Genomic DNA, 288358 nt, shown 5'->3' on the forward strand with positions numbered 1-288358 from the left:
TAGAGTAAACTTCTTCTTATTTGACTCTTGAACATTCTGGTTGTAATGTATTATTTTAGTAGTTGGATGTGTTGTTTTGGTAGCATTTTTTGTAGTTTATGAACAATGCCTTCACGCCAAACCTTATCGAAAGCTTGTGCTACATCTAAGAATATAGCTGAGCATACTTTTTTACTTTTGTAGGCTATTTCAATAACATCTGTTATTCTGCGGACCTGGTCAATTGTTGAGTGCTTGTTAATAAACCCAAACTGGTGTATTGGGATTAAGTTTTTTCTCTCTGTGATCGGTTTTATTATTTTCAACAGGAGTTTTTAAAAACCTTAGATATTACGGGCAGCAGTGATATAGGTCTAGAGGCTTTTATTTCGTTTGGTGACTTCCCAGTTTTTGGGATCATTATAATTTCCGCCACCTTCCAAATGTCTGGGACATGTTTTAACCTAAATGCTGTATTGATCAAATTGGTGAGTTTTATCATTTCCTTTCTTGGTAGCTTTTGCAGTAATTCTCCGGTTATTAAATTGTAATTTGGTGATTTCCTGGGGTTAATGTCAGTTTTAATCGGCGTGACTAATTCAAACATCGAATTTTCAGCTTCTATGTCCGGCAAATTATGTTCAATATTGGTTTCGTTTGGTTTGAAAATTTTTTCTAGATATTCAGCAAATGCTTCTGCTTTTTGGCGATTGTCACGTGTCCAATTCCCACATAGGTGTACTGTGTAGACATGAGCGCTTTAGATATTTCGTGACTTTCCAGAGTGAGTAATTAGTTTCTTTATCATCTGTTAAATTTCTCAGATAGTCATTTAGGGTTTTGTTAAGAACATGTGAGGCTTGGTTTCGAAAATTCAAAAGCGATGATTTCAGTGCGCAAGACAAAGAACGTTTTCGTAGACCGAAAAGGTTTGAAGATGTGAAAATACAAGGGTTATTGGATGAAGACCTAATACAAACGCAGAAACAATTCAGAAGCGTTAAAATGTGGCTCTAGAAACAATTAGCGACCGATTACGAGCGATGGAGAAAATCCAAAGATAGAAAGATGCGCGCCACATCACCACTGAAATGCTGCAAATCAAACGTATGATCGGGAGTCATTTCTGCGTCGAATACTGACGGGTGATTAAAATTGGATTTATTTTGAAACCCCTAAGCGCAAAAAACATGGTTATCACTTGGCGAAGGCAGATCGACTTCAGGGCCAAATCGTATTGGTCGCAAAACAATTCCTTATGTTTAGTAAGACCAGAATGGTGTAGTGTATTACGAACTGTTGAAATAGTTAATAGTGATCGCTGTCGACAACAACTGTTGATCGTTTTGAACCGTCAACACGTCAACGTCTCATGAAGCAAAACCTGTCAAGGAATCGTTGAAAGCCCTTGAATGGAATATATTATCGCACCCGCCGTATATCTTCGCATCAATGGGACGCGCGCTTGCGGAACAGCGTCAATTTTGTCAATTTCGAAGCAGTTAGGAAATGGTTCGATGAATGGTTTTGCTCAAAGGACAAACATTTTTTTGGGATGGCATCCATATGTCTTTTCCTGAAATTTTCTGAGGAAGACGTATAAAACCAAATGGCCAATACTTTGAATAAATAAATGTCTCCATTTTCTCGAGAATTATGAATTGACGCCGAAAAACCTACACCAACAAAATACAAATTTCAGAAAACGTTTTCATAAACTTATTATTTTCAAAATTACCAGTGTTTTGAAAGATGTCTCCATTATATTCGTTGTTCTAACTTTATTACATTACTACGCCTGAAACCAAAAAAAAAGTTACTCAACACACACCGAGTTAATTGAGTTGTTTAATTCCATCCACACACTCCTCTCGTTGTCTTCGTGTGGGTTTATGTAATATTTATGGGAGGATAATTGAAAAACAACAGTAATTAATTAAACATAAGTGTCTAGGTAGTATGGATAAGTGGAGGCCGAAGATATAAAGACAGTAATAATAGTAAGATTCTGTGAAAAGTGACTCACAAAGACTGGCTTAAAAATATAGATGAAGTGTTACGTATACGTAATTAGGTTCGCTTCAGCTTTAAGATCTGATTAAATATTTTACTTTGTAGTGTGTAGAAGAAGTTTATTCTCTTTGTATTATTATCTTCTTTCTTTGTTTTTTACGTAGAGTTCAAAGTCAAAAAACTAAAAAAAAACAAAGTCAAAGAACTGTACTGGTTAGTTGGAGACATAAAATCAAAGAGATTGGTTTATCAGTTAATTATAAAGAATATTTGGATTTATGGGGTGCAATTGTATTGATGAAATTAGCCAAAATTATATCACAATTGATATCACTGTAGTTCTCGTTAGTTTGTTCTGTTAATACCTGTGTACATATTCCTTGATAAAACTAGATTTAATCACTGAAAACAGTTATAATTATTACTTTCTTTTTACTCACATTTTTGACACATTGTAACCAAATGCTTATGCATATTCTGAAGAATTACACACATATCTGTGCACATATATATCTTTTACATTCTATAATGGCATTTCCTACAGTTATCATATATTAATTTTGTATCAGAAATATACTCATAATTGTAATATATACTCTATTCATATCAAATTTATAAAGTGAATAACTAAGCTTAATAAAGCGAATAACTTAGTCAATCTATCAACATTTGTTCACAATTCCATCATTTGTCAATGTTTCTGATCGACTTCATCCAAACCGAAGGTATTATTAGCAACGTTTACCTTTTTCCATCAACTTTTATTGTCATAAGACTATTTTTATCAACATCTTACCATGAGTGATCATTGGGTATATTGGTCCCATTCTGAAATGTCCATGTCTCATCTAAATACATAAATTGAAATAATAAGTTCCTTCATTTTATTATATGCTTTTAAAATTTGTATTCTTTTAAAAGCAATATCCAGAAGTTCCATTAGACCTTTTCCATACTTTTCAGACTAACAGTTTCCTCTGAAATAATTGTATTAAATTATGTTTGTATTGAAAAACTACTCACTGTTTTTACATCACCTGCTTCATATGAGGACGGTTTTTTTTCGGTCAATTCAAGATTATATATATTTTTAATTTTTTGAGATATTTCGGTGACCGTGTTCATACTAATATTCAGTGCAGCTGCAACCCGCTAAAATATTTTCAGTTAAAATCGCAGAATATTAATATTTAATCGTAAAAATGCTTACCTCCCTAAAGAATTTTACTGGCAAAAGGGGACCTCCATAGACTATAGAATTTAGGGGTGTTGGCTACCGAAAAAAATATCAATATTTCGATATTTTAAAAGATATCGATATATCAATTTCGATACTTTAAAAAAATATCGATATATCGGACAAAAATATATCGATTTTTTTGCAGTAAGTATAAGAAATATCGATATTTTACAAAAAAAATATATTTTCAATATTTAAATACCAATTTTAAAGGTTTATTAAAAATGATATTTAATTTATTCTGAAAAATTTAATTTATCGATATATCGGGCAAAAAAATATCGCCCAAAAATATCGATATTTTTTCTGCATCCCTATGGATTGCTGTATTTGGACTAGGTATTATGTTTGATTATGACAGAACTCCGCCATACACTTCTTTAAGGATTGCACGGAGTTGTTTGGGAACCTTTGATTTATCCACCGTATAGTCCAGACCTAGGAGCTGAATTTTAACCAGAGACCACAGAAGTTCATGGATTTGGCGAGGCATTGAGAACAACAATTTAACAGATTTGATTCAAATACATGTCTTTTCGTGAATTTTTCCTAAACCCAATCAATCAACAGATGGTCTACACCATTTATGGCTTTGGTTGTCATTCGAAACATTTCAATGAAACATAACCAGCAAACGCCTAAAACTAATCGACCGACTGAGAATAAAAAACGCACATTTCATTGAGTAGCACGTGTGTGACACATCCCGTTTTTCGCGTCGATGGTGCCGCGTATCATGCCGATGACTCGGCGTGAGGCACGATAGACGGTCCGCCAGACGACCAGGCAAACAAAGCGATTTTCGATCCCGCGCATATTGTTATAAACATTTTTTTACTGGGTTCCGTCGTCGTGCAATATTTGCGGGACCGTTTTAACACCTTGGCACTCGCCGAAGCGTCAGTGACTTTGATTGGTGCCGCGTGGTGCCTTGAATTTTTTTGCGAATCAGTCCTTTCACTTTTTGGCGTATCATAAATAGCTTGGCCGGCTCAGAATTAACTGTAGCAGACGGGGAAAATGCCTTTTGGTGTCTCAACAGTTTTGTCAGCTCACAATAAACTATAAGGGGTATAAAATGTATTACTGACTAGCTGATACCCACCCGCTTCGCTGATCACAGGATAAAAGTTTTTTGTGGAATATAGACGTAAAATATGAACAAAATCGTTGATTTTAAAACAACAATGAAGCTAATTTGAATGTATTGATTGCGTGTAATATAGCTAATACCTGTTTGGCTCGGCGTAGCGTCAATAAACTATTATTCCACGGTTCGAAACTTAGAATTTAAAGTATTTACTTCTTTTGTTCCGAGAGACTTCGTCTGAAAACATGCATTATTTTTACGAACCGTACATAGAAAATGTTCTGGGAGCAGATCCTGATGGATAAGAAGATAAGATTCAAAGGTTCAGGATACGACTATAATAGGAGCTTGACCGTCACTATAATACATTTCTAATGTTCATCCATCTATTTTAAATCACGACACCAAATACAAAGCAACCGATTTCATATATTTACTATTTTATAATTTCAATGGTCAAAAGATGACTTAACTATATTTTATAAGAGCTTCGTCATGATGACCTTAACAGGTCAATTCAAAAGTCCCCGGACTACCAAAGTTAGTTTTTTTTTAATCAACATAATCCCCTCCAAGGGTGATACACTGATTATAGCGACCTTCCAACTTTTCGATGCCATTTTTGTAATACGATTTGTCTTTTGCTTCAAAATAGGTCTCAGTTTCGGCGATCACTGCTTCATTCGACGAAAATTTCTTCCCAACGAGCATTCCTTTGAGATGTTGCCATCGTTTTCACTGACTTGTGACACGGTGCATTGTCTTGGTGAAGCAGCACTATCTTTTTCTTCAAATGCGGCCGTCTTTCGGCGATTTAGTCCTTCAAACGGTCCAATAACGCCATGTAATAGGTTGCTGTTGATGGTCCTTCTTTTTTCAAGGTAGTCAATGAAAATTATTCCATGCGCATCCCAGAATACAGACGCCATAACATTGCCAACCCACTGTTACGTTTTCCCACGCTTTGGATCGGGTTCATCGTATACAGCCCACTCGGATGACAGTCGATTGGACTTAGGAGTGAAATGATGGAGCCATATTTCATCTACACAAACACTGCTCCGAATCATCAACCCGTCGTTGTTTTTGGTCAAAAGTGAGCTCGCGCGGTACCCACTTTGCACAGAGCTTTCTCATACCCAAATATTCGTGAATGATATGATGTACACGTTCAGTTGATATCTTTAGATTGTCTGCTATTTCATTCAATTTCAATGTACGGTTATTCAAAATCATTTTATGGATTTTTTAATGTTTTGGGCGTCCACGGCGTTCACCGTCTTCGGTGCTCATTTCACCACGTCTAAACTTAGCATACCAATTCTTGATGGTTGATTTTCCTGGGGCAGTGCCCGGAAACTCGGCATCAAACCAAGTTTTTGCTTCAACTGTATTTTTTTCCTTTAAAAAGCAATATTTTATCAACACGTGATATTCTCTTTTTTCACAATAATAAGAGTTGGTTCAAAATGCTATACTTCACAAACTAATGATCGGACAGCTGTCAAATTTTTTTATACACGTATCTTTTGAGGGTTAAGACTAACTAAAACACATATAGATTTCATTATAGTAGCGCTATCTATGTGTCGGGCCGGGGACTTTTCAATTGAACTGTTACATAGTTGTGTTCGTTCAGTAACGAATGTCAAGATGTCGGTGATGGAGTGAATCAAGTAAATGCTGCGACTGCCCTGCCTGGAATTGGAAACATTTGGCTGTCACATCACTGTTTGTATATTAGAGAATAAAGATGAATCATAAAAATAAATACAATAAGATAAAACACAAGGAGTAAACAATGAGTAGTAGAAGATTGTTGAATGAAGTAAATAATGATTTATTAGATATAAAAATGTCATCACAACTCACAACTAAATGATAGTGATAAAGAGTAACAGGAATAGTACTAGTAGAGACAGTGCTCCAACCACAGACGTCAAAAACACAAGTTTGATTTTATCAGGATATGTAGGAAGATTTTCTTTACCAATTTTTATTAATTCCCCAACAAAATGCAGTTTTATAGTACATTTTTTTTTTATTACTCTTCGTGAGTCCACAATCTGCCCTATTAACAATAAGTATTTCTTCTGTCTATATTATATATACATGGCATGTAGAAAATCACTTCATTAAGCAATCTTCTGTATAAAATATTATCTTAATTAATTAGTCTTATTCTAATGCTTATTCTAAAGTCTACATATGTCCAGTAATTAGATCAAGTGGTGTTAAACGTTTTAGTCTATGCACTTCACTATCACGTCGCATATTTAGCTGATTAGCGAGTACATTGGGATGCCCTGACACTCTTTCGAAGTACTTCACACAAACACGTTGAATTACACTCGTTAAAGGTTCTAGAGGAATATCGCGTTGTATCACTTTATTTGAAATATAGTACGGAGCATCAGCAATGGCACGCAACACCTTATTTTGGAACCGTTGAATGATGTATTATAGTACATTTAAAAATCTAATCATTCATGAAAGGAAATGCTCTTTTTACTGAGTAATACACTCGGGTGGATTACTTCCTAATAGATAATTATAATACTAATAGATAACTTTGTACATAATTACTATCTTAAAGGTTGACAGAATTGAATTTCTTAGTAACCCATATATGATTCCAAATTTGATATCCAATTATTCTTTTTTCTTCTTCATATGGGCTTTCCAGAGTACCTTCATGTCCAAGACCATTCACAAATATTTTACTGTATCAATAATATAATGTTTTCATGTATTGATTTATTTTGTTATCGAAATTGGCGTTAACATATTTAGTCTCATTCTTGTGCCATTGCTTGTTCCAATTATTAATATTATTCACTAACACTGCGAATTTATTGATGCTTAATGATCTTTACCTACTGCCATTATGGTCGTCAATATTTCTAGATATTATATTATGTTCTAATTCATAAACATCACTGTTCGTATATTAGAAAATAAATATGAATCATAAAAATAAATACAGTAAGATAAAACACAGAGAGTAAACAAAGAGTGTAGTAGAATATTGTTGAATGAAGTAAATAATACTTTATTAGATATAAAGATAAGAATAAATAAGATGAAAGAAAAATATAGAAGGTTTTATAGATATAGAATATGACGAAGTAAAAACGGTGAATAATAAGACTTGGATAACACTATTTCATGAAGTACAATGAAAACCACCAAAGGATCATGGATGAGTGCTAAAGCATTGATTCATTTCGATATAAAAAAAGGGAATACCTCTACTTGAAGAATATTGAAAAATTCTTCGTCTGTTTTATATTTAGGCCTTCAACAAGGTGTGGCACACTGGACTGCATGTTAAATTGAAAAAGATTTTGCCCCATGCGCACTGTCATCTGCTGAAATCATACCTCACAGACAGACATTTTATTGTCAAACAGAGTGACGAATATACTGACCTACACCTAATATATTCGAGTGTTCCGCAGGGCAGTGTTCTTGGCCCATTGTTATATCTATTGCTTACTGCTGACCTTCCGACCTCAAGAAACAGGAGGATCCAATATCAGCCACAGGAAACCTCCAACTTAATCTTAACAAAGTCGAATTGTGGTTGGAAACGTGGCGTATCAAAGCAATTGAGACAAAATCTACCCATGTGACATTCACATTCATTCATCGAATTCAGTAGAACATGTCCCTCAGTAAAATTGAATAATCATGAACTTCCGCAATCAGACAACGTTAAATATCTGGGAATTTATTTTGATCAACGTTTGACATGGAAAAACCATATATTGACAAAACACAAACAGCTTGGGGTTAAACTAAACCAAATGTACTGGCGTGATAGGGAGTAAATCTAAATTATCATTAGATATGTTGTATGAACAAGGTTTTGCTGTATAAGTCAATACTTAGGCCCATTTGGACCTATGGTATTGAACTGTGGGGTACTACTACCAAATCTAACATAGATATCCTTCAGAGATTCCAGAATAAAGTTTTGCGAGTCATCATCGTTGTCCCGTATTACGTGTCCAATAAACTGATTCAGCGCGATATCCCCATAACGAGTGTGATTCGGAGTGTTAGTGCGAAGTACTCTGAAAGACTATTACGAATTATATACAAACTAATTAATAGACACATAGAGCGAGATTTAATAATCTCTAGAATAAGTTTGTTGAATAAGACTTTAAAATAAGTTGAAATATAGTATCTAGAATAAGATTTAGATTATAAGTTGTACAGCAGATCACTTAGTGGAGTGATCTTCTACATGTTAGGATGGCCATATTATATAACGGAAATCATATAATAATACTTATTTCCCACGGTCCATTGTTGACGTTCTAGGAGATTAATAAAAAAAATTGTATTTGTTTTTTAATTTCGCGATATATTTATGTCGTGATAAAATATCGTGAAAATGATCACGATGAATCAATGAATATCAAGATACTTCAAGATACCGATTTCAACAGCATAATAACGACATACAAGTAAAGACTTGCAAACGACTATATAGTTTTTCCATCGGTGTATATGCGCGTATTTTCTTCTTGAATGAACTTCGCTATCAATCGATATAGATATCAACGTCCTTATTTCGACACAGTAGACGTTTGAACACAATAAGCATAAGCTGGGCTTTGTTCCTTTTTATTTTATTTTTTTAACCGAGATAGTAGTGACGAAAATAAATGAACAATGTTCCAACAACAAACAACTGAAACGCGTGGTGGCTCGATATGTTGCATTCTTATCGTCATTAGCTCAGGTCATTGTACGTGCAGTCTGTACTTATATCCGACCTGGGAGTGGGGGTAAGCCAAACCAAAAAAAAAAATGTTTGTCGGCTATTGATTTGTTTTTAGTTATAATTTCATTGCAATGCGAGTATGATTTTTAGAGTTATCGAAATAAAATTCATATAGGTTATGTATGAAATTATTTTTTTTAAGTTTTTTTGAAAGATCATGTTATATCATTTACAGTTCGAACAGTTTGATGACGTGGTGGTGCCTGATGAATTTCCTGGGATTCTTCTCGCTTCACATTTGGCAATTTTGCTTATTTAAATGACGCGGTCATCAAGAATTCTGAAAACATAAAATCCACGAAGTATTCGATCAGTCTTTCAACCAAAAACCAAGATACAAAAAATACAATTTTCTGACCAACTTTCGGTGGTAATCAATGTTTAATGAACATAGCTGTCGATAAAACAGGGTTTTCAATACCTGTCAATTGAAGAAATCGACCTGTAGCCCATCTTGGGCAACCCGTGTTTGTAAAAAAATTCTCTGTGACTAAGTGCACCAATTTCAATATGTCTTCCCAATTTCCGTGGTGCACAATTTTAAAGTGGTTTTCTTAAGCTTCGTTGTTCCCAAATTCTAACGATCCAGTAATAGATGCACTTAAGTATCTCTTCGTTTTATTTTAGAATTGTCAAATTCCAGCGCCTAACGGTACTAACGGTACCGTTTTCCCTTGTTTTCAACTCCCTTGTTTTCCTAGTAATTTTTGTTCAATCCCTGTTGATTGACTAAATTCAAAAGGAAATAACCATGTTTTTACAAAACACATTTTTATTTCAGTATATAATATTTTATTTCAAGAAATCGTTGTGGCTATGTGGTAGATCAAACAAAAAACAAAAAATAATGTCAATTCGTCACAATTGGTGAAACAAAAAGTGAAATATGATTGGATTCGAATAAGACAATGTGTGTCTGATACAATATTATACAAGAGTTTTATTGTATTTGGTGTGGTATCGTTTTTCTCAATTTTCCACTATTTTTATTTATGTCAATTGTTCAGAAAAGTGAATCCACAAAATATTAACGATATATAGAGACCTAATACTAGAGAACTATAGGCATAATATGAAATATACATTATAAAATTGAATAAAAAAGAACCAATAGAAATTGGATATTAAGAAAAGAGCAATTTTGTATTATTTTTGTTTGTAGTGTTAGTGTTGAATCAAGATATTCTTCTAAAAAAATGCAACTGACACTCTATTAGTTTAAAAACAATCGTATAGACTCCAAATGAATAATATACCATAAAAATTACTAAAAATGAAACAAAAGTATTGGATGTTTAGGACTGTGAAAGTGTTGTATACACTTCTGAGAAAAGATGAACACTGAATATCAATCTTACTGCTACACGCTGCCTATTAACCATATCTGTTGGGAAACAAACAAATTCACAAAACTATAAACGCGTAAATATTCAGAAAAAGAAATGTAATGAACTTCTTTCTATACAAGAAATCCTTCGCAATATTTTATTGATGTTAGAGTACTAGGAAACGTACAAACGTACAAAAGAATAAAAATAATTAGATGTTTAGGACTGTGAAAAAGTTGTATACAATTCTGAGAAAAGATTTTTTTTATTATTTAATTATTACATTGTTACTAGTTGTTTCCGTTGAACCTACAATTTGTCTTTATGATAACTTAAATCTAGGTATATAACTAGGAGGACCCATCGGCCCTACCTCAGTCTCTGATGAAATAATGTTTATACATGTCACTGTTGTATTTTTTATTATATACACCTCACTACACAACACTACACAAGATCAGATGGTTTGATTCTTTTGAGTCTGTGTCCTGTTCTGGTGATATCCAAAAGCTGCAATACTTCAATATTCTCATGAGAATGGAGTCTTTCCTCATGCCCTCTTGCGATGCTCTTGATTTCTTGACTTACTGTGGATATCTGATGGTTTCGATGTAGGTAATCAGTCCTATAGTATTTGGGTGCGCCCGCAATACCTTTCTTTTGGGCTTTGTTTTGAAAAATGTGTATTTTATTTATGTTACTCTTTGCAGAACATTCGCATAATTGAACTACGCATGTCCATATAAGTTTCAGTATTTGCTTATTTATTAACAATTTATATGTACTGATAATTGCGATTTTCTTCCATTTAGCCAGTACATTTTCCTATATTTCAATCCCAGTTCTTTTCTTCTTTATATGTTCCTTCCAGCGAAGTTTTGCATCGAGATTCTTTCCGAGATATTTAGCATTGTTGCTATATGGAATGATAGTATTATTTAATGTTATTGGAGCTTGTGCGGTCTGTTTATAGGTGAACTGCACATGTGCAGATTTACTTTCAGTAATTGTTATTTTCCAAGCTTGTGTCCAATTATTTATACTGTCACTTGCCTGTTGTAATTTTCGTGAGGCTTCTTCACTATTGTCTCCGACAGCTATAACACAGTATCTTCAGCAAATGTAGCCATCGTAATATTTTCCACTTGTGGTATATCACAAGTGTAGAGTAGATAAAGCATTGGTCCCAGTACTCTTCCTTGTGGTACACCTGCTTCAGCTTCTTTTATTGTAGATTGAGAAAAAATGAACACTGAATATCAATATTGCTGCTACACACTGCCTATTAACCATATCTCTTGGGAGACAAACAAATTCACAAAAGTATAAACGCGTAAATATTCAGAAAAGGAAATGTAATGAACTTCTTTCTATACAAGAAATCCTTCGGTATATTTTATTGATGTTAGCGTACTAGGAAACGTACAAACACCCAAAATAATCCCACAGTTACAGATATGACTGATATCTAATTATAGTTTTTCAATTACGTCGTCATATCGAGTTGAATGAAAACGTGCCGGAGTATATAGTACAAAAAGATGGGATACAGTGAACTAATGAATCTGTTTCATCTTGAAGCCGCAATTGGTTAAAGAATAATTATTTATAATTTTAAATTAAATTTTTCGTCAATTCTTTCTTTCTTGTATTTCGATATGTTAAAAAATGAAATGGTAAAAGTATTAAGCGATGATACTCCTTCAAAAACAAAACCCTTAGAAATGGTTTGGTTTGGTTGCAGCCAATACAACCATTAGGGAACATCCGAAAACTGCAAAATCATCGATTAGTAGAAGCTCTAGACCTTTTTTTAAAAATATTTCAGGTCTAAAAAGAATTTTGCAAGCTGCTGAACCAATAAACTTATATCATTATTGTACCTTTTGAATTAATTAAAAACTATATAATTAGACCCAGCTTACATAAGGAAACATCATTTTCCATCAACACGCATCACCACATTATCATAAATTATTTTAACATCCACCTTATTCGTCAGATCTAGCTCCCGAAGAAATCGAAAGAAATATTTCACACTACAAGAACGTAACTAATTATTGTGTACTAATATGGCATTTTGCAGGAAAATAAAGTGGACAGAGGCCCATCGTATCGAGGATAAAACCCATAGAACAATCTGGCAACCCTAACACATATTAGTGACATTAAATTGGTTTAAAAAAAGATCAAAGTAAATACGCTTCAAATTGTTTACCTTCTAATAGCAGTTTTCAATAGATTTCAATTGATGGTGGTATTTTTATAACCGCGTAATAATTTGCCAATAGTGTAGGTTTTATATCGTCTAGACTACATTCATGTATAGCCGGATGCTCTACATGTTGCCGTACCACGATTAATTATTGTACAAGGACTTATCAAAAAATTATGTTTTTTGGCGACAATGAACAACAACTGTATTACGTACAGATTATGATGTTGACGTGTTGTTTTTCGATGGTTCTCATTTCCCAATGTGCTTTAATAACCAGGATAATATATTTTAACTTTTTTGTTCAGTTTATATACTAAATAAATTATTTCTAAGGAAGCAAAATTATTTTCTTAATAAACATTATGAATGCTTGTTTTTTAATTTGCCACAGTTTGTCAAGAATTTTCGATATTCAGACATAGATATCGTTATAATTTTATTGGTATTTAATATTATAGTTTTTTGTTGTTAATTTGTTAATACCATTCGTTGCTATGTTCACATAATTGTATTAGGTATTAGACATTTTTACTGTTATTTCCTCTTCTTTACATTCACAGGTGTTTCACTGGTTTCGAAGAATTTTAATGAAATATAAAGGAAACAATTCATAATCGGAAGGCGCAATATCTGGTAAGTACGACAATTGATGTAATACTTTTCATGCCAATGAAGTTATTAACGAATTTTGTTCATGTCATTGTGTAGAAACGTTATCATTTCGGACATTTTTTACATAACCTCTTATATTGTTACAGTTTACTTATAGCACTACATTCTTTACGTAACAGGTTAATTGAAACACAGCCCGACACATAGATGACGCTACTAGAATTAAATTCATATGTTTTTTAGTTAGCCCTAACCCTCAAAAGATGCGTGTAGAAATTTGACAGCTGTCGGATCATTAGTTTGTGAATTATAGCATTTTGAGTGAAGCTACTTTTGTTATTGTGAAAAAAATGGATAAAAAGGAATTTCGCGTGTTGATAAAATATTGCTTTCTTTTCAGTTTCCGGACACTGCCCTAAGAAAATCAACTATCAAGAATTGGTATGCTAAGTTTAGACGTGATGAAATGAGCACCGAAGACGGTGAACGCAGTGGACGCCCAAAAGAGGTTGTTACCGACGAAAACATTTTAAAAAATCCAAAAAATGATTTTGAATGACTGTAAATTGAAATTGAATGAAATAGCAGACACTCTAAAGATATAAACTGAACGTGTACATCATATCATTCAAGAATATTTGAGTATGAAAAAGCTCTGTGCAAAGTGAGTGCCGCGCGAGCTCACTTTTGACCAAAAACAACAATGAGTTGATGATTTGGAGCAGTGTTTGAAGATGATCAGGCGTAATAAGCCCGAGTTTTTGTGTCGATATGTGACAATGGATGAAACATTTCACTCCGAAGTCCAATCGACAATCATCCAAGTGCACTGCACACTATGAACACGCTCCAAAGCGTGGGAAAGCGCAATAGTTGGCTGGCAAGGTTATGGCGTGTGTATTTTGGGATGCGCATGGAATAATTCTCATTGACTACCTTGAAAGAGGAAGGACCATCAACAGCGACTATTACAAAGCGTTATTGGACCGTTTGAAGGACGAAATCGCCGAAAAACGGCCGCATTAATCCATCCAAATGTCAAAAATCCAAGAATTGGGCTTCGAATTGCTTCCTCATTACCGTATTCTCCAGATCTTCCCCCCAACGATTATTTCCTGTTCTCAGATCTCAAAAGAATGCTCGCTGAGAAGAAATGTTCGTCGAATGAAGAGGTGATCGCCGAAACTGAGACCTATTTTGAAGCAAAGGACAAATCATACTACAAAAATGGTATCGAAAAGTTGGAGGGTGGCTGTAATCAGCGTATCATACTTGAAGGGAATTATGTTGAATAAAAAAAACTAATTTTGCCAAAAAATGTGTTTTACTATGGTGAGCCGGTAACTTTTCAATTGACCTGTTATTTCATCTAGGAAAAAATTGATAATATCAGCCATTTTTAAAGAAACGTTTTTGAAAAAAACACATTACTTGTGGGAAAATATTTCACGCGCTGTTGAACATTACTCGTCAATATTATTTGTAACAATACCGACTGTTTTGATAATGCTTAATTATATCAAGTATGTATTCCATAAAAACAAATGAACAACGTTAAGAGAACAAACAAGCGCAGTGCGATATTCGGTTTTATGTTGCATTCTTATCGTGTTTGTTTCGGTCATTGTACGTTCGGTAATCTAACCTCCATGTGATTGTTTCGCAAAAAATAATATCGTATAATCATTGAAATATATATTTACCAGATAATGTTATTGACAAATGTTTCTGCACCTTTTAGTATGGAATAAATATTATCGACTTTATTATGCTAACCATTGAAAAAATATGGTTAATTTTTATTGATTATTATTGTTTAATCATCAGAGAGTACAGCAATTGATAAAAAGAGAATTAAAATTAACAAGAAAAGGAAACATGGGCAAAAAAAACAAAAATATTAAAAATTTAAATATATTGAAGTTATGGTATCAGGAGATAAGGAGACAAAACAAAGATTACATTATAGAGACACTCTTCTGAGGTAATGAAAAATATATTTTAAATATTAATACATTTTAAAAAGAGACTAAAAAAAGAATATGCAGTACTTTGATAAGCCCCATAATCATCTATGAATGAAGCCCCACCTATCAATGATGCCTTTTCTGATTGTTCAGAATCACTACATATATTATTATCATCGACAGATGATTCCTTAGTTGTGCTGCCTTGTAACAACTTGCTAGTAGCTCTTTTTATGTTTTTTTTTTAGATAACTTAATCTTGATATTTAATTTACTACTAAATTTAACTTAGTATTTAATTTAGACATTTGTTTTTGGTTTTTCTTCGATCTATTCTCTTTATGATCGATTTTATTTCTCCTTTTGGTCTCACTTCTCATCGAGAACTTCTTCTTGGATCTTCATGGAGGTGGTAGTCAAAATTTCTCAATGGGGTTTGTCTTTATTTCTCTGTAGGTTTTGATAATATTTGCTGCGAATGCCTTTTCAACAAACACTGATATTCTGAATTTCGTAATAATAGCGAAAATAATCTAAAAAACATTGCAAAATGAAACACTACCTAATAAACACAGGATACGTTAGTCCTCAGTCATCTTCGGTTATGGTGCATGCGCACTATCCTGCATAGAATAAACCATATTGTTTTCCTTTTCTAATAGCGGTACATTCTTTTCGAGTCGGTCGGTAAAGTCGATCAAGTCAAAACAACAAAATAATCTAGAATATTTAGATTTTGTGTTACATTAATTACTCTATAGTAATAATAATTAAATTGTTGTATTATTCTTGATGCTTTAACAAACATTGGATTTAAAATATAGAAGAACGAGGGTGAGTGCAAAATGTAAGGTTATATTTTTTAAAAGTTCATTTTAAAACATCATTTTCAACGACTTCGAATAGGTATCAACATATGCCAAAGTTTAATGATAACAAGAACAGAGAAGAAAATGATTCTTCTTGTGTTGGAAGTAGACAAGTCATTAATGAGGTTTGTAGATCAAGAATTGTAGCGATCATAGTTAATCATATTTGAAGATTTTTAGGAGAATTTCACTGCTTTCGTATATAGTGGTCGCTTTTTCATTTGGTTTTAACTATATTGGCTGGGTTTGATCTAAACGATTTTGGCCTTTTTTTATGGTAAAGTTTATTTATATTTGGTTTTTTTTTTGGAGACCTTGTTAATTGTTCCAATATATAATATAATTTAAATATGTTTTTTTATAAAAATAGAATGGCTGGACATATATTAATTATATTTATTATTTCGTTTTATTCAATACTTTTTTATATAAAATAAGAAGTATATATATATATATATATATATATATATATATATATATATATATATCGACATTAAATCTAATAATCACCACAAAAAATGTAAGTAAATATCGAGCACGTGGATGCGATTAAAAATTAAAAAATTCGTAGGAAAAAAATCGATGTACATGTGGAAAAAAGTTCTTGGCCAAGACAAAGAATCTTCTCGTCGAAGAAACATTTACAGAAACCAGTGAATTAGTAGACGATATGCTGAAACATCAACCCTATTCGTCAGATTTAATCCACTTTGATTTCTGACGGTTCTCCTAAGTGGAAGACGATTTTCATTCAACAAAGAGATGAGAGAGTTTTTTAAATGCCACTGTAAAGATGGACGGAAAATCAAATATAGTGAATTCTTAACGAACGACCAAACTCATTGAACAATCTAATATATTTTCAAGCGTATTGACCTGATTTAGATTACAGGGCATTATTAGCACGTAAACTACAAGCAGACAACTGCAATTAGATCGGATATCGGATGCAGGACGAGTAAAAGCGGCCGTGGCAAACATCCATTCCAGTAATCGAGCCAAAGACCAGGGCACCCGAATCGATCTTCCGTCTGTCGACCTGGCAACGTCGGTCGCTATCTCCAAGACAAGACGTCCGCGGTCTTTCACCCCATGCGCTTTTTTGCACACCAGTCTGGCTGCATGGCCCAGACCTGGTTACGCAACGGATCTCGGGCTTACCCGTGACAATCGCTACGAACTCCCGCTGCTACCGCTCGCTACCGTTGTTTACTTTCCGACGAGAAAATACTACGGAAAATCGTCGAAAGGGAAACGTTTAAGTTCCTTCGGGACCATACAAGATGCAGAAAAAGTAATTAGTGAAACATTTTATTGTCTTAGCGTCGAACAATATGTCCAGAGGGCATGTTACGTTATTTACATTATATTATGACATGCATCGTCCGTTCAGTAAATCAGCCAATGCACGTCATCAAAATTTATAACGTTATCGCATCATATTTAAGTTTTGGTTTATTTTAACTGTGACACATAACAAAATACTAATGTAAATATTTTTTTTTAATCTCCTAGAACGTCAGCAATCTGCCCGTGGACAATAAGTAACAGGTCAATTAAAAAGTCCCCGGCTTGACACATAGATGGCGCTACTAGAATTATATCCATATGTTTTTAGTTAGCCCTAACCCTCACAAGATGCGTATAAATTTGATAGCTCCCGAATCATTAGTTTGTGAATTATAGCATTTTGAGTGAAGCAACTATTGTTAATAAAATAATGGATAAAAAGAAATTTCGCGTGTTGATAAAATATTGCTTTTTGAAGAGATGCCGAGTTTCCGAACACTGCGCCAGGAAAATCAACCTTCAAGGATTGGTATGCTAAGTTTAGACGTGATGAAATAAGTACCGAAGACGGTGAACACTGTTACCCAAGGACGTCGAAGACGCCCAAAAGAGGTTGTTACCGACAAAAACATTTAAAAAATCCACAAAATGATTTTGAATGACCGTAAATTGAAACTGAATGAAATAGCAGACACTCTAAAGATATAAACTGAACGTGTACATTATATCATTCAAGAATATTTGAGTATGAAAAAGCTCTGTGCAAAGTGGGTGCCGCGCGAGCTCACTTTTGACCAAAAACAGCGACTATTACATAGTGTTATTGGACCATTTGAAAGACGAAATCGCCGAAAAACGGCCGCATTTGAAGAAAAATAAAGTTCTGCGTCACCAAAATAATGCACCATGTCAAGAATCCATGAATTGGGCTTCGAATTGCTTCAAATTTTGCCAAAAAATGTGTTTTACTATGGTAGGCCGGGGACTTTTCAATTGACCTGTTACAACCACCTTGTTCGTTACAATGCAATTTACATGTTGGGCTGTTTGTAATTTAAAACCGTAGCAAATTAGGGTAAAAACCAATAGCTTATTAGCCTTAATTTACTAAATTGCTATAAAAAATAATTTTTAAAAAATATTAGCTACTCCAAATATTGAGCGCATTGTTTTTGATATGGGTTGAATTATTTTGATATATCGATTTTTTTTTAAATTGTCATGTTTTAACGATATTTTTTGACCGATATATCAATATTTTTATTAGTCAGTATGTCCTCAGAAATATTAAGAATATTGCTTAAACATTATAGAAAATAGTGTAGTTATTTTGAATAATTAAAGGTTTCTTGATAATTGATGTTTAATTTTAAAGGTTGACTATTAACACATTAAAATGCACTATTTTAGTACTTAATTTTAAAGTACCAAAATATTTTTAGGCGGATATATCAATATTTTTATTTCTTCTTAAAAATATGCATATATCTTTGCGGAAATATCGATATTTTTCCCATTTGTTGCAACAAATTCGATATTTTTTCCCCATATATCGAATTTTTCTCGGCGGTCGACACCTCTAGACTAGGCCCCAGTGTTGCACCGGCTTTCGATTCGGTCCAATGCCGAATTTTAATATGTGGAACGAGGAGAATTCGTTTATTGGACGACGACCGACGCAATCGGACAGGGGCAGCAGCAAGACCTGCACACACACGTACGAGAACACCAGCTGAAAAGTGGTTCTGTTATTTACGGTGCACTTTTACGGGTATTCACCTTCTCGGCATTGTCGGTTGCTCCAATTATCTTTTTTCGGCGAATTTATAAGAAATTTCAGAAATAAACGATGACTCTATTGTGATACACGACACAATACAAGTTAGAAGACCACGTATCTGGTTGGCAGTTTTTGCGGGTACCGTGAATATTTATAGAAAAATCAGGGTATACAAATAAGTTGATATTCAACGAATTAGTTTGATTTTGTTAGGTTATATCTGTTATTATTATTGTCTATCAAACAGTCAATACAAAGCAATCTTTTGGTTTATTTTGACTCTGATTTTAGTTTTTTATTATATTTACATTGAACTCTTTTTCCATACCTACCTAATTACTAATTGTATTGCCGTTTTGGTTGGCGCAGTGGTAAAGGCGACAGGACGGTCCACCTACTGTTGCGATAGTCGCGGGTTCGAATCCTGCTGGGACATGGTCGTAAATTTATGTTTGTGATTGTCCTAGGCAAGAGTGCAAAATCTGACAAGGAAAGTGATCCCAGTCACGCCGGTAACCAGTATGGGTAAGACCGGATGTCTTACCGGGATGATTTCTAAGTCGGTCACTCGCCAGTCGCTAGACTTAATGCCGAGTACCGTGGATCGGAGTCCTAAACGTTAAACTGTAAGTCCAGTCCAGATAAACCCTTAGTTGGTAAAACGAGACCTTAAAACATAAAAAAATAAATAATTTTATATCTAAGTAATGTATTTTATTTTCATTAAAGTGCATATTTAACTTTTTACGTTTAGTTCTTGTTTGAACTAATTGAATTGAATTTCTCCTGAAGTTCTTCTGTTGCTGTCTGCGTACGTTTTTTTTTATACAGTTAAATTTAATCACTACATTCTCCAGTTAGGAGTTACTACATTCTACAGTTAGTACTAATTATTTCCTCATAAATTCTAACCTAATGCCCATGTATATTCTAAACAATTACACAAATATCTATGCACATAACAGGTCAATTAAAAAGTCCCCGGTCTACCATAGTAAAACACATTTTTTTGGCAATTATTTTTATATGGCAATTACAACCTGTTATATATCTCACACTCTACAATAAGATTTTTTACAGTTATCATATATTAATTATACACTTTAACATCTTATATTGTTTCTGCTCCTATCACTATGTAAACCCACTACAAAAAATGTTCATTCTGTCAATCTCAACTGTTAATTTCTAATCTATCCAACACTTGTTAACAATTCTATCTGTCAATTTCTTTTTTGCCTATGTTATCGAGTTTATCCAAAGCGAAGGTATTATTGTAGACAATGCCTCTTTCTACAGTGTATCTTTTTTAAGCTTATTTCTAAGTAAAGGTAAATCAAGTAAACCGTTTTAAAAATAGTATTTCTTTATAAACAATACCTTAAATTTCCATTTAATCTTTTTGCGAATTATACTATAAATTATATATTATAAAGAAATTTAGAATAAAATAAAACACTGTATTAATTCCACAAAGAATAAGCAAACTCAGACCCTCGTTCTCATTTGCTGGAAAAAAAAAGAAATGGTGTAATTAAGAACGCACCCAACCAATCAATTCTGAAGGGTAAAACCGACTTTATCCCGACGATAGCCGGGCATCGGTGACTTTTGACTTCGACTGACGAATGCCCGGTCCTCCGCCCGAATTGCATAAGAAGCGCCTCGGTCCCAGTCCGAGACCGCGACGGATGGCCACGCCGTCGACCTTTGCAGGTTCTTGGCCCCGTGGCCCCTTGCACCAGGTAGCAAGACCAGAGACGTTACGATGCTGGTTTTATTGGAGGCGACGCACCGACCAATCGCATTAGTTCTTCATCCTCTGACACTTTCCCATGATCGATCTGCGCCGTATCAAAATGCCATAGGTGTCGTCATCGAGGCATCGGGAAGATGATGACGAAATATCCATCAGTCTTTCTTCGATTTGATCTCGAGAAATGACCAGTAATCATCAAGATATCAGAACAACTTTTTTTATTTGTTGGGTGTGGGATGAAATAGCGTTTTATTGTTTACTATTCAACACATTCTTCCCCATAATACAGCTACTATGTGAGCGTCCAGTTCAGTGCATACTGTGTTCTATCTAACTGGAGCTAAAAATACTTATTTTTATTTGCAAAACGAATGGCAACTGTTCCTTTTTCTTATTCAGTCCTAAGCGATTGGAAGAAATGTTGAGAGCTGACTTGGTCAACAGTTTACATTTCAACAAAATGATAAATATTGGAGGCAACATACCGACCAATAGTATTAGTCCCTCATCTTCTGACATTTTCCGATGGTAGATCTGCGCTGTATCAATGTTGTAGGTGTCATCATCGAAGCATTGGGAGGATGATGACGAAATATCCATCAGTCTTTCTTCGATTTGATCTCGAGAAATGACCGGTAGTCATCAAGATATCAGAACAACTTTTTTTATTTGTTGGGTATGGGATGAAATAGCGTTTCATTGTTTACTATTCAACACATTCTTCCCCATAATACAGCTACTATGTGAGCGTCCAGTTCAGTGCATACTGTGTTCTATCTAACTGGAGCTAGCATTTTAAAAATAGTTATTTTTATTTGCAAAACGGATGGCAACTGTTTCTTTTTCTTATTCAGTCCTAAGCGATTGGAAGAATTGTTGAGAGCTAACTTGGTCAACAGTTTACATTTCAACAAAATGATAAATATTGGAGGCGACATACCGACCAATAGTATTAGTTCCTCATCTTCTGACATTTTCCGGTGATCGATCTGCGCCGTATCAATGTTGTAGGTGTCATCATCGAAGCATCGGGAGGATGATGACGAAATATCCATCAGTCTTTCTTCGATTTGATCTCGAGAAATGACGGGTAATCATCAAGATATCAGAACAACTTTTTTTATTTGTTGGGTATGGGATGAAATAGCGTTTCATTGTTTACTATTCAACACATTCTTCCCCATAATACAGATAATATGTGAGCGTCCAGTTCAGTGCATACTGTGTTCTATCTAACTGGAGCTAGCATTTTAAAAATAGTTATTTTTATTTGCAAAACGAATGGCAACTGTTCCTTTTTCTTATTCAGTCCTAAACGATTGGAAGAATTGTTGAGAGCTGACTTGGTCAACAGTTTACATTTCAACACAATGATAAATATTGGAGGCGACATACCGACCAATAGTATTAGTTCCTCATCTTCTGACACTTTCCCATGATCGATCTGCGCCGTATCAAAATGCCATAGGTGTCGTCATCGAGGCATCGGGAAGATGATGACGAAATATCCATCAGTCTTTCTTCGATTTGATCTCGAGAAATGACCGGTAGTCATCAAGATATCAGAACAACTTTTTTTATTTGTTGGGTATGGGATGAAATAGCGTTTCATTGTTTACTATTCAACACATTCTTCCCCATAATACAGCTACTATGTGAGCGTCCAGTTCAGCATACTGTGTTCTATCTAACTAGAGCTAGCATCCTAAAAATAGTTATTTTTATTTGCAAAACTGATGGCTACTGTTCCTTTTTCTTATTCAGTCCTAAACGATTGGAAGAATTGTTGAGAGCTGACTTGGTCAAGAGTTTACACTTCAACAAAATGATAAATATTGAAGCTTAATCACAGAGCTTTGACGTAAATAATATATATAATTATTATAATAATATAATAAATATAATTAATATAAATAAAATAATATAATTATATATATATATATATATATATATATATATATATATATATATATATATATATATATATTAATAACACTATATATAGAATGATGCAATCGCGCTGGACTATACTTATCGTATCTTTCACATCAGAAAACTGAGCGAGCTCTGAAATGGTACGTAACACCAGCTGCTAAAATATCCATATTATCTCGGTTATCTCGTGAATTTTAACGGAGATTTAACCCAAGACAAGAAAAACGGTCATTCCCGGCAATTTTTAACATAATTGCACGCTATAGTTACCGACAGCGTTGCCGTATCTAGACGGTTCGGCAAATACACTCACACACACGGCGCCAGAGAGAGAGGAGATGATTCCATTTTACGAAATTTGACTCACTACATTTTACGATTGATGATTAACATATTTTATTAGTTGTCTGGTTAATTTGTACGGTGTCTGGTTCAATGCTATGCGATGTATATGTTACAATCGGTTGAAAAATCTCCGGTCTATTTAACTTAAGATCATTATTTGTACTGATTATTATTTTAACAAAAACATAAGTTTTTTTTGTTGATTACATCTTACATTTATACTTAATTTACTTCTTCTTAATTTACAAATTAATATAACTACTGCTCTGTTGTACTTGCATTAATAGACAAGCAAACCGAGTGTGAGATTAATAATAACCAGTATATATTTTCCAAATTAAACTAAACTATACAACACTATACAAGTTCGAGTGGTTTGGCTCGCTTCATTCCTCTGATTTCCTGCGTGTTGTCCGGTAGCTGTATTGCTTTCACGTTGCTGTGATTTAGCAACCTTATTTCATGTTCGAAATGGCGAAATCTTGGATCACGTCGTATATCCATTTGATTTCGAGGTCATCGTGCAGCTCTTCGTTGGTTACGTAGCGATAAGCATTGGTAATTAATCGTAGAACTTTGTTTTGGTTGCGTTGGATTACTAGTTGGTTTGATGTTTTATTTCAGCCCCATATTTGCATCCCATAAACCCAAATTGGCTTTATGATTAACTGATAAGCCAATCTCCTTGATTTTAGGTCAAGTTGAGGGCAAAATGGAAGTGCTGTTTTTTATTTATTTAAAAAATGCTATGCATATTATACCTAATTAATCACTAGTATAAGTAATTTTTTCTTAAAAGTATTCTTTAAGTACACGCCTAAAATTGCAGATCCAAACTTATTTAGCGTTTGGTAGACGTACTGGTTGACTCCACATAAGTTTAAAATACTGCATACTTCACACGTAAGTGAACTTTACTAGTTGAAAGGTTATATTAGTTATTATATAACACCTTTATTAGATACGCTTAGTACAATCTTAATTTACAATTAATTTATTACTAGTTTTCCTATGTACTTGGATTAATTCACAAGCAAGACGTGCGAGAAAATACTATAGTTTACACTAAAGGTATACACTTTATATAAGTTCGTATGGTTTGGTTCGCTTCAATCTCCTGACATCCTGCGCGCTGTCCAGCAGTTGTATTGCTTCCACGTTAGTATGATTTAGTAATCTTCTTTCGTGTTTCAAGGCGAAATCCTGCACAACTTCGCAAATCCATTTGATTTCCAGGTCATCGTGCAGTTCTTCATTGGTTACATAGCGATAGGCATTGGTGGTAATTAATCGAAGAACCTTGTTTTGACAACGCTGTATGACTAACTGATTTGAATTTTTAGTGCAACCCCATATTTGCACCCCATAGGTCCAAATTGGCTTTATAATTGTATTATAGATCAACCTCTCCGACTAACCAGTATAGTTAGTTGTTTTATTTTGGTTCTTATGTGTTTTGCTTTTTGTCTAACATGATGCTGTTTATATATATAATGACAATTTATTATGAAGTGATAACTTCTAATAATTAAATAACTATCACATTTTTTGAGCTTCATACAAAGTTCTGCTCAATTCTTTTTAACATAGTCTTTCTACTTAAGCTTGGCATATGTACAGCTCCCATATATTGAAGTTATTTCAGAACAATGTATTTTAATAGACTGTCACAACTGCGTTTAATAGAAAACTGTTACAAAATCATCTATACAAAAGCTCATAGTTTAAAAATTCCGACTGAAGAAGAAAATTCAGAACGATTTTAAGTTGACCTCGAATTTATTATATGGTCTATTCAAGGTTTTTTTGGACATACGTCATCAAGATGTTTAATGTATTGTCTGCCTAAATTTGTAAATTCGTTTCAGAATCATACAATATTTTCCTTCTCATTTTATTCTAGTTAAAAAAAGACACAATGTTGTCTGATTAGTTCGAATACGTAAACGAATGAGCTTGTTAAAGCCGTCCGGTTGTCAGGCGTATCCAAAATTCTTGAAAGCAATAGTGATAAGAGGTTAGATCTAACCAATAAGCTAAATGGCTGTAAAATTAACACTAGCTTTTAGATGTACCATAATGTTAAAATAATGTTTTTATTGTATTTGATAACATTTTTGTTTAATTATTTTTTGAAATCGAGGGAAAACCTCAAATTTCAAAGGCTCGTACATTTTTTTAACATATTTTTTATCTAAAAGAATCAGATATTGGTGTATAATGTTATTGCTGACCTGATGTGACGAAAAATCGGAGGTAGTTCGGTGTAGGAGTTTCGAAGAGTCAATTTGCTTTTTAGACAATAACCATATCATATGAGACGTCACAGAAACGTTGTAGGCAACTTTTCCGTGGTGTAATATGGTTAGAACGTTAAGCTTACACGCGGAGGTTGATGATTCAATCCCCAGCAGGACAGCAGCTTTTTTGTTCTAGTTTGATTGGAACATTTGTCAAGTCACCTAGAATAGGTAGCGGACATCAGGTCCTGAAACGTTCCTTATTTTCAATCATCGTCATTAAAAGAGAGAAATAAAATATTTTGAACAAAAAATTTAACCGACTTCAAAAAATAAATAAGGAACTCACTAAAAAGTCAAAAATAATCAAGCTTTTTAATATAAAAAAAACAGTTTTAAAATAAAATATGTACATAATAATCGTTGTAATAACTAAATAAAAATAAAGAGAAACTTTATTTAACCTCTCTACTAAGGATGCAGAAAAAATATTGATATATCGAAATATCGATATTTTTCTCGGTGGCCAACACCCCTACTATCTACTATATATATTTTATATCCTAAAATATACACAAAATTTAGCTTAATATCTACCTAAACCTATTTATCTATTTCAATTAAAACATTTTTAAAAAGAAACAACAATATCAATCCTTTGTAACATTGACATTTTGCATGGGAAAACAAAATTGTTGTTTTTGTCTCATATTTGCTCACCATATAAACCTTCTCTAAACTTCCACGATTATTTTAAAACCAAAATTAGCCAATTCGGTCCAGCCGTTCTGGAGTTTTAGCGAGACTAACGATAATTATACCATATCTAACACAATAGTAATATAGGGCTGTTTTGGTTTCTTTATTTAATACATCTATTCTTTTTTTTTTTCAGAAAAATATGGTCCGCAGTCACCAGAGACGACAAGCAGCAAGAAGCCGAATTTTTTCGTCTCGGTTTTATCTCTCATATTTTGACTTTTTTTGCGAGAAGAAACCCGTAGAACCGAACTTGTGTGCTTTTTGAATCACGGGTTCAGTTTTAAGGGTATCTTCTTTCGAAAATTTTACAGGGACTGTCGCCCGGGAGGAATAAGTATCTGGATAGCGACAAAGACTCGTTTTTTTTTCAACGACGAATCGTTTTTTAAAGTTACACAAATTATACGCGTACACATCCAAGAAGGCCGAGTTTCTAAAAAAAAAATTTCAATCACAATTGTATAAGGTGAGTCATTTGTTTTCCATAAAGCGGCCATTAATGCACTCTCTTGAATAAGGCAACATTCAATTATAAGTATTTGAAACCCAATAAATGATACACCTTATATTAATATTCTTCGCTGGTATGAACTAATTAAAATGTTCAGTGTCAAGTTTTCAATGTCACTTTTGCGGTAGAACTAAATAATAATCCTCACTGGCGATGTATAAGTTGAAACCAAACATATTCAGCTAACTAAATTTAAAAAATACTAAGTAATTCTCAACCATTTTTTGACTATAAATAAACAAATGAACTAACCACGCTATCCGATTGACATATCAACCGTTCTACTGTCAAATATATTTGAATAACAATTTAACTACGCCACTGGTTTGCTTAATTAAATTAGTAAAATATTAAATAATACAATTACCACGACACTACATTTAACGAATGCTCTAAATTAAGCTACAATGAGAACTTTTGGAATATTTCATTATTTTAAATATTTTACAAACATCACTGTATGGATTAAAACACTAACGTACAGAATAAATAATTTGGGAACTCTATAAATAAACAAATAATCAACTAACTACGCTACTGGATTGACAATTCAACAACTCTACTGTCAGATATGTTTGAGTGTCAGTTGAGGTAGTAGGTTGTATAGTACGTATTACATCTACTATGGAGTTACTGTGCAGCCTGCTAACTTTCCTGATCTCATTCCTGCTCATCGACTTGAACCAACGCTGGAACTTAATCTAGGATTGTTTCACAAACTGTATAATATTAAGTTTAAAATATTGTGATTTGTCAATAAAAAAACAACTGCAATTCGACAGCTTAAAAATACCATTTAAAAACATTCACCCACAATTTTATAACTTTTTGGCAGTTTAATTTTATTTTACGTCACCATATTTTCGCACTTTCATATGCTCTATAGGTATATATCATTGATAAAACATTATTAATAACTTGTTGATTTCAATATAATATGGAATTAGTATTAAAATACCATTTGTAAACAAAAGAAAATGACAGTCTATATGTAAACTAACATTTTCAAACCTACGTCAAAATATTGCGCTATATTGTCATGAAAACAGAAACTGTCCCTTTGTTCCAAATTTATCGCTACAATTTAAAAATTGAAAAAATTTCAAAACTAATTATATTTATTGGAAATCAATTATCTTTTATATATATGTTTATTTTGAAATTGTGTTCTGTTTATATAAATTAAGTTATTATTCTAGTGTTACTTTAGATATGTAAAATAGCGTAGGTGTTTTTATTTCTTTTGTTCGCAGGTTTTCCAGGTGGTTATGGCCGTTTTAACCACCGACTCCCTGAGACCCTAGCTTGTGATGTCGTTTGTACACTCACAAGTTTGTATCTCAGGATTGGGTGTTTAAAAAACGACGATGCTTTTCACCAGCTTTAAAATTCAACCAACCATCGTGTCTACAAGCGTTATTATTGTAATAGATGATTGTTCAAATTCAAAATAAAGAATTAGGCTTTCGCCAAACTAAAGTTAATATTTATATATGTGTAATATTTAATTGTTATCATATATAATTCGAGACGTTTATGACAACATAACCTACTTTTTTTATGTCATATGTGTTGATTTGTTAATGTTTTGTTTGTTTAAATATATGTTTTCTGAGATGATATTTACCAAATAAATTAAATTATTACGAATTAAAAAATGTTTTATTTTTCCAGATTAAAATGGATGAGACATTGAGATTACTTTTAAAATATCCGTTAATAAAAGAAAATAAAAACAACGAAAACACAATATCTTATGAAGGAAAAATATTCGTGGTCGTAAGTATCTGAAGTATAATTTTAAAATAAATTATCTCACAATGGTTTCAGAATACAGATTACAATGTATCAATTGAAAGAAGTGCCTCCAATATACTGCATTTGAAATATCTTAAAACAGTTGACCCAATAATATTGAAAGAATTTAAAGATTTATTTGTTGATGATCCTTTTACTGATATTATAGAATTACTTGATAAAATTTCAAGTCATTTAGCATCGAAACAACCTGTAATTACTAATAAAAATCAGTGTGACATTTACTTGAAAGTTCTGAATGAATATTCAGAGTTTACTAAGTTTTTCTTGAATTTACACACATGCTCTCTAAAAGAGGATTTAAGTGAAATATTTGCTTCTGTGTTGGGTAAAGAAATTATTGAAAAGTTTTAATTATTTACATACTAATCTTTTTCAGATGAAAAATCAAGGGAACATAAAGTTATTATCTTTGTTGATTTTTCTGGTCAATCAAAAAATCTATTTGTGTTAAAAGAATTTGACTTACCAAAAGAAAGTCAAAGTAAGCTCTGTTTATATATTTCTTAAGAATGTTCATAATTTATATATTTTTAAGCAAAATTTAAAGCATCAGACAGTTTAACTGCCTTGTTTGATGAATTCTTAGCACAGCTGGAGATTCTTCAACCCTATTTTGATATTCTGGATGAGTTTGACCATTACTGTACAATTTTAGATCCAGAGAAACCAAATCGGAAAGATTCTTATAGAAGAATATGGCTTGGTAAAATAATCTATGGTAATAGTTTATAATAACCCCAAACTTTTCTTATTCAGGTGATAATGCCTCATGCATCATTACTGTTAGTCCTTATAGTATATTTCGGATGCCTGATATCCGTTTTTTGGGTCCAGATAGACTAGTGAACCCATTCATTCAAAGCTTAAACGACAACATTTCTGAATGGAACTGTGAAAATGGTATATACCAAGGAATTTTAAAACTATTAGGTGTGTCTTTATTTAAGAATAGAATAAATTTTCATTTTTGTTTATATTTTAGGAATAGATGATTTTCCAAAACGACCATATGATGTTAAACCTATAGATGTTCTCGTTGAACATGGAGAATGCATTATATGTTTCAGTCTTCGACTCAACGATAAATTGCCAGAAATTATATGCACCAATCAGAGTTGTGAGAAACCCTACCATAATCAGTGCCTTTATGATGTGAGTTTTAAAATAAATGAACAACTATTTTTCTGAGTGAAATTGTTCACAGTGGTTAATCGCCCTAAATGCCAAAAGAGTATTCAACAACATAACAGGAAACTGTCCGAACTGCGAGAAGACCATAAGCTGTCCAGTATTAGAATAAGAAATTGTTACTCAAAGTGTTAATTGTTATATTTATTACTTTAGTTGTTCAGAAATAAAAGTATGAAATTTTTAATCAATCAAAACAAATTGTAAATAGAAGGAACAATGTTTGGTGTATGCGGTTGTTTACATTTAATTTTTTTGAGCTTTTTAAACATGTAATCGAATATAACAAATTGCGCTTGTTCGGAACATTGTCTTTGATGGATATCCAGTCTTTTTTTCCTGCAATGAGATTAATCTGCTGAACCGTTAAATATGTGTGGATGTTTGAGTTTCGAGCTATTCTGAACTGATCTTGAGATAACCCAGATATTTAGTACCTTCTAAATACGATCACCAGCTTATTAGGCTTCTCATACCAGTCAAGTGCTTGTATAAAATATTAATCCGATGCCTAGTCCTATATGGTGACAATTTCAAGTTCCTTATACCAGCCCAGGTGAAACGCCTTCAAATATTCCATTCTTTCTAAATCTACCGGGAAATTGAAGTAGTAGTATTGAATTCCTACTAGTTCAGAATTGACTTTTCTCACCAATCACGGTATTCTGAGAATAAGCTCATTCGGAAGCTTGGTAAACTTGGCTAAGAGCTAAAAACGATTTCGAATGACAAAACTGTCGTTAATACCACAGCTCGCTCATTTTTCATCATATATTTGGCCATAGATTTTAAGAAAAGAACGATTTAGATTCTTTACAGATACGATAAAGAGAACAGACTGATATTGACCTATAATTTTAACCGTAGTTTCTCAAATAATATATAGAATAAGAGATTTATAATTTAATTAATTACTAGATATTTTTACAGAAAAAAAAGTAATACGACAGTATATAGCGATATTTTCTGATAAAATGACTTGATTATTCTGATATCGGTTACCCAGCACTGCGGCACGAAAAAATTGTGAAATATAACTAACTGCTTTTTAAGCTGATTGAATTATTTTTGATCCTTCAAATACTTACCTTTCAATAACGTTCAGTATACGAAATTATTTTTTATCCGTTAATTTTAGCAAAACCTCACAAAACGCTTTATATTCTATTCAATTTATTTCTATCCCCATTGTTCCGTAAGTAAGATTTAATTGGAATCACAATTCCGTCTATCCCATAACGATCATTAACATGATAATGGTTGCCATGGCAACGTAGTGACATAATTTTTCAACCTGAAACGTTTACAATTTACCGTTTTCGTTGGAATTTCGAATTTAAAATCATTTTTCTGTTCCATAAAAATTCCAAATCAATCCATCATTTTCGAATTTTGCTGGCAAAAATATTCGAACATACGCGCTTGAAAGCGCGCAAATTACAGCTCCAAAATTGTATTTAAAAACATAGGTATCCATGCAAAATGTTTTCATTAGGCTAATTTCCATTCAAGTTGTCATTGTCTACTCCTTAAACACATATATCAGAAAATAAAAAATAAGAAACCAATTATTAGAAGAGGTGACAACTTCATATATTTATGAATTACGGTATCTGGAAATGAAGATAGACAAGATACATTTATATAAAGAATAAGAATATATAAAAGTAAAAAAGAAAAAGCCATACTAGAACTAAGTGCCAGAAATTGAGTACATAATAAAAATAAACTAAGGAAAAGAAATAGAGGTAAATATAATATAAAAAATAGATATATTAAAAAAAACAGTGAACATATCTAAGGCATGTTAATTAAAAGTTTATATATTCTCCATTTTAGTTGGAACTTGAGAATAAAAAGTAAACAGAAACATTTTTCTGTTAAAATGCAATGTTGTGTAAAAATTACGTCAAATTTTGTACATTATTAATTATTAAGCTAAAAAAATAAAAACGACTGAATGAAGGAATTTACAATAAAACTAGTTCGTTATTTTTTGTTTTCTTTTATTAATTAATCATACTATATATATATATATATATATATATATATATATATATATATATATATATATATATATATATATATATATATAACAAAATATATGACTGAAGGTAATTATAATAAAGAAGTATATAAAATATATCGATGGAAGATCAACTCCCTTCCTCTGAACACAAGCACGTTAAAATACAGGTATGCATGTATGATGCTTGTGAGAGAGATCGTCGTCCAAAGTCAACAATACCATAAACATAAAGAACATACCGATGGCACTGAGAAAGTGCCATATGTCATGAAAATCGTAAAAATGTAACAGCTTACATTCCATATTAAAAACGCGAGATTGTGCAGGTGTTTTCTGAAAGAATGAAGGGATACTTTAGGATAATCTATTTTCAGGGTAAGATCCGGAGTTCCTTCTACTTACCGACCACGAGGTGGCTTTGTGCAAGAAAAAGTACATGGCTGACACGGCGCATAATAAGGAAATCACTAAAAATATCCAAGTCAAGAACTTAACTCGCTCTTTGTGAATATACTGAAAAATAATTACAATAATTACCGCATCGATTTTTGGTACAATGAAATACGTACCTTCATTATAATGTAGAAAAGGAAGTAGAACATCGTATTCGACATGAAGATCAGCAATAAGAAAACACCGAAATTCTTTGGGTGGTAATACAAGGCGTAGCCGGCCAAAATCCAATTGAAAACATTACCGAGAGTAATCATGATGAAACGAGCTAAAAATAAATAGCATTTTCAAGATCCTATATGTTCACCCTTGTACTTTTGGTCTATAAATTAATTTTAAGTTTTTAAAAGTTAATTTTTTTTTATTTGATGTTTCATTGTGAAAAATCCGTACAATGTATTTTACTCAAAGTCCCTTTTTCCCATCTTCCAGGTAATGCCGAAACTGAGGCCTATTTTGAAGCAAAGGTCAAATCATACTACAAAAATGGTATCGAACAGTTTGAGGGCCGCTATAATCAGTGTATTACCCTTAAAGGGAATTATGTTGAATAACCAATTTTACCGAAAAAATGTGTTTTGCTATGGTAGACCGTGGACTTTTCAATTGACTTGTTATAATAAGGACAATATCTTGAACCCAAATATTCGTGAATGATATGATATACACGTTCAGTTGATATCTTTAAAATGTCTGCTATTTCATTCAATTTCAATTTATGGTCATTCAAAATCATTTTGTGGATTTTTATATAATATTTTCGTCAGTTTTAGGCGTCCACTGCGTTGGCCGTCTTCGGTGCTCATTTTACCACCTCTAACCTTAGCATACCAATCCTTGATGGTTGATTTTCCTGCAACAGTGTCCGGAAACTCGGCATAGAGCCAAGTTTTTACTTCAACTATTTTTTCCCTTCAAAATGCAATATTTTATCAACACGCCAAATTCCTTTCTATCCATTTTTTTCACAATAACAAAAGTTGCTTCACTCAAAATGCTCTAATTCACAAACTAATGATCCAACAGCTGTCAAATTTATACAGTCACCTTTTGAGGATGAACTTAACCCTCGGTGTGGCTTTGTATAGCCGTACAACCAGTCACCTCTTTCCTTGAATAAATAAATGTTTTAAACTAAATTAATAGTTTTTGTTTTCTAAACCCTTTCCCATAATATAACTTGTACTAAGTTGTGACTAGAAATAAATTGTAGATGACAACAGGAAAAAGGAAAACTAGGTTAGATGAAGTAAATAATGATTAGTTGTAGATAAAATAAGAAAAAAGTCAACGATAGCAACGCAAGGAGAATATGTAACAAAAAAATAATAAAAATTGGACAAAAACTGCAAAAGATCCAGTCCAAAGGAGTTAGAAGGCCTAAATAAACAATTTATTCATTTAGTCAACCACGCTACTTTAAATAAATATTCTTAAATAAACTTTTCGAGCAAATATTTTATGGATATCTTAAGATTTGAAAAACATCAAGTAGCCTTAGATGACAGCGCTCAAAATTATGTCTATAAACATACCGCAACAATCTATTAGGACTAGGAATTAAAATAGTAGTGGTCTACACCGTCGAATTTCAATCACGAGCTGATTCGGCAGTTGACAGATTTAAGGAATGATGTACTACAAGATGCAACATTTTCAATGACAAATTGTTGGAAAAACGTAAAAATATATAAAAACTTACTTCTATAACATGGTTTAAGTACATTGAGTGGCCCAGACCAAAAATCAGATCTTACTATATGACCAAATCTCTGCAAGGACGCCACATCTACGGAAAACGAAAACGTTGATACTAATTCCGCTGAAACCCCACAGTCTCTTGTCACTTACCTAAGTTCCAACAACCCATATAATACATTTTTATGCTCAAGTAAAAAATCGTTATTATATGAAGGATGATGAAGAATATCCAGAAACCCTCGGTATTTTCCAGGATTCCGATTATACCTAGAAAGGTGGAATTTACTAACGATTATACTCATTAATTTCGACAAATTACATAATAAGATAGCTACGGCTAAAAATCCGAATGTAGTATAAGCACTGGCATTGATGTCCGGATGACGGTTCTGATATAGTTTCACCATACAGAGCACTGCCATGACGTACATGAAACTGGTATCTAAAAGAAAATAATTAAATCAACACTAAATTTAATCAAATTAATAGCAATTTTACCAAATTGGAAATTCAACTGGCTGGGACATACGTGGTAACTACCACTCAATATACCCTCCATGATTAAAGCCACGCCCATGGCATAAAACAAACCGTAATGTTGTGGAATGCCATATTGCTGTAACAGAAGCTGTTGAACTATCATCTCTCATAGCGCGAACGCAACTTACCCTATCAAAATCCTTATCCTGGTGCGACATTTCTCGATGTTTCGTGATAATTAGAAACAAAATACCGAACAGGATGTAACCGACGTTGGAAAATACGTGATTAAAATCGCTTATAAGCCCCAGGGGGTGGGCGCATAAGAAATTGTAATAACACAAGTCTTGTTCGCCAGTCTCATTGAGTACCTGGAATAATCAAGAATTTTTAAATAATTGTTGTTTATAAAGAAAAACTAATTCAATACAAATATCTTTAGAACTATTTTACGTTTCTCTTAATGAGTTTGACTATTATTCCCTTTTGACATGGATGATTCCTCTTATTTTGATTTGTTGTAGATGAAGGTAGTACATGCACTTTTCAGTGCTATCACATTATACCACTGAAAACTATTATTCATCTCAATAAAAAAAAACATTCTCAACAACTCAAATTGTCTTGGATATACCTAAAAATGTCTACATTTTCAAGTCCACAGTTTTGTAATATATTCATGAGAGTGCTTATGGCATTTTTGCAGTCCTTAAACAGTCATGGGGAGAGGAGTTTAGACCACTCTAGATTGCCCTTAGTATCACCGTCGATGAACTAGGACAAGCAGGAGAATGTATAAAGGGACCAATCTGCTTTTGAGAAGGCAAAGTATCTTGGATTAATGAAGCTGACAGTGAGGAAGGGACACTGGTGCAATTGTATAAGAATGGGAAAATGACCACTGCCATAGGTATATAGAAAGTAAGATCAATGTTAGAAAATAAATTATGAAAGTTTTGAATTAGCAACAATAGTTAAATACTAAATACAAATAATCTGGTTGAAATTCGCTTTCTGAGCATTGATGTATTAAGAATATTAAAATGTTAAGTTGGGTCTGAAATAAATTAATTACATTATAGTGCTGATCTAAAAATGGTTAACTTTTTACTTGGTCAGTACTCAGTTATCCTTGTTGGTAAGACTAAGGTAATCAATGAGAACCAATATGAGGACAGGATAGACAAGGATGACAATGAGGACCTGAACAACCAAAATCTGTTTATATGGTAAATTGGGGGGGCTGAATCCAAATCAGAATATTTATTTTGAGAGACATTGGAGCTCCAATATTATGGTAATGTTGTAATCTTGTCATCCAATAATTTGTGGTTACCAAAGGAAGTTGTGGACAACATTTAGAAACGATGCCCATGCTGCTCCTTCATCCGGCGTTGGGCTTTTTGTTAACTTTGTATCAGTCATTAGTTTTCGAATATCAGATCCAATAAATATCGACTATCGACCTCGACACTGACGATACGTCTTCTAGCAGGATTCCAATCTCCATCAAATACTTATTTTACAAGATGTTAATTCGGTCCGTCCAATTTTATGACACCCAACCAGGTGAAACGGCTTCAAGTTTTCCAAAACAAGCTCCTCAGGAGAATCTTAAACGATCCATGGCTTGTCAGAAATAATCAAATTCAATCAAAATCAAAAAAGAAATAAACACACAATAAACTGACACTCCAGAAATCAAGCATTTCATATCCCAATCCTTCCACCAACAACAATTCAGCTCAAGTTCTTCTGAAAACGCGCTTGCACTGCGTCACCGCTAACCTCCTTTTCCAGGCTAAAACGAGCTCATCCGTCGCTGCAATCGTAACTTTTGCCCCTATACGATAACATCCAGTGGTGTGCTCACTCAAGTTCGCGAATCTATAGTTAATTCACTATCTATTTTTTTCACCGGGTCCTCGTGCCCAATAACGGCTTCCCGGTTAGCGGGTACCATATCCCCAAATTTAATGCAGTAGCAGCAGCGACCCACAGGGGTTAGCTGTAAAGCTTACATGTTTTTAAATTATTTAATTATTGCATTGTTACTAGTAGTTTCCGACTAACCTAGAATTTGTTTTTATGATAACTTGAATCCGGGTATATATATATACATATACCCATCGACCCTATCTCAATCTCTGGTGAAATAATGTTTACACATGTTATACATGTCCACATAGATTTCACTATTTGATTATATAATAGCAAGTTATTATGTGCTGATAATTGTGATTTTCTTCCAATTAACCAATACATTGTCTTCTTCACTATTGTCTCCGACTGTTATAATCGCTGTATCATCAGAAAATGTAGCCATCATATTATTCTCCATTTGTGGTATATGACAAATGTAGAGTAGATAATGCATTGGCTCCAGTACATTTCCTTGTGGCACACCTGATTTAGCTTCTTTTATTGTAGAGTAAGCTTCTTGTTTAACTCTAAATATTCTGGTTGTAACATACGATTTTAGTAGTTCAGTGTGTTGTTTTGGTAACATTTTCTGTAGTTTATTTGTAATCGCAGTATCATCAGCAAATGTAGCCATCGTAATATTCTCCATTTGTGGTATATCACAAGTGTAGAGTAGATAAAGCATTGGCCCCAGTACACTTCCTTGTGGTACACCTGATTTAACTTCTTTTATTGTAGAGTAAGCTTCTTGTTTAACTCTAAATATTCCGGTTGTAATATACGATTTTATTAGTTCGGTATGTTGTTTTGGTAACATTTTCTGTAGTTTATGAACAAGGCCTTCATGCCAAACCTTATCGAAAGCTTGTGCTACATCTAAGAATATAGCCGAGCATTCGTAGTCTCGGTTTAGATGATACGTCAGAATATTTATACTGTGCTTTTTTTCATTTATACCGACGACATTCAACGAGTACGAGTAGCAATCATCCACATGACTTTTCTGTTATCTCCATATTAACACAGAAAATATAAAGTACAGTTTTATCCTGCACTTGTTACAAAATAAGTTCAGTACAAACAAAAACAAAACACTTTGAATCGCCTTTGCAATGTTGTCTCTACCATTGCACAGGTTCCCAAGCACAAAATCAAGCTCCAAATGATGTTTAATGCAACGTCGTCAGTGATAGCCGCTATAAGAGCGCAGCGCTGCCAATATGTACAAAATGGGGAACTAGAACCAATCTTGACACACGGACTGAAAACGTCAAACGAGTTCATCAAATAACGTTAGTGATCGTTCTCATCTGTTCTGGTCGAAAAGCTGACCCGAATTTATAAACTTGTGTAAAAAACAGTACATAAAGTAATAAATAAAGAGGCATAACATACCCGTTGATAAGTCACCACCAACTGAATAACCGGCAATGCATAAAATAGAGCCACGGTAAGCACATTATATAAATACAGATAGCTCTTCTTAACTAAAACCTAAATATTACCGTTAAAAAAATACCATCGCAAAACCGATCACCAATACAATACCTTCGGAGGCTTCCTAGCTAGATCTATGAGGAAAGGTTGACTCCTACACCGTCTCGTGGTCGAGTCGGTCTGTATCTCGATCACGTGATCGTAATCAGTTTCATCTATTGACTCGTTTTCTATGATCGAAGATATACCTAAAATAACATAATATTAGAACTCACAAGAGATTTTGCTAAAATTACTGGCAGGTTTTATTTTATGGCCAATCCCTCCAATCAGATTATATCCTACCCTACAGATGGCATTCTATATATCGTATTCCTTTTAGGTGTACTTAGGTCCTCGTGAGTATAGGATTTTTTTAACATCCTACAAAGAGATTTAAAAAATCTGCAGACTCGCAAAGTTGCTCGCTTTTTTGTGACGAATGGGAATTATCCGTCTGAAGTTTTTAAAGAGATCAAATCAGTTTATCGAGTTATGAATCGTATGAGCGTCTAAGCGACATAGCGTACTTAAAAATCATCATAATGGTGTGAGGATGACCATCACCACCCGACCTGGCTTCTGGTTATTAGTGAAATAAAATAAAGGAGTTGTAACAATCTGACGAAGGGGAAGTCGAAGAAGACCGAAGAGGGTAGATTCCTTGATCCACTAAATTTTTGAAACCTACAAATATACTTGATGAGCGTTAATGATTTTATATGAGCGTTAAAAAATGGCAATTCATCTTGTAAACAGGGATAACATCCGTTAATTAGTGGTGTAACGAATATAGAATAATAAATATAATATAATTCCGTTAAAATGTGTATATTATGATCAGACCATCGTTATTAAACTACTCTATATTATATACAAATGTTAATTATCAAATTGTAGTTGATTGTAGTTACCATTGGTATTTTTGAAATAAAGAAAATTATTAGGTGCTTACATGTGTTTCGATCAGCGACATCTATAGGTGTAAATGACAAGTATTAATGTAAAAAACTTAACCTAACTATTAAATTTGATAGTTGTGATACAGAAAAGAACATCTTTACATTTAATATTATTGAGTTATTCAACCTTGTTAAGAAATTTCAGGCAACTTAGTAGTAGAAATGTGGATATACTGCGAAATCCTTAGCGTATAAAATCACGGGTTTGTTCAAGAAAGCCATCCATATCGAGATTCAAGCGGCCGAGGTCTCCATCGCCATCAAGCCTTGGTAGGTTGGCCTTGATGGAATCATCAAGGTGTAATATATTACAGGCTGATAAAACCAAACGAATCTGTTATTGCAGGTGTCTACCGACGCCAATTGAATAAACTAATCGACATTTTGTTACAAAATAGCCCAAAAACAGAGAGTAAAAGGCACACAGTTTATCTTTTACATGTCGCACGTTGCGAAAGTTATGTCTGAGATAATATTACAATTTAGGACCATAGGAGGTTCCGCCACAACCAGAGTACTCGGTAGACATAGCACCTTCCGATTATTATTTGTTCAGATTTAGACACCATCGCTTCGCTGTTTATTCTTAATATAGTCCTATTATGTGAAAAAATGTACAGAACACATGCTAGCACCTAATAAATAGTAAATGCGATCAACTTGTCCCATACCAATAAAATAAAAGATCCTACACTATAAAAATTGTTAATCGTGATTAAATCTGAATACGAAATCCTGGGGTTAAAAATGAAAAATGCATGCATCATTTTATTAACCGTGTCAAAAAGTAATCCGCTCTGGTTGAGAATGGTTCAAAGACTTAGCAAAAAATGTGTGGAGAATGAGAGCCTTTATAACAACCAATTATATAACCCAGATATTCTGAAATCATCCAAACGCCCTTCAAACAATTACCATTCCCAACCTTGTCCTGTATACTTCTACATAAAAGTTGCAATAAAAAACTAGATGTAAATTATGGGACATCTAATCTCTAAACTTTTTATCTAATCTAACGTGGAATGTTATTACTTTCAGAACGTTGGCAAAAAGTTGTTCATTCAAATGACAATTACATCGCTGAATTAAAGTGTGTTTTTTTTACACGGATTACTTTTTCACGCATTTAATATTTATCTAATCCAATATGTAATATTAAAACTCATGATTATTCAAGGAGGCTTTATCTACCTGCGTTGAGGTTATTTGAAACATCTGGGGTCACTGTGGCTACTCCTATATTAAAACGCATTTCAATGTATTTATTCCTTAGAAACAATAATCATGTATTTAACCCCGGAATACTACAACATATCTAGCAACTTCGGCTCATTTCGTTTGAGGAGTTTCTTGTTTTAAGATATTAATCCTAATTAACGTCATTGACGTCACTGAGACATATGCTTTTTTTTCATCTTAATATATGCAAAAAGCAGAACACATTTTATCAGATTACGAGCATAAATTTCAAAAATACCTATTTTAGAAGAAACCTTTAAAATTGATACTGCAGAATAGTTAATCTTAAAATAAAAGGTAAATGAATCCTACATTTTTACTGTTTAAACAAATTCAGACCGTATTTTCCACCATACTACATAATATATATAAAAGTTTTTTTATCTCTGATGAAAAGCCGATAATGGTAATGTAAAAACATTGTAATACTCCAGGGTTGAAATGGGACTTACTGGTATTGACGGAAGCAGCAGGATTGTCCTGTTCAGCATATTGCATCTCCCGCGGGACATAATAACGTCTTGAGCAGAAGAAAAAAGCCAGTCCGAAAGTAATGTAAAAGGCTCCTAATTAAAAGATTTAAAAAAATCCTTGTTCCAATAAGAAAGTAACAATATTTTACCTATTGCCGAAAGAGTTAAAATAACTGCATAAATATAGTCATTATACGTGATACTAGGTTTTATGGTTAATAATATTTTTTTCTCCCTATTTTGTGAAAGAAAGAATTGCATGCTTTTGGTACATTCGTAATCATCTGGTTTTACGACGAAAACAATATAAAATCCATAAGGAAACTTATATTTCTGTTCAAAGAAAAAATAAACAATAAAGATATATTTCGCAAAAAAAAATTAAAAAAACTTACCGGAATCGTCATTCCAGCTTTTAAGGAAAAGGTTTCATAAAATCCTCTAAAGGTGATATCTTGATTAAGATCGAATACTGGACACTACCAAATTGTCAATGATATATTCATTGTTACAAATGGAAAATATTTTACTTACGCTAACATTCTGTATACTAACTATTGCACATGCCTCATTGCTGGACACTGCCTCCAAAATAACAGTATCAAAATTAGAATTTCCAGTGTTAGTTGATGCATTATCATTAGAGGAAAAGTTATAAAAGAAGTATCTAAGAAACATTGTATTTAAAACTTAAAATCTTATTAATTTTTACTACTTACTGTGGTTTATTGGGACTAATTGTAACATTGTAATCTATAGAATGTTCCAGGTGAAAAAATTCAGGAAAATCAACCAATACATTGAAATGAATATTCTGTTCTGAAGACGATGATATGCTGACAATTGGATTTTCATGTTTTACTTCCTCTGAAATAACGATACAGTCTTATTAATAAATCAGAAAAAGACCAAAAATATACTTGCCATTAAGTTTCTTATGCTTTAATATATCATAACACAAGGTTCTAGAAGTATTCATATAATGTTGTTCCCCATTTTCAGATTCAACAACAAGAGGCAATTTCCAAGATAATAGTTCTTTCGGCTGTCTTGAAACTACCATTAAAGGATCTTTATTTGTAGCATTCTTACTTGTTATTGATACCCTGGGAGGGCCTGGGATCTGCGTTGTTTCCAAAAAATTAAATAAAAATAGATATTACCTGAGCTTATATAATGTAAAATACACACTAACTTGCTTTACATTATTTGTTCCATACACCAAAATAAACTCAATACTATTGTTCACAACATTCTCATAATTTGTTAAAAAGTTTAGATTTATTATTACAGATTTATTTAAACCCGATGTTAAAGATCTACGGATTATACAAAAATAAACAAAAATCGTAAAGTAATAATGCATTATGGCTTATTTTATTTCATAATAAAAATGCAGTTAAACGCATTTAAACGAATTGCCCTCTACTCAAAAGTAAATATATAAATAAATAAAGTAAATTGAGTCACGACCTAACATTGGTAAATCACAACACTGACAAGAGATAGAAAAGTTGGGTTAAGGAGGAAGATAACACAAGTACTATGACAAGTACTTTATTACCGCAACTTCGAGAACTAATCATGAAATATAATATTGTAATTTTATAAATCCATGAATATTGATAAATAAACCAAAATCGTTTGTTTCTTTGTTATCATATATAAATACGTCATATTTATCATAGCAATGTTGTTAATATCTATTGCTTTTACCTACTTATTTATTTTTATCTAAGAATTAAATTTTAAAAATTTACTAAAGATAATTATTTTCATGTAATCTTTAAAAAATATTTTAAAACAACTTTATTATTTATATAACTATAATAACAATATTATAACAATAATCAATTTCTTGCAATGGTATGATTTTCTTTATACCAATCAACGCTTTCCTGGATGGCCTGTGAAAACGGCGTAAACTGAAAATCAGGTAGGTAGCGTCGTAATTTTGAATTGCTGGCTGTTTTTTTATATTGACCATCAGCTTTACTTGAATCAAAGATGATTTGACCTTTAAATCCAAAAGCCTTGGCTAATTCCTCTGCCAATTGTTTTATGGAAACCTCAGATTCTTCATCGACTGTTTAAATAATCGAAATGTTATTGTTCTGTTGTTGGTAATATTTAATATATTCTTACCCGATAAGATAATTGGATCAACCTCATTGTAATCTCTTAATACCCACACAATAAGTTTTGCCAAATCAAACGAATAAATAAATTGCCTTAAAGGTTTCCCAGTTCCCATTACAGTGAATGTTTCTCCATCTGTTAAATAAATTTGTATTTTCTCATTATGCTCTCATTTTAAAATACATACTTTGCTGCATTACATCAAATAACTTTTTAATGAGCCCTGGTATCACATGACTTGAATCTGGATTGTAATTATCATGAGGGCCAAAAACATTGCAAGGAATGACTGAAGTGAAAATGCAACCGTGCTGATCACAGTAGGCTTGATTCATAACATCAATCATTCGTTTAGCATAACTGTATCCAAAATTGGAGGAATGTGGAGGACCATTATGAACCTCAAATGTGAAAATAATTATTTTGCATTAATTTCTTTAATTCGTTTTTACCATTGTTTCATCGATGGGATAGGCAGTCTTATCAGGAAAAATACAGGTTGACAAACATGAAACAACTTTCTTTACACCTGTTTCAAAGCTCACTTGTAATACATTATCATTCATATGCAAGTTTTTTCTCTAAAGAAATCAGAATAATTACGAAAAAACACAATACGTATATGGACGAAGTCTTACTAAGAAATCTAGATTATGGGACATATTATGAAACAGTCCACCAACCATAGCGGCCAAATGAATTACATGTGTGGGTTTATGTTTCTCAAATATAGATTTTGTTGCCTCATAATCGCTGTAAGTTTCGACAAATCAGTATTTTATTATTTATTTTTTTTAATACTTACCAAAGATCCGCATCTTTGCTTGAGAGAAATATCCACTTTTCATCTTGTTGTTCCTCTGATTGCACAACGGTCTGAATAGCTTTACCAACCAATCCAGATCCCCCAGTTACTAATATCGTTTTATTCTCAGGCATTATATTTCTGAACTATATCAAATTTAAAGTTTTAGATGCTACACGTCAATAACAAATATACATTTGAGGTTAAGTGTTAACGTTTACACACATTTTCAAGGTTTTCTAGAGCAAGGAAAACTACCTGATAATTTAGTATATACATTTATTTAATTAAGATATAATATCACTTATCATTTATGTAATAAATATTAATTTTCATCATTGACTTATAATTAAGTTTTTTTCATAAATACCTACGATCCATCATTTACTTAATTTTGAAAACTGGTGGATAACTTTGTTTTAACAATAAAATACAATGTTTTTTTTTGTATAGTTATAATTCCAATAAATATAGTAATACAAAAATATGTCATGGCACATATGAAAAATCATTTAATAAAAGAATATTGGCACTTAAAATACATATAAGCCACCACTTACGGTATATTTAAGCTATAAAAGTATAAAAAAAATCACAATATAGGAATTTTTGATACAACTTTGATTCATAAGCAGCACCGTTCTTATAAACATAATATATTCTAGAATAATACTAATAAATGCGTGTAAATACCACTATAATATAAAAAGCAATATATTTCTATAAAAATACTGGCTATCGAATATATAGTCATTCTTATTTGGTCGTGTTGAAACAGTCATAGGAGCAAAATAGTTTCTCGTTTCTCAGCAAGAGTTTCTTTCCTATCAAGGGCTTGTTGCAAACAATGCAGCAGAAACAACTGTCCTTTGCGTGGAAATGGACTCCTTTTAACTGACATCCTGCTTCGTCTGGTTTAATGATATTCATGCAAGTATTGCACTTGGCAGCTTTGGAAGTTTCGTAGCAAGGCAAGCAGTACGGCTTCTCTTCCTCCAAGGTATAGTCCTGGCCAGCTAGGGGAGTATCGCATTGGAAACAGCAGAAATGTTTCAGATGGAAGGTGGAATTCTCGGCCAGGCAATATTCCTTGGTGAAGATCAATTCGTCGCAGGCACTGCATCTCGGAATGCCCTTAATTTTAGCATAGTCTCGCCCACAGTAGATGTTATTTGTTTCCTTATAATAAAAGTAAATATTATCGGCGAGGCTCTGATTACACCCGGCACATTTGAAACAACCAGCGTGAAACAGTATGTTAGCCCTGTCAGCTACCACGGCAAACTCGTTCTCCTTGAACGGTTTCTTGCAATAATGACATTCGGGCAAAACTATTTTTTCCAATATCTCCTTTATCACATTGGTATTGGAAGCGTCATCGTCGCTACTATCACTTTGATACCCTGGATTAATTTCAGTCGTAGCACCTCTGATTTCGGGACTGATGTCCTGAATAGCACCAATATTCACCATGTGCGGTTCCAAATAATCCTCGGGAATGTTGAGCTCGCCCGGTTTCAGCTGGGAGAGCGGCTTCATAGCCCGAACCCTGGGGTCCATGGATCGAGGCTTGATGGTAGATTGTCCGGTAATGGGATCCCTATAGTTGCCTGTACTTAAATTAAAACTGCCCGGAGCTGCCACGTAATTATTGGTTTCGGGATCGACATAACCCGATATGAAGACGTCGCCGGGCTTGGTGGTCTGGTGATCGGGGTTGGCGGGGACGTGTTGACCGGTCTTGGGGTCGAAGCTGCCGGCGGCCGGCACGTATCGGCCCGTTTTCGGATCGACATAGCCCGGTAGGAAGACCACGTCGGGGTTACTGGGATCGTACGGCGGAACCGCGCCTCCTGGAGTCGGTACGAATTTGCCCGTTCGGGGATCGATGTGTCCTGCGGCCGGTACGTAGTTACCCGACTTGGGATCGACGTAGGCCGGCATCAGGATGGGATTGCTGGGATTGTAGTTGATGTGGGGACCCCCGGAGTTCGGAATGTACTTGCCTGTTCTTGGATCGACATCTCCCGGTAGAGGGACGAATTTTCCGCTCTTGGGATCCTGGCAAACCGGGCGGGGATTTGTGTCGTGTTGAGATGTCGGCACCTCGGGCCCGGATACGTACTTGGCGGTGTCTGGATTGAAGTTGCCCGGCGCTGGAATATAGGTCCCCGTTCGGTGATCAATATATCCGGGAATAAAGACACCGTTTGGATTATTCGGGTCGTAGCTGGACGCACGATTGGGAATATATTGTCCCGAGAGGGGGTCGAAACTCCCTGCTTCCGGAAAGTAATTGCCGGTGAGCGGGTCTATATAGCTTGGGATTAAGATATTGTTCGGATTGTTGGCGTCGTACAGCGGAAGCAGACCACCCGGGCCCGGCACGTATTTCCCGGTATCGGAATCCACACCCCCGATGGCCGGGACGTAGGTACCCGTCTTGGAATCCATGTAGGCCGGCATCAGGATCGGGTCGTCCGGATGAGCGACGACCTGGGGAGTTCCAGGATTCGGCACGTATTCGCCCGATCTGGGATCGACGGCTCCGGGCAGCGGAACGTACTGGTCGGTATTGGGATCCCTGCGTATCGGTCTTGGTCGTTGATCGCCCAGATTCGGGTTGAAGTTACCCGGTGTCGGTATATAATTGCCGGTCTGAGGGTCCAGGTAGCCGGGAGCGAAAACTCCATTCGGATTGTTCGGGTCGTGATTCGGTAGGTGTTTTCCGGTGACTGGATCGAAGCTGCCCGCCGCTGGAAGATAGTTGCCCGTTTTAGGATCGACGTAGGCGGGAATATAAGGATTGTTCGCATCGTTAGGGTTATAGGGCGGAAGTTGCGACCCTACGCCAGGGATGAATCTTCCGGTATCCGAATCGATCTTACCCGCTGCTGGAATGTAGTTACCCGTTTTCGGATCTATGTAGACAGGCGTCAAAACAGTGTCCTTCGGTGAGAGTGACGGAGCGTCGGGAGCAGGAACATAACTACCCGTTCTTGGATCGACGGCGCCGGGTAACGGATGGTATTTTCCGGTGATGGGATCTCGGTATACTGGTCCAGGCTCCTTGCCCTGTAAGCCGGGCCCCGACCAGTATCTTCCCGCGTCCGGATTGAAATTCCCTGGCGCCGACACATACTCGCCCGTCCTCGGGTCCAGATATCCCGGAATAAACATGCCGTTGGGATTGTTCCGGTCGTAGTTGAGCGACTGACCGGCCTGGTTGGGAATGTGTCTGCCCGACAACGGATCGAAGCTGCCCGCTTCCGGGAAGTAATTGCCAGAGACAGGATCCACGTAACTGGGGACATAGATGTTGTTGGGATTGTTAGTGTCGTACAGAGGCAGCTGGAACCCGGGATTCGGCACGTATCTCCTGGTGTCCGGGTCGATTTTACCGGCGGCCGGGATATAATTCCCCGTTCTCGGATCCAAATAGGCCGGCATCAGGATGGGACTGTTCGGCAACACCTGCATTCCACCAGGTGGAGGGATATATTTCCCTGTCCTCGGGTCTAGAGTACCTGGTAAAGGAACATATTTACCACTCTTCGGATCCCGATACATCGGCTTGAAACCGTCGCCGTGGTTAGCGGGCTGCACTCCTCCAGGTCCCGTCACGTACTGCCCGACGTCCGGATTGAAATTCCCCGGCGCAGGCTTGTACTTGCCACTCTGCGGGTCAATGTAGCCGGAGATGAAGACCTCGTTCGGGTTGTGACGGGGATCACGATGCGGGATGTGTCTGCCCGAGAGCGGATCGAAACTGCCGGCCTCGGGATGGTACCTACCGGTGGTCGGGTCGACGTAACCCGGAACGAACACGTTTCCGGGGTCATCGCGATCGTAGGGCGGCAAGTGGTTTCCGGGGGTGGGGACGTACTTGCCCGTTTCGGAATCGATGTGGCCCGTGGCGGGCACGTACCTTCCGTTCTTCGAGTCGACATAGACCGGTACAAGGACGGGACCGGTCGGGATCTCGTCGTCCTTCTGGATATAAGTCCCGTCGATCGGGTGCACGGTTCCGGGGAGGGCGACGTAGTTTCCTGAGTTCGGATCGACGCAGACCGGCTTGGGCACGCTCTCGTAACTGTCCTGCTTCACGCCAGGTCCGTCTGCGTACTTCCCGTCGTCGGGGTTAAAATTGCCCGGAGCCGGTATGTATTTACCGGTCAAGGGATCCATATATCCGGGAATGAAGAAGCTGTCCTGGTCCCCGTCCTCGTACGCGGCGTTCGGCACGTGTCTGCCGGACAAGGGGTCGAAACTTCCCGCTTCCGGGATGTAACTTCCGGTAGTGGGATCGATGTAGCTCGGCACGAAGATGCTATCGGGGTTTTTGTTGTCGTACGCGGGCAGATAACTGTTCGGCACCGGCAGATACTTGCCGGTCTTGGGATCGACTCGTCCCGCCGCCGGGACGTACTTCCCGCTTTTGGGGTCCATGTAGACGGGCATCAGGATCTCCGGATTGAAATTCGGGCCGTACTTCAAGAAATCGTTCTCCTTCAATGGTACGTACTGTTCGGTAGCAGGATCGAAACTCCCCGGAGCCGGTTGGAAGTCCCCACTCACGGGATCCGTGTACACCGGCCTGGGAGTGTTGTCGTATCCGGCGGTATTGACGGAACCGCCGATTCCCGGTCCCGTCACGAACTTGCCGGCTTCCGGGTCCACCGTGCCCGGAGCCGGACGGTACTGCTGCGTCCTGGGGTCGACGTAGCCCGGCGTGAAGACGCTCCTCGGATCATGGGTGGGGAGATGTCTGGCGGAGATCGGGTCGAAACTGCCGGCGCCCGGTACCCAGACCTGCGTGTAAGGGTCTACATAGCCGGGCACCATCGCGCTCTCCGGGTTGTTGATGTCGTAAGGCGGTAGCCGGGTCCCCGGAGCCGGGACGTACCTTCCGGTCTCGGGATCGACGCGTCCCGTGGCGGGAACGTACTGGCCCGTCTTCGGGTCGATGTAGGCCGGGATCAGGACGCCTTTTGGGAGCTGAGACAAGCCGTATCTCCCCATTGTAGGATCCATACCGGAAACAGGAACATATCTCCCGGTCTTAGCATCAAGCGCAAGAGCTTTCGGTAAAACCACCGGTTTAACAGGCTCCGCAGTACCGGTCAACAATTTCGAAGTATCTTCGTTCAGTAACTGAGGCTCCTCATATCGAACGAGCACCGGATTATGCTTGTATGTAGATAAAACCGTTTCAACCGGCCTCGCAGGCTCGATATTCTTCGGTATATCCGCCCCGTGACCGCTCTCCGGTACTGGACTCTGCCCGGGATCATAAGTACTGTATATCAAATCCTTAATGTTCCTCGGTGCCATCATATCCCGATAAGGACTGAACAGGGGATTCTCGAAACCGCACTGTTCCGGTTTGGATGGACTGCGGTTGCTCAAAAACTGACTGGGGGTCTTCTTCGGATCGAAATTCGTGCCCTGCAGTAATTTCTCGTCTATCGCGTAACCCGTATTCGGTTTTTCGGGCGTTCTGTTCTCGAACTTGTTCGGCTTGAAGCCCTGCGCATACTGCGGCAACGACGACGGCTGCGGCGGCTTGTCATTTTCATACCAAGGATGCACCACGTCCTTGAACTTCGATTCGTGAGCCAGGGGCTTTTGAATGTCCTCCTGCTTCTTACCAGGAGATTTAGGATATAATTTAGACAGGTTTGATTTATTTTTCTGATTCTTCTGGAGTTTGGAGTCTTTTAAGTTCATATTCTCCAGGGTTTTCGCCAAGCTGGTTTGAAGCTTGATTACCTCAGTAAAAGGCACTCCCTTGGAACATTTGCTGGCGATAATGTGGGCTTCTTGTGGAGTAATGTTTTGAAGATTAGCTAAAATATTATTTATCATGATAACTATTTCTTTTAATATCATCACAAAGTGTATTACCTTTTATTACATCAGATAAACTAACAATATGACCAACTCCAACTGAACTTTGTTTGATATGATCAACATATTCTTCCATTTTTTTAGTCTCCTCTTCGTTTAATTCATGGCAAAGGGAAGGATCAATGTCATGTACCGGTATTTGCTTTTGTAGTAGTTGTTTACGTTCCTGCGCTGCTTGAGACCCTTTAAGTAATTTAAAATATGTATAAAATTTCTATGATTTACATAATTATACTGAATTATACCTTTAACCGGGAGGGCCTCTGGAGGAAGCGTTTTGAGGTAATTGTCTACAGTCTCTAGTTGCCCTTTTGGAGCCCATTCCAATTCTACTTCATTCTTACCATTTAAAACTAGGAACAATTTAAACATATCATAAGGTTATTAAGAATATTTAGAACCATCTCACCAATTTTCGTTTTAATCTTATTTGGTTTACTTCCTAAAAGTTGGAATTGAGTCCAACCATAGATATCATCATCGGGCACATCATGCTCTTCCTTCGGACACCTACATATTTTACATGCTTTTCGCCAAAAATGCAAATCCAGACCTAAAGAGCATATATAAATTTTACAATAATAAATAAATAAATAAATAAGAAAAAGGCGAATACTGGTCCCTTTTTGTCTAACATACCTGGACACTTATCTCCACATTTTATACAAGGAGCGCCCGCTCCAGCCTCATGACCCAACCTTGCCTTAAGACGTCGTTCCCTTTTTTCTTCCAATTCTTTGAGCCAGTTTGGTGTGTCTGGCACCACAATTTCACTGCTCATCTTGAATAAATGTATTCAATCTCTAAGTTTTTCACTGCATTTAAAAATTGAACCACCCACGAGCCTTTGTATTTAAATTCAGTTTATACTTCCCAACTTATCTAAGAAAAGTTTATAATCAACAAGTGGCTGTGACAAAGTATGACTCATAAATATTTTTAGTCGCAGTCATATATATGATTATCAAAGTAGTATATATAATATATATATGTGTATCATATATTAACGTTGACAGTAACGACAGTTCTGTCCTGTCATAAAGAAAATGTCAATGATATAAACAAAACAATTATATGTTTGGAAACTGTGAATTACAGTACTGAAAATTACACTGGATGAATTATATGACAAATTCTATTGTAGTTTGAACCTTTGTTGCTATTTGAAAATGCGATGGTTTGGGTCGGAATATCATGATATTTTTTGGGAATATTACCATTATAGAATACGGAAATGGTACGACTGAAATACCTCCTGTGACAATAGATGATTCAGTGTATATAATAGTCCCCCTACTTGTTATTATCGGTATTTTAGTGCTGTCTTTTTTAGTAAGTTACTATAATAATATTTATGTGTATTATTACAGTAAGAATATTTCATTTTGGTTGTGTACGCAGGTATACTTAATGCTTAGGAGGAGAAGAATGACTAGAATTCGAAGAGAAATAGCAAAATTGTACGAGTTCGATTCCAACGATCAAGAATGGGACTCTCTAAATAGTTATGAAATCCCATCCTATAATTCGCTAGATTATACAGCTACCTTAGAGTCTCAACGTAACACGACCAATTTGTAACATTTTGTATTCATACATTATATTAACAGGATTAATATTTATTTATTATGTTTGTCTATTCTTATCAACTTGTATTTACATATTATTGACTAATTTTAAATGTAGGATTACTGAGGATAATAGCATGTTATTGACCTTATGTATGATTAACCAGTATTGGTTTATGTAAATAAACTTATAATAATGTTCGATTTTGTGTTTATTATTGCCAATGAAAAAAGTTGTTCACGATATATTTTCAAATGCCTTCTGAATTTTCAGATTTTTTGATGCTATATATATTATTACGATTTTTAAAATCCTGTACGTCATCCAGCAGTCTAATGTCAGTAGAGCGCCACCTATCTAAAAAATGCAAAGCGCATGCATTAAATCTATTTTTGGGGTGGTGGCATTTTCATTAAGAAATGTAAGAATTTTTTAGCAAATTAAAGTGTTTTCCCAGAAATTATTGGAATCGAAGTGTGGTTAATGTATTTCTCAGTGCTTAGGTGTAAATTTACAATGTTGATATGAAGTGTGCATTCGTAAGAAGTCGTCGACATCATCGAGTGCGTTTCAATTTATTCTTTCAAAAAAAGTTTCTGTGATAATGATTTCCGTGATGTCGAGGTCTATTGCTGCAAATCAATAATATTCTGTGCTCGATTATGTTTAAAGGATGTTCGTTGAGTTTTTACAAGAAATATTCAACAATATCATCAATTAAAACTTTTGATTGACAAGACAGTGGCGTTTCGTTGGGATAAAAATATTTTCTAAACCGCTTAAAAATATTAAACATAGGTTAGAATTTACTGAATATACAGTCAAATGAGTGACAACATTTTGATTGATTAACCATGTCTTAATTTTCTCCCTTATTTATTATAAAGTAAAAGATATTTTAATGAAATTTTTATTAAACATGTTTGTATGTATGCATTTGCTAACATAGTTCATTGTTTTAGTTATGAAAGTACGAGATTATACCTTAAAAAATCAATTTCTCTGGATATCAAAATAAAATATAAAACGATAATGTATATCTTTCACCAGTAGAAAAAAAGAATTTTATATCACCTTGAATGTTATTTTTATTTATAACTCTTGCAGCTAGTGAAAGCTCAATGTTACATTAATATTCTGTGTAGAGTGTTGTTAATATATTTTTTTTATTAAAAGGCTAAAACATTTTTTTTTATAAATAGAATCTTCAAAGCAAGAGTAATGAGATTTAAAGGAAGATAAATTGTGATAAAGTAAACACCAGCGAAGACTTAAGTAACATAGAACAGAATAGTTGAAGACTGTATTGAAAAACTAACCAAAAGATATTAAACATAGATGAAATTTTACTGTATACAAGTTAAAGTGGTGCTCTATTTAGAATATAACAGATCAATATAATTGGTGAATTTTAATAAAATATTGCTTATTGGTAATTTAATTTTAGTGCATTATTTGATATATTTTCTAATAACATTTCTGTTTTAGTACGATAGATTATAGGGATATAGTGTAAATATATAATTGTATATAAGCAGAGTACGCAAACAGTTCATACTGGAACTAGAGGATAGTAAACGACGAAAATATTATGGCAGCAGAAAATACAAAGGTTCTTCTGGGCCGTTAATTGCCCAAAGGTGCAGTGCTTGTTTTCCTGAAAAGAAGGGAATCACGGGGCAAACCTGCCCCAAACTAACTCCAGGACAGTAAGTAATTATCTCTTTGTAAATATGTAGCAATGTAACGCGGCCCCACTCTGAAATGATTATGCTAAGTTGGCAGTAATAGCAGTTTGTATATATAACGTTTGTTATAACTTAGTACAATTATACAATACACTAATACAATTTGTTACATACAAAGAAATAAAATAGTCCTGCTGTTGCGTTAGTCATGGATTCGAATATTTGTGATTGTCTTTAGACAAGAATGCAAAATCAGACAAGGCCTTCTGGGATGATTATTTGGAAGGTGATTTTGCTGTTCTTTTGTATTTTTTCAATCAGTAGTATGGGCGACCCTTTCAATCCAATCCCATTTTAATATAAAGGAAACCCTTAATTGTAAAAACTCTACTCATCACAACTAGACATAAAAACATCGGTTTATAACCAGGGTCTGGACAATTTACAGTTACAGTAATAAAATTATTTGTGAGTATTTGCATCTTCTTTCGCCAGTTGCATTGCATGATCTTCCGAATTGAATTTCTGTTGTACTAGCTGTATGAAGTAATTTCCAAGTTTTGGTGGCTATGCGCCCTAAACTGCAAGCTTCTGTTCAGATCGCAATAAATTTTCTTAATTCGCAGTTTCATTCGTCTTCAGTTCGCCTTCGTTAGCCTTGTACCATGAGCCGCGATGTGTGATAGTGTCAGGAATCCATGGGTTAGGGGTGTTTATTGAGGCATGAATTTTTCCAATTTCTTAAAGTTCATGATTAGATTACTTTTTATATATTTTTAGTCTGCTATGCGTTTGTCCAAACTCCAGCAAACTATGTTATGGAATGTTCTGAGTAACTGCAGAATAATTGCCAATATAACATCAGTAGGAAATCCTTAAATCAGTTGCTCGATATAACATATGTAACAACTGTCGCCTCATTAGCGTAGACCTTCGAGTGGAGTCGTGCCGAATTACTACAGTCCGTTTAATAAAGCAGTGAGCTCACGTTATATAAATTGATGACGTTAAAAGGTTGCAATGTTGCCGCATTAACAACGCGTTAATTTTGGCATCATAACAAACTTCTAATCTAAATAACATAATGAAACAAAAATGTTATCAAATATGATTTATTTTACCATTTGAGTACATATAATGCATAAGGACTTAAATTTCTATAGTTATCCTGTATTAATTATATACCCACCTTTACAAGTTGTTTCCACTCTCATTATCCTGTCTAGATAATTGTCAGTATTAAATCATAATCTCACATTTAGAAAGTTTCATTCAATCACTGTCACTTTCGAAATCGCTATTCAAGTGAACAACTAAGCTTTTAATTTCCAATCTAGCAGTTGTTCACGATTCCATCATTTGTCAATTTCTTCCTTAGTGTGTCTAATTGAGTTCATCCAAACCGAAGGTGTTATTGTAGACAATTCTTCTTTCCACATATCCAGATAGTTTGTTATTGTATATCCCCCTCTAATTAGATTGAATTGACTATGCAGTGATAGGGAGGAAGACAATAATACTTTGTGGTCATATTGTTCAGCCATCTCACCTACCATGTATCTTTTTTCAGGCCTATTTCTAAAAAAGAAAATTACATAAAATGCAATTAAATATTTCGTTTATATTTACCAATTAACAATTTGAAATAGTTCATTCTTTAGCATGGTTTCTTCAAAATTAAGGAATAAAACTGTTCATGTTTCCAGTATAAAAGGACAGTGTCTGCAATGAATTATTAATAAATGTTATGACTAACAAAACCTAATCAATTGTTATTCCAGCGTTTACCTTTTTCCATCAACTTTTGTTGTCTCAACACTATTTTTAATATCATCTTGCCTTAAGCGACCCAATGTCCCATTCTAAAATATCCATGTTTCATGTAAATGCACAAAATAAAATAATTCTTTCATGATTTTATTACATGGTTTTAAATTTGTATTCTTTTAAAAGCAATATCTGGAAATTCCATTAGATCTGTTCGTGGGTTATTTTTACACAATTTAAACCACCATATGTTACCCAACAGTGTATGAAGGAATGTTCTAAATCTCTCAAATAGTTGCATATCTCTAAGCTTTCTATCGATACTTTCCAGACTAATGGTTTCCTCTGAAATAATCGTATTAAATTATGTTTATATTGAAAAAACTACTCACTGTTTTTATAAACTTGATATAACAGGTCAGTTGAAAAGTCCCCGACCTAACACATAGATGGCGCTACTAGAATTAAATCCATATGTTTTTAGTTAGTCCTAACCCTCAAAAGATGCGTGTATAAATTTGACAGTTGTCGGATCATTAGTTTGAAGCAAAAACTTGGCTTGATGCCAAGTTTCCAGACACTGTCCCAGGAAAATCAACCATCAATGATTGGTATGCTAATTTTAGACGTGATGAAATGACCACCGAAGACGGTGACGCAGTGGACGCCCAAAAGAGGTTTTTACCGACGAAAACAAAAAAAATCCACAAAATGATTTTGAATGACCATAAATTGAAATTGAATGAAATAGCAGACACTCTAAAAATATCAACCGAACCCACGAATATTTGGGTATGAGAAAGCTCCGTGCAAAGTGGGTGCCGCGCGAAGTCATTTTTGACCAAAAACAACGACGAGTTGATGATTCGGAGCAGTGTTTGAAGATTATCAAAGCGTGGGAAAACGCAACAGTCGGCTGGCAAGGTTATGGCGTCTGTATTTTGGGATACCTATGAAATAATTTTCATTGACTAGCTTGAAAAAGGAAGGATCAACAGCAATTATTACATAGCGTTATTGGACCGCTTGAAGGACGAAATCGCCGAAAAACGACCGCATTTGAAGAAAAAGAAAGTGCTTCTTCACCAAGGCAATGCACCGTGTCACAAGTCACAAGATGGCAAAAACCATGAATTGGGTTTCGAATTGCTTCCTCATCCACCGTATTCTCCAGATATGACCCCCAGCGACTATTTCCTGTTTTTAAAAGAATGCTCGCCTGGAAGAAATTTTCGTCGAACGAACAGATTGATCGCCGAAACTGAGGCCTATTTTGAAGCAAAGGACAAATCGTACTATAAAAATGGTATCGAAAAGTTGGAGGGTTGCTATAATCAGTGTATCAAATATATCACCCTTGAAGGGAATTATGTTGAATAAAAATACTAATTTTGCAAAAAAATGTGTTTTACTATGGTAAGCCAGGGACTTTTCAATTGACCTGTTGATTTCTAATAGAGCTAACGTCAAGTTGATCTTGATTGGCCACCCCCTTCATATTGAGGACGGTTTATTTTCGGTGAATGCAAGATTGTTTTTAATTTTTTGGTACTTTAGTGTCTATATTAATATTCAATACAGCTGCAAAACGCTAAAAATATGTTCAATAGATACCGCAGCAACTTAGTATTTGACAGTAAAAATGCTTATCTCTATCGCATTTTACCGGCTTTTTAAGACGGTCCCTCCATTATCTCGTTCCAGTTCCAGTCCGTTCGAAGTAACTGACTGAAACGGTCAATAGTAAAAAGTAGTAAAATCAGTCGGACCGGAATATCGACTGAAACAGTCCATAGTAAAAAGTAAACATCTTGATGACACGTGAGTTCACTGTTATTTTAAGTAGACTATATGTGTATATAGTGTAGTAGTACAGTAACGTATACGTGGTATAATTTAATATAGGACGACCTCAGCGACCATTCCGCGTACCAAATCTGCATCCGTAGACGCGGGCGCTGTAGGACCGGCGGGGCCCCGAGCGGGAGGCAGGGGGCCATCCGCCTGGACCCGATCGTTAGCGGGCAGCGGTGGCAAGAAGGGCGACTCCTCGCGACATAAACGCGCCGCCTCGGTAGCTGCGGTCGAATTGGGGGAGGAGGCCGCCTTGGTGGCCTCTCCCCCTCCCGATAAGCATGACCAGAAGGTGAGTGTCGCTAGGATAATTTTCCGGTCGACAAATTCACGGTACACATTCCCTCTAGGGACGAACCGGCCAGAACAAGCAACAGCGGCACGGCTCGCAAATATCAACGTCAACGCCATTCGGCAAGATCGACAACATCGAGTTCATAGATCAAACCACCTCACCCCAGGATGTGTCGTCGACTCTGAGCAAGGGGTATCACACCTTAGACTCCGATGGGGACATCTTCGATCTGCAGAGCGGCGACGCCGACCAAGACGATATCTTTAAGACGCCAGCCGGCAAGATTTTGCAAAAGAGCAAAATTAAGAGTAAGACATCTAGCAGTAAGAAAAAACCGAAAAAGACCAAAAGTAAGTCAAGTCGTTTTTACCCGTTTGAAATATCTTAAACATACACGATCGTCCCTTAGCACCGGGAGTGGAAACGGAAACCTCCGGGAATAGAAAATCGCCATCCAGACAACAGATCACTATCAGAACAGTAAAGAAGGACACGGACACTACCAAGATAGTTACCACCACCACCAGCTTGAATCGGTACACTTTCATGAAGTGCCTGGATGATGAAATCAGTCCCGAGAACAATCTTAAGAACAGGACGCTTAGTTGCAGCAATATTCCCTATGACGTCATCGACAACCTGGCTCCCTTCAGGAAGAGATTTTGTAATGTCCAACTTTTCGGGGATAGTACCGTTTGTTCACAAGGTAGGAATGAATTATTAATATCTTTACACATCCTTACAGCTTTCATCTGTTGATTTTTAATAAAATTCTATTAAGAATTATACGTCGTTTTTACTCCATAACAAAACTTTTACTGGTGCAAAGCGGCGCCTCTAAATACAAAATGTTAGTGTTCGTATGCCGTTGCTTATCAATAAGTGCTGTATAAGATTTATATAACATTTTTACAGCTATTATGCTGCAAATATTTTTTAAAATGCATAAACGGGTCTTTTGTATATTTATTTTATTTATTAATTTGAAATAGGTTAACTTCTAGGCAGTAGCATTTTCTTTGGATAAAATTCCAAAATCTGAAATTCTCAACAACGAATTGAATGAGAATCTTGAAATTACTGCTTTTGTGGCTTTTTCGCCCTTGCAATTATTTTGATTAATAAACTTCTGAACTACTAAATAATTTAACTTCTGGATAGTAACATTTTACAAGTTAACAAGTTATGATTTACTGAGAGTTCTTTCCCCTTTAGCCATAGGTACATGTATAGTTAGCAAGATACAAACTTTTACCGTGCATTCTTTTTACATTTCTTAACAAGTCTTCAGTAGCTTTAGTAGCTTATACGTTTCAGGATCTAACTTTTCTTAGCTACTTGTTCACGAATTCGGAACATTTTATTTCTCAGCAACTATGACATGTTTGGTAAATCTATAGATTCAGACAGCAAATGTCCACTTACAAAGCTTACATAGAGCACTTCTAATGCTACAACCGAGTTGTGTTTGTTTCTTCGTTAAGTTTCAGAAGAGCACTGCGAATCGTGATGAAATCATACAGCATCGAGACTCTATTAGAGTGTTTCACAAATTAATTTCTTCTCTTCGTTTTGTTGATCTATGGACAATGTCTTATATCATTAGTGATACATACAAATTGGACATATCTACAAAACAGTTTTGATAACCATTAATTGTTTATATTCTGCTCCATTGTGTCGGTTTTGGTAAATCCTGGTGATTTTGTTGACGTTTATGTCAATCAAGAACTCTAACATGACACTTATAATTAATTAATAGTTACTGGGATTCACCATTAACTAGTTGAATTTTTGTTTTAATGATTCTATACCCACATTTGAGTTATTGTCAAAATGTTTCGTGTCGATATGAGGCTACATTTTAATTCTTGCAAGTAATGTCAATAATTACTGGGCTGTTATTTTGTTTTAGGAGCTATCATAAATTTGTGGTCTCATCCTTGTTGCTATTTCGTTATTTTTCTCGTTGCTTTTTATATTTTATGCTGCGGTACTTCTTTTCCCAAACTTGATAATGATGTTAATACTTTTTCAATTTTACTATTGTAATGGTACACTATAATATTAAAACTGTTGCATATACTGCAATTTTTTGTCTGCATTTAAATAGAAAGAATGTTGAATAGACTATTGCCCAAACTGAATTTTAATGAATTTACATTAATTAATTTGAGACCAGTCAGGGTTCCTGTTAATTGATATATAATGTTAAAACTGATGAAGAAACAATGGTGTAGTTCTATGATTACTAAAATATATTACGGTCGTGATTTACGTACGTTGTTTCTTGGTGACTTTACTTAGCTCCATAGAGGAGGAACTTTCTTCGCCTTGTGATTTTCGGTAACTTTGTTAATTTTTTTGTGTATATAAAAATATACTTAATTTTTGAACGGTGTTACATTTTAAACCGTGAAATTGAATTTTTTTTATATTGTTTAGCATAGCATTTACCTTTTTTCACTTATTTGGTAGGTTTATTGAAGAAAATTTCGAGCAATTGGTCATTTGTATAAGAGTTCTTTATTTTCCAGTTGATGCCGTTGTATTTGTATGAGTTTGACTGTGGCTTGTGTGTTTAAAATTTTTTTGTTTGTTTGAAGGGTCATTGTCACCAATCTTTATTGCCTCTTATATTACGCTACCGTAATAATTTCCCTTGCTTTTGGATCTTTTCCAAATCATATATATGGTCGTCGTCGTTAATTTATCGATTCCTAGGTCATCCACAATTTTTTATATATTTGAGCTTGATTTATGTGGAATTAAGCATATTGACTTTTTTTGTCATTGAGATCGAAAAGATCACTTTTAAGTCGGTGAAGCCAAATTGCCATTGCCTGCAGATTCAAAGCCTATTTTTACAATATAATATATTATAATGTAATTTATAGGATCTGTTCTTCATATGAAATTGAAAAATCGCCGACACACGTATTATTCTATCAACAAAACAAGAAATGTGAAGACCAACGCGGCTGAAACTTTATAGACATTTTCTAGATATGTTTGAACACACCTTGTACACGATAACTGAGTGTTTTTCACGTTTTTTAAAATCTCTACCAGAAGAGAATGTTTTTATTTTAGACCCTGATTATGGGAATTACTTAACGTCGCCTGACTTGTATTGTTTCCAAGCATTTGTTTTGAGACGCTATTGACTTTAGACGTTTGCTCAAAGCTTTAATGATCCAACGAGTCTATTAGGTTTTCTATTTGTTTTGATAAGGTGTTGTAAAATTTACTTAATTTTTTATATTAAGCCGACGCCATGGCATTGATACCGACCGAGTCCTTTCCGAGAAGTCATTCCGCGTTTGATTAGTTTTTTTTTTATTTTCCGAGTTCCCTCGATTGGTACTTGTCACACCACCACTCGTTGCCTAATTCAATTAGTTAAATATCAGAACTCTTCATTATGCCATGGGCATAGTTGATATCCGTATTTAACGACGACGGCTTTTCTACTCGGGCCGAGGCGGTATCGGCTTTCGGGCGAATAAAATCGAACCGGCCATGGAAACCGATATTTTTTTTAGATGTCAATTGCGTTATTTATTACACTCATACGTTTTATTGTCAGGGGATTATTTCAGATTTGTTGATATGTAATAATTTAATCGCGTTTTTCGCGGAATACATTTTTTAGAAACGTTATATCGGTAATGCAATATAGAACAAAATTGAGTGGTTTTTTTTTCGTTAAATTTCATTCTCCAACCCGAGTAATATTAAAACGAGCACAGAAGAACGTAACTTCCTCCAAATGCAAATATTGTCCGAGTCTCTAGGCGATTCCTTGAATGAAGGTGAAAGCTTTCTATTTGTTCGGAAATATTTGCATTGACGCCGATGCAGAACGCACGCACGCACACACACACACACACATACATGGTATAGTACAAGGTGTATATGTTAAAACCTTGATCTTAACACAAGAGGGGCATTGGTTAAATATTTCCTCAACATTTAGTATCTGCATAAAATAGAGACATATAATGCAATCTCCCATACAGGATTATAGTGGGAAGTAAAAAACAAAAGGATTTTTATTTTAAAAAATATGAAAAAATGTTTCAACTCAGTATTATAATTTAAAATGGGAATATACTGAAATGTTTAATCCTCAAGATGTTAAATATAATGTATGTAAGTTATATACCATCCGTTCAACATTAATGTAAAACGATTTTTTGAAATACTGTTGACTTTTCTTAACCACCAAAAGAACAACACTTAATTGTTATTCTTCTTATTGCAATGTCCTGTTGAGAATCCTGTTGCAATATTTTAAAATACTGGCATATGTTGATATAAAATATGAATGAGAATTTTAGTTAAATTAAGTGTTGTTAATAATTTGTGACTAACAGAAAATGAACTAAAGAATCAAAATTGATTTATGGCACCGCTAAATAAGATTTAGACATCATAAAATAACAATAGAAAAATAATGAAAACATTTAACAATATTTTCTTGCAATATTACCACATATACAGTACCATTTAGTTCTTAGACTTTTTGATGTTTTCTGATATGAATGAAGGTCAAAAGACTCATTTTACAATCTTCAGTTTTCAAACCCCTCGATTTATTTTCTTTGAAAAAACATTATGTTTGTACTTCCATAATGTGGCCGAACAACTGCTAATACCAGTATTCAACTTGTAGCCATATTTCCCTTCTCGATAGGATAAGGTAAATATCTGTACATGTATAATATACCCAAATTATGTATTTTAATTCTATTCATAGACTTTGATGAAAGACTTACTATAACATTTATGAATTGCATTTGAATTGCAATCGGTCCATAATTATCAAAGTTTAGTTTTAAAAACCATCTTTTCACTAGAGCAGTATCCTTTGGAAAATAATCTATGGTATCTGAACATTTCATTATACCCTGGCAATTAGTCATTTTTTGCTTTTAAACAAATCATATTTACGTTAAATGGTATGAGCAGTGAGATCGTAACAATTTTATTTCCTCAAAAAATATACACAAAAGTAGGAAAACAGATATAACCTAAGATATTTTACGAAATTTGTGATTGGGGTGGTAAAGAAATCTGTCAGCTGTGTGGTTTTTAGAGATCCGGTCCTATAGTGATGCATGATGTGAACAGTTTCAAGTACATCTATTTAAATTCTTATTCTATATTTTGTGCAATAAAATGTGGAAATTATGTGACGATGTCAGGTCGACAATTCTCCTGCTCCACGGTACTGCATATATCTGATAACATAAACATTTAGATATTAACAGATATGTATCAGCATTAACGGTGATATATTATCAATAAGATAAAATGATATAATGATAAAAACGACTTAGCGCTTATAGTATGTAGGTACAGAACTTTTTCCAAATCCCTTTATTTACCGGTTAAATATTATATACGATACACGAGACTGACCTCATATAAAAACATAAAAACCCATTCTCAATCCTGTAAAAGGTCTTTAACAAATTAAATAAAGAACGCTTAAGTGCCGAGAAACGTCATGTTTGCCCGGGACCTAATTGTTTGTTTCCATCATGCAGCTGAACTCCACAATCTCTTCATATAGGTAATTTTATATTATATACTATATTTTAACAGTTTTACTAAACTTTTAATAATTTTTAGTTTTAGTTAAAAGAGAAAAAGGTGAATGGATTCACCAAAACAAATAATGTACTATTTATATTTATACAGTAACGAAAACAAAACAATATAAATATCTCTTTAAATGCGGTGACAGATAAAAGTATCCCAGTCTTAGAAATTCCACGGTATTTGTTTACTAGATGTCAATAACAACTATTTTTAAATATATAGTAAAAATCACTTACCTTTGCTTTAATCACTTACCAAATAGCATCTTATTTCACCATTAGTTACACTTTTACTTGAGTGGAAATAACATCCCTCTTTGTTTATACTATCAAAAAAACTAGTGACATTGACTGTCATTGCTCTAATATATGAATTTATTTTTATTGCATCATCGCGGATCAATCTAGAATACCTGAAATAATAAAAAAATATTTGTCATTGTTAAATTATACATCTAGCTTATTATATATTTTGCGACGTCCTATATAATAACAACCTTATAGCTTTCCACCGCTAGATGTCCCACGGTGACAATCAATGTTATCGAGCGGTTATTGGTCGGTAATAAACCGCTATACCGCGAGCGCTGTCGATGATTGGCGATGGCGCGTCGACTTTGGTATAGCGAGTTGAACTTTCCCGCCGCTAATAAATTTGAAAATTCAGTTTGTCAACAAGCATCCCAAGTAAAGTGACGGACTATTATAAAATTATCAAGATGTTATCTCGTTTGTATTGTCGTATAGAGGAACGCAAATTATCCTATTGAAGCATCGCGGTTCGGCTATTTAACGTTTTAAAAATAGTGTTCGCGAATCGCGAAGGGGGTTCTTCTCGTTTCTAAACGGCCGTTCTCTGTAACCCGCTTGTTTGTTTGTTTTCTATGGTGGAAATACCGATGAAGACCACTGATTAATAGTTTCTTTTTTAACAGGTATTTATTTATTTATTTTTCTATTAAAATAACAGTAATATGTTAAAATTATTTTTATAGGGTTTAGTGTAGTTTTTAACTTAATGATATATATTATGTGGTAAAATTATATGATTTCGTGTTGAGTTTAGGGAAGTGCTTTCACAATAAATTACCCTTTTTTATTATTTATTTTCTTTTTGACAATGGTTTATTTTAAACTTTATCTGTCATGTGTTTTTTCAGAAGATTATTTTGTTGTATATATTTAGAAATAGTTGTTTTTTTCTTTATACGTTGCCAAAATTATCTAGGACACTGGTTGCTTGATCATTAAGTTTTTAAAAAATGTATAAAAGGTGATGGTTTCCTTGTTTTATGAGTTAAGGCAGTTGTTTAGGGCATATTGTTTGTCCTCATTATTAGGATGTTTGAATTATTAGCATCGCTGTCTTCGTGTTCTTTTCACTAACCTTTGTTGATTTTAATCTATGTAAGGGCGTTTTTTTTTATTTAAATATATTCAGTTATATTTACAAAACTGTTGAGGTAACAAAATTAAGTTCATGATAGTCATCGATTCTCGATAATGGCAACATGAATCAGAATGATTTTGCAGGAGCATTCCAGGATTTTACGTTGTTTTATTTTAATTCAGATTTTTTCAAATACTTCCGAATTTCTTGGACGGTCTGCGGTATTTCACTGAACAAAACGTGCGTTAGTTCAGGGAGTGTGAATATTTTTGTAAATAGTTGGAATATTACCTAACTGGACAGCACTGCATTCCCCTGTATGCTACAGCGAGGCAGCGGGTTTTTATCATGTTATGTATACGGTGTAAATAGTAAGACCTTAAGATAAAAGCTGAGTGACTATTTCATAAAAATGTGCCCGGTCATCAGAATTGAACAACAGCTGACGCTTTTGTACCAAGCTTTGAAATAAGCGATTTCGAGAGCTGCACAACAAACGTCAGTACTATTCTTCTGGTACTATGGTAGTATCAGACTATTTTCTATGTAACGGATTGGCGAGAAAGTAGATTCGGTTTGTGGACAGTGTGAAATAACTTTTTTCAGGTATAGTATTTAAATTTTAGATTTTTTTTAATTGAAAATAACTATCGTTTATAATAATTTTTTTGTTTCATTCATTATAATAGTCCATTGATGTTGGACACGTAATATTTGGTGATGTTATCGGGATAATGTGTGGTTTATTCTAGCGACTGGTGTTCTATAATTAACCAAGTTAATATAATAACAATTAATTGTACAGCGAGCGGATATGGGTCAGAACCTCATGGAATAATAACTGAAATTGAAATCATTCAGACTGAATCGGTTATTACTGAAATTACAAATAAATCGATTATTTCAAATGTCTACATAAGAGTATCCACTTAAAACAAATACGCTCCATTATTATCGACAATGTCTCTCGGCATTTTCTGGTGACATGATGCCATGGGTACAGAACTTCTTTGATTGCTGCTTCTTTTGAAAACTTTTGCAGAGTTTTGCAAAGATTCGAATAAGTCAGAGTTCTTGCGATTTTTGACCGTTGCGGTTTGATGTCAAAGTAGAATATGATCAATAATTTAATTGGAACGATTCTAGCCTGGCTTAATCTCTCTAGTTGTCGACAGTAGGGTTCAGAATCGATTGCCCGACTAATTGCCCATGGTGGACGGTTATCTTCCAGTCAACCCGCACAAACAGCATCATTTTTTTGATGACTTTTTCATCGCCGGTTTCAGAAACGAGTAGTCATTGCGTCTCACTAGAACATAGCAGATTTCGAAGTTACTCCGTTTCCATCGTAATACCTATCAAGAAGGCTGGACCAAGATTGTCTTTTGAGCTCGACCAGTTTGTCCACTGTCAGGAATATGTGTCAAATCTCATCGCTATTCCATTAATTAGTTTACAAGTTTTAAGTAACACCAGCGTTTTTACATTTACCAAATAAGAGGTTTTCTCAAGACCACTTTTTCGTTCGACTGAAATCTCTTACCACCCAGTCAAATGACTTCAGGTTTAGAAACTGTCGCTGGGGGCTAAATCTGGAGAATATACTGGATGCGGTAGCAGTTCAGTATACCTTTTTGGCGCCAAATGCGGTGGTTGTTGTTTCAAATAAATCTTAAATCTGTACAAAAGCTTTGAAGAATATTCGTCGACGATCTTTTTCAAGAAATATATATGAATGAAACCGCGTACGTACTTATATTAGTGCCAACTATCGTATAATATGACGCATTAGTTATATAGATATTTAAATATAGGTTTTTTTTAACGGATATAAGAGGTTTTATGAAAAAATGAGGTAGTTGTACTGCCATAGTACAGTTATTGTATCGATATTTTATTATTATGTAATATAATCCGATATATCAATATGGGTATCGAATAGGCATAACAATAAAATAAAATCGATACTTTTTTAGACCAATCATTCTGAGGGATTACAAATATATTATCTTCAGCTTTGGTTGTTGGTTTAAATATTTGGATGAAATGTTGAATAAATGGATGCTGCGTTTGTTCAAAGCAACATCGCACAGAAAGCATAGTAGATCAGACTTAAAATCAAGAAACTGCTTGCTGGTTAGTCAGAAGGTACTCCCGGCTTTACTTATGAAATCAAGGAGACTGGTGATAGATTTTGGACTTATGAACTGCAAATATGGGGCTGCACTAAAACACCAAACCAACTAGTGATCCAACACTGCCAAAACAAAGTTCTTCAATGAATTATCAATTCTTATCGCTAATTAATCAAGGCAGAACTGCACGATGATATCGATAATATCTAACGTAAGATATAATTTTCGATAATTTCGAACATTCTTTGGATGATAAAATAGTTGAAAACATGGTCAGTCAACCAACCAACCAAAGTCATCCAAACTAAAAACAAATCATTGTTCAGAAGCAGATGGTTAGATCACTTGTTGAAACACTTTTGATTGATAGAGTATTGAGACTTGCTTGATTCGGAGACTATTGAGAAGGACTAGTTTTATTATTGTGCATCAAATGATCAAGCAAATAATAATAGCTCTCACAGCATGATATATTTTCGTACCACCGGTATCACCGTCGGGTATCGAGCAAGTAGGTTCCTCACGGTTATTTGATAAATATGTGGGTTCGCGCTCTTGTCATTCGAGGTCCAGATTATAAACAACCAGTGATTAATGCTTGCTATTTTTGTTTTCGCAGAAGTGAACGCTAGGATTATGCGTTTCAGTACCGATACAAACAAGGTTCTCGCCATATAGTCCACCGACATTGTTCCTTATTAATCGATCATCGATCTATCTCTGTCGCTGTGGCGTTTCCTGTTTCTCCAGTATTATTGATAAATCGTGATTACTTCGAGAGGGCCTTGATGAATATGAGTGTGTAAATGTTACCAGTTGCGAAAATATAGTTTAATTGTTGTGCGAATTAATTTAAGGGGGCCTTCATCATTTCTGTCAAAGTACGAGGGTTGTTATCTTTATTTCGAGCCTTGGCGATACTGTGAAGTGTTGGTAGGCTTCAGAACGTTTTTGTCATCTGAGCACTATTTGTGTTGTTTGTGTACAGTGATTTTGTCTTGGTGAAGAAATGGATGAACATTTTCGGCCACTCATTTTTTACGACATGGATTCTGAAGACAGGAGTGCTTCGATCAACTTACTTCGTAGATATTGATTAAGATCAGTCAGGGGGAGCCATATTCGGTCAATTTAGTGTTTTGTCTTGGTTGGCATCATCGTATCCCATTTTCTTAAACTAGTTTTGTTTATAGCTTACGATGATTTTGCACCTGTTGAAACCAGTAAGTTGGTCCAGGTTTAAATAGCGTAATATCAGAAACCAATATCAGTTGGCAAGTCTTTGATGTGAACTTTGTTTACTATTTTAATTTTAAATGAACTACCGACCAAAACCCCCACCAAACTAATTATTTCAAGACCTAAAATGCTAAAAAAGCTTTCTTTCGCTCATTTGCTCTTTTGACTTGAGGGACTTCAAATTAAACAAATTGATTTGTGTAAACTTGAAATTTAATGATGAAATTGGTCTTCCTGTTCCAAGCCTAGTTTTTGACTAAAACCCGATTATTACGTAAGTATGTACGGTTTTGGACTTGAGCAACCAAAAGCTCTTTATAAATTGGGGGGCTGGATACAAATCAGCAGCTTATCCGTTTTTTTAATTGGTTCTAGTTGACGAAATATTTGCTAAATTCATTATTTTGCTATTTTTGATCATCAACGTCCATTTATTGAATTAAAAAGAACAGACGTTGAACTGACTCTTTTATACTGCTTGGGATCTTTTACACGTATTGCGTTCAGACAGTAATTGCCATCATATCTTCTTCCCAAAGCCATTCGATCTTCGCTGTATCTTGGTGTAGCCTAAGTTTGCGAGAAAAAATCAAGATGTGAATGCAGAAAATGTATTTTGCAACAAATTGTCGATTATATCATATATATTATACTACTTACATATTATATTCCGAGAAAGTTCTGACTCTTAAAAACTTTGCGTTAGCCATTAGTTTTCGAATATCAGCTTGTACGAATATTTATTTGATTGCTGAGTATGATAGGTTTGCAAACAACTTGGTTAAATATTGGAAAGCCAGTCCTTCGCAATTGAGTGCTTTGACAAAACCATAACCTTCTTCAGAACGTTTTTGTCATCTGAGCACTCTTTGTGTTGTTTGTGTACAATGATTTTATCTGGATGAAAAAATGGATGAACATTTTCGTGCTGTGATTTTTGACAACCATTTTGGCGATGAAACCCCATCCTAGGTGAAACGTTCTTGCGTCAGAAAACATTGATGCTGTGCCCGAAATGATATTACAGGATCGTCATATAGCTTATTGTGAGATCGAGTCATCCTTAGGCATAAGTATAACGAGCAGCAATAACATATTGCAAGAACATTTACCTGAGAGACAATATTTATTCACGTTGGATCCCGCATAATTTTGCAGAAGCTTAAAATGATGCTCGTGTCAATTGGCGTAAAGAAACAGTCAAGAAATACAATCACGGTGCTTCAAAAGCTGTATATAGCATACAAGTGAGGAAACTTGAGTCATGCCCTTAGAGCAATGTAGATCGGTGAATTCCACGTTGAAAGTATGCCCGTAGCAATAAAATAAAAGACGCTTAAGCTTAAGTCTTTCAGATGCGATGCTTATGACAAGTTCTACTTGTTTCTCTATGAAATTGTGTCACAAATAAAGTTATTCTATAAATATACGAGAATCAGTGCATAGCTGAGTAACAAATCCAGTGACCCAGATTACAGTGGTTTGGTGACGCCTGGCAAGTGAATGATGGACGAATTCCTCACAGCCTGCTGTGTGTGAAATCGACCTTTTAAGTGAGAGAAGCCGCGAACAGCTTCGAAAAAGGCATTCATCAAGACCATAGAGGACGATATGTAAAATCGGAGTCTTAACATTATCCGAGACCGGAATAGTTAAGGTATCATCAGCATATTGGCTAATATATAAACTCTCTTCTCAAGTATTGGTAGTTATAGATCGATGATTTTTAAAAAATTACATTATTACTAGTCGTTACCGACTAACTTACATTTTGTCTTTACAATGACTTAAATCTAGTTATATATCTAACAGGTCAATTGAAAAGTATCCGGCCTACCATAGTAAAACACATTTTTTGGCAAAATTAGTTTTTTTTTATTCAACATAATTCCCTTCAAGGGTAATACACTGATTATAGCGACTCTCCGACTCTTCGATATCATTTTTGTAGTTCGATTTGTCCTTTGCTTCAAAATAGGCCTCAGTTTCGGCGAAAATTTCTTCCCAGCGAGCATTCTTCTGAGATCTGAGAACAGGAAATAGTCGCTGAGGGTCAGATCTGGAGAATACTGCGGATGAGGGGACATGAGTGGATGATTTTTGCCATTGTTTTCGCTGACTTGTGACACGGTGCATTGTCAATTGGTGAAGCAGCACTTTCTTTTTCTTAAAATGCGGCCGTTTTTCGACGATTTCGTCCCTCAAACTGTCCAATAACGCTATGTAATAGACGCAGTTGATGGTCCTTCCTTTTTCAAGGTAGCCAATGAAAATTATTCCATACGCATCCCAAAATACAGACACCATAACCTTGCTAGCCGACTGTTGCTTTTTCTCACGCTTTGGAGCGGGTTCATCGTATGCAGTCCACTTGGATGACTGTCGATTGGACTTCGGAATGAAATTATGAAGCCATGTTTCATCAATTGTCATATATCGACGCAAAAGCTCGAGTTAATTACGCTTGATCATCTTCAAACACTACTCCGAATCATCAATTTGTCGTTTTTTTTTTGGCCAAAAGTGAGCTCGCTCCGCACCCACTTTGCACAGAGCTATCTCACACCCAAATATTCGTCAGTGATATTATGTATACGTTCAGTTGATTCTTTAGAGTGTCTGCTATTTCATTCAATTTCAATTTACGTCCATTCAAAATTATTTTGTGGATTTTTTAAATGTTTTTATCGGTAACAACCTCTTTTGGGCGTCCACTGCGTTCGCCGTCTTCGGTGCTCATTTCACCACTTCTAAACTTAGCATACCAATCCTTGATGCTTGATTTTCCTAGGGCAACGCCCGGATCTGTTTTGCTTCAACTGTATTTTTTCCCTTCAAAAAGCAATATTTTACCTACATGCGAAATTCCTTTTTATCCATTTTTTCACAATAACAAAAGTTGCTTCATTCAAAATGCTATAATTCACAAACTAATGATCCGCCATCGGTCAAATTTATACACGCATCTTTTGAAGGTTAGGGCTAATTAAAAAAATATATGGATTTAATTCTAGTAGCGCCATCTATGTGTCAGACCTGAGACTTTTCAATTGACCTGTTAGGCAAAGGATTGGCCACAATACGCTTGTAGTACACCTGTTTTAGGTTTTTTTTATTGTTGAATAGGCTGCTTCCTCATGTTTGACTAAAAACATTCTGACTGTAATGTAATATTTTAATAGCCCACTGTATTGTTTCGGTAACATTAATATTTCGGGTTACGAACAAGGCCGTTATTATCGAAGGTTTGTGCTACATCTCAGAATATAACTGAACGTACATTTTTACCTTCATAGGCTTTTCCAATTGCATCTGCTATTCTATGGACCTGGTCAATAGTCGAATGTTTCTTAACAAACCCAAACTGATGTATGTAGATATTATGGTTTTTCGGCCTATATTCGGTTTTTGACAGGAGTTTTTCAAAAACCTTGACATACACATATAACAGTGAGATAGATCTATAGGCTTTTATTTCCTTTGGTGATTTTCCAGGTTTCCGTGATAATTTCACTCAATTTCCAAAGGTCTGGGACATTTTTTAGCCGAAATGCTGTATTGATCAAGTTGGTGAGAATTGCCTTTCTTGGTAATTTGTGCAGCAATTGTCCTGGTGATTTCTTTGGACTGATATCAACTTTGTAATTTTGGTTGCTTCGGCAAATTATACCCAACATGAGATTCGTCTGGTTTGACGGTTTTTTTCTAGATGGTCAGCAAATGCTTCAGCTTTTTCTTGATTGCTGCTTGCCCAATTTTCACGTAGGTTTTAGTATTTGGTGATTTTCCGGAGATAGATTGATGATGATGATGATGATAAGTATTAGGCAGATTATGTGACATCGACTAGAACAAGTGACAATCGGAACGAACATTGTCTGGCAATATGTCGAATAGGGTAGAACTGCTCGTTTAATTAATTTCATTTTGCATTGTATGGTTGTAAAATTTTCGATCAGATTATATGTATGCATTTTTTGGGGTAGAACCTAATAATAAGACGAAATACATGTCGACGACACAACTTATTTCAGGAATATATTGAAGATAAAGGGCAAACAGACACCAGGCGCCAAGTATATCGCAATTTACCCCGCTCTGATAATAAGCAGATGGAACATAGATAAACTAGGCTGACCTCAAAAATTCTGGGAACCTCGAGACTCCGCGAATTTTACAGAAACGCGTTTTCTTAACGTCACAATCGCATAATTCTTTCCCCTCTAAACACATCAATTACTACACGTACTGCGAATCTTGGTATATTTTGATCCACCCTTCTGAACCATCATCAGGAAAATGGAGCTCAACATTGCCAGTTTTTAACTTACATTAATTGAGAATAGAAAACATTAGTTTACCATACAAAAACATTGTTGTTTTTGTGCAGCTTTTATCAGTGTCAGATTAATGTTTTAGAAATAATTCAATTAATTTACTATGATCTCAAGATATGAATGTGGATGTGCATGAGCAAATATTGAAAATGATCTGGTTCGGAGAATAAGGTTGCAACGCGAGTATTGACACGAGATGGAACAGGATAACTGAACTAATTGTCTCATTATTAAAGCCCAAACGTAATATTGGAACGTTGTAAGATCAATATTATATAACCGTTTGAGAAAGGTCAAATGTTGATTTCTTTTTCATCACTTGATAGATTTACAAAAAGCAGAACGTGTTAGAGTTCACCAACACCGTTTAGATTAATGAAGTAGCGATCAAAGGAAAATTTGTATATACAGTAAGTGCGGTTTTAGAAGATCAGAAGGCCCAATGATGTCGAATTGTAATTTTCTTTATCACTACATAGTATAAAACAAAGTCGCCTTTTCTGTCCCTATATCCATATGTGCGCTTAAATCTTTAAAACTACGCAACGGATTTTGATGCGGTTTTTTTCAATAGATAGAGTGATTCAAGAGGAAGGTTTATATGTATAATACATGCATAATATACTAAGGCAACATTGCTAATTTTAGAGGTTTCTAACGTGATGTCGTAAATTAACCTATTTTTTAGGCTTATTTAGCAATTAGCAAAAACGCTGCCTAACCCTACGAGTTAGATCAAATTAATGTACTACAGTATTGTACACCATAAAAAGGTCTACAAAAAAGTCCGCGATGGTATATGTTTATCTTTTAGGGATAACCCACATTAACCATTCTTATTGTTTACTTTTTACGTGAGAAAATGGCTTATTTACGAAGCTATTTTAAGCAATACGGCATTAATCCTTATCGAATTAAGTACCTTAAATACAGTGTGCAATTAATATAGATCAACTAGCTGACCCGACAGACTTCGTCCTGTCAAAAAGATTTGTAATGTGGCAGTTTTTGTGCCTACGTATTTTAAAAAATTCTCCTGAACAGAACCATCACCCTGGTGATAGGGCGTTGTGAATAAAAAATAATTAAATAAAACATATATAAGGATTGAAAAGTAAGTAATCGCTTTATTGTTAATCATGTGAATCATAATTATTATTATTATTATCATTGTAGTGTTTTGTGGTATACGATGTTCTTTGTTTGATTACCTGGCGCATAGATAAACAAATCTGATGGTTTTCCAACACGGGAACAGGCAACATACAATTGACCATGTGAGAAACATGGGTTTTCTAGATTAATACCACAAACACTTAATGTTTGCCCCTGGGACTTGTTTATAGTCATAGCAAAAGCAAGCCGCACTGGAAACTGTAGTTGTTTAAACTCAAATGGCACATCAGTCGGAATCATTGGGATGCGCGGTATGAGAACATCTTCTCCTTTATACTTTCCTTTGAGTATAGTTGCTTCTATCACATTGTTTAGTAATTTTTTTATCGCTAACCGTGTACCGTTGCAAAGACGCGGTTGGTTGATATTTCGCAACATTATAACCACCGATCCAACCAATTGAAGATTGTGAGGTGGCAATCCTGGCAAATCCAGCGAGTTTAAAAATTCCGGTGGATAGTTGACTACATCATCTTGATTAGTAGCCGAATCAACTGATTTATATATCCTCAATTCGCCTGTAATTTGTTCTTGAATTTTGAAATTTAATTCATTTACATCTATGTTTTTTGCAGCCAGTATAGCTCGTTCGCTCAACCAATCATGGTTTCTGTAATTTTGAGAAACATCTGGAAACACCTTCTGAATAAGTTCATCTTTTGATCGAGTTAACTGACAAAAACTTTGAGGAAAGTTAATGCAGCCAGTCAACATGTCTATAGGAAATTTGCCATTACCAATGTCAATGAGTTGTTTAGAGAAAATGTTTCCAGATTGGTCATTTTGCAACTCGACACGCATATTCTTGCTTAAATGAAGTACTTTGACATGTTTCCACAAATTGGAGGACTTTAGACATGCATTGAGTTCATCAGCTGGCGTTGATCGTGGAATCACTGGCAATGTTTGACGAAAATCTCCTGCTAATAAAAGCATTGCACCACCAAATCGGTTATTATTGCTACGTAGATCTTTTAAGGTTCTGTCTAAAGCCTCCAAAGATTTTTTATGTGCCATCGTGCATTCATCCCAAACAATCAATTTACATTGCTGCAAAACCTTTGCCATTGCAGAGTTCTTCGAAACGTTGCAGGTTGGAGTTTCATTGCTTTGCATATTTAATGGCAATTTTAGTGCTGAATGGGCTGTTCGACCACCTTCAAGCAAAGTTGCTGCGATTCCCGACGAAGCGAGTGCAAGTGCAATTTTATTTTGTGAGCGAATTGTTGCTAATATTAATGAAATCAAAAAAGTTTTTCCTGTACCACCAGGTGCATCTAAGAAGTAAATCCCTCCAGTTTCATCATTTGTTACTTTCATAAGAGTTTCAAATACATACTTCTGTTGTTCATTTAACAGTGGAAGATTTGTTTGAATTAATTCTTTCAAAGCGTTGAGATCATACAGTCTTTCTCGATGCAACTCTTGGTTAAAAGCGTCATGCATTGGACGATTGGGCGCGGTCAGGCCTAATTGAATTAATAGTTTGTTTGACATTATCAAGCACATGTCCTCAATTGAAATCAATGCTTCATTGTAAATTTCTTCACTGATTTGTATATTTGGATTTCCCATTCTATTCCGTATTTGATACAAAATATCATCACACATATAATCTTTGTACTTCATCCACAAATCAATTGGGTTTGATGGGAAGCATGTAGATATGATTATAGAAAACAATGTTCGTATTTGATGAGCGTGTGATGATATTACAGCATCATTGAGAGTTTGATCCCAATGAGCGTCATTTTCAAGCAATTGCAAACGTTGACAGGCTTCTCTGTAGGATCCACACAATTCACCATCAACAGTTCGTAACTGTTGGAATGATGTTGGGCCACGTACATTGACTAATAGCAGTCGTAAATAAAAACATTCATCATTGCTTGGATGTACTGAATAAATCCGGCCAATCGCATCGGTGGAATATACATCTGTATATCCTGGAACTGGTTTTCCTTGTTTCCGTCGTATAAATCTCCTTGAGGATTGATTCCAGGTATAATATTTTGGCATTTCAGAATATAGCAATGTTTGTGCGAAATCATCGTTTTGGCATGTCTCAAAAAAACTGGTTAATGTAGTAGATGGTGGCTGAGCAGCTCTTTCTACTGCGTTCTGTGCTGTAAAATACACTCTTTGTCCATTTTCTAAATGTACAGCTAAGTGAACAACAGAAGGGTGTCTCTCATGAATAGGAAAAGAAAATATTCGCCAAACTGCTTCATTACTGCTAACATAGCGGCCCATTTGGTATTGGATAACTTCATCATTAGAATTCTCTGCACCAATTCCAATCACAGCCATATCACTCCCTTTGGTTACATATTTGCAAATGTATTTAATCGATTTCACTGAATGGCAAGATTCAACGTTGATGTGTGCTTTGAATGTCTTTGATAAAATGGGTGAATATGGAACAATCCAACGATTATCTATTTCAATATCTTGTTGATTTAATTCGACAATTGTTGATTTTCCATTGTCTGTTGTCGATCTGCGACGATACAATGGATAACCGTCATTACCAGTAATTGTTTCCGATATTAATGTCCGTGGATATCGTTTTGAACATTTACCATCCATCATACACGGTGAATTTTGATTAAGAGTTCCACAGGGACCATGTATCATGTTTTTGATAACTACCTCATGCAATCCAGGATCTACTTGTACATTAGGGATTTCAGCTGATATCACTGCATCAACTTCATTTGGCCCTATCTTTTCAACCAACCAAATCAAAATGTGTGCATGTGGCAATCCTCGTTTCTGCCACTCCACAGAATACATCCAGCAGCGTGTCTCACCAAACATATTATGTTTTACGATGAAATTCATTAAAGATTTCAACTTTTGTCTAAAGACTCTGGCTGTAATATCATGACGATCAATGGGTGATTGCCCAGGGAATAACTCCTGCTTAATTTCTATCCATTGCGGATTGCATGTAAATGTGATGAACAAATCTGCTGTACCATAATGACGAACATACGACATGGCATCTTGAGCATATTCGTGCATATGCCGAGGGCTTCCGATGTATGTTGCTGGAAGAATAGTCATCCGACCGACATTCTGTGCATTTCCATCAGTATTAATCGCATCTCGAAGGTGAATATACTCTTCAGATCGGAGTTTGGTTTGATTCAACCTGATGAATGTTAATCTCTCCGTTTCAATTTTAACATACATGTCAACAACATATTTGTGATATAATCGGCGACATTTCAATATGTGATTATCTTCATTTTCCCGAATCATTAGGCGGTATGAATAATAGTTCATTGAACTGACTTTTTTGTTGGTTTCAGAACCTGTAAACAGATTTTGTTTTAATAACATTCAAATATAAAATTAAAATACATAATATAGTGACTGAGATATTATCGCCATAGCTAAACTAATATTTTAGTTACCTGTAATGGGATTTATCATTTTTATTGAGAAATCGTAGCCATCTTCACCTTGCCAAAATATAATGGGATATTGCAGTGCATCATATGAGCGGTGTGTTTCCTTTATACGTTGTAATTGATCATTCCGACGATGTAAAACAATATCACGGGATTCCAAGTTTTCTCCAACTACAACGATAGCAACTTCATCAATAGTTGGTGCATTAAAACGTCTTGTATGTTGACCTGCAGGTGTTTTATCAGCTCTGATTACAATTTTGTGATTATCGGATGGCATCAGATCCAGGGCAGTTTTAAACAATATAATCAATTGATTGCGTTGATGAAATAAATTTTGTAATTGTTCTACAATAGACCTTTTTACTAAATTGTTATGTGCACAACGCAGATCAATTTCTTGTGGTGAATTGCCCATAAAATAAATTTGCAGGAATTTGTTGTCGCTATCTGACACTGGTAACAGTGAACCTGCTCTGTGATATATTTGCCCTTGTATCTGTAAATAAAAAAAATATTATGGTGTGGTATAAATTAATGGATTGTCAGTGATCAAACTTAAATAATATTTGATCTTAAAAAGTATATATTTAGTTTTAACTAATATCTATCAATTATAAAATATAATAAAAGTGTCACTGAAACTGAATCACCATATAATATGATGACTAAGTGATATATTTCGTAATGATTAAGAAATTGAAGATTAGTAACACATCTTAACTTTGGTGACAGAAAATTTTGTTCGCTAAAATAATTATGATTAACTGCTATAATACATACCTTGAAAGTTGGCATAAAATTTTCCCGAACTGCATTTGTTGCCCCAAATGAAGTCATTTGAAAGCAATTGTTATATTGTTGAATATGTGTCAAAAAGTGTATAGAATCTGTTCCTATTCCTGAAACCAATGAGTACAATGGTTCTGGTGGTGGATCCAATGGTATCAATTTCACTTTACCATTTGCGCAACACAATCCATTGGCTTCGTTTTTGTATTTTAATGCCTTACAGTGTGAGCAAACCAAGTTCATAGAACCAATAACAACACATTGGTAGTTACTGTAGTCAATTGACACATCGTAACTGAAAGCAGCTCGATTCAAACTTGCGCGATTATTAGTTGAACGTCGCGCTCGCGGTTCACGCGTTTGTGATATCCGAATTCTTTCACGTTCATTTCCGTCGTCACGTTCTTTTGCAATACGATTATATCGGTAATTAGCTTGGTTTATAGCATTTCTGGTTCTTCTACCTAAATTGCTTCGTCTTATAGGAGGCATATCAAATATAAATTATTTTTTCACTAATCACGAACTAAACAAACACTAACTAACTAAACACTCTGCACAAAACACGATATACGAATTTGTTTCGTGTATCAGTTGACAATTCATCTGTCATCTGTCAAAAGTCATCTGTAACAGACAACTTTTTTTTTTAAATTTGATATGACTTGAACTCAAATCCTTTTAAGCCGTACGAATTATTTTATTTATTTAAAATTTGAATTAAATTTTAAATAAATAAAAAATTTTAAATAAATAAAACAATTCGTACGGCTTAAAAGGATTTGAGTTCAAGTCATATCAAATTTAAAAAAAAAGTTGTCTGTTACAGATGACTTTTGACAGATGACAGATGAATTGTCAACTGATACACGAAACAAATTCAAACAAAAAGGGATTTTTTTAGGGTTTTTCCAGCAATAATTCTAATTTTTCTCGCCGTAGAAACCATCCTTGAACTTCAACGAACATTTTAAAAAAAGATTTGGCCAAATTGGTCCAGGCGTTGTTGAGTTATGCGCTTACCATCACATTTTGCGATTCATTTTTATATATAAGATATGGTTCCTTACAGCATGTAAATTAAACAAATATTTTCGGAGATATTACAAATTTAAAATTTGCGTTTAAAAATGTGTAATGTAATAAAAATTGTATGAATTTAGATATTCCAAAGATAGCAGGAAATCTTCATAGTATGTATAGGGGAAGAGGAATTGTTTTACTCCAAATTTAATGCGTGCAGGCCAAGCGCAGTAATGAATGAACCAAAAATACTGGATCGATTTTAATCATGTTTTCATTGAGTGACATAGGCATATATATTTTATGCCCGTGCAAAGTCGGAGCGGGCCGCTATGTTTTTATATACAACGTTCATATTTTTTCTGTAGTGTATTTAATTTAGTATCAGCATTGCACCCGTGCGAAGCCGGGGCGGGTCGCTAGTTGAAACATAAAATACATGAGATCAGGCATAAATGTGGCTGATATTGGTTGATTTTAAATCGCCACATTAATAGGAAGAAAGACCGAAACAAGGGACTAGATAACCAATACATGTCTAATAAAATAATTAAATTGTTTAAACACAACACGGTTCTATTAAAACTTCGTATCCTTCATATCAATATCATTCAATTAACTCGAAGAAGCAAAATCGAAAAGAACATGGCGACAATTTGAATTGGTTTTATGAGGCCCAAAAAAATATGGTGGGCGACAAAACGAATTATCAGTCCACGATAAATTTTACATGGACAGATTTGAAGCTATTAAGCTGTGTTTTCCAGTTTCTCGGTCATTTGTAGATCTTGTTGACTGTTACTAGTACTTTTTCTACAGCCTTAGGCCGAGATATATCTTGTCATGATAACTGTGTCGTGGGCAAATGTTCCAAGTACTGTTTCTTTTGTTGTTGGGATATCAGCAGTATAGAGCAGATACAGTGGTTCCAAGGTACTACCCTGTATGGAAGTTTTAATTGTTGAGAGTGCCTCTTCATGCAGACACTTTCTTTTCTTGCAAACAGGTATGTTACAATTAAATTCCGCGGTAGAGTAATATGCTCATTTTATATATTAATCCCAAATGACCTACCCGGTCAAAAGCCTGTGAGACGTCCAGGAATATCACAAGGCAGTATTTCTTTTCAACAAATGCTGTCACTCTGTGCTTTGTCAATTGTCGAGTGGTGATTTCAAAATCCAAACTGTAAATTTCTATAAATTGTCTAATACGTTTTAATACCAATTTCTTAAATAATTTTAATATCGCAAGTAGTAGCGAAATAGGTCTGTAAGATCCAAATTGCTCTGCCGGTTTGTCAGGTTTCGAGCAAACTTAAGACATTCCGGAACATGCTTCAGTCTCGAACAGGCATTAAATCTGTATATCAACCTATTGATTGCTTTTAGTACCAGCTCTTTCAATAACTAAGGTAAAATACCATCGATTCCAGGAGCCTTTATAGGTTGAAGTCAATTTCTGTGGCAACTTCCACTGGAGCAATCAGATTTGCAGCTACATCGGACTGATTAACTAGGATTTGTTTGGGTTGCATTGTAGATTCTTTAACAGTCGGTCTTCTAAATGTCCGAGTTGCTTTCCATAGCGAGCAATCTTTGTCTGCTTCCGAGCTTAGTTCACTTTTCAATATATTTTTCGAAACAACTCTGTTTATATTCTTTAATCTTTTGATTTTTCTGATTACTAATTCTATTAAATATTGTTTTGTCTGCAGCTTTTCTGGTTCTGTGCCATAATCTTCTGGCTTTTCGTATTTCTTATCAATTTGTTTATTTCAATGGGGTAATTTACCATATATTCTAATTTCTCTCTTGATGTCAGGGCGGCTTCTTTTGCAGCAGACCGAATTTGTTCAATTATATTTTGGGTTTGTTGCTCAAGGTCGTCCATGCTTTTGAGCCTTGCATATAAACCTTGCATGTAACCAATACTAGAATGTGATCAGGTGATAGTTCGCACAAGCTTTCGATTTATATTTGATTTGATGCCTTTCGAAATGTAAAAGTTTAATATGTCTGACACTTTATTAGTAACGGTGGACCATTAAGTCGGTTCGCGCCCTGAGTGATAGTTACAATTTATAATATTAATAGTTGCGAGTAATTCGTTTCCTTTTCCAGGTGTTATTAATCGTGAACCCGAAGCTGCATGTGAACATTAAAGTCCCCTCCAATAGTAAACCTTGGTCCTAATTTTAAAAATAAATCTCTATATTGTTGTGTCATTTTGTAACTTGATAGACAATTACTTTAAAAGAATGACAGTATTACCATTCTAGCTTTAGTTTTGGTATGTATTGACCTTTACCAGCACCTTGGGTGTAGAAGTTTTTCATCGACTTTGAACGTTGAAAATAGCAAAATAATATGGCAGTATATTTAATGTTGCGTTTTGAAGAAAACGTTCCATTATTATAAACAAAGGGTTTTCGGATTTTTATCGAGAGCTGCGGACTTTTGCTTAGTCGGCGTCAAGACAAGCTGCAGTTGCATTTCTCGCTTTTCCTATCGTGTGCGTCGTGCTATTCTAGCGATATGATTAGGTCACTTTGGACCGAGCTGTGCATTGTCTGAGCGGTTGCAGCAAGATTAAAAGAAGGAAATCTACTGCGTCGTTAGATAATATTTGTTTATCTTTATGGTATATACGATTTTATGGTTTCGAATATATTTTGTTGATTAAAATATCTAATATAAATAAAATAAATAGCTACTTACAAGCCCAATAAGTAAATCATATTAGTTTTAGGGGGAATTCTAGTTTACAAATTTTAAAAAATCTTTAATATTTATATAGTATTTTCAATTATTAAGGAGGCCCTTAGGAGGATTTTTCAAGATTTAAATTAGCGTTGGGAACTATCGACTGTTTAGTAATCGACTACTTTTTAACCGGCATCCAAAAAGGAGGAGGTTCTATGTTCGGCTGTTGAAGGAAAAAATACAGTTGAAATAAAAAATCCACCAAATGATTTTGAATGACCCGTAAATTTAAATTGAATGAAATAGCAGACACTCTAAAGATATCAACTGAACGTGTACATCATATCATTCACGAATATTTGGGTATGAGAAAGCTCTGTGCAAAGTGGGTGCCGCGCGAGCTCACTTTTTCAGCGATTATTACATCTGTGTATAAGTTGTGCTTCACCAAGACAATGTACCGCGTCAAAAATCCATGAATTGGGCTTCAAATTGCTTCTTCATCTACCGTATTCTCCAGATCTGGCCCCCAGTGACTATTTCCTGTGTTCAGATCTCAAAAGAATGCTCGCTGGGAAGAAATTTTCGTCGAATGAAGAGGTGATCGCCGAAACTGGGGCCTATTTTGAAGCAAAGGACAAATCGCACTATAAAAATGGTATCGAAAAGTTGGAGGGTCGCTATAACCAGTGTATCATCCTTGAAGGGAATTATGTTGATTAAAAAAGAACTAATTTTGCCAAAAAATATGTTTTACTATGGTAGGCCGGGAACTTTTCAAGTGACTTATTACTATTAGTGGTTGACCTTAAAATTGCAGTATTTATGATTATTTATCTTTTTTTTATAACATCTTTATTAGATACGCTTAGTACAATCTTAATTATAAATTAATTTATTACTACATTTCATTGCTTGGACTAATTCACAAGCAAGACGAGTGCGAAGAATATGTATTCCTCAATTATAAAATTATAATAACTTAAGCTATAGTTTACACTAAAGGTGTACACTTTATATAAGTACGTCTGGTTTGGTTCGCTTCAATCTCTTGACATCCTGCGCGCTGTCCAGCCGTTGTACTGCTTCCACGTTAGTATGATTTAGTAATCTTCTTTCATGTTTCAATGCGAAATCTTAGCTAACTTCGCAAATCCATTTGATTTCCAAATCATCGTGCAGTTCTTCTTTGGTTACGTAGCGATAGGCATTGGTAATCAATCGAAGAACCTTGTTTTGACAGCGTTGGATGACTAATTGATTTTTTTTATATTTTTAGTGCAACCCCATATTTGCACCCCATAGGTCCAAATTGGCTTTATGATTGACTGATAAATCAAGCTTTTTGATTTTAGATCAAGTTGAGAGTATCTTCCGACTAACCAGTATAGTTGTTTTATTTTGGTTCTAATGTGTTTTGCTTTTTGTCTAACATGATGTTTATTTCTCTATGGCGACAAAAATAATTATGATTTTGAAATTGTGGTCGTGGATAGAGTTTAGGCGAAACTTGCTCTCGGGGTGTGTGTTCGTCGACAAAAAGCATTATAATCACCGTGAGTTTTTATATATTTTCGATAATTTTAAATCAATATATTAAGATGTTAAATATCCAATTATATACAAGACAATTATATGTTGCGTGTTCTAGAGTCGTCAGACCAAGCAATCTCTATAATCGCACAGGCAGTGGGACGGTAAAAAAATGTTGTATACCCACAAGCATTTTGAAATTAAACATACAAAACGTGCGCTTTCTCTTTTCTTTCTTTTCCATTCAACCTGAGCCATGGCGATGCGTATTCGGCCACAACTAGTTTATTTAATATAATTAAGTTTGTTGCATCTCAATTAATAAGTCGTTGCAATTTTTTGTTTTTTTTTAAATTAAATTAATACATTTATTACCGCTAGTCAGATTGATTTACAAGACTAAAGAGAATAACTTAAAAATTATATGTTCAATATAAGATCAGAAAAATATTTGATATATAACTTTAATTCAAGTAACAGATGTGTGAAAATCTTTAATATTTATATAGTGTTTTCAAATCTTGAGGGGGCCTTTGAGAGGATTTTTCAAGATTTAAATATATATTAATAGATGTACTGTACTGTTTGATGATATCTTTCAAAATAACAGATATCTATCGCTGTCATGTTCATTTTCATTATAAATTGATTAAGATTCTTTGAAGAGCTGTAATGAGTTGGAAACTCATACAAAATAGATTTTTTTAAGTAAATAAATGCTTTTAAAATAGCTAATTGCTAGTTTTTTTTTAGCATTTTTACTAGTATGTTGCAGTTACCTTATATGTCTGTATTATTATCTTCTAACTTTATATTTCTCATCTAGTAGCATCTGTATTTTACATGCATTACATCACTACATAGTATAAAACAAAGTCGCCTTTTCTGTCCCTATATCCCTATGTGCGCTTAAAGCTTTAAAACTACGCAACGGATTTTAATGCGGTTTTTTTCAATAGATAGAATGATTCAAGAGGAAGGTTTATATGTATAATACATGCATAATATACTAAGGCAACATTGCTAATTTTAGAGGTTTCTAACGTGATGTCGTAAATTAACCTATTTTTTTAGGCTTATTTAGCAATTAGCAAAAACGCTGCCTAACCCTACGAGTTAGATCAAATTAATGTACTACAGTATTGTACACCATAAAAAGGTCTACAAAAAAGTCCGCGATGGTATATGTTTATCTTTTAGGGATAACCCACATTAACCATTTTTATTGTTTACTTTTTACGTGAGAAAATGGCTTATTTACGAAGCTATTTTAAGCAATACGGCATTAATCCTTATCGAATTAAGTACCTTAAATACAGTGTGCAATTAATATAGATCAATATGGTTCCTTACAGCATGTAAATTAAACAAATATTTTCGGAGATATTACAAATTTAAAATTTGCGTTTAAAAATGTGTAATGTAATAAAAACTGTATGAATTTAGATATTCCAAAGATAGCAGGAAATCTTCATAGTAAGTATAGGGGAAGAGGAATTGTTTTACTCCAAATTTAATACTGGATCGATTTTAATCATGTTTTCATTGAGTGACATAGGCATATATATTTTATGCCCGTGCAAAGTCGGAGCGGGCCGCTATGTTGCTAGTTACATTATATACTGCAAAGATGTACAATATTGTCTGCCATAGTATTAGTACCCATTCCTTATATATTCTTATCAACTGTGCATGCCTACAAGTAATGTTTTTAAATAATCACTATGATCATTGACTAATACATACCCTAGCTTTGAACACCACCTTATTCTGGTGATTTTGTTGCTGTTATTCTGGAATATAATATCATTAATTTATTCATATTTTAATTTTAGTTGCGTGTTTCAATTAATTTTGTAATAGTAATATGTAGTATACTTACTGGGATTAATATATATTTATAAACTCAATCTGTTGTTTCAGTTTCTCTATAATTCTTTTCATTTCCTCTATTATCTACAAAAAAACAATTTTTTTAATTGGATCAAATTTTCACAAGTATTTATGACAAATTTATATTGTTTTGTTTGGTTTTATATTCATTTTCTTCATAAATTCATTAAGATTCTTTAAAAGACTCTAATGAGTTGGACACTCATTCCTCAAACTCACTGGATATTCAATCTAGCAATTACATTTTAATTGATGATACTATAATATAAATCTAATTATCACTTTTTACTACTCAAATTAATATTTAATATGATGTTTTAATTAATTAATATGACGATATGTATGTCTTGATAAGGAATTGGCCATTCAAAAAATATATATACATGTAATAAGTATATAATGGATAGATAATTTCAAATGTACCTGGTAAAAACAATATTAGATAGTCAATATTACACTCTAAGATGTCTTCGTGAAGCAATTCTGAATCCTTCACTAAAATTCCTGGAACACACACATCATGACGGTGATAAATTTGTATTATGTTTAATCCAGACAATTTAGTATTATTTACTTTAGACGATGCTATAACACAGAAAATAGGCACAACGTAAAATGAAGATTTCCTTTTATTTTATGGCGTCCAAAATAGCTGTACTTAAAACAAAACCACTTAGAAACCACCACAACAAACTTAGAAATGATTATATTCGTACACTTTCGTAAACGAACCAATCACATGTTTTTGCTCTAACAATCTGGCCAATCACACGTTGCGATCGCAGCGCTACCTCTGATTGAACCGGTCAAGACTTTTTCCATGCGGAACATTACCGATTAGGCAGGGGTATTGGTAGGCGAAAAAATATAGATATATGGTTTTCCATATTTTTTTAAAAATATCAATTTTTTTTGTCATAACTATGATATTTTTTAGTAATGCTTTAAAATTAAATACTAAAATACGCTAAACATTTAATATTAAGTACCAATTTCATAATGTTTTAAGAAATATCTTTGTTTAAACGAAAATATCGATATATCAAACAAGTAACAGACTAGACGTCATCTGTGAATAAGGAATCATACTATTTTTCCCTGGATCTATTGTTTTTATATAACTATATATTGTATATATGTAGATATATCGTTTTCCATATTTTTTAAAAAATATCATTTTCTTTTGTCATAACTGCGATATTTTTTAGTAATGCTTTAAAATTAAATACTAAAATACACCAAACATTTAATATTAAGTACCAATTTCATAATGTTTTAAGAAATATCTTTGTTTAAAAGAAAATATCGATATATCAAACAAGTAACAGACTAGACGTCATCTGTGAATAAGGAATCATACTATTTTTCCCTGGATCTATTGTTTTTACTTATTTCATTGAAACAAGTAATAAATTATTTAATATTTCCAGTTATAACTACACGTTTAATACGTTATTTTCTATTAAAATTAAAATACTCATTGGTTTATTGCTTCCACAAAATTGTGACTAATTCTAGAATACTCAAAGAATTAATTTATAAAAGATGAAATTCCGTTGCAGATTATGATTAACATAAAGCCTTCTGGGTTTGCGTCACTGAAGCCACATTTCAGGAAATCGAATTGATACTGCACTAAGCTAAAGAATAAACAAACAGATATATTACAAATATATTTTGTCGTTTAATATGTATTATAATCTCCCTGAATTGCAATGAGTTTGTTCTAGTGATCTAAAATTTATTTTGATTTCTGTTGAGTTACACTTTCACAGTTATTTGCTTTGGTCACAAATTATTTTCTATGATTAAATTTGGAAGTCAGGGGAGGCTAAATATGGGGAGTAAGATCGATGTTGCAGCAATTTCTACTACTATAATTTTTTAGTTTTAAAGGTTTTTTTTTTATTTGAAGCTTTATGATGAAAAATCGACGCAATGTATTGTCAATTTTTCGGTATCTTCATAAAAAGTATCGTGCTGCTCAGACAGGTAATCAAAATTAGTAAGAATACGGCAAGTATGTTTTCACCGGTTTTGCAACATGCGGCCGAACGTTGTCACTCTGAAGAATTATATTTTTGTATCTTTGTTCGCTCAAACGCATCAATTGTAGTCCCAAATCCCCAATGACGGTTTCATCGAGTAACGTCTTCAAATCCTCGTCTTAATTTTTTTTTGCTGTCCAGAACGTTTCTATCTCTTCGGCGTCAGATTCGCCACTTTTAAAATGTCCAAACCAGTATTGTTGTAAACGTCAAAAACCAATACTGCCATAAGTTTCACACAGCATCCGATGAGACACTGAAAGCTTTCAACGCACTATAATATCATTTTTGTAAAATCCTTTAAAAATTTTGCAGTAATGAGAGTTGCATAACAAGCGCATAATTTATTATTCATATGATTTATATGTAAAAATAATATAATTGATTATAATTTAATGAAACAAACAAGATGATTTTCATCCAAACCAAAACCAAGGTAAGAAATCAAACACTTTACAGTAACTAAATATTAGTAGTAGCCGAAATATTAAAGAATGTTGAATAAGAATTTATAACAGAATCACAAAAACTGTGACTTATAATGAGCAAAAGTAAGCTAAAAGCATAAACACACAAACACTGGGAGAAAACAAGAAATTGCTAGCCAAGAATTTAAAGGGATAAATAAGTTTAAATATCGGCACAAGGAGGAAGGAAAATAAAATACAAAACGATAACAGACAAAAAAGTCATTCTATACAACCAAATTAAGAAAACAACATATCCTAAAAATGATTGAAGTAATAATTTACAACATATTAAAAAGATTGGTGAAAATCAAATAAACTAAGAGTATCGGAGAAAATAAGAATCATACTAATACTAATCAAAATGACTGATTTGTAAAACAGAGAAACAGAAAGTATTTTTTTGCTTTTGGTTTTTTCTATTTTAAGGTCTATTAAAGATAATCAAGAGATTTTTTATAATGTTTATAATAAATATTTAATTTTATGTTTTATATCGATATTCTTTATTTTCTCGTCGTCCCCAGGCACAATAATTGTTTAAAACTAGCGTTATGAACTATCGTCTGAAAACAGTCGAAAAACTAGCACTGAAATGCACGGTTCGACAGTTTTTTTATTCGTGATGTCAGGCGAAGATGTACAAATTCTTACTTGTATACATTGTGAGAGAGCAAAGGACAGAGATAATTGCTTGGAACAGTTAATTTTAAATGTCTTTATATTCTCCAATGGTAATATAAGCGAGACAGAGATGTATGTATTCGGCCACGTTAAAAAAAAGTAAAAATCTGGATTTATTCAAAAATATTATATTTTCATATTATACATGTTCAGCTTTTCTTCCATGATAAGATTTCTTAAGAGTTTCTTGAGAGTTAATAATTTAGCCAGATTTTGAAAAAACTTATTCTAAGGGGATATATGTTGCATGTAAAACAGAATATTTTAAATGTAACTGACATAAATCAGGTAATATATATTTTATGAGCATTCCAAAAATATAATAGGTTTTCTCGCCAATAAGTGTAAATGCCACTGAAAATACTCCTTGCTTAATTTTTGTAGTACCTAGTGTAATTATTTATTTCACTCAACTAGTTTTTTATCCAAATGTCTTTGTTAGTATTTGTGTCTTGAATGTTGAGTTATAAATATTGAATATAGTTTATCACCTCTTTACGGTTAATATTTTTTACGAAATTTAACTGCTACTATAAAAACTTCTTCAAATCTTTTCGAATCGATTCTGATAATTTCTCGAACCTTTCGAATCTAAATTTTGTTTTCAAGATTTTAGGAGAGAAGTTTTGACAATCAAAAGACCTGAACAAAAATCGCGAGAGTTAGATGGAAGCCAAATAGTCGATAAAAAAAATTACCTATTATTGCCGTAAAACCAGTCAAGAGCATTTTACTATTTATCATTGACAATTTTAATTTTTTTATCCTATTACATTAACAGTCTTAAAAAATATCGTTATAAGATGCTGCTTTATACAATGTATTGTTATTTACAAACAACGAACTACCAAAAAATCGTAAAACTGTATATGTTACATATATATATATATATATATATATATATATATATATATATATATATATATATATGTTATTATTATGTTAAAAATCAGACGATGAAACTAGTAGAACCGAAAATAGTAACTAAAAGTACACGACTAAAACAGTCGATAGTAAAAAGTAGTAAAATCATTCGAAACAAAAATACCGACAGAAATAGTCGATAGTCCATTTCAGTAGAAAGTTCCCAACGCTTATTAAAACATTTATTACGTAACCAAAATGACTATCCTGCTGACTCAACGTTTATCTTGTTGGTGGGATAAAGCTTTTTCGAAGGTCAAGTTCAAACCCTAACAATTTCTATTGAAATCGGTCGATTAAAAACGTAAGATCTGTATTGTGCATCGAGAAACATGCATGAGTAACAGCGAAAATGCAATCTTTCCCAAAACGCAGCGATAAACGCTTGTGACTAACCAGCAGATAACGACGGCGAAACGTGGATGTGTCGCAAGTTCGATCACTATATATTTGATTTGTGGTATTTGTATGCGTTTCTTTCGTTTGCGACCATTACGCATCGTCCAGGGCAAGAAATCCGCAGGCGGGTTGGTGTCTCCGTTTACGTTGATGCTATACAATAAACAATGACGGCTCTGATAAGAATAATTTGCTTCTTATTATTTATTTAGTCAGACCGGGACACCATTATGGATGTTTAGCGTCAGGTTGTCGACAATTGTCTGAGTACATTGGTCAAGAGTGTATTTTTAACTGACTTCAAAAGAAAGAGGAGGTTCGGCTGTATATTTTTTTATTGTATGTTCGCCAATACCTCCATCAATTGTGGGCCGATTTTCAAAATTATTTTTTATTCCAAAGAGTGCACTTCCGAGATGGTCCCCAAATCAGGATCGAGGAAGACGCTGAAATTTAAAAGGCACCTACAAAGTTTTCACATATTTTTTATCTAAAATAATCAGATATTTGTGTATAATGTTATTGCTGAGCTGATGTGATGGAAAGTCGGAAGATGTTCAGTGCAAAAGTCATTCAGTTTTCTTTTTAAGCGCTAACTTTCGAACGGGGGTCGCGGGTTCGATTCCCGGCGGAGACAATAACCTTTTGTGGTTGTTTAGTTAGAACATTTGTCAAATCATCCAGGCTAGGTAGCAGACCACGAGGTCTGAAGCGCTCCTTATTTTCAATCATTGTTTCTTTATTCCCATTTTTTTCTCATACGGGCTGCACCTTTACTTGGCCTGCCCATTGTAATATTAAATAAAATAACTGCGTTATTTATTAAGTAATAAAAAGAAAAAAATAAAGTATTTTTAACAAAAAAACTTCAACCGACTTCAAATAATAAATAAGGAAATTCATTAAAAGTCAAAAAAATTAAAACTTATATTTTCAATACAAAAAAAACATTTCAAAATAAAATATGTACATAATAACTAAATGACAATAATCAAAAACCTTATTTAATCTATCTACTGCACGTATTTATCTATTTACGGTATTATTCTAACTACTACCAATGTGACATATACAAAAAAATTTAATTACCAACAAGACAAATCTAAATTAATATATAGTCTATTCAAAGTTTCTTAAGTAATACATCATGGATATTTGTGACGTCCAAATATTGCAATGTTGTTGAATTAACTCTGAGTTTTAGTTCAGTTTGGCTTTGACATACATAAAAATTCTAATCTAATAAAATAATTGAACAAAAATATTATGAAATATAATTTATTTTAACATTATAGTAAATCTAATACATATATTATCGGAGGACTTAAAACTACAATTAAGACACAGCTATAATAGTTTATACTTTTCCACACCATCCATGAGGTAGAGTTTCTAGGCGCGTTTTTTTTATGTAGTGGTCTCCCTGGAGGCCTAATCCACCTAATTAATAATTGTATATCTGAGAAACGTGTTTTACTTTCATTCGAGAGCATATTTACTTTTTCCGTGTAGTTCTTGTTTTCTTCAATGGTGTGTTTACTTGTCAAGTCATCTTGGTATCACTGTATATTTTATTTCTTCTACTATCTGTCTACACCATTCTTCATAAAACTAATAACTGAATTCTGTCTAATGGATTTACTACTTCTACAAAACAGTTAGTATTCATTCTATCCTTATACGTTGTAACCTAATGCTCATGTTTAATTTTGAACCCAATTAATTATGCGCATACCTTCAGTTGTTTCCACTTCACTTCCACATTCTCATCACTCTGTCTCAGGAATTTCTAGCATTATCACATATCCTGAAAGTTTCCTTCAGCCACTTTCACTTTCCCACTCATTGTCCAATTCAATCACTAAACTGTAAATTTATAATCTGTTTGAAACATGTTCACAATTCCACCATTTATCAATTACTTCCTAATCTGTTCCAATTTTTATTGTCTAATCGAGTCTAATCCAAACCCAAGGTGTTATGGTTGACAATGCTTCCTTCCACATATCCAAACAGTTTTTGATGGAATATCCTTCTCGACCAGCACTATATCTGCAACTAATTATTAATAAATATAATGATCAAAAAAACTTAATCGAATGCTATTGTAACTTTTACCTTTTTCCATCAATTTTTGTTGTCTTTACAATTTTTTTGTTACCGTCTTGCCAAGAGTGCCACAATGAACCATTTTGAAATATCCAAGTTTCATCAAGATACACAAATTCAAATAGTTTATCTTCATTGGTCTTATTTTATGCCTTAAAATTTAATTCAATTTAATGTCTGGAAGTTCCATTAAACCTCTCCGAGGGTTATCTTCACACCATTTAAACCCTATGCCCTGTAAGATTGTCCCTCAAAAAGCTGCATGTCCCTAATTCTTTTATGTATACTTTTCGGACAGACAATTTTCTCTAAAATAATTTTATTAAATTATGTTTATATCGATAAAATAGTTTGTGTACTTACTGTTCTTATACATTTCATATATTTGGTCTCGAATAGAGCCAATATCAAGATAGTCAAAATTCGTCACCCACTTTGTATGTAGACAGGTTTTCTTGGGTGAATCTAACTTATTATTCTTCATTTTGTAAGCGATGTTATTCACAGTACTCACAGTAATATTTAGTCCGGCAGCAACCAGCTAAAAACATTTTCAATAAAATTGTAGGGACTTGTATTGTATTATTTAATATCATCAATAATTACCTCTTTAACGGAATTTACCAGCAAAGGGGGGCCTCCATTATCTCGTTCCTATTCGAAATAACCTATTAAAGCCGCAATCAATTTGTGACCCTTTATATCGATTGTTTTCGGCATTTTCAAACAAAGTAACATGATATATTAGGCAGCGACTAATATCAGCTAAATTATCAAAATAATCAAAAGGCTAAAATAATGCTTGCCGGTTTAAAACCTGTAGTAATTATAACTAATATTTTGAATAATTTAGCGTACAATCAGACGGCGACCGGCTGTCAGATGTATGAAAAATTCTTGAAAGCAATAGTGATAAGAGATTTTAACTGTTACCTATAAATTATTGTGGCTGTATAACTAACTGTAGTTTTTATATTTACTATAATGTTAAAATAAATGATATTTCATAATATTTTTGTTCAATTATTTTATTAAAATTAAGATGTTTTTGTATGTCAAAGCCAAACTGAACTAAACCTCAGAGTTAATTCGGCAACATTGCAATATTTGGACATCACAAATATCCATAATGCATTACTAAAAAAACTTTGTATGGACTATAACTGTTTGGGTTCGGCACCGACTTCAAAGTGATCAGTTAGATTTTTAACACCAAAAAAAAAGTTTAAAAATTAAATATGTACATAATAGTCGTTGTAATAACTAAACAAAAATAAACAAAAGTACTTATTTAACCTATGTACTACACGTAATTTATGTTGTAGTATAAACACGCCATTTAGTTTAACATTTACCTATCTGTTTACAATATTATTTTAACTACTACTAACTGATCAGTTTGAAGTCGGCACCGAGCCTAAACAATACTAAAATAATATAATTTTGTTACATAAAATTAAATTACGAAGAAAACAAATATAAGTTGTTGCTCGGCACTGAATTCAAATTCTCCGGGATCTTCAATCATAAGATTCAATGTCTAAATTACGACTATATATATTTTTAATATAAACTGCGAAACTCAATTTTTGTTTTCAAAGTTCACCTGATGGTGATATCGTCTAGAGTCAATAAGTCAACTACTATTTTTATCAATCATTCGTAGCTTATGAAAGATGTATGAGAAAAGACTCGTGATATTAGCACTAGCATTTATTTTAATTTAGTAGTTAGGATCTTGAAAAGCAATTGTTACTTCTGTTTTCTAATTTGATGATTTATCTTGGTTTTTCTTATCATGCCTTATCATCTCTTTATCCGATTATGATGCATTTTGAAATATCTGATTGCAATACATCATGTAACTGTGAGCTTTTCTCCACTATTATTATTATAAATCGTTGACAGTACGACTTAAGTCATTTACAATAATTCGATATAGAACTTATCTTTACTGTTACAGCTCAATTGAAAAGTCCCCGGCCTACCTTAGCAAAGCACATTTTTTTGGAAAAATTAGTTTTTTTTATCCAGCATAATTCCCTTCAAGGGTGATACACTGATTATAGCGACCCTTCAACTTTTCGATACCATTTTTGTAGTACAATTTGTCCTTTGCTTCAAAATAGGCCTCAGTTTCGTTGATCACCTCTTCATTCGACGGACATTTCTTCCCAGCGAGCATTCTTTTTTAGATCAGAGAACAGGAAATAGTCGCTGGGGGCCAGATCTGGAGAATACGGTGGATGAGGAAGCAATTCGAAGCCCAATTCATGGATTTTTGCCACCGTTTTCACCGACTTGTGACACGGTGCATTTTCTTGGTAACTTGCGGCCGTTTTTCGGCGATTTCGTCATTCATACGGTCCAATAACGCTATGTAATAGTCACTGTTAATGGCACTTCTTTTTTCAAGGTTGTCAATAAAAATTATTCCATGCGCATCCCAAAATACAGACGCCATAGCCTTGCCTGCCGACTGTTGCGTTTTGCCACCCTTTGCACTCGGTTAACTGTCGATTAGACTTCGGAGTGAAATGATGGAGCTATGTTTCATCCTTTGTCACATATCGACGCAAAAACTCGTGTTTATGACGCTTGATCATTTTCAAACACTGCCCCGAATCATCAAGTCGTCGTTGTTTTTGGTCAAAAGTGAGCTCGCGCGGCACCCTCTTTACATAGAGCTTTCTCATACCCAAATATTCGTGAATGATATGATGTACACGTTCAGTTGATACCTTTAGAGTGTCTGCTATTTCATTCAGTTTCAATTTACGGTCATTCAGAATAATTTTGTGGATTTTTAAAATGTTTTCGTCGGTAACAAACTCTTTTGGGCGTCCACTGCGTGTTCGGTACTCATTTCACCACGTCTAAGCTTAGCATACCAATCCTTGACGGTCCTTGGTAGTGTCCGGAAACTGGGCTTCAAGCCAAGTTTTTGCTTCAACTGTATTAATTCCCTTCAAAAATCAATATTTTATCAACACGCGAAATTCCTTTCTATCCATTTTTTTCAATATAACAAAAGTTGCTTCACTCAAAATGATATAATTCGCAATCTAATGATCCGACAGCTGTCAAATTTATACACGCATCTTTTGAGCGTTAGGGCTAACTAAAAAACATATGGATTTAATTCTAGTAGCGCCATTTATGTGTCAAGCCGAGGACTTTTGACCTGTCATGTACAAAAAAAAACTTTGAATAGACTATACATCGTTCTTTCGAGATGAAATCTGTAAATTAACTGAAAGATGGGAAAAACTAACGGCTATCCCCGGAGAGTACTTTGAATACTGATATATGGGCCTAATACAATAATTTTTATGATATAACATCATTTTATATAGATCTTAACTAAACTTAACAGATCTTAACATTCTTCTAAAATAAAACTAATTATATATCTGATCGATTAATTAATATTAATTAATAACTGTATTTATGAGTATTTCACGTAATGCTATCGGTTACTTTGAATCCAACCTATTTTTTTTTATCGAAAACAACTATCATCAGATTGTGATCGATTTTTTTTTCGAAGAAATGAAAGTAACAAAGAACCACTTTCTGTGTCTACTGTTTTATTGAAAATGTAGTTCGTTGCAGGACTTTTTATTAGTAACTATCCTAATAGATTATCGGCCATTTGTTTTTCAACGCTTACACCATATGAATGAACGATGATGTTTTTGTCCGTTTTCATTGTGATTTTGGCCTACTACGTGTTCAACGGATCGGGATTACTATCGGAGGTTTTTCTAAAAATGGAATGTATCTCGGCGATTAAGATTAAACGTGAGTAACAAGAATTCGTTAAAAATATTTGAAATAGTTTAATATGCAACGATTCTCGTTTAATCGTGGGATAGATAAGAGCGTTCATTTTTTTCCCGACTGCTTGATCGCAATGTTTCATTGACATATTGTGTATGGTGTAAACATTTGTTCCTTTCTCTCCGGTTGACTTTGTTGTCTGTCACCGTCATCATATCAGTCTTATTTTTTTTTAAATGATAAATACAAATTAATGACGGGTAAGTTAGGATTGTAGTGTGACCGTCCACCATTTTATTATTATTTTAAATTTTATGTTTTTTTATCGCGTCTTATATTAAATATGCTTAGTGCAATGTTAAGTTACAAATTCAATTATTTTCATGGTTCTGATGTGTTTACATCAATACACAAGCATGACGAATGCCGGATAAATACGTCAGTATCTATTTCCCAAATTAAAATTAAATTATACTTTTTTATGTATTTTAAAGTCTCATTTTTATCAACGAGGGTTTATCTGGAACGGACCTACAGTTTAACGTGGGCTCCGAACCACGGCCCTCGGCATTAAGCCTACCTACTGGCGAGTGGTCCACATAGAAATCATCCCAGAAGACATCCGGTCTTACCCAGCCTGGTTACCGGCGTGACTGGGATGGTTATTCCTTGTCGGATTTTGTACTCTTGCCTAGGACAATCACAAATACTAAAGCAATCACAAACATAAATTTAAGACCATGCCCCAGCAGGATTCGAACTCGCGACTATTGCAACAGTAGGAAGACCATCCTGTCGGCACCAACCAAGCCGGCTTAAATTATCCTAAAACTAATAACACTTGTCCACTATACAAGTTCGTGCGGTTTGGTTCGCTTCAGTCTTCGAGATATGGAACGATATTTCACGATAAAAAATTGATACCAAAACGAAATGTCAATCAAAAATAAATATAAATCGGATCGGGAGCATAGTAGATCAGACTAAGAATCAAAGACAGCCGGCGGATCATTAATTTGTGAATTATAGCATTTTGAGTGAAGCAACTTTTGTGATTGTGAAAAAAATTAATTTTTTTCACAATCACAATTTTTTAAGCGATTTTTTGTGGACTGCATACAATGAACCCGCTCCAAAGCGTGGGAAAACGCAACAGTCGGCTGACAAGGTTACAGGGTCTGTATTTTGGGATGCGCATGGAATAATTTTCATTGACAACCTTGAAAAAGGAAGGACCATCAACAGCGACTATTACATAGCCTTATTTGACCGTTTGAAGGACGAAATCGCCGAAAAATGGTCGCATTTGAAGAAAAAGAAAGTGCTGCTTCACCAAGACAATGCACTGTGTCACAAGTGAGTGAAAACGATGGCAAAAATCCATGAATTGGGCTTCGAATTCCTTCCTCATCCACCGTATTCTCGAGATCTGCCCCCAGCGACTATTTCCTGGTCTCAGATCTCAAAGGAATGCTCGTTGGGAAAAAATGTTCTTCGAATGAAGAGGTGATCGGCGAAACTGAGGCCTATTTTGGAGGGTCGCCATAATCAGTGTGTCATCCTTGAATAGAATTATGTTGAATAAAAAAAACTAATTTTGCCAAAAAAAGGTGTGTTACTAGTACGCCGAGGACTTTTCAATTGACCTGTGATCTTACATGAAACTATTTTTATGAATAAAGTTGAATTTTTCTAAAAATGTATGTATTGAATAATAAAATAAAAACTGTAGCAAATCCATTGTTTTCTATACTAAATTTACTTTATATTGGAAATGGACATATAGCTCATTAAACCTCACAAGTTCGTGAAGGCTCACGCCTCTCCCTACGAAAAGTTGACCAAAAAGTTTTGGAGTCAGTTTATAGTCTAAAAGAAATGTTTGTTAGAAGATTATCTTCGAATTGGAAATGTAAAATCGGGTTATTATTGTTAACAAAATTACGCTTATATAGACATTTAAATAGCGTTTAATATTTGTCGCATGTAAGTATGAATTTACCTTATTCTTTATTTTTAAAGCAATATATCATAAATTACTAAAACTACTAGTACATCTTATGGACGGTTTTATCTGAAGCTTCCCAGCTGCTAGCAAGTTGCTGCTGCAAGTTGTTTTTGTATGTTATTTAGAGCTTCATTCAAATTCGCACGGAGGTTTAAGATTTGTAACGTCATAATAAATTCTTTATAATTAAATACCACAGCAAATAAGTTACCCAAGATTTCGCATAAATTGAATTATTGTAAATAAATTATATCCACTATAATCAATCTGATGTAACCTATTATATATGTATTTAAAAAAACTTATTATTGAAATTAAACTAAAAAAACTACTAAAGAAAGGGTACGGTTTCATTCAATATCTGAGGTGTTTTCAATCCCATATTAATATCGACCAACGACAAGCTTCCAGCGGTTTTGCGATACCATTACAATAATAACAGCAATCGTAACTGGGAAACCAATTCCCATGATTTTAACCGATATGTTTATATTAGATCTAGCAAAGAACAAACATACAGATTAACAAACACAACATTATCAGGTGTATGACGGTAATTTTTACGGATTTTGTTTTTCATATAAAACAAGATAGAAAAATGAACTTCCTGTCCTATGTTAAAGACGTCAAAGCGCGAGAAATATCGATATACGAGGGTTGCTATTTATATTCTGAATGCAATGAAATATATAAGAATGAATAGATAGTTTTTCGAAGCATTCTCCGTGATGATCAATGCAGTTTAGCGTTTTACTTTCTGATTGAGATACCTCCAAAATATCAAAGGCTTCTTCAGGCGTCGAAAAACATTTTCCCCTCTATATATTCTTGATATTCGCCAAAGTCATTTGGTGCTAAACCAGGAATGTATAAGATGTGTGAGAGCTTCCATTGTCATGACGAAGTATGATCCTTCGTTGTCGTTTCTTTTTTCGTATTTCACAAAGCACTTCTAGTAAATAAATGGTTGTATACCATCCAAAATTCACCGTTCTACGTTGCTCTAAGGATACGGTTACTGCATATCTAGTTATTCCGAAGAAACAGGTGATAATTTGTTTCTATTTTATCAGATGTGGCTCTCTTTGAAGACCCTTATAGCAGATTGTTATTTTTTTAGCTCATATGAACAGATTCAAGATTCGTCACTTGTTTATATGATATAGATAACGTTTAATGCACCATGGCTGTATTTCTGGACTATTTCTTTGTACCAAATAATACGAGCATCTTTTTGAGCTTTTATTGAATTATGCGAGATCCAGCTTCATCAAATCTGTTTCACAGCTATATGTTCATACAATGTCTTAATCATTAATCAATATCATTTCGCGCTCAGCATCAATGTGTTATGGTACTACATCTGATTTACGATGACTTTAACTTCATTATACCAACGTTTTAATTTTCATGGCCAAATTTCATGGTCTAAGTAAATCAATTGATGCACTCATATCTTGATAATCCACGTCAAAAGATTTAAAAAATATATCTGAATAAAGGTATAAATAACAACCTTCATAATGTTGTGTATTGAAGTAGTACTGTTTTTTTTTTATAGTCAACAACAGTTTGGGAGATCAATTTTTGAAAAAATATGTTGAATTTACATGCAACTTCCATTGCTTTCCACTGAAGTTTTCAAGATCAGTTTGGAACAATGTTCAGTTAAAAAAGTTGATTACTTTATCATGTACTATCACTATTTTTTATTATTATTATTTATTATGATTTATTATAGCAATCTGGTAAATAAACTCTAATAAGCTGTTTTACTACAGTTTTAAAATTACAAAGTACTTATTCTACAGTAGTTACTTTAGTTTTAACTTCCATGTCTCTGTTTTAATGTACACTGATGTAAAAAAAATGTAAAATTTATAACTTCATTGAATTATATCAAATGGTTTGAACTCTCTTTAATCTTCTGACCAAGCAATCATTATCTATAGGCTCAAGAACCTCAACATTAATGGAGCCCCTGTTCCTTAGTTCCTTATCGACAGTTTCTACCTTCAGGTCCTTCAGCACCATAGAGCAACCAACAATACCTCGCAGTACCTTGTTTTGTAATCTTTGTATAATATTTTCATTATGTTGGCTTATACAACCCCAGAGGTGAACACATTGGTTTCAAGACTTGTTGGGAGAGTAGAAACTACAAAAATACCCAATAACCAGTAAATTTTTTATACTTCAGCGTAAGTTTTTCACGTTTTTTTCTTAACTTCCTCCTGAGCTTAACATTAAAAGGGTCAAGCCAAAATATTTGAGTGTAGTTATATACGAGAGTATTTGTTGATTTATATATACTGGCTGTTAAAGATGTCGGAGAGATAAATGAGTAAAATTGTTAATTATGGTTTTATAGCTTTTTAGGGGTATCTTGGTCTCTCCAGCATATTATCGGTCAATATTTGATCATGTTTTGTGACCGCTACCTGGCCTCTCGGTTATTTTTAATGTGGGCTAAAAAACTTTTATAATTGACTATTGGCTAGAAGAGAAGATGATATGAGAAGAGTAGCTGTGACATACATTATATAGTGCCACTTTAAATAGTTCGAACCGAGGTGTTTTAGTCATCTTTCACTCTTTCACTGAATTCGTTAAACTCACAATTTGTAAGGTGAGGGTCGAGAAGTCTAGATAGAAATATCCATATGAAAAATCGCATTGGTTTACTTAAATTGTAATTAGTGCAAATAAAGCAAATAGTGTAAAGTGTTAATTCAATAAACTGCAACAATAATAAAATAAAATGGCTCCAACGGCAGTTCGCTACGAGAGCTATCGAATAAGTCTAACGACGAACAAAGAACTAGTTAGCTATAGTTGGTTCAAAGTTATTTTGTACATATGTCATTTAAATTTGTAACATCAAAACGTCGCGATGTTTGACATACAACGAAATTCTAATCTAAATAAAATAATTAAACAAAAATATTGTTATCAATTACACTTTATTTTAACATTATAGCACACCTAAAAACTACAGTTAATTGTACAGTCACAATAGTTTATAGGTTGGAGTTATGGCCTCTTATCACTATTGCTTTCAAGAATTTTGCATACATCTGACAACCGGACCACTTTGACAGGCTCATTCGTTTACGTGTTGGAACTAATCAGACAGCATTGGTCTCTTTTTAGCTAGAATAAAGTGAGAAAGAAAATATTGTCTGATTCTAAAACGAATTTACAAATTGCGGTAGGCAATACATTAAACATCTTCATGACGTATGTACAAAAAACCTTGAATAGGTTATAGTTAGTTTATCTATTAACACTGGCTTGTGCTCGATCTTTTTGTTGGTGAAATCAACATACACTGAACCATCAATATAAAGCACAAACAACCCATATTGAATAATAAAATGGCGGAGGGAGACGTAGTTTTACGTAGAGAAAAGAATACATAATGAAAGGCTTCGATTCGAAACCATTTTGACTGGTTCAACGTCGTTTCTTTTTTGTTTTTTCGTTTGACGCTAACGGGTTTTTGTTTTTTCTTTGCAGATCTGCCGCCCAAAGAGACCGATTCCGATGTACGAGCCATCGTGGAATCGGTCCTGAACCACATCCTGGACATGGCAGTGGACGTCATCGAGAGCCACCAGCTGCTATCGAAGGCGAAGATCGAGAAGCGAACGAGCGAACGCGGCGAGGCGGACGGCCAATGCGATCAAAAAGCCGAAGACTTCGAATATAAGGTATGCGGGGCATCCCCCGGACTGTTTAGTCTTTGATCGTTGACGAAGTCATCGTCGTTCTTTGTCTTTTCGTTAGTACGATCAGGAATCAATTCTTGTCATTTCCACTTTCGCTTTTAATATTAGGCGCTTGCATGTGTTATGATCATTTTCTACAACTTTTTCCAATCATCTTTCTGGCAACGTCTCTTACTCCCTGTTGTTGGTCTTTTTTGCGGCAGTACGTAGTTAAATTTGTTCAATTGACGTTAGTAGACATGCAGTACCAGTTCGATTTGGGTTTAGCAGCTCATTACACCCTAAGGATGCCGAAATAATGTCGATATCGATTTTTTTTTGCTCGATATATCGATATTTTTTCAAAAAAGTATCCATAATTGTTACTGTGAATATCGTATTTTCAGTTGCAAAGCAAATTATCGATATTAAAAAGCTAAAAAAATCTAAATATATCGATTTTTTTAGAGAATTATCGATATAATTCGCCAATATTTTTTAGCCGATATATCGATTTTTTCTGAACCGGTATTTTTCAATATTTTTTTCAAAAAATTATCGATAGTTGTGATTGAAAGTATCGAACTTTTAGTTACAAAGTACAATATCGATAGTAAAAATCTAAATAACCTAGATATTCAAAGGTTTTCAAAAAAAGTTTTTGTTGATATTTTGTTTTGCCCGACGTATCGTTATTCCTTCGACCGATATTGTTTTTTTAATATCAATAGTTGTAAATGAGAGTACCGAACTTAATCGATACTTTTAAAAAATATCGATGTTTTTCAATATTTTTTTTAACATGGATAGTTAGTTATTAGTGAGAGTATCGAACATTTTGGTGCAAAACAAAATATCCATGTGAAACCCCTAAAAAATTTAGACATATCGATATTTTTTCAATTAATAATTTTAAAAAATATTTTTTTTTGCCCGATATATCATCGTTTTTCGTGACGATATGTTTCAATATTTTGTTCAAAAAAGTTTCGATAGTTGTAAATGCGGGTATCCAACTTTTAGTTACAAAATAAAATATCGATATTTTTGCAGAAAAATATCGATATTAAAACTTAGGGTTTTCGAAGAAAAGTATCGAACTTTTGGTTTTGGATTCCCCCTGGTCATCAAATGAATTTTGCGAACTTTTGTTGTGATATTTCTATCTTTTTTTAATATCCATATATCAATATTTTTACCTTTTGCCATTTTCTCTTCTTTTGGGTCCTTCTCAATTCTTCTTTGGTTAGGTAGCGAGGAAGCATTGGTAACTAATCGACGAATCGATAAACTTTATTTTGGATGCGTTTGACTAGTCGGTTTGATGTTTTACTGCTCCAAAAGGCTTTAAATTAATTGGTAATTCGATCTCTTTGATCTCAAGACCGGTAATTGGCGCTGTTTTCTGACTAAGGAGTACAATTTTTTGATTTTGAGTCTGATCTTCCTCTGCATCCGATTTTTATTCATTTATGAATTATGTAATTCGATCTCGAAAAAGCAATCAAAACCAGGATTGATTATAGATGGCTCTCATGGACTAATCCATGTCTTTTTTCACTTGAAATTGCCATAGTAAGTATACTTTTCATCTAACAAGCAGTGAAGCTGTGATGTTCGAATTTGACTTCCTTTTGTATCTTTCTCATCACATGTGAATGTCCAGAAACACTTGGCAGTCATTAACTGTTAAGCTGCCTGCAGTTCTTTGAATGTCTGAGCTGAGTTTTCGTCCAATAAATCTTGCAATTGACTGTGTTCAAACATTTTTGGTCCCCCGTGCCTTTCACATTAAAATCACCACTTGAAATCGTTGCAACTAAAACGAGTAATTAGGATGACGCAGTATCGCCATAAGTTTATAAAAGTCTTTTATGGACTTAGGCATCAGATTTCTTCAAATCAAACAACCAAAATAATGAATATCTAAAATACAATTTTGAGAGTTCCAATAATTTTGATGCATAATGAATAAGTCCATAATAGTAATGGAGAACTACTTATTTGATGTAGAGAACTATCAATATGATCGAATTTAACAGTTGTTTACAGTTAGAATTCGAATTTTTACTAATAATATTCGCTGATTAAAATACATGCAAGCACCTAATAGGTTCACAAACCTATTAATTTTCTATGTCCATTATGTATGAATAATTGTAGTCGTAGTTTAGCCCTTTTTTAAATTAATTTTGATTGATTTTTCACTTTAATAGATGATAAAATCAAAATTTCTTTATTTTTAAGTACAATTTCCTTCAATCGGTCTGTTCCTAATGAGAATCTTTTTGAGTCATGTTTTTTGGGGTGTGAAAAGTGCCAGAGGTCAGACGGAGCTAAACTTGGCAAATAAACTGGATGCCAAAGCAAATGATTCTTTAAATCACCGATTTTAGGAATAGGTTTTTGAGCTATATAAATAGGTACGTTATTGTGATTGAAAATGATTTTTTCTTTTCTCAAGCAAGCTTTTTTCCGTAAACTTTTTCATCCACTTCACCCAAAGGTTCTTGCTCGATTTCTGAGATTTGCGCATCTTCTTAGCTTTTTGTTTTCGTGATGGTACATGCAAGTCTCATCTGGTAATGAAAAGAGTCTTATCTAAAATGTGAACACAGTTTCAGTCAATGACATTTGCAGCCAATTCGAACGACAATACCTTCCTCTGAGACCACCTTTTTATTCGAAGCAAATGTTTTCCAGTGTTTATCATACATGGACTCTTAATTCGTCCATAACTTCTTTATGTGTCTGAGGCGGGTTTTTGTTTAATAGATCTTGTGTAGCTATCCCTAACATTCCGTTACTACTTTTAAACCATTGATGTTATAAACAACCTACAAGCCTGTCATCATCATCATCATCATCATCAATCCATGACCGATGCTCGAAGAGAGTGCCTACTCTGCAACTGTTCTAGTCTCGGACAATGTTCGTCTCCTATTTTTCAAATTGCTTTCTATAATCTTTATTCACGTCTTTTTCGTAACTGTCCTCTACCCAAAAGGTCAATTTCGCCACAGAAGTCTTGACTGTAATATTTCCTCTTTTCCACACGCACCATATTAGAGAAACAAAAGCGCCGACAGCTTGACCGATTAAGGATATATTAAGCAACACATATCTTTAAAATAAAGAGACAATTAACAAAGATTGTTGGTGCGACCGACAGATGGCACCGGTAAGATCTGATTCCTGGTCGTAATATATTTTCTCTTATGTTGTTATTATTGTTTCCTTTTTAATTATTTTTAATAAATTAATTTATTTGTTATTTGATATTTTTTAATGGTCAGTTCTCCGTTGCGACTATTCACGTTTTTCTTCATTGCCTGCTCTCTATGTGTCGTTTTTACGTTTCCGAATGAGATCTTCTCATTGTTATTTGATGTTTATTGCTGTGGCGTTCTCAATATCTTGATGTTGACTGTGCTAGGAGCTCTGGTGTGCGCGGAAACGCCCATCGGTAATCGTTGTCTTTGTTATAGTCGAGGATACGTTGCAATACCGGCGACATACTGTCACATTTGTTCCCCACAAGGCCGTCCAAGGCTCCGTCGAGCGATACGTTGATCGACGCCAAAAATTTCGTCGAAGACTATGAGGAGTATCACGATTCTTGCAGTGAAATGCCAGATTCGGAAGTGGCGGTCAGCCAGGTAAACTATGAGACTTCTGGTGGGCGTTTGGAATTAATTCGAAACGTCTTATAAAAGATGGCGTTGGAATACAGCGTTCGGTTGTTATACCAGATGTGTCGGCAGTTTCCTTGCAGTTTTCATAACAGATTTAATGTTATGATTTGATACATCAGTCATCATCATTTGATTTGTCAGTCTGTTACGTTCTGGCAACTTAACAGCGTTGTAGATTTATTCGTGTATTTGCGACACGCATTTTCTTGTTTTATCAAAAGAAAAAAGCCGCGGAAAGTCTTTGTTTGCTGGTAGAGACTTACTTAGTGAGCATCCTCAAACCATGAGAACATGTGAAACGTGATTTCGTCTACTTAATTATGCTGATTTCAACGTTCAAGACAAAAAACGTTCTTGTGGGTCCTGGAATACGCTTGATGATGTAGAATTGCAGGATTTATTGGATGAATATCCAACATAAACTCAAAAACAATTGGCAGAAAAGTTGAATGTGAGCTAAGCCCCAATTTTTGTAAGCAAAGTATTGTCGAAAGTCATAGTATTTCAATCATGAAGATTTGGAGGAATCGCTGAAAGGGCCCATGTAATAACTGTGAGAAAGGCTTGAGAATAGCACTGGGAATGATAAACAAAAAAGGAAGTTAATTTTTTTACGAAATCCAGGGACCTCCTGAGACATTTTTAGAGACGTTTTTTCAGTATGTCGCTTGCTACTTCAGCGAAGAAAAAGAAAAGCATGTTTACATTGAATTATCACCGATAATCAACCTAGATCTTTAAGCGTAGGATCTGGTAGGTTAAGCCAGATGAACCATCAACATTAGTTACCAAGCGAAATAACCGTGGAGCTATGATGTGTATGTTTAGTAGGATCAAAAGGGTATAATTCACTCTATAAACACCAAATAAAACCATAACTGGAGATCGCTATAGCCAACTATTTGATGGGCTTGATCCATACATTGAAGGAAAAACGGCCCAAATACCCCGAAAAAACCATATAAAACGCTCAATGCTGGACCACAAGTCTTAAAACTGCCACTTTGAACGAAAAGCTCAACCCACTTCCCATATTATCCAGATCTTGCTCTGTCCGAGTACCACTGGTCAATCATTGCAACGACGGGTAGATTCATGGATTTGGATTTGAACACGAGAATTTCTTTATATATTTATTCAGATATATACTATGTTTTTTTAAAAGGAATTATTTTTATACAAAAACGCTACGAATTAATTCCAACGTCTAATATTTAGTATCACCACTAACGAAAACTGCTTTGATTTAATGTGACGCTATCCCGTTTATGTCGTAAAAGTCTACCCAGTTTTTATTACCTTGGTTGTGGTTGGGATTACCTATAATTGTATCTTTCTGTGTAGTTTATTTCAATTTTTTTCGCTTGTATATTAGGTACAATCCAATTGTATATAGTCCACAGGTACAAAAAATGTGTAATATATTTGTAGTCTAATGGTGATTTGTCGTCATATATTACCTCATAAAGTCTCTTCCTGATCTTATAGGCATTTGAATTCTCCCAAAAATGACTTACGTTTATGTAATTTACTTATCGCCATTGGATTTATTGAGTACCAATCAAGGCGGGCATCTCGTTTTAGATGTTTTCAGGTTTTTTGGATTGCTGCGCGAACAAATAATTTTCTTATTTTACTGCACCACTATGATCTTCATGACAGTTGTCGGTGAGTGAATGGGGGACATGAGTTAACTCGTTATACACACAGTGAATTGCATTGTAACGAACAAGGTGGTTGTGACAGGTCAATTGAAAAGTCCCCGGCCTACCATAGTAAAACACATTTTTTGGCAAAATAATTTTTTTTATTCAACTTCAAATTCCCTTCAAAGGTGATACACTGACTATAGAGACCCTCCAACTTTTCGATACCATTTTTGTAGTACGATTTGTCCTTTGCTTCAAAATAGGCCTCAGTTTCGGCGATCACGTCTTCACTCGACGAAAATTTCTTCCCAGCGAGCATTCTTTTAATGAGTCTTTTTTCTACGATTTCGTCCTTCAAACGGTCCAATAACGCTATCTAGTAGTCTCTGTTGATGGTCCTTCCTTTTTCAAGGTAGTCAATGAAAATTATTCCATGCACATCCCAAAATACAGACGCCATAACATTGCCAGCCGACTGTTACGTTTTCCCACGCTTTGGAGCGGGTTCATCGTGTGCAGTCCACTCGGATGATTGTCGATTGGACTTCGGAGTGAAATGATGGAGCCATGTTTCATCCATTGTCATATATCGACGCAAAAACTCGGGTTTATTACGCTTGATCATCTTCAAACACTGCTCCGAATCATCAACCCGTCGTTGTTTTGGTCAAAAGTGGGCTCGCGCGGCACCCACTTTACACAGAGCTTTATCATACCCAAATATTCGTGAATGATATGATGTACACATTCAGTTGATATATTTTAGTTCAGTTTATCTTTATCTTTTGGGCGTCCACTGCGTTCACCGTCTTCGGTGCTCATTTCACCACGCCTAAACTTAACAATCCTTGATGGTTCATTTCTCTGGGGCACTGTGCGGAAACTCGGCATCAAGCCAAGTTTTTGCTTCAACTGTATTTTTTCCCTTCAAAAAGCAATATTTTATCAACACGCGAAATTCCTTTTTATCCATTTTTTTTTCGCAATAACAAAAGTTGCTTCACTCAAAATGCTATAATTCACAAACTAATGATCCGACAGCTGTCAAATTTATACGCGCATCTTTTGAGGGTTAAAGCTAACTAAAAAACATATGGATTTAATTCTAGTAGCGCCATCTATTTGTCAGGCCGGGGATTTTTCAATTGACCTGTTATAGCCCAAAGTTACAAATACTTTTGTTTTAATGATCCTGCAACAAAAGTAATAAATCATCACCAGAAAATTATCGGGAATTAGTTCCATTTTTTGAAACATCTATCAACGTTTTTAGGCGTATAAATATGATTCCACTCTGTTTTCGAGTAATCAACAGGTGTTTGTTTACCTAAATTGACACCAGGATATTTGTCCATCTTTCAGGGTATATTCGAAACCCATCTCTGTTGAAATTGGAATCCTTTTTTGAAATAAGTTGTATTTTCCTTCGAAATTTCGATATTTTTAAAACCGTTCTTCGGATAAAAGTGGATAAAGATTAATCTGAAGACGCAGTGTCTGGTGGATATGACTGATATCACTTCCCATTTTTCATGCTGTATTTGGTTCTAAAAAAGTTGAGCGATATGTAATATAGCCTTGTCATTGTTGCAAATTTAACTTCACAATGTTCACCAATACGTTCTTCAGGTGGTTTCGTCTAATTTCACCAAATATAGACCTGCTTCACCTAGCTATTATCAATAGTTTTTTTGTTTAGGATTCTCATAAAATAATATATAATTTTGTACGCTTCCTATGTCCTTCAAATAATTTTCGCAGTTAATTTTTCAAACTATCAAACTATTAGGTGGTTGCATGTATTCTGGTCATTTTTTCTATTCATTTTCCATCATTTTCTACGACTTTTTTCCATCTTTCAAGCAACATGGCGTTTCGAAAAAACGATCTTGGTTTGGCGGCGATCTCTTCTTTCTTTCTTTGGTAAGCAATGAAATTGCGATGGTGAAATGGTTTGAAGTGGCAATTTCAATCATTTCATGTGATAGTCATGTTTCCCATTGCAAGTAAATGTCTGAAAACAGTTTATTAATCAACTGTTAAGCCATCTGAATCTTCGAATTTGTTTAGCCCTCCAATCGTTGCGATGTGACGAAGCACCATTACCATTTTCATTAGTTGCAGCAGCAGATTTATTCAAATCAAACAACGAAAGTAATCAATGTCGAAAATATAATTGTGAGCATTCCGCATCTTTATTATTTTAGTTCAAAAATTTAGTTCGAATTATTCATTACCAGTTGTATTTGTTGACGCCTATCAAATCTATTAATTTTTATCCGTTGATGCAAATCAAGCGGAAACATTAATGATGCTTATTACTAAAGATGCGGAATCATATTTGTTCGCTTAATGTGATTGATTGTGCCTGATTGTTTTTTAGTCACCAGCTATTCTGCTATTCTGCTTTAACCATTTTGGACGAAATGGTGAACGTATTGTTGTCGACTCCTAGTACTATCATCATGAATTTTTCGCAACTTTTGTCCATAATTTATCATTTTTTCATTAAGAATTGACCATATTTTGTGTGTTATTTTTTTTTGTTAGTTTCTTTTGTTTATTTCACTTATCCACGCTATATTAAAAATAATCATAGTTTGATCATTTGACAATTAACCTGTAAATTTGATACATTAGGTCCTATCAAGCTTAATCTAAAAGTTACGATGAAAATGTCCGGAACATTTCAATTTAGGGGCCTCATTTTTTTTTTGATTACAGTAGTAAATTTTGTTTGTAACATGTAGGGCAAAAGTCCCGCTACCATTTTGCCTATAACTTTGCTCGAAGAAAAGATAAGTAAGTTTGGTTTTCATAAAAAGTTTATTTGGGCTTTGCATTTTTTTTCGTTATGATTGAAAAATTATATCGGCAACTTTCGGCTCTTTTTAAGTCATTTTTCATGACATCCTGCAACATCTGAGCCTGAATTTCTTCAATCTCTTAACGAATTGTCTTTAAGATGTGGAATCGTTTGGGTCTTATTCACATAAACTTTTGATTTTAAAAAACCCCATAAGAAAAGGTCTGGTGCTCTTAAATCCGAAGATCTGGCTGATCATGCTAAATCGCCACTTCGCGAAATTAATGTTCCTGGAACAACGTCATTCAATAATTGAATTGTTTAGTGAGCTGTGTGTGCTGTGACCCCGTCTTGCTGAAACCATATGTCCTCTAGTCCTTGCTCTTCCATTTCAGTAACTGCAACACCTTGGTCATTTCCAGAAAAATAGGGACCAATGATGTTTCATGAATTAATTGCGGCTTCGGTGTTCCCCGAAATCGACTGTTCTGTTTATTAATGTGGCCACTGAGAAGAAAATAGGCTTCATCGCTCATTATCAATTTAGATGAAAAATCTTCAAATTTTTTCAGACATTATTTCTGCTCGTTCTTGTGGCGTAAATATATCCCTAATAAAATGTGGACGTCTATACAACACAATGGTTGGCACAAGATGGCGCGCAATCAAAACAGAAGCGGGACTTTTGCCCCACCGTATATTAGATGCTTGCATGTACTTTGGTCATTACTTCACTTCATTAAAAAGATTATTGAGAAAAATTGGTAAAACTTATATACTAACTGGAATATTTTACCATCATGTTCTACAACTGTTTCCCATCTTTTTGGCAGCGTCAAACCATCGAGTACATTTTCGCACTTCTTCAGCTGTTTGACCATTTGCGATTTGAACAAGTGGTAGTCAAAAGGCACTACGCCGGATAAATACGTTGGGTGCAGCAGAACTTCCCGTTCGAACAGTGTATCCTTTACACCGGCATTAACAGTTTTATTATATTATAACATCATATGCGCAACAAGACTCTTCTTCTTCTTTTGAACTGGCAAGCAATGAATGTTTCAGTCAATTCATGTTTTAGGCTTTTAGACCTTTCGTATCGTATCTAAACGCCTGGGAACAGTTTATTCGTTAACTACTAAGCTGTGTGAAAGTTCTTTAATAGGTTCAGATGGGTTTTTGGTCAATAAGTCTTGCAATTGTACTGTATATAACATGTCCAGTAACATCCTCCAGGCCTTTCTTTGTCATTGACATGAATATCTCCATATTTATACCGTCAAAATCAATACCTACTATAGATATATATTACGAAACAGCATCACCATAAGTTTCTAAAAGTATTTGATGGGTTTCGGCAGCAGATTTTTCCAATTAAACATGCCGAAAGTACTATTTTGACTTCCACGAGCTTCTGTATACACTGAATAATTCGATAGTAGCAAATGTAAAACTGTTATTTTATGTAGGGAAATATCAAAGCCATTAAATTTAACCTCACCACTTGAAACTTCACCCCTCTGATCTAAGTACATGCAAGAACCTAATAACCATAACCCCGGGATTGTCTATAATTCGGTACCCCCCAAACTCCGTCGTACCATTAGCGTGGATATCATCCCTATCAACTAACAAAAGACATTCGTAGTGCACGTAATATCACGGGAGGTTTCGCTAGGCCGGACTGTTTGTTTACCCGGCATTGTTGACACTGCTAATGGACAAGTTGTTTTCGTAGATTATAAACGACTTAAGCGAAAACTTGGATAAGGCGATAACGGAGAGCCAGCGGCAGAAGAAGCGCAAGGAGAAGTCGGTGAAACACGGCGGTGTCACCAGTCTGATACCGATCGAGACTGATTCGAACGCGGAAGAAGACACGGACGTGCAACAGGACAACATGCGGCTCCTGGAGGTATGAAGGAGGCGTCGCGGCGACGGCGGCCGCGGCGGTCGGTCATCTTCCGGCTTGTTCACCACGTTTGAACTGTCGTAGATCGGGGCGATGTACAACATACCGAAGAACCTGTTCCAAAACACGGAGATGACCGAGATCACAGAGCAGACCATCGACAGGCACGACCAGAATGCGGACAGCAACTTGGAGGTGGAGCAGCCGATGGTGGTCAATCTCAAGGAGCGGGAGGGGAAGGTGGACGACGACGACGACGTGTACAGGCCCATCGCTGTTAGTCCGGATGGAAGGTCAGTGGTACTAGAATAGAAGAAAAATTTCGATATCGATATATCGATTTTTTAACGTCGATATCGATATATCGAACTTTTTTCAAAATATATAATAAGCTATCTATATTTATTGACCAATATTCTTCCATATTTTTTCGAAAAATAAAAAGAAAATTAAAACGTATTTATAACAAAATTTTAATATTAAGTACCAAGAAATATAAAGTCTGAGTTTCGGTACTTAACACTTTTTAATTTTTGTTTTAAATTGTTATATCAATATCAAAACTCGTCTAACCAACAGACGATAAATAATACAAATTTAAATAGTCGAAAATGAAATAATTATCAAAATATAAAAACGCAATGAAAAATTACAACTTTATTGTGCCTAATTGTTACAAGGTTTATAGGCTGTCCTTTTCTCGATATATCATTAAAACATTCAGCTTTCTAGTAACGATAGTGAAACATGGTTGCTTAATAACTCTTTCTTGAATTTTTACTATATCAAGTAAGGAAAATCCCATCTTACTTACTAAACACAATTCAACAGAAGATGGGACGGAAAGTGTATATTTAAATTTAATTGTTTGAACGACTATGACACTCAAAGAATCACGAACATCTAAAAAGTTAATGTTAATATTGTATTTTTATTTGAATACTTTATTATTTAATTCCTGTCGACATATCATTGAAATACTATTATGTGACAGTTATTATTGGCTATATCCAGTAAAGATATAAACTATCCACAACAAAGTAGAGACGCACACTGCATTTTTGAAGATGCAGTGGAATCTGGTTAACTTGCTACCAAAGATATTTTCGTCGAATGAAAAAAAAAATTTGCCAAAAAAATGTGTTTTACTATGGTAGGCCAGGGACTTTTCAATTGACCTGTTAGAGTCTATCGTCCACGAATACCTTCAATATCGCAAAATAACGGCGCGATGGTTTTCTAAACTGTTGAACTTCGAGCAAAAATTTACGCGGTTGAAAGCGGAGGGGGTGTTTTTTTTGCGCGCCGTCCTATTAGATTCTTCAATACCAACAGCCTCCGTATTGTCCTTTCCGAAATCTTTATACCTTCGTCGTTTATTAACGTAGTCAAATGAACAGCGCTCTTTTTACGATTTTTCAGATGTTTCTGATTTTTCATTCAGTACGAGGTGTGGTGATTCTTTTTCTGCCGCGTATTATAGAATGCATTGCTTACCTTTTGATTATTTTAGACACAAAATTCGGTTAAAAGTAATGAAATTGTAATATCAAGACAATACAACAATAGTGCAAAGCGCACGTTTTAACGGATAATGACTGAATGAGAAGAAACTTCACAAAATTGACAAATGACGCGCGTACCTATTTAAGATGACATGACAAGACGCGGCAGAAAAAGAATCTTAATAATTTGGCCACTCTAACAATAAGACGAAATTTGTCATTAACAATTACAATCACAATATTATGAAATGTTCACATTGGTATTATTTGACAATACAATGAGTATTTCCTGTTTATCTTTTATTTTCTATATGAGATTTGGGAAAAATATTTATTTGGCACAAAAATATTATGTATAACTTAGCTCTTTTTTTTCTTGTGAAAATTAATATTTTATATTTCTAAAATCAGTACGTTTTGTTATCATTCTTACGACAATTGTTTTAACAGCTTTCACACTATTAAAGTGTCCTTAATATCAAACTTAATATTTTTTAAGCATTTAAACTAATTTCTGAATGTTGGTTTCGACAGAGCAGTAGTATTATTGTATTATTATGTGTTAAATGCTATATTGTTGTTATGGCACGAAATTAGACATATTTAGGAAAAATGCTACCACATTTTCACTTACCAGATTGTAACGTTAATTTATCACAATCTCAAAATATAAAAGACAACCACCAAAAAACATTCGAACATAAAAATTTGAAGTTAGCGAAAAACCGGCAAAAACAATAATTACTCCCAAAGTAATAATTAGTAAATTGCTTTTTTGTGGTTGATTTGTTTCTTATAGTTTATTTATTAGTTTATGTTATTGCAAACAATACAAGTCACTTATTAATATAGTTGCTAAACGTTAAAAAGTCTAGTATAAAGCATTAACATATTGTAACAGTAATTTAGCATAATTCCTCAATATAAAATACAACAATAATCACTAAATTCATGATTAACGCAACTACGATCACAAATTGATGGCTTAAAAATGTAATGATTTAATTATTCAGTTGCTATTTTTGCATATTATTGCAAACAACACAAATATCATTCATTAATATCACATTATATGTTACATTATACGGCATAGACCTCAGTTAGTTACCAGATTGTAACGTTAATTTATCACAATCCCGAAATATAAAAGACAACCCCCAAATACGAAGATAAAAAACAAGTTAGCGGCAAGCCGACAAAAAATAGTTATCACTCCTAAAGTATTAATTACTAAATTGCCTTTTTTGTGGTTGATTGGTTTATTAAAGTTTATTGATTTTTTTTATCTGTTATTAGTTAATATATTTATGTTATTGCAGACAATACAAATTACTCATTAATATAGTTGCTAAATACACGTTAAAAATTCCAATATAAACCATTAACAAACAGTTTATCATAATTCATCAATATAAAATGTAACCCTCAGAACAAAGGGAAACATATAAATTACCAAATTAACAAAAGGCCGAGAAAAGTAGACATCTATACAAATGTAGTTAATATATTACTGAAAATGATTACTCACTTTATAATTTAATATTTCAATATTTGATATATTTCAAAAACAAATGAGTGAAAATAGCAAAGGAAAAATTTGTCACACTTGTCTTATTGCATTCCGTTTAAATATTAAATTGATCTTTGATGATAATGATAATTTCTTTTTTAACGGCGGTTACCATGGCAACGTAACTTTGACACTTGAAAAGAATCCTTTTCTTAGAATTTCCAGTTCGGTTGAAAGAAAAGCTAAAAGCAAACTAAAAACTAACGTTGAATTAAAAACTGTATAAAAACATTCTTGTATTACAATGCAATGTTACGTTAATATTTCAAGTCAATACGCGGACTAATTTTCGAGTTTTGTGGAAACAAATATGCGAAAGCTGAAACGTTTGTCTTCCATATTTTCTATATAGCTTCTTTTTTCCATAATCTCATTTTCTTTAGGTGTATCAATTGTTTGTGGATAAATCGAAGTTGGCTCAAACAAAAACTGTCGAACACTGACGACAAAGCTTCAGTTATGTTTTTGTAGGAGAATTAAATTATACTGTTACCATTCTCGTGTCACCATATCAAAATATCCATCCACTAGTCACTTGTTGCAGATGTAATTACTTCTGTACCACTGTATATGGATTTAAAACCGTACATCCGTCAGTTTTGTTTGCTCAATTTTACATAACCTCTAAGATGAAAATGAGCATCGTTTGAAAATCTGACCTTAACTAACTAACTAACTTTGTCCAAGTGGCTTAACACTAACATTTCTGTACATCGAAATATGTTTTATATGGACTAATTTTAATGCTTAACGTTGGTTCTGAACCAGTTTGGCTGTGGCTTAAATTAATTGGTTAAAAACCCACTTAGAGACATTTTTTACCAAGACTAATTACTCTAGTGGCTAGGATGGAAGGCAATGTCTCATGAGTAGTAAAGATTGTACGATTATCAAATCAAAGTCATCAGATTGAGCAATAACAGTAATAAAAACGAAAATTATTTTCCAGGTTCTTCAAATACGAAGAAGAAATCGGTCGTGGTTCGTTCAAGACGGTGTACCGCGGGTTGGATACCCAGACAGGAGTCGCCGTCGCCTGGTGCGAGTTGCAGGAGAAGAAGCTGAACAAGGCAGAGCGTCAGAGGTTCCGGGAGGAAGCCGAAATGCTGAAGAAACTCCAGCACCCGAACATCGTGCGTTTCTACAATTATTGGGAGAGTTCCGCGGCGAAGAAGAAGAATATTGTTCTCGTGACTGAATTGATGCTAAGTGGAACATTAAAGACGTAAGCATCTAATAGAAAAGGGCATGCTAAAAAGGATTTAATTTTTCATATTTTTTGCTTGAATATTGGCCTTTATTATACCCAGATGCCTTCGTCAGATATTTATTAGCTAGGCTATATAGAATTGAACAAGTGATAATCAAAAGGTGTCCACTCGTATAAAATACTCTAGATGTGTAAAAAACCTTCCATTGATATTATTGCAAAATGTCTTTAACACTTCTTGTTAGAGCATATTTCAATCTTTCAACAAGATCGTTGTACACAGTTTTTTTTATGAACCCACCAAGTGCACAGTATGACTGAATATTCGGTTCTAGAAGCAACGCAGATGGTCTTCCAGAAGTAAGCTATGCTTTTGTTCGTTTGGGTTTGTTATAGTTATTACATTATTCATCACCTGTCATCACCACCACAAGAAATTCTTCTGTTTGCCCATTGAGGCGTGTTGAGTCATTTCCTATTATGGTTTCTTTTATAATTATTAAATCTTTCCTAGATAACAAGTTCATTATTTCTATATTGCTATAATTGAAACAACTAGTTTAAACAGTAAATAAAACGTTAATAATAATCAAGTGAAGTGTCAATTGTAGTAGACAAACATCAATACTATCAGCCCAACAGATTAAGTTTCATGACATTAAAATTATGACCGACAGTTGACACTGATACGAATGAATTTCTGTTCCTGATATTGTCCTTTTCTAATTCTTGTATTTCTTGGTAAAGGTTTTGATTAAAGCTTACGACATTGGACATTATTTTATTTACCTGATAAATGTTTAATGATTGTTTGGGTCTGAGTATCATTAGTGGCCTAGAGGTTCAAATTTTGGGTGTTTTAAAAATATTTTTGTACATCATTTTATTGATATTTAATTAGGTGGATAAAAGACTTATCATGATTTTCCACAAAATAACTTGTATTCAACAAGATAAGCACTATTGAAAAACAAACAACTTTTTACAAATATGAAGTTTGTACATGACAAAGTACCTCAGTTACATTTCTATTTTAGCACTCAGCTTTCTTAGATTTAAAAAAAAACGTTAATTACACAATATAGAAAAACAAAGAAAAATCTAAATAAATGATGGGTAAAAGTGGAGTGTAGTATCTTTTAGGTATCTCAAAATTAAAATAAATAAAAAACTATTGATTAGTAACTATATTTAAATATCAAACTAGCATCAGTATATCAGAATAACAATAATCTGATCAAGTTATTGAACTGAGCTCAAAATTGGGTCCGATGCATTTATCAGATTTTATATTATGCTGTTGAACCTCTTTTATTGAATCATTATGATATTTTTGTTTCTTGATTTCAACAAGCTCGTCAACAATAACATAATTATTTTAATTTAAATATTCCCCAGTGAAAGATAAAAAGACTAGCTGTTTTCATGATTTTCTGTAACTAATATCGGCCAAATATTTATCGTGTTTAGTTCTAATTAGTTATTTGTGTTATTCCTATGAATCATGGTAAATAAACCTAACATCGTGGTTGCAGATATTTGCGACGATTTAAGAAGATTAACCCGAAGGTGTTGAAGTCTTGGTGCCGTCAAATACTCAAGGGATTGGCGTTCTTGCATTCGCGTTCGCCGCCCATCATCCACAGGGACCTCAAATGCGACAACATCTTCATAACGGGCACGACGGGTTCGGTTAAAATAGGTGACCTCGGCCTAGCTACGTTGAAGAACAGGAGTTTCGCGAAATCGGTAATATATCAATTATATTGTATTTGAGTAGATCATTATTTTCTCTTACAGTCATCTATAATCAATATTTCAAATATTGATTCATGTAGACATTAGAGAATTTGGATCTAAATAATGTGGAAATGTATCTTGTCTAATTATATCTAGATACATCAAACTATAGTTTATTCAAAATAATAATGAACTCACATTAACTTCGATTTTTTGTTCATTTTGTCTTTGACATATAACAAAAATAATGTTATCAAATATGATTTGTTTTAACATTATGGTGTATCTAAAGCATTTGTATGTATCTATACATTCACTGTTATTTTGAATATACTACATATCTAAACTATATTTAGAAACATCAAACTATATATTGTAGTAACTAGTAGACTAACGAAAACAGAGTTATTAAAACATATGAAGAGAACATAATAGAACATAAGAGGCAAAAATAAACCAACAGTGGGCTAACCCTATTTGATGATGTTTTAACAGGTTATAGGCACCCCCGAGTTTATGGCTCCTGAGATGTACGAGGAACACTACGACGAGGGCGTAGACGTATACGCTTTCGGTATGTGCATGTTGGAGATGGCCACCAGCGAGTATCCATACTCTGAGTGCACCGGGCCCGCTCAGATCTACAAGAAAGTCATTTCGGTAAGCGTACTCGACCAACTGCATCCCTCCCCCGCCCATTTACAATCCGCTCTTGCTCCTACAGGGTGTCAAACCTGCCAGTTTCGAAAAAGTCCAGAACCCGGAGATCAAAGACGTGATCGAGAGCTGCATTCGACCAAGGAAGGAGGACCGTCCCAAGGTGAAGGACCTACTGCAACACGCATTCTTCGAGGAGGACGTCGGTCTGAAGGTGCCTGAATGTCGTAGCTGACGCGGCGTCGCTTTTTAATTGGTCGTTTTGTTCTTCAGATGGAGGTCGTGTCGCAAGAAGGGAAGAAGATCGTTTTCCGGTTGAGGGTAATCGATCCGAAGAAGAGGACTCATAAGCACAAGGAGAACGAGGCGATACAGTTCGAGTTTGATATGGAAACTGATAAATACGACGCCATTGCCGAGGAAATGGTAAGATATTAATCGTAATTTTTTTTTTGAGTGGAAAGCCCTTAGAGCTGCATATTGCATACTTAATGATAACATTACCATCGTATGATACTTGAACATTTGACCTGTTATTATCTATATGTTATTATATTGTTTGTATTATGTTTAAAGAAAATGGCAATTCAGAATTATTAAAATACAATAAAAATATGTGGGAGTCGTTATGCAAATCTTCTTTACAAATTCAAACTCTCGTGTTTATAGTTTATATTTTCGGGTTATGTTATGTTTTTACATGTGTTATTCTATTATTTATAGTTGAAAAAAATAACATAACATTAGTTTCTAATTGGTAAACAAAGAAATGGACAAATTATATCGAAATTGAAGCAACAAATTGAGTTTGTTAATATATATTAACCCCATTAAGAATTTGTTATTATAAAATTAATTATATAATAATTAATTCGAAAACTTATACAAAATGAAAATATGAATCACACATTCAGATGTGACTATATCAACAAGATAGGGTATGTGGAGGATTCACAATAATAGCAGAGAATGTAAAATATAATTAGTTATCTAACACTGTTTGGTGGGGTATATTAAATTTGTATATATAAACATTGTTCTTCGTGCCGGAAAAGTATATGCTACTAGATGAAAAAATACAAGGGTACAAGAGGTTGTTGATGCTATTACTTCAATATATGGTATATTTAAATTTGAAATAAATTTTGTTGACTTTCTCACATCTCATGTTTGCAATATCTTCTTTAAAAGCTTTTATTTATAGTATTTTAAGTTATTTACTAGAAAATAAAAGTATGCCGGAAAAGTTTTTACGATACGAGTTTGTGTTCAGTTGTTCATCTTTCAAATTAATTAATTGAGCCAGAATGTTGATAATTGTAATCACATTGTGATTGAATTGTTTTTCAAAGAGAAACAATATTCTCAGCTGAATTTAATTCTCAACGAAATACGTACATAAAAACTTCAAATATAACCAAACTAAATTGAAGTGTTATTCATTATAAGTGCGCCCGCGCTAACTAACCAATCAAATACTATCTCTTGTTCACTTTCCTGTGGTCTGTCTGACGGGTATGTCAAAATAGCAACAATCGAACCATTCACTGTCAACCACGTTTCATTCTCTTCGTGTGTGTGGTAATTTAGCTATGTTGGGCGACCTGTTGAACTGCATTACTTTCCTATTCTCTGTATCTGTAAGTGGAAAGTGTCTAAGTGAAAACAGTGATTGCGCGCCGATGCCCAGTGCCTGATCTAGTTATTTTTTAAAGGCCAAGTCCGGGATTATTTTCGAGGAAGACGCGAAAACCGTAGCGCAGCTCCTGAAGGCTCAGATCGTCCAAATCAACAAGGAACGCGAGAAACAAGAGAAGCAAAACAAGGAACAGGAGGCGTTGGCCCAACAGCTACAGTATCAGCAATTCCTGCAGCAGCAGCAAGGTAAAGTGACTTAGTAAACGTCTGACGTGTCATATCCGGTAACGCCCTGTCGTTTCTAGTTGAACAACAAAAACAACTTAATCAACAACAGATGAATCAACAGCAGCAACAACAGCAACTGCCTCAGCAGCAGCAACAGCCCAGCCAACAACAACCACAAGTAAGTAACTTGTTTTTATTAGATATTCGTCAAATTATCTATGTTTTGATTTGCAGTATCAGCAACCACCTCAGTATCAACAACAACAAAATGTGATTCAACAGGAACAAGCCACATATCAACAACAGACTCTTGTCCAACAACAACCCGCCGACATACAACACCAGTATTCCCAACAACCTACGTTGATGCCTCAACAGGACAATCAGCAGGTCATTATTTATTTTCATCGCTAAAATGTATAAATTATTTTCATTGCATGAATAATATTTTAGGCTCAGAACATAATGTATCAACAACCTGCTCAGGCTCAGCCTCCCACTCAACAACCTCAACAGGCCCCTCAGGTGGCGCCTCTTCAAACTCAGGCTCCACCACCGCAACCCACCGACCCATCTCAGAGTGTAGCCCAAGTCCAGTCTCCCCCCACGATGCTCCATCGACAAAGCTCGGTGGATCCCAATATGCAGTCGCAACCAATAGTCCATAAGACAAGTGCGCCTACTCAGTTTGTGCAGCAAAATTACATCCAAGAGGGTGTGCCGCAACATGCGGAGTTCTTGCCTGGAGGTGGTCAAGGGCAGGATGGTGGTCTGAAGCCAGTTCCTCAGCCAGACTTTAACTCTACAACTGATCAAACTAGGTGAGTTTTTTTACTAATTTAGTATTATTGCTATTATTTACTAATGTTGTTATTTCTAGAATACCTGCTGATGGTCAGATGGAAGTGGGTCAACCACAACAAAACTATCAGCAAACTAATTATGTTCAACAACCGAGTTATCCTCAGCAACAATCACAGACTTATCAACAACAATATCAGCAGTATCCGACTCAACCGGAGTTGGCCCAACAACAGTATGTCCAGCAACAATATCAACAGCAACAGTTCTCGCAGCAGCAACAATACACTCAACAACAGCCAGCTGCTAGGTGATTTAAAAACACGTAAAATCAAACGAGATATCAATAATTTCAAATTATGTTTTAGTTACCAACAGCAGCAGAGCTATCAACAACCGACTTATCAGCCACAGCCGACTCAACAACAAATGTTACCACCGCAAGCTCAGCAACCTGCCCCACAACAACCTCAACCCGTTTATAACACCCCGTCATTACCGCAAGCGGCTTTCACTCAGCAAGCTCAGGCTCCACAGAATTATACTCAACAACAGTATGTTACTCCTCCGATTGAACAACAACAGGCACCACCCCAGTTTATCCCCCAGCAGAACGTGGAACAGGTTGGTGAAATCGTTTAGGTGATTTTTAATCATTTTTTTACCGATGCTATTTTATAGGTGTACCAGCAACAGGCCCAACATCAATATATCCCACCTCCACAGCAACAACAGCAACAGCAAGTGCCTATGCAGCAAATAACTATGCAACAACAGGCCGAAGTTAATCAGGAGATATTGCAACAGCAGCAATGCCAACAGATGGGTCATAGGTACGGTACAATATTTCAGAATGTATTCTCACTTATTTCTATTCTGATTGTTAAAATGCCTCTCATTCATTTATATACGTCCATTTTTAGGCTATCTACTACAGATATACCACCGATGAACCTCGAACAATTGCAACAAAAGTTAGCGGCACAGAACAAGGATCAGCACCGAGCCTCCACAGCCTCTTTGCCTCCCATGCCAACGTTCGACCAGTCGGCCGGACAAGACCATCGCAGACTGTCAACGGTTTCTCAGCCGGCTTGTCCTCAGGAATACACTAAGTTGCAGCAGCAGATAATAACCGAAGGCCAAGTGCAGGACTTCAGCCATCAATCTGCCGTGCAACAACAGGTTTGTTGATTTCTTCAATAACTCGTTAACCTTTATCTTTCTTTAAAGTATGTGTTTACAAAAATATCACACAAACTGTGCTTTCAGTGTCAATATTCATATCCTATATATATATATATATATATATATATATATATATATATATATATATATATATATATATATATATATATTATTTATTTATTTATTTATTTATTGAAATATATACCTCAATTATAAACTTCAATTAAACCTTAATAGCCTTCCAACCAGACATGGCTGATACGGCTGAAAAGCTTAAGTTTTTGTTATTAAGGCATTAAACTTTTTCTACATTAATTTTTTTCCTTATCCAGGTTTCCAGTCAAAGACCCGAGCCGATGGTTGAGACTTGCATTCCAGCCGAAGCACCAGCAGTGGTCGCCGAACAACTACCGCCCGTGCTACAGACACAGACCAGCCTGATACAGAGTCAGATTCAGAATAACGAGGATCTCGATCTCTCCGTTTCGGAACAGGTAAGGCTCGCTCCCCCTTCCGTCTGCTTTCTCTACGTTGCGCACTAACCTAATTAACAAAACCGCACTGTTTCCACTTTGCTTTGCTACCGTGCCTCTTTTGAACGGCAACAAGGATCACTCGTCGTCCACCGGCCTCGATCCCGAACCACCCAAGCGACGATCAACGAAACGCTCGTCCACCCGTCACCGTCTCATCGTGGACGCGGTGCTGAGCGACGGCACCGTCGAGTGCCGTCTACTGTCCAAGCAACGCACGATCAGTTTCAAATTCAATCGCCTGGACACGGCTCCCAGCGATATAATCGAGGGTCTCACCAAGCAGGATCTGCTTAAGGCGGACCAGCTCGAAAAGTTGCGCACTCACCTTCAACAGGTGATGGACGAGCTGAAACTGCGCCCGGATAAAATACCGGAGTGCGCCAAGGCTACCTCCAGCAGCAGGGATAAGGTATGTGGTTGGAGAGTGCAATTTTTTCAATTACTCGCAGCGTAAGAGGATTGCGTATTGTTTCTTTGATTTTCACCAAGTTTCTCCTTATAGCTAGGACTTTCTCTTTGGTATTTCGCGGGTTTTATTAGTGGATGGCATCATTGTATGGTAGTGTCTTTGTTTGCTTCTTTTTTTCTCCTATTCAGTTTATTCTATGTAATAGATAATAATAGGCGTACAACTTTGCTTTGTATAAGCATACATTTTTTTGGTAATTTGATGGAGAATTTAATTTAGTGCTTCAACATGAAGAAATACGTGATTGAGGCCAATAAGATTAATAATTTGTACGTCAATGACAGAAGACGTAGTAAATGCTCATTGGAGGCAAACTGGGGATTAAATTATCATGAAGGATTGTTTTATGTTCTAATTGATGAGAAATAATCGCTAAAGAATTGAAAAAAAAGTCCTACCCAAATCGCTGTATTATCCAGACGTACCTTTCTCTATTACTTAATTCGATGATCGATCAAATGTTTTTTTTTCGTGATGAATCCATCGTTACACAATACTTTGGATTATTTTTAAAAGATAACAGAAAATACAACAAATGTAAAACCTCAAACGCAAGGTTGCATTCCTATTATTTTGGTTGTCTTTACGTGTGCTAATAGTGAATTTATATGAGCTAATTCGACTCAAATTTCACATGCTGCTTTGCCTATGAAGGTTAGGCATGGATCTTTGACCAGACATTCTCACAAAAAAACACACCGAAGACACAGATCAGTAAGTGTGTCGACGAGTTTCCTCGTTCATTGCTTGGACCTAACTTATACTTCCTCCTTGTTATTTTCAGAGGGATGAATCAAGCACTCAGATACTTGACAACAAGCAAAACTACTTAGAAGGGAATCAGGAGGATTTCCAATCGATTAAAACGACATTTGCGGACACAATATATCAAAACTTGCGGTAAGTATCTCTGCCATTTGAAAAGTTTTGTCATATTTGTTTTTTATTCACACAGTTGCAGAGAGAGTTTAAATTCGAGTGGTACCGTATCTAGGAAAACCAGTACAGCTTCGGAATACACGCCAGAGCACACGTACAATAGTAGCATAACCAATAGTCGTTCGACCCAAAATATCGATCAAACCAACGTGAGTTATGCCAACGAAAGTTGTCTGGTGTCCACAGAGGTTCAATCGGTAAATTTGTTCGACATTGTTACTCTTCACGCCGATTCTCATCAACATTTGATTATAATTAGGGTGGTACTGGTCAAACTCAACAGCAAGCAGTGCCAGACGAGAACACCGATCAAGCGGACTCTCTAAAAACCGAGCTGACCAACAGTTTGAAGCAAAAGGAAACGCCCCAACTGATACCCGGTCAGAAAGTGAATCTCAAGGTTTTCGTCATGTCTATGGGAAATGATGATAAGAAAGCAGAATCGCCACAGGCTGACGCTCAAAGCTCTGAGCAAAAACTTGCAAATGGTGTGGCTTCGCCACCTGGTAAATAATTACATCGTTTTGTTGCTGTTATTAGACGATATATAATTGGTGTCCGTAGCTCAACATACCACTGTTCCCCTAAAAGCGGTTGAACGAATCGTTGAAGTCAAATTGGAAGGGGAGAACAAAGTTCCTACGACTGAAGCGTTAGTGAAGTCACCTCAAAGGAAAATATCACGATTTTTGGTTAGTCCGGTTCTTAGCGGTCAGTTGGATCTACCCAAAGAAAAAGAACAGCTGGGGGATACAACCAAAGATGTTAAAAGTGAATATATTTCTTATCTTAAGCTAAACAATGATAACCTAACTTAATGATTTTTAGCTGAGCCACAAGTCAATATACCACCGCCTATCATGGAGAAACATACAGAATCTGCTTCGAAAATAAATTTGCCACCAACTATTTTGGAACAGCCTACAGCAAATCAGCAGCTGCCTCCCGTACAGCCGGTTGGCATTCCGGTTCAAACGCCTTCCCAGATACCGGTGATGTCTCAACCAACCATTCAACCCGCTATGCAACCGGCGGTTCAAACACCCAGCAGTACTGGTACTGGTCCCGTTAGGAAGACATCGGCACCTCTGGAAGGTACGAGACTAGATGTTGAGAAAACGATGGAACAAAAAATTAGTGTTTGTAGCTTGAAGGAAGAAATCATCAGTTCCAAAGGGGAGCCAGGTATGGACTATATTAACTTACCAAATAAAAATATCTGTCACATTTGTATCGTTTTGTAGTGTGCGGTCCAGAACTCATCAACACTATTGAACAACTGAAGATTAGTTTGGAGCATCTGAAAAATAGCAGTCATCCGAAGAAAGACGAGAGTGAAGCCAAAAAAGTAGCGAGCAATGTGGAGGTATGTTTTTCTTTGTTTTAAATTATTCTTTAAAGTCTTTTTGCGACTGTAAAACAGTATGGTGTTGATATCTGGGGGATGGAGACAGGCATAAAGTGTTATATATAAAACAAAAATAAAATAAAATTAATAACACAAACATGGAGAACTAAAAGTATAATTAGTGTATATACAATCGTGACAATGTAGACTCCACCCAGGCAGCATACACTAGCATCAAAAGCGAAGTGGTAACGGTTATTTAGTCAGCGACACTTATCTCGGCATAGGCTAGACTCTGTGAAGATAATCGAATTCTCGTAGAAATCCAAGGAGTTTGTCTGTATTTTCTTCTATTAAGGAATTCCTAAAGTTTTGCAGCCCATACAATGCTCTAATCTGGGTGAGTCGTGGACACTCGTCTAGTATGTGATGGACTGAACTCGAGGTATTAAGTGACCGTGCGAGAAACAACAGTGACCCAATCTCAGTCGAGTCAGAGCTACCGCATGGTAACCAAGGGAAGGACACAGAGGCAATAAAATCAGTTTTAATTTCAAACAGCTTGTTATGGTCAGCCTCTTGGGCCCAACGCTGTACCTCATTTTTGGTGACACACGAAATGGTTGGTTGGTTGATTTCTGTTCCAGGAAACATTCGAGGGAATTTACCTTTATTTAATACTTACCGATTCCCGGGTAAGGGTTAATGTTTATTTTTATTTTAATATTTACAAGATTCGAGATGGTTCCTTAATAAATATAAAATTAGAAGAGCAGTAACGAAGTATTAACGAAAGATTGACCGAAACACCTATTAGGAATATATGATACAGTTAAATTTGAATGACAACCTGGGTTATATTGACTTTTATTGACGTATTGGTTTATCACCACTTGACATGGAGTAGAAAAGAAATAGTCAGATCGCGCTCTCTTGTTTTCCTTTTCACGAACATTTACTGGATATTCCATCAAATCGTTTATGCAGCATGTCCATCGTGGCTCGTACTGTATTATCGTCGTGCCCATGATCTTTAGATCAATATTAGGATCCTTTTCTAAACATTCCACACAAACCAAACGTTGTCTATAGTCATTAACTTTAAGCTCATGGGTCGTCTAACTTTTTTTACAGGTTCCAATAAATAAACCACCTGTAGTATCTCAATCTCAACCGACCTACGTTCCCGCGGTTCAAACCCCCGCCCCGCAGCAGCAACCACCTCAATTTATACCGTCTACCACGATGCCTACGCCGCAACCACAGATGCCGCAACTGGCAACAGGACAGCCACAAGGCCCTTCGACCCTAATCCCCGCCCCGGTGGCCCCGCAAGTGTCCCAGACCCAATTACCGCATCAGCAGGTCATGAGTCAACCACAACCGATTCCTGTCAGTCAAACGTCCATTATCCAACAAGGACAAGTTGCACCACCACTGCAACAGCCTCAATTGCCACCCATCTCTTCTCACCAGCAAATTCCGCCGGGGCAGTCTATCGCTGCCCCTCAACAGCACTATGTTGCTCAACCAACTCACAACATACAACAGCAGCAGCAATATTCCCAAAGTGCTCCTACACAAGCACCCAGTCAACCTTTAAGCCAACCTGCTCCTGCACAGTATACGTCATTACCGCAGCAGCACCTGCAACAAACTGCCAGCCAACCGATACCTCAACAACATATCCAACCAGCTCCTAGCCAACAGATGCCTATTTCTAGTACCCCACAGCAACAGATTGTTCCTCCTACTACTCACATGGCACCCGCTTCCGCTCAGCCAGGTTACATTTCAATACCCGCAGTAAATACTCAGTATTTATCGTCGGGCCAACAGGTAAGCTGATCGCTGTTGTCGCTTAGGAAGCACAATAATTATATTTATGATTTTTAGCCTTTACCATCCAGCATGCCTCTTCCACAGAATGTTATGGGACATTCTACTTCCGCGCCTATTCAGCAGACACCAGCCAATGTCAGTCAGATGACTTACCAGACAGCTCCAATTAATCAGCAGCCACAGCAAACAATGACATCACCTCAGCAACAAATTATGATGCAACCACCCGGAAATACTCAACAGAACGAGATGGTCTATCAGCAGCAGGTATGGTTTTGAGCGATCCGATTAGAAAAATCGATGATGGACTCGCTCTTTTCAGATGTTCAACCAACAGGCCGCTCAGCAGCTGACCGGTTCGGTATCTGTGCAGAATTTAGCCAGCGTTGCTCAGAACGGGGTTCAGATTGCCCAGCAACAACCGGCGATGACGCAGAGTCGAACGTTCCAACCTTCTATGTCAATGGAAGAAAGTATGCAAGGGCATACTGTTAAGAAAATTATTCCTGATAATCTCAAGCATATTATGGATAGGTAATTGACAGTTTATTGTTTTTTGTTGTTGTTATTTTGGGATATATTCATTGTAGTGGATCCACTAGAAATAGTCAAGCTTCGACACCGCAGCAAGAGGTTGTGTATGACCTCAACTTCCACAAGAATCTTCAGCAAAGGCTTTCCACGATTATCCCACCTATAGGTCAATATGTGCAAAACTCTACGGTAAAGTCATTAGATTCGTCGCGATCATTACAAATCTAATCATATAACATCGTTTCAGGCACCTTCTAGTCCTCACACCTTAGTTAGTTCCTTAGAATTTCCCCAGGAGGGTATTACAATGCAACAACCAGTGATTAATAAGGTGAGGCTAATAAACTTGAAGTTTCTGCTGATGGGAGATTACCATTTTTCTTTTCTATTTCTAATAGCTTCGAGTAGAATCTGGTAGTGGTCCAGGTAGCGGCACCGCATCAGCCGAGGTACTTTCGCCAGTACAAGAACTAGATCAACAGAACGCTGTTTACTCTGCACCAGGCGCCAACGTTTTAACCACCTCCATACCCCAAGACGCAAAAATAAAAGACTTTAACGACTTAAATGATCATTTGAAAAGGATCAATGAAAAACTGCAGGTATTTTTTAAAGTATTCTTCTATTCTTGTTATATAGAATTTTGCAATGAGGATAGGTCGAGAATTGGCCGTCAAAATCGACCCATCTTTTCAAACTTATATTATACTGTTTATCTGATATTATATTTCAAGTAATTATGTAACAAATTTCACATTTATACTACTTATGCTTCTAGGTGGCTACTGAGAAACCTCCACAATTGCAAATAATCGAAAAGGCGACCGAACTCATCGATGACACCAAAAAAGAATTGAAACTGGAACTGGACAAGATGCACGAAGCTGGCACCACCGTTAGTCAAGTAAGTCTCGGCACAGAAGGCGTTGCTCCTGAAATTAACTGTCTATTTATTGATTATAACTGAATACGAAACCGTTCTGGTAATTTATTTTGATCTCTTTTGATTTCTCAGTTCAGGAGACGCGTTAGTATCTTTCTCAAACAGCAAAAATTAAAATTAATGCGCGTAAGTAAAGCAGGTCTCTTGGAACGATCCTTGTTCACAATTCTAATTTTGATTCCTTAGATTCCATGCGATAGAATGCTTTCGATTGTACTAAAACAAACAGAAATCAGCGCTTACCATATCATGGAGTAGACTGTAGGGCTAAGACTCATTTTCAACTGAATGATATCGTTTCCCATTTCAGAACAGAATCATCAAAACGAAAGAATGTCGTTAGAACACATTTTTGTTTCACCACCAAGTTTTTTGGTCAATTCGTATATTTGTGTATTACAACTTATCATGCCCACACTTTTGCTGCAGAGGTTGGTGTATACAATCAATAGAAATCTAATATAAACAGTGGATGCTAATTCAATCGGGAGTCAAGTCATCAGTTTAACCGTCTGATCAATGATGTGCAAAGAATATAATAATTGTCTTGATGCCATGTTCGTCATTATGTTTGAACCAGGTTTTAGTTAACTAATGTTGTCTTTGTTACTGAAACAAGATATATGAGCTTGAATGAGGTCCATTAATATTGTTTGTGTATGTCCCTAATGTGCACAAATTTATGAATTGACATGCTATGTTTTTAACATTATTACTAGGATCAGGAATTAGTTCTTATCAGTCAAATCTTTTTAGTATTGACCATAATTTTATTTATAGCACTTAACGTAATCTGCACTGTTAAATTCGTTAATAGTTTTTTGTATTATCCGTCTGTTAGTTTTACATTATATTTTCTATATTAAAATACAAATCTGAAGACAATGAGTAAAAACATAAACCCAGCTAAGAACTTGCGGATCAGTTAGGAGTTGTTGAACAAACAATTTGGGAAATGTTTTCACTGTTTTAGACATTTTGAAAAGGAAGGCAAATGGCTTCCACATAAATTGAGTGAAAGTGCCATTGTAAATCGCCATATAGTGACATATGTTAACTACAGATGTTTATTTAATATAAACAGTTACGAAATCATGGTTTCCTTTTAGTGAGATCAACAAGAAGTGATGTTGAGATCTACCAATGAACTAGACTTGTGGCAAGAGCATATATGGGAAAACTTTTTCTTAGAGGTATATTAATATAAATAAATTAATCTACGAAATCTTCAAACATCCAGTAATTGGTGTTTTTCAAAACAGCGAGTATCATACACTTACATATAAGATAATTTAAACAATGTGAAAATGATCAGAATTTATCAAAGGCTTCTGTCTAAAAGTGGTTTACTATGAAAAATATTGGCAACTGCAGGAAGGCAATGACTCTAAACATTGCAACACTCAAACAGTTTGTTGTTTGAGTTGTATGAAGCCCTTGTCCCAGAATTATGCAATTGTTGTAACAGAAAGAATGCCTCAAAAGAACATCAACTGTTGATATATATATATGTATATGGTTGTTTTTGTTTTAATTTTTTTATCCCACATAATTCCAAGTTTCGTCGAACATGCTTTTGTCAAGCGCTAAATTGAACAAATTTAATGATAAACTGTTACCAAAATATTAGCAAATAATATATCAAAACACATATTCTTGCACAACTCTGAATATGTCGTAAGAACTGTGAAGTTTTCTCAAACCTAATCGTCTTCTATTTATGATTTGTTCAGATGATGATAGGTAGATACAATAGTCCAACAATTGCCATTATTCTATAATCAAAGGTTTGCAAGGAATAGAAAGTGATGGCCAATATTTTGATGAAATAAATTACCAAATTTTTCTTCTCACTGAAACTCAAACAAGGAAAAAATAATAAAAAATAATTCCTGGTCCTAATATACTTAACTGTAGATTGACTTATAATCACGCCTGTAACACACAACTACAAACAATTTTTAGAGCGTTCTTGGACTTTGCTCGTTGAAACCCAGAGGAGCTGGTCCAACTCCCTTCCAACACAATATTACCACTCAGGTCAGTGTCCGTAATTCAAAGATCAAAGAATGCTTTAAAATTAACAGAGCTTGACTGAGAATTATCACTGTACAGCCCGAGGCGTGATTATTGCAACGTTAAAGCTTCTAAAATCTTTAAAAAAAAACGTTTCTCGCATTTGTAGAGCCTGCAAGAGGCCACCATGGAGGCTCTGCCCGCGAAGGAGAGACGAGTGTCCCGGTTCAAGGTCAGCGTAGTGTCCGAGACGGACCGCAATACTCAAACCCCCACTGCTGTTATGGTGGACACCAAAGTCAACGCCGAATCGTCTTACAAAGAGCAGCTGGACCCAATGCCCAGCGATCTTGCTAATGTACCAGTAAATATGGGAATGGTGTCTGGAGGTCAAGTTGTCCTTGACAGTGTGATCAGCGGACAACCGGTGAACGTAGTGGCGGCGCACCAAGTGCTTCATACACCCGCTGTTGTTGGACAAATACAAGGTGGAACCGTAGTAGGAGCTCCACACGGACCTGATTTTACTACCGTCATTAACACCACTTTTGATTCGTTGAAGACCACATTGGTCAAATCTCTACCGAATACAGGAGGTATGCTATTTTCAAATATGTTATGATATCAGTATTTTCCAGTATCTATGTATTTGCAATATTCATAATTTTTTGATATTTTTCGCAGAGGAACTGGCACCAGAGGAAGAAGTATCTCAAGTTAGGGTAAGTCTTAAGAAACCCAGTTAAGAATGATGCGATAATCATAGCGTAGAATGATATTTGCAGTGTGTATTCTTATTTTTGCTTGATGTTATCGTAATTGAAAAATATTTTAGCTCTTTTTTGTCCAACACTTATTGAATGGATTTTGAATGTTTTATTATAGGTTTTATTTCATGTGTATGACTGCGATATAAAAATATTGCAATATTTGCAGTATAAACTCCTTATTTGCTCGGTATTTGTTCCAAAAAATAATAAAATCGAAATATAATTAGATATTTTTAACGATGCTTTTCATTAATATTACATTATACGATTTAGCAAAGGTTTAACGAACTTAGACGTTTCTTGTCTTGTCATTATTAAAAAGTCGCCCAATTCATATTGATTTTCAGCTATGCCATTAATAATTTCTATAAAATGTTCAATTTTCATTTAGTTTCATTCAGGTTTTTCAAATTTCGGTGCTTGTTGAAACTTCCTCTGGAACGCGTATTTAACATTTCCTCCAAGTCGGTCAGTTCAAAGTAGGGATGAGGAAAAATATTGATATATTGATATTGTTGTTGACCGAAATTAAACGTTTCCGAGGGTCAGAACATACCACAGTTTTCCCAGTGTGATTTTTAATGTATATGACTTCAGTTCTTCTATAGTGTAATGGAAGGTCCATGACATAAAATCTTCCAACTGCTCTTCTTCGGTCCTCTTCACAAATCTGTCGTGTTTTGTGATGAAATTATTATTTATATTAGGATGCATAGTTTCAAGCTCACTAATGTGACTTCAACGACCTTACAAACTTAGGCTTAATAGGAAAGACTAGAAAGGCCTTAAGTTTTGATACAATTTCTGTAATCAAACAATTTCAGAAGTAATCCAAAAAATCATGATTAAAAGTGCAATCCATTCTTTTTATTCATATGACAAAACACCGGTAGTCTTTTTTATCTCTTAAAGCATTAAAGCATTACTATAATGGCTTTATAATACAATTTCCAGATGCATTAGCACACATTAGCAGTGTAACTGTATTTTTGCGGCCTCAAAATCAGTGACAAATTTCTCACAAGTTCAAAAAATTCTTTTGGATATCTTCCTGTTGCGTTGGTGAACTTGAATTCTTGAATCAACTTCCCGATGTTTCCGTTCATCACAAAGTTCTTTTCTTATTTTGTCTTCATACTTTTTTATGAAGTTGTGAGTGAAGGCATAAATAGGGCTAAATAAATAATAATGGGGCATAAGTAAAAAAACATGGGGTAACACCGTCTGAGAACTAGTTCTTCTTTAAGTCTACGTTATAAACTAGGAATTAAGCAGAAGATACATATGTTGTTACTCAATCAAAATTATTGTAAGGAAAAAAATGACGATACTCAACGAGGGTAGTTAATATAAAGAATTATTTCCCTATATAAAAGAAATAGTGAATAAGGAGTTTCTACTAAATATATTTTAACGTTATGTTGTTTGTTGTCATTCGCCAATTGGCTTTTTTATTTTGTTTTGACCAGTAAAACATATTTGGGTTCTGTAATTAACGCTAGATTAGTTGATGAACTATATTCAAAGCAGTAGTAAGATATAGAGTACGTTTGCAATTTATTCAACGCCGTATTTTGAGTAATAAATAGTTGTTTTGAGGTTAGAGCTGAAAAATTAGAACCCAAGTTGTTTTATATCACGTTCTTAATTTATGCTACTACATATAAATGTGAACATTTATATTTCGTTGTGTATACTGACATCTTCCATGCGGAATCTGTCACAGGTCTGTGAATAATCAAAATTTCGTGTTTTTTTTTCTTGTTCTGTCCTTGACATCACGTTCATAACTCGCGGGGGTTAATTTATGCATAACAATAGCGCCGACAGTCACAATTTTATTTTTCTTATATTTGTAGCCATACCTCACCCATCCCATCGCCAGCACCACTCCGCATCATATCGGCACCGTCGCGTCCCCCGAAACCTCGCCCACCAAGCTTCTGGACGCCTCCACGTCGCGTCTCTTCCGCAAGTCCCTCTCCTATGTCGATCTGAAGCGCGAGATAGAGACAATCATGCCCATAAGCGCGGGCGACGACCAGAACATACGCAGGGTGTGTTTCTCCGGTCGCAGACAGTCCAAGACCTTCCGCCAGTTCCCGCAAATCGTCATCGTGCCCCCCGACGGCGATAACCTCACCAACAGCATGCCGAACATACGCCGATCATTGGACGAATCTAAAGCGGAGAATCGCCCGTTGAAGCTGGTCCTTAACAATGTGTCCGAGAAGAACGCCTCGTGTCCGGACTTGACAGACCAGAAAATATTCAAGACTCCCGACATAGAGACCCTTACGAACCCACCGTTTCGGTTTCCGATTCGTTCGAGTAACTACGGGCCGGGTGCGCCGCGTAGGATCAATATTTTTGAGCGGGACTATCAGAGGGACTTCGTCATGAAACGAAAGCCGAATTTAAAGAGGAAAAGACGCGACGAAACACCCACCGAGGTCATCAAGAGAAACTGGAAGGTCAAACACTCGAAATCCATGCACAATCTATTGAAAGAGTCACCGAAAGGCGACGTGAAGGAGAAAAACTATTTCACCGTACACGGTGGCGATCACTTTAGCAGGAAACTGTGTCGGAATCAGTACTTTGGATCGTCTGACGGTTTGGGTACCCATCGATCGCACAGCGAGAGCGAGAAAGGCGACTATGCGAGGTGCGAGTCGTGTCAGCAAGGCTATCCGGAGCCCGAGCTCGACGGCACCGAGTGCTCGTGTCACCCGTTTTATGTTCATCAGGCGAAAATGTTCGCAGAACGATTGCGACTGAACCTGTTATATCACGTACCCACTCACACTCATTCCCATCGCGCTCGTCGCACTTTCAACTACGAATCGTACAAACCCTGTCATTCGTGCGACCATTCCCACTGGAGTCCCCTGGAGGCGTGGTTGAAGACGTTGGGCGAGTTCAGACGTTGTTGCTGTACGCGGGATGACGCGAAAAAAACGGTGCCGATTGAAGAATATCTGGAGTCTTATTTTGATAGTGAGACGGTAAGAGATTCAGATTAAACGAAAAAAAAAAAGCAAGGGAGATTGTTGCAAAGATACGGCTGTTTTACATCATCCTGTACTATCATGCCTTTCCATTGTATGTCGATCGCATACATCTGTATTACTTCATACCCTGGTGAAGGTTACTAATAGTTAGAGGTGCGGGGTAATAAGATTAACAATTATCAGTTCGATTAGGTACCAAGCTGCATCACCATATCGAATGTATATTTCCCGCTTTCGCTGCATGAATTGCGCTGTATAGAACTTTTTCGTAGAGAGCGTCCCGACACACATCCATTTCGGTGCAGTACTAACGTGATTTTTTACGTTTTTTAGGAGGAGACCTTCGAGGAAATGCTTAACAGGCAGAAGGCAGAGCTGAACGCGCTCATGGAAGCTCACAGGAGACAACAGTTGGAATATATGGGGAAATACAAGAGGCAGAAAGACCGCGGAGATAGGTAGTTTGCCTTGGGATTTTCTGAACAGTTTCATCGAAGGTACTGAACCGGTAATTATTTTAGTTTTGTTAAAATATCAATATCATATTTAACTGTTACGTTCAGGAATTAATTCTTGTTAATGGTTTCACCGCTATGGTCCCGTAATTTTCACACTGTCCCTTCGTGGCCTACTTAATACTTTTAAACCAAGCTGGTTTCATTAAGTAAAATAATACACATTTATTTAATAGTAAAAATGTTTTATTAATACTGCATATTTTGGTCCTTATTGTTTACTAAAGTATCCAAGTTTGCCGAAAATGACGAAAATTTTATCCCAAGGTCTGGTTCCTCTTCAAGTCGATTTCTTATATTTTTAAGGTAAACTAATGTTGAAAACACAGTCTCAGATTTATAAGTTGTGACAAAAGGCATTAGAAACATTATTTCCTGTTGAGCTAATTTTGTGTATTCTTGACAACAGGATAATCAAAAACCTATCAATGGTCTTGTGCCAGATATATCGTTGCTGTGTCAGTTGACAGTTCAATTAACAAGTCGACATCTGAGTCTGGTAAATTAGTTTCGGAATATAATTTGAACATAAATGGGTTTCTTATCCAAGCTTTGTTGCTGTTTTTGAACCTACTCTTGCATCGTTGCTGTCAAGCATAAAGGAATTTTCTTGACAACCAAGGCCTCTCTATGAACGCTACAATGTCGATAAACATTCCGGTGCTACACCTTTTACCCTTAATTGCATATTTATTTTCTTTACTTTTTCTGTTTAATTTTAAAAAAATTACAACTTTACTCCGATCAAATGGGTCCCAGCCGTCGAGTTTGGTTTCAATTGTTCAAAACAGTTTCAAACAATTGAAAATTAAAAGAATGATGATGTCACAGTTTATTTGCTTACTAGGCAAAAAGTAGTTCTCTGTGATATACTAATGCATTACAGTTATGGTATTAATAAGGAGTAAAGCAGTACTTTACTAAACCCAAATAAAACAGTGACTAAGATGTATCAACTCCATTGAAACAAATTCATTCAATTGTGGCAGAGGGATCAGTTTGGCGGATATACTTTTTCAAAATACTCAAAGAATAATCGCGAAAAAGGTGGTAAAATAATATAGAATAGTTTTTTTCTAAAAAGTTTATTGAACTGAAAAAGTCTTAAGATTTAATACCTGTTACCTAACATAAAATATTCAAATATATTTCTTTAAAAAATATTTTATTTTGACGTTATTAATAAGTACCGTTTGTTCTTTTGTTTCAGAATGCAAGGAGCACCAATGGAAAATAAATGAAATAACTAGGAAAAAATTGTGAGAATGAAGGCTGTATAATCATAATTATTGTTTATATTGTATAATATTGATTTAAAAAGTCTAGTTTATTAATTATATTTGCTAATAATTTATTTTTAATATCTTCCTGTTATTCTAGTTTATTGTTTTATTATGAAGAACAGAAATGAACAGTAAATCTTATTATAGGCATTAATTATCTGTTGTTTTACTTAACCCTGATTACATTTTAAATAAAACATCATTATTATTTGGTAATTATTTTATTTTATTCTTGCATTGAATCATATTAAAATATAGTATGCATGAATTTTTTATTTTTTTTTAGATTAGCCAAACAAGTCATGGAAAGTAGTACCGTTGAATCCAACATCGCTTGTTGGTGCATTCTGATACTGTATATACATTCTAAAAATATAAATTCGATTAACACTATCTGTTAAAACTACAAAATTAATTTTTACCTATTTGGGGGTACGCCGATGGACTGCTCGACTGCACTATATAATGCTTTGGAGTGTTTTTTATTTTCGGCAACTCCCAGAGCCCCAATGCTCATTAGAGTGGCCTGAGCTGCTGGCTCCGTACTGCCACCGAAGGACAAATTAACACCGCCAGTAACAGATGCAGAACAATACTGTAAATGGACATTTACAAAACAAAAGCTAGAATATTACATAACCTAAAAACTTACGCTTAAAGGTTTTCCCAGAGATTTCGCTAAAATTTGGCATATTGTATTAGGAAAATCTTTTGGAATTTTTTCTTGAGGCACGTTAGTTTCAAGGCGGAAATATGGCATTTTAACTAAATGCGGTCAAAAATACTCTGGAAGAAATTAAGCGTCACTGAACACAATTACTGTAATTACAATTGAACAGTAAATGCGTCTAACTTATATAAGACTTTTTTATTGTAATGGGATTATTTTTTATGGAAGAACAATTAAAGGTAAATAACACTAAATTAACGACCTTGCCAAAAATCAATATTAGAACTGATGAAAATTTCCAGCAATACCTAATAAAACTTAAAAACACCACAATGGATTTTTGGTTGCATACCATTGTATATTTAGTTGCATAAACCAAACCGAATTTGAACTAACCAATCAGAATTATGTTGCATTTCACCTTTAATATATTTAGGTTATTATTACTTTGTTTATTAAGATGGGTATTAAAAATTTATGGACAATTTTAGCACCTTTTTGTGACAGAAAACCACTTTATGAATTGCAAGGAAAAACCGTGGCTGTAGATTTATCATGTTGGATATGCGAGGCTCAAAATATTGCAGAATATCAAGTACAACCAAGAATGTATTTAAGGTTTTATATTCTATAAACTCAATTATCCCATATTTCTATATATAATTTTTTTAGAAATTTATATTTTCGTACTTGTTACTTATTACTTATGGAAGTCAATCCAGTGTTTGTTCTAGAGGGAAAAGCCCCAGAATTAAAATATGATACAATATCTGCAAGAAATGCTATCCAGTTTAAAGGGGCAAAACCAAGAACAGAAAAAGCTAATACTGGCAAAGGAAGAACAAGGTATTGCCATAAAATAAAACCGAATAAATTGGTTTTGGTTTTCAACACATTTTAGATTGCAGATTTAATTTTGTTCTTCAACAATGTGAACAAATGTTACGTTATATGGGTTTGGCCTGTATTGTTGGTAAAGGTGAAGCAGAAAGTTTATGTGCTTATTTAAATGAAGATGGAGTAAGTTTAACTTTTATTATTAATTAAGTTGATACTAATTTAGTCTAAAGTTAGTTGACGGTTGTATAAGTCAGGATTCAGATTGTTTTGCCTATGGAGCATATGTAGTTTACAGAAATTTTTCTATTTCAACACAAGGTGCATATGCAGCTAGTGGAGGAGCAGTTGATATTTATGATATAAGAAAAGCAAATGAATCCTTAAGTATTTATGATTACCATTATTAATGTTTTAATTTTTTTGACAATCTTATTTATAGAGTTTGGGAGAAATAAAATAATAGCAATGGCACTGTTAGTAGGTTGTGATTACAGTGAAGGTGTTCATGGAGTTGGAAAAGATTCAGTCATGAAATTATTTGAGAGGGTGTCTGATGAAAATATTCTTGACTTCATTAGATCTTGGAGAGACAAAAAGGATTTGTATGATAAATATGAAAGGCAACTGAATGATAAAACACATTGTTCGTCTTGTGGACATATCGGAAAGGTGCAGAGTCATACAAAAAGTGGTAATAAACCCATAATATTGTGTTATTGAATTTGTTATATAGTAATTGCCATGTTAGGGTGTTCTTTTTGTAAATCAACTAAAGGTTGTGATTCAACGAAATACAAAGAGGAAAGACAAGCTATTAAAAATGAACTGACAATTAGAAATAAGGCTATTCAAGATCCCAATTTTCCAGATGAGAGCTTAATAAATGAGTTCTTAAGAAGGAAGGATAACGTCAAGACATTAGATCTGAAATGGAAACAACCTGATGTGGTTAATTTTGTTGTAAGTACTCCTCAATTGCCAATTAGGAATGAATAAATTTATCGATTTATAGATATTTTATATATTTCTTGGGGGTCCATTTTTTATTTTACTTTTTGACATGACAATATTCTTGATTGTTTTATTATTTCATTGTATTCAATTATATTGCATTTTTAATATATATGTTCACCCAATCTGTACAATTTAAATACTGTTGATTTGCTTTTCAAACACAATAGTTATGTAACATATTATTTTTCATGACAGAAGTTTGCCAGTAAATTCCTGCAATGGGAGGAATATTATTCGTTCGAAAAAATTCTTCCAATCTTGACCAGATGGCAATGTAAATACCCCGAAAAAATTCTACACAGATCTGATTTGAAAGGAACAGTTGTGCCAGATAAAATAAAGAAAGCCAGGCACCCTAAAGGTATTTTACTGATTGTTCTTGGTATCCTGATACTAATTTAAAGTTCGCAGGTGTACCGTCTTACGAAATAATATGGACTGATCCAACTGATAGTTTTAAGGGTCTCATACCAGAGGAGCAACTTCAGGAACACAACATCGAACCCGAAAAACTCTGGTCTACGGTGGAGCCACAGGACTTAGTCGAAGCCGCCTATCCGGATCTGGCAGAGGCCTATCGCCAGTCGAAAATAAAACCAAAGAAACCGTCAAAACGAAAAAAGAAGACCGTTGATGATTTGTCGCAGAAAATGGAAAATATTTCACTGAGCGAACCAAAGCCTAAGAAGATCCGCAGACAAGCGAAAAAACAACCAACTCTGGAAGAACTTCTGAAACCGACAGAAAAGGTCTGTGAAGTTGTTGACCAACTGGACTCCGGTTCCAATGAACTGAAAATCAACAAGGTGGCTTCTGCTTCTCGCGATTTGATCAGACAAGTGTTAAAGCCGAACTTCAATACGAGCTTCAAAGAGAATTTCATACAGGGTGCAGGCTTCAACTCTTCCACGCCTACCAAATTTTCACAGAAGGATTTTTCATTTGATCCGGATATGTCTGGATTTGGGGACGAGAGCGATCTAAATGTGACCGATATAGTGGATGATATCGTGTCGAGAGATGATGTACCCAATAAATTGAAGGAGGTTGCTCGAGAATATTTAAAAAACCCTCCTCAAGCATCCGATTTCGTCGATAACAAAGATGAAGAAGACAATAACGCCGCTCTTAATACCTCTAATTTCTTTTTGGACAAAGGTCCAGACCAAGAAGATCTTTTCGAGAAAACTTTCAGGAAAACGCTTGGATTTGAATCAGATGAAAACAGCAGTGATACGGAGGAGTATGATATTAATGAAGATAACTTGATGGGCAAGGAAAGTGATGAACCTGTGAAGAAAGACTGTGAGGTTCCAGGTAATAATCTTGAGGAAACTGATGCTTTAAGTAGCGAAGAAGACAGTTTTTGTGTTAAATATGTTCCATTATTTGAAAGAATAAGAAATAAATGATTCATTTCTATTAAAAAAATTATGGGAGGAAATAAAGTTTTATGATTGATTATTCTATTTTTGTTACCTTTTGTTAGTCCGTAATTTGTAGTAAAACGGTTAAGCTAGATTCAGAATAGTCTCGATTGACTCACACTCCATTCACTATAATAAATGCACTTTACTATTATCTCATTCTATTGTTTAAAAGCATTCAGCCCAGCTGTCTTTAGGAATACAAACACTACCTGAATTTTACAAACCAAACTAACATGTTAATAAGCATTTGCTTTGCATAGTTAACTACATCCCACATTGTTTAACTAGATATAAGGATGATTTAATAAACAATTGAATTTTTACATATTTATGTGGAAGCTGATTTTTTACATGATATATCGATTTTACATAATTTATTTATTAATTTATTATTTATAATCACTTATTAAAAAAATGTAAGAATATATAGAATAATATGAAATACTTATGCCATTTTTTAATTCTTATTGAGAAATATAGAACTATAGAGAGTTGTAATGAACTATATTTGTAATTTGAGAAATATTATTTTTTATATAAAGTCCTATGCGTAAATAAGAGTTTTTCTTCTTACCTTACTTTTTAGCCCATTGTAAATATGAGAGAATTTGTCAATTTTTGTTATTTTTTAGGCCAATAATCTTTTTCTTGCTTTATTAGAAATTTAATTTAAAAATTTGAGGCCTGACCTGTCTGTGTATTAAAAAGTCAATTGCTTTTAGTTTATTTTTCTTCAACAAGTAACTTTAAAAAACCAATAAAATATGTAAAAAATAAGTTATACACCTTGTTATATGGAATTTTCATAATTTTTAATTATAATATATAATAGTTCGGACTAAACAGGGCTGTTAGTGTTTTAATAAAAAAAAGTACGTTTAAAATATTTTTTTTGATGTTTTTGAGATTTGTAAAAGAAATATAATTTTGATTTTATCACTGCTCTATTGGCTTAATTAACATTGCAATGAGTCATCTTTTCATAAAATTTGACAGTGTGTAATGTGTGACAATTGAGTTAGATTACATTTGGGTTTTTTTTCAGACAAATAAGCTGCTGTGTATATATGATTAATGTAACATTATTAATAACTTGTATTAATCAACTTAAGTTAGGATTTGTTTTGCCTTGACCTTTTTGTGAAAACTTTGAGAGTTCGTTCATTTTTTAAGAAATATACTTTTAACTTATGTCAATGACATAGGTTATCTTTAATAACTTACCTTAATTTTGTGATATAATTCGTATTTTTTTAACAATCATTAGTAGCTATGCAACAGTTTAAACAAAGCAGGACTGAAAATAAAAGACGGGATTTAAATACAGAGAAAAAATTTAATTTAGAAATTTTTAATGTTGATATGGTATAATTATGTACACTGGTAAAAATTAATAATAAAAACAAGGATCTTATAGACTTAAAAAACGATTTCTAAGTATAAAATATTGTAACATATACAAATTAAATCACCTTTTTCATGCTCGACCTTTTCCCGAGCGCATCTTCGCGATATTATCGACAATTTGACAGATACCGAAATCAATTCAATTGTTTTGTTCGAACTTGTGTTACGTATATGTACGCGAAAGATGCACCGCGACTAGATCGGTTAAAATAAAGTGTAAAAAACCAAATACGTTTTAGTTCTTCTGTCAAAAAGACAACGAACCTCTTGCTCTAAAATTCCTACATACTTTTTTTCATTATTTAAAAATGTGCATTCAAATATACATTTTGCTAATATACTGATGTCTCGAATAAGACAAAAAATTACGTATTTGAGTTTTTTTACAATGTGGTTTTCGTTGGTATGCTGAGTACCAACACATTTTTTTTCTTGGAAGAAACTTTTGTTTTACGTCTGGAGTGCCATGGCGGATGATCCATCTGCATCGTTCTTCGTTTGTTTACACTTTATAACTCTCTAAAGTACCATAACGGATATGGATGATCCGTCAAGGTTCCACAATTCGAACATAGAAAATAAAACCGAATGATATTTCTAACTATAAGTTAACAATATATTGCACATAGTTTTTCTTTATATCTTCGCAAAAGTAACATACTTTTCGTGCTATCTGAAACCTAATATATAAATATTCGATAATGAAGAAAAATGAATGACAATTATTATTATGGCATAACAGTTGTTTCTTTTTAACAATATTAAATTCTTCTTATGGGTGGATTAAAGATCATATAGTTATTCTCTCTTTTTCTCGTTCTCGAGACCTTTAATTTAAAAATCACTTAAAGTTTAACGATATGTCAAGAAGGTATATCTTATGTTACACATTTTGGGTGGAAATTAAAGCTATTTTTCTTTTATTTACTCGAAAACCATCACTGGAGAGGTTCGTGAAAAGCTGATGAGAATTAATCGGGTTCTTTTTTTATTTACTGGCCATTTTGTACATTTCAAATTGGAAGTTACGATTTTTTTTTACTGCCGAAATGAGGTTATGTTTGCGTTTCACGAACATAACCTCACTTTCGGTTCACGTCAGACTAGACTATAGGTAAAAAGTAAACCCAAAACTCTCTCTTTTTGATTGTGTCCTTTATATACAAGTCTGAGAAAAAAAGGTGTATTATATCTAAAAAAATACCCTAACTGTTACGTAAGAATTATGATTAAAATTATCATTTACTCCTTTCATATACAATATATAATATATTACAATAACAATTGCAATCATTTTTTTGGCCTTGTTTTGTTCATAAGTAGGTCTTGAATAATAGTCAGACGAGAAATAAAAACGAAAAATTGAGGACAACTTAGTACTCAAAACCCACGAAAAGCACGAAAATACCGAATAAAAATAAAAAATATATATATATTTAATAAAAATAAAACGAAACTTTAGCTTATATCACAAAATGTTTAAAACATATCTTTTTATTTATACTTAGCCTTATTTCTTTTAAAATAGAGACTAAAAATATTGTAACAGTCTTCATTCAACTACTCAAATCGCTATCTACAAGAAATAATTTCGATATACCAGGGTATATTATTATCTTTCTCTCGAAGAAACAACAAGTGATTGACGAGATCTTCACGTGTTAAACTGGACAGAGGAAGTTGTACGACTTATTCACTTACTTGATTTTTAATGTAGCAATAGTTTGGGAATGAAACAATATTGGGAAAGTAATATCACAAGGAATATGGCCTGGAGTTGACGTCTCGGGGGGTTCCAGTTCTGTCCAGTTTATACATCGTTGAAGTACACGTTTACCTTAATATATCGATTCTTTTTTAGTATTGCTTAACCTAACTTTTATAATTTTGCATTTTATTCTTCATTCTATGGATGATTGCACTTTTGTTGTTACTATTCCTTCCTTACCATTGGTTGGATGAAAGAATCCCTTAGTCGTCACTGTCACTTAGCGTCCGATCCCGAACCGATTGACTTCATGTCAACGCCTGGTCGTCCATGAGTTTAGCTTCTTCGTATTCTTTCACTTCACCACACTGATATTTGTGTATTCGTAATCATACATACATATTTGGCTTGTGTTTCACTTTGCTCTCGATCACAATGTTTGCGAAAAGAAATGTAGAGTTTGAAAATAAAAACCGGACCATCTTGTGGATAACCATCTTTTATTAACTGCTATCTCAGAGCCAGAACTGGGTCAGATCTGAGCATCTTGGTTTCTATATCGTACACTAGCGATAGTATATTACATAAATAAGGTACTCGTATTTATAATTCTATGTACATTCATTTGGTTAGGTCTGCTCACGACATCGCGCGCGGCTTCACGCCTCCCAGCGCGGCTTCACGCCGTCTCGGGTCAAAACCGTCCTCCTCAGCTGCTTCGGCCGCTGATTCAGTAGTCCCATCGCTCGTCCTCGTTCTCTTGCTTCACCTCCTTCTGACAGTCCGCGTCGCGATCCTCGTTGACGTCGACCTGATTGTCTCGGTGCTCGTCTTCCGTTTCCTGTCGCTCTCGTTCGTTCTCGTGACTCTGATCGTGACGGTCGTCGTTGCTCACGCTGCTGGTCTCGCTGCGATCGTCTTCGAAGCGGTCCAGGACCGCCTGCGGTTCCACGCGGATGGTCTCCTCGGTGGACGATCGCCTGGGAGCGTAGTTGTCGTCGGTTTGCATGACGCACACCTGTAACAAGAACCAATGAGATTTAGATGAGCCCTAAAGAAGTTTAAATCTTCCAAAAACTAAAGCAGAGTTATTGGCATCGTAGTTAAAACAATTTGAACTCAATTTTAAGACAAATAAATCCTATATGGATGTTCGTTATATTTTAATAAATAATTTTTATGTACAAATTCCTTTCTAGCATTTTTCCACACATAAAATCAAATGTACTATTTGTTATTCTTATTCTTAGTTCTCTACGTATAAAAGCAACAAAAATTAGGTACACATGTCCCATGCGTAAAAATTCTCTAGACCTTTTCTTTTTAACTAAAAAAATGTTGATAGATTCAAACACTTACCCCATTGATGATGACCTCGTCCGGATTGTTTTGGCTCTTCTCCTGACTCTGAGCGTTCTTCTCCTCCTCCCAGTGAGGATTCACCCACATCGGCGCCGCCGGTTTTCTTCTCGACGATCTACCCTGACTATGACTCGTCGCCGAAACGTTCGATTCCTTGTTGACGTCGTGCTTGCTCTCGTCCTGCAGACTCCCCGATATGTTCGAGTCCTCGGAACCCACGTTCGATTCCACGTCGTCCTCGTCCTCGTATTCGGTCGGTTCCCTCTTCAAGGAGGTCATGCTAAGGTCCAGCCCGCTCATCTGCTCCTTGACGACGTTGTTAAGCGCGGAGAGGTCGTTTAAATCACCTGCAGAGGAAGAAATCGGACGTTGAGTACATTGGTTCTTCGTGCTCGGATGTTTCTTGAACTTACCGGTTGGAAGTAGACCTCGGGAGATCAGAGCGGCCAGACTGGGGTTGGTGGCCAGGTATGGGTGATAAGGTAGGGATACTCCGGAAAGACCCATTCGCTCCTTGTTCAGCTCCATTAGCCTTTGGTTGAGGAGCAAGCGGAAATGAACGGGATCGAATGGTTGCTGAGAGGTGTTTTGGTCTCTCGGTGGGATATCCGACGACATTCCGTGTGGGACCTGCTGTTTAAGTCGCATGCGATGATTGTGGAACCTAAATTAAACATAAAAGCACTTATTAGCATCGATATTGATAATCACAAGCGAATAACTCACCAATTCGTTATAGTTCGACTACTAAGACTGAGTTCTTGCGCCAAGAACTCGATGGTGGCGGGATTGGGATAAGGATCCAAGGCAAAGGCCAGTCGTAGGGCTTCCTTTTGCTCTTCGCTGAAGAGGACTCGCTGTTTCTTCGCGTTGGGGACGCCCTGTGGTCCGGGACTGTTCGAGTGATAGAATTCGGAGGTGTCATTGCTGGAGGTATCGCTGGAGTTGTCCTGGCCAGGACCGGAACTTCTTCGTCTCTTGTTGGCTTCGCGTCTCTCATTTTTGAGAGCTTGTAAACTGTAAAACATGAATTATTTTACTCTACTGTTCTTGACAGGATGATGGTAAACTTACCGATCAACGTTATGAGCGTCCTGCAGCCAGAGCTGCATCCTGATGAAAGGTTCTCGGCCTTTAATGGAAAGCATATGCCACGGCTTGGGCTTCGACAACAATTCTGACACGGATCCCTGCGAGAGTCCTAAAACGGCTTCTCCGAAGATCTTCTGTCCGATGTTGTTGGCCAACAGAGCCTCCTTGATCTTGGTGGTGATGACCTGCGTGTCCAGGTCCTGAGTGAGGGCCGCCATCTCGTAGACGCTGGGGCTCATGTGCTGGTGCATGTTCCTCATACCCTGGTGTCCCATGGGTGAATGGGTAGGCATGCCGTGACTGCTCTGCAGTCCTTGGCTTTGCTTCTTGAGAATCTCCTGACTTTGTAGAGCCATAGGGTGATGCGGTGGGAGACCCAGAGGGTTCAACAGTTGGCTTTGGGGTATTTGGCCTGCGCCTGGGGGGCCCAGTGGTGGTGGTTGTGGTTGACCGCCTTGAGGAGGGCCTGTTATAAATATAAAGTTGATTAGTTATGATGCTACATAAGTAGAAATAATGATCAATGAACTTACCTAGTTGCAACGTGTTTGGAAGCAAGCTTTGTTGGTCCTGTTGGATTTTGGTGAGTAGTCCCGCGGCTTCGGACAACATTTTCGATGTTGGCGGTAGATTTGGGGGTTTGGACAGAGATGTCGGACATGCTGGACAAAAATAAATCCATTATTAGTAATCGACGATTTGATTGTCATCATAATTTAACTTACAGTTGCCGTATCCTCCGGTTCTCATCAATTTCTCTGGAGCAATTTTGTACTGGCTCGCCACTAACTTGTGGACGGCGTTATCGTCCTCCAGGAACATCTTCATCCTGATGAAAGGTTCTCTTCCTTTTTGTGTCAGCATGTGCCACGGTTTCGGTCTGGCCAGCAGATCGCTGACGGAACCTTGACTCAATCCCAGGACGCTTTCTCCGAACAGCCTTTGGGAGATTGAGTACTGGCTGAGTTGCTCTTTGACCTAAACCGAAAAAAAGATGTATTATTTGTGTAAAAGTTGTGTTTTTGATGGACATACCTTCTTGACGATGTCCTCGGTGTTGAGGTTATTGTATAAGTCGAACTGTTGTTGCGTTATCGGAGGTAATACTGCTTTCAGTGGACGTTGCGGAGTGGAATGGTGAGGTTGCGTTGGTGGTTGGGAGATCAAGGAGTTGGTGATGGACGCCATGCGTTGGAGCGGTGACGCGGCGGCCGAGCCGGTGAAGTCCTCGCTGGTGGGTGTCATCGGTGGTAAGATGGAGTTGCCCAGCGGACTGGACGCCGTGCTGTTACCAGTGGGTCCGGTGCCCGGCTCCAGTTTGGGACGGACCAGACTAAAGGCGCTGCCAGAATGCCTGGACATGGCGTCCTCGTCCTTGTCCTTGTTGCAGTCGTCCATACCGTTCACCATTTTGCTTGCCTTGTCTTTGGGCAGCGACAAGTCTTGCACGCCACCATTGGAATGCTGCAAGAAACCGTATCATCAATAAATACGCCCGTTGTTTCATTCGAGTTATTACCACTTACCTGTTGAACCAAGGACTGCGCGCCAGGCAGGTTCTGCATGGCCTGCGGCGCCTGCTGGCTCTGTTGGTGTTGCGCCAGGGCATGTTGCTGCAGAGCCAATAGTCCCAGGGGCACCTGCGCCGATTGCTGACTGTGGTTAAGCTTGGCCAGTTCCCGCTGATACGCGTCCAAAGCCATGCGGATATCGTCGGTCCGATCCATGGGCCCGTTACTGAAGAATTGGGGCAGGAACATACTGTTCATTAGTTTAGCACTGTTCTAGCGTCGTCTGGTTTAAACATACTCACCCCTGGGGGAAACCGTCGCGGGGACCGCGCGTCATCAGCTTCGCCAGCTCCTCCTGATAGATACGCACGACCTTCTCCTGCGAGATGTCGTCGTTCTCGTACTTCTTCAGGCGTTTGTTGAGCGACGAGTCCTTGGAGAACGGACTGCTGCAGCCGTGCGGCGATTTCGAATCCTCGTTGCTGTGCGTGTCCGACTCCGTTTTGATCTGCGTGAACTGATTGGCCTCGTTCAGGATATGAGCGATGCGCTCTTCGGTCAGGTCGGTATCGGGCCGCCCGAACGACATGGTGCCGTCTTTTCCTGAGGATGAAAAATTATCTGTAAGAATAAGGTGGAAAAAAATATCCTTAGTTCAGTTGGTACGGTAGTCTTGGGTTGGTACTCTTAAGATAAAAGCTACGTGTTAAAATGGCTAAAGCTGTTAAAAGTGCTGGCTGTGATCGATGTTGATCATGAACGATATCAAATAGCGCTGGGAACTATCGACTACTTTTTACTATCGACCGATTCAGTCGCTGTTTTCGGTCCGACTGATTTTACTACTTTTTACTATAGACCGCGTACTTTCAATTACTCGTTCTGGCCTTGCCGCTCTAGCCGTGACCTTGAAAATAATGTGCCGAATTTATGTTTACATAGATTTATAATGTAATATATATTGTTTTATGTTTTGTTTGTTGTATGATTGAAAATAACAACATATTTTGAAACTCTATTTTTCAAGATTATTTATTAATACAATGAGGTAAGATGAACAATATTTTTATTGATAAATAGTAAAATATTTTCGACAGCATTTATGTTATCTTGGCAACTATTGGATTGAATTTCCTAAATCTCTCGATTTTTGTTCAAGCCTTTTGAATGTTAAAACTTCCTTCATTCAAGTTTCAACGAATAATAATATTCCTTATTAACGATATATAATATAAGTTATTATTGTATTTAAAAATGATGTGTTGGTTAAATAGTTGATAATAAGATTGATTAAGCAAATAGGACACAATATTTAGTGGTCAATAGTCCATTCCTCTTTACAATTAAGTCAAATATATAAAATGAGAGCAATTACTTTTATTATAGGGATCATTATTCCTGTTTCTTTTTTCACACTGCCACTTGTAAATTTAAAATTATTTAAAATTAACTTCTCTGTCTCAAAATTAGTACGAGAAGGAATTCATGCTTCTCCGTCTGTCTGTTATCGCTGAATAGAATAACAGTCGTCGCTGGTTTTTTGACTATCGACTGTTTCGGCTGTTTCGCGACTTTCGACTGTTTCTACCATTTTTAGTCGATAGTCCCCAATGCTTGCAACGGTGTCTTTCGTAATTGCGTCAAGGATTTTAGTGGCGCATAATTCATCCGATATTTATCTGTATTGCCGAAAAACTGTAAAAGAGGTTTTAGTGTTTTTCTTTTCCTTCTGGTCCCCCATGCAACGCTAAACGTCAGACACGCGACGAACCGAAGCCCGAATCACGGCCCGCTTTGATTATTTTTCGATAATATTCGTCGGTCTAATCCCCGGCGCTGCCCCCGCCGCGTCTTTTGTTGTTTGGCGCGTAAGCGAAACAAAGAAAAGCCCGCCTTCTCGATACAAACAGCGGAAAACTGCCTATTTCGTAGATGGTTGTACGGGGCCTTTTTTTTCCGCATGCGGCGGGGGGCGTACGTTCGATCTGTCGTTCGGGAGAATTTACGCGCGGGAAAAATTAATGAGCCGCGTCCGAAACGGCTACGCGCGTTCTCAACAACAACAATCGCGATTTTAATGAAGAAAATAACTTGGCAAACGATCAACGGCTTGATTCATTGTCTCTCGCGGAGAGAGATGAGACATCGCGTCTATTTCGGTGATTTTCGGATATTTTTTCCGAGTGGAAATCGAGATATTGTCGCCGCCAAAAATATGTCGCTCTTCGATCGGGCGGTCACACGAAAAAATTCCGATTATTCTGGTCTGTCGGTACACGAAACGTTGTCGCTTCCCCGTCATTCATCGATGTCGGCTACGTTCTGGGCGCGCCAATAAACTAATGAGTAAAATGAGTTGCGAATAGTTAGATATTTTTCTTGAAACTTCATAATTTAATATTTGCTACGCTATTTGTTAATATTGATTATTTCCATGTACACCATTAAGTTAATTGGACAAAATTAGTTGAAAATGAGTACCCACTCAATATACTTTGACATATTTTAAAATATTGTAATTTTCCTGAATTTTGATAATTTACTATTTTACACGTTATTTATTGATATATGCTACTTTTGTGCATAAAAACAAACTAATTGGAACGAAGTAGTTGAAAACGACTACCCACTCGGCATAGTTTCGAATAACCCAAAATTCAAACATTCAATATTTTCCGTGTCATTTGTCGATACAGGTAATTTCTGTGTGCACCAACCAGCTAATTGGAAAAAAGTAGCTGAAAAAGAGTACCCACTCGACTCGACTGAAATAACTATCTGGATTCATCAATGACAATCGGAAAAAAATGACTGAAACCCACTCACTCTAAATTGGAGTCAATTGAACCTTTGTTTGATTTACGGTAATCATATTGAACAGGCCGTGGCCTTCTCGTTGTTTGATTTCTGCGTATTTTTGCGTTCGGATTCGTAGCGACCGGTTAGAGGCGACGGAAAACGAGTACCCACTCGATACGTATCAAATGTGTTCGAGTCGTACCGAAGACGTTGATTTATTGTTTCATGAAATCGGCTAATGTGAGTCGACGGCGGTGCGAGCTCGCCGAACGTGTGACATTGAATTCGAAATTAAACAAATCCGTTAACAATTTGTTTAAAATGGTCGGGGCTAAAGATCGACCGGGCCGCAACTGGCGTGACTCACTCGGATCCCACACGGATCCGAGGACGATATATCGGTGTCAATTGCTTGCAGTACTTTTTGAGTGAAATCGTTTTCGAAATTGGCGGTACAGAATCCTAGTGTCACTTCCCTTTTATTTGAACGATGGCTCTACAAATATAATCGGTGATACAGCCTAGAGCCGGACCGGAATGTAAATAGAGTGCCCGACGACCCGATGACGCGAGCGGACCGCGACGAAACCAAACATTCCCGTCGCCGTCGACCTCTGGATTATCCCAACAACATTGTTTGCGGTTCGCCAATTTCGTTTCCTGCTAAAAATCTAAATTATATGCATAAATCGTGCGTTATCTCCGCCATTTATCCCGCTGCTATTGATTCCGATCGACCAAGAGAGACGAAAAGCGCGTGTTGTATCATTGTTTTTTATTTCGTTTCAGTCAGAGAGGATATGGAGTAAAAATAAACATATCCGAAAGAGTTTTTTTTTCGGTTCCATTGCGTGTTATAGATAATTAGAAATGAGGTTTTTTCGACGTCTTCGATTTATCAAATAATTTCTCTTTGACATGACAGCCAGAGAACCTTAAAGGAAAATTGATCTTCAAACTTTAACACAACAAAGAAACGATGAAAAAAAAAACTAACATTCGACTGTTATTATGTTATAATTGAGACGGATGGACTGATTCACATGTATGGGATATTTATAATGGCGTTTTATGTTTTGATTTAAATTTCAATTTTGATTATTTATTATATTCTATATTATTAGCTGACACTTACAGTTTATTCGAAACTGTAAATGTATAACATATATTTTCTATGTAATTTATCATTATTGGTTATTTTTGGGGACACCGATTAACTAATTAGAAAAAAGTAATTGAAAATGAGTACCCACTCAGTATATTTTCGAATAAATCGAAACCGGGGCAACATATATATTCCACATTATTCATCGCTATTGGTAATTTTTAAGTACGTCACTAAATTAATCAGAAAAAAGTAACTGAAAATGAGTACCCACTCAATATAGATCCAAATAACTAGAATGTATGAATTATATCATGGCCTACTGGATATTGGTTTATTTTGATCTCACAAATTTGTTTTGCAAGTGCTTTTTTTGTTGAATGTCATATATTGACAAACTCTCATTAAGTTTAGTGTATAATTCATTGGTCATCGTCTTTAGAAGAAAAACTAGAACGGATGTCACTTATTGTTAACAGTGAGGGACGTAATTATGGTTACATGCTAGCGGAGAAAGGAGCGATTTCGCATGCATTATCTCGACAAAAGATTGGTGCACGGACCTGATGATCATACGGTGGGTAATATTTGTTTTCTATCAACAAATGGGTCTCATGTCGCGGTCTCTCGAACGGATAAGGTCCCAGCAATTACGCGTGAGCCAGCGTCATGGGAACTAGCTGGAAAAATTGTCAAACGGACCGGTTATTATTGTGGCCACCGCTCGTTCGATACAGTTAGCTTTCTCGGAAAGGATGGCCTCATCTTCGGAAACTGTATCATTAAAAAGGCGAGCGATTAAATTTCTCCGAAAAAACCTCTCTTGGTGACACAATAAAACGCGCCGTTTTTATTTCCGAAGCGCGATCGGTGGAAAATTGCTGAAAACTGACGGAAAACGTTGCGAAAATACGGAAAATGGAGGGCCGTCATTTGCAAAACATCGGTCCCCTCTCATTGATACTAATGCGATGCGGATATTGCTTTTTTCGGAAGAATGGCCGCTACACAAAAACCCATTCTTTCGTTTCGATAGAGAATTGCGCATTTTTAGTTGATGCGCGGGTGAAACCGGGACGTTTTTGATGACCGATCGCCATATCTATTGAAATAATCATAAGCACGCTTTATTTCGATTTCCCAGTTTAAACATTTTCATCGAACCGTTAATTTGAAATAGATACAAGTTTTAGCAGCGTTTTAGTTGGACAAAATCAGCTGAAAATGAATACAAACTCGAAGTGGTTCAATGAGAAATACGTTGTTCATCATGACGCTTGTATATGTTCAAAATAATATCGTTTTTGTATTAAAACATTGATAAAATTCGTTTTATCAGAACTATATTTAGTTTTAGTATTACTCAACTAATTATTCACAATTGATGGAATTTGTAGTATCAGCATCAGTCTAATTGGTTAATATGATCTGAAAACGAGTACCCACTCGATGGGGTTCAGACCCAGTTACGAACACACTTTATCATTCATCCGGATGTCAGATGCTGGTGAGACTTCCATATAAACACGAGCCTGTGAACTGTACGTGATATACGTCGTTTGCATATTTTATTCGACGAAAGGAAAATATATTTTATGTTGATTATTAGTGCTGAGAAAAAGAAGCTTTAATGAGAACCATTTATAATTCCTTGCTCTGAATATCACCGAGATACAATACCTCATTTTGCGTCCGATATGGTATAGAACGATATTTACTACCCGTAATTAAACGCTTAAAAGTCTAGAAACTATCGAGAATAATCGAAGATAATAACAAAGAAAAAAATTATTAGATATATTCTTAAGTACTGTTAAAATGTGTGCTACTTTTTCCTAATAACGTTTTTTTTATGGACCCCTCGGGTGGCTGGCGTTATAATTGTTTTCCAGCACGAACTTGATAGTTTTCGTCAATTATTTAGAAATGTTTATGTACCGACTCGAACAACGATAAGAAAAAAGCGATATTCGTTTTAAAAGGAAATGACTAATTATCGGCGTGATTGGGACATCCTATTGAAACTCAGGGGCAATCAAAAGAAAATATATTGGTTTTATTCCCCAGCGGACAGTCATAAAACTGGATTTTACAAGTGGAAGGTAATTCTCAACAAAGGCCTAATCGTATGTGACCATCGGTCACTAATCACTCAACGAGTTCGGACGTTTAGAGTGCGTTTCCCGCGATCCTTTATCTGATCTTGGTTAGGATAGATCGCCGTGGCCGAATATATTTATATTGTCTTCATTTTCTAATGGCGGTCCATTCTTTTGGAGTCGATTGGTACGGTCGATCAGAACAAAACAACAAAAAAATCTAGGATATTTAGATTTTGTATTGTATTAATAATTCTATAGTAATAATAATTAGACTGTTGTGTTAATTTTGGTGGTCTAACATACATTGGTTTTAAAATATGGAAGAACAAGGGTAAGTGCAGAATCCAATGTAGTAACGACGACAACAACGACCTGGAATGCCAAAATTTAATGATAACAAGAACAGAGAAGAAAATGACTCTTGTTGTGTTGGAAGTAGTCAAGTCATTAATGAGGTTTGTCCATTAAGAATAGTAGCAAAAACTGTAGTAATTGGCATAATTAGACATTCATTTTAAACATAATATATTTTAGTAATGATTTAAATTTTATTTTATAGTTATGAATTTGTTGAGTGTAAAAGTCGAAGAATGTGAAATTCAGAGAATCAGAGAAGAAGATATCAGACGCTTTTTGCTAAGGTATAAGAATAGTGTACAGTGATACTTTGAAATAATTAAATTTGCTAACAAAAGTGGACCTAAATTAAATAAACAGAATATAAAATTATCAACGACACCCTAATGATCTAATGTCAATGACAATAAGTAAATAAAACCGTATATACGAATTCGCCAAACTCGGATTATTCTCTATTTTAAAATTAAATGGAGGTAATATACGCATGCGCCAAATCCGGAGATGTTGTGGAGTAACGTATCCTCGTGATATTAATTACCATACGGGGAGCGGACGGACTCTAGCGCTGCGAGCTCGTCGGTCGATGTAACAATGATGAGATATAAATTATAAAGTAGTGTTGCGTTTTTGCATTATAAAATTGATTATAGGTAATACGGGCGATGATTTTTAAAGTCAATTATAAGCTCGTTAGGATCCGATTCTCCGGTTTACGAGAATTTAATTGTAGTTCCAGGAATTACGATACCTCAACAATAAAGGTGCTCGACGAGAGAAAAAAATGTTCCCATGGGGCAAAATGATCGCGCGGACGACCGAAAACCCATAAGAGATTGGTTTTTAATGCCCTGAATGGTTCGAATATCCCCCTTCCAATCGCCTAATTAGCGACCTCGTCGAGAGAAGAAGAAGAAGAAGATGAAGAAAGACGATTTTATGTAGATTAATTTGTCGGTACAAGGAAACTGTATGGGGAATCTGATATATACTCATGAGAATATTCCTGTTTGACCTTTGTTTTGGTTGTAGTTACAGAAATCAGTACACATTAAAAATCATCGTGGTCCGGAGATTCGGCTAATCTCGGACCATTCGCATATTCGTTGGCGCAATCTACTCGCCGCCAGCCGAAATGCTAAAACTTGATGTTGCCAAATTTACAGCTAGGCTATTTGCTTTACGGATGAATTTTATTTTAGAAAAATAATATATTTAACAAGAGTTTCTGACATTAACTTTTATATTTGGTTTAAAAAAAATAGAGTAGATAAGTTTTTTCAGTATTTAGTACAATATATAGTCTTGCCCTTAAATTTGGCAACACTGCATGCTATTGCAAGCTAAGCGTCTCTCAAAAGAAATGGAGGTGTACCGTGTTGCTTTGATTAAAACGTTCGGCGTTTGTTTGTTTAACTATTAAAGCGCTTGATATGGCATTTTAAAAATTATATTGTGATGTTCCTTTTTACTTAAAAAGAAGGCCTTTTAGTTTAACATTTCAGCGTTTTAACAGGACTACAAATATGGACAGTCAAAGGTAGGTTTAATTTCAGTTGTTACAAATAGGATACATTAATTAAATGTCTTAAATTTTGCATTGAAAGTAAATTAATATGTCAAGTTTGTAATATGACATACTTAGTAACAAGAGAAAGAAAAATTTCAACATGAGATTGCTGCACAACTAAAGCCTATAACAAGAACGATCATCTGCCTTCTCTGTGTCTTCAATTTAATGATTTAATTATTGCAACTTTTATTGTATTGTAAGTAATTATTATTGTAGTAATTAGTGTGAAAAGTATAAAGGACTGTATCTACAAGAAAATTGTTATTAAATTTTATTTATACATAATACATTTGTAGTATTGTAGAGTCAAATATGTGGTAATTTAGTAAATAATTTATGGCATAGTTAAGGTTCATTGTTTTATATCCTTAAATTTATAATTTAAAATTAATATGAAATTTTAAAATACATAAATGAATATAATATAAAAATTTAGTATTATGCTGTATTGTTCTTTTTACCTCCTCTAAAATGTTTCGTAAATTAATGTCATGTTCTTACTGTTTTTTAAAGTCATTTTTACTGTACGGTATATATAGATTAATATAAAACTTATGAAAATTACCCTTTATTTTAATAACTAAATACAGAGTATATTTTACGTCTCGAAGACTAACACTATGCCGATATCAGAAATTTGGTTATAGATAAGACACAGCCCTACTCCTGAGGTCCCAAGCAATACTGAGGATATTCAAATATTTCTATCACAGGAGACGCGCGCGCCAACGCAGTATAGTCAATCTACGGGACCACGATGATTTTTAATGTATCCTACAGAAATCGTGTGTTTCATGGTTTATTTTATGCAGAGTTATTATTGATATGTACATTTAGCGAACGAACTGATACGGATTCCTGATTCATTGACAGGAAACCGAATGATTCAACGGTTTAAGATGTAATTATAGAACGTTATTTTTATAGTTCGGTTTCGGCGAATGGAAGATGCTTGGAAACTGTGAGAAATCGTTGGGTTCTTACCTTTCTTTGGTATGAGGCTCTTGAGAAGCATGATGGCGTTTTCGTCGCAGGCCCAGGCGTGCATTTTCCGGTAACTGTCGCGTCCTTTCTCCGTCAGTTTATCCCAGGGCTTCGGCTTGGATAACAGTTCGGATACGGTTCCCTGTGAAAGTCCCAAGATGTACTTGGCAAACAGTCTCTGGCCGATATTGTGGATGGATAAGAGTTCTCGTACTCTACGTGCAATGTTGAGAGTATCTGCAAAGAACACGTACACGTTGATATAACTGTAACGACCTTCAGTATGTTAAACAAACTTACCTAAATTTTGGGAAGCGTATTTGTCCATGTTGTACCGCAGCATCTCCTGAAGTCGAGCCTCCATGGGATCGCCCTTGGGGATGAGGCTCTCGCCCAATCTCCCCACCATAGAACCGGGCGCCATACCCAGGTCCTCGGCGAACTTGAACGGCGACCGATGCTCCTCGAACCGGTAGGGACTCTTGAGCGAATCGTCCGACCTCAGGAAGTTATTCACGAAGGTGGTGGCCGCCAGCGGAATGTTGTTGTTGCTCACATGGTGGTTGTTGTTGTCCTCGTGCGGGCTCTTCGGGTTCCCGTTCAGCAGGTTGTCGTGGGGACTGTGCTGGCCCGCGGTGTCCATCGGCTGGGGCGTGGACGCCGTGCTGCTCTTCTCCGCATTGCTCTCGGTCAGCGGCGTGCTGCTCTTGATCGGGCCATCTGCGGAAGGCAAAGGTGACTTTCGGTGGGTCTCTATGGTTTTCCTCCAGGTGGAGACGATCTCCTCGCCCAGGAGGCTGCCGAACGCGTCTACGTTTTGGAAGGGGTGAGGGAGGTTGGTGGGAGGCGTGACCGGGAGGTTGGGGCCTTGGAGGTGTTGTTGGCCCTGATGTTCCGCCACCCCTGGAAAGAAGGTACATGAGACAAAGTAGTGGAGATCGTGCGCGGTGCAGGCGTCGTGCAAAAACCAAACAAATAATCAATGGAAACTGGTTCGGGTCGTTACGGCGGCCTTCGCTTTCGATTTCTGCGTTTCGTCTCGTTTGCGTAACGCCGCCAGCGACAAACGTCGTTGGGCAATGTGGGATTTTATTCGTTTTTATTTAATGGCCGAGGTTTTTGTGAAACAAGCCACTTTATTGTCTTCGGCGAGAACGATTGTTGTCCGATTTCGTCACACGTGGGAACCAGTTTTCCAGTGCGGATTCGAAATTCGTTCCCATTTCGAGGCGGCTTAATCGACGTACGCGTTCTTGACGATCGATGTGATTAGCGTTGGGAACTATCGACTGTTTAGTAATTGACTACTTTTTATTATCGACTGTTTCAGTCGTGTACTTTCAGTTACTATTTTCGGACCTACTAGTCTCACTCGACTGATTTTTAACGTTCTGGCTTTGTCGTCCTAGCCGCGACCTTGAAAATAATGTGTAATAATTTGTGCTTACATAGATTTATACGTAATGGTTTTATGTTTTGTTTGTAGTATCATTGTAAATAACAATATAACAGGTCAATTGAAAAGTCCCCGGCCTACCATAGTAAAACAAATTTTTTTGCCAAAATTAGTTTTTTATTCAACATAATTCCCTTCAAGGGTGATACACTGATTCTAGCGACCCTCGAATTTTTTTATAATACGATTTGCCATTCGATGAAATTTTTTTCCCAGCGAGCATTATTTTGAGATCTGAGAACAGGAAATAGTCGCTGGGGGCCAGATCTGGAGAATACGGTGGATGAGGAAGCAATTCAAGGCCCAATTCATGCCATTTTTGCTATCGATTTCACTGACTTGTGACACGGTGCATTGTCTTGGTGAAGCAGCACTTTCTTTTTCTTAAATGAGGCCGTTTTTCGGCGATTTAGTACTTCAAGCGCTATGTAATAGTCACTGCTGATGGTCCTTCCTTTTTCAAGGTAGTCAATGAAAATTATTCCATGTGCATCCCAAAATACAGACGGTCATTCAAAATCATTTTGCAGATTTTTTAAATGTTTTCGTCGGTAACAACCTCTTTTGGGCGTCCACTGCGTTCACGGTCTTCGATGCTCATTTCACCACGTCTAAACTTAGCATACCAATCCTTGATGGTCGATTTTCTTGGGGCAGTGTCGGGAAACTCGACATCAGGCCGAGTTTTTACTTCAACTGTATCGTTTCCCTTCAAAAAGCAATATTTTATCAACACGCGAAATTCCTTTTTATCAATTTTTTCTTAATAACAAAAGTTGCTTCACTCAAAATGCTATAATTCGCAAACTAATAATCTGATAGCTGTCAAATTTATACACGCATCTCTTGAGAGTTAGAATTAACTAAAAAACATTCTAGTTTAATTCTAGTAGCGCCATCTATGTGTTAGACTGTGTCGACTTTTCAATCGACCTGTTATGTCATTGTTACTTTCCAAATATTAAAATACGATGAACATATTTGGTATCACTATTCCATTTCTTTTTCCACAGTGCCAATTGCTATTTAAAATTAGTTGATCTTTACAGTACAGATAATTAAAAAATCTCCATCATTTCGTCTCAATTCGTATATCTCTGTCTGTTATCACAAATAGGAAAATAGACGAATTCTCCATTTGACTGAAATAGTAATTACTATTTTCAGTCACTAGTTTTTTTACTATCGACTAGTCCGACTGTTTTGCGACAATTGACTGTTTCGACTATTTTCATTCGAGAGTTCCCAACACTAGATGCGATGCTTTTTTCGCTCGAAAAAAAACGCTCGGTAGATCCCGTCACGCATCTACGGATCCGGAAATATCAGGAATGCCCGCTAATACAATAAATTTGTAATTTTAATTTTTCCAACCTATCGCTATCCGACTCCCGATCTCTTCACATGATTTTGACTAATAGTTTCCGTTTCTCCGCGGTTGACCGCTCCTAATTTATAGAGTTTTTATTTATCTAATTAGGACCGAAAATAAATTTCGTATAATTGTTTTCGGGCCCATGAATAGCGAATACGCGGGCTCATTTTATTTTCGGGGATTTAATTAACAACTTATTGTTAGCGCTGAAGCGGATTATTAACTATATTTCTCACGTAATTATTGTTCGCGGCGGATAATGCATTTCTAAACAAGTAATGGGCGATACTAAATCGACTAATTTAACGAAAACGGTAGTTTCGACGCCGAATACGCGTTTATCAGAACGTGGCAGCTTTGCTTTGCCTGTCGCATCATATATTTTTCGGTTTCTGATGCCAGATCTCGGTTATTTGGAACGCGGCAACATTGTTCCACGTATCGCATCATATATTTTTCAGTTCAGATGGGTGCTGCTCATTGATGACGCTTCGTCCTAGGTATCAAGTGTGGCGCATCAAGTCACACTACTTTGATCCAATTAAGCGTTTAGCGTCACGAAAAACATATTTTTATTCATAATAACAATTATCGAGAGGGCCTATTACGATTATAAAGAATTTGTTAGGTATATGACTTAATTTTTGCAGTTTTTTTCATCAAATTTATCTGATATATAAAATAGACAACAACAACAACATTATTTCGCGCATCGTATCATATATATTTTTGCCAATACGGAAGATGCTCATTGATGACGCTTCGTCCTAGGTATCAAGTGTGGCGCATCAAGTCACACTACTTTGATCCAATTAAACGTTTAGCGCTAAAGTTAAATCCAATTAAACGTTAGATTTAAGAGAAACATATTTTTATTCATAATTACAATTATCGAGTGGGCCTATTACGAGAATAAAGAATTTGTTATGTATATGACTTAATTCTTGTAGTTTCTTTCACCAAATTAGATTTATATAGAAAATAGATAACGTTTTTTTGCGTATAGTAGAATATATGTTCAGACAATACGGAAGATGCTCATTGATGTCCCTTCGTCCTAAGTATCAAGTGTGGCACATCAAGTCACACTACTTTGATCCAATTAAGTGTTTGGCGTCGAGGAAAACCTATTTCTGCATCCTTTTTTTTCAGAAAATATGTCTGGTATAAAAAATGGACAAAAAAGAACTTTTTTTTTGTTTGGTATTTTGAGCTCTTTTTCCATTAAGGTATGGAGCATTGACCAGAACAGATGGCAATCGGATGAAAGAAGAAATTCTTAGTTCTATTTTGTATGGAATTTTGAATGTTTCGTTCAAACTGTTCAAAGACCGGGAAAATAATTCTATTTCAAATATAATCTTAAGCTTGCAGAAAAAAACTGCAATTATCAAGTCATGTGCCCAATTATTACGTCATCTTATTAAATAATTTGGTAAAAAACGTAAAATAAAAAAGCATGGAAAGGGGGGTGGAGGAATTGCTAGGTCCTGGACAGCTACTAAAAGTGCATATAATTGAACAGAAGAACGTACCTTCGCTTTCCCTCGACGGACTCTTATCCCTTTGTTCTTGGGCCTGTATTTTTGTCTTTTCCAGAAGCAGCTCGATACTCTTGGCATCCGGATTGTTGACCAGGTCCGATTTTAGTATCGTCACTTGTCTCTTCAGTTCGTCGTAGTCTTTCTGGCTTTCGAGCCTGTTCTCTAGATGTGCTATGTGTTGTCTCTTCTGTTCCAGCTGCTCTTCCAAGCTGCTGATTCGGGCGACCGAGGATTCCTGAATCTTCGATATGCACCCCTCTAGTCTTTGGATTTCTTCGGCCAATTGATTGATCTGAAATAAATGCGAACGTTTAAAATTAAATTGTAACGTCAGCGGTTGCATTAGATCGAAAAATATTATTTGTGGACTTTCTGATAAGGCTTCCAACTAATATGTTATTCAGGTAAATTTTATTGTTACACCACGTAATCCCTTAATATGGTGATGTTTGACATAGGAGGCTTAATCATTTGTTATATTTGCTTTCCAGCGACATATCTAACATATCATAAATTAAATAATCATTTTATTAGAAACAACGTCATTTATGCTTCGGTTTACAAATCTGGCTTCGACGAGATAAACGTTCACCACGTGCGTTTTATTTTATATTATAATACGTACCTCGGTATTTATATTATAATGTCTAATAAAATTTTATGATTCCTGAACGTTTCTACGTTACGCAATGTCCCGCATAACTCGCAATCAAGGGCTTACTTAATTGAGTGATGTTCGGTTCGAATAGCTTTAAATTTTCCAGTATTTGTCGATATTGTTTTAAGCCATATTATCAAGAAATGGTGGAGGATCCAGACGTGCCCTGTACAACATCGTAAATATTAACCCAAACTATATAGTGTGGCACATCAACTCACACTACTTTGACCCAACTAAGTTATTTCCGTAGATATTTTTATAAAAAGTTGCTTTTTGCGAGGATGAAACTGATCTGACATGACAAAACACGAGAAACATTCTTCGCCACATTTCCGATTCAATCCCGACTAGTCCCAATTAATCATACCCATTTCCCAATTGCTCGATCCCGCAAGCGATCGTTCTATCCCTCCCCCCGCTGCCACCCTCCGACTCTCCCCGGGAACACCGAACCGAAGGACGGTTACTGATGTCTTTATTTTCGATATTGGTAATTGATTGATTCCGTCAAGTTTTCATACGTCCGCCGCTTCGACGTTGGAAAAGGGTTGCGACGTCCCGCGGGGGGCGGCGGGGGAGTAGGGCGATGGGGGTGGGCGAGCGCGCGATAAATCGAAGGAAATATGATTGTTCTGGGGGCCGGAAGGGGGTGACGGCGGCGGCGGCCGGGGTTTCGGGTTAATATCTCGACGAATTTAAAGATATTGATTGGAGTTTGGCGTGATGTAAATCGAAATTAATATTTGCAATTTGCTATATCGGGGTGAAACTGAAAATGCTCGTTTATTCGGACGGATGGCGGGGAGCGGGGTTCGGTGCCTGGATCTGACTAGATAGTGTTCGTGTTAGATCGGACGCGAACGTCGATATTTCTCGTCGAACGACGTTGTTGAAAAAATGGTGGAGGATCCAGGTGTGGCGGAGCGCCCTGTATAACGTCGTAAATATCGAGCCGAACCATGTAGTGTGACACATCAATTCATGCTGCTTTGATCCATTTAAGCTGTCTCCGTAAATATTTTAACGAAATGGTTGCATTCGGCGTGGAAAACGGGTCGGCGCGTCATATTAACATTTTGTCACCGAAATAATGTTTTATTTTTGGATCGAGAAAAATCCATCATACGACGATCATAATTCAACGCCGGTCCGTGTCATTTCGATTAATCTTCGAACCGTCGTTTCACCTATTTCACCGCGCTCGCGTACACACACATGCAAACGCACTCTCTTACGATATCTCCGTCGAAAAAACGGTAATAAAGGAAGTATCCTTGATCCGAATAGAAGCAGAAAACAATAATTTATTAAATGGACGAGACGAAAGAGATTTACATAATTCCGTAATTGTTGTTTTCATGGATTCGTTTCAGATTGTTGGCTAATTGTTTATTGTTCTAGATTTGGCCGTATGCGCGAGCGGTCTCGTTACGGTGGTGTCGTCGCTTTGACAGCCCGTAATCTTAAGTCTGACGTGTCGCACCTCGTCGTTCAGGCATCCTCATTAATTTCTTATTTGGACGGGAATTAAGTGGAGAAACGTCGAACAAACACAAGAAAAATAGAAGAACGGGCACGACTCACTTGATCCATATCGTCCGCCATCTTGTCGTCGACACGTCTCACCGTTTGTACGCTCAAACAATATTCGTTATACTGAACTCATAAGCTATAATCGTTAATATTAATATAAATCTCAGGTAAATTATATTATAAATATATTTGCATTGATAATAAATTTATTATGACAGAGAGAATATATATAGCTGATAATGTTCGAAACGGGAAAAAATACGTTCTAGTGCAAATAGAAGATAAAAGAAAGATACCAGGTTTCAACAGTTCGGCCATATCGGTCTCATCGGTACGCCATATCCAGGGATTATCGACATTGCGAAACGAACGTTCCCGTACATAGACGAAAAACAAATATTTGCGTTCGTCAAACACCACAACGCCTGCTTGATATCATTGACCGTTATGGAGGTTTGTGAAATGGTTCGAACCGTTCGCCGCTAAGCTCTAGATCAACACCAGCACCGCGTAAATCAACTGAATATCGAGGAATTTAATCGCGTCGCCGAGATAAGCGATAAAGATGGCGCCGCGATCACAACACGCCCTTTTATTGGTGAAATCGCGTTGTCACACGCCAAATAAAGTGGCATTTCCAGTGAAAATGACGGGCAAACAACTTCTCACTGATAATCGACGGTTTTCCCACATCTGATTCGTCGATGCGAACCAATAACATCATCGGTCGCGTTTATCAGTCAGCCGGTAGGGGCCACCTGAATCCGAAAAGCGCGCTCGACTCCGAATATCTCGATCTATGATCGCGATCGTTCGAAGTACGAGGCGAGAAAAAAAACCGAAATCTCCTCGTTTTTTAATTATCTTAGATTTTTGCAGTGGGATCGGTTGTAAAATCTTAACGATGAACAAGTCGCATGGTAGCCAAACCGCGATTCAACATCGTATAACTCTGGATATTTACTGGACGTCATAAAAACTTTATAGTGGAGAGTCGAATCGTTTCTTATAACGACGTCTCATTAAAATTAACGCTTTGGGTCTTATGAGCCTACACACGCGAAATATTTACATTTTACTACACGGCCTTTTTTCCCTCTTCTTTTTCGTATTTTTGTTGTTTTTGTTGCTAGTTCCTTCGTTCGTTATTATTTCATCAATTCAGTTTTAATTTGGATTTTGTACGGTGCCGAAACAGGTCGTTATACGGTGCGATATTCGTTGGTGATGGAGCCTGCAATTTTAACGCCAGATATCCCATGTCACACCTCAATTCATGCTTCCTGGGGATGACGAAACCAAATATGCAAATATTATTGATGTATCTTCACTTCTGAATTAATTATTTTATAATCTCCAAAAAAAGAACTAGATTCTACTTCAAAAGTTTCGAAAACCACCAACAAAATTCGTGAATTTTGTTCGAATTTATATGCTAAAATAATGTTTGATAAAAAACGCCTTTTATATAAACAAAAAAATAGTGCTCTCTATCATTTCATCTATTCGGTTTTAAGTATGATTTTGTACAGTGTCGAAACAAGCCAATACTCACGCGAGGTATCCCATGTCACACATCAACTCTCACGCTTCTTGAGGATGACCGAGCTAAATATAGACACATTATTGAGGCGTCTCCACTTTTGAACTGATTTTTTAAAACATACAAAGAATAACTAGATTTTCTTGCAAAATTATTGAATTTTTTAAGATAATATTTAACCGAATCGCCTTCGATATAAACGAAAAAACGGTGTTAATTATCGAGAATCATCGAAGAAAACGTATTCCTTCGACATTCGAACGTATTACACGCACACACATACACATACGTGTATACGTGTAGAAACAATGGGCAATAAAAAGAAAAAAGATGAAACATTCGGTGGAAGTCATTCAGGTGCATCCAGCCGTGCGAAAACATTGTAAATCACTTTCTGGTGAAGGAACAACCTGTATATATTATTCGGAACTTGTTTTTTTTTCAGTTCCTTCGGTTTCGTACGATCGCCGGCCGGTCCGGAAAGACGCGAAGGGTTATTTGCCTGAAATTTGTCAAGAGGCGACGATCAACCACGGAGGACAGATCCGGAAAGAGCGCATGAAAAATTGGAAAAAATAATAACGAAAAAACAACCCCATCCGCTTCCTCGCCTTCGGCCTCAACCCTTTGCTCGCCGGCCTCCCCCACGTCCCGATATCCGTACGGAGACTGCAATCAATCAGCCGCCAAGGGCGGCGGGGGAGGAGGAGGCGGCGGAGGCGGTAGTCGAAGGGGGTAGCATTGAGCAAGTCGTAGATCGGAAATTTTTACTAATTAAGGATTTCAAAAAGGGGTAGAAAAGGTAAAACGAATACATACGGGCTCACGCATCGCGCTGGAACTTGACGAGGGATGGGGAGCCCTGACGGCGAGGGGATGGACGCCCCGAAAGAATACCGGGAGCCTTCGCCTAATTTGAATATTAGATCTCCGCTGGGAAGGGGGGTGGAGGGGTTGCCTCGTACGGTATACGTCAATGACGTGCGCTTACGGCGGTATCAAACCACTTTCCAATATTAATTTCGATTTTTTTAAAGATATTTAAATGAAACGGTTTCCATCTAATGTAAATATTTGAAAAAACTATTTTTCTCACTTTCAAAAACGTTTCGACGAACGATTTTTTTTTTTTCATAACACCAAAGTCTAACTCTTTATAATTATGTTTTCAAGAGGATTTTTGAAAATTTAAATTATTTTTGGAGATATAGCTGTTTTAGTGATACTCGAACCTTTAGGGGGTATTCTAATATGTAAATTTGAGAAAACTGATTTTTTTTTCATGTTTTCAAAGTTTAACCTTTCAAGAACATGCCCTTAAGAGGATCTTCCGAAACTAATATCAAACTTTAGGGGATATTCCAATATAGAAACTTGAAAAAATCGAGTCGATATTTAAAAACGAAACTTTAATGGCCTTTAGTCTTTCCAATAAAACAACCAATACACGTCATCAACATCGTCGAACGCAGTGCCAAATTCCGTTTATAAAAACGTAAACTGGGAACATTTTTCTCTATCATTTTACTAATTAGCATTATTCTAGTTAAAAATAGACAGAATAAAGTCTAATGCGTCCGAACATTCTTGAAAATTCTATTTTTCTTGGTATTGGTCTACACCGTTGTCACATGTCAATGTAAATATAATAAAACAATTCTAACCTACAAACTATCGTGGCTGTTTAATTAGCTGTAGTTTCTGTTGTAAGTCCATCAATAAATAAGGTTAAAATAAATTATATTTTATGATGTTATTTTTGTTTCATCATTTTATTTACATTAGTATCAAAATGAACGAGAACTTAAATTTAGTGCGGCAACGTTGCATGATACATTTCGATGACGTTCATTGGCTGTTGGGTTATACTTTTTCGAGATGGGTACTATATGATATGGTACTCAAGCTCTACTATACATTCTTCTGTGAAACAAAAATAAAGCTATAACAAAATTTGTATTTTCATTATTTAAAAAAAATCGAAAATGTCTAAAAGATGATGAAAGTGTTATCGTTCTTTAAACAACCGTAATTTGGTGAAAAAATGTTGATTGATTCTTCATAACTTTGCACGATAGCAGCACTCCTTTAGATTAAGAATCTTCTTTTTCTTGGATTCAAATTACTAGGAAGGTTGTAGCCATTTTTCTGAGACTCTACCTCATCACCGTGTAACTTCCTGATTTTTTTATATTTTGATACTTTTGTCTTTTATGTATTGTTAATTTAAAAAATGGGTAATAAAAATATTGTTTGTTTTTTATTTTACTTAAAAAAAATCGTAAATTTCATCTTGATTCTTCTAGACTAGATAAACGTGTTCATCATTAAAATAAAATAAAATAAAAACTTCTATTCCCCAACCCTACGCCCGTTCCTGTCAATCGTTCAGGTTTCAGATAGCGTCAGAGATAGAAAAGGGGTGAGATTTCCATATAGCTTAATCAATGCCCCCTCTGGCGCCCTCTCCATCCTTCCTCGTCGGTCTCAGCACAACGGTTTATTCCCCACACACATACACACACAAATACATATACATCCGGATAAATTCGATAATCAATAATTATTCTGCCGAGAAATATAAAGAGAGAAAACGGCGATGCAAAGCGCGGATCTCTAGTCGATAATGAATGGGACAAAGGGCGTCAGAGCGAGAGGGAGACGAAACAATATCGTAAGAATATAATCGCCCGACTCGCGCTTCTAGGGAACGATTAGATCAATTGTGTATCGTCGTGGCGAACGTAGCTCACATCGGAACGTTTTTCATTATTATTCATTAGAAAAAAAAACGAAGTTTCCGCGTTTCCTACGCCGCCCCCCCCCCCCCTCCTTCGCCCCTCGGTCGGATATAAGTCATTCCCGGGGCCTACAACCGATAAAATTTTCCACCCTCATTCGCCCGTCAAACTTAAAACTCGTCCAATCATAATAAATTTCCAGTTTGGAAAAATTAAAGTCCCTCCGAAAAGATGTAGAAATAAAACCGTCGTAGTAGGCCATATAATCTGATTAGATAGCATTTGTTTTTGTTTTTTCGTCGTCCCGTCGTCGTCGTCGTCGTTTTTTTTTTTTTCGTTGCGTTTATTCTCCCCTGCCCCCCCGCACGACTCGTCCAAAGACCAACCCCCCTCCCTCCCTCCCGTCGCACTGATCCGCGAGAATTAATTATGACAGATCGGTCGAATGGAGAGAAAAACAAAAGACGGCCGGATTATTCGGGGGAGCGACGCGGTGGTGGAGGGTGGGGGGTTGATAGCGGTTAAGGACGCCGGTTGAGGATGTGCCGGAGAAAAAACAATCCTTTACCGGTCCGGGTTCGGATCCAAGATGGCGCCGGTACGGGATCCCCCGACGTAATTGGGCGCCTCTAAATCTGGAATCTTGGCGGCGAAATTGAAATCGGAATTAATATGCAGCGGGAAGGTGATTGTACACGGGGTTTGCGGCATGATTACTTTGTTGGGGGCCGAGACTACGGGGGTACCCGTCTAACGTAACGCGCCTAGGAAATCGAGGTATCCGGTTACGTCATCAATTAGGTTTTTCTCCCAATATTTGGATGCTAAGTGGATTAGTTTGCGTCGGGGAAACTAGCGCGAGGCCCATGAGGGTCTACCTAACGTGAAAGCGGCGAACTTGTTGACTTACTGACCGTCTATTGGAAATTTCAGGGCAAATCCGCATAAATATTGACAATAATGATCTCGCCTATCAAAAATATTAATTGAAATAATGTGATAATCAATGAAAACAGTAAAATCTTAAATGAAATGGTAAATGATGAAAGTGATAATTTAATACGATAATATTACTCATTAAAAATGTAATTGCAGATAATGGTAAAAAATCATAATATACCTTTAAAGTTTGATATTATATTTTTGTCTATAATAATAAAGTGTTACTTAATGTCATATGGTAACTATTGAAAATGGTAACATTTTGTAAGGATTATATCATTAAAATAACTTAGAATTTCATATATTTTTCCTCCAGTGATTCTGTGAGTGTTAAATGATGAAAGTGGTAATTTAATACGATAATATTACTCATTAAAAATTTAATTACAGATAATGGTAAACAATCATAATATACCTTTAAAGTTTGATATTATATTTTTGTCTATAATAATAAAGTGTTACTTAATGTCATATGGTAACTGTTGAAAATGGTAACATTTTGTAAGGATCATATCAATAAAATAACTTAGAGTTTCATATATTTTTCCTCCAGTGATTCTGTGAGTGTTAAATGATGAAAGTGGTTATTTAATATTCCAAAATAATCGGTTATAATTGTATCTATAGAAGTTGTAAAATAATCATAAAAAAATCAAAGTAGTTCAAAATAATTAAAAATGTTACTTAATATGATACGGAAAATATTGAAAACAGTACTAAAGTGTAAAAATAATGGTAAACAATCATAAAATCTCTTAATATCATATGGTAATTCTTGAAAATGGTAACTGAAAATAGTAATACAATATAATTTAATATAAAGTAATTGATTATATTTGTAACTAAAGTTTTTTTTATTACTTGTTAATATTTTTTTTACAAATTGTCTTTATGATAACTTAAATCTAGGTATATAACTATGAGGACCCATCGGCCCTATCTCAGTCTCTGGTGAAATAGTGTTTATACATGTCACTGCTGTATTATTTATTATATGCACCTCACTACACAACACTACACAAGATCAAATGGTTTGATTCTTTTGAGTATCTGTCCTGTTCTGGTGGAGAATGAGAGATGAGAATGGAGTCTTTCCTCATGCCGCCTTTCTACTCTTGATTTCCTGACTGACTGTGGGTATCTGAAGGTCTTGAGATACGTAATCAGTTCTATAGTATCTGGATGCACCCACAATACCTTTCAGGACTTTGTATATGAAAAATTTGTATTTTTTTTATATTACTCTTTGCAAAACATCCCCATAATTGAACTCCGTATGTCCATATATGTTTCAGTATTTGCTTATATAATAGCAATTTATTATGTACTGATATTTGTGGTTTTCTTCCAATTAACCAGTATATTTTCCTACATTTCAATTCCAGTTCTTTTCTTCTTTATATGTTTTTTCCAACGAAGTTTTGTATCAAGATTCATTCCGAGATATTTAGCGTTGTTGCTATATGGAATGATAGTATTATTTAATGTTATCGGTGCTTGTACGGTCTGTTTATAGGTGAACTGCACTTGTACAGATTTACTTTCATTAATTTTTATTTTCCAAGCTTGTGTCCAATTATTTATATTGTCACTTGTCTGTTGTAATTTTCGTGATATATCACAAGTGTAAAGTAGATAAAGCATTGGTCCCAGTACACTTCCTTGTGGTACACCTGTTTTAGCTTCTTTTATTGTAGAGTAAGCTTCTTCTTGTTTGACTCTAAACATTCTGGTTGTAATGTATGATTTTAATAGTTCGGTGTGTTGTTTTGGTAGCATTTTCTGTAGTGTATGAACAAGACCTTCATGCCAAATCTTATCAAAGGCTTGTGCTACATCTAAGAATATAGCTGAGCATACTTTTACTTTCATAGGCTTTTTCAATCACATCTGCTATTCTGTAGATCTGGTCAATGGTTGAATGCTTATTAGTTAACCCAAACTGGTGTGTTGGTATTAGGTTTTTTCTCTCTATGATTACGCAGCTAAACGATGATTAAATGGATGGTAAATAATAATTAAAAATATTTATTATGTTATGTTTGTAACTAGAGATATTGGTAGAGATAAACATTATTAAAAGCTTCCTTATTATTTTTATTACTATCTAAAAGCGCAAATGGTTAATTAATTATATGATAACCTAATATTAACATAACGTTATGTAGTAAAATTTAAAAAAAACCAAAACCTAAAAAAATCGGTTTAACAGAGTCTATAATATCTTGAAATATGTCTAATTTAAATAATCCTCGGTGTATCGTCCTAATATCATTATCATTAGTCAAGGTGACATGATAATCAATGATAATGGTAACAAATACGATGTTTTAAAGGTTTTAAAGATTCGACTTGATGATGATGACGCTAGTAACCATACCACGCGTTTGTCGTCTTCATACGAAAATTGAATTAATACAGTTTGCCTCGGATTAAATGGATTTTTAGATGACACAATTCTCCAAATGGGGGAGCAATTAGGACCGAATCTTTCGCTGAATTACAAACGCCACTTATTCGACGTCTTCGGCGTCAAGAACCGGTCCCGATACAATTTCTCAAAACCTTCACACACACACACACGTACAAGCGCTCACACCCTAAATTTCCAGCGCCTCCACCATTCCGCCGCCCCACACCCCGTCTTCTTGCCGTTTGTTCCCGCCGAACCCGATTGACTTTTACATTAAACCATCGCAGTCGTCTACCCATTTTACTAATTAGAATATCTCCCCGGTGTATCGTTATTCTTAAGCGATTCCGTATACATCGGCGATGTGTATACATATACACTGATTAAAAAATGGTAGTTGATGGGACGGTGGACTCGAAGAAGCGATTCGATCTTCGAGGGGCGATACCGGCTGCAAGGTGGAGGGGGAGGTGCGGAGGTCCTGATCCAATTTGCATGAATTACGATTTTCCGGGGTAGTGTAGCGGATGAAGAACGCCATAAATTATTTTATAAGTAATTAAAAAATCTATACAAACAAATCTAAACTTATAAATATAGTACTTCATGTGTAACTCTAGAAAGTTATATTCAATTACGAAAACATTAAGGTGTTTTTATGTTTTATATTTTCTATATTATTATAATAATTAATTTTATTTAATATGAAAACGCAACTATGCAAATGGTAATATATAATTGTGAGTAAAATCTTGGGGAGTTCAAGATTATAGAGAGAACAATTGTAATACCAACAGACCTGTTGAACAAATGATGAGATGCATCGGATTACGGGTATCATTGAAAAAATCTATGAAGATTAAAAAGTTTGTTCAAATATATTCTTAAATGTTCAACAAGCCTTCGATAAGATTTGGCACGACGGTCTACTTTATAAGATGAAGCATGCTCTATAATGAAAGAGGCTATAGCAGGTGTACTATAGCACCAATAACAATAAATAATATTATCATTCCATATACCAATAACGCTATCTCGGAGTAACTCTTAATGCAAAACTTCGCTGGAAGGAACGTGTTAAAAAGAAAAAGAAAGAATTCAAATATAGGAAAGTGTAGATTTGTAGGAAGAAAATCGCAATTATCACTATATATTACTATTATACAAGCCCATATTTCGCGATAAGCGACGTGAATAAGTCCATAGCATAAGCATAGTAAGTGTACTTAGATACTATCCTTTCAGATACCATCACAGAAATCAAGAGAATGGCAAAGAGACATAAGGTGAAACTCCATTCTTATTGTAGCACTGAAGTATTGAAAAGTATTGGAGAGGAAGATAGAAGAAGATAAGAAGTATTGGATAACACCAGAACGGGACACATACTCAAAAGAATCAGAATATTTGATTTTGGTTAGTTTAGTGTAGTGAGATGCATTTAATAGAAAAAAAAGCAGCAGTGTTAATACATAAACATTATTACACTAGAGACTAAGATAGGGCCGATGAATCGTCCTAGATACATACCTAGATATAAGATATTATAAAGGCAAATTATAGGTTACTCGGTATTGACTAGTATAATATATATATATATATATATATATATATATATATATATTATATGTTATCATGAAATGGTAATCTTAGAAATGTTACAGTTAGAGTGAGAACAATCCTCAAGTTTTTATCTATTACTTACTACGTATTACTTAAGACAACATAGCGCTCAGAATGTCAAAAAGATAAATGTGTAAGATTGTTAATTATGTTTATAAAATTCTAATAGTTTGATTTATTGGATTATTTTTGGTCGCTCTGGCAGATTTTCGGTCGGTGTTTGATCACATTTCTCGCCTCTGTCTTATTTGGAACATGGAAAAATCTATTGGTTAGAAGAGAAGATGATTGGGATAAGACTTTCAGAGTAGGCGTGACATATATGCAGAACAGCTGTACCGAATCGGGTGTTTTAATTCATTCGTTCAAAGATCGCCTTGGTTCACTTGATTGTAATTACCTAGTAGAAATAAATTAAGTAAAGTGTTGCATTAATTCGTAAGAAAGCTTAGCTGAAATCGTCAGCTGTGAGGCACCAAGGCGCAAACGGAATCTGTAAAGAACAATAAACATTGAACCGACTTCAAAAAATAAAATAGATAAATAAGTTTACGTAGGTATTAAGCTAAATTGTGTGTATATAGTAGAATATAAAATACGTGTAGTAGATAGGTTAAAGTTTTTTGTTTATTTTTATTTAGTTATTACAACGATTATAATGTACATATTTTATTGTAAAACGTTTTTTATTTGCATTAAAAATATAAGTGATTATTTTTTACTTTTTAGTGAGTTCGTTATTTATTTCTTGAAATCGGCTCACAATTTTTTTGTTAAAAATATTTTTTTTTCTTTTTAGTATTAGGTATTTACTCAAATTAAAAGTAAAAGTGCAAACCGTATGAAGAAAAATAGGAACAAAAAACAATGATGAACATTGAAATTGAAAACAATGAAAAACAAAATTTCCAACGAAATTAAAACAAAAAAAGGTTACTGCCCCCGTTGAGAATCGAATCTGCAACCTCTCAGTGTGAGCTCAATGTTCTAACTGTTACACTAATATTTCTACGAGGTCTTATACGCTATAGTTAGTATTTAAAAAACAATTTAAAGGGCTTAAACTAACTACTTCCGATTTTTCGTCACGTCAGTTCATCGCATATCATCAGCATATCATTATACACAAAAATCTGATTATTTTAGATAAAAAATGTGTAAAAATTTTGTACATGCCTTTGAAATTTGTGTATTTCCCTGGATTTTTCGCCCTTCCCGCTTCAGATCCTGATCCTGGACGACCTCGGAAGTGCACTCTTTCGAATAATTTTTTTTTAAATCGGTCCATAATTGATGGAGAAATCGGCGAACCAAAAGATTACTAGGTTTACTAGGGGAGCTCTGGAAGAGTTCTCCAACTGATGATAAAGCTAACAGGAAATTATAGAAAATCGATGAAAAATTAGTTCAATCTCCACGCCACTGTTTCAATTATATCTATCCTAATCCAGGTGGGATTCGCCAAATTTGACGGTTTAATATCCGCTCCCGCTCTGCGGGGAGTACGACTTTTCGATAGGACCGAACCGTCCAACCGTCACCCCTCCCGCCTCCCGACCCCCTGCCACCAGATATCGACACAAAGATACCCGTCAATTTTAAATATAAAATTAGCGGCTTCCAGGTCCCAGGCGGGTTGATTTATCGGGACTGTCGTCGATTTTCGTCTTGATTTGGATTCGGGGACGAAGGGAGGCTGACCGCGCTCTTAGGTCGATAAAAATTTAAATATTCAAAACGGACTGACGGACTGGCGAGGGGCGGGGGGCGCCCGAGGGTTTTAGAGGGGGAGGGGCCGGTTATTAGGCATTCAGAAAGTGGTCGGGCCCGAGGCGGCCGCGGGACGGAGGGGAGGGGGGGGGTCGTAAAAAACATAAACCCTTTCATGGCGATTTCGTGGGGGAGACTATGAAATCAAACATTTTTGGGTTTATCTTAATGAAATTTTCGTACGTGGAACCGTGCGCGCCGAGGCCCTGACAGACTCATTTCCATAATTGATTATAAATATGTGGCGGTGATGTTTTAAAACCCTTCTGCCGCGTCTCGAAGGGGGAACCGACCCAGTGGCGTGGCGGGTCCGGACGGTAGCGGCTGTTTGAGGAGAATCCCAACTGGTAGTCGGTGAACTTCGGTGGTTTCCGCCTGATTTTGCGACGTTGCCATTTATACGCGATCGAGATGTTGGATTTGACCCTGGCATCGGTAGAAGTCTTTTCTTGTAAGGTTAAGAATTTTGTTGATTATGTGGTTTATTTCTTCTTGTACCGTTCATATTTTAATTATAAATGGTAGACAGGAATGGATAAATCGGTGATTTGTGAATATTATCAAAAAAGTTATTAAAACACTTTCACTTTGGATCGATATATGATTCCGTTACGATGGGGACATAATTTTGCAAATGGGATTCAATTCTATACCGCCGGCATGGTTGGCGCAATGGTAAAGGCGACAGGACGGTCTACGTACTCTTACGATAGTCGCGGGTTCGAATCTTGCTTGGGGATGGTCGTGAATTTACGCTTGTGGTTGTTTAATATTTGTGATTGTCCTAGGCTAGAGTGTAAAATCCGATAAGCAAAATGATCCCAACAGTAGGTCCAGTCCACATAAACCCTCGTTGGTGGAAAGGATACTTTTATATATAATTTGTGATTAACTTCTGAATTCAGGATTAATTTATTTATATATTTAATTTATTCTATTTACATTATATTCTTCGGATATACGTATAATTTTCAACGACCGACGACGTTGCCGGATTCTCCAGAACTAGACCCTTGTGGTCCGGACGGGAGCAATGAAATGACGTCGCGAACGTGTGAACCCGCCGCTGTATCGGTAAAGAACAGTCCAAAATCGGAAAGGGAGAAACATTATTATCAATCTATACCGCCACTACGCCTCCTCCTACCCCCGCAGCACCGGCCGCGGGGAGTCCCTTTTCTAAAACATGCAATATTTAGAATAGGTGAAACGAGTGAATGAAAACTCGAACGGAGATGCGGTGGGGGGGGGGGACGAGGTGCTCGACGAGGGGGTTTTAAAATCAATCGATATCAGAACACTTCAAATCTTCGGTGGATATAGAGCACTAATTGTCAGACGTGGGGGAGGGGGAGGAGGCGAGGGGGTGATCCGTCCCGGATGGGGAGACGATACGGGGGATGAATAACGACTGAAGGATGAATGAAGAGGGTAAGAGCCCAAAAGAATTCGAAGGGATAACAGTTAATAATACTTTTTACGTGTGTATGTGTTACGTCATGCTATTGCCCAAATTTCTGGCGATGATAAAACTAGACAAATACAAAATTAATTAATGAACACATGAAGAAACGTTGGAACTATATGGTGGGCGCAAATAATCCTCTAAAACTTTCAAATTCATATGAAGTAGTTTTAATTAGCAACCTTATCGTGCAAAATCGGCGCAGTATATTTTATTTAAAGTATTGTCCATTGATAGACGCTTCTTTTTCCCGTCCTTCGGGAAAATTATGGATTCCAACTCGAAATAACGATGTATTTCTTGGGGTTATCCACGAATGGACCAATTTGTTGGTATCTTCGTAAGAAATGAAGCGTTGCCTAGACAGATCACGACTCATATGCCAGAACAAGTAGTAATCAGAAGGGGCAAGGTCTGGAGAATACGGCGGCTGGGGTAGTGCATTTCACATTAATGTTTCCAAGCATGTTTTCATCCGTTTTTCAATATGTGGTCGAGCATTGTCATGCTGAAAAATAGCATTAGTATGTCTTTACTGGTATTTCGGCCGTTTTTCGCGCAGTGTTCGGCTCAAACGCATCAATTGTAGTCGATAGGGATCCCCAATGATGGTTTCATTAGGTTTCAGCAGCTCCATAGTATAAACACACCAGGTTAATCCCACCAAATACAGAGCATCAGCTTGGAAGCATAGATATTCGGCTCTGGATTATCGTGATGCGTCCATTTTTCATACGATGCAAAAAACTTTTTGGATTTTGCTGTTGAAAGAGCGTTTGCCACGTGACCAAACGCCTTTTAATGTTGGAAATCAATTGGAGATCGTCTATTGTGTTGCTCCCAAGAATTTCGCATATTCTTCTTGAGTTTTACTCGGATCATCATCAAGTTATGCCTACAAATCTTGGTCTTCCGTTTTTTTTTGACTGTTGAGAACGCTCTTTATCTTCGGTGTCAAAATCATAATTTTAAAATGTCGAAACCATTATTCACATGTTGTAATTGATGTAGCATTGGTACTGTCAGCTTCATACAACATTCGATGACCGTCAGCCTCCATTTGTGATTTACTGGTTACAAGTTCTGGGTTTGAAAAGTGCTACATGAAGCACCATCTGTTGTAAATCTTTTTAAATTAATCTATGGGCCAATACATATATGTGATAACGGATTAAAATCAAAGAAATAATAGCATCAACCATAATAGTTTTCGGCTGATAGCTATACGAAAAGGATGTTAATACAATTTTTTTAAATTCCACGCTGTATCGCTGGTGGAAAACTTGTTCCGAACGATGTTCCACCCGACTAAGTCGGTTAAAAGCGTCCGACCATTCGTTCGGAATTAAAATACCATCAAAAATATATAACTTGGGGGACGACGTTATTCTTCATCGGAGGAAAAAAAGTCACACACTAGAGGTATTCGCTAATATCGAATGTTCAAGTGTAGCGGTGGCTTCGGCGCTATTGTTGTCAGTCAACTAACCGTTGCGAAAGCAATTTCTTGGTCTGACAAGTGTACACGCGGAGCAGACGAAGACGGGACGCTCCGGCCTCGCCGTCGTCGGACAAAGAGGGACTGCGTAATTGATCGTCAATCGACAATAGTCCGACACAAAGTTATTTAATACAGTATTTCGGGCTGTTATTGTTATATTTCGACTGGGTTTGAGGTTGTGGAGTCTTGAAATTGCCTAGGAACAATAGTACATTAAAAAATAACGCGAAATATTTCATGAAAACCGTAGTAATGTTGTAAAATATATGGTTTTATTACATTATTCATACTTGATGACGATATTAACAACTGACGCAAGTAATGAACACGTATAAGCATTTAAACATCAAGTAGGATATTATCATATAAAATCGCCAATTATTCTTGCCACTAATTTCATAAAATATTCAAAATTCCTCACAGAAAAAAAACCCTTAAAATTAATTCACTTTTTTAGTAGAATTTTTAAACTATTTATTGGAATATTCAGGATATATTAATATTTCGGGCTGCGAAATATTACCTGAATGATATAGGAAGACCCAATCAAAAAGGATGATTCAGAACGAGAGAAAAAAAAATCGGTGAAATTGTTGGTTTTTTTATGAAGCGGAATAATTCGTGTTATTGGCGAAATAATACATGTGTGTTGGCCCATATTTTGACGGTCTATTGGGTCGCGTAAGGACCATTTCGAAAGAGTGACACGAACACCGTACCAAACCGGATTTACACGAAGGCTCACGACCTTGACAATTATAAATTATTACCCGACAAGAAATATCAAATTTAATCATTTCCTCTCCAACCGACTCCTCGCCCGAACCGAAACCCTGTCCGTTTTTACGATTCCAACAAATGTGTTTTGATATTTCATTCTTTACGGCCTTCCTTCTTCTTTTTTTTCGAACTCCACCTTGGCCATCGCGATTGAGCATTAACATCAATTCGGTTATTTATCGGGTACTAAAAATCGATCGTATCGATATCACCTGGCTATTTGTCTACGGACCCGCGGAGGAAACTGGTTTCCTTTTTTAAAACCGTCATTCATCGTAACATGTTTATTATTCAGCGTTTCTTTTCTTCGCGTTTTTGTTAAATTTCGTACTCCCCGAAGTGGTTTCATTCTTATGCGTATAATGTCGTTATTGTTCATGTCACACGAAAAAGTGATTAAAACAAGTTATAGATATTTTAATGGGGAACCAAAAAGCTCTATAGGATTTCTTCTTCGGACTTGTAGTTTTTGAGTTAAGGCCCTTTCAATTTAAGTTTGCGCATTCACCAATTTAATGCAATAACTGCGTATGTAACTATCTAATTGGCTATTTGTTTACGGACCCGCGGAGGAAGCTGGTTTCCCTTTTTAAAGCCCTCATTTATCATAACAAGTTTATCATTCAGTGATTCTTTTCTTTGCGCTCTTTTTAAATTTCGTATTCTCCGAAATGGTTTCATTCTTATGCATATAATGTCGTTATTATTCGTGTCACACGAAAAAGTGACTAAAACAAGTCATAGATATTTTAATGGGGAACAAAAAAGCTCTATAGGATTTCCTCTTCGGACTTGTAGTTTTTGAGTTAAGGCCCTTTCAATTCAAGTTTTCGCATTCACCAATTTAATGCAATAACTGCGTATATAACTATGTAACTGGCTATTTGTTTACGGACCCGCGGAGGAAACTGGTTTCCCTTTTTAAAGCCGTCATTTATCATAACAAGTTTATCATCCAGCGTTTCTTTTCTTTGCGCTTTTTTTAAATTTCGTATTCTCCGAAATGGTTTCATTCTTATGCGTATAATGTCGTTATTGTTCATGTCACACGAAAAAGTGATTAAAACAAGTTATAGATATTTTAATGGGGAACCAAAAAGCTCTATAGGATTTCTTCTTCGGACTTGTAGTTTTTGAGTTAAGGCCCTTTCAATTTAAGTTTTCGCATTCACCAATTTAACGCAATAACTGCGTATGTAACTATCTAATTGGCTATTTGTTTACGGACCCGCGGAGGAAGCTGGTTTCAATTTTTAAAGCCCTCATTTATCATAACAAGTTTATCATTCAGCGTTTCTTTTCTTTACGCATTTTTTAAATTTCGTATTCTCCGAAATGGTTTCATTTTAATGCATATAATGTCGTTATTGTAGATATAACAGGAAAAAATAATGAAAGCAAGTTATAGATATTTTAATACGGGACAAAAAAGCTCCATCTGATTTTTTTGTCGGGTTTGTAGTTTTTGAGTTAGATGTCTTTGAATTTAAGTTGGCGCATCCACCATTTCTACTAATGCGTATATAACTTTGTCACTTTGTAGTTGTATATTTAATTAGGAAAAATCTTTATAGGATTTTTTATCAATCAAGCTTACAATGTTTCAAATACGACGTAAAATTTGACCATTTCTATGACTATTATTGCTTTTTAGACAACGCTTTCTCTAGTTTATATTGATGCAGTTAATTTTATGCGAAAGCTGAATATTTATAGTTCAATAAAAGTTATAGAGTATTGAACTTGATAATAATAAACCTCGAGATAAGACGCTTTAAATCTAATAATGCCCTTTGTTAAAATTTGGCGTTTCCGCCACTTTATCTTAACTCGCCACCACGGCCAACTTAAAAGAAAATGCAGGACTTACCGCATCAGGAGAGACGACAATTAGGTATTGTTGCGCTCAAAACCGTACACTAAGCACAAACCATCGATATTTTTTGCATCAAATTCGAACATTTATTTTCTCCGTATGATAACCCGAAATAATATTATTTTTCTAAAATTCTGCTTCTATCAGTGTTAGCCGGCGATAACAGGCCGCTGATTATTTGGCCTTCGGTTATTAGTTGCAAAAAAAAATCAACTGCCGCTCTTCGTGTATACGGTGGCTCAGAATATCACGTGGAAATTTTTTCCGAATTCGAAAATGGTTCTGTCTATTTCCCCCCAGAAATCGTAACCGTGAGCCTGGGGAAATGGGAACATCCGTCGTGATTTTTTGGCGGACTCATCCTCGATACCTGCCCGGCGCGACGCCGTCGGTATTTTCAACGCTCACTCTGTAAAAGCGATAATCGAAATGTCAATATTAATTGCACGATTTTAATGAACTTTAAGTAATTAATATTTTTGCTATATAGATTAAAAGGTTAACAATAACGCCTAACATATAAAATTGTATAATGATTGCGCATTAATATAAACAATAACACGAATTATTTTGAGACCAATCGATAGTGTTTTTTTTGTTGTTTTTCTCATCGACATTCAACTTTTGCGGAAAAAGAAAATAGGTTAATCATGACATCTTTTCAATTGAGTTAATTGACTTTAGATTAGAAATTATCAAAAATATTTCTTACTTGTCACGATCCCAATTTTTTACTTCATTGATTTACAATTTTTTAAAATTTATCATCAATATGGCTTTTTAAAATAAATATTGACGCAAAAAGCTCTAATAGTCCTATTACTGCAAATAGAAATATATTTTTTATTATTACACCATCCTGATTTTTACCTCGTTGATATAGATTTTTTATTTTGTTCTAATTATTTTTTAATTAATTCTCAGTTCTCAGTCTTTTAACTGTTGATTCTTGGAATCAAGATAATGTTTTAAGATTCATCATTTCCCGATTTTGCTTTAGGCGATCCCGATTTTTTACATCACTGATTTGTCACTTTCCTTTATCGACAATATTCTTTATCCAATAGCCTTTTTAAAAATATCTTTATGCAAGGAGCTCTAATTTTCTCATTACTGCATATATTAAAACATATTTTTATTATTACATCATCTTGATTTTTACCTCGTTATGTAGTTCTTCATATTTATCTTGTTCTTGGCAAATACTTTTTATATTTCAATTATCCCTGACTTGGTCTTTCAATTGTTGATTATAAACGGTAAAATGCACCAAAAACAAAACGGATAAACCGCCTTCATTATTGTAAATGGAATATGTTGGCAGTTTCACTTTGAGCACTCCCTATTTTTACCTCGTTGGTATATATTTTTTGTTAGTAATAAATATAAAACAGTTTTTATGGTATTTTGTGTACATTTTGTGGTAATATCAATTTAACAAATATGAAAGTGATTGTCTAGATTGATCCAAGTTAAAATTTTGATACAACAGAGTAGTAAAATTATTTTTATTTGCGAAGGCTGAAAAACGTTTGTTTCAGTTCTGGATGTTTGATAGACGATTAAAAGGCCGAACAGCAAGAAACTGAATCGTACGATAAGGCGGTATCGTATACAGTCGATACGTTATTTCCGTTTCCGACAAAAATCCCTCCGCATAGCCGGCCTGATAACTGGGCCAGTCGAAGTTCAATGGCTCGCAGCGCGATTGATTGTGGAATAATTATTGCTGAAAAGACTGTGATAATAAAAAAACGATACAAAGTTACCAAGTCTTATCGGAGCTGCGCTGTTTGGGTTTTAACCCACACATCGGCTCGTTTCATATATACTACTGCAGCATATGCACGGGTTGCAGTATTTTTATTTCTCACTTCCTTCATTCACAAATACTTTGTATTAATCGTTACTGTTCTATATTTCCCACGAAATGAAATCCCATCCCTATTTTTACCTCGGTGATTTTTTTAAGTTAACTTAATATTAAATTTAAAAATTATCCATCCCGATTTTTTACCTCGTTGATTTTTTTGTTTTTATTTTTTACCTCAATTTAAGTTGACAAAATGAACATTCCGTTTTTTTTCGAACAATTTCTTTTTAGTTATATATCAAAGGTCTAAAGCAACCACAGACCAAAAGGCGACAGATGGAAAAAAATCGTCGGGTTCCCGCGAAAGAAAAGTGATTTTCCCCTGGATTTTCCCGATGCCACGCGGAATCACCGATCTAATGCCGGCAAATCTTCCGCAATACCTCCTTAAAAGGATTACATCGTCCTTAATCGGTTTACCAGGGAGGAGTTGCTTCTTCGAGAACACGTCTTTATTTTATCGATCGGCTCTTTTATTGTTTATTTTAATCTGCTTCCGATCGGAGCTCGGAACGCTTCGAAAACCATGTCAGACAACAAGGTTTGATCGAAATCGCACCATCCCAGTTTTTTATCTCGTTGGTTTTTTTCTTCTATTTTTTTTTATTCCCAATAACTTGAAAATGGTGCATGGTTGTTTCTATTAATATACTCATTGGATTTTTTTTAAACAGGTTTTTAGTGATTTGTTTAGATGTAACATATATAAAATCCAATATTATAGATTTTTTAATAATAACAAACCATTTTCTGAGGCTCACTTTTATCTCGTTTTGTTAGAGTTGTTTTACATATTTATTGGGTGTTAATTTTAATAATCTTTAAGCAATATTTTCAGATGCAATAAATTGTGATAATTATTAAATAAAATACATATATTTTCGAAAAAAGGTATGAAAACTTGAAAATAGAATTTTCTCTTCATCTAAATAGTTTACTACAGTTTTCATACGAGTTGTATTTTGATAATATCTGTCATTTTTATTAGATTTAAATTATTTGTTTAAACATGAAAACGAAAGAAAATTGTTGTGGCCCGTAACCAAGTTCAACATTGATATCAACAGAAGTTGTTCAGTCTACATTAGAATCTTCAAAAATAATTAGAAGCACTATAACTTCAACTTCAACTTCAAGCAGATAGGAATAAGCAAGCAATATAAGTGTATATGTGGTAATAATAATTTTTATTCTTGTTCCAGAAGCTAGAACCAAATGGTCTTTTGCTGATATCGCTTTAGGCTCGGGATGGTGGAGGGTTTTGCGGACGACAGTGACCCTGGTTTACGACTGCGATTATCGTAGTTGGTTATCTACGGAGGATTTCATCAAGATGTTGTCGTGTTCTAAGGCGCCTAGGGAGAATCTTACACTCTCTCTTCACGAACGGGATGCCTGATTCGAGGTGTGTGTTGACGTTCCTCAGAGACGTACCTATACCACACCTGTACTCCGTAGAGGCAGACTGGGCGGACCAGCATTTTATATAGAGTCGCTTTCTGGGGGATTGGGAGTTTACTTTTTCTATAGAGGAGTGGGAGACCGTTGAGTATCTGTGTCGGGGTTTTTATAGGTTCAGCTCCATCCTTGGACCCTTGATTGAGGGCGGGACTTGAATATTTCCTCTTTTAGTGTTGGGAATTCCATAATTGTGTCAAAACCTTTTGTTTCCTGGGGAGTACCATACTATAAAGACCAATTAAGATTGTTGTTATCGCTATATATTCTCATACAGGATGGATGCTCACATATGTAATGTGTCACAGTGACTATAAAAATAAAATCTGTGGTAAAATCATCATCAGGACGACGTATGTTTCGGAAAAACGTCCTGTGCCTTTGCCGTACGTTCTGCTAATTGTCGCACTCGGCTACGATTTAAGAAAGTAACTGGCGTACGAAGCGAACGATAAGGATTTGAATTACGACGCAGTGCGTTCGGGATCTACGGGCGCCGCCACCACGGTATTCGGCATAAATAAGCGTCCGCGTACGCGTTATACGTCGCATCGAAAAGCGCCACGGCCCTTTTACTTTATAATTTACGATAGGCCCCAAACTATTTAGCCTATTCGCTTAGAAAGCTCGCCCTATCACTCGTGCAGATCTCCGCTATTAAATTATTCGAAATATAGTGGAAGTTTATAATATTATTGCATGCGAGACCAAATAAAATCGCCGAAGAAAATAAATAAAATGGCGGCGCCCGGGGCACCGATCGCGACTCGCATCTGGTCGGCGAGGCGGAGGCGCGGGACGAGGGGGTGGGGAGGCCACCCGTCCCGTACTTTAACCGCCCCTTTTTCATACCGCCGTCTACCGAAAACAAACGCCCGAAATAAACCACGAATATTACATGATTTAACAAATAACCGTTTGTCAGTCCAGTTTCTTACCTCGAGGAATCGTCAAGATAAAAAACGAATAACGATAAATTCATGAAATACGTCTTTAATTCGCATAAAATCGACTCAAAACTGCCTGTAAACCAATAATTGATACATCCCATTTCTTACTTCGAAAAACCATCAAGGTATAAATTAGGATGTATCACGAGAACTATAAAACACGAATATTAGGCAGCTTAACAAATAATCGCTTATCAGTCCTGTTTCTTAACTCGAGGAATTGTCGAGGCAAAAAACTGGATCTAATCACATGGAGACTATCAAGGTACAAGTAGGAGGTATCACTAGAACTATAAAACACAAATATTAAGACAACTTAACAAATAACCGTTAACTATTCCCGTTTTTTACCTCGAGGTATTGTCGAGGTAAAAAACTAGGACGCATCATATAACTAAACATACAGAATAAACAATATTCCATCGTGTAATATATAAAATTGTTTTCAGTTCACACACAATTTATAAAATCATTGAGGTTAAAAATGGAATGTTCAGGACGAATCACAAAATAAAACACGATTTGGATCATTTATCCGTCCTGTTTCTTACTTCGACCAATTCGCGAAGCGAGAATGGGACTTATCAGAAAGATATTAATTCAAAATAAACGATGAACGTTTTACTTTGTAACAATACACTAGGAAAGCATAGTTTAAAGTCTCATAAAAATCTGGTAAGTACGCTTTAAGTAAATTAATATGTGTTGCGTTTGATGTCGTAAAAATCGAGGAGGGAAATCTGGAAGTATCAATTAAACTTTTACAGTTTCGATGGGAGCGTAAATATTGTCGAGACGCCCTGCTTTTATGTCGAATTAACGAGAACCGAACACTCGAGCCGGCAACACCGCATTGATCTATTTCCCGAGATTATATCAATATTTATTCCTCTTTTAACACTTCTTTATATTGTCAGCTGTTTGCTTTCTCATCAGCTATTAATTGCCTAATTACTAAATGTGCTGGTAGCGCCCGACTCCCATTAGCGGCTCTATTTACTCGTCTCTTTCTAGATTATTTTATGTGAAAAAGCGTAGTTCTGTTTGTTGTTTGTTGTTGTTGTTTTTTCACTTCGACGCCGTCGTCGCTCACCTTTTATTAAGCCTCCCCGCGCACTCGTCGCCCCTTCCTCCTCTTCTTCTTCTTCGCCTCATCCTCCTCACTCTTCTATTCGTTTCGTCTTCGCTCGATAGCAATTAAAATCTTGTATAAACACGGCGTGTAAAACGCGAAATTTTAACTTCGACTGAATTCGAAGGCTCATTAAAATACGCATAACGAACACTAACCAATAAAATACCCGAGTAATTAAAAGGAATCATATCTCGCATCGAGCCAGACAGGAAAAAAGAAGAAGAAACGCCGCGGAGGAAGAACGACGGAGCCTGTTCGACAGAGAGAGGGAAAGAACGAAAGAATAATATGACTTGTAAATGCACATTACTTAGAAAAAAACCCATCCTTGCAGAAATGCGAAATATTATACCGATAGGAATGGGGAAGTGTATCGATCGAGTATCGATATAGAGCAAAATCGTGTTTCTACACGTTTTTCATCGATTACCGGTTCCTTGTCGTATCAACCCGACCGAACTACACGATTTCAACATATTAAACTGATAATTATCGGGGCCGTCAATCGATAGTCTGAAACGGTCACGACGCGAAATAAAAACTTTAATTATTTTCCGATACGTCAAATTTATGTCAGCTAATCACGTGATAATTCCGTCCCCTCTGACCCCTTCCAGGTACCTGATACCGATCAATTACCAATAAAAACGCGTGTTTTTTTCCTCTAGGCCTTATCGAAAATAAAAAAAAAAAGGAAAAATTATCGAACCATCGAGGTAAAAAATCGGGACGGAGCGGGGTTTTCTTTGATACACGCGCGATCGAGGGGAGTCGAAGGGTGGTCCTTTCAACGGTTAGGTTGGAGTGTTTAGCTCGAGGCAATCAACAGGCGCGGAGCTAGAAACGGCGCGTCGGTGTGCTACGTCCCGCGTTTTTTCAGCTCGCCGGTCGGAGTTTCCCCATTATATTATTTTGTGATTTGCGTGTCGGTGAGCCCTCCCCTTTATAGCGTTCCTTTTTTGTTTTTCGATACGTTTAGATCTCGTTTAATGCCTTTTGACAATAATATTCAATATAAGTTCGGGCCACAAGAGAAACGAACAATAAAGAAAAAACACAAAGAGATATCGTGCTTGACGGATATCTGTCACTTCGAGGTACAATAATGAACTAGTCCCGGCGAATTAGACGGTGATTTCGATGCCCGGATCGAGCGCGACGCTGGCCGCGGCAAGGTTTCGTCCACAGTGTGCGTATGTGTGTTTAGGACGGCGCATTTCGGCTAATGTCATTATAGTAAAGTAAAGGGGCTGTTTTTAATGAAGGCCGAAACCCTTAGGGAGTTATTAATGTACTTTTTTTAGGTTATTAATTATAAGCGATATGTGGCAGATGTCAGGATGGGGGCTCCACGACCCGCGTGGGTATATTAACATCGGCCGTGGACCACAAGATTATATAATTTCACGAAAAATTTCGACAGTCACGCCTATCAACACTCTTATTGTCGATCATATTTTTAAAATCGACGAAAACAATGACGCGTCCCGGTTTTTTATTTCGATGAAAAATAATCGAGCCAAAAAAGTGCAAAAGTGGGAAGTAGCAATTTAAAATAAAAATTAAATATAAATTAAATAATGGTATACATCAGTACCTATTTTCTAAATTAAAATAAAATTAAACCATTAAAGTTAAGAATACTTATACACTGTGCAATTTCGTATGGTTTGGTTCGTTTCACTATTCTGATTTCCTGCCTGTTGTCCTATAGCTGAATTGCTTCCACGTTGCTGTGATTTAGTTGCTTAACTAAGTGTTTTAAAGCTAAGCCTAGGATAACTTCGTAAATTCATTTGATTTCGATGTCATCGTGCAGAACTTTGTGTTGGCAGCGTTGGATTACTAGTTGCTTTGATGTTTTAGTGCAACCCCATATTTACACTATATAGGTCCAAATTGGCTGGCTTTATGATTATCCGATATACCAATCTCTTTGATTTTATCTCCAGTTGACAATATTGAAGTAAGCAAACCAGTTTTATCGCGTACATCATCAATACAGATAGTGATACGTCCTAGTTTCTTACATCGAAGAATCATAGAGTTGAGAAATTCGGACGGATCACTCTCATATTTTTTTCGACGCGATTTCGACTTTTACCCGTTAACAATCCACGTCGGTCTCTTCATGCACTTCATCGACATGTTTACGAGTCATTCTCGTCGATAAATTAGTCTAATATAGTCGGTGGAAACATGCACTCGCAAACACACACGGTCGAAATCGACGTCTGAACCGTACGAGAGCCGGGCGTTATTTTTAAAAAATGTTCCTAAGTAAAAAGCGACAGTGAGTCGTAAAAATCTTTTTTCGAACATGGCTTTATCGCTGTTTGTCTTTAGAGTTTTCGACGCGTGATGACGACCGTCCAACCGTTTATTACCTGTAATGTCAGGACAATTTCATCGTTCCGATAATGTTGACAAATGTTTGGGTGTCGCGGGGATATTTTTAACCTTTAATGGACCCAACATCCATTCCGTTTGTCTTGTTGTCGAATACGTTTGAATGTTCGAGAAAAATGAACACAATTATATACTAAACTGGGCCAAAAATAACTGACAATCTAGTAATAAGACTAATTACTTTTCATTTATTATAATCGGTAAACAAAAACATCATATATATTGTATATATCAGCATCCATTTCGATACTAGCTTCAATTGAGAACACTACGTTAGACAAATAGCCTAGCATATCAGACTAAAAATCACAGAACAGTGCTAGCTTAGCCGGAAAATAAGTCTTACTTTACTTAAAATCAGAGATTGTTTTATTAGTCAATCATAAAGTCTATTTGGACTTAACACAAACGCTGCAAACAAACTTTTTCAATTAAATATCAATGCTTATCGCTATGTAGCCAATGAAGAACTGCATGGCGACCTCAAAATCTAATAAATATACGAAGTTATCAAAGATTTTGTCTTAAGAGAACTGAAAGAGAGATTAAAACTGCAGCGAACCAAACTACATAAACTTTTATGGTGTATAAGTGCTTTAATTTAAATTTGGGAAATATGTAGGGATGCATATCGCTACATACATTATCCAGCACTCGTCTTGCTTGTGTATTGATGCAAGTGGAAGAATGAATTAAATGAAACATGTTAGATGTAATAAAATTCTTCTATAAGAGCTGTTCTTCACTAATAATTTAACATCTTTTTAGAATGAGTTATAATCTAGTTTAGGAACCTTACCCTTTTGTCTTTGGCTGCAATTTCGGACTCATGGCTCTGCCTGTCCATGTTTGAGGTGTCTTTATTCTCGCAGTTGTTGGCCGCATTGTTCGTCGATAGTTGCTCTTTGAGCGTTGTTACTTCCTTTTCCGCCAGGGTCGCTCGCTGTAAAACAAATGAAAAAAAAACGTATTAGAGTTATACGTGAGATCATACCAGAAGGAAAAAAGCCAATATCGGCATTATAGTCTCCCCCTGGCATCAAAGAAAGAAGACGGATGATCCCGTACCAGCCGAAGTCGATATTAAATATTCCATCTATGCAAACTAACCCCGTAACTTTATATTTCTCACCCTGCGACTTTCGAAATTACCCCTCAGCGATTTGGGACGTTGCTGCCGCGCCGGTTTTATGCCCCGTATGGATGTACTTCATAAATCACTATCAAATATTCAAATATAACTTTTGTATCGCTCTTTGTCTTACAACGGGGCTGGTTTTTTTTATGGTCGCGATGGGCTTATTTAGGGGGTAGCTTTAAAGGATTACGTACCCCGAATGTGAGAATATAACAGTAGAAGCAACACACTACAACTATATACATATATATACATATATATATATATATATATATATATATATATATATATATATATATATATATCACTACATAGTATAAAACAAAGTCGCCTTTTCTGTCCCTATATCCCTATGTGCGCTTAAATCTTTAAAACTACGCAACGGATTTTGATGCGGTTTTTTTCAATAGATAGAGTGATTCAAGAGGAAGGTTTATATGTATAATACATGCATAATATACTAAGGCAACATTGCTAATTTTAGAGGTTTCTAACGTGATGTCGTAAATTAACCTATTTTTTAAGGCTTATTTAGCAATTAGCAAAAACGCTGCCTAACCCTACGAGTTAGATCAAATTAATGTACTACAGTATTGTACACCATAAAAAGGTCTACAAAAAAGTCCGCGATGGTATATGTTTATCTTTTAGGGATAACCCACATTAACCCATTTTATTGTTTACTTTTTACGTGAGAAAATGGTTTATTTACGAAGCTATTTTAAGCAATACGGCATTAATCCTTATCGAATTAAGTACCTTAAATACAGTGTGCAATTAATATAGATCAATATGGTTCCTTACAGCATGTAAATTAAACAAATATTTTCGGAGATATTACAAATTTAAAATTTGCGTTTAAAAATGTGTAATGTAATAAAAATTGTATGAATTTAGATATTCCAAAGATAGCAGGAAATCTTCATAGTAAGTATAGGGGAAGAGGAATTGTTTTACTCCAAATTTAATGCGTGCAGGCCAAGGGCAGTAATGAATGAACCAAAAATACTGGATCGATTTTAATCATGTTTTCATTGAGTGACATAGGCATATATATTTTATGCCCGTGCAAAGTCGGAGCGGGCTGCTATGTTTTTATATACAACGTTCATATTTTTTCTGTAGTGTATTTAATTTAATATCAGCATTGCACCCGTGCGAAGCCGGGGCGGGTCGCTAGTATATATATATATATATATATATATATATATATATATATATATATATATTAATTTAACGTTAAATTATTGTTACCGGATCGAGTGGATCTCAGGTTATCATAGTTATGACATGGAGCTCATCTTGTATTGCATATATATATACATAACGTGTATATATTAAATTTTTCTGACACTCTATCGACAAGTCGAAATCCGGCACTGTTGCCGGGTTTATGCGTCGCTCTATATATTCATCAAACGGGGAATGACTTAATTACGACGTAAATGATATGTTTTTGATATTTGAATTAACGGCTAATAAGTTTTGACTAAATAAAATGTTTTAATATTTATATTTTTGTCAGCGTAATTATTTATTAACTTAATATTTTAATAACATTTATTCTATCTATAATGTAGTCATTTCAAATTCTCTTCCGTAATAGTTAACCTAAGTAAGTTAATTTTGCTGCAGACTGTGCTTAATTATTTACTAATTTATTCTTAGTTTCATAAACACACTTGTTTCGAAGAAATTATATTGCAGAATCTTATTTTATATGATTGTGAATAGTTAATAGGTTCCGTTTTTTGCCGAAACGAAACTTTCAACTACATATAAAATAGCGTCCGTACGACGAAATGTTCAAATCATCAAAAATGTCAAACGTTACGATGCAACCGTCAGATGGACTCACATGACAACAGTGTTACCAATTCCCGAAATATAAATAGTGACCCTCGTATTAGAAAAACAGCAGTGTTAATACAAAAAAATATTACACCAGAGACTAAGATTGGACAGGTGGGTCCTTCTAGTTATATACCTAGAGTTAAGTTATTGTGAAGACAAATTGTAGGTTGATCGGCAACGATGAGTAACAATGTAATAAATATATAATAAAACAATTGTTAAGTAGTTATTAACTAGTTCTAATTTGCTCGCCATGAACTTCTTCAAATAAAAATACTACCGATACCCGCCACTGCAAACCGTAAAACAAACCTTTCCGTCGAGGAATCACCCTCCCGATGAACTTCCGTGTACGGAACAAAGAAAGACGCGGCCACTCGATGCCGTGTAGGTGTCCAGCTCGGACGAGAATACCGTCTGGAGTGATTCAGAACGTCGTAGTCGTGGCGGACACCGGGTGTGGCGCCGGTCTTAATTTTTGAATAATCTGAATAAATATGAAAATCAATTAGTGCCCCGTATTGTTTATGTTTCGTTCGTTTTTTTCTTTCTCTCTCTCTCTCTCTCTCTCGCCCTGGTCGCCGCGTCTGTTTTAATTCAACCCGTCGCAAGGGCGAAGGGAGCGGGGGGGTCATTGTATCGCGGATGTTGTGGGTTTTCACCCTATTTAAATATTTATTTACTATTGAATGCAGCGAGAGATTCGACGAAAGACTTCAGACGCGCATTAACATTTACCAGGTTGTATGAGTGTCACCGAATCTATCCCGCGATGATTAAAAAAAGAAGCACATTGGATAGACCTTCGCGGATAGGGATCGATTCGAGCGAAAATAGCACACAGTAATATTCACCGGTTCCATACCGAATTTTCCAAGAATAGTGGTTAGGTGGAGAATAGTGGATGGTAGAATAATGACCACTACTGTCGTAAATAACAACGCGTGGACACTAGACACCTGAAATGACAAAAGATTTAGCTAAGGTTCTTCTGTGAAAAACAATTAATTACAATGCGAATACAGTTATCAATATTTTACGAGAATTACTAAAATCGAAATAAAACCCAACTTGCTCAAATTCTTTGCTAAATAACCGAAATAATATAAATAAGAGCTTTTAGCTGAGTTGTTGAAAACATTAATGAAATCGAAAGAACAACATGAAATTTAGTTATATTCTATTATGTTTATTTACATATTATTAATGTATTTCCTTTGGATTTGCATTTTTCTTACCACCAATGTGCCCTAAATGTTTCTTGCATGTCTGGAAAATCCCCCTCTAACTTTAATTTTTTCATTTATTAGTATTTAGGTACTTATATATGTGCACTGTAGTGTATTTGCAATAGTGTCTACAACAGTGTCAGTACTCATTCCATATTCTTGTCAAATGTACACTTGATATTTTTTAACAACCACTAGTAACAATGACGATATATATTACATCGATATATACAAATTTAACATATTTTATGAAAGAGTGTTAGATAACTAGTTACTTTATATATTCTCTGTCATTATGTGAGCCTTCAAAATTACCCTAGTTTGGTAATTTTGCTGATGTTATAATTTTTATATATATTTTAAATTTTAGTTATGTTTCTGAATGAATTTTGTGTCAGTATGCTAACAGATACTTACTGGGATTCATCTATATACATAAAGTCAATTTGTTTCAGTTTTGCAATAATTTTTAATTTCCTTTATCACCAATAAAAAAGTAGTGTTTTTATTTATTTTTTAAAATAAATTTTATAAAATATTCTGTACTAAAGTGTATAACAAACATGATTTAGATTATCGATAGCGCATGAATGTAGTAGGGAACCGGTCAAGATTACTATATAGACGAGCGTAAAAAACCTATTCATCTATACCTATACAAGCTTCGATTGGCCGGAACTGCACATGCCCACTTGTTCTAATCTAGCCTGAGATTTTTCCCAATTACTCGTACTTTTCTATATACGCCTTGTTGTTTACCACAGATGTGGTTAGAAGTAATTTTTATGTTAATTGTGTATTTTAATTTTGTAGAGACAATATAATTATTCCATAGGCAAAGCTAACGACAGATAATGCGAAAATAAGTTTATAAGGTATGAATTATTAGTAAATTATTATCATTTTATAACACTAATTTTTTAACCTTGTTGACTTGCGACTATTACATAGCGTTATTGAAGAAAAACAAAATGCTGCTTTGCCAAAACCATGCACCGTGTAATAAATCAGTGAAATCCATGAATTGGGCTTCGCATTGCTTCCTCATCCACCGTATTCTCCAGATCTGACTCCCAGTGACTATTTCCTCTTCTCAGATCTCAAAAGAATGCTTGCTGGGAAGAAATTTTCGTCGAATGAAGAGGTGATCGCCGAAACTGAGGCCTATTTTGAAGTAAAGGACGAATCGTACTACAAAAATGGTATCGAAAAGTTGGAGGCTTGCTATAATCAGTGTATCATCCTTGCAGGGAATTATGTTGAATAAGAAAAAACTAATTTTGCCAAAAAAAAAAGTGTTTTACTATGGTAGGCCGGGGACTTTTCAATTGAGCTGTTATATGAACAAAAATGCGTTTGTTTAGCATTGGCATTGATGTCGAGCTCTATCATCACCGTTTAAATCACATGGTCAGCGTACGCAAATGCAGCGAGGGTTCGGACACTCGCCCTTGCAAGACAAAAGGGCGACGAGGGGATATAAGTCGCCGGTCGTCCAGGTCCAACGGCGATATTAATTCCACTCCCGATAATCCCGAATATCAATTTGGATAAAATTCGTCCGAATCAAAAGCTCGCCGATCCGACACAATAAATCTTTCTAAATCTCTACTTCTGACTTCGGCTGTATATATTTTTTAATATTGTCCCCCCACTGTGTACGCGAGCGATCTCACAATATATACGATTTTTTTTTAATATATCGCCCGCGTAAAAACCGACCAACGAAACTGATTTATACGATTTCTAATCATTAAAAGCCCCGGCAAATATATTTCGACCTTACGTATCAACGTGGAAAAGCTCACGAAAGGAAAAAGTTTTGACCCGCCCGAAAATGTAGCGAATAAAAATCGTTAAAATGCCATTTTCGTGGTCAGAGTTTCATTTGATATTAAATGTGATAAGAAATAGAAAGAAGGCTGTACTTTTGGTTTATTTCAATAAAATATAATCAAAATACACATATACAAGAATAAATAGTTAAAAAAAAAGTGTAAACAGTAACCTATTGATCTGAAGAAGCACCAAATAATAATTTTTTTACTAATATATAATAATAAACCCTATTTGGGCTTATGAGGTTCAAATATGGGGTTATAGGGTTCGTAACTAAAAAAAAAACTGTATGGTGATCTCGAAATCCAATGAATTCACGACGATATTCAAGGTTTCACTCTAGAACATGAAATAAGGTTGCTAAATCACAGCAACATGGAAACAAAACAGCCATTGAAGTATAACAAAAGGTTTGTAAAATTGCAGGTATAACAAAACGATAATAATAAAAAAATTACCAACAGTAGTATTGTTACGTAAAATAATAAATTAAACTCTCAAAACTAAGAATATCCAGTACAGTACAGTACAAAAGGAAAAAACTCCCCGTATCTCCAAAGGATTGGCGCCTCGAGAGTCATAAAAGGACCAACCTCGTCGATCTTCGATTGTATATAAAAAAAGAAAACACATAAGAATCCGCATCTGGTCTAAATATGGACTTAATGTCAAGTAGGAATGAGTCTGAAAGAGAAAGGAGATTATGGTTTTGGTTTGATATCATCAGATATTAACTTGAAAAATGATATATTAGCCAAAAAAAAAAAACGCGGATTCCGTTTAAATATCACTGGTATAATTGAATGTTATTGTGAAGCCACTAGATTATTTAATAAAATTAGTTAAAAAAAAGTGTATTTGTAGAAATGGTTTACAACAGCTACTGAATTCACTTTATTAATCACTAATTAATGTATATTTTTTTACATTTTTATCAGTCCTCTTGCTTATTATCGGGTTGCACTGAAGCTTCAAGCAATAAGATTGCTAAATCACAGTAAGTTGGACTACTGGACAACATGCACGCACGTATTCGTCTTGTCTGTGTATTGATGCAAGTACAACAGAAAAGTGGTAATAAGTTAATTTATAAATTCTACTGACTAATGTAAGATATAATAAAGGAAGAGCAGGAAGGTAAGGAAGAGCAATACGGTCTTAAAAGAAAGAAAATGATATTTCAATGTCATAATATGAGAAATTAGTACAAGGAATAGTTAAAATCGCTGAAAAGGTGAAAAAGTGACTGAGGGAGATGCGAAGGACCGAGGAACAAAGACAAATGATGAAATTATAAGACTGTTTTGGAGGGTGTGGGCTTTATTGAAGAAGGACTCGGATATTTTTGAAAGGAATTCACCTTAGTTTCGATATAAAACTCGTTGTAATGTATCATCGATATAAAGAGCTTTGTATCGGATTCGTAGCGGTTGGCACGTACTTAGCGTTTACGCCACTAGTTCCAAACAATCGCCGTCATATGACACCGTCTAGTTTTTTTTCTCACGAACTTGATAAAAGAACATGACAAAGTAGCAATATAGGAATTGATATGGCCTATTTTCTCGGTAACCGCAGATTTCGCCATCATTATTAAATTCTTATCGGGACATACAACACTGTCGCTATTATGCTCGATCTTATTATTATGGCGTTAATATTCTGTTACGTTTGAGATATACAATATTCGCTTGACCAATGGAAAAAAAAGGTTACGTTTTATTTACCGCTACGTACTAGGTTGTTCAATAAGTAAGACACCATTTTACTGCCATCTTTCATAAGATTGTAAAAAGAAAAATTGTGGTGTATTAACAAGCATTCAATAATTGATCAGGTGCATTGTAACACAGATGTAATTGAAAAAGTCTATGAAGGTAAAAAGCTATGTTGAACTATATTCTGAGATGTAGCACACGCCTTCGATAAGGTATGGTATGAGGGCCTTGTTCATAAACTATTATAAAAAATAAACTCATCATAAACTACTAGAAATTGAACTATTAAAAACTTACATTACAGCCAGTATATGTAGAGTTAAACAACATTAAACCTACTCTAGAATAAAAGAAGCTAAAGCAGCTATACCACAAGGAAGTATTCTTTACCTACTCTATACTTTTCACATACCACAGATGAAAAATATCACGGCTACATTTGCTGATGATAGAAGAAGAAGAACCACACGAAAATTACAACAGGCAACTGACAATATAAATAAATAGACCCAGATTTGGAAAATAAAAATTAATGAAAGTAAATCTGTGTCAATACAATTCACGTATAATCAGACGGCACAAGCACCAATAACAATCAATAATATCATTCCATAAAGCAACGACGCTAAGTATCTCGGAATGAATCTTGATGCAAAACTTCGCTGGAAGGAATATGTAAAAAAGAGAAGGAAAGAACTGAAGTTAAAATATAGGGAAATGTATTGTTTAATTGGAATAAAATCACAATTATCAATACAAGCAAGTATTGACGCCTATATGGACATACGGAATTTAATTATAATGTAAATACCATACAAGTGTTCCAGAACAAAGTCTTGAGAAGTATTGTAGGTGCACACGAGACACTACAGCACTGATTACTTACATTGACACCTTCAGATATCGACTGTCCCTGAGCAAACCAAGATCTCCATTTTCATGTCATATATAACACCAGAATAGGATACAGACCCAAAATAATCCAACCATTTGTTCAGTTATTCAAGAAATACGGATTTAACAGTCCCTTTTAGGGTTTGTTTTGATTCTTCGCTTAAACTCACGAAATCAGCTTTGTACCAAATGAGCAACGTTGCCCAAGAACAAAACAACACAATAAAACAATAGTCAACACTAAGGGCAGTAGTGTTTCTTTTTTTTTTGATAACATCTTTATTAGATACGCTTAGTACAATCTTAATTATAAATTAATTTATTAGTGCATTTCATTTGTACTTGGATTAATTCACAAGCAAGACGAGTGCGAGAAAATACATCAATAAGTATTCCTCAATTATAAAATTATAATAACTTAAGCTATAATTTACACGAAAGTTATACACTTTATATAAGTTCGTACGGTTTGGTTCGCTTCAATCTTCTGACATCCTGCGCGCTGTTCAGCAGTTGTATTTCTTCCACGTTACTATGATTTAGTAATCTTCTTTCGTGTTTCAAGGCGAAATCTTGGATACATTCGCAAATCCATTTGATTTCCACATCATCGTGCGGTTCTTCGTTGGTTACGTAGCGTTAGGCATTGGTAATCAATCGAAGAACCTTGTTTTGACAGGGTTGGATGACTAGTTGATTTGAATTTTTAGTGCAACCCCATATTTGCACCCCATCGGTCCAAATTGATTTTATAATTGTCTTATAAATCAACCTCTTTGATTTTAGATCAACTTGGGAGTATCGTCCAACTAACCAATATAGTTGTTTTATTTTGGTTCTAATGTGTTTTGCTTTTTGTCTGACATAATGTTGTGTTTCTAATATAAAAACCAACTCTCACCCACGACCAACTAAACTTGACTCTCATCTCATCAAAGCCACGGTGGTGGCAACATAAACCACCCCGTGTATGATGCAGACGACGATGAATAATGGCGGTATCGGGAACACGGCACCCCGAGCACAACAGCTCCGGAAATAATGAATAAAAAAGAGATATAAGATCGTTATTATTGGCGGTTACGCGGGAGTCGTAAAACACCTTACGCGGGGCCCGTTTCTGAACTAAAAATCAAAATATATGGGCCGCCGTTAGGGTAGCGGCACTTTATTAATAATAAGATGGGGGGTGGGGGGGGTGGAGAGGGAGTTCGAGTCGGAGCTATTCGATTTTTTCCATCAGGATGTATACGCGCGGCCTCATCGGATACATCGACAACCACCTTGGCTCGGTTTATTTACGCTACCGTGAGAAACGGGGCCTTCTCCAGAAGATGACAGGATATCCAAAATAAACCCGAAACATGTGTCCCGATCCTACCCCATACCGAGTCAATATAAATATTTTTAATAGGCAATATCCCATATTTATTCGATCGGTACCATGGACTATCCTAGTGGCTAGATGACGAATAGTTGATTTTTTCTTTATTTTCTTTGTTATTATAATTTGTATTGTATAATATATTTTTGAATTTGTGTTGCCATTAGGTGTCAAATAATTGTGAAATTTTATGGTTTTCATATGTATATGATATTCTCATATTTTTTCTATTAATCTTTAAGAACGTCAACAATCTGCCCGTGGGCACTTTCCTGAGAGCTCTTTTAAGATTCTGCCAGTAATTACGTCAAAACCAGGAGCTTTATTAGTATCGATTTATATAACTATTGTTTGTTTTACTTCCTTAACAAGAACCTCATATTAAAAGACAGTTAAATTTTGCTGTAAACACATTTACAAGCAGTTATTTTTGTATCGAACTTTTAGTAATTCAAGAATTATTTACTGAATATTATACGACGAAAGAAGTTAATAATTATTTTTAATTGAGAAAAAGTTAAATTCATTTTGATAAAAATATGAGTAATTACGATTAATGTAAATAAACAGCATTTCTAAGTATAAATTTAAAGGATTAACTATAGATTTCTAAGGAGAGATGCCGTTACCCATCTAGAGCGTTGCGATGGTCCAGCCGTCTCGGAGAAAGGTACTTAAAGCGTTTAGAAAACTAAACTAAACCGAACTACTTTAAAAGGTACTTGTAGCTATTGATAAGTGATGAAATCCAGAAGCCAACATGTTCGTACGGTTGACATACTCAATAAATTCACCTCTCGAGAAATAAAAGTCGCCGTTTTACGATCGCTTTCTTCGACCGGCTTTATGTGATACACACTAAAAGCGATTTTACAACTATACTCGACCGAATTGTTTCGTTAAATTTAGATTTTTAGAAACAATCGACGGATCGCGGCGAGCTATGTAAAAAATGCGACATTTTATAGTCGTTACGGTTTATTTTGGGACACCTCAACAATCTTAAACAATCATAACTCAAACTCGGAGATCCAATGGCAAAGTCGAAGAACTTTATGTGGTGTTCTAGTCTAGAAATATTTCGTATTTTCAAGACCTAGCCCTTTAAGAATATGACTTTGAAAGAATTTTCGGAGATATATTTGTTTTTTAGCGACTTCCAAATGATCAGTTGGTAGTAATTGAAATAAAATGGTAAATAAATAGGTTTAGGTAGGTATTAAGCTAAATTGTGTGTATATAGTAGAATATAAAATACGTGTAGTAGATAGGTTAACATCTTATGTCTTTGTTTATTAAAAATGTAAGTTTATTTTTTGATTTTTAGTGAGTTCCTTATTTATTTTTTGAAGTCAGTTCAATTTTCTTGTTAAAAATATTTTATTGTTTATCTAAAAACGAAACTGTTTTTTTCCCAGACGGTCGACATGATATCGCAAATTCTGATGAACCCATTTAATTGAAATTTGGTGCGGGCTTTCTCTATACATTCTCCTATAATACAAAATACAAAACTGTAACAAAATAACACGTTTGTTAAAAAAACTGTTTGATTTTTGTACGATATTATCACTTGTCTATTTCTCTTCCTCAAAAAATGGGAATGGGTGAATATTACAATGAGTACTAGTACAAGTCGGTTAAAGATAACTTGGTAGAATATAAATTTGGAAAGGACAATAGAGGAGAAAATGTTTTATTAGTCATAACTCACTGTTATCTCCATTTTGAGTCATGTCGTTTAATTTAGGTCCAATATAAGAGTTGGTTTCCCATAGTTCACTTATGTATCATTAAAACGTTAATACATATCTAATGAAAATTAGTTTAAAGCATTTTTCGACTAATTTCTTGGTATATTTATAAGAAGTGAAGAGAAGTTCATACAAGTCACGACTTACGATATGTTGGATCAAGTAGTAATCAGCAGGAGTAAGGTTTGGAGAATACGGCACCTGAGCCAGTACTGTCTATTTTAAAGTTTTCACCGGTTTTGTAACCGGTTAGGTGCTCGGAACTTATTAGATTTAGATTTTTACAAAAAATAGACTAACGAAAATGAAAAAAAAACAACGTTCTACGCTAGTTACGGTTTGTTTTCGGATACATCAACAATTCCAAACAATCATATTACCGATGGCTACGTCGAAGAAGGCGATCAGACGAAGAGAGAGGAATAAAAAAGCACGTTAAAAGGACCGAAGTCGCAAATGATTTAGATTTCCTGTAGACGATGCCGATACGCGACATATTAAAAAGACAGAAAGCGCCAGATGTTTATGAACAAAAAATAAATATTGATGGTTGCCTCTATAAGTCGCTCCGAGAGAAAAAAAAAATGGAAACGTTAAAACATGTGTTAAATGAGAGTTTGTCTCAAATATTTGTCTATAGATCGGTCGTCAGATCGAGCTGAACTGTTGCACAGACAGCAACGGGAGACGTATTTGTTTTATTTTTCGGATCGAGTGGGCTCGGAAATTAATTTTACTTTGAAAAATCATTCGTAAAAAACAGTATTAATCGTCCGTAATTTGTCAGAATACTTGATCGTCGTTCCATCTGAATGATTCATTATATTTACAGAAACAAAAGAATCTTTGTATTTAATATATTCGATTTAATTGTCAATAATAATGTAGGCTCAATTTTTTTTGAATTAAAATATTTTTACAATTTAAAGAGTCCCAGGAATTAAACGTCTTAAACTAAAGTTAATTTTAAAAAAGAAATTTAAGTATTAACACCAAAAAAATAAACGCTTTATTCGTCGCGATTCAAGTAGGCTTAGGAATGAAAACAAACAACGATGAAATTGTAGGAAAATCTCAACTGTTGAGAGTCATTGTTGACATATCGAAACAAACATTGGCATGGAATATTTAGAACTGTATAATTGAGCGAAAATCCAGGCTAAAGATAAGAACATTTTACACAAAACTTTCAAGAGTTAGAATCATCGTTTCCTTATTTGTTTCTCTTGTTCACTTGTTTCGGACAATGCGGTAACGATATAGGTTATCATATCAATATTAGATTCTTGCATGTATTGTGATCATTTTATTACATTAAAAATGTGTTTTATGAGAAAAATGGTTACAGTATATTTGAATTAAAAGATTTTCCATTATTTTCAAGTGAAAAAATGGCGGTAACATGTCAAAAGAACGATTTTTCCAAAAAAGTGCCAGTAAAAATTAACGTTCTTGATCTCCATATCGGAAAAGAAGCAATTGGTGAGGTCGCCGTTCGTCTGCGGACCCATTTACGTATGCGTGGGTGTGCGTCACACATACACACACACGCATATCCCCGAACTCGACCCCTTCGCTTTGTTTTCTTTCGCTGGCTCCTTTGTTTTTATGTTATTCGGGAGACCCTAGCCGTCTTTTGTTTCTCGACTCAATCATTTGCATGTCGGCGGTTGTCATTTAATACCTTCCGCGCGCTCTCACCACCGGGTCCCATTCGAATTCCGAATAATAATAATCGTTTTTTTTTACTTCGGGTTCGGGCCTCAGAATTAATTCCTCCTGGTCGCCAGAAGACGACAACGGCAACAACATAATGGATAACGATTAGGTGCGAATCGCGAAAGCAAAGGATATCCGTTTTCGAACTTATTGTGCGGGGTGTGTTTCGGTCACCCTTTTATTTTGTCGCTCCGAAAGGTGCCCCCGCTCATTGAATTAGCAATGAAAGCCGTTGAAATGATCCCATGCATTACTTTAATAAATGAATAACGACGGACTTTAATAGTTCGTTCTTATGTCGCAATATCAAGGTGGCTTTGGCTGACACGCTGGAGAGACCTCGATATTCATATGAAATTCATAGTTTTGTAGTTAATAAATGTCGTAATAGGTCTACTAGAACTAAATCCATTTGTTTTTTAGTTAGCCCTAACCCCCAAAATATGCGTGTATAAATTTGATAGCTGTCGGATCATTACTTTGTGAATTGTAGCATTTTTAGTGAAGCAACTTTTGTTATTGTGAAAAAAATTTATAAAAAGGAATTTCGCGTGTTGATAAAATATTGCTTTTTGAGGGGAAAAAATACAGTTGAACCAAAAACTTGGCTTGATGCCGAGTTTCCGGACACTGCCCCAGGACCATCAAGGATTGGTATGCTAAGTTTAGACGTGGTGAAATGGGCACCGAAGACAGTGAACGCAGTGGACGCCCAAAAGAGGTTGTTACGGACGAAAACATTTAAAAACCTACAAGACGGTTTCGAATGACCGTAAATTGAAACTGAATGAAATAGCAGACACTCTAAAGATATGAACTGAATGTGTACATCATATAATTCACGAATATTTGGGTATGAGAAAGCTCTGTGCAAAGTGGGTGCCGCGCGAGCTCGCTTTTGACCAAAAACAACGACCAGTTGATGATTCCGAGCAGTGTTTGAAGGTGATTAAGCGAAATAAACCCGAGTTTTTGCATCGATATGTGACAATGGATGAAACATGGCTCCATCATTTTACTCCAAAGTCCAATAGACAGTTCCGAGTTCCCAGTGAGCAGCAGATTGCACATAGAGGTCTCAACAGACTGCACACAATGAACCCGCTCCAAAGCATGGGAAAACGCAACAGTCGGCTGGCATGGTTATGGAGTCTGTATTTTGGGATGCGCATGAAATAATTTTCATTGACTACCTTGGAAAAGGAAGGACCATCAACAGCTACTATTACATAGCGTTTTTATACCGTTTGAAGGACGAAATCGCCGAAAAATGGCCACATTTGAAGAAAAAGAAAGTGCTGCTTCACCAAGACAATGCACCGTGCTACAAGTCAGTGAAAACGATGGCAAAAATCCATGAATTGGGCTTCGAATTGCTCCCTCATCCACCGTATTCTCCAGATCTGGCCACCAGTGACTATTTCCTGTTCTCAGATCTCAAAAGAATGCTCGCTGGGAAGAAATTTTCGACGAATGAAGAGGTGATCGCCGAAACTGAGACGTATTTTGAAGCAAAGGACAAATCGTACTACAAAAAATGTATCGAAAAGTTGGAGGGTCGCTATAATCAGTGTATCACCCTTGAAGCGAATTATGTTGAATGAAAAAAACTAATTTTGGTAAAAAAAAATATTTTACTATGGTAGGCTTTTCAATTGGCTTGTTATGTCTTCAGTTTGGACATGGCTTTCATTCTGCTTTTATTCATAATCACTTCTTATTGTCTTAGATTCATATTCCACCTGTTTAAGATGTTTTATAAGTGGTCTGGTCCTGTTACTTAACTTGTTATTAGCTCTATTTTTATATTTGACATTTCTTTATTATATCATCCATTAATCTTATAAACAGGATTGGACTTCTGCATTGCCTTAGACCTTCGGTTGGGTTTTGGAGGCGTTTGATTCCTACAAATCTGAATGATTCTTACAATTTTGCTCCTCTTTCTTCTAATATACCCAATGTTATTTCTCTTCTTACCTTTTTGACTAATGTGACAATAATTTTATTATTGGTAGATGAATAAATATTGATTCTAATGCAACATGATATTTTATTTGATTACTAGTTATAGTCCTTTCAAATTTTATTGAGCTATTTATCCAATGCACGTCAAAATTTATAATGCAACGTTGCCGCATCAAATTTAAGTTGTCGTTTATTTTGACTCTGACAACAGAATACTATAGTAAATAAAATAATGAAACAAAAATAATGTTATAATAAGTACGTCTAATGCATACTTATTAAAGGACTTAAACTGCTGTTAATTAAACAAAAGTTTGTAGGTTAGAGTTGTTTTATTATATTTACATTGACATATGACAACGGTGTCGACCAGTACCAACACAAATTGAATTTTCGGGTGTTATAAACTCAATTTGGCAATGCCATGACTATAGTTCATTAGTAACATTAACTTCAGAAGAGTAGAGTAAGAGTAAGAAGAGTAAGAGAAATTCTAAGAAACCATTAAATATAGTATCAAGTAACATATTCTATTTCTTCAGGATTTTGTTGCAAAGTTGACTGCAATTTAAGGAAAACAAATCGAAAGCCATCTGAACTAATAAAAGGAGAACTTTAAATAGTTTTTGTCTGAATCTGAATAGGTCCCACATTTTTGGAAATTATTTTATATTTTTATTGCCCATTGAAGAAAAAAAACACCAAGTGAATACAGAACTGATAATATATGTGAAGTACCATTGACAAAGACTTAATATTGGAAGTATATGCTCCGAAAGATTCAATGAAAAGAAAAAATCGAATAATTGACAGAATCGAAGGCGTAAATCGACGCTGATATTTAAAAAAGGAGGACGACACTACCCCACCTTCCCCTCATCGCCGATCATCCCGCTCCAAGGCCCCCCGTCTTCGAACTCTTTAATTTCCATTAATTAAAGATTATTTTTTCGCGGTTTTTTCCGTTCGCTACGAGCGCCTCGTCCGGATCGAAGGAAATTAAGACCACTCCATTTTAATTTGATTGAAGCCCGAAACTCAAAGTAAGTCTGTCGATATCCCGGATATATTTCGAAGGCATCGTTCCGACTGTTTAATTACGAAAAGTTTGAGAAAGTCAATCTTTTTAGTAGACCAATATCCCGAGACTGCCTAATTATAACTTAATTATGCTAAGTGACTGACGCGCTCTGTCTCGGTCCTCTTCCCGGCTCTTCTCCTCTTTTATTTCGGTTGACGCCACCGATTTTTGTTTGTCTCTGGTCGCGTTTGATTCTGGGAAAGACGTCCGGCGCATCATATTTGTTTTTATTTCATTCAGACTAATATTTTTTAGATGATTTTTTTCGAAAATACGTTTTGACAAGAAAATTGTAAAATTACAATAGAGTTCAGAGTTGGAGAAACAACTAATCAGGATCAAAACCTTCACGAATTTTGAAGCCGGTTAGTCAACGAGAAACTCTAGTTACTATAAATTATTTGCCAAAAGAAACACTCCATTCCTTTTGGTGCCCAATTTAAATGATTATTCTTGTTTTCGTAAGACATTTCTTGGATTATCATTGAATTATTTTTACTAAGCTAACTTGAAGTAACATATATAAAGTGATTTTTAGATTTTGTAACTTTTGTGAGTGGAAATGTGAACCAATGGTTCTTTTGCTCTTATCTGGATCCTTCAGGAGTAATATCCCTAACTTATCTATTCTACATTCACTGTTGTCATTATAAATCAATTCATTTTCTTTCATTAAGTATCAAATTGCTCAAACTTTCATTTGATCTGCAATACTATATATATATTTCTCAATCCTTAACCAATACGCTGTTGTTGATTCCGTGATGAATTCGTTCACTTTTTACTCGTCAGATTTGACCAAACTATTGTAATCTGCGCCTTTGTATTTGATCCTGTGCATTGATTGCTAGATCTTAAATAAGATACCTTGCGTACAGATATCAGTCTTTAACAATGTCCAAGTTCTTCAGTCACCATCTTTGAGAAGCAACAGTTCGACCTATTTCGACTTATTTCTTCAGTTGTAGTATTCTTCTATCTTCTGTTGTAGAATGACTCTGCAATGTAAACTACTTCATGAAGAAATCAAGAAGCCTCAACATCTGTATTAGTGGATATCAGATTGGTCAAAGAATCATATTTATTATGTCTGTGACTGAAAATATCTGACCAGAAACCTTAAGCAGTACATTTTTTTCGTTACAGACATTGTTACAGAATACTCATTACTAATAATTGACAAAAACGCTAGCTGATGTCACCCTTTCTATTTTTTCCAGTCACTTAACAATGTGAACGAAATATATTGCCTCATTCATATGCTAAAACAACGACAGATGAAGCGGTTTTAGGTGCTGATGCACCATATCGCCGACTAAGTTTGATGCGAAACCTTCCGATACCTAGTGGATTAATTGTCCAGTAATGTCGACGTTCAATGCAACATTATTCTACGTAATCTGAGACAAACAATAAACGAACATTGTGACTCAATTGTGTGAAGTTAACGGATTTTTATTCGAGCAAATAATGGTGCCATTGGTCGTCGATGATCCCGACTGGTATTGGCGATAAGAAACCGCGCACAAAGTAATTCTGTACATAATCGAATATGTTTCATGACTAATCATATGGCGTATATATGTATATATATCTCAATATCCATTCATTCTGTATGAATGATGAATAGTTTCCGAGTTAGACATCATCCAGGCGGCGCTGGACACTCGCAAAACTCCACCGCGTAGTGTCATATACGCTTGAAATATCTAATTATCAACCCCTTTCAGTAGGGGTCAGTTATATTGTCTTTATTGTTCTTTTTGTATCGGGATTCGATTTATATAGTAAAGCACTTAAAAGGGCGTGGGGATTTTTTTTATTAGACGTCATGAGTTGGTCTTTTTTTTTTCAACACTCCGTATTATATATTCAATTTTATATGATCCGCTACGTTTGTGGTAAACAAGAAATAACATAATTATAAATTAAATTATCGTCATTTTTAGATCGTCCAAACCAAAACCGATATGTTTCTAAAAGTGTATGAGGAGTTTGGCAGCAGATTTCCTGAAATCAAACAACTACTACAATTCAGAAAACATTTATTAATGTTTAATAGTGTTTATATACACGGTATATAAACATTAGTATTAATTACACTGAATAACTTGATAATATACGTAAAACTGTTATTTTATGTAGAGAAATGTGAAGATGACGTGAAAGGAAAGATGGCAAAATAGCAAAAAAAATTGTATCGGGATTGGATTTTTTTTCATGGTATAGTACACATTTCAAGAGCCATGACTTGCGAATTAGTGAACAAATAGCCAAAGTGCTTTGTTTTGGAAAACTAATTCTTTTAATGTTAACTCAAGTTGGAATCGGCCTGTTGGCGTAATGGTAAAAGCGACAGGACGGTCCTCCTACTGTTCTTAGGCAAGAGTGTAAAATCCGACAAGGAAAATGATCCCAGTCACGCCAGTAACCAGGCTGGGTAAGACCGGATGTCTTCTGGGATGATTTCTAAAGTTGATCATTCGCCAGTCGGTAGGCTTAATGCCCATGGCCCTGGTTAACTTGTAGGTCCAGTCACTAAAAAATCCAAGAGGTTGATGTGACTAAAATCGATAGAACTTAACTCAAGCTGGAACCCACGACGGTTTAATTTTCAGTCTGAACACGAACCGATTAAATATAAATCTAAAATTATACTTTTTAGGTAATCGAGCTGCATCGGATGTGGAACCTCGCCAAATCTGTAATTACCAGGAAAAAAATATTTTTTAAAACATTTGTGTTAACATTTAAAGAATTCAGTGGTACCCGGGAGCATGTGAGAAGAAACACAGTACCTTTTTTAACGTCTGATATATTTTTTTGAAGTTTCAACAGAAGGGGGGAGGGAGGGGGTTTCGGAGACGGCCGGCTACTTTGAATTCCTCCCCAACTCATCGGGAATTTTGTCACTCTTTGATAACTAATTAGCCTTATAAGGGTTAGCGTCCCTCATTTTACGATTTTCAACCCTTTCTCGACGACCGTCCCCTCACCCGCTTCTCTGCCGAACAGACTGTATTAGTTTCGCGCAACTCTTTATATCGAAATGATATCGGGACGGGAGGGAGATCGGGGGAACCCGGGGGTTCTGTTCCGAGCCGATTTAGAAGTTGACCGGGTCGCCGGAATGAATTTCGGAACTTTTCACATGCGCTTCGACCGGGGGTGAGAGTGGAGAAGCGCCTAATTCCGGTTCTTGAATGGATTAGTGCCCCCTCCCCCCCTCCCGCGCACCGACGTCCATTAAGGACAATTGAATTTTCGAGAGCTAACAGAGTTTACTGTTGATAGTTAAAACCTTTTCGTTTCGTCTGGACGCGGGAGGGTTGGAGTTGACGTGCCGGGGCTATTATCGACTGGCCGGCGAGCGACGAATGGACGCGTCCAGGTCCCGTTCAGTATGCGGCGCTCGTCGATCGGGATGATCGCGATGAGAAAAAGACGCCGGTTTCGAGGTCCGCATCGCGTCATCGCGAATCAAAACAAAAGAAAAACGCGCCCGGATCGCATACACGGCGGCGTGCCCCTATCAATTTTTCTCCAGTACATAAAAATCCCCCCACGCCGGCGGACGGGGGGCCTGGCCTCGCACTCATATCCCCGCCCATCTGCGTCTTGTCGGCCGTTTTCCCCCCTCTCGGTCACACCGATGCCGCTACACCCCGCACGCCCCCGCCGCTGCTGCATGCCGGCCTGCCTGCCTGCCTGCCTGCCGATCGCTCCTGCGATTTCCAATTTTATCGCAGATACCGGCAGGACGATACCGATGTCGTATCGAAGTAGGCGACGGAGATACGTTATTCAGAAAATGATTTCGATTTAGGTGAATGCGTATATATATATATATATATATATTCATATATTAATTTACATGTACTCTAAAACTATTTATATAGTTTAGATGAGATCCAGGCAACACAGTTAAAATAAAACAAAAAATCCACTTGCCAATTATACACGAAAGCAGTTATCACTTGATGGATGCGCGATTCCTCAAGCAGAATCAGTTAAATATTTCGGAATACATCTCGATGGTAGGTTAAAAGGGAAACACCATGTTAGACGAACCACACGTACTTGTTTAATGAAACTTGGTTGACTGCCTGTAATTGCAACTATAATTTCTAGATCTGGTGTAAAGAACAAGAGGCTTATTGGGTCATGCTAAGTTCTCGAAAATGTAATAACGCAACGCGCATGTCTCTTGAAATGAGTGATGGAATCTGATTTCGCCAGAGATAGACGCGGTGGACATATGACAACATTCGTAAATGTCTAGTATTTTCTTGCAAATAAAAGAAAATGTTTGGTATCGAAGTTAATATAAATGAGTTTTATTTTAATCCAAAAAAATCTCTTAAACTGTAGGTGGTTATCGCGTCACATCACAATAAATAATGATCGTAAGAATGCTTTATGCTAAATCATAATAAAGTCACGAAACAATAAGACGTCAGAATTAAAACGAGGAATCCGGAGATCGGTATCCGAAGCTAATTGGAGAGCGCGCGGGGCAGGGGGGGGGTGGACGAGGGACGAAAATAGCTAGGGAGACGAGAGGAAAAAGGGTCCGGGGATCTGTCAATGTTTAATCGCTGATCAAATTATTGAAGTCGAACGATAACGTTCAAACAAAGGAATTACGAAATCAAACATTTTTCGACGGAAGAAATCGGCCTAAGAAGGGTGGGAATGGGCGCGACTGTTCTCTCGTCTCAGTCAAGTCGCCCGGAAACCCGACAAACTTTCACCACCGGTCTCTGGAATTCGTTCGAGGCGAGTAAAAAATGGATAACTCGTTGATATTTATCACCACGACGAAGATATTTCGATACGTGAACATTTTTTGATCGCAACTTCAATGGATGCGTAGTTTATTTCAAACCATATCATCGGCAGTGATAAAAATAATCGATGATGAGTAACATCTATCGGAAATTTTAATGAATCAGCACGAATTATATCGAAAGTCGGGTTTAATCAAAAGAAAATTGCAGACGCTTCCAGCGAATTGGATCATTGTAAAAAATTGTAGTAAAAAATTGTGTCGGGCTTCTTTATACGGTAGACGATAAGAAGCTATATTATTATTTATTAGCGACCCGCCCCGGCTTCGCACGGGTGCAATGCTGATACTAAATTAAATACACTACAGAAAAAATATGAACGTTGTATATAAAAACATAGCGGCCCGCTCCGACTTTGCACGGGCATAAAATATATATGCCTATGTCACTCAATGAAAACATGATTAAAATCGATCCAGTATTTTTGGTTCATTCATTACTGCCCTTGGCCTGCACGCATTAAATTTGGAGTAAAACAATTCCTCTTCCCCTATACTTACTATGAAGATTTCCTGCTATCTTTGGAATATCTAAATTCATACAATTTTTATTACATTATACATTTTTAAACGCAAATTTTAAATTTGTAATATCTCCAAAATATTTGTTTAATTTACATGCTGTAAGGAACCATATTGATCTATATTAATTGCACACTGTATTTAAGGTACTTAATTCGATAAGGATTAATGCCGTATTGCTTAAAATAGCTTCTTAAATAAGCCATTTTCTCACGTAAAAAGTAAACAATAAAAATGGTTAATGTGGGTTATCCCTAAAAGATAAACATATACCATCGCGGACTTTTTTGTAGACCTTTTTATGGTGTACAATACTGTAGTACATTAATTTGATCTAACTCGTAGGGTTAGGCAGCGTTTTTGCTAATTGCTAAATAAGCCTAAAAAAATAGGTTAATTTACGACATCACGTTAGAAACCTCTAAAATTAGCAATGTTGCCTTAGTATATTATGCATGTATTATACATATAAACCTTCCTCTTGAATCAATCTATCTATTGAAAAAAACCGCATCAAAATCCGTTGCGTAGTTTTAAAGATTTAAGCGTACATAGGGATATAGGGACAGAAAAGGCGACTTTGTTTTATACTATGTAGTGATATCAAATTCTGTAGGATTTTTCCACTAATTGTCTGTCAGTAGTTGAAAAGTAAGATAGATTGAAAAGTGAAAAATACAGTTTAAAGAATGCGATTTAGTTTTGAAGGATTAAGAAATTCTGGAAATGTTTTGAAATTGTACTTGTAAATAGTTCTAAGAAAATTGTTTGTTATTCAAACCGATGAATGATAAAGAAAAACAATGAATGTTGATTAAAAAACTGAACAGAAGGAGAAAATCGGAATAAGAACATGGAATCTAAGGACCATAGAAAATAACTAGTTTTAACAACCATAAAAAAGAACTGAACGGTAACCGATTGATTCTCTTGAAAATATATGCCAGCTTGGTTGGCGCAGTGGTAAAGGTGACAGGACGGTCTACCTACTGTTGCGATAGTCGCGGGTTCGAATACTGCTGAGGCATGTTCGTAAATTTATGTTTAATATTGTTTAGTATTTGTGATTGTCCCAGGCAAGAGTGCAAAATCCGACAAAGAAAATGATCCCAGTCACGCTAGTAACCAGGCTGGGTAAGACCGGATGTCTTCTGGAATGATTTCTAAGTTGGTCAGTCGCCAGTCGGTAAGCTTAATACCGATGACCGTGGTTCGGAGTTCACGTTAAATTGTAGGTCCATTCGAGATAAACCCAAAGTTGGCAAAAAAAGACTTTAAAATATATATAGAAAAAAAATCTTCAAAATATCTGGAAAGTATCATTAGAAGCGGAGGTACCCATTCAGGGGGCGTTATCATATGCCAATAATTCACTCACTCATAAGCTCTTATCATAACTAAGCTTTTAACCGAGGTGAAACACTTGGAGCGCTCTTCTTGGACCTAACCAAAGCATTTGACAAGATTTGGCACGAAGGCTTAGTGGCGAAATGCATCCGATTAGGTCTACCTAATAACCTAACAGCTCTTATCAAATCATTTCTGTCAGGACGATCGTTCCAGGTGAAGATTAAAGATATTCTCCCTAGCCGGAAAACCATCGACGCAGGAATTCCACAAGGCTCTCCCCTGGCACCTGTTCTATTTAATACTTTTCTTTCAGATATCCCTAGGAGACCACAAGTTGAGGCAGCTTCTTATGCAAACGACACTGCTTACTTTGCTTCGTCAAGAGTAGCATCGCACATCTGAAGCAGACCCCAAAAAACTTGATGGGACGGTCCAGTGGTTACATTTCTGAAGGTTGCAGGTCAACCCACAGAAAACCCAGGCCATCTTCTTCCATAAGAAGCGTTTTGCACCGAGCATTTCGCGTCTTAAAATCGAGAATGCCGAAATCCCATGGTCAGAAGAAGCCACCTATCTCAGTCTTGTCTTCGATCGCAAGTTTATGTGGAATTCCAAGGTCCCTCCATAAAGGTCAAGGTATTGTTTCTCAATAAATACGAAATACGCTTCTTCCTCTCTCAATAAAATATCTCCTGTACAAGATGCTGGTTCCACCTGGCTCACCTAGCCAGGTGGAACGTTTTCAAGTCTTTGAAAACAAAATTCTAAGGAGAATAATCAATGCCCCCTGGTTCGTCAGGAACAATCAAATCCATAGAGAAACAGACGTCCCACAAGTTCACGATTTTATATCTGAGGTTTACTCGAGGTATTTCTCCACTCTTCGTCTCTCGGACAATAGATGTATTACCGAGCTGGCCGATATTTTAGGCCAATAACTCATTCGGCTTTTCTTGGCCTTATTCTATCACAGCCGACACTTTCCCGTCGTGCTCTAACTCCAAGTTGTCTCGACCTTCTCCGGCGAGCGATTAACTCATGTACCGCAAGCTGCGTGGTGTGATAACGACGCCACGTCCTTGAATGGCCATTGTGCCTCTTAACGGTGTTACCGGTTACGGACACCCTCCTTACTAACAGTAAGATACTTCTTCTAGTTAAGGTCATTGGATCAGCTGATAGGGTGGGGTTTAGTGGATAGCCCAGAGGCAGTCTCCACATAACCAGTCCAACTCGCTTATTCCTGCGGGTCTTCCCGACCAGGTATCCGTAATAGGATTCCCCTTCCCGATTCCAGGCCAAAAAAGCTCTTATCATAGTCCTTGTACGTAATAAAAAAACTTTAAAAAGAAAACTAAAACATCATTGCCGAGAATACGATGACAACCGATCGAAAAAATCCGAAGCCTCTATCACCTGACCGAGAAAAAACACACGTCTACCGATCTCTTTGTTACGCCTCTGAATCCACAGATTACCGGATATGACGGAGTCACAATTTACCAATTCCCATCAATCATAAACTTAAGTGTAAGTGAATAATTCCGATTTGCTTTATTGGGTCCAATTGATTGTTGTTCGTTGCCCATTGTGATTCCCGTCTCTTTTCTGCCCACTTAATTGCCACCACACAGGAAATTATCTCTCTCCAAAGGGTATTCGATATTATTGCTCATATCCTTTTTGTTCGCTTATCTGTTGCTGCTCTATTTAGACTTCTTTTTTTATTAGCTCAATGAGTATTGTTCGGCAATGATGTATGACCTACTGGCGAGCGTAAGAGAAAAGCCCTATTACTTCACGTAACCACACTCGGGCTCTAATTTGATTCGATAGAGCTCGTTGTAACTGGAAAAATATATTGCGTCTTATTTGGCTAGATTTAGGGTCCCGAATATCAATCTCGTGTTTTAGGATCGTGTGTCATATGAAAAGAAAATTATAAAGATATTAGAGGCTTGGAATCAAAGTTGTAAAGAAATTATAATATACATCAATTTTGGGTTGGTAAACACTAAAAATTATTTATATATTGATTGGCTGGTAATGGTGAAGTCAAAAAAGGCAAGAAACCTGATGCCCTTTGAATAAAAACATATTTGAACTGAAAAAAAAATACTAGAAAAATGAAAATGTATCGAATTGGAATATATATATTTTTTACCAAATCTGTATCCGTTGATGAGATTTTATTATATCAGTCTGTTTCCTTTTTAAAGAACCTCTCTTAAAAAGCACCACATATCAATGAAATTCAATGTTTATAGTTTAGGTTTCAAGTTATGTACAGTGTTGTGGTTGAATAACGAAAAATGAGATACAACTCTTGCTCCATCAGCAATTCCGTCCATTTCATATTAAAATATATTACCAGGTGTTATACCTCTTAAGACTAATGAAATGTAAACCGAAGCTGCATTGTAGAATAGCCCAAAAAGTATTCCAAGATGGTTGGTTTCGATATTTGATGCAAAATATTGCAAACCACAATGGCTTAGTCAAGAGGAATAATGAAAACTTCTAGGATTCAGTCTACAGAGAGAGTGTGGCTTATAAAATATAACCTTTTTATGATGCTGAATTAATTTCAGGCTTGACAGCCCGACATTGTTCCTTATATTGGGAATATTTAGGTCAAGTCAAGAAAACATAAATACTTTCGATATTGCCAGAGCTATATTATTTTTGTCCGGTCAATACCTTTAGTCAATTTTTTTTTCTGTTAGTTTAAATTAGTTAAAAGTTAGTTGTTAGTTAAAATTTGTGAATTCCTTCATGAATAAAACTAACATTGACATATCTATAAATGGAATTAGGATAAAAAAATGTTTTGATACTTGTGCAAGTACTTGGGATCAGTAACACAGAGGAATTGGCCAATCTGGACTCAGTGTTATCTTGTTACATTGATACCTTTATAAATGGAATTAGGATAAAAATGGCTTGGTTATAATAATTATAATGCTTTCAGATATAGGCTGAGTATTTCTCCATGTAATACGACAAATACCCCACGACATTTTTATTATCGCGAATGCAATGTTTAGAAAATTGTTTCATTACTGACACTATTTTACGTATTGTAACATCATCCCTTTCTCTCCCCATTCCCAGTCACCCTCACGAAAAAGATTAAATCATAATCCTCGGGAGTAAGAGCAACAGCAGCCGAGCCCCGGGGCATTAAGAGCATCCCCCCTATCCCCCCGGCGTGCCAGCAGCGCTCATTCGAACAGGCATCCGTTCATCCAGCTCACGTGTACCGACGATTGAATCGTCTCGTCGCGGTCCTGAAGACGTTCGACGCTCGAAACGTTCGCCGAGGCGGGATTCCTCGAGCGGAAAAAAGTCGGGAATTGCCCGTGCCGTGATTTAATCGTCGCACAATTGAGCGCAATAGAAAGGCCATTTTGTATTCGGAATCCGGCCGGCTAGAAGACGTTCTCGGAAGTCTTGTGGCTAGTTGCGTTTTATTGGTCGGAAAAATCTCGCTAAGTCGCTCTAACCACGTGCTGCAGTCGTTTTTTCGCGTCGTCGAGGGAATAGGTTTCGCGGAAGCACACCTGTATGGTTAACGGCTCGCCTGAGGTCGTAAGGGGGCCACCCAGAAAAGTCGTTTCACAATTAAACGGGGAACCAGATGCAATACAAGAACAATGTTTATTGATAAGACATCAAAAAAAAAAAGGAGAAAAATCGGCAGCTACACAAGGCAACGGCGGCGAACTCTAGATCTCGTAAAATTTTAACGAGTGTTCCATTGAGACCGACATCTGTTTCTCCAACTCGAAAACTACTTACAATAAAGTCGTCATAGGTATATACAAACAAAACAGAAACTGTTTTTGAAAGTAAAAGGCCTTCATTAAAACTGAATGGGTTTTTTTCTGATTTTTGATTTCAATCATTCGTCTGATCTAATATCACAAAACTATTGTCGAAACGCTTTGTTTTGGTTTAATGATTTGAGTTAAAGCAGAACTAATATTAACACTCTGAGGATTTGAATTCTAAGTCAACAATATTACTAGCATATCAGCGACAATACGTAATATATTGTAATTGTAGTTGGTGAATCTCTTTATCAATCAGTTTGGCTCCAAATTTGGAATTAAAAATAGAATTTTATCCATGGGAACGAGATCACCATTTATGGCAATACATTTCGATAATTTGAATTGAGTTTTTGGGTTGTCATTATTGGTTAGAAATTTTAAAACAAAATGACATAATTCACTACATATCACATCACATCATCACACAAAATTATTATGAGCCAAGTAAGTTCTTTGCAGAAACGTTAGAATAAATACGAAAATCTGCCCTTGTGGAACGTTTATCTTGCCAATCCTTCTGTATGGCTTCAAGACTTGAACACTGTTACAAATTAACATCTGTTAGCTATTCGTTGATAATGATGACTTTATCAATAAGTTATCACGAATAATTTAAATTCGATTTCTGTTAGTGTAAAAACATTGAACCGTAATTACTTTGTTGCCAGATGGCTCAATATGTTATTCTGCGTTTTTTATTATTAAATTAAATTTAAAAATGAGACCGAATTGTCGATAAACATATTTTGATGGTATCGTTTATCGATAAACGTATCAATGACGTTGCCAGATCGTTCAATTTATCCTACGGACCTCGTAGAACGCGACGAACGCGATAGCTGCCGTCCGCGATCGCCACGACCACAACGAACCAGATCCAATAAACCGTAATAAACATCTTTGGCAATAAATAATGATTCAGTGCTCAAGTTTGGACGCGATTATGTCACTCGATCGTAAACAAGAATCGATTAGTGGAATGTGGTTAATTTTTGTCTTCGCATTTTTTCACCACCGTTTAAGTCGATGACTCATCGCTAATTAAGCGTTAAGTCATCGATAGCCGGCCTAGCTGCGGAGTCATTAAGGCCAGAAAAATGCACAAACGGTTTTATTGTTTATTGTTGGATCCGCGCGATGTCTCCTCTCCGGCGTCTGGCCGAGCGACACGCGCCGTACGCAATATTCTCCGTTGAAGAACGATGCGCGATTTCTTTTCGTTTCACGCCTACTTGTCGACGGTCGTTTTTCGGGTTTTTTTTTAGGAAATATTCGGATATTTGACAACGTCGCAAGATTTGATCTTTTTATCATCTGCCCATTTATATCATTTAAATAGGGATAAGGAAATAGGAACCGATTTCATTAAGAACATTTTTTTCAACAATTAAGAAAATTGCGGAGAAAATTTGAAAATTTCAGAAAATAGTATCGAATATTTCTGTGTTTGATATTTTACATTTAATCAATTGTTATTGCACACAGCATTCTATTTGAAAGCTCATCCAGTTTTGAATTTGTTGAGTTCTCTTTTTAGAAGTGGTTCTTCATCTGAGCTCACCGCTCACCACTTATATTAAAAGTTTATTTTAATATCGATTCTTGGTAAATTTTAATATACAGAAACACTCAGGGAGTATTTTTTTGTTTCCATTTGAATATGGCTCTTCAAAATGGTGACATTTTGCCACACGTCTGGTAACAGTTAGGTCGCAGAACTCGCAATGTGGCAATTCGAAGATGTCAAAATAAACCGAGTAGCAATGTATACAATTATAACGTGGCAATAGAATACAGATCACCGGAAATAGGCGTTATTGAACCAATGAACGTTGTGTGTCCACATTTCAAGGCAGTTAAATTTAAAAATGAAGCCCACGGATTGTACTGTTCCAGTACCAAGTGAAAATGGAGCCATTGTTATAGCCAGCAAAGCCACCACAGTCATTGGATTACGGAAATGGACCAGATTTTTTAAATTTATATCCAGCAATACAACAATCACTTTCAAACGACGACGTCATTTGGCACTACAAAAGTTTTTTGTGATAATTTTATTTAATTATTTATTTTAGGCCTTTCAGTACCACTTATAGAAAAAAAATCTTTGTTGTATATATATCGCTTGAAAGGAACTACCGTTTATACGGTATTAAATAAACGGATGTTACTTTTTAAACGTCGTAGACAAATTGGACCTCCTATGTTAAGTATGAATAAGTACTTTTAGCAAGCATTTTGTTTGAACTCGTTTTGGCCGCCAAAGCGTGATGTACTCATGGAAGGACGTTACAAAAAACTGCCAACAAATTTTAAAAATTTAATTAAAAAATTAAATAATAGTTAATATAATAATTAAATTTTAATTAAATTAATAATTTTTCATCCAGTAATTTACAGACGTGCACATCAGGGATACTTATTGCAGTGTGTCTTTGGAAGGACAAATACACTGAAAGGGTTAATTTACAACTGTACCATTCTATTGCATTAATAGACAAGCATCAGTATGTATTTCTCAAATTGATATATAACTAAACCACTTAAGCTAAAGTTAAGAATACACTTATACACTAAACAAATTGGTGTGGTTCGGTTGCATATTTAATCTTTTAAGGCGAAATCTTGGATAACTTGGCATGTCCACTTGATTATGAAGTCGTCGTGCAGCTGTTCGTTGGTTACGTGGCGATGAGCATTGGTAATTAATCGTAGAATCAAACAGTCGTAATTTCAAGATAAGTATACTTTGAGTTCAGTAGAGATAAGAGAGATAAATTAGATACCTATTTTTGATTGAATACAATTGATTATGTTTAGTGTAATATTATCTCTGTTTTCAATATTTTTTATGAGATTTTTATCAAGAGTTGGCATTCGGGCAATTAATAAACTTGCTGATAAACAACGGTCGATATTTTTTCGGGCGAGCCATGAAGGGTAGGGGGTGAACGGGCACGCCACTGATCGAGGAAGAACTTTAACATCGCGAGCGTACACATTAATATCGCAACAGGGAAATATAAGAGAATGGCGATAATTTATCAATTCGCTTTGGAAAATTTGATTATAAAATAATTAATCCTAAAACCGCTGTCTAAAAGTTTCGCCGGGGAATTAAAATATATCGACTGCCATCGAGAAAATTTCGAACTTTGCGATGATATATTGAATTATGCGGGGCCGGCATTCTGCGGAAACCAATTCTAGTTACCAATTTAATCGTCGCGATGGATCGTGACGTATTTATCATGCGGACGACGGCATCGGCATCTCGCGCCGTCGTGCAATCCGCGCCGGCCCGCCGACGATTTTATTCCTAAAATCATTTCCCGACCGTCTTTTTTCAGTTTATTTCACGCCACATACCCTCATCCACTAACACAATTGACTATTAACACAGGACACATTAAAAATCATCGCAATCCGGAGATTCGATTACTTTCGGCACTATTCGTATGTTGATAAAACCTAACCAAAATGATAGAAGTTGATTTTGCCAAATATACCGCTTGCTTCATGGATGTAATTTATTTTAGAAAAATATTTTATTTAACAAGACTTTCTGAAAGTAACATATAGTAAAACATTTTAGCGTTTTAACAGGATTACAAATATGGAGGGGGTCAAAAGTAAGTTTAGTTTCGGTTATTGCAAATCGGATAAATTAATAAAATTACTTAAATTTTGTAGTGAAAGTAAATGAATATGTCACATGAATGGATTTGTAATAAGACTAATGTGTATGATGATGTGATATATGCGAAAATTCATCAAATCATCTACCCCCTGACTCCTCAACTTAATGATTTCAGCACCCATACTGACTTTGCGTAGCATCTTTGTCAGATCCATTACATAGATATTAAACAATCTAATCTATATTTTAAAAATTTGGAAGACTTTGAAAGTTGGAAGTCACAGGACGACGAAGAAAACATATATTATTGCCTAAATAATTCTTCAGAAAACAATGTTAGAAGTTTTAAAAAAACCATAAAAGTATCGATATGACTAATATCCTATTATTGAATGAATATAAAATTGTTGTATATTACCTTTTGTTTTAAAAAATTATACAGAATGTTTTATGTGTTAGAGACACATTATTACTATGCAGATATCAGTAGAAGTTTGGTTATAAATAAGACAGAAAGTAAGCGACAGTGGCGCAAGCAAGAATAAGAATATTCAAATATTTGTAACATTCGGGATGCCATTCAATCTACCAGACCACGACGATTTTTATGTTTCCTTATTAAACACTAATATTCCTCGTTCCCCAGAAAAAAAAAACGAAAAAAAACCTAACGATCGCACCTGGTGATATTCGCCGCCGCGTCCCGACCTACGTCAAGTCCCAGACGCTTCCCGAAAATCGGAATTCCCGAAGCCGCCGAAAGGGAGCCGGCTGGAATACGGAAAAAAAGTACCCCTTAAAAAACGCCTTCACGTCTGAACGATTTCCTGTCTATCGTACGCCGAAGAATCCCGATAAATCGGTGAGGTGGGCTGGGGACGACGTCGAACCCTCAGGAGCCCGAGATGGCAGGAAAGGGAAGGAAAAAAGAAACGATTATCGAGACGTGAAAAGAGGGTTGTCGATCGCGGCCGATGTCTTATTTATGTTCCCTCTTCGAATCGAGGTGAGAAAATTCGGAAAAGAAGGCGAAAAGTAACTGTTAATTATCCGACACCTGGGGAGTTTTTCATTAAAAGGCCATTTTTAAAACCGAAGATATGAAAATTGCGGTTTTTCGTTGATTTAAAAATAAAACGTCGTGCAAGACATCCTGACCCAACCCAACTGTTTTCTTCAAAAATTCTCTTCACTTATTTATAATAACTATTTCGTTTTCAGTCAACATTAATATCAGTCTATAACGAGTCTAATGATGATTGTGGACGTTTATTTCTACAAAGAGCCGAGGAAAAGGACCCCAAAATCGAAAGATTTTAATTAGTCATTTATCGGTGGCGTTTTTTTTTCGTGTACGACGTTCAATTAAAAGGACTGTTAACGTCTGAAAATCTAAAGGATTTCAAGTGGTCTGGTACGGTATCTAGATAATGTGACGGGAACAGAAAGGACCTCAACAACGAGACATGTGTTTTCGATATTTCAAATTCAAATACCACCCCAGACATCGGTAGAGCCGAAGAGCACATGTTTTAGAGTTTATTAAAGCGATTTTTCAAGCCTTTTGCTTATATTCGTTTTATTTGGCCCGCATGGGCGTGCCTCCTTTCGCTTGTCGACATAAAATATTAATAAACATTGCATATTTAAAAAATATGTGGAAAAATAATATTTCTTTTTCAATTATCTGGGATTTTTCTAAGAAACGGATACATTTATGGAAAATTGAAGTCATAGCAATTAGAAATTTGAATTTAGTTGATAACTGGTTCATTTGTTTGGAGAAAATAAATAAAATTGGGGTTAAAAATAGTTAAAGCAGATTTTCGAAGATATTTATAACCATTTGGCATCATGGCATGAACAAATAATTATGATAAATAAACACTAATTTTTAATAATGACTAAATTAAATTACTAAAATTATTAAATTACATATTATGAATAATATAAATATGGATAAATAATATAAATATTATTATTATTATTATTACACAGCAAGTAAAAATTTCAATTTAGATGATAACTGGTAATCTTACTAGGAGAGGATGAAAAAGAAATCTTTTTTTTTCGTAGATGAAGGATAATTAGGGCGGATTTTTTTAAATAAATTAATTACGATTTGGCATCACGGCAATGGACAAATATTTATGATAGATAAAAATTGATTTCAGATAATGATATTTTATGATGGAAAATGGATGAACATAATTAATTATATTCATTTCGTTCATCAATTAGCCGCTTGGACTCGATCTTAATCCATATAAATCCAAAAAAACCTTAGAAAAATTAGTGATCGATTTGGCCGGAGGCCGATACGCCACTGTCTACGCTGGCTTTTTAAAACTCCCAGTTTAATATGAGGACGGAGTTCATTAATTTTCAGAAGCATTAATTATTATATGAGTATCTTTATTGAGAATCTTTAACGCAGACATCTGTCATTTTAATATTTGTGTCTGCGGTGTTACGGGACATGTGCAACAAAAATAAACGCCATTGAAAGACAAAAGACTGCTGGAATAATTTTCTCGATCTTTAATTATCGGATTCTAAACAAACGCTCGTCTTTTTTTTTGACGTGAGAACATTTTTGTGTTTTCGTCCTTCATGTCCAAATTATACACATGTTTGCTTATGTGTCTTTTTACCTAATGAACTTAGTATATAATTTTATATATATATATATATATATATATATATATATATATATATATATATATTGCACTGTAACATTCCTAGAGGTGTCACGAGAGCTCTTGGATTACTGTCGACTATTGGAATCATATCTTTTCGAAAGAAAATTTAGAGTTTCGCATGAAGGGGCATTCTTAACACTTAAATATATTTCGGCTGCAGTTCCCCAGGTAGTGTCTTGGAACCACTCCATGTGCTCTACACTGCTGATATTCCAACAACAAAAGAAACCGTTCTTGGAACATCAACAAGACAGACTCAAAGTCAAGCAACTGTACTGGTTAGTCGGAAGATACTCTCAATATGACCTGAAATCAAAGAGATTGATTGACACTAAAACATCAAAATCTAGTAACCAACCAACTAGTAATCTAACACACCCAAAACCAAGTCCTACGATAAATTACCAGTGCTTATCGCTACGTAACCAACGAAGAGCTGCAGGATGACGCTCAATTGGATAGACGAAATGATCCAAGATTTCGCCTTAAAATATGAAACAAGGTGGTAAATCGCAATAGCAATATAGCTACTGGATAAGACGAAGCGAATTAAACCACACGAACTTGTTTAGTGTAAAAGTGTATTCTTAACTTTAGTTAAAGTATAATATAAGTGTTAATACAAGTACAAAAGAACATTATCAATATATTAATTAAGATTATCCTAAGCATATATAATGTAAGATGTAATTAATAAAAAAATCAAGTTTTCGCAAAGGTATTTAAAAAACAATTTGGGTCGGTACAAATCGCACGAGACAATATTTTCCCCCCGTACTTGAGCCGAGGCGAACAATCCCGGGCCCCGACCATCGTCATTAACCGCCGAATCTATCGAAGACGACGTTCTCACAAGATCCCCGGACCGACCCAATAAGCGATCTTCGCATTCCTGTCCGACGAATGTCGGTCGTTTTTTCGTCGCAAATCTCCCTGGACACCGGCCGATTTTAGCCCAGTTTTTACCGGGCCCCTCGGCGTGGGAAATATTCTCTCCCGCCGCTCGAGAATTCTCACCGCGCCGGTGGATATCGATAGCCGATCGTCGATTGTTTTCGATCCGCCGCGTCTATTAGGACGAGGTGAAAGTTGAAGGCGCCTTTATTGGTTATCAATTGTTGAAATTAGGCGACGATGAACGATAGAACGACGACGAAACGAGGAGAGAGAGGGTAAAAAAAAAACGGGCGAGAATTCTTTCATAACCCGGAATATCACCCTTTTTTCGGGGGAGGGTGAACGAGGTTGGTCCGGCAGTCGACCGCCTCCACCTCCTCCACTCCCCCGGCGTGGAGGAGGAGTGTTTTTTTTCCTGTAAAATCTCCCTTAAAAATCTCACCGTTCGATGGACGCTAAAATTTATATTTCACTCAGTGATAAAGCCTTTGCGTATTAGTTATTTTTTGCTGGCCCTTAGATACACCCTTTACGACTACAGGGTAGTACTCAGGATTAGAAACCAATCAGCCTAACGGCGGCCAAAATTTTATACCAAATTATAATTATTAAATTAAATTATTAATATAGTTATCAACCTCTTAATTGTATTGCTGTATGAGTCTATACTCAAGCCTATTTGATCATATGGAATCCAGCTATGGGGTACCGCTAGAAAATCTAATATATCCATCATTTAATGGTTCCAAAATAAGGTGTTGCGTGCCATTGTTGATACACCGTACTATATTTCAAATAAAGTGATACAACGCGATATTACTCTAGAACTTATAACGAGTGTAATTCAACGTGTTTGTGTGAAGTGCTTCGAAAGAGTGTCAGTGCATCCCAACGTACTCGCTAAGCAGCTAAATATGCGACGTGATTGTGAAGTGCGTAGACTAAAACGCTTAACACCACCTGATGAAGAACTTATCTGAAAAAAAAAATCAAATTTGTCATACACATTCAGTGATATTGATGAAACATTCTTTTTAAGGATTTGAACGTATTTGAAGCATCTTTGTACAAATATGAAGAAATTGACAAGAGAATCTTCCAACCCAATGAACAAACTTATTCTCAGGTGGAGACAGACGATTGCTTAACACGACAACAACAAAACAAATGTATACCTAACATTAGTCATGAAAACTATAAATTTATTTGTTTATTACTGGCGACACAAAACTCCAAATATCGCTCAGTTATAAATAAACAATATTAACATAACATAAACACTAGTAAGAAATTATTAAAAAAAAATCATTGAGTAGAGAAAAGCTGAAAAGAGAACTGATACTTATTAAGGCAAAAAATGTTTAATTCATTTTTTGGTTGTAACTATCACTTTGAAATTAATACCGTTCTTTTTTCCTGTGTTTAAAATGTCAGCACTTTCTTTCTTTATATTTATTTGTTTCAACATTTTGGTAAAGTTTGTTTTGGTTTCGTTTTTTATTTACTCTTGTATGATTATTATGGGTGAGAAGAGTAAGAGACACTGAAATAAGAAAAGATTTCAACAAAAAATCTATGAAACAATGTCATAGAAAGAAGACAGCTCCTCAGTTGGTGGGTGGGTCACTGAGGCCGCGTGAAAGAAGCAAGGCGGGTTAAGAGACTTTAGGAAGTGAGAATGACCAGAACAGCACGTAAGAGAAACTGGGACACGATGTCAGTGAAATACATTAACAAAAAATATATATACAATAATAAATGAAAAGTTAGTAGAGAGAGAGAGAGAGAGAAAGCGTCAGAAATCACCGGTCCGTCTCTGAACAATACTCAACCCCATCCTTCCGCGATTCCATGGGGCGGTAAATTTATTGACCCCCTCCCCCTCCTCCGCCCCGCGGCCCCAGCTCGCCTTGCCCTCCCTCCTCGTTCCGAGATATGCCATTGAATATATCAGATTTTTATATGAATTCGTTTTTTGACGACTGGGACGAATGTATTTTTTTGTTTTCGCGCGTCGGTCACCGCCAGGGGGAAGGGGAGGGGGGCGCGCGGGGTGCTCTACCGACTTCAGCTCGGGAAAATTAATTGTCGGCCGGTTTTATTGTCCATCTCGCGTAGGAAATTAAAAGGACCTTTGATATGGAACAGGGAGAGGGAGTTTTTTTTTCCGATACGATGCCGGTGTCGCTCGGATCGGAAAGTGGCGGGAGTGGAGGGGGGGGGTCCAAAAAGAGAAATTCAGAAAAAAGTAATTTCGGTTTTTCCTTATAGATTACTTTAACGTGTTATTTATCCGGCGATGATTGTTCAATGAAGCCATACTATAGCGCGTGTGAAAGGTATAGATTCTTAAAACAGACCCTATAAAAATAAACGTTATTCGTTTACTGGGTCAAAATTTATGGGGTTTCGAAAACAAAGATTCCCTACTGTTGGAAATGCCAATGAAATTTTCATATATATTTCACGAACGTGAAACGATCTTAAAATCGAAAAAAAAAATAGTTGAAGAGCATTGAGTGCTATTAAAAAATGGTTAGGATGGTTCAAATTAATGAAGTCCTAGCAAGTCATCATCCTTTGATGGTTTACTTCATAATTAGAGTAAAAGAGAAGATTGCAAAACTGAAACATTGATGAAAAATATGACGAAAAATTAATAAACTCCCAATCGTTGTTAAAAAATATGGAGACATATTTAGACATTCAACATAATTAATATATGACATTGTAAGTCAGATTCATAATAAGAAATAATACTGGAAGAGACCAAAAAATCTCGATTTTTAAAGTTTTGTAGAGATTTGGTCGTCAGTCGCGTGTTGCCAGTTTGCCAAAGCTTCTTTAAAATCGAAGAAAATTATAATTGATAAGTGTTGATTGATAGTAAAATATGAAAACGTATGAAAACTCAATCTTGTTAGAAGAATCTTGTTAGTTATTATAGATTTAAATATATGTTTTTGTGTTGAACATTTAAATAAACGATCAGTTTTTTCAGCAGAAATGTGTGAAGTGATTTAAAATACGTTCGACCACTTGTTAAAAAACATGTGAAATCTACATGGAAATGACTAAATGAGATGCCTCGTTCTACCTGCCTTATTCGCCCGGCATTAATTCATCTGATTACTTCATATATACAGTAAAAGAGTAGAGATTGTAAAGCTGAAGCATTATTCTGACGAAAAAATTAAAATGAATAAATTCTCCATTCTTGTTTAGAAAAATTGATGGGGGTTTATTTATACTCTCAAGATGCATCGACTAGATCCGATTACTGATCGGACACTGATGACTGTTAAGGGTAGGATAGTGTATTGTTGGTTGCGTGCATATGGGGGTCCGTCGATTCTTACGGAAAAGTAATGGGACCGAAGGCAAGCAACAGTCTATAAACAAGCGGGTTGGTTGCAATCTTCGGGGGACAAGGCCGGGCGACACTTTCCTCGTGTTTGGCGCGCGATATATACGTTTGAACCCATGCGGTTCACCGTGGGATACCCATATCGTATTTGTGTTGTTTCGTCGTGATTAATTAACGACCATCCTCCAACGACACGGTGCGAAATTTATCGTCTCCCGAAATAACCGAAAAAAAGAAGAGTGAAAGCAGATCTCAATAAGAATACCCAATTCGATTTTGTTCGATAACCGCATGTAAATTTATTGTGATTCAATTTTTTTTCGCGTGGAATTCGACGGACGCTTGACGTCGCGCCTCGACGCCGACCGCCAGAATGAAGCGAGCGCCGACACGAGGGTCGAAACATCCCCTGCATCGCCGGCAGCTGGCGCCCCCGCGCGGCCTATCCTCGAAACTGGCGGGAACAAGATGCCCACGAAAGGGACGAAAGCTGACCGAGCACTTGGACGAAAATTCGGTGACCTTCGTTCGAAATAAAAAAAAAAACGCAAGACCAATACGAAGCACGAAAGTTATCTGTTGTTGTATCGGCAATGGTGAAGTTATTTTTTTGTCTGGTCGAGTTTCATAGACCATGGAGTGGCATAGATGCGGAAAGTATTTTTTTATAATTAATAAAGTAAATATAATGTTTTGACACGAACGATGTTATTGTGATATGTGTATTCAGTAAATACTGATATATGAAAAAATGTCCAATCCATAAGAAGTGCGCCAGGTATCGTGTATACTCAAAAATCAAATCAAATGTGATTTGATTAGAACCCATTCCTCGGAGGATTCTCTAAACGTTAGTATTATTAGATTAATGTTTAATTGGAAACATTTCCTGGCTTCATTCTGACGTTTTATTCCAGGAAAAACCAATAACATAAGAGGACAAAGAGTTACCTATTACTTCCTTCAGTTTAATTGCCTTTTTTGTAGAATACCTAGTATGCATAATAAGTACGTGTAGTAGTAAGCTAAAAATAGTTAAATGGATACTCCTTAATGTCTTCAAAAGTGTTTTTGTTAACAATTCTATATTAATAATCATTAATTTCAATTTTTGGGGGTGCAAATATGGAATGATCTATATGTGCAAATATGGAATGAAATATGATAGATCCACGAAGTTATCCACGATTTCGTCTTAAAACATGAAATAAGGTGAACATGAAATAGCAATACAGGTACCGGATAACATTCAGGAAATCACAAGATTGAAACCAAACAAACTACTCGTACTTGTATAGTGTAGAGTGTTGCTCATAACTTTATTTGTGTAGCTTAATTTAATATTAATTTTGGAAAAAAATATTGATTTCTGATATGAAGAAGTTGATGGAAATATCGATGTTTTGATAAATTAGACTGTATTTGCTCAAAAGTGTAATGTAAACGCCTTTTGTAACCTATACATTTTGAATGATGATTTTTGAAGTTTAAAAAAACGCTAAAAGACATTAAACATAGTAGGTATCGCTTCTTCGAGTTATAACTCAAAATAGCAGCAAATAACCTTTTTTCCCAACAGTGGTATTTATTAGAATACGCGAGACGATTTGCAACATTACCGATTCCTGCGGTCTCGACAGTCGCAGCGGCAAGAATCGAAACCTATAAATCAGCCGTTAAATGTTACAAATGTAACCGATACCTATAACTAAGAATGTCACGAAACATATAAATATCAGTTTGCTTTATTGACATATATTACCATACACAATCGAGGTTGTTGCAGGAGTCTCGCACCGTGACGTTGCTTGGATGAACCCATCGGGCCCCACATGACACCGACCCGTTCTTTTAACGCCGCAGCAGCGGGCATCACTCGCGCACAGGAGACATCAAACGAGCCCAATTTGTGACAAAGACGCGCATCAATCTTCCCCGGTCCCCGAGGCCTTCCCCTTAATCTCCCGGTCTATTTTTTACACGGGCCGAAGCCGCAGAATTAAAAAACTACAAGACGGGACCCCGACTCGTGACGGCTCCTCCTTAATCTGGATATTTTCCTCGTAAATATCAGTTAATTTCCTCCAGATTTCGCTCGGATACTTATCCGGAATCGATGGGATCGAGCTCGACGGGCACGTTTTAAAATAACCCGCGACGTATTCGACGTTAATCCCTTTGAATCATCGCGCGGAGCTGTTGTTCCGAGCTGCATCCCTCCGTTGGTGTCTTGACTTGATCAGTGTCCATTTTATTTTTAACGGAGACAGTCAAATAATTCTGATCGGAAATCCGTAATTATTTTCTTGCCAAACGAATAACTATTTTATTCCTTAAAACGCTCAAATAGAACTGATTATCACTGAAACTACTACCCAAATAATTTTAATACAATAATCTTTTGGAATATTTGCAAATAATTTTTGTAAAAATGTAATCCGTAAGACTATTTCCTCGTAAACCTAATAACTGCATTCAACACATTGTTTGAACATGAACATTGTTTCATATTTATTTTAAAACACCACAAAATAACTGCACTACAATGTTTCTGAGCCAAATTTCAAAGTTGTTATGATTTTTAATAAGTAATAACAATAAATTATTTATACCGAGACCTTCAGACACCGACTGTTAGGAAATCAAGAGAATTGCAAGAAGACATGAGGACACACTCGATTCTCATGTCAACATTGAACAGGACACAAACTCAAAAGACTGAAACTATTTGATCTTGTGTAGTGTTGTGTAGTGAGGTGCATATAATAAAAAATACAGCAGTGACATGTATAAACATTATTTCACCAGAGACCGAGATAGGGCCGATGGGTCCTCCTAAATATATATCTAGATCTAAGTTATTGTAAAGACAAATCGTAGGTTAGTCTGTAGTAACAACGACTAGTAGCAATGTAATAAATTAAAATAAAAATAGGGTATAGAAGCTTTAGAATATCTACAAATTAGTCTCGTAAAAAAAATCTGTAATGATTTCCATACCAGCCTAAGAACTGCTTAAGCAACCTAAGAAATTATCTTCGAAAATAACCATTATACTTTTTGAACATATCTCTAAGTAATTATGATTCTTAACCAAGAAAGAATAATAATATAAGAATAGATACTTAAAACCTTAAAACATAAACAATTGCTAGAAGTATTCGGTACTAATTACCATTAAAATATCAGTTTTTTTTTTCAGAATATGTTTCAAAACTGACACTGTTTATGTTGTAAAATATAACCATATATTTGAACAACAATAATTTTTTGCGGTTTTTATAGCAGCTCATTTGGTTCAGTGATTAATTAAAATGGTATTTATTGACAACTTAATCAGCGTTTATTTTAATTTCAACGCTCAACGTTATTTCTCAATGTACGGAAGAATAAATCAATTATAACGCAAGTTTTGTGAAACTGAATTTTATTTCAAAATTAAACCAAACATAGTACAAACAATAAGCAATTAAAACAGTAAAGCATCTAGTTGTTGAACACGTTTCTTGTTAATCTGTCTCTTTTAAATTTAATAGCAAAATTACTGTTATGTTTTAGTTTTGATTATATTTTTAGATTGTATTTACATGGTGAGTGTGTATATATCCTAACAAATGGGCGAAGATTATTGGTGTTGGGGCTTTCGATGTATTATTTTTTTGTGTCACGTTGGTGATACTAGGACTGTGTAACACATGGTGTAATGTAGGTTAAATCATGTGGACTATACACGATATAGTTGAAATTATATAATTTTTTGTAGAGAGATAAAATTTGTATCACCAGAATCAGATTTATCATCATGGAAAATTGTTATTGATGATTTTTAATCGAGTATTTAAATAAAAATGTTGGTTATAAAAGTAGAAATACAGTACAGTGATTTTGCAATATTATAAACTTGAACATAACTTAGAATTAGAAATAGAATAAAATATCAGTAATTTTATTAAATAATTAAGTTTTACTGTGAAATTGAAGGACTGGTGAATACTAGGACTGTGTAACACATGGTGTAATGTAGGTTAAATCATGTGAACTATACACGATATAGTTGAAATTATATAAATTTTTGTAGAGAGATAAAATTTGTATCACCAGAATCAGATTTATCATCATGGAAAATTGTTATTGATTATTTTTAATCGAGTATTAAATAAAAATGTTGGTTATAAAAGTAGAAATACAGTACAATGATTTTGCATTATTATAAACTTGAACATGACTTAGAATTAGAAATAGAATAAAATATCACCATTTTTATTAAATAATTAAGTTTTTTTTACTCTGAAATTGGAGGACTGGTGAATACTAGGACTGTGTAACACATGGTGTAATGTGGGTTAAATCATGTGGACTATACACGATATAGTTGAAATTATATAATTTTTTGTAGAGAGATAAAATTTGTATCACCAGAATCAGACTTATCATCATGGAAAATAGTTATTGATGATTTTTAATCGAGTATTTAAATAAAAATGTTGGTTATAAAAGTAGAAATACAGTACAATGATTTTGCATTATTATAAACTTGAACATGACTTAGAATTAGAAATAGAATAAAATATCACCATTTTTATTAAATAATTAAGTTTTTTTTACTCTGAAATTGGAGGACTGGTGAATACTAGGACTGTGTAACACATGGTGTAATGTAGGTTAAATCATGTGGACTATACACGATATAGTTGATTTATCATCATGGAAAATTGTTATTGATTATTTTTAATCGAGTATTAAAATAAAAATGTTGGTTATAAAAGTAGAAATACAGTACAATGATTTTGCATTATTATAAACTTGAACATGACTTAGAATTAGAAATAGAATAAAATATCACCATTTTTATTAAATAATTAAGTTTTTTTTACTCTGAAATTGGAGGACTGGTGAATACTAGGACTGTGTAACACATGGTGTAATGTGGGTTAAATCGTGTGGACTATACACGATATAATTGAAATTATATAAATTTTTGTAGAGAGATAAAATTTGTATCACCAGAATCAGATTTATCATCATGGAAAATTGTTATTGATGTTTTTTGATCGAGTATTTAAATAAAAATGTTGGTTATAAAAGTAGAAATACAGTACAGTGATTTTGCAATATTACAAACTTGAACATAACTTAGAATTAGAAATAGAATAAAATATCAGCATTTTAATTAAATAATTAAGTTTTACTGTGAAATTGGAGGACTGGTGAATACTAGGACTGTGTAACACATGGTGTAATGTGGGTTAAATCGTGTGGACTATACACGATATAGTTGAAATTATATAATTTTTTGTAGAGAGATAAAATTTGTATCACCAGAATCAGATTTATCCTCATAGAAAATTGTTATTGATGATTTTTAATCGAGTATTTAAATAAAAATCTTGGTTATAAAAGTATAAATACAGTACAGTGATTTTGCAATATTACAAACTTGAACATAACTTAGAATTAGAAATAGAATAAAATATCAGCATTTTTACTAAATAATTAAGTTTTACCGTGAAATTGGAGGAAATATGTGTCTATTTTTGTTTGACTTTACATTAATTGAAATTGTGTTCTTTAATTTTACGTAAAATATATTTCTGAAGAGTTTATCGTTTTAGATATTTCAAATTATGTCATTTTCCTGGCAAAATCCTGAAATATTGATGATGATACATTGTCGGGAACACAAACAGTGGTCGGAGCAATTAATGACTGATTTATTTTATGTCGCGGCATCACCAATAACTTGTGTATGAATTGTTTTGCGCGGAGAGCGAGAGGAATGCGAAGAATCCGACCGAAAAAATTGCATTGTACAGCTGCCAAAACTATCTGACTCATTCGGTTATCTTGTCTAAAGCGTCCCAACATGTTGACAACACCTACATCATCAAGAAACTCGGTTGTTTTCCATCGAAAAATAGATTCCGTCCACAAATATTCGTATTATTTTTAAACATTAATAATCCTATTGATACAGCATCCTGATATATGTCTCCGAGTATATATAGACGGTCGGGACACGCATCGTGATTTTTTAACCGATCACCAGAAATAAACAGATACCTTTCCGCCGAGAGAACCGAGAAAGAATCCCTGGCATTTTTTTTCCTTTCGAATATTTTCGGCAAAATCCGACACAATTCCCGACCGACAGAAGGTTTGGGGACGCTGGCTAGATTTCTGTGCCAAGTATCCATTAAAACGACCGGTATTGTTGTTACTCCTTTCGCGAACGATCGTCAGTATTAATTATTAAAACATTCTCGCTGATGGTGACGTCGAGAAAACAAAGAACGATCGTCGTTCCACCTTGCTCCTGCTCGCCCGTCGTCTCTGTTCTATTTCGATAGCGTCGAAATGACAGGTGTAAAAATATAATGAGACTTTTTGATGTTTCGGGTAATGATTCTCGTGTCTTTTTACCGAGTATATGTTCGCTCTGAAATATATCGTTTGTTTTTAAGATTTAAATCTGGTCATCAGGATTTGTTCGACAGGATGTTCAAACCGCCCTGATTATCAACAACTTTAAATAGGATCACTGCGAGTGAGCTTGTTCTTCAGTAACAACTTTTTCGGTCTAATAGGAATCAAATTAAAAAAAAAACAAAACAAAAAAGAGCATGTCGAGATAAATATTGATACACTCACAACGATCACTGGGAATAAATACTTGGTAAATCTATATCTTCACAGTTCTGAACTATGAACTATGTGGAGATTGGCATAATCAAAAGTATACTATGTTCTATTTCGATATAATCCAAATGAATAAAAATGTAATGAGTCTTTTTGATGTTTCGTGTCTTTTTACCCAATATATACTCGCTCTGAAATATATCGTTTGTTTTTAAGATTTAAACCTAGTCATCAGGATTTCTTCGACAGGATTTTCAAACCGCTCTGATTATCAACAACTTTAAATCGGATCACTGCGAGCGAGCTTGTTCTTCAGTAATAACTTTTTCGGTCTAATACGAATCAAATTTAAAAAAAACAAAACAAAAAAGAGCATGTCGAGATAAATATTGATACACTCACAACGATCACTGGGAATAAATACTTGGTAAATCTATATCTTCACAGTTCTGAACTATAAACTATGTCGAGATTGACATAATCAAAAGTATACTATGTTCTATTTCGATATAATCCAAATGAATAAAAATATAATGAGTCTTTTTGATGTTTCGTGTCTTTTTACCCAATATATACTCGCTCTGAAATATATCGTTTGTTTTTAAGATTTAAACCTAGTCATCAGGATTTGTTCGACAATATTCGGATGTTCAAACCGCCCTGATTATCAACAACTTTAAATAGAATCACTGCGAGTGAGCTTGTTCTTCAGTAATAACTTTTTCGGTCTAATACGAATCAAATTAAAAAAAAACAAAACAAAAAAGAGCATGTCGAGATAAATATTGATACACTCACAACGATCACTGGGAGTAAATACTTGATAGATCTATATCTTCACAGTTCTGAACTATGAACTATGTCGAGATTGGCATAATCAAAAGTATATATACTAAGTTCTATTTCGATATAATCCAAATGAATAAAAATATAATGAGTCTTTTTGATGTTTCGTGTCTTTTTACCCAATATATACTCGCTCTGAAATATATTGTTTGTTTTTAAGATTTAAACCTAGTCATCAGGATTTGTTCGACAGGATGTTCAAACCGCCCTGATTATCAACAACTTTAAATAGAATCACTGCGAGTGAGCTTGTTCTTCAGTAATAACTTTTTCGGTCTAATACGAATCAAATTTAAAACAAAAAAGAGCATGTCGAGATAAATATTGATACACTCACAACGATCACTGGGAGTAAATATTTGATAGATCTATATCTTCACAGTTCTGAACTATGAACTATGTCGAGATTGGTATAATCAAAAGTATACTATGTTCTATTTCGATATAATCCAAATGAATAAAAATGTAATGAGTCTTTTTGATGTTTCGTGTCTTTTTACCCAATATATACTCGCTCTGAAATATATCGTTTGTTTTTAAGATTTAAACCTAGTCATCAGGATTTGTTCGACAATATTCGGATGTTCAAACCGCCCTGATTATCAACAACTTTAAATAGGATCACTGCGAGCGAGCTTGTTCTTCAGTAATAACTTTTTCGGTCTAATACGAATCAAATTTAAAAAAAACAAAACAAAAAAGAGCATGTCGAGATAAATATTGATACACTCACAACGATCACTGGGAGTAAATACTTGATAGATCTATATCTTCACACTTCTGAACTATGAACTATGTCGAGATTGGCATAATCAAAAGTATACTAAGTTCTATTTCGATATAATCCAAATGAATAAAAATATAATGAGTCTTTTTGATGTTTCGTGTCTTTTTACCCAATATATACTCGCTCTGAAATATATCGTTTGTTTTTAAGTTTTAAACTTGGTCATCGATATCCGACTAATCATCTCCAGTCGCTTGTTCGACAGGATGTCCAAACCGCATTGATTATCAACAACTTTAAATAGGATCGATATGAGCTTGTTCTTCAGTTATAATTTTTTCGGCCAAAGCCGCAGACTGTCGCTTTTTTCAACGAACCAAATCAAAAAACAAAACCACCATTCGTCATGTGGCCTGGAAGGAAAAACTGGACGGACAATGAAACGGTTTCGATTGTGGTGATCGATGGCGGTGTCAATGAAGTCGTTTCGAATTCCAGTGACTAATTAAAATATCCAGTCCGGATTGACATCAGAAGGAACTTTCGGGGAGATATCCACTGACGGCTAGCGGACGCTAATTTAATTATCCGGAAAACTGGAACTTCGAAATGAGATCGTAAATTTTTCGAAAAAATCGACTATAAATAGACACACCAACAGTTAATTATACGGTTGATATATTAAGAAGTGTTAAACGACTGGTAAATATATTTGTCATCAGGTTTGTGGACATAACTAAAAAAAAACTAAAATCTTTAGAACACTGACTGACGTTGTGTGTGTCTTTTTTCGGTTCCCAGAGAAGATATAATTAGAAAATATGAAGAACATTAACTGGTGAAAATTGACAGAATACTGAAGCTTCGAAATAAAGCAAATACGAATAGATAACTGACGAAGTTAAATACTATAAATTTTCAGAAATTTTGAAACTAAAAAAGTTTAGGACTAGCAAGACAGGACATCAATTTTCGATATTAACAAAGTTTTGGTATACTGAATACAAATACGAATCTTTGAATTTTAAGACATCAAAGTTAAAATTAAACTGAAGTTCTAAACTAACTAGAAGATAAACTTTTGATATGTTACACTCTATTTTTGGGCATGTTTTAAAATTCTAAATTTCTAAATTTTCTAAAATTCTTAAGTAATCAGGGTTTCACTTTCAAATCACGAAAATATTGAATGTCATAGAATTACAACTAAATAAGCAGAGACGAAAAAAAAGCAGCGAAAAGTGTTGATAATATTTTTAGTAAACTTTTCTGAGATTAAACTCTACTTTTGGACATGTTTAAAAATTCAAAGTCATCAGAGTCTCACATTGATACTACGAAGATGTTGAGAGTCATAGAATTGGAACTAAGTAACTAAACAGAGACGAAAAAAATGATGATGGAACTTTTTTTGGATCACAATACTCATCGTAAACTAACTTTTCTGATATTGGGTAAAATTTTTGGATAAATTTAATTTAATTTTCGTTCACGTAGCTTTAAGCCCTCAGACTATTAAATCATAATATCGTGATGAGTATGGAGAGGTGTGTTGATACACTAACAACGATCATTGGGAATAGATATTTGGCAAAGTTATGTTTAACAGGATTTTCATATACTTCGCAGTTCTGAACTATGAACCATGTTGAGATTGGTATAACCTAAAGTCTTGTTTGTTAAAATATGCGAACATATAGTGTTGATACTTTTTTGGCGAACTTAGTTTTTCTGAAGTATGAAGATTGAGATGGAGGAAATAACTGTATATCTGTACATTCATGAATATAAAGAGTTTCTCGTATTGGAACCTATTTTTGGACATGTTTAAATTTCAAAAAGACTTTATGGTATCGCGAAGCTGATCGAAGGTATCGGACTCGAATCTGTGACATATTTTGGAAGTCCCGAACTTTGAACTGTTGACGTTCCTTCGATGATAACAGTGTTCTAAATTTAGATCGGAATTTTCGGCGAGTCGTTTGTTGATGATTGCATAGATCTCGACTCTGGACTAACCTGTTGCCAAAACTGTGCCAGCAGATAAATCCTCTCCTTCTTGAACAGCCACTCCATGCTCTGCATCGCCTGCAGATCCATCTCTCCACCGCTTGGAGGAACGTTGGCAGCCGTGGTTGGCTGCATCAAGACCAATCTTTCCTCTAGCTCTGCCAGCTTGTCGGTTCGGGGAGGTTCGTTCGAAACAACAATAACAATAACAACAACAACAAAAACAGAAGGGCCGTTCAGGAGAAGCGTTCAGGTTCGGTCTGCGTTCTCCGCGCGTTCATAACATGTCGGTCGGTGTGGTTCTTCGCGGACCGGTCGGAACCCTCAGAAGAACATTGCGTCCGTGCACGGGGGCGAGGAGGAACACTTCAGCAGGACCGCGTCTCCATCGTACGCGCTCAAAATCCGAAAATCAAAACAATCACAAGTCACTCAATGTTCAAAAAAAAAATACAAATAAATAAATAGAACCGAAACGCGTCGTCTCGATACGAAAAAAACAACAATAGTTAGACCACCGAAAAGAGTCGATGTCGTTCGGTTGGATTTGTCCCGCGCGTTTACTTTGTCGTCTCCAGACGTTCGTCGAAAACTCCCTCTCGACAATCACGTGTTCACCGGAGAAGAGACTTCCCCGCACTGAATGTCATTCCGAACTCCGCCGTGCAACTTTACACACTTGTTCGTCGTCTCTGTCTATCGGCGCGCTCGCCCCGCCCCCCGTGTTGGTAGGTGCTGCCCTCTAGGCCGCGTTCCGACTCGTCGCCTCTCGCTCGCACCCGTCGCAAGACGGATTGAACGGTTTTCGGTCTGTCTGAAGTTGGCCCGGCCAATGGAAGATTGCTGTGCTTCGGATATATTTTCTTTTTTCCGAGAAATCGAAGTATATGCGCGTATACTTCTAGCCGTTTACCCCTTCCCTCTCTTTATTTTATATGTATTGTGTTTTTTTTTCGGGGGGACGTGTGCGGACGGACAAGGTGCGCATGTGACTGACTGCTTCTCTGGAAACGTTCCTGGTCTTTTTTTTTCGGCCTGTTTCTGGCGTGCTTTTTTGTTCGGATTTTTCTCCTATGTTTTGCGGGATTTCCTTCCTCATCAGGACCTCATCATTTCTCCCGACTCCATCTTAGTGAACCTCTGCTAAAAAAGAACCGCGACTTCAGTCCAGAGTTATTTAATTACGTCATATCTCTTTTCAAAATAAAGTGAAAACAACGAGGTAAGGTGTGAGTGTTGTGTTCGTTTTGATTCTTATTAGGATCTTGGTGTTTCAATTTTGAAAAACGTTCAAGATTTTATAAGATTTTCGATGTGATATGCTTTAAATTTCCTAGTTTACGTGTTTATATAATTCAAGAAAATGTAAATATATTTATTGAAATATTTTAATACTACATGTGATAAGTCTTACTATTCTGATTATAAGAATAAGTAACATTAAAAAATTGTAATGTTTACATATGTTATTTTATAACAGTATAAATTTTTCAAAAAACGTAAAATGTATCGTTATTTATCTTAATAGTTTGGGATATATTGAAATATTTATGACAACTAGTGTTGAATATGTGAATATTACTTGTGCGACTGACTGTTTTTCTGGAAACATTCTTGGACTTTTTCGGTGTCTTTCTAGCCTGTTTTTTTTGTTTAGATTTTTCTTCTATGTTTTGCGCGATTTCCTTCCTCATCAGGACCTCATCATTTCTCCCGACTCCATCTTAGTGAACCTCTGTTAAAAAAGAACCGCGACTTCAGTACAGAGTTATTTAATTACGTCGTATCTCTTTTCAAAATAAAGTGAAAACAACTAGGTAAGGTGTGAGTGTTTGTGTTTGTTTTGATTCTTATTAGGATCTTGGTGTTTCAATTTTGAAAAACGTTCAAGATTTTATAAGATTTTCGATGTGATATGCTTTAAATTTCCTATTTTACGTGTTTATATAATTCCAGAAAATGTAAATATATTTACTGAAATATTTTAATACTACATGTGATAAGTCTTACTATTCTGATTATAAGAATAAGTAACATTAAAAAATTGTAATGTTTACATATGTTATTTTATAACAGTATAAGTTTTTCAAAAAACGTAAAATGTATCGTTATTTATCTTAATAGTTTTGAGATATATTGAAATATTTATGACAACAAGTGTTGAATATGTGAATATTACTTGTGCGACCGACTGTTTCTCTTGAAACATTCTTGGTCTTTTTCGGTGTGTTTCTAGCCTGTTTTTTTGTTCAGATTTTTCTTCTATGTTTTGCGCGATTTTCTTACTCATTAGGACCTCATCATTTCTCCAGGAACCATCTTAGTGAACCTCTGTTAAAAAGAACTCGACTTCAGTCCAGAGTTATTTAGCTACATCGTATCTCTTTTCAAAATAAAGTGAAAACAACGAGGTAAAGTGTGAATGTTTGTGTTTGTTTTGGTTCTTGGTGTTTAAATTTAGAAAAATGTTCAAGATTTTATAAGATTTTCGATGTGATATGCTTTAAATTTCCTATTTTACGTGTTTATATAATTCCAGAAAATGTAAATATATTTACTGAAATATTTTAATACTACATGTGATAAGTCTTACTATTCTGATTATAAGAATAAGTAACATTAAAAAATTGTAATGTTTACATATGTTATTTTATAACAGTATAACTTTTTCAGAAAAACGTAAAATGTATCGTTATTTATCTTAATAGTTTTGAGATATATTGAAATATTTATGACAACTAGTGTTGAATATGTGAATATTACTTGTGCGACTGACTGTTTTTCTGGAAACATTCTTGGTCTTTTTCGGTGTCTTTCTAGCCTGTTTTTTTTTCAGATTTTTCTTCTATGTTTTGCGCGATTTCCTTCCTCATTAGGACCTCATCATTTCTCCAGACTCCATCTTAGTGAACCTCTGTTAAAAAAGAACCGCGACTTCAGTCCAGAGTTATTTAATTACGTCGTATCTCTTTTCAAAATAAAGTGAAAACAACGAGGTAAGGTGTGAGTGTTTGTGTTTGTTTTGGTTCTTGGTATTTAAATTTAGAAAAATATTCAAGATTTTTTAAGATTTTCGATGTGATATGCTTTAGTTTACGTGCTTATTTAATTCAAGAAAATGTAAATATAATTTTGAAATATTTTAATTTTACATATAATAATACTTATTATAATTTTCGAATATTTAAATTGATGTTATTGTCACATCATTGTTAATTAACTATTCTGGCTGCAATAACTAATAATATTAAACAATTCAGTCCAAAAAAACTTCAGTCCAGAGTTATTTAATTTATATCGTTTCTCTTTTAAATAATAAAGTGAAAACAACGACATAAGGTGTAAGTATTTGTTTTATTTTTAATTTTGGTTCTTGGTGTTTTAGTTTGGAAAAATTCGACCTCTTTCTGGCGTGCTTTTTTGTTCGGATTTTTCTCCTATGTTTTGCGGGATTTCCTTGAAAATTCGGCCGATATGCTAATGTCGTCGTCTGGATCTAATTAGGGAACGATTCCTCATCAGGACCTCATCATATCTCCCGACCCCACCTTAGTGAACCTCTGTTAAAAAAGAACCGCGACTTCAGTCCAGAGTTATTTAATTTATACCCCATCTCTTTTCAATTAAAAAGTGAAAACAAGGAGGTAAGGTGTGAATGTTTGTGTTTGTTTTGGTTCTTGGTGTTTAAATTTAGAAAAATGTTCAAGATTTTTAAGATTTTCGATGTGATATGCTTTAAATTTTCTAATTTACGTGTTTATTTAATTCAAGAAAATATAAATATATTGATTGAAATATTTTAATTTTACATATAATAATTCTTATTATAATTTTCGAGTATATAAATTAATGTTGTTTTCACATCATCGTTAGTTAACTATTCTGACCGTAAGAATTCATAATATTAAACTATTGTAATTTTTTATAATAATATAACTTAAAAAAATACATATTTTTCTGTTATATATCTTAAGAATTTTGTGATATATCGAAATATTTGTAACAACCATTTCTGAATATGTCGATATATATCTCGACCTGTTTCACATTCAATATTATATTATAAAATGTTTATGTAATTAGTTGGTGTAAATATATTTTTTTATTCTCAGTGAACTAAATTATAATAAGTTAATTTTTTAAATACACATTCATTCTAATTTAACCTAACATTATTACAACTGTTAATATTTTGATTTTGTTTTTCCGAATAGTAATTTATTTAGTGTCGTATAAATACTAATCTTGTGCTTTATTTTAAATTATTTATTCACTGTTTTTGAACCTATTGAGAAATTCATAACCTAGTTATCTTGAGCCCTAAGGAATTTAATTCATTACTCATACTTTAGCAATTTTAAATATGTACTTGTTGTTTGTTGTTATTTCATTGATTTTTTTCAGCTAATTATTTACCACGAATTTAAATAAAGGTTTATTAGTTAATATTTTTAATAAAGGATTTAATTATAGTGTTATAATTCTTCTTTTTGTCTTGTGTTTCGATTTGTTTTTGTCTTCGTTTAAATCTGATCTGAATATAATGTTTTAATATCATGTTTTTATGTTGATTGAATTCTCTATAATTATTTTAAGCCGTTAATAATTAAATTAATTAAAAATGCACATAATTTTAATCATAACTTGGTTTGTTGTTGTTATTTTATTGAATTTCTAAGCTGTTTATTCATTAAATTCCATTTGAAATAATCATTTTCAATCGACAGAATTAAAAATTGATTTAATTATAATGTTCTTGTTTTAATGAGTTATTTGCGATTCACTTTAATTGACTTTTTTATTGTTAGAAAAAGTGTTTATATATTGTGTGATTTATTCATTGCGCTAGGTGTTTTAACTATAGTCGTAATCAATAGTGTAATAATTAATTTTATTATAATCGATTGTCTTATTGCATTGTTAGTACAAGTGTTTATATATATGTAAATAGATTATAATTATAGTGTAAACTAGGTGTTTATATTTGATTTCTATTTAATATACTAAAAATTGTGATAAGTGTTTTCTTTCATTTCAAATTGTTTACGACAATTTCAGGATGTTATAATTAGAAATTATTTTAGTTTTATTATAAGCTCACTAATTTTATTTTATTCTAAATCATTTTAAATTACGCAGTTGTACTTTAAAACTTTGTTGTTTTACTTTTTTAAAACCTGTCTCAAATAAAATATAGGCCCTTTAATAAGTTGGGATATATAAAATATGAATATACTGTTTATTTTCTTTATATTTCAATTTATTCCATATATCTTATTAGATAATGGAATGGTTTTAATATATAGTTTATTACAAACTTCGTCGTAGCATTTGAAGCGTTTAATCATTAGTTTGTAAAATTTAATTTTTAATTATAATTATTTCATTAATAAATTAATTAATAATTAAAAATATTGAAGAATAAATCATTTGATGAGTTTTAAAACAAAATTCTTATGCCCAAAAGGATTATATTCTATTTTGAGTTATTATTACAAGTTCGAGTATTGTGGAATAAAACAATTCAGTTGAATTTTGAAAATATGTTGGCGATATTTTTAATTAACAGATGATTACCCCACAAACGGTGGATAAATAACGATTTTTTAAAATTGTGAAATAAGCTATAAATATGTGTGTTGAATAAGTGCTGCTTTTACTTTTCAACTTTGTTTTTTTAATTAAATATCAAGTATCTAATGAGAATATATATTTACCGTTATGTGTACCGTATAGTTTACGCTTGGTTATTTGTAAGATTTTTGGTACATCTTACTTTATAGGCGTGGAAAACATTAAATAATTAACATAATAACATGTTAAATCAATTAAAATTATTGTAGCAAGAAGTAGAATATTACTTCAGTTATAAAAAAGGATATTTATATGTTTTCGCTATTAATTTTTATTATTGTTATGGTAATATCAAATATAATAATTGCTAATTTGCAGATAGTTAAACTATTTGTAATAAGGTATAATTATTCAAATTGTCCAAAAGGAAATCAGGTGAATTAGACCGTCATAAGTGTCAAGAAAGGAGTGTTTTAAGTTCTAACAATTAAAATTCAGTATATTGGTGCAGGAACAAGTGTATAAAGAACACAATTTAGAGATAAAAACTTACTTAAGATAATCAAAAATAGGATTTATTGTAGCAAGAATTGGAATAATTCTTCAGCTGTAAAAAAGGATATTTATAGCTTTCGCTTATTTGAATTGGAATATTCAATACAATAATGGATAATAAATAATAATCCATATATATAGACGAATGATGATAATTATAGTTCATTGATGATTAAATAATCAACATATATTTGATGTCACATACTCTAATTTCGTTTCTATTGCAGTAGGAATTTAAAATCTGAAAACTATAAGGTCTTAAATATTAACGGCCTTATTTAAATGCATAATATGTGAATAATTAACGATGCGAGATGTTTTTAAAGAAGTTGCTTTGTAATTATAATAAATTAATTGTTGTTATTGTTATGGTAGTGTTATTAGTGTTATGGTTAATGGTATAAACTATTTGGAATATTAGTTCATTGATGATTAAATAATCAACATATATTTGATGTCACATACTCTAATTTCGTTTCTGTTGCAATAGGAATTTAAAATCTGAAAACTATAAGGTCTTAAATATTAACGGCCTTATTTAAATGCATAATATGTGAATTATTAACGATGCGAGATGTTTTTAAAGAAGTTGCTTTGTAATTCTAACAAATTAATTGTTATTATTGTTATGGTAATATCAAATTCTCAAATTTTCAGATGCATTTTAATCTTAATAAATTAATTATTGTTAAACAGTTTGGAATAAAGTATTATTATTCAAACTAATTGTCCAAAAGGAAATTAGTTGAATTAGACAGTCATAAGTGTCAAGAAAGGAGTGTTTTAAGTTCTAACAATAAAAATTCAGTATATTGGTGCAGGAACAAGCATATAAAGAACACAATCTAGAGTTAAAAAGTTACTTAAGATAATCAAAAATAAGATTTATTGTAGCAAGAATTGGAATAATACTTCAGCTATAAAAAAGGATATTTATATGCTTTCGCTTATTTGAATTGGAATATACAATACGATAATGGCTAATAAATAATAATCCATACATATAGACGAATGATGATAATTATAATATATTTATGATTAAATAATTAACATATATTTGATGTCACATACTCTAATTTCTTTTCTATTGCAGTAGGAATTTAAAATGTGAAAAAAATCTATAAGGTCTTAAATATTAACAGCCTTATTTAAATGTATAATATGTGAATAATTAACGATGCGAGATGTTTTTAAAGAAGTTGCTTTGTAATTATAATAAATTAATTGTTGTTATTGTTATGGTAGTGTTATTAGTGTTATGGTTAATGGTATAAACTATTTGGAATAAGGTATTATTATTCAAACTTATTGTCCAAAAGGAAATCAGGTGAATTAGACAGTCATAAGTGTCAAGAAAGGAGTATTTTAAGTTCTAACAATTAAAATTCAGTATATTGGTGCAGGAACAAGCGTATAAAGAACACAATCTAGAGTTAAAAAGTTAGTTAAGATAACCAAAAATAGGATTTATTGTAGCAAGAATTGGAATAATACTTCAGCATTAAAAAATGATATTTATATGCTTTCATTTATTTGAATTGGAATATACAATACAATAATGGATAATAAATAATAATCCATATATATAGACGAATGATGATAATTATAGTTCATTGATAATTAAATAATTAACATATATTTGATGTCACATACTCCAATTTCGTTTCTATTGCAGTAGGAATTTAAAATGTGAAAAAAATCTATAAGGTCTTAAATATTAACAGCCTTATTTAAAGGCATAATATGTGAATAATTAACGATGCGAGATGTTTTTAAAGAAGTTGCTTTGTAATTATAATAAATTAATTGTTATTATTGTTATGGTGGTGTTATTAGTGTTATGATTAATGGTATAAACTATTTGGAATAAGGTATTATTATTCAAACTTATTGTCCAAAAGGAAATCAGGTGAATTAGACAGTCATAAGTGTCAAGAATGGAGTATTTTAAGTTCTAACAATTAAAATTCAGTATATTGGTGCAGGAACAAGCGTATAAAGAACACAATCTAGAGTTAAAAAGTTACTTAAGATAATCAAAAATAAGATTTATTGTAGCAAGAATTGGAATAATACTTCAGCTATAAGAAGGGATACTTCTATGCTTTCTCTTATTTGAATTGGAATATACAATACGATATTGGATAATAAATAATAATCCATATATATAGACGAATGATGATAATTATAGTTCATTGATAATTAAATAATTAACATATATTTGATGTTACATACTTTAATTTCGTTTCTATTGCAGTAGGAATTTAAAATGTGAAAAAAATCTATAAGGTCTTAAATATTAACAGCCTTATTTAAATGTATAATATGTGAATAATTAACGATGCGAGATGTTTTTAAAGAAGTTGCTTTGTAATTATAATAAATTAATTGTTATTATTGTTATGGTAGTGTTATTAGTGTTGTGGTTAATGGTATAAACTATTTGGAATAAGGTATTATTATTCAAACTAATTGTCCAAAAGGAAATCAGGTGAATTAGACAGTCATAAGTGTCAAGAAAGGAGTGTTTTAAGTTCTAACAATTAAGCTTCAGTATATTGGTGCAGGAACAAGCGTATAAAGAAAATAATATAGAGTTAAAAAGTTACTTAAGGTAATCAAAAAATAAGATTTATTGTAGCAAGAATTGGAATAATACTTCAGCTATAAAAAAGGATATTTATATGCTTTCGCTTATTTGAATTGGAATATACAATACGATAATGGCTAATAAATAATAATCCATACATATAGACGAATGATGATAATTATAATATATTTATGATTAAATAATCAACATATATTTGATGTCACATACTCTAATTTCGTTTCTATTGCAGTAGGAATTTAAAATCTGAAAACAATCTATAAGGTCTTAAATATTAACAGCCTTATTTGAATGCATAATATGTGAATAATTAACGATGCGAGATGTTTTTAAAGAAGTTGCTTTGTAATTATAATAAATTAATTGTTATTATTGTTATGGTAATATCAAATTCTCAAATTTTCAGATGCAATTTAATCTTAATAAATTAATTATTGTTAAACAGTTTGGAATAATGTATTATTATTCAAACTAATTGTCCAAAAGGAAATCAGGTGAATTAGACAGTTATAAGTGTCAAGAAAGGAGTGTTCTAAGTTGTAACAATTAAGCTTCAGTATATTGGTGCAGGAACAAGCGTATAAAGAAAATAATCTAGAGTTAAAAAGTTACTTAAGGTAATCAAAAAATAAGATTTATTGTAGCAAGAATTGGAATAATACTTCAGCTATAAAAAAGGATATTTATATGCTTTCGCTTATTTGAATTGGAATATACAATACGATAATGGCTAATAAATAATAATCCATACATATAGACGAATGATGATAATTATAATATATTTATGATTAAATAATCAACATATATTTGATGTCACATACTCTAATTTCTTTTCTATTGCAGTAGGAATTTAAAATCTGAAAACAATCTATAAGGTCTTAAATATTAACGGCCTTATTTAAATGCATAATATGTGAATAATTAACGATGCGACATATTTTTAAAGAAGTTGCTTTTAATTATAATAAATTAAATGTTATTATTGCTATGGTAATATCAAATTCTCAAATTTTCAGATGCATTTTAATCTTAATAAATTAATTATTGTTAAACAGTTTGGAATAATGTATTATTATTCAAACTAATTGTCCAAAAGGAAATCAGGTGAATTAGACAGTTATAAGTGTCAAGAAAGGAGTGTTCTAAGTTCTAACAATGAAAATTCAGTATATTGGTGCAGGAACAAGCGTATAAAGGAAACAATCTAGAGTTAAAAAGTTACTTAAGGTAATCAAAATTAATATTTATTTACATTAATAAGATAAACATTAAATTTCAATATAAACTCATAAAGTTCGAAAAACTATTTACAATGGAAAAAACAATTAATTATTCTCAAAGTATCAGCGACATCATACGTTAAAATTCACGAATAATATTAATAGCAAATAACTGAGAGCTTTGTAAGAGGTATGAACCGTACATTACGGATACTCGTGTTTATTCATTTTGAAATTTAACTCTGAGGTTATTGAAAGGGGACCCATAAAGAGGGGAGAACATATAATTGTTCGGGGTATGCGTTCATTTTTGTTCCTCGTAGCGAGCCCAGAAAATGTTAATAAGGATTTAGAGTGAAAAGTTTTGAAAATACGACGATTGAAATGCGAACGGTCTTCCTCGAGTTTCGAGAGATGAGAATGCCTCGATAATTAATTAATGATTCTTGTTAATATTTGGGTTAGGATTTCTTGTTAATGTTATTTATTTTTGTAACGTCATTATTGGAGATTTTCATTATTATTTTGAAAAAATAGAGATAGAAATAGATCGAGACATCGATTATTAATTAATTTTTTGTTGCATTTTTGCTAGTCGTTGCCGACTGACATACAATTTGTCCTTACAATAACTAAAAAAATAAAATTAAATCTAGGTATATATCTTGGAGGACCCATCGGCTCTGTCTTTGTCTTTGTTGTCACATCATTGTTAATTAACTATTCTGGCTGCAATAACTAATAATATTAAACAATTCAGTCCAAAAAAACTTCAGTCCAGAGTTATTTAATTTATATCGTTTCTCTTTTAAATAATAAAGTGAAAACAACGACATAAGGTGTAAGTATTTGTTTTATTTTTAAATTTGGTTCTTCGTATTTCAGTTTGGAAATATCGACCTCTTTCTGGCGTGCTTTTTTGTTCGGATTTTTCTCCTATGTTTTGCGGGATTTCCTTGAGAATTCGGCCGATATGCTAATGTCGTCGTCTGGATCTAATTAGGGAACGATTCCTCATCAGGACCTCATCATATCTCCCGACCCCACCTTAGTGAACCTCTGTTAAAAAAGAACCGCGACTTCAGTCCAGAGTTATTTAATTTATATCCCATCTCTTTTCAATTAAAAAGTGAAAACGAGGAGGTAAGGTGTGAATGTTTGTGTTTGTTTTGGTTCTTGGTGTTTAAATTTAGAAAAATGTTCAAGATTTTTTAAGATTTTCGATGTGATATGCTTGAAAACGATTGAAATGCGGACAGTCTTCCTCGAGTTTCGAGAGATGAGAATGCCTCGAAAATTAATTAATGATTCTTGTTAATATTTGGGTTAGGATCTCTTGTTAATGTTATTTGTTTTTGTAACGTCATTATTGGAGATTTTCATTATTATTTTGAAAAAATAGAGATAGAAATAGATCGAGACATCGATTATTAATTAATTTTTTGTTGCATTTTTGCTAGTCGTTGCCGACTGACATACAATTTGTCCTTACAATAACTAAAAAAAATAAAATTAAATCTAGGTATATATCTTGGAGGACCCATCGGCTCTGTCTTTGTCTTTGGTGTCACATCATTGTTAATTAACTATTCTGGCTGCAATAACTAATAATATTAAACAATTCAGTCCAAAAAAACTTCAGTCCAGAGTTATTTAATTTATATCGTTTCTGTTTTAAATAATAAAGTGAAAACAACGACATAAGGTGTAAGTATTTGTTTTATTTTTAATTTTTGGTTCTTGGTATTTCAGTTTGGAAAAATCGACCTCTTTCTGGTGTGCTTTTTTGTTCGGATTTTTTTCCTATATTTTGCGGGATTTCCTTGATAATTCGGCCGATATGCTAATGTCGTCGTCTGGATCTAATTAGGGAACGATTCCTCATCAGGACCTCATCATATCTCCCGACTGCACCTTAGTGAACCTCTGTTAAAAAAGAACCGCGACATCAGACCAGAGTTATTTAATTTATATCCCATCTCTTTTCAATTAAAAGGTGAAAACAAGGAGGTAAGGTGCGAATGTTTGTGTTTGTTTTGGTTCTTGGTGTTTAAATTTAAAAAAATGTTTAAGATTTTTTAAGATTTTCGACGTGATATGCTTGAAAACGATTGAGATGCGAACAGTCTTCTTCGAGTTTCGAGAGATGAGAATGCCTCGATAATTAATTAATGATTCTTGTTAATATTTGGGTTAGGATTTCTTGTTAGTGTTATTTATTTTAGTAACGTCATTATTGGAGATTTTCATTATTATTTTGAAGAAATAGAGATAGAAATAGATCGAAACATCGATTATTAATTAATTTTTTGTCGCATTGTCGTTAGTCGTTGCCGACTGACATACAATTTTTCCTTACAATAACTAAAAAAATTAAAATTAAATCTAGGTATATATCTTGGAGGACCCATCGGCTCTATCTTTGTCTTTGGTGTCACATCATTGTTAACACACAATTAACTATTCTGGCTGCAATAACTAATAATATTCAGTCCAAAAAACTTCAGTCCAGAGTTATTTAATTAATATCGTTTCTCTTTTAAATAATAAAGTGAAAACAACGACATAAGGTGTAAGTATTTGTTTTATTTTTAATTTTTGGTTCTTGGTGTTTCAGTTTGGAAAAATCGACCTCTTTCTGGCGTGCTTTTTTGTTCGGATTTTTCTCCTATGTTTTGCGAGATTTCCTTGATAATTCGGCCGATATGCTAATGTCGTCGTCTGGATCTAATTAGGGAACGATTCCTCATCAGGACCTCATCATATCTCCCGACTCCACCTTAGTGAACCTCTGTTAAATAAGAACCGCGACTTCAGACCAGAGTTATTTAATTTATATCCCATCCCTTTTCAATTAAAAAGTGAAAACGAGGAGGTAAGGTGTGAATGTTTGTGTTTGTTTTGGTTCTTGGTGTTTAAATTTAGAAAAATGTTCAAGATTTTTTAAGATTTTCGATGTGATATGCTTGAAAACGATTGAAATGCGGACAGTCTTCCTAGAGTTTCGAGAGATGAGAATGCCAGGATAATTAATTAATGATTCTTGTTAATATTTGGGTTAGGATTTCTTGTTAATGTTATTTATTTTTGTAACGTCATTATTGGAGATTTTCATTATTATTTTGAAAAAATAGAGATAGAAATAGATCGAGACATCGATCATTAATTAATTTTTTGTCGCATTGTCGTTAGTCGTTGCCGACTGACATACAATTTTTCCTTACAATAACTAAAAAAATAAAATTAAATCTAGGTATATATCTTGGAGGACACATCGGCTCTATCTTTGTCTTTGGTGTCACATCATTGTTAATTAACTATTCTGGCTGCAATAACTAATAATATTCAGTCCAAAAAAACTTCAGTCCAGAGTTATTTAATTAATATCGTTTCTCTTTTAAATAATAAAGTGAAAACAACGACATAAGGTGTAAGTATTTGTTTTATTTTTAATTTTGGTTCTTGGTGTTTCAGTTTGGAAAAATCGACCTCTTTCTGGCGTGCTTTTTTGTTCGGATTTTTCTCCTATGTTTTGCGGGATTTCCTTGAGAATTCGGCCGATATGCTAATGTCGTCGTCTGGATCTAATTAGGGAACGATTCCTCATCAGGACCTCATCATATCTCCCGACTCCACCTTAGTGAACCTCTGTTAAAAAAGAACCGCGACTTCAGACCAGAGTTATTTAATTTATATCCCATCTCTTTTCAATTAAAAAGTGAAAACAAGGAGGTAAGGTGTGAATGTTTGTGTTTGTTTTGGTTCTTGGTGTTTAAATTTAGAAAAATGTTCAAGATTTTTTAAGATTTTCGATGTGATATGCTTGAAAACGATTGAAATGCGGACAGTCTTCCTCGAGTTTCGAGAGATGAGAATGCCTCAATAATTAATTAATAATTCTTGTTAATATTTGGGTTAAGATTTCTTGTTAATGTTATTTGTTTTTGAAACGTCATTATTGGAGATCTTCATTATTATTTTGAAAAAATAGAGATAGAAATAGATCGAGACATCGATTATTAATTAATTTTTTGTCGCATTGTTGCTAGTCGTTGCCGACTGACATACAATTTGTCCTTACAATAACTAAAAAAATTAAAATTAAATCTAGGTATATATCTTGGAGGACCCATCGGCTCTATCTTAGTCTTTGGTGTAATAATGTTTATGTTTTCACACTGCTGTCCTTTTTCTTTGTTATTCTCTTGCTTTCCTGACTGACATTATCTGAAAGTCTTGGTGCCTATATAGGTTTCAATAGTTGCTTGTAGGATAGCAATTTATTATGTTCTTATAATTGTGATTTCCTTCCAATTAACAAATACATTTAATACATTTTAACTCCTCCTAATTTTTAAGATAGTTTGGTGTTTCAGTATCAAGATGTATTCCAAAATACTTTATACAATTTTGTAGAACACTGATGTAAGTTTATCTGTAATTTTTCATTATTTACTTTAATACAAAAATTTCCATGTTGAAAGAATAATATGAAACTATGCGAAAACATTGTTTTGGATGATTGTGGTTCGGAAGTCAAGGAAAGTTCTCGATTACCGATGATATATATATATATATAGATAAAGCATTGACGTGGGTTAAAAAGTTATGTAAAAAAATGTCTAAGAATTTAGAGACGACTTTTTTAATTTATGATATGTTCTTTATGTGGTTTGGTTCGCTTCAATCTTCTGATTTCCTGCGTATCGTCCAGTAGGACTATTGCTTCGACGTTGCTGTGATTTAGTAAACTTACTTCATGTTTTAAGGCGAAATATTGAATAACTTCGGAAATCGATTTCATTTCAAGATTATCGCGTTGTTTGTTGTTGGTTACATAGCGATAAACACTGGTAATTAAACGAATAACTTTATTTTGGCATCCTGATAAAGATTTGAGGAAAAACATTAATAGTGAATGTTTATGATAATGAATATTTCCAGTTTAATTTTAAATAAACCATATTTTTATGAAAACAAAACTGTGAGCTAATTTTAACACCTAACACTAGATATTATGTGAAATAAATAATTTTTTATTTACTTTAAAATGTAGGCAGAATGAATAATTGTCATTTTTTTGAATGCCACATCCTCTTGTGGTCTTTTATTGATCTGGCATGTAGCATATGATAAAATATAACAATGTAATTTTAATAATTCGGATCATCATTAAGTTTGGTACTTAATCATATATTATTTTAATGGATTGTGTTATTTAATTTTGGTGAATACCAGTCGATGTGTGGTGAAACTTTGTGTCCGTTAGAAGACATCGCAACTGGTCTTGTACAAAATTAATAGCAACTATGTTTCATTGTACGTTAAAATATAATATAAATATAATTAAACGATGTTGCTAAAACTCGAAAAATACAAGAATAAAGTGGTGTTTAAAGGTTTAAGAACCACAGTTTTCAGTAATTGTATAAATATGAAAAATAAAAATTTACATTACGTGTTTCGTGAGATCAGAACGGTTTTGTTATCGCAAAAATTAATTGTATTGAAGCAAATTACGAATATTTTAGACAATGTTCGATCACATGTTGCAGTGTTTTTGTTGACTTCACCAGCTATATTCGCTAACCATCACTCTGTTTCCTCCTTACAAATCGAAATATAATGATGTTCAACTGAATGTCACTTAGTTTACTTCTAAGGATATTAACATTACGACAATCCATCTGTTGGTTAAAAGAGATTAGATTTTACGAACAACAATTCATGGAATTTGGATTGAAATACAATTACGATTTTTAGATAAATAGTTACTGAGTTATAGTAGATACTGGTTAGTCGGAAGATAATCTCAACTTGATCTAAAATCAAAGACATTGATTTATAAGACAATTATAAAGCCAATTTGGACCTACGGGGTGCAAATATGAGGTTGCACTAAAAATTCAAATCAACTAGTCATCCAACGCTGTCAAAACAAGGTTTTTCGATTGACTACCAATGCTTATCGCTACGTAATCAACGAAGAACTGCACGATGACCTGGAAATCAAATGGATTTGCGAAGTTGTCCAAGATTTCGCCTTGAATCACGAAAGAAGATTAATAAATCATACTAACGTGGGAGCAATACAACTCAGCGCGCAGGATGTCAGCAGATTGAAGTGAACCAAACCATAGGAACTTATGTAAAGTGTATACCTTTAGTGTAAACTATAGCTATAAGTTATTATAATTTTATAATTGAGGAATACATATTGATGTATTTTCTCGCACTTGCCTTGCTTGTAAATTAGTCCAAGTACAAATGAAATGCAGTAATAAATTAATTTATAATTAAGATTGTACTAAGCGTATCTAATAAAGATGGTATAAAAAAATTGATATAATTATTGGTCAAGGTGACAGGACGGTCCCCCTACTGTCACAATAGTTGCGGGTTCGAATTCTGCTATGGCATGAATATACACTATGTTTGTAATTGTAATTGTAAATGTTTTTAGTAATAACAATCGACAAGGAGTTCACGTTAAACTGTAGGCCCACTCCTGTAGGATAAACTCTCGTTGGTCAAAAGGAGACTTTAAAATATTTAAAAGATTATATTGAAATGTATATAAATGTTTTTAAATAATAAAATACTATACATACCAGCAATAACGGTTATTGCTAATGTTATCGGGGGTGCTATTAAGTTAATTCGTTAAGTTCTCATCTGCATTGGGTTCTCAGAAGAACCTTTAATATTTAGAAAATGTTTCAGAATTACTTAATTGAATTGTGTAATTTTCAATTATAACTTTTCCAAAATCAAGGATCTTTAGTTATATGTTCATCAAAAAATCATCATATGTTTGAACGAACTTTGAAATAGAGAATAATTAAATGATGCTAGCTCTGTACAGTATGTGGGATGAGATAGATGTAGTTTTTAAAGACAAAACATAATTATGGCTGTTCTTTTATAATGTATTCAATCAGTATATTCTGGAGATGTCTCTTAATAGTTATTTAGGTAAACCTGGGACCGATGACTCTGGTTATATTAAGAAATTGGTGCATTATAATATAGAAATATTTAATTTAATTGACATGTGATGTGTGGTGCTTCCAAAGGGAAATTCTTCAGGAAAATATATACACGTTACAGCTAGTGAGAGCTAATTAGTCATTTGATTGATGATTTTTATGAGGAACAGATGCGTATTTGGTAAACAAATTCTGAGCTCAAAAAGGTTTTCCAATATTACTTGCACTGCATATTTTTGGTATTTGTATGTATTTTAATCAGCGATATCTATTAGTAGTAGTATTATCGATATGCGAAATTTGAATGAGAATAATTGTTTGTTGAAAAGACATTTCTCTGTGGTTTGATCAGAAGATATCTGCTAGAAGAAGATTAAACATCTTTAGTAAATAATAAAAATAGTAAAAATAATTAAACATTATTTGTTACATTATCGAATGATCAAATGGATTTCTTTTGACTCTGTGTTCTATTCTGGTGTTATCCAAGAGTTGTATTACTTCAATATTGATATAAGGTGACTTTCGTGATATCTACTTGCGATTCTCTAATGATTCTCTTCTAATTTATATAATAGCAATTTATTAAGTATAGATAATTGTGATTTTCCTCTAATTAACCAATATTTCTTATATTTTAACACCAGTTCCGTTGTTTTCTTTTTACTGCTCCTTCCAGCGAAATTTTGCATAGAATTTTGTATATTAATATTGGTACTTGTAGGGTCTTGTACTGGTCAGTACATCTTTCATCAGTAGGTCTTTCATCAATTTTTATTTTCCAAATTTGGATCTAATTATATATATTGTTACTTGCCTGTTTTAATTTTCTTGTGGCTTCTTTGTTATTGCTTGTAGCAAGAATCATAGTATCATCGGCAGGTCCCAACGCAATTCCTTGTATATGCCTAACATATATTTACTCAGGACTCGCATGTCGATGAAGACACCACACCATAAACAATCGAATAACAGACAACGTCGACTAGTTACCGGCCTGAGCCTCGGCAACACTTGTCGCTTCGAACAGGTGCTGCTGCTGCTCGGTTGGTCAGTTCGTGCCGTTTCCCGGCCTAATTTTCAATAAATAGAACCCCCATTACCGAACCGTTTCCAGCCGTGTGTGTGTATGTGTTTGTGCATGTGTGCGTGAGCGTACGTGTACAGTCGGCGGACGCTTTTTTCTTCGTTTCTTACGTCGTTCGTCTTCACCATCGACAGCGGCGGTTTTCACGCTCGATTTACCGAACGGGAGTAAACAGCCGAAACGTCACAGACTACTGCGATTTCGAAAATCGAGAAACAGTTGAAAATCTTCGTCAATCTAAGTTTATTTGCATAAATTCATTTGTGGTTCGATACGAAATGATTATCTATACCTGATTTTTAGATGAATGTATGGGACTGGCCAGAAGTCAGAGGGAGGTAAATCTGGCGAATAGGGCGGATGTTCGCAATAAAGTATAATTTAATTCCCTGATCGGTTTTTGAGTTATCTGAGGCAGAGTTTTGACTTAATGAGAATTTGTTTTTTGCTCTAAGTCAGATTCTCTATATGAATTTTTATATCTGGTTGGAAATCTTTGTTAGTATCAGTTTATTTGTATAAATTCCTTTCCAGTTCGATAATAAATATACGATTTTATGGTTTACCTTTACGTAATTTTTGATATCTAGCTGGAGAGCCAGAAGTCAGATGTAGTTAAATCTGGCGAATAAGATGGAGGATACAATAATTTTCGCTTTAGCTCGCTAATGGGTGTTTGAGTTGTTCAAGACAGACTTCTGTATTAATAATATGTTTTTATTCTTGTATGATTTTAAGACAATATGTCTTAATATCTTTGGTATTAAGCCTACCGACTAGCGAGTGATTACTTACAGATCATCTTAGACGACATTCGGCCTCACCCAGCCTGGCTTGACCAGGATGATTCTCCTTACAATTGAAAACTAGAAACAATCACACCAGGACCGTTTTTTCACCTTGACTACTCCGAAATGTAAATTTATGTCGATATATTATAGACTTTGGTGTTCAAAATATGTACGAATTATCAGATGATGCTAAGTTAGGGATAGTATGGCAACAATTTTACATATACCTTTTATAAACGTTATTTTATTATTTATTATTATTCAATTTGTTATATACATTTTGTTGTTTACTGACAGAACTTTCTGATTTTGTTTTTTCTTAGACTGACTGCATCTGAAACGTTTAATATTAAAATTTTTGTTGTAGACTCCAAATATTTTGCTGATATATTTTTTGTCTTGTATACCTTTTTTTATCCAACAATTTTAATTAACGAACTATAGGTAAGAGTCATAAGTGCGAAAGTAAGAGGCTTATTTATATATAAATGTAATTCCGTTGGTACAATAAAGTAAAGCTATAGGACTAACAGTTTGGTGGTAGGTGAATTCAATATGCACTGATTTACTCTTGTTAATCTTTATTCTTCATGTGTGTATCCACTTATTTATATTATTACATGCTTGTTTCAGTTTTCTGGTTATTTCTTCGTTATTGTCTTTAATGGCAACTGTCGCAGTGTCATTATCGAATACAGTCATAGTTATCGAAGGTTTGAGCTACATCCAAGAATATAGCTGAGCAATATTTTTATTTATGCCTGTGATTATAGGTACCTGGTCAATTGTCTTATTTCATTGTACTTCTTAACTAATTTTATATAACTTATAATAATATCATTCACAATGTTAAATAAATCCAATATGATTTATTATTGTTGTTATCGGCTAGTTTTTAATGAAAACTAGACTGCGAGGCCGTTCCTTTGTTCTCGGCCTTTTCCGAACTCCTCTACCATTCTTCACACGTACCACCTCTAGCACAAATAAAGAAATAAACGTTTTTATGGCCCCTCTTTATCAGGGGTATAATATCTCTGCTTTTTCACCTGACCAAACTCCGGTTGTTCCTACACGACTTGTGTCGTGCTCGGGCCAGCGAAGGATCAGGTAAACCGGCGAAATATTTTAATAACTACGTTTTACAAGATGATTATTGTTGAATAAAGTCGTACTACGTTTTATTGGCCGCGCAACTTTTTTTCTTCCAACATATTTATTCAGTTCTGAACGTATATCTCGATATAATATTGGTACTATTAATTGATAATTGAAGGTTTGTTAGGGAATTTAGTTATTTTGTATAACGTAGTTCGTATAACTCTTAATTCTCCTTATAAATTTGAATGATGTTGTTAAAGTTCAAAGGCATCGAATTAAACTGTTAATATATATTTTTTAATATACTTCAAAGTCCCCTTTTTACCAACGAGGGTTTATCTGGACTGGATCTACCGTTTAACGTGATTTCCGAACCACGGTCCTTGGCATTAAGTCTAACGATTGGCTAGTGACCAACTTAGAGACCATCCCAGAAGACATCCGGTCTTACCCAGCCTGGTTACTGGCGTGACTGGGATCTTATCGGATTTTCTACTGTTGCCTATAGACACATTTTCAATTACAATCACAAACATGAATGTACTTTTCATGCCCCAGCAGGATTCGAACCTGCGAATATCGCAAAAATATATATATATATATATATATATATATATATATATATATATATAACAACTGTAGAATATAAATAATAACTGATTCATTCTAAATACATCTTTCTCAACGCTCATCTGTTATTCTAGAGACATAGCCACCACCAGCAGAAATAAAGAAATAAACTTATTTTATGGTCTTGTTTTATCAGGCCATTACATCTCAGCTCTTTCACCTGATCAAACTTCTTGTGTTACCGGGAATCGTTCTCGGATTGGATGGTCCCTCGCATGGACCAGAAAACCTGACCTGATGCGGTTGTGCCACCTATTGCTTTAACTTCCTTCATGACATCGTTTATGTTTGTGACGAATTGTTGTCCGTCTTTTGTTTTGTCTCTCGTGAAGGTATACCATTCATAATTGGTTGAAATATTGTGTATTTTTTTTAATAGGGGAAAGGTTTAGGTTCTCGCTTTTTGTTATCTGCAGAATAGTTTAGGTACTAGTTGCTCGTAAATAACTTAAGAATAATTTTGAATTTGTTAATATAAGTAGAGTATAATGGATTAGGTACCAACGGTTTGTAAATGGAAGCAGTTGAAAGTACCAATATATAACGATAATTGAATAATTGATAAAATTATTAGTCTTTTATATTTGGCAGAAGTGAAACTACACAGAAGTAGAGATATTTGCAATAGTTCATCATGAACAATTTCTTTTATTATCCCACCAAACACTTACTTTTTATTTATTTATTTTTTAATTATCTTTTTTTTTTGGTGCCAATGATGGCTTTGCAGCCGTTTGCGAAGGTTCTTCGGGCTTCAACAACGATTTTTGTGTCAGATTATTGTCGTTTCAACAGACATTCATAAATAAAAGATGTCAAGTAAGTTTCTCATTGTTAGTTCCTGATGTAGAACTTCTATGGAAGAAATATATGTAAAAGGAAAGGAAAGAATAGGAATCGAGTTGAAAAATAGGAAAATGTATTAGTTAATTGGAAGAAAATCACTATGGACATACGGAGTTCAAGTATGGGAATGTTCTGCGAACAGTAATTTAAATATAATGCAAGTTTTCTAGAACAAAGCAACGACTAGTAAAAATGAAATAAATAAAAAATATATTAGTTCGTGTGGAATGCTAAGAATAAGTTTCCTTCGGTATGCAGGCTTCTCTAAATTACTCAAAACTGTTTTGCGGTTAATTTTTAGAACCGCAAAATGATACAAGATAAAATATGTTAATCTACCTTCTTGTTTTTAAGAATATCATCGATTTGACTGACCAGGGCGTGGCACATCTTTAACATCGAGTTCTCTGGGTCGAAAATGAAAAAACCAATCCATCGTCGTGATTCATATGATAATGGCGTTTACCAAAGATCTCATAACCATAAGTACCACACAATTTTCAATGAGCTTGAGCTGTATTTGTCCATTTTGGGATGTATAAAAGCAAAATAAGATTCGAAAACTCCAATAAACTTCCAAACACTCTATCACATGACTTCATTGGAAAAGTATTACTAGAGATATGCAACATCAAAGCTATTCGTTAGGAAAAAATAAGAATAATTTATTCTCCAACCTTATAGTATAGATTGAAAGCAATACATTTCTCAGATCAGTTTATTTCAATATTTAAAATCATTTTTTATTATTTCATTAACGATTAAAATTTACCATTTTAACAATTGCAGAAGAAATTAAATTTAATGATGCCACAAATGATCATATCTACACCTGTTCTGAAAAATAAATTAAACAAAATAGAAATTGAACATCGCACAATTCCAGCACCCATTATTGCCCGTTTCGAACCGAAGACAGCGTCGAGATTTACGACGACGAAGAACTATTTCTTCATTAGGTCAACGAACAAAAAGCGATTTCCCAGAAGCAGAATTAATATTTTATAATAAAACAACAACAATGGACGCAACCGCGGCCATATATCTTAACAGAAATCAGGATTATAGAGGCGTGCTATAAGAGTTGAAAGTTTTTTTTTCGTGGTCGGTTTTTTAAGGTCAATTAAAAATATTTTAATTAGCAATACAATAAATTCTGTCGTCGGGTGTTTGATTTATGCCGTTGACTTCTAGGTATTGAACCTCGTTGGATTTCTAATTGGTTATTATTCTTCTATTTCTACATGGAGTTGCTTCTGTTACGTCAGGTTTTGGTTTAAAGTACAAGTGATTTTCTAGTTTTTGGTGATTTATGTTGTTAGGGGGACAATTACTTTGTTATCTTTGTATTTTAGCAATGTGTAATAGATTCTGTTAATAATACCTGAAATTTATTATGGCACAACTGTCCTCTATAGTGAACCTATGTTTTTATTGTATTTCTGATTTTAGTTTTTTTACTCTACAGGAGTATTTCATTATTTTTATAACGAAAAAAACTTCTAATAGATAATTTATCTTACATTTTGCTTACTTTCTTACAGTAAATCGGTCAGGTCGCATAATAGGCCCCAGTATCAGCGATAACCTCTTCATTCGAGCGAAATTTCTTACAGGTGAGCATTTTTTGAACAACTAGTAGTCGCTGCAGCCAAATATGGCGAATATGGTGGATGTGGTTGCAAATCACGCAGTTTTGCCATTGTTTTGACTTCTGATACGGTACATTGATGAAACAAAAAAAATGTCTTTGCCATATGCGGCCGTTTCATTGCAATTTTGGCCTGAATGAAATGCTCCAATAAGGATATTTAATATTCACTGATGGTATTTCCAAAATACCGAGGCCATAACCTTTCCAGCCCATTGTTATGCTTTCGGGCACTTTGGGTGGGGTTCAAAAGTTGCTGTCCACTATAACGACGATCGTTTTGATTCCGGAACACCTTTTTTTGATATTTTTACGATGTTAGCTAACTCATTTTTCGATCATTCAAAACGATTTTGTGCATTTTTTCATTTGGATGTCCTCTGTGTTCTGCATCATCGGTGTCTCTACGAATACGTGTGAAGTCAACAAACCAACGTTTTATTCTTGTTTCTGATCGTGCGGTGTCTTTATAACACTTCTCAAACCATTACTTCGCTTGAACAATATTTTTTCCCATCAAGAAGCACGAAAATGTTTCTGATCCATCAGTTTATCCCAAGACAATTTCATTCAGTGAATACGTGGCCTTGTTGAAGAAGAACATTATCATATTTTTTGACTAATTTCGACTTCTTTTTCGACCGAATGTCGTTAAAGCAATAATTTAAAGTACAACAGTGATTTATTTTGGTAGGAGGAATTTCATACTTGAGGCAGTGAGGTATATTTATTGATATATTAAAAATATAGAACACATCAGTTGGCAAAATTAGAAGTAAAACAATATTTTATTGGTTGATATTACAATTTTCATGGTCATCTGAGAAAAAATAAAGCAAAGGCTATTAATTAGTAGCAATCCTGCTGCTGTAACTATCGATCTAAAGAAATCACGGAAACATTTGAATCGGTACACGTATTTTTGTTCTTACTTCTTCTTCATAAAAATAAAAACAATTTATAATAGATTAGAGTAATAACATTTTTATAATTTGTGGTCGTTTTGAACATTCCCTGTTTTTGTACATCAATATTTTTGAACTGTCAAAACCTTAAACTGAGTCAAGTGAACATAATCCGGTAAAACTTCGCAACAATTTGGATGATTTTTACTGCAATTTTTTTCATAAAGAAATAATAAAATAATTCTCCTCAAATACCATCAACATCGTCAAACTATAATAAGCGCTTTCTTTAGAAAAAGTGTTTATTGCTCAGCCAATACGTTGCTGTTGATGGCATAGGATTTCAAACGCTTCAACTGTTTGCTTCACACATTATTGAACCTCTATTCTTCAAATCATTATCATGATATTAATCTATATTGTTTCATTGAAAAGGTCACATATATCTTTTCAAATTTGTTCAATCTTCGTTCTAATTTCATCTTTATGTCTAAACTACTTGTACAACTTGTACATTATTGTAATACAATAAAAACTGCGTTGTTGTGCGAAAAGAAAATATCTTTATAGCAAAATACATATATATTTTGGTACCACATTTGAACTAAAAAATTACAATTAAACACTAAGTTCAATAATTGTTTAAAGTATTAAAAATGAATGATTTATACAAGAAAATATGTCGAATAAATGTGTGTTCAATATGCCAAGATATTATAACGTTACGATAAAAATGTTTCGAGGTCAAAATACGCATATGTTGATGACAAAAATGAAAATGACTAATAAGCTCTTTTTTAATAGTAAGTTTTTTCCGTGAAGAATTTCTATGTTTAAAGATTATAAACTTAATCTTTGTATTTGTGACTATAAAATGTATGATGTTATATATTGAAGATGTTGCGAGATTTTTAGATTGAGCGCTAAGGTGAAAGAAAAACGTTTATATATAAATGGTAGGAGATATGTGTAATTCCAAATTCATAAATATTAATTATGATAAAATTATATTTTTGGCAAGAGGCTAAAATATATAATAATTCATAGAATTTCTGATATATTTGATGAGTTATGAGATTATGAGTATTTAGAGTTATTCAAAACTAATATTTAGGATAGAACCTCCAGGGTTAAGGATTATGTGTATTAGGAACTGAAGGAAATAAAAGCGAGAGTGCTATAGGGTACTATGTTGGATATTTTTGAGTTGCGTTATATTACAATTACTACTATTGCTAACGATATCATCATACTGGTTGTAGTTAAATATTACGAGGAAGCAGCGATGAAATTGCAAACGTCAGTAAACCAAATTAATAATTAGAACAAACAGTGGGGATTCACTTTGAATGAGACTAAATCTGTCTATGCAAATTTTACTCATACGAGGAATCAATAAATCTTTATCAGAATAAGTAATAACCAAGTTCTATATGCTAGTAAGGCAAAATATTCAAAAATGACACTGGACGCGAAGCTCCGCTGGAAAGCCTTTGTAAAGAAGGAGAAAAAAATGGATGTTAATTTAGAAGTCGGCTGTTTCTGAAGAAGACATTCTGTTCTGTCAACATACAATAAAATACTGCTGTATAAGAACATCACTAAAATCATATAGACATATGATATCTCCATACAAATTTGGAAATTGACATAATTAATCACAGTTTTTATATATATTTTAAAGTCTCCTTTTATCAACTAGGATTTTATCTGGACTGGACTTACAGTTTAACGTGGGCTCCGAACCACGGTCCTCGACCAACTTTAGAAATGATCCAGAAGACATCCAGTCTTACCCAGCATGGTTACTGGCGTGACTGGGATTATTTTCCTTGTCGGATTTTACGTTCTTGGCTAGGACAATCAGAAATATTAAACAATCAACATACATTTACGACCATGCCCCAGCAGGATTCGAACCCGCGTCCTGTCGCCTTTACCACTGCGCCACCAAGACGGCTCGTTAATCAGACTATTAAAAAACTTCATCATGTCAATGTCGATAGTGCAAATACCCTTTTGAGCTGATGTAAAGTGGTGTTAGTGCAGAAGCAGAACACGCTGCTACTGTACATATTAATATTAGCGTAAATAAATTGATAAAAAAAATTTTAGTAAAAATATCAGATCCAGTTTCTTTTGTCAATTATGAAAATGTCAATAAAGACAGCATACTGGAAGAACCGAGTAAGTTTTCCAGGTTGGTTGGTCTTGAGATCAGATATCTGAGTTAGGGTGGTCTAAGAAAAAATAAAAACTTGAGATCCAGATCACAACTCCAGTATAATGATCTAACCTATAAAATATAAAGTTGCCATAAATTCCTGAATGATTATTCCTCTTAGTCTTGATGACTTGACATTTTTCCTTAACCATTTAAGGTTATAAAATAACATTAATGTTGTCTACGCAAATAATGACTTATGACGAAGTAGCCGGCACTCATTTTGATGGCAAGCTAAATTAGCAAAATTAAATTATATTAAAAGCATAAGCAAATCAGATCAGAATCAAAGAAATGTCCTGGTTGATTGAAAGATACTCCTAATTTGACTTACGAGAGGGAATGAAATATAAACGGTAACCAGCAGTCACTACCGTGCTTTACACACCTTTGGCCATAGATTTGGAAGCTTGATATTCGTTCTTCATAGAAAGTTTGAGGGCGAATTGTCAGCAAATTGAGCATATACTCCTCCACTTCTTCCTTGCTTTAGATTTGTTTGCCTTTGAGTCATTCTGTCAAGGGTGCAAACAAAAATAATCACAAGGTGACAAGTGAGGACTATAAGGGGGATGCTCGAGGATTTTCCGGCTCACTTAATCCAATTTATTCCTTGTCAAAGTTGCGGTGTGTGGTATGAAGTTGTCACTGAGGATGATGACGTCTCGATTGGGCTGGAATGGAATTCGATACCTGGTATCCAATTCTGATGAGATTTATTCAATCCTTAACCGGTGATCATCTTCACTAAGTTCTCGAATAGCACCAATGTTCATTTGTGAGTTTTATTATATAAAGTCTAGTTGCACAGTTTATGGAGTTCAAGTATGGGGTTGCATTAAACCATCAAACCTATTAGTACTTTAACGATTTCAAAATAACAATAAAATAAAACGGATTTACGAAGAACACGAAATAAGGTTACTAAATTACAGCAACCTAACAGGTCAATTGAACAGTCTCCGGCCTGACGCATATATGGCGCTACTAGAATTAAATCCATATGTTTTTTAGTTAGCTCTAACCCTCAAAAGATGCATGTACAAACTTTACAGCTGTCGGATCATTAGTTTGTAAATTACAGCATTTTGAATGAAGCAACGTTTGTTATTGTGAAAAAATGGATAACAAGGAATTTCGCGCGTTGATAAAATATTGCTTTTTGAAGGGAAAAAATACAGTTGAAGCAAAAACTTGGCTTGATGCTGAGTTTCCAGACATTGCCACAGGAAAATCAACCATCAAGTATTGGTATGCTAAATTTAGATGTATTGAAAACGCCCAAAAGAGGTTGTTACCAACGAAATTGAATGAAATAGCAGACACTCGAAAGATATTAACTGAACCTGTACATCATATCATTCACGAATATTTGGGTATAAGGAAGCTCTGTGCAACGTGGGTGCCGCGCAAGCTCACTTTTGACCAAAAACAACGACGAGTTAATGATTCGGAGCATTATTTGAAGATGACCAAGCGTAATAAACCCGAGTTTTTGCATCGATATGTGACAGTGGATGAAACATGGCTCCATCATTTCACTCCGAAGTCTAATCGACAGTTATCCGAGTCGACTATACATAATGAACCCGCTCCAAAGCGTGGGAAAACGCAACAGTCGGCTGGCAAGGTTATGGCGCCTGTATTTTGGGCATGGAATAAATTTCGTTGACTGCCTTGAAAAAGGAAGGACCATCAACAGAGACTATTGCATAGCGTTATTACACCGTTTGAAGGACAAAATCTCCAAAAAACGACCGCATTTCACCAAGACAATGCACCGTCAGGTCTTAGGTCAGTGTCAATGTCAAAAATCCATGAATTAGGTTTCGAATTGCTTTCTCATACACCGTACTCGCCAGATCTGACCCCTAGCGACTATTTTCTGTCCTCAGATCTCAAAAGAATGCTGCCAAGGGAAGAAATCAGCCTTGAAGAGAATTATGTTGAATAAAAAAAACTAATTTTGGCAAAAAATGTGTTTTACTATGGTAGGCCGGGGACTTTTGAATGGACCTATTAGAAGCAGCATGGCTACCGGATAACACGTAGAATATCAGATGATTGAAGTGAATTAACTTGTATATATAGCTAAAGAAGTTTAATTTTAATTTCAATTTATATATATTTATCCTACACTCGTCTTGCTCTTGTATCGATATAAGTAAAAAGGAACAATAAAACTAAATAAACTTTATAGTTAATTATATTTTAGCGCAATATCAACCTGTTAAAGTAATATAGAATGAATCATTTTATTTATGGTTGTCGAAATTTGTTCTCTGTAGTCAGGAAAACATTGAGAGAATAATTCAACCTTATTTAATGTTAAAACAGTGCTCGGATTGATGTATTTCTTTTGTTTCGTTATTATTCATCGAAAAAATATTAACATTTCTTTAATTAGACAGATTTTTTTAGGGGAACAAGACATTTCCACGACGTCCGTCCATCCGTGATGGACTCACGAACCAAAATAGACCATTAATTGGAAGAAAATAAGCGGGAGAAGCGAGCCACTTCGTAATGGACGGGCCCGATCAACCGGCGTGACGATCATGTGTAACGTGTCGGGTATCTCTTATCTGTATCTGTAACCGTTCGACTGCAACTGTCTTGGCTTCGGCGATCGTACCCCTTCATTTCTCATTATTGATTACAACCCTCCAGCGGAAGTGGAAGACGTTGGAAAAAGAATTATAGAAAACGTTTCCGCTGGTGGGCCTTCGGTCTTGTGTCTCGCTCGCACGCGCGCTTCCCGACTTTGGATTGTTTCGTAAGTGTATTTTAATGTGTGTCGGTCAGAGTCAACGACTCTATCAGGTTCAACGGAACCTCAAATAGATTTAGGACATTGCGAATTTCTTTCTTCGGCCACACCGAACGAGGGAAACACCATCTAAATATAATAATAATTAGCGTTGGGAACTATCGATTAAAAACGACAACTGTTTCACTCGACTACTTTCTATATCGACTAGTTTTTACTGTTCTAGCGTTGTCGTCCTAACCGCGAATTCGAACATAATGCGCCAAATTTTATATTTACTAGTGATAGCGTTGTGGTCGAAATTCGACCACAATTAATTTGTTCGTCTTTAGTCATGTTTGTCTAAAAATAGAGTAAAGGGAATAATTTGAAACTGATTTTTAGTATATTTTAAAGTCTCCTTTTACCAACTATGGGTTTATCTGGACTGGGCCTAAAGTTTAACGTTGGCTTCGAACCACGGTCTTCACTATTAAATAAAGCCTACCGACTGGCGAGTGACCAACTTTAAAAATCATCCTAGAAGACATCCGGTCTTACCCAGCCTGGTTACTGGCGTGTACACTCTTGCCTAGAACATTCACAAATTTTAAACAATCACAAACATAAATTTACCATGCCCCAACAGGATTCGAACCTGAGGCTATCGCAACTGTAGGAGAGCCATCCTGTCGCCTTTACCACTGCGCCACCAAATTTATTTGATATATAACATTAATTAACAAAATAAATGTCTTTTTATTAAAATATATGCAAACTATCTGAAGAACTAACATTTTTTAAATGACATTTAATTAAAACTTATTTCCATTAAGTTTCCGACAAAGTAAATAAAAATTACTGCATCACTGAACATTACAACAAAATATCATAAGTAAGATGTTTTCAGAACTGCAATAACTTTAGAGCATCGAATATAAGTATACATGATCTTTCTTTACTTTTATGTTATATATGGAACAATAAATAAGATAATAAATAATAAGTAATAAGTTAGATATGTTCGGATATTAAAATAGAGAATATACGAATAAAAAAATAAATACAATTGATATTTGATTTTAGAATGTATATTAAAACAACAGTTAGAGAATTTGTTTTGTACAATTTAGAAATGTATATTAAAGGAAATATCAGCCTAAGAGGTGCGGTAAAAGAGGTACCATTTTGATTGCGTACCATCTTGGTTATGTGACTTTCGTTTTAACCATTGTTTTGTGTAGACGTCCAAATCTTATTATGGGTAAATATACGCCATATGAATGAGCAGAAATAGTGACAATATTTATTGAAAATAATCGTTCCACTATGGCCACTCAGGGGAAATTGCGTCCAGTGCCTCACAAAACCACAATTTATCGTTTACATGCGAATTTTCGACAATACGGTACAACAGCAGACATGCCTCGTTCTGGAAGACAACGAACATCTCGTAATGCTGAAAATGTGGCTCTGGTGCTGGATAGTGTTGCGGAGTCTTCAGAAACATGAATTCGGAGACGTGGTTCCCAGTTACACATTTCTACATGCCGTTTAAGGCGAATTTTGAAAACTGATTTGAAAATGTTCCTGTACAAAATTCAGTTAGTCTAAAAATTGCTGCCAAGAGACCCTGATCAACGAGTTGAGTACTGTGATCAACGAGTTGAGTACTGTAATGCAATCCTAAGGCTATCTGATGAAATTGAAGATTTTTCGTCTAAATTGATCCTCAATTAATTCATGAAATATCATTGCATCTACTAAAAACAACTGTATAGTGTGGTATTCATGCTGGAAACATTATTGGTCCCTATTTTTTTGATAATGACCAAGGTGTTGCAGTTACTGTTACTGCTGTACGGTAAGCAAGGACTAGAGGACGTGTGGTTTCAACAAGATGGTGCCACAGCACACACAGCTCGTTCAAAAATTCAATTATTGAATAACGTTTTTCCACGAAGACTAATTTCGCGCTAAGTGGCAATTTAGCATGGCCAACCAGATCTCCGGATTTCACAGCACTAGACTTTTTTTATGGGGTTTTTGAAAATCAAAGGTTTATATGAATAACCCCCAAACGATTCAACATCTTAAAGACAATATTCATCACAAAATTAAAGAAATTCAGCCTCAGATGTTGTCATACAAAGTAAATAACAATATAATTGATATAAAGTTCAAACAATAAAATGTAATACAATGCACAAAATAAACACATTAATATTTATCAATACTTTAAAATGTTTACAAATTAACTGTTTGTAATTCATAATTTCTTCTATTTATTCTTTGTCTTCCATCTATGCAAATTACGTCATCAGTTTAATTTTAACTCCTACATATTTTCATTACTTACTACATCTATGTGTTAATATAGCCTTTATCTTTTATCCATATCTTTTACATAAAACATATATTGCATAAACAATAAATAAACTAAGCTGATTAAGATAATAATTTCTTTACCTAAATTTTTAAATAAAATTGCATAGCTATTTGCTTATTTATTCCACTCTTCGATTTCTTCCTTCCAGATAGCTCAACTTTAATTTGCCTTCTATGGATTTCGTCTTTCTTCTGCTTTCTACTTTGTCTTATGTACCATGTCGGAACTAACAACTCACCAACAAATGAGAAATTAAAATTCTATGAAGCTATTAAAATTCTTTTTAACTCTCGGTATACAAATTAACGTATTTATTACTTACAATATTCGGTTAGTGCTTTGTTAATGAATGCATTTACTAAAGAAATCTGAAATGAATCCGAAGTTAATACCACTAAAATTTATTAAAAATTCTTAATAACCTTTAGAAATACTTCTAGTATAATGATTTGTTATTAGACCTTAACCAAAACATCAATTTAAAAGTTGATTTCGAAAATTTAAATATTTTGAAAACAAGTAGTATTGTTATTTTTGAATTTTTTTTTCGGGTCAAATTTTCGCATATGTCGGGTTTTTGTTTCACAGCTGTATGTTACCTTCCGATAAAGCTAACAACTCTACATCCACGTCCATTCGTTTAGTTTTCGTTTATTTTCTTCCACATCAATCCTGAACCCATTCTAGTCTGTTCATTGTGTGATTAGTTATAGTAAATGAGATTTATTAATTATTGACAGGCTTATCGTCAAAATAATGGGTGAGTGAACTCAAGGTAGGTTATAATTGTCTTCAGTATTGATGTAATTGGTTGATAAACTTCTCAATTTGTTATAAGTGATATCAAAGCAAGATCTTAAGAAGTGATAAAGATATTCGAAAATAAACAAATCCAACAAATGTCTGTGATAAATTATTCTAAAAAGAAAATCAATGTCGAAAAGATTTTTCTCTGCATCTAATTTGAATTTGGATCGCAAAGCAGCTGCCAGACATCATTTGTCCATCATTCGCATTCAATCTGAATCTCGTGATTTTCTTTAACAACTACCTGGAATCATCCGCGATCTTTTACAAGTCCATAAATTAGAATCTCGATCAGCTTATATTAGCAGCGACAATAGAAAAATTAAAAGGCTCGTTCTTCCTCATCTGCATATTACGTGTGTGTGTGCCCAGTAGCTCGATGTGTCTAGGAAGTCCCCGCGAGCTCAATAAAAAAACAACGCCAGCATCCTAGGCAAGAACTGGTTTATTTGCATACGAACGATCGAATATTAATGATTTGGTAGTAAATGGCTCCTCGTAAATATGGGAAATTCGATGGGATCACTATAATTTTCGATTTATGGGTGTTATCGGCTGAGGCCTGAGCCGAAATTGAATGTTGATGATGTTAATCCGTCAAGGTGACTTACTAAAATTGTTGTTGATATGATGACGACTTCCTGGTAAGTTAATCTAGTTAGTTATGTTGAAGATAAAGCAGATTTAATGATTCAGCCATCTTCCTAGTGGTCAATACATATTTATGATCTAAATTATTTAGTAAATAATACCTTGTGTTAAAATTTATTCAAAATCGTAGTCTAATGCCGATATATTCCTCTTAATCATACTAGATGGTAGTAAACGTTTTAGTCTACGCACTTCACTGTTATCATTCACATTTATGCAAGTGAATAACTGTATTTCTAATACGATTTCGGATACTAGAGAGAAACATGAAGAATTTGCCTTAACCATCGCATTTAAAAGACTGAAGCAGATTCATTCAGAATCATTTTATTTCTTTGTTTTTTTTTTTAAATTTTTGTCATTCAATATTATCAATATTATTCAAAAATTATGTTTAGTTGTATTATGCTGTTAAAACATTATAATAAGAATCTTAAATGATATTTATATAATATTTTGTTCCCAACATTGACTGTATTTAAGTAATAATATATACTACCATTAAAAAGTTTGGAAAAAATAAGGTAGTTAATACAAAAAAAAACAGAGAAGTACTTAAGTTATGATTTATTACATCTAAATCTCAATCAAACCTCAGTGTAATATTTAGCGCAGTTATTTAAATATATCTTATACGAATTAAAAAATTGAGTGCCCTTTTCGTTAAATTTTGGTCCCATCAAAATAGCCAACCTTATTTTTTATTTACTTTTTACTATTTACTTTTTTATTACGTTCACATATTTTGTTCATACTCTTTCGTTAAAGTAGCTGAGATAATAATCAGACTAAAATTAATGACTAAAACCGTCAGTTCTTATAAATTTTGAAAGTATTGGAATGATAAACTTTATAATGTTGTTTAAATAATATAAGATCTTAGAGTTTTATCATAAAAAATATACGTATTCAGAGTGTAATTGATCTAGCTACTCCCATATGAGCATATGTAAAGGGTTAAACTTATCTTGGAGATCAATTGTCGTTCTGCATATTTCATGAGCAATCACCTAAACCGGTTCTTAGATGAGAATTCCGTCTTGTTCCTCGCGCATGGGAACTTACTGATAGGTAATCGCGACGATACCCATTGGTTACATCTAGATATGCAAAACAAATCGTTTTTTATTCACCGTCGCTAATAAAACTGTTCGATATTATAATTTAAAGGAATAATAAAAGCGAGACAGTTACGATAATGGTTAGTTTCTTATTTCGATTTAATTAAAACGTTGGTAGCTCCTTAACAGCTGTGTGGATAGGGTGGAGCTGTAAAAGGAACTTTTACTGTTCTGATTATTAATGTTGCAGCTTGCTTCGTGGGTCATTGGGTACGGAACTTGATCGTGATATTGATTGTTGTTCTTTTCTTTTGTTGTTGTCGATGAGGACTTTATATTACACATTTAACACATTTGTATATGTGTGAAGTAGTCATGTACTATCAATTTTGTTGAATTCGAGGAGTTTTGATCATTTTTAGTTAAAAAATCGTGATGAATCAATCATATATCTTCTACATTTACTATCAGTTTTCATCCAGATAGATACAAAACGATTCCTTTGATGCGAGTTTTGCAGTGTTAAGTATGACCGGAAACGTAAAAGTGCTAAATAAAAATATACAACTGTTTTTAAAAGTACTATTGCTGCAATATTCAACTCAAGTGGTTGAGATTGTAAGCAGTGTTTATACTTTTGAAACTGTAACAGCCAATCAAGTGCAGTTTTGGTTGGTTTTGTCGTCTTAATTCCTGTAATTTCGATGTCAAAGATGCGTGAAGGAAATGGTGTCCAAGCCAGGATTCATGGCCTTGGAAGTTTTGCTGCGAATTTAGTAGGATTGGCAAGGATTTATATACTATAAGCAAACTTTTAATTCGAATCAGTACTGTGAATGAATATCTGAAGGAAGTAATCTACCAGAAATGATAACGCCAGACCACACATATTGATAGTCTGAGGCGTCCTTACAGTTTGGACCTGAAACCATGTGATTATCATTTGTTCCTGTCTATGACGAACGAATTTTCTGTAAAAAAAATGCTTTTGGAAAGCGACTGTCCCAGTTTCTTGACAGTGGTGATAAGGGCTTTTATAAGAGACGAATATTGGAATTTCATTCAATATGATTTATCATATAATCTAGAGCTAATTTGTTTCTTTGTTTATCTATCTTTGTTATTCAGTGCAGAACATTCAAAAAATATGTTTGTATTGTGTTATGTTGTTAAACATTATAACATAATAATAGTTTTATATGATATATATATGAAACTTATATGGTATTTTTTCACAATACTGACCGTATTTAAGAAATAATGTACCGTTAAAACGTTTGGATACAATAAGAATATTAGAATTATCTTCAAAATAGCTATGATCGAATAGAACAAAAACAGCGAATAATTGACCTAAATATGATCATTCTGACTATGTTAAACAAAGTCTTTTAATTTTATTTAAAAATAATGGATTTCTTTTAACTTTTTACGCTTATTTTTTAATAAAAGTTAAATTCTTCACGATCTAATACAGCAGTGTTGCTAAAATATAACGAAAATGGGAATATATGGTGATATCAACTTCTTAAGGTGATACTCACGAGTAGTACCGTGATTTATATGATACTTATATAGTATTTTTCACAACATTGAGTGTATTTAAGAAATAATATACACTACCGTTAAAAATGTTGGAGACGATAAGAATATTGAAATTACCTTGAAAAAAGCAACGAGCTATCCAACAAAAATAGTATATATTTGACCTAAATATGATCATTCTGGTTATGTTAAACAAAGTCCTTCAATTTTATTTAAAAATAATGGATTTCTTTTAACTTTTTACGCCTATTCTTTAGTAAATTTAAATTCTTCAAGATCTAATACAGCAGCGTTGCTAAAACATAACGAAAATGGGAATATATGGCGATATCAATTGCTCAAACGTGATACTCACGAGTAGTAGCGCGATTTAAAATTAATGCTGATTAAATCTAGGTCTATTCAAACTGGCAACCATCGGCTTCATACCCTGGGTCGCATATATTTTCACCCCGATCGATTCGCGTTAGCGACGACAATAGAGAAATTAAAAAAAAATAGGACCCCCATTTGCATAGTCTCGATCATTGTCGTACAGGGAAGAGTAACTCAAAGACAAGGCCCGATTCCTACCTAAGAACTGGTTTATTTGCATACGAAGAATCGGTTATTAAACGCTGGATACAATACGGACCGCTAATAAGGGCGGATGAGGAGGAACGTACGCGTATAGGTGGGTAGCGGCGGGCCGAGGGTGAGAAAGGTAGAGACGGGTACTCTTTTTCCGAAATTAATTTCGTCCTTCCAGCTCGATTTTTAATTGCGGGTTTCGAATTGATCGAATGTTTAATGGTGAGAAAGGAGGGCCGAGACGGTCTTTTGATGGGAAGGAATTGGTGGTTCTTCAAGTTTGGACGCATATAATATATTCGCTAAAAAGTTTCCGGTCTATATAATACAGATTTTTTGTTTAAGTATTGTTAACTATATCTATGTACGAATATTCTAAATATTTATGTAAACAATTGTTAAACAACTTATAGTCAATTTAAAATAGCAGTGAACCCACGTGATCTATCAAAACGTCTGAGTTTTAGTGCATTTTGACTTTGATATATTATAAAATTCTAATCTAAATAAAGTAATTAAACAAAAATGTTATGTATTATAATTTATTTTAACATTATAGTACATCTAATGCATATATTATCGAAAAATTTAAAACTACAACTAATTATACAGCCATAATAATCTATAGGTTAGAGTTGTTTTATTATATTTACAGAGAACTTTTTTCCACACTACTATAGGTAAAGTTCTAGATGCATTTTTTTATGTAGTGGTATCCCCGAAGGCCTAATCCACCTAAGTATCAATTGTATATCTGAGTAATGTATTTTACTTTCATTAGAGTGCATATTCAATTTTTACGCTTAGTTCTTGTTTCATTAGATGAAACGTTTCCTTGTAAAGTCTTTTGATATTACGAAATTTCTCCATAGTTTGTTCTGTTACTACCTGTATACACCTTTCTTGATAAAACTACATTTAATTACTATATTCTCCTTAACGCATTTGCCATATCTGAAAAACAGTTTTTCACACTCTGTAATACAATTTCCTACAGTTAAAGTTTATTGATTATATGCTGACGTTTAGTTGTTTCCTCCTTCAGACACGGTGTCTTGGTAATTGTCAGCATTAAGTCATAAACCAGCATTCATAAAGATATATTCAATCACTGTCACTTTCAGAAAAACAGAAAAAAACTAAGCTGTTTATGCATTCCGATAGGTTGACACTCTTTCAGAGTACTTTACACTAGTTATGATAATAGTTTTCAGTGACTCTCTGAAGAATGGTTATGTGGCATGATAGCATACGTCCAAATAAGCCTAGTCTAGTTTAGTAGATTAAGATACCAATAAATCTGGTTCAGTTTAAGTCCATGTTTTTTACAGATGTATTCCCAGATATTAACATTATCTGATTGAGGGAATTCAGGAGTATAAATATTTACCGGAGTGCAAGTCTTCTGCGTACGGTGAACGTCACATGAATAGTTTTGTTTCATTCGTCTAGGTATGCCATGAATGGATGTCACCGCAAATGAATTTTGTTGAAGTGAAGTTGGATGATCCCTGTGGCTGATATTGGAACCTCATGAATGATAAAATACCGGTGATGTAACAATGGGCCACTGTTTTGTGGAACACCTGAATATATTGAATGTAACAGGTCAATTGAAAAGTCTCCTGCCTGACGCATAGATGGCGTTACTATAATTAAATCCATATGTGTTTTAGTTAGCTCTAACCCTCAAAAGATGCCTGTATAAATTTGATAGCTGTCATGATCATTAGTTTGTGAGTTATAGCATTTTGTGTGAAGCAACTTTTGTTATTGTGAAAAAACTGGATAAGAAGGAATTTCGCGTGTTGATAAAATATTGCCTTATGAAGGGAAAAAATAAAGTTGAAGCAAAAACTTGGCTTGATGCCGAGTATCTGGACACTGCCCCAGGAAAATCAATCATCAGGGATTCGTATGCTAACTTTAGATGTGGCGAAATGAGCACCGAAGACAGTGAACGCAGTGGACGCCCAAAAGAGGTTGTAACCGACAAAAACATTTAAAAAATCCAAAAAATGATTTTGAATGGCCGTAAATTTAAATTGAATGAAATAGCAGATATTCCAAAGATATTAACTGAACGTGTAAATCATATCATTCACGAATAGTTGAATATGAGCAAGATCTGTGCAAAGTGGGTGCCGCGCGAGCTCACTTTTGACCAAAAACAACGACGAGTAGATGATTCGGAGCGGACTTTGAAGATGATTAAGCGTATAAACCCGAGTTTATGGGTCAATATGTGGCAATGGATGAAACATGGCTCCATCATTTCACTCCGAAGTCTAATAGACAGTCATTCGAGTGGACTACATACGACGAACCCGCTCCAAAGCGTGAGAAATCGCAACAGTAGGTATTTTGGTACGCACATGGAATAATTTTTATTGACTATCTTGAAAAAGGAAGGACCATCAACAGCGTCTCTTTCATAGCGTTATTGGATTGTTTGAAGGACGAAATCGCCGAAAAACGGCCGCATTTGAAGAAAAAGAAAGTGGTGCTTCACCAAGACAATGCACCGTGTTACAAGTCGGTGAAGACGATGGAACAGTCCATGAATTGTGCTTCAAATTGCTTCCTCATCGACCGTATTCTCCAGATCTGGCCCCCAGCGACTATTTCCTGTTCTCAGGTCTCAAAACAATGCTCGCTGGGAAGAAATTTTCGTCGAATGAAGAGGTGATCGCCGAAACTAAGGCCTATTTTGAAGCAAACGACAAATCGTATTACAAAAATGGTATCGAAAAGTTGGAGGGTCGCTATAATCAGTGTTTCACCCTTGAAGGGAATTATGTTGAATAAAGAAAACTAATTTTGCCAAAAAAATGTGCTTTACTATGGTAGGCCGGGGTCTTTTCAATTGACCTGTTAGTTCAGTTAGATATTCGTCATCCTGTTTCACCGTAAAATTATCTATATTTTAACTTTTGCTGCTTTATCATGAATAGTTGAATATTGGATAACTTTAAGTGAAGTATTATTTTCAGACATAGAGTTGAGATTCTGCCGGACAGATCTTAAATATCCAATGGCGATGACAAATAATAATATACACAAATTTTCACAATAAACCTTTGAATTTACACAAAATCCTCCACGATCCACCATGTTTTTGTTAAACAATGAAACAAACAATCAGGGGCATTCGCAATTATTAACGATATTACTTCATAACGTCTGCTGTTGTATGAAAAAAAAAACCGTAAACATAGAAGAAAGACGAAGAGAGACAGAGATACACAGACTCCGGGAGAACGAGCGGGAAAGAGAGAGAGAGGAAGAGAGTGCGAGCACGAACCGAAGGATATTTAGTAATGCACATTAAAAACAGATAAACCGATGCCTGAAACGTCAACAATTACGGATTTCAATTGTTTGAAGGCAGCGACGGGTTTGAGCAACATTTGTTCGAGATTTTTGTTGTTGTTTCGCTGCAGGAAAAAAAAAAGAAACGAACGAACCAGCGAACGAAAACAATTGATGTCAATTATGTAGTTAATGGCGGGAAAGGAAGATTGTTTATTAAATCCTCGATGTTAGATATTTAGTTTTTGTTTTATTCGCTATTGTTCTAGATGATATGTGCACGTAAATTTATCAGTTTTTAACGAGTATGGTTGTATATTATTTTATGGATAATATTAGGGCTGTGTCGGCTGGGTAGCGCAGTGGTTATGGCGACGGAACGCCTCTCTTACTGCTATCATTGTCTAGTAAAAAGTGTATAACTAAACGACGAACAACCATTCTTATCAGAACGCCAGTATCGAAGCCAGATGCCTTTTGACATGATCAATTTTCAAATAAGGGGGATTAAATAATTTGAGGGACTTATGTTTGGACGTTTAGGAATGTATTGGCTGGTTTGTATTTTATTTCAAGTAATAACCAATAATGGTGGCGTTTTGATCAATTACTTTTCATCTCTTTTCTGTAAAAACAATCATTTTAGAACTTATCAGTTTATACCATGCGATGGAAGACAACGCCTTTCTTATTGATAAAGTCAATAATTTAGTATAATAATATTTGGTTTAGAAATATTGTTACTTCCAGGCATATTTGAGGCATTGCTTTAATTAAATTGTTTATTAAAACGTGCGAAATTAAAGTTTTAGATCACTATTCTGGGTTAATTAATGAGTTTTTGCGCTGGGGATTGTCGTAGTAGATCCACTTTTCATCTTCAATTACAATATGGCGCAGAAAATTCTGGCAAGCGATGAAACCGGAATGTTGAAACAGATTGAAATTTTTGTCAATTGGTTTGGTAGCCATTCTTCGTCCCTTTGAATTTTTTCTACCGCATGTAGAGGTGTGGGAACAGTCGATTCATCATTTGCTAATCGATCTGTAAGTTCTTTGGTTTTCTGGAAAGTGTGGGCTATGTTCTTTTTGCAATAAGTCTTGCCACTCTTAGTAAATCTGTGTAAAAATTACTTTATTGTTCGGTTCGAATTTTCTAAATCAAAGGCAACATATTTTCGACAAGTTTACCATTGAAGTTCTTCGGATACCAAAATAATTAAAATGATCCATAATACTTCCTTTAGTTGAATATTTTATGACGTTCATAATATTATATGGGCTGTTGTTCATAATATTATATGGGCTGTTGTTAATTTCAGTGCTCCCTACCGATTTTCAACTTTTCTGTTATTTAAACATATAGAAAACTGGAAACAAAATTACAGTTACCGAGCGCTCTCCTCCACGGTTGGCGTGGAAAAATAGTGGAATGGCTAATTTTTAATTTGGTAGTACTCATGAAGATAACTGAGTGAACGATTTTACAGCGTAAGAGGAAATAATAGTTGAACACAATATAGTAAGAAGTAGTTGAAACAATATGTGCGACTGTTCTATGATTAAAAGTAAATATTCGAGAAAAAAGGCAATTGGGTTTCAGTTTTATCGAACATTATTTATTGAAAACAAAACAATATAAAATATATTTTAACTTTAGAAAATTCACCACCAAAACAGGCCAAATTCAAATACATTTTCTGTATTACATGTAGGAAAAACATTTAATAGATTACGTTCATTTATATATATATATATATATATATATATATATATATATATCTATATATATATATATACATTTAATAGATTACGTTCATTTATATATATATATATATATATATATATATATATATATATATATATATATCTATATATATATACATTTAATAGATTACGTTCATTTATATATATATATATATATATATATATATATATATATAAACTAAAAATTAAAAAATTATGAAATTAAGATTTTTAACACAAAACAAAACATTTTAAAATAAAATATGTACATAATTATCGTTATAATAACTAGCCCGTTGCACCTTTACTTAAGCATGAGGAAAAATAGGAATAAAGAAGCAATGATTCAAATTAAGGAACGCTTCAGGCCACCGAGTCCGCTACCTAGTCTAGATGATTTTTCTAGAAAGTTATTGTTCCCACCGGGAATTGAACCCGCGACCTCCGTTAGGGAGTTAAACGCTTTAACCATTATACCATAGTAGCAGTATATAGATATCGAAGCAGAATAATCATGGGCATGAAAATTTGCTGTGCATATACTGGGATCGGAAACATTAACCTTCAGTTGCCTCCGGTTTAGATGGTCCCACGTTCTCAATATGTCGAAGAACTGCAAAAATGGATAGCTTCCAAATCAATATTGTTTTGAAACGGTATCATGGTTACCAATTTTTTTCAATACATTCTTTTTTAAAGTAAAAAATGATCATAATTTATGCGAGCGTCTAATTTATTAATTAATATTTGTTGATAATTACCAAATTAACACAAAAAAGATAACAACAATTATTATGTATAATTCAAAACTGAACAAACACAAAATGATACATAGAAAAAATAATATTTATATTATATGATATAATCCCTTTACTGGAGTCCTGCTGTCTGGTACCCTCCGAATGAATCAGTCAAACCATATCTTCTCCGCACGTTATCAAGCAAAAGTACACAGGATATATAAAACAGATGTCGGTTTGCCACAAAATACACATATTAGTTCTGTTATAATAATTTAGTCATCAAATGAGAATGATTAAGTAGACAATGGTCTAATATCAGTTTGTTGATCCGGACTTACATATGTATTTCTTTTCCTGTTTAGTTTGAAGGGAACAAAGAGGTTTTTTATTTAATTAGTCATATTTTCTTCATCTAATAGGTGAATATATATATATATATATATATATATATATATATGATGCTGTTCCGTCATATCTCAATTGTTGGTTTTGGTTGAACGCCCTGGGGGACGAACATAGTTCGAAGATGATTGAAATATTTATTGGACGAAAACGCAGACTCTCTTTCGGACAGCTTGTCTGTTAATACAACAACTGTTTCCTGCTGTTAACATGTTATATTAAATATCAAAATAGAAGGAAAATTACCACCAAATGAAGAGTTTCTGTACTAAAAAATCTTGCTTGTGGGAAATTGTAGAAAATAATATTTTGAATAATAAATAATTTTTTTAATCAATGCATATTTAATTAGTTATGTTTAATAAGGTTATGGTAGGACAGACAGTAGTTTTATTATAAAAACTTGAAACTATATCACTCTAACAGATTATCAAATAAACTATCAAGTCCTAAATAAGTTACCAAATAAAACTTACCAAATAACATATAAATATATAGATATGAACGTGACAGTCTTTGATTGGTATTAGTAAATATGATACAGGCACCTCTTTTGTTTTAAATCTTACTCTATTTTAATAAAATCGTTTTTATAAAGTTAAAAAGAGTTAGTCGTGTCACTAAGCAGTAATATTTAATATGTTATGATCAAGAATTATTAAGTTTCTTGCATAAAAAAGTTTAATAAGGAGATTATAGATAGAAGAAAGCTGTAAATATTAGAAAATATATTAAAATAAGGTACTTTGTTCTACAGGGTTAATAAGTTAAAGAGATCGAAATAAATTTCTAAAAGAACATTTCTGTCTCTGTTGTGTTTCTTAATATAATCATTTGCTTCCGCGATTTACAAGTCATTTTTTATGTCGGTTTTTGAAGGTCATTTTGATGTCATTTACTAAGAAGGACTAGAAGGAAAAATGTTAAAAAAGGAATCTAATTTGTAATAGTTTTGTTTTACTGTTTAATTAAGATAATAACAGGGAATTGTATTGGAGCAAAATTTACTTGCTTTATACATGTGATATAAAACAAATGGGGTTGTTTATTAGTGTCACACTGGACAGGCCTGGTGTTATACTTGCTGTTAGAAACAACAAGGAAGAAGCAACTAGACCATTGAAGTTAGAATAAAAGTTAATCAAAATAAATCGTTACATATTGAATTTACTTATTATTAAAATGCACCTACAACTATCATAACGAATAACACCGTCATACCATATGATAATAACGCTAAGTACCTTGGAAGGAATATCTATGCAAAACTTCATTCTGAGAAGCACATTAAAAAGAAAAAATGATATGTTGGTTAATTGGAAGAAAATTTTAATTATCCATATATTAAAGCATATTCTAATGGCGATATGGACCTATTAAATCCAGTTGTGTTCTGAGAAAAGCAATATAAAATAAAATACAATCAAATACTATTGGACTAATAATTAACCAAAATACTGTTACCAAATATAATTTATTTTAACCTTCTAGTAGAAATAATACATATAACATATTAGCGAAGACACTTAAAGCTTAAAACTACACTTAACCATACAATTATAATAGTTTGTAGGTTCAAATTGTGTTTGATCTACATTGAACTTTTTTCCATACTATCTATGAGTTACAGGTCTAGGCGCGTTTTATGCGTAGTTATATCCTCCGGAGGCCTAGTCCACCTAATTAACAATTGTATATCCAAGTAATATATGTTACTTTCACTAGACATCACCTTTTACGCTTAGTTCTTGTTGATTGGTTATAGTCTTTCTATATAAAGTCATTTTGATATAATTGCTTTTCTCCGTAGGTTGTTCAGTTAATACCTGTCTGTATACAACTTATTGATAAAACTAGATTTAGTCACTGCATTCTCCTTAATGCATTTTCCATATCTGCAAAACATTTTTTCTCTCTTTTCACACATTTTAACCAACTGCTCATGTATATTCTGAACAATTACACACATATCTGTTTATATAAATATTTTATACTCTATAATAACATTTCCTCCAGTTACCATATATTAATTATATATTCATTAATAATTATATAATTATATAATAATATATATATATATATATATATATATATATATATATATATCAATTAATTATATACTTTAGTTGTTTCCACTCTCATCACCCTGTCTTATAAATTGGCAGCATTGAATCATATCAGTCATATTATATTTAGAAAGTTTCATTCAAGTGAATAATTAAGCTGTTCATTTTCAAGCTACCTAAGAATTGTTCAAAAATTCCATCATTTTTGATGATTAATTAACATTATGACTAGTAAAACCTAATCAATTGTTATTCCAACGTTTACCTTTTTCCACCAACTTTTGTTACCATAACATTATTTTAATTATCATCTTGTCATGAGTGACAATTGAGTATATTGGTCCCATTCTTCTAAATACTAAATGCATAAAATGTTTCATATGCCTTAAAAGCATATAGTATTCTTTTAAAAGCAATATCCGGAAGTTCCATTAGACCTCTTCGATACTTTTCAGAGTAAAAGTTTCATCTGGAATAAATGTATTAATTTATGTCCGTATGTAAATTATACGTGATATGTATGAAAACTACTCACTGTTTTCATACAAATCATATATTTAGTCTCTGATAGAGCTAACGTCAAGCTGCAACACGCTAAAAAATATTTTCAATAAAAATCGCAGTAAATTAATATTTAGCAATAAGAATGCATATCTCTCTAACGAATTTTACTGGCAAGAGTGACCTCCATTATCTCGTTCCTTTTGAAAGTAACTGATTAGAGACGAAATCTGTTATTTCTGGCTTCGGAATTTTCAATCAGAGTAATAATAAGTACCGACTGGAAATTTATCAAAACAAGCAGAGTATTAAGATAACGTTTACCGTTTTATAACCTATTATTATTATTATTTTGCGAGTTTTGCATAGGTTTGTCAACCGGACGACTTTGGCAGGCAATTGGTCACATGTTCGAACTTATCAGACCTCATTGTGTCTTTTTTTAACTAGAGGAAAATAAAAAAGAAAATATTCTCTGATTCTAAAACAAATGTATAAATTGCGACAGGTAATACATTAAACATCTTGATGACGTATGTATGAAACTATAGAAATAAACTATATAAATCCGTAGAACTAATAGCTCTACAAGTCAACGAGAGAAAAAATATTGAGCTGTATGTTCAAATATAATGATATTCACGATAATATAATACAGTTTTACTATTATGTGAGCACCGTATATCACCGTTGTGAAACCTTAACGATCTTTATATATCGAAAGCGATGAAGTACTATTTTTATTGTCGGTTTTTTCACACAAAACACATTAAAAGATTACGATTTCGTCTCCCATCGAAACCAGTGACGAAATTAGCATACAGTGGCAGATTTATGTTACCAGAAAAACGATAATCCGCGCGGTTGAATGGAAAAAATCGCAATACACTCAAACCGAAAGTTTCCCATAGGCCGTCGCCGACCTCTCACAGGGATTAGATATGAAAATGATGCCACCCATCATAAATCAGTCGTCAATAGCTTGCGAACCCTTTTAGGCAAATGATATCAATTCTAGTCCGCATTTTTTATTCAAATTAATGCCTTAAGTAAACATATTATTCAAATCGGAGATGTCTCTCACATATTTCACAAGCCTTTCGATATGCAAATACGAATGCCGGCCAAGACGCGACTAACCCGGAGGGCCTAGGGGTGGTTAACGCGCTGAATCACGGGAGATGTGGGGTGGCGTTCGGGTCTCGGTCACCTGGCGTACGGAGGTAAAAAGGTTGACGATTGAAGGGTACAAAGGATAGAATCTTACGAATTAAAAGTATCTGTACATATTATTTATAATAGTGATGACTCGGTGAGTGAATTACCACTCTTTCACTCATCTGAAGACTCTGCACATGTTTGAAATTTGATAATACTAACCAAAACACATTTTTAACCTACCATATTTATAAGGTACAGTCGCCAAATATCACCCCATTCTTGTAAAAAAAATGCAGGAAAAATATGTTACAGGTAAAGTAATAAATAGAACTTCAAACATTAGGTACATCACTGCTTTATTTTTAAAGATCATCAACAACTTGTTAACTCTGTTAAAAATTCTGTAAAGACAGTTTTAAGAAGTCTAAAGATATTTTTTAATAATAAGTACCTGAACTTAAATCGTATTCATAATAATTATACAAAATTAACAGGTTAATTGAAAAGTCAACCGGCCTACCATAGTAAAACACATTTTTTTGGCAAAATTAGTTTTTTTTATTCAACATAATTCCCTTCAAGGGTGATACACTGATTATAGCGACATTCCAACTTTTCGATGCCATTTTTATAGTATGATTTGTCCTTCAAACTAGGCCTCAGTTTCGGCGATCGCCTCTTCATTCGACGACATTTTTTTCCCAGCGAGCATTCCTTTGAGATCTGAGAATATGAAATAGCCGCTGAGGGCCAGATCTGGAGAATACGGTGGATGAGGAAGCAATTCGAAGAATTCATGGATTTTTGCCATCGTTTTCACTGACTTGTGACACGATGCATGATCTTGGTGAAGCAGCACTTTATTTTTCTTCAAATGCCGGTGTTTTTCGTCAATTTCGTCATTCAAACGATCCAATAACGCTATGTAATAGTCGCTGTTGATGGTCCTTCCTTTTTCAAGGCAGTCAATGAAAATTATTCCATTTGCATCCCAAAATATAGTTTCCAAAAAAACAGAGTTTTCCCACGCTTTGGAGTGGGTTCATCGCGTGCAGTCCACTCGGATGACTCTCGATTGGACTTCGGAGTGAAATGATGAGGCCATGTTTCATCCGTTGTCACATATAGATCCAAAAACTCGGGTTTATTATGCTTGATCATCTTTAAACACTGCTCCGAGTCAACAACTCGTCGTTGTTTTTGGTCAAAAGTGAGCTCGCGCGGCACCCACTTTGCACAGAGCTTTCTCATTCTCAAATATTCGTGAATAATAGGATGTACGCGTTCAGTTAACATCTTTAGAGTGTCTGCTATTTCATTCAGTTCCAATTTACGGTCTTTCAAAATCATTTTGTAGTTTTTTAAAATGTTTTCGTTGGTAACAACCTCTTTTGGGCGTCCACTGTGTTCACCGTCTTCGATGCTCATTTCACCACGTCTAAATTTAGCATACCAATTCTTGATGGTTGATTTTCCTGAGACAGTGTCCATAAACTCTGCATCAAGCCAAATTTTCGCTTCAACTGTATTTTTTGCCTTTAAAAAGCATTATTTTATCAACACGCGAAATTCCTTTTTATCCATTTTTTTCGCAATTACAAAAGTTACTTCACTCAAAGTGTTACAATTCACAACATAACAATTCGACAGCTGTCAAATTTATACACGCATCTTTTGACGATTAGGACTAACTAAAAAACATATGGATTTAATTCTAGTAGCGCCATCTATGTGTCAGGCCCGGGACTTTTCAATTCACCTATTAGAAGTTAATAATGATATTTGTCAATGATTAGTATGGATTAAGTAATTCTAATTATCCAGATAAGCTGTACAGATAAATGTAGGTCCTCTATCTAATCTATTTCTCTATCTTTTCTATTTAATATTCAAGAAACTATTGGAAACATCTGATGCATGTTATTAATTTTTCTACCTATTTTGTCTTGGGAAAAGCTTTTGTTACAAAATGGGCATCATCATTTTCGTTATCTTCTTCGTCAGTATACACCAATAGTGTCCCTTCAGTAGATGTCCCCCCCTTTCTTCGTTAGAAGATTGTTTCTTTTATCGATTGCTTTTATTTTTGTTGTTTCCTGCTCTTTTAGTTCTTTTACACTTTCTCGTTTCCTTTACACTTCTGCCTCTTTTTTATTGTTACTTTTTCATCATTCGATTATTTCGATTCAATTATTTTTATGATATTTTGTTGTTTGCATCGATTCAAGAAGGAAAATAAGATGCTTTTACGAAATTGTTTAATTTCAATGTTGATAATTATATTTTAAATCAATTGGGTCGTCTCAGTCATCTTCCCTCTTTTTGTATACATGTGTGAAAATATTTGACTCATCGACTGCCAAGATGTTTGAGAGTATGATAATTTATGCTCGGGTTTCGTCTAATAAGTCTTGTAATTAACTCCGAACTGTTTGTTCCTCCTGGTCATTCTTTGTGTTTGATGTCAAACTTTCAAATGGTTGAAACCAAAATCGATAGTAGGGATATAGCGGAGCAGCATCACTGTAAGTTTCTAAAAGTGTATGATGGGCTACACCAGCAAATTCAAATCAAACAATAAAGGTAATATATAAACTGTATAGTGTTACAACTTAATAATACTAAATGTAAAGAAGTATTAAAACCATTGAATGTTACGGTCAGATTAATTTGTTTAATAGTTGTATACATTGATCAATCTGTTGGATTATTTTTAAGTATCAATGATAACACAGGAAAGAAGAAAAATTTTGAAAACTGTACCAAGCACAGTCTGGTTATTAGCGTGAAATGAATATGCTCACATTATAGGAAGGTATAGTTTATTCAAAGTTTATTTTATATACGTCATCAAGATGCTTAATGTATTGCCTACCACAATTTCTGAATTCATTTTAGAATCAGACAATAATTTCCTTCTCATTTTATTCCAGTTAAAAAGAGATACAATGCTGTCTGATTAGTTCGAATACGTAAACCAATGAGGCCTGTCAAAGTCCTCCAGTTGTCAGACGTATGTAAAATTTTTGAAAGCAATAGTGATAAGAGGTTATAACTCTAACCCATAAACTAATGTGACTGTATAATTAACTGTAGATTTTAGATGTACTATAATGTTAAAAAAATCATATTTGATAACATTCTTGTTCAATTATTTTATTTAGATTAGGATTTTGTTATATGTCAAAACCAAACTGAATTAAAACACAGAGTTGATGAGGCAACATTGCGACTTTTTGACGTCCCAAATTTCGATGACGCATATTCAAATAAACTTTGAATAAACTGTATATGCAGCTGTGAAAGAAAAACGTAGCATATGTAAAAATTTCGTCCCAACATAGATTAACAAAATTCGAGAATAACAAGAATAGTCACTTTTCTTTGCTTACGATTTTTTAAGATATTGAGATTTTCGAAATCAGCTTTTGATATCATATCTGGTAAAGAAAAGGAAAAAAAAGGAAAACTGTTTTTTCTTAAGGACTGTTATTAATTTATGTCGTTCTGGAGACATAAAATATAATTGTAGTAAAGATAATTTTAAAGATTTTTAAGATTTTAGTAAATATATTTCTTAACAAAACTCTAACCGAATATTGCAAATAATAAATAGGTTAATTTATGCATCAATAGTAAAAATTACTATTGCATAGAATATTAACAGTTATAAAGTAGTTTAATAGAATGTTTATTCATCATTTGCTGGTGAGTTAAAAGGAAAGCCATAGAAGATAAACTAAAGATAAGTTTAGATTGCTAAGATTGGACCGAAGAGTGAAATAAATAAACAAGGAAGAACAACAAATTTAGGTAGGTTTTGGTGTATATATTATTTTTGTAATATATACTTTAGGTGAGAAATATGGATTGTTATAATATAAATATATTATAAGTATTAAGGTGTTTAATGATTAATGCAATAAGATCTGTGACTATATGACATTTTATTCTTTATTTCACCACGTCTAAACTTAGAATATCAATCCTTGATGGTTGATTGGTATTTTTTCCCTTCAATAAGCAATACTTTATCAACACGCGAAATTCCGCTTTATCAATTTTTTCACAATAACAAAAGTTGATACACTGAAAATGCTATAATTCACAAACTAATGATCCGACAGCTGTTAATTTATACACGTATCTTTTGAGGTTTAGGGCTAACTAAAAAATATATGGATTTAATTCTAGTAGCGTCATCTATGCTTCAGGCTTTGGACTTTTCAATTGACCTGTTATATTTGATGCTCTGAAGTTGTTACAGTTCTGAAAATAATCTTACTTATGATACTTTGTTATAAGTTCAGTGGTGTAGTAATTTACACTTATTAATACTTTGTGGATTATTGAAAGTTAATGGAGATTATATTTAATTAAATGCAATTAAAAAAATGTTAGTGGTTGCTAGTTGTTGAGATAGTTTGCATATATATTAATATGTTTTAATTATATTAATTAATGTTATGTATCAAATACATTTTCGATTTTATGTTGAAAACACTGTGAAAACAACTTTTAGTGGCATATCATTTTCAAATTAGTCCTTTTTCCCTATTATGAGACAAACATGATTAATTTAATATATTGTCGTCGAATTTCGACTACAGCGCGATCACTAGTAAATAATATGCTTAAATTAATCTAAAATAGTGGTTTTTTATTGTGATCGGTGCCGACGAGATAAGTCTTTAATGAAGGTTTCGAATTGCCCTCCTCCTCTCCAACTTCGAATTGAATTAATCGATAACATCTTTCGTCGCCGCCATTCGGCCATCCCCCTACTCGTTGCACACGACTCCCCCATTCACCTCACCTCCCCCCCCCCATCCCGACCCACCGATTCCCCGACGAAACTGAAACAATTAAAACGAACAAACGAAGAACGCGACAAAACGCCCGAGCCGAAAACAGCTGAAAGTCGCGGCGACGGCGGGGAGTGGGGTCCCGATCGAAAAAATCGGTTGATTTGTGATCGGAAGGGGGACGCGCGGCAACCCTTTCGATCCGAACGAGGGGGTGAGCCGACGAGTGTTAGCGTCTTTTGATATTTAATGCCGTCGGGCTCTGCCGGGCTATGCGGCCAAGATTTAGAGCTCGGGTTTATTAGTCTCTATTCTGGTTACGGGATGTTCTCCGAGAGGGAGGGCGCGCGAGGCGACGGGGTATAGGTTGGTTGTTGTATGAAAGAAGGGGGTTGATTTTTAGTGATTATTATCTGGTCTTTTCTTTTTATTTTGCCGTTGCGGTCTGGGGGAGGGGGTGGTATGGGTTTTTAAAATAAGAACCATCAAAGCGTGGAGATTGTCATTATCGTGTCGTATATCATTCGAGACATCGCGGTCAGTCATCGTCGAAATTGGCCAGCTAACAATGAACATGTCTAATTCCCCATTATTCCTTCCCTAGTTTTTGTATAATAAATACATGAATGAATAACGAGTCGATTAATAATGAATCTGTAATAAATTACACAAATATAAGTACTAAGAAATATTGTCATTGAGTCTAATTTATATCTGTTATATTCTTATATATAGTCTATTTAACTTATTATATAACTTTATTTATATATTTTATATATTAACTTTATATATTTTAAAAGGTGAGAAAAGCTAAGTGTTTTATCTTAAATGAAGTGTCATGAATTTTCAGAACTGGAAGTATATATATATATATATATATATATATATATATATATATATATATATATATATATATATATATATATATATATGGCATGTAGAATATCACTTAATGTGTGTAATACTATTACATTATATGTGTTATATCTGTATATAATTATATCTGTGTAAAATACTATTTTAAATAAGTAATCTTATTCTGAAGTCTATATATGTGATTATTGGACATCAAGGACAAGATCGGATAGTGTTAGATGTTTTAGTCACTTCAGTGACACTTTGCATATTTAGCTGAGTAGCGAGTACGTAGAAATGCACTGATATTCTTTCGAACAGGCGCCAGCAAAAAGCCTATACATAATGTGTTGACCGACTAGAACTGTACATGAGCATTTGCTCTAATCTAGCCTGGCAGTTTTCCCAACTATGCATCCTTTTCTATTTACGCCTTGTTGTTTATCAGAGTTGTGGTTAGAAGTAATTTTTAGGTTATATTTGTATTTACATTTTGTTGAGGTAATGTTATTATTTCATAGGCAAAATTAGCGACAAATAATACAACGATAAGTGTATAAGGTATGAATTATTAGTAAAATATTATCATTTTATAACATTAATATTGTAGATAGTTTTGAAACAAAGGGTATATTTTTATGTTGAACAATATGGAAACAGAACTTATTTGAAGTTTATAGTAAAGGTAAGAATGAAATATTATCATGTTTGTATATGGTTACTTTCTGTTTGTTATTATACTTATATATTTCTGGTTTTACAGATATTTTAAAAGGTGAGAAAAGTTAATGTTTTATCTTAAATGAAGTGTCATGAATTTTCAGAACAGGAAGTGGCAGGAATACATTGATGAAATAGGACTTGAAGCTTTGTGATTTATTATTTCTTTCGGTTTTTATAATACATCAGAGCAGATAAATAATGTAGACATTTTGTATCATTTAACAAATTTTATTGCAATAAATGGAATAAAATAAATGATGAAAGGGTAATCTAAGCAATACACATTTAGCACACATACAATCCATATAAATAAAATATTAAAACCAACACTTGAATCAAAATAACTTATTGTTTTTTTAGTTAAAATCTCTTTAGCATCACCTCTATGTTAATAGCAATTTCGAGTGGAGATCCTTGATTGACTGGTTTCGAATATATATATATATGTAGTCTATTCTGTTATCGATGCCATTTTCCTTATTTGTTCCCTATGCTTCTCATTGAGTGTTTTTCAGGTATAATTTTTCTAATGTCTTGTCTTGCGATTTAACCAGTGCCTTCTCGCCTCAAACACTTGCTACATTATCTGCAAAAGAATAACAGTTCTGTAGTGCTCAATTTCTTATGAAGATACCAAAAAATGCATCGATGGCTTCAAAAAACACATCGTTTCTTCGAGATGAAAACCGTAAATTGCCTGGAAGATGGGGAGAATAGTGGTAAAGTGACTATCGATGGACAATAATTTGAACACATTGCTCCGAGATGTTCACAGTAAAGCTTCAAATAAAAAAATCTTTGAATCTAATTTGTAGGCTTAATATAATGAAAAATAAAGTACTTAGTAGATCCCTTTACCCGCTATCGTGTGAACCACATTTCATTGGGGATAAAATAGCAACAAAATGATTTGATATTGTATTGAATTGTTCTTAAATAATGTTAGATCGGTAAAATAAGACTTATTTCATGTTTATTCATATTGTTTCTTTGGTGTTTCGATAGGTCATGTAGAACAAGCGATTTTTCGATTTTCTTTACGCCGAAATAAATAAACAGAAGAACGCGGGTACCGCACTGCTACTACCGCCACCGCCGCCACCAAAAACTAAACAAACTTGGCGGAGAAAAAATATCGAAAAATATCGGCTAAAAATATCGATATAACGATATCTCGATATTTTTCTGCATCCTTAGCACATATTATATCCCTTTATCTGCTATCGTGTGAGGTGTGTTATAATTGGGGATAAAATAGCGACGAAATGTTTTGGTATTGTATTGAAGGGTCCTTAAACGATGTTAGATCGGTAAAATAAGACTTATTTCATGTTTATTCATATTGTTTCTTTGGTGTTTCGACAGGTCGTGTAGAGCAAGCGATTTTTCGATTTTCTTTACGCCGAAATAAGCAAACAGAAGAGCGCGGCGGCCGCACAGCCACTACGGCCGCCGCCGCCACCAAAAACCAAACAAACTTGGCGGAGACCCTTCGACGGCGCGCGGCAAATTACGTTAAAATTCAGTTAATTCGTACAATAGACGGCCTTTCGCGGGACCCGCCCGTCCCCAAAACAAATATGAAGTGGCCGGCAAGAAATTAATAATTGAATTTGGCGAAACTGTTGTTACACGGGCCTGCATTGTCCACGAATAACGGGCGCTGTTTGTTCGGCAATACGCAAATATGACGAATTTACTTCTAGCGACCTTAATGTGTTCCGAGTGTGTGTAGCCTCTCCCGGTTTTGACGACTAACATTGTCCACAAGGACTCCAAACATACGTCCCCGTCATGGTTGATTGATTTTTTAGTTGTTCATCAAATGTTTATATTACACTGAAAGCCAAGCAAAGCATCATTTGTTTAAAGCACTAATATTATAACTAGGTATTAAGTACAACTATCTATAATAGAAAGTGTTTCTCTATGTTGTTGTGGAAGTCCAGATTTTAAAAAAGTAAGGTCTAGGAGAAAATATGATGTATAAGTCTATTCAAAGATATTCGGCAACATTGCGACATTTGGCCGTCATAAATATAGACGACGTATGTACAAAATAACTTCGTCGACGTTCAACAAGTCGCCCCTTGGTATTTTTAACTAAAATATTCACTGAACTACATCAAATCGATTTATTCTCTATTTTTGTTATTTCATGGTATTGGAAGGATTATTTATTTCTTTTAAGAATAGAGATTTTGGATATAAGAGTATAGAAGTATTATTAACCCAACAGGGATGTTTACATTTTAAAATAAATTCTAACTTAATTTTCATAGCGTGCGTTTCATTTATACAAAAAATATCTTCGTATCCGAAAAACGAGCATGGTGGTTCAAGCCGTACTACTAGATCTCGCTAAAGATCATTTCACGGAAATCTACAGTCAAATAGATATTTAGTTGGTTGTACTCCAAATGTAAACAA

The 288358-nt window shown here is 34.8% G+C and overlaps 9 protein-coding genes and 3 long non-coding RNA genes across 27 annotated transcripts; 4 read left to right on the forward strand and 8 right to left on the reverse strand.

Moving 5' to 3' along the window:
- The first annotated feature begins 28301 nt into the window (after window positions 1-28301).
- On the forward strand, window positions 28302-31426 carry Fancl (E3 ubiquitin-protein ligase Fancl). The gene is made up of 8 exons (XM_076400272.1): window positions 28302-28515; window positions 28567-28882; window positions 28934-29038; window positions 29093-29260; window positions 29314-29487; window positions 29540-29709; window positions 29762-30608; window positions 30752-31426. Exons 1-7 carry the CDS (start codon window positions 28417-28419, stop codon window positions 29855-29857), a joined length of 1128 nt encoding a protein of 375 aa, XP_076256387.1. The 5' UTR covers window positions 28302-28416; the 3' UTR covers window positions 29858-30608; window positions 30752-31426.
- A 342-nt stretch (window positions 31427-31768) lies between these two features.
- Sirc (Sid-1-related C) lies at window positions 31769-42062 on the reverse strand. 4 transcript variants are annotated; one of them, XM_076400267.1, is made up of 18 exons: window positions 41677-42061; window positions 41406-41604; window positions 41201-41348; window positions 41016-41148; window positions 40877-40960; window positions 40631-40814; window positions 40461-40574; window positions 39961-40005; window positions 37880-38016; window positions 37727-37825; window positions 34597-34779; window positions 34427-34544; window positions 34248-34370; window positions 34079-34195; window positions 33930-34016; window positions 32344-32495; window positions 32177-32287; window positions 31769-32107 (listed from the first exon to the last, which is right to left on the reverse strand). In XM_076400267.1, the coding sequence occupies exons 1-18, from the start codon at window positions 41845-41847 to the stop codon at window positions 31931-31933; spliced, it is 2382 nt and encodes a 793-aa protein (XP_076256382.1). In that variant the 5' UTR covers window positions 41848-42061; the 3' UTR covers window positions 31769-31930. The 4 variants fall into 4 exon arrangements, 3 of the variants coding, with proteins under 3 accessions (XP_076256382.1, XP_076256384.1, XP_076256383.1); XM_076400269.1 differs by having other exon boundaries at window positions 41955-42026; XM_076400268.1 differs by lacking the exon at window positions 39961-40005 and having other exon boundaries at window positions 41677-42062.
- A 213-nt stretch (window positions 42063-42275) lies between these two features.
- Gmer (GDP-L-fucose synthase-like protein) lies at window positions 42276-43644 on the reverse strand. The gene is made up of 6 exons (XM_076400273.1): window positions 43426-43644; window positions 43259-43373; window positions 43073-43201; window positions 42808-43021; window positions 42627-42755; window positions 42276-42567 (listed from the first exon to the last, which is right to left on the reverse strand). The coding sequence occupies exons 1-6, from the start codon at window positions 43557-43559 to the stop codon at window positions 42332-42334; spliced, it is 957 nt and encodes a 318-aa protein (XP_076256388.1). The 5' UTR covers window positions 43560-43644; the 3' UTR covers window positions 42276-42331.
- Window positions 43645-43690: 46 nt separating this feature from the next.
- Window positions 43691-50311, reverse strand: LOC143193851 (uncharacterized). Its single transcript, XM_076400259.1, has 5 exons — window positions 49975-50311; window positions 49745-49888; window positions 49581-49688; window positions 49333-49518; window positions 43691-49274 (listed from the first exon to the last, which is right to left on the reverse strand). The coding sequence occupies exons 1-5, from the start codon at window positions 50114-50116 to the stop codon at window positions 44182-44184; spliced, it is 5673 nt and encodes a 1890-aa protein (XP_076256374.1). The 5' UTR covers window positions 50117-50311; the 3' UTR covers window positions 43691-44181.
- A 217-nt stretch (window positions 50312-50528) lies between these two features.
- Window positions 50529-51104, forward strand: LOC143193862 (uncharacterized). Its single transcript, XR_013005116.1, has 2 exons — window positions 50529-50667; window positions 50737-51104. It is a non-coding gene; the product is annotated as an uncharacterized LOC143193862 (long non-coding RNA).
- A 1328-nt stretch (window positions 51105-52432) lies between these two features.
- LOC143193850 (uncharacterized) lies at window positions 52433-134854 on the forward strand. The gene is made up of 43 exons (XM_076400258.1): window positions 52433-52613; window positions 56265-56505; window positions 56564-56858; window positions 56918-57214; window positions 99701-99894; window positions 103380-103550; window positions 109780-109956; window positions 110038-110246; window positions 113978-114253; window positions 115774-115987; window positions 116474-116638; window positions 116703-116849; window positions 116909-117061; window positions 118351-118519; window positions 118579-118679; window positions 118736-118891; window positions 118955-119322; window positions 119382-119612; window positions 119671-119926; window positions 119984-120135; window positions 120226-120487; window positions 120823-120984; window positions 121100-121435; window positions 122280-122395; window positions 122451-122631; window positions 122694-122940; window positions 122999-123205; window positions 123263-123619; window positions 123679-123800; window positions 124917-125621; window positions 125679-125891; window positions 125947-126158; window positions 126215-126347; window positions 126406-126489; window positions 126557-126760; window positions 126937-127062; window positions 127174-127227; window positions 129067-129141; window positions 129287-129713; window positions 129802-129839; window positions 131747-132895; window positions 133235-133398; window positions 134627-134854. Exons 4-42 carry the CDS (start codon window positions 57055-57057, stop codon window positions 133361-133363), a joined length of 8838 nt encoding a protein of 2945 aa, XP_076256373.1. The 5' UTR covers window positions 52433-52613; window positions 56265-56505; window positions 56564-56858; window positions 56918-57054; the 3' UTR covers window positions 133364-133398; window positions 134627-134854.
- On the reverse strand, window positions 54047-54657 carry LOC143193864 (uncharacterized). The gene is made up of 4 exons (XR_013005118.1): window positions 54517-54657; window positions 54381-54454; window positions 54222-54314; window positions 54047-54170 (listed from the first exon to the last, which is right to left on the reverse strand). It is a non-coding gene; the product is annotated as an uncharacterized LOC143193864 (long non-coding RNA).
- Window positions 67850-76361, reverse strand: LOC143192658 (uncharacterized). Its single transcript, XM_076398134.1, has 5 exons — window positions 75817-76361; window positions 74629-75714; window positions 68312-68407; window positions 68127-68269; window positions 67850-67993 (listed from the first exon to the last, which is right to left on the reverse strand). The coding sequence occupies exons 1-5, from the start codon at window positions 76229-76231 to the stop codon at window positions 67850-67852; spliced, it is 1884 nt and encodes a 627-aa protein (XP_076254249.1). The 5' UTR covers window positions 76232-76361.
- LOC143193346 (uncharacterized) lies at window positions 89644-90543 on the reverse strand. Of its 3 annotated transcripts, XR_013004993.1 has the most exons (5): window positions 90400-90543; window positions 90204-90333; window positions 90017-90147; window positions 89781-89928; window positions 89644-89721 (listed from the first exon to the last, which is right to left on the reverse strand). It is a non-coding gene; the product is annotated as an uncharacterized LOC143193346 (long non-coding RNA). The 3 variants fall into 3 exon arrangements; XR_013004991.1 differs by having other exon boundaries at window positions 90204-90543; XR_013004992.1 differs by having other exon boundaries at window positions 89644-89740; window positions 90204-90543.
- A 47-nt stretch (window positions 134855-134901) lies between the features above and the next one.
- LOC143193859 (macrophage migration inhibitory factor homolog) lies at window positions 134902-135703 on the reverse strand. Its single transcript, XM_076400278.1, has 3 exons — window positions 135352-135703; window positions 135122-135294; window positions 134902-135065 (listed from the first exon to the last, which is right to left on the reverse strand). The coding sequence occupies exons 1-3, from the start codon at window positions 135457-135459 to the stop codon at window positions 134987-134989; spliced, it is 360 nt and encodes a 119-aa protein (XP_076256393.1). The 5' UTR covers window positions 135460-135703; the 3' UTR covers window positions 134902-134986.
- Window positions 135704-135787: 84 nt separating this feature from the next.
- On the forward strand, window positions 135788-138681 carry Gen (XPG-like endonuclease). Of its 2 annotated transcripts, none has more exons than XM_076400283.1 (8): window positions 135788-135987; window positions 136042-136215; window positions 136271-136389; window positions 136440-136593; window positions 136649-136900; window positions 136958-137169; window positions 137419-137584; window positions 137635-138681. In XM_076400283.1, the coding sequence occupies exons 2-8, from the start codon at window positions 136128-136130 to the stop codon at window positions 138633-138635; spliced, it is 1992 nt and encodes a 663-aa protein (XP_076256398.1). In that variant the 5' UTR covers window positions 135788-135987; window positions 136042-136127; the 3' UTR covers window positions 138636-138681. The 2 variants fall into 2 exon arrangements, with proteins under 2 accessions (XP_076256398.1, XP_076256397.1); XM_076400282.1 differs by having other exon boundaries at window positions 136278-136389.
- A 1288-nt stretch (window positions 138682-139969) lies between these two features.
- Window positions 139970-234306, reverse strand: cut (homeobox protein, cut). 10 transcript variants are annotated; one of them, XM_076400284.1, is made up of 15 exons: window positions 233671-234306; window positions 186501-186644; window positions 159020-159320; window positions 154954-155556; window positions 154654-154890; window positions 146036-146354; window positions 145749-145983; window positions 145258-145686; window positions 144948-145200; window positions 144756-144884; window positions 144205-144688; window positions 143857-144147; window positions 143544-143794; window positions 143128-143477; window positions 139970-142786 (listed from the first exon to the last, which is right to left on the reverse strand). In XM_076400284.1, exons 1-15 carry the CDS (start codon window positions 233794-233796, stop codon window positions 142499-142501), a joined length of 4440 nt encoding a protein of 1479 aa, XP_076256399.1. In that variant the 5' UTR covers window positions 233797-234306; the 3' UTR covers window positions 139970-142498. The 10 variants fall into 10 exon arrangements, with proteins under 10 accessions (XP_076256399.1, XP_076256403.1, XP_076256402.1 ...); XM_076400288.1 differs by having other exon boundaries at window positions 146036-146336; window positions 154954-155373; window positions 233671-234303; XM_076400287.1 differs by having other exon boundaries at window positions 154954-155373; window positions 233671-234303.
- Between the last annotated feature and the right edge of the window lie 54052 nt (window positions 234307-288358).

This window comes from Rhynchophorus ferrugineus, unplaced genomic scaffold (genome assembly GCF_030347505.1).
Source record: "Rhynchophorus ferrugineus isolate W39M unplaced genomic scaffold, kcgeb_rfMv2 rfM3, whole genome shotgun sequence".
In the NCBI taxonomy this organism is placed as follows: domain Eukaryota; kingdom Metazoa; phylum Arthropoda; class Insecta; order Coleoptera; family Curculionidae; genus Rhynchophorus; species Rhynchophorus ferrugineus.

Excerpts from the sequence above, each read along its gene's own strand:
- Fancl (XM_076400272.1), top strand. The coding sequence starts at position 28,417 with ATGGATGAGACATTGAGATTACTTTTAAAATATCCGTTAATAAAAGAA. Across the intron at positions 29,261-29,313 it reads TTATAGAAGAATATGGCTTG|GTGATAATGCCTCATGCATC; the intron begins GTAAAATAATCT and ends TTTCTTATTCAG. Across the intron at positions 29,710-29,761 it reads ATAATCAGTGCCTTTATGAT|TGGTTAATCGCCCTAAATGC; the intron begins GTGAGTTTTAAA and ends AATTGTTCACAG.
- Sirc (XM_076400267.1), bottom strand. The coding sequence starts at position 41,847 with ATGCATTATTACTTTACGATTTTTGTTTATTTTTGTATAATCCGTAGA. Across the intron at positions 40,961-41,015 it reads TTAGTATACAGAATGTTAGC|TGTCCAGTATTCGATCTTAA; the intron begins GTAAGTAAAATA and ends ACAATTTGGTAG. Across the intron at positions 40,575-40,630 it reads TTTAACTCTTTCGGCAATAG|GAGCCTTTTACATTACTTTC; the intron begins GTAAAATATTGT and ends TCTTTTAATTAG.
- Gmer (XM_076400273.1), bottom strand. The coding sequence starts at position 43,559 with ATGCCTGAGAATAAAACGATATTAGTAACTGGGGGATCTGGATTGGTT. Across the intron at positions 43,374-43,425 it reads AGCAAAGATGCGGATCTTTG|CGATTATGAGGCAACAAAAT; the intron begins GTAAGTATTAAA and ends CGAAACTTACAG. Across the intron at positions 43,202-43,258 it reads CCCATAATCTAGATTTCTTA|AGAAAAAACTTGCATATGAA; the intron begins GTAAGACTTCGT and ends TGATTTCTTTAG.
- LOC143193851 (XM_076400259.1), bottom strand. The coding sequence starts at position 50,116 with ATGAGCAGTGAAATTGTGGTGCCAGACACACCAAACTGGCTCAAAGAA. Across the intron at positions 49,519-49,580 it reads AGAGGCCCTCCCGGTTAAAG|GGTCTCAAGCAGCGCAGGAA; the intron begins GTATAATTCAGT and ends AATTACTTAAAG. Across the intron at positions 49,275-49,332 it reads TTTATCTGATGTAATAAAAG|CTAATCTTCAAAACATTACT; the intron begins GTAATACACTTT and ends ATAATATTTTAG.
- LOC143193850 (XM_076400258.1), top strand. The coding sequence starts at position 57,055 with ATGAAGTGCCTGGATGATGAAATCAGTCCCGAGAACAATCTTAAGAAC. Across the intron at positions 115,988-116,473 it reads ACAGGAGTTTCGCGAAATCG|GTTATAGGCACCCCCGAGTT; the intron begins GTAATATATCAA and ends ATGTTTTAACAG. Across the intron at positions 123,620-123,678 it reads CAGTTCCAAAGGGGAGCCAG|TGTGCGGTCCAGAACTCATC; the intron begins GTATGGACTATA and ends ATCGTTTTGTAG.
- LOC143192658 (XM_076398134.1), bottom strand. The coding sequence starts at position 76,231 with ATGGGCAATTCACCACAAGAAATTGATCTGCGTTGTGCACATAACAAT. Across the intron at positions 75,715-75,816 it reads AATGATAAATCCCATTACAG|GTTCTGAAACCAACAAAAAA; the intron begins GTAACTAAAATA and ends ATCTGTTTACAG. Across the intron at positions 68,408-74,628 it reads AATGGGCCGCTATGTTAGCA|GCTGTGAGGAATTCGTCCAT; the intron begins GTAATGAAGCAG and ends CACACACAGCAG.
- LOC143193859 (XM_076400278.1), bottom strand. The coding sequence starts at position 135,459 with ATGCCATATTTCCGCCTTGAAACTAACGTGCCTCAAGAAAAAATTCCA. Across the intron at positions 135,295-135,351 it reads CTCTGGGAAAACCTTTAAGC|TATTGTTCTGCATCTGTTAC; the intron begins GTAAGTTTTTAG and ends GTCCATTTACAG. Across the intron at positions 135,066-135,121 it reads ATCGGCGTACCCCCAAATAG|AATGTATATACAGTATCAGA; the intron begins GTAAAAATTAAT and ends TTATATTTTTAG.
- Gen (XM_076400282.1), top strand. The coding sequence starts at position 135,830 with ATGGGTATTAAAAATTTATGGACAATTTTAGCACCTTTTTGTGACAGA. Across the intron at positions 136,390-136,439 it reads CTTATTTAAATGAAGATGGA|TTAGTTGACGGTTGTATAAG; the intron begins GTAAGTTTAACT and ends TTTAGTCTAAAG. Across the intron at positions 136,594-136,648 it reads AAAAGCAAATGAATCCTTAA|AGTTTGGGAGAAATAAAATA; the intron begins GTATTTATGATT and ends TCTTATTTATAG.
- cut (XM_076400284.1), bottom strand. The coding sequence starts at position 233,796 with ATGCAGCCAACCACGGCTGCCAACGTTCCTCCAAGCGGTGGAGAGATG. Across the intron at positions 145,984-146,035 it reads CGCGACGGTTTCCCCCAGGG|TATGTTCCTGCCCCAATTCT; the intron begins GTGAGTATGTTT and ends ACTAATGAACAG. Across the intron at positions 143,478-143,543 it reads CCGAGGTCTACTTCCAACCG|GTGATTTAAACGACCTCTCC; the intron begins GTAAGTTCAAGA and ends CTTCCTCTGCAG.